Source organism: Calonectris borealis, chromosome W, assembly GCF_964195595.1.
Source record: "Calonectris borealis chromosome W, bCalBor7.hap1.2, whole genome shotgun sequence".
Taxonomy (NCBI): Eukaryota; Metazoa; Chordata; class Aves; order Procellariiformes; family Procellariidae; genus Calonectris; species Calonectris borealis.
In genome coordinates, this window is record NC_134351.1 from 42084751 (window position 1) to 42296829 (window position 212079).

The 212079-nt window shown below is 42.0% G+C and overlaps 2 protein-coding genes across 2 annotated transcripts; both read left to right on the forward strand.

Moving 5' to 3' along the window:
• Positions 1-17988: 17988 nt before the first annotated feature.
• On the forward strand, positions 17989-42431 carry LOC142075069 (betaine--homocysteine S-methyltransferase 1). The gene is made up of 8 exons (XM_075136074.1): positions 17989-18059; positions 22094-22226; positions 33122-33240; positions 36214-36405; positions 37001-37148; positions 38052-38234; positions 41701-41929; positions 42214-42431. The coding sequence occupies exons 1-8, from the start codon at positions 18021-18023 to the stop codon at positions 42386-42388; spliced, it is 1218 nt and encodes a 405-aa protein (XP_074992175.1). The 5' UTR covers positions 17989-18020; the 3' UTR covers positions 42389-42431.
• Positions 42432-88404: 45973 nt separating this feature from the next.
• LOC142075067 (junction-mediating and -regulatory protein-like) lies at positions 88405-188228 on the forward strand. Its single transcript, XM_075136072.1, has 10 exons — positions 88405-89307; positions 119352-119525; positions 144732-144882; positions 147129-147298; positions 154982-155147; positions 157614-157801; positions 174085-174171; positions 176628-176723; positions 178034-178586; positions 187898-188228. The coding sequence occupies exons 1-10, from the start codon at positions 88405-88407 to the stop codon at positions 188203-188205; spliced, it is 2796 nt and encodes a 931-aa protein (XP_074992173.1). The 3' UTR covers positions 188206-188228.
• Positions 188229-212079: the final 23851 nt, after the last annotated feature.

Here is a 212079-nt window from a genome sequence, read left to right on the forward strand (position 1 = left end):
ATTTCCATGTCACCTACAAAGAAAACTGTTTTAAGGTAAGGTCAGCTAATGATCCATAGAGGAGAAAGAAAAGTGAAGTAGCAGAAAATTCCATCTCTAGTATCACACACTGTTTTCCTGCCAAAATTGCTTAGACTTAAATAGATATTTGGAAAAGAAATAATGCTCTGGGAATGTGCTTCTAAGAAATTCACTATTTTGCTTACTCATTACAACAGAATCAGTGGGAAAATATAGAGAGCAAGCATATTCAAGCTCCTCAAAGAAAATAAAAATGGTAGACTTAATTTTAGTTCTTTGAAACTTAACTTTGTTTCTTTCAAAATAATATTAAATTTCTTAACCATTAAGTTTGCAGAAGTATATTACAAACACAGCTGATTTTAAACTGTTTTTGAATTAAAGGCAAATACTTTAGTTATCAAATCTTAAATATTGTACTTCTAAAAAAAATCACACTTATGCTAAGTGCTTATTTAATTGCTTACAATAACAACAGCTGACATTTACTAAATGAAATATATTATAGTTTCTTTGTTTAAAGTTTTTGAACCATGTGCAAAAGCCATTATAAACACAAAAATGGCAAAAGGAAGAATACATTCTCTGAAACAAAATTCTAATTGGAAGCAGGTGTCAAGTCTTAGCACACATAGTAGAGATAAACGAAGGCATAAATTATGTCTCTAGGACATTTGTAAAGATTAAATTGTAGAGATTGCAAACATCCGATGCTGAAATATTTAGTGATGGAATTACTTAGCATATCTGTTGAACTATGTAATCTGACTATCTCTTGTTTTTAAAAAGAGAAAATCTTCCATTGCTACATATGTATAAATGGTTGTATATAAAGTGTATACATGTCTGCAAATGTGTGCTTATATACACACACACATACTGTATATATAAACTAAATTCACTGTTTTTTCAGACTTTAATCAAACATTCTGTTATAAATAGGCTGCAAATCACTTCAGTAGGCTCAATACTAGTTAGTTCATGTCAGAGATTATTTATTAGGCATCTTCTTTCTTCCAAAATGGAAATCTCACATAAGGAACAGCTAAAGATTGGTTGAAACTAGTTTGTTCCAGTTCCACAGCAGATGTCAGTTGGGGGATGAGGGGGGAAGAGAGAATGTAGAGAGCCTTCTGATATATTCTCTGCTCGTATTGCAACATGAGCCTAAAATATGAGCTCTGAATTATACCAGTCATGATCTGTAGTGGAATGAGGCAAGGTTGAGAAGAAGAATAAATGTTAGCTGAAAGAACATTTATAAGAGATATGTGTTATACAGTATTGATTTCACATCCTTAGCCAGAATGTTAAGCAATATGTGCTTCAAATGTTCTTTTTGGCTGAACAGTTAACTACACAAGAGAATTAACTAAATATATTGTTAGTTTACTAAGTTATTAAATAAAAAAAGACTGAAAATTTCACAAGGGCGTGTTCTGATTTTCACAAATAAACTTTGAAAAGCATTTACTAGAAAACTCTGCCTAATGTCAACTTGATACATAAGCCAAAGAAAGATAACTACACTACAAAAATATAAGGAAATGACTACATCTGTGATACTTCATCCATATGATGCAGAGCCAATAGTTAGGAATAATAAGTGCCTGGAAGTTTGGGGCCTGAATAAGAGGTCTGATTGCCAAAAGAGCTGCTATTCCATTCCATAATCTTGGATCATTCCCAGACTAATATATTCATTCAGTGTAACAAATGACACAAGACTCCTAGTAGTAAGAGAGCTTGTGATTTTGTAACTGAATGCTGTCCCATAATTCATGCCCAAAAGCCATGAACTGACAGTCCAAAGACAATCTAAATATTGATGCCTCTCATCTTCCAAGTGCTTGACTTCACGGTCTAAATATTTTTTTTTAATTTGGTTTCCCTGTTTGTGTGGTTACTTGCTTTCTAAAAAGTATACTGAACTCCTCTAGTCCTCTTTCTCTCCAAAATGTCATTATGTGGCACTGTATGGACACCATGACAGTTCATGAGCACGCTTAGAACCTCAAGGTGAACTTTTCAGATCCCTGCCATTTTAGCTAGGTTGATAGCAATAGCAGGTGATCACCTATGTATGGGAGGTATATGATGAGAAAGCACACTTTTCAATGGGTTTCAAAGTTGGTCTTTATTGAAAGCCTGGAATGATCTAACATGGGGCTCTCTGCATTCCAGACACTGAAAGAAAGTTCACCCAGTAAAGCTCATCCTCTCAAAGTTCAGCCCTTTTATCCCATTCACTCCAAATTTATCTCTATCCAGATCTTCTTTCTTCCCCATCCCTGCTTGTCCCATACTTGCTCTTCTTTTCTGCTCAGTCTCAAACTCTACTCTTCTTACCCCAGTCCTTACATCCTTCTTCAACTAGTTTGTCTCTCTCCGTGTGCAAGTCAGTCTCCCTCCTTTGTCAAATCCTGTCCCACCTGCCTTCTCTTCCTTCCAATCTACTCACATCTACCTTTCCCTTGCTACCCTGCCAGTCTTTCATCCTCAGACAGCTCAGGCAGCCTCAATTTTCCAGTCCCAGATTCACACACAACCAGTCCTCAAGTATCCTTCCTAATCTTTTTTGTTCAAAAAGCTCCAGCTCCAGTTCCCTTAAAGAAACATGTCAGATCCCTTTCTGCTATCCCTCTCCCTGGTGTCATCCCCACTGCTGCCATCCCCATAGTCCCCCCCCAGTTTGAGCTTCCTTATTCAGCAAGTCCTCTAGCACATTGTATTGGGTTTACATGACAAGGTTTTGGTAGTGGGAGGGTTACAGGGGTGGCTTCTGTGAGAAGATGCCAGAAACTTCCCCCAGGTCCAACAGAGCCAGCTCCAGCCTGCTCCAAGACAGACCCGCCGCTGGCCAAAGCTGAGTCAATCAGCGACAGTAGTAGCGCCTCTGTGATAACGTATTTAAGAAGGGGAAAAAACTGCTGTGCAACAGGAGCCGGAAGAGAGGAGTAAAAATATGTGAGAGAAACAACTATGCAGACACCAAGGTCAGTGAAGAAGGAGGGGGAGGAGGTGCTTCAGGCGCCAGAGCAGAGATTCCCCTGCAGCCCGTGGTGAAGACCATGGTGAAGCAGGTTGTCCCCCTGCAGCCCATAGAGGTCCATGGTGGAGCAGACATGTGGGCTCTCCACGGGAGAGGAGCCCACATTGGAGCAGGTTTTCTGGCAGGACCTGTGACCCTGTGGGGGACCCACGCTTGAGCAGTCTGTTCCTGAAGGACTGCACCCCATGAAAAGGACCCATGCTGGAGCAGTTCGTGAAGAACTGCAGCCTGTGGGAAGGACCCACATTGGAGAAGTTCGTGAAGGACTGTCTCTTGTGGGTGGGACCCCATGCTGGAGCAGGGGAAGAGTGTGAGGAGGAAGGAGCGGCAGAGACAAGGTGTAATGAACTGACCGCAACCCCCATTCCCCGTCCCCCTGTGCCGCTCAGGGGGAGGAGGTAGAGAAATCAGGAGTGAAGTTGAGCCCAGGAAGAAGGGAGGGGTGGGGAAGGTGTTTTTAGATTTGTTCTTATTTCTCATTATCCTACTCTGATTTGATTGGCAATAAATTAAATTAATTTTCCCAAGCCGAGTCTGTTTTGCCTGTGACGGTAATTGGTGAGTGATCTCCCTGTCCTTATCTCGACCCATGAGCTTTTCGTCATATTTTCTCTCCCCTGTCCAGTTGAGGAGGGGGAGTGATAGAGTGGCTTGGTGGGCACCTGGCACATGCATAATTTTTCCATTTACTGTCAGTGCTCCCAACCACCTCCAGGCACCTTTCCCAAGCATTTCACTCTCCCAGTCTATTCCCCTTCCAGTCCAACTCACTCATAATTCCAACTGTCAGCCATGGTTATTCTACCCACCAACAAGAAGAGTCCCTGCCTCACTCAGCTTCTTCATTTTATCTGCTTTGCACTAGAAATATATGCTTTTTTCTTTTCCACTACACAGATGTAAAAAGGAATTATAAAGACATATCCTTGCTCTCAGTTCACTTGTCCCATCTGAGCAAGAAGAGAAAGTCCTCTTGAGCCATCACAGCTTCCTACTGAAACCTGATTATTCACTGAGATGGGATGTATGAAAGACTCTCTCATGCCCCAAAAATGCAGTTATAATTCAGTTTGAGGCAGACAGAGTATGCAAAAATTTCATCCAAATGGTAAATATTCAGTACGTTTTCAAACAATTGAAAACAGAAAGTCTTCTACTAGGAAGTATCAGGCACGCTTCACGTGGGAAGTGCCAACAGTTTCACCAGTAATATAGTTTTCTATAATTTGTATAAAGCAGTGTAAATATAAGTGAAGTTTAGTTTGAATACAGGTTTTTAGACCTATCAACTTGTTTAGGAAAACAAAAACAAATCCGAAGGACTCTTGCCCAAAAGCTCTTTGAAGCAGAAACATCAGTTTGGCTTCTTTAACACAATGAAGAATAAAAATTGCATATGTAAATATAAGTTCCTTTGAGTTAGGAAATTTTTATTACATGGAAAAATGTATTGTTAAGCCAAGTACATGTTTAAAATACTAATCAAAGGGCAACAAAAATCTTCTGTTTCAAGGATATGTGGATAGAGTTAAATCTTAGAGAAAGATAATACTGAAATAGGCAGGGTTATCTTACTTGCTGCAAATCCTCAGTCTGAAAAAACAGTGAAGACATTTCTACTTCATTTGTACATCACATCTCCCTTCCTAAGTAGCTCTCATAAGATTTTAGAGGACAATATGCGTAGACAGTAGCCTGTCTCTTCCACACAACTTACTGTAGACCAGTAAAGGTCTCTTCTGCTTCTAAAATCTAACAAGACAGTCTGACTAGTAACTGTTGGAGACAAACCAGAAAGAAATATTATTAATGCCCAGTCAAGGACAATTAACTTGAGAGCTAAATTTTCACAATACTGTAAAGTAATATGCGCAAAGTACATTTTACCACAAACCAAATGAATATTCAAAAACATATATTACTTATTCCTGTAATCCACACAATTCAGTACAGATGCTCCATGTCAGCTAGTTTGTAAATCTGAAGAGTATACAAATGCTTATGTTAAATCCTACCTGCAGTATTCACAATTCTCTTTGCTTGAATTACTCCAAGTGGAGTTTCAACTTCCCATGTCCCATCTGATTGGGAGTTCAGGTTAGTCACTTGGACAGGGTAATTTAATTGGGCACCATATTTTCTGGCTCCTGCAGCCAAGGCCATAGTGAGAGAATAGGGATCAATATGACCATCTCCAGGGTTATACAGACTAGCTAAATCCTAAGAGGTAAAATCACACAAAATAAAAGAAATTAAAATTTATCACAATTAACTAATTTTGTTTTAAAAATGCTTTATTTCTTGAATGCAGTAAACCTTAAGGAGACAAATCAAAACAAATTTTAAAAACATATAATAATATAAAGGCTACAGCTAGCCAACTTAACAATGGTCTAAGGAAGTAAAATTCCTCAGTTCTCCCATGCGATGAAAGGTTGCAATGCTTTAATATTATAATATTATATATATATTATAATTAATAGCATGCATACTGGCATAAAGTATGCACTAAATTGCATGTGAGTCTGATTTTAGTTTATAATGCATCTTTTTTTCACTGAAAAACAAGAATTTCTTGTACAATTTGTATAAAAGATCAGACCTTAGGTCTACATATCTGATAGAACAATATTTAATTGCAATGGAAGTTCTTTACCGTATCCATGTTCAATAAGGGAAATAGTTCTTGTACTTTCTCAGGCGTGATTAGGTACTGCTCTGTTAGGTGCCAATCAGCATGAGTCATTTGGTATTTGAATTCATCCACCCTAGTAGGGGTTGAAGCAATTCTGATGCTGCCAGGCTGATGAAACCCCACAGCTTAAAACAAAGAACAAAAGTCAATTACTGCAAGAACCTTTGCTTATCTCCATAAATGCATGTTCCTATGCTATGGGAAGTCTACAGGAATTTTGCCACTAACATCACTGAAAAGAGACTCAAATAAGTTAGGTGCCCTTGAAGGAACAGGACTTAGATGTAAACTCCTAGAGAAAATTAAAAAAAAAAAGTGTTATCAAATTAACTTCCTAACTTAATACATACTATCTTCAAAATAGTTGTAAAAAGCTTTTATTGAATGTCATGTTATTATTATTTTTATTAAGATTTGATTAATACTTGAATTTATGGACTTGCACACTTTCAAAAAAAGTCAGATACATCTGAAAATAAATATATAATAGTTTATATTAAAGTCTATCACCTGCATAATTTTCTATTGAGATGCTGCAGAATAAATTTAACTGACTAAGAGCCTTTATTGACACAATGAATAACCCTCCTCCTTTTTTGTCTTTTTAATAAACTAGAAATCCTTATATACCTGGACACTGAATGCTCACTTTCTGGTATACATTATTTACTTCATCTTTTCTGTGTTAACTCACAGGACATTAATATGGCTGAATAAGTCTTTTAGTAGAACTCACAAGGATAATCTGCTGTAGTATCTTATCTAGCTGAGCAGCAGAATGAAGAAAAAAGCATTTTATGACAATTATCAAGTTTGTAGACTAGTACAGTCAGGATCATGCAATTTCTGCTGCAGCAAGCATGAGTTTAGTAAATGAAATCTATATGGCTGAATGATGCCAGATAAAAAAGATGACTCTTGTGTTTCTCTGCATACCCATTCCTTAAGTCATTAAATAAAAACACATCTCTGAAAGGGATGGGAAGAATTGCAGCAATCTTCTCAAGTACAGACAGCATCATATCATATGAATTTTTAAGCGGATATGTTTAAAGCAGGAATGTATCATAATAAATCCGTTCATTCCAGATCCTGGATGCTATTTTAACTCCTATAGCAAGCAAAAGTTGCAGACTCTCAGTCTGCTGAGCTTCTGAGATGTGTGATGAAAACCATTTTCTTAAACTTTAGAGGGATCTGGGAAACCATCTAAAATATTTGGTGACTAAGCACCAGACTATAGCATAGATATGCAGGCAGGAGAATATATTTCAATAAAAGAGGAGCCTTATGATAGTCACGAACACACACATATACAATTTGTCAACTCCAAACTTTTTGGTAAGACTATTAGTAAGATTAATATTGATCTGAATTAATACTTAAAAGGTTAAGGAGATTACCTGTCCAGTCTCTTCTTCCAGCTTTTCATAGTTTGATGCTGTAAGAATGGATTTTCTTCAGGTTTATTCCAGGACGAAAATAAGTAGTTAAACCAGCCTCAAATAAGAAATAGGAACAACAACATAGAGATATGATTAGAAATGCAGTGTTTTCTTTCCCTCCTTCCAACTGTCATTCAAAAAGGAACTGTCAAGATACTGTAAAGAAAAGCAACACATGGATAGAGCCAACTACTACAAAAATAAAAATAAAATCCTTCCCCTACTTATGGCATTCTTGTTCTCTGCACACATGTTTTTCTACACGTCTTTTCTCATCAAATTTGCCAACTCGTGATACTGTTGCAGTTGTTCTCTCCTATGGTTTCCTTTCTTCCTTAAATTTTTCAGTTGTCTGTTTCAAATCTTCTGGAAGAGACACACAACTCAGTTCCTGATCAACTAAATCAACTGATCAACTCTAAATGTCCTGTAGTAGGACCGTTTGCTTTTTGCAAATGGAAGTGGGAGACAAACCAAACCTTCACAAAGACCAAATCTTAACAAAAGTTATTATTTTCCTGGGGTGTGAATAACAGGGCGGTGGAAGACAATATTCTTCTATTCTCAACAGTTGTCTCACGTGGCAGTTAAAGAGTAATTGCTGTATTTCAGAAGTAGCTTAAGAAATTACTATATGTATTTTGCACATCATTTTACTAGGTCTGACTTTAGAAAGCTGTCAAGCCCTTTTGGGTTCATGTAAAGGTAAAATCAAGAAGTTACTACAGCCTCTTCTATATTTAAGGAAACTATTCACCTGCCTACACTAGTGTCCTGGTTTCGGCTGGGATAGGGTTAAATTTCTTCCTAGTGCTGTGTTTTGGATTTAGTATGAGGAGAAGGTTGATAACACACTGATATTTTCAGTTGTTGCTAAGTGCCCTCCTAGTCCAAGGACAGCTCCCATGCCTACTGACTGAGCTAGGTACACAAGATGGGAGGGAACATAATCAGGACAGCCAGCCCAGCTGGCTAATGGGGTATTCCATACCATGTGACGTCATGCTCAGTATATGAAGGGTAGGTGTGATCCAGGAAGTACCGATCGCTACTTGGTTATCGGTCAGCGCGGGTGGTGAGCAATTGCATTGTGCATCACTCATTTTGTATATTTTATCATTATCATTATTATTTTCCCTTCTCTGTTCTATTAAACTGTCTTTATCTCAACCCACGAGTTTTTCTCACTCTTACCCTTCCGATTCTCTCCCCGTCCCGCTGGGGGTGGGGGGAGTGAGTGAGCGGCTGCGTGGTATTTGGCTGCCTGCCAGGTTAAACCACGACAACTAGTAACAGCTGCATCAATCTAATGACATTCGTAAGTGCAGACATTTAGCACTTAAATAAGCAGAGTTAAAGTGTTCCTGAAGTTAAGCATATGTCTTTGTATCTCCTGAATTTGACATCTCACTAAACCCCTTCTTCCAAGTGAGACAACAGAACTGCAAAATTACATTAGGTTTTCAAGCTAAGTAATATTTTTATATATATATAGGGTGTATTTTGCTAACTAAAATAGAGCTTATTCATAGATGAAGGTTGCTTAAGTTAAGAACCCAAGTTTATATATAAAGGCTCCATTTACTGTAATAGATATATTAAAATGAATTTACAGTACAGGATTTTCAAAAACAATTAAGGGAGCTAGACACCAGAGTCCACCTTTGAATTCACTGCCATTCTAAGTAAAAAAAAAATCAGCAGGGAATCTAAAGGTGAAAAGTAACACGTATAGCAGAGTTTTGATAGTTTCCTTCTAAGTTGCCTAGTAAGCACATACGTTAACTATTCTTGATTTTAGCTTGTCAGCTCTGTTCTGTGCTACATATTTTAAGGCTTTAACTTTTAAATCTAGTGGAATAATTGTATACGTATGAATAACAAAAGCAAGATTTAGTACTCATTAAAGATATATTTTAATTCAAGCTAATTTAATTATGCTGAGAACCTATTAAATGTTATACTTCTCTATAATTAACATCAACATATATTGCATGAATTAGATCACACATTCTCATTTTTTGAAACCATGGCCTGTTCTGACCCATCTTTCTTGGTGCAACTCCACATTTAAGACCCAATTTTTTTCTTCAGAAACAATCAGCTTCAAATTGCTCTTAGCAAACAGCTTACACTCAGATACCATGTCCCTCAAAAAATGTAAATCATACTCACTGCCCGAGATGACAGGTACTCAGTGTCTTCAGAGCAGGAGTATGACAAGTGTCTGGCATTACTGATTGTCTTTACACTAGCCACAGTATTAAAAGTTCTTCCTACCTTTCTTTGTGAGGATTTTATCTTTCTGATATCTTAAAATTTATGTATGATATCATAGTGTACCACATGAGTGAAATGCCAAAATAAACCAATGGAAAAACATGCAAAGTTAATAATCTACCAGTATTATATTTTTCAGTTGTGCCTGTATTTTATTCATAAATTTGGCTCCAGATCCCTAAGTATGTTTGGTATTGTTCATTACCTGAACAATCTGAGTTTAAAAAGTGATCAGACAAATCTGTAGGAGGAAAAAAAATCCACTGAGGGCCACATTAAGCACAAAGCAAGCACCTTGGATTCAGGAAGTCCCTGGGCTAGATTAATAGTCTGGAAAAATATTGCTTGCCATTTTCTTATTATCATATCATATCATCATCATACTGGACACTGCTGGAGACTAGATATTTGACTAAATGTGGTTTTTATCTCATTTGATACATGTGGGTTTATGTTGTGAACACATTTATTTTAATTTCCTCAGACTAAAACCCAGGGCTGTTTCACTGTAGAAATTTTAATGAAAACTTGCTTGTTTCTTAAAAAAATGTCTTAAGGGCCTTTTTTCTGTGTATACAAAATAAAGAAATAAATTAGGCATTGCAGTGTTTACCTTTCTTTAGCCATTTACAATAACCTATGAGTAATCAATTTACTTGTACCTGCAAATTGTGTCATCTCATATTATTTTTACTGTCGTCTTTTATTTATGTAAACATTTTCTGGTTGGTCTTTTGTTATTTTTCCAAATGTAGTAACATATTTTCCAGACGTAGGGAAATTTCATTTTAGTGGTCACTGTTAGTAAAGTCATTTTGAACCAAATGAACCACAAATCACTTGCAAGTTAGCTATAAAACCATATACATTCAAGAGCATTTAATTGCAAGAATTAAATCAAAACTTCTCTCTCTGACATTTTTAAGTGAAGAATTTTAAACATATTTAATGCCTTTTGGCTTCAGATAACGAATGTTTCTGATTTCAAGAGTGCAGTTGGGAGACAACTAAAACCTCACTGGACTATATAAAAATTAAGATCATAGAATCATAAAATAATTCAGATTGAATGGGACCTCAGGAGGTCTCTATCCAACCTCATGCTCAAAGCAGGGTCAGCTATGAGATCAGACCAGGTTGCCCAAGGTTTTTTCCAGCCTCATCTTGAAAATCTCCAAGGATAGAGACTGCACTACCTCCCTGGCCAAGTACGGGACTTTGCATTTGTCCTTGCTAAATTTCATAAAGTTCCTGTCATTCCATCCCTCCAGCCTGTCTAGGTGCCTGTCGTGGTTTAATCTGGCAGGCAGCCAAATACCACGCAGCCGCTCACTCACTCCCCCCGCCCCCCCAGTGGGACGGGGAGAGAATCGGAAGGGTAAGAGTGAGAAAAACTCATGGGTTGAGATAAAGACAGTTTAATAGAACAGAAAAGGGAAAATAATAATAATAATAAATAATGATAGAATATACAAAATGAGTGATGCACAATGCAATTGCTCACCACCCGCGCTGACCGATAACCAAGTAGCGATCGGTACTTCCTGGATCACGCCTACCCCTCATATACTGAGCATGACGTCACATGGTATGGAATACCCCATTAGCCAGCTGGGCTGGCTGTCCTGATTATGTTCCCTCCCATCTTGTGTACCTAGCTCAGTCAGTAGGCATGGGAGCTGTCCTTGGACTAGGAGGGCACTTAGCAACAACTGAAAACATCAGTGTGTTATCAACCTTCTCCTCATACTAAATCCAAAACACAGCACTAGGAAGAAATTTAACCCTATCCCAGCCGAAACCAGGACAGTGCCTCAGCATGGCAGCCCTGCCCTTGAGTGCATTAACTGGTCCCCCCAGTTTGGTGTCAACTGCAAACTTGATGAGCATGTACTTCATCACCTACTCCAGATCATTGATAAAGATATTAAACAAGATGGGTCCCAGGACAGACCCTTGCGACACTCCACTTGTTACCAGCCTTTGGGTGGAGTATGACCCATTAACCACTACCCTCTGAGCCCAACCATCCAAACTATCTAGTTGTCCAGCCATACAGACCACAACATCTTAAGTTGAATACATGAATATTATGGGAGACAGCATCTAAAGTCTTGCTAAAGTCCAAGTAAGTGACATCAACTGCTCTCCCCTTGTCTACAAATTTAGTAATTTTATCATAGAAGGCAATCAGGTCTAGTTAGACATGATTTACACTTGGCAAATCTAAGCTGACTGTTCCCAATCACCTTTTTTCTCCTTTATGGGCCCAGAAATATGATCTGAGACTTGCTCCATGATTTTCCTAAGAACCAAAGTAAGGCTAGCTGGCCTTTAGCTCCCCTGCTCGTCCCTTTGGCTTTTTTTAAAGATTTGCCCTTCTCCAGATGTTGGGCAAGCCCCCGATCTCCACAGTCTTTCAAAGGTGATACAACAGTGGCCTTGCAATGCCATCAGCAGCATTCTTGGATGCAGCCCATCTGGTCCAATGTATGTGCATGAGTCAAGTTCTCCCAGTAATCCCTGGCTTGATCCTCATCCACTGCTGGTAGTTCCTCTACTCCTTGAACCCTGCTTCTAAGCACAGAGGCCTGAGAAACCTTGTCAGTGAAAACTCGGGCAAAGAAGGCATTGAGTACATCAGCCTTATCAGTGTACGCTGTGACTAAATTACCCACCTTATTCAGCAATGGTCCCGCATTTTCCCTTGTTCAGCCTTTTACTACTAATGTAGCAGTAGAAGCTCTTCTTGTTGCCTTTAATGTTCCTTACAAGTCTTAACTCTAGTTGAGCTTTGGCTTTCCTAACATCCCCTTTATACGCCCAGGCAATTTTTCTAAATTACCCCTTTGTAGCCTTTTCCTGCTTCTACCTCCTGTATACCACATTTTTGCTCTGGAACTCAGTCATGAGCTCCCTGTCTGGCCTAGCTGGCCTCACAATATGTCTACTTGTTTTCCTGAGTTTCAGGGTGAACCATTCTTGTATTTTAAGGAGATTTGCTCTAGGTTTTGCTCTGTTTTTGTAAGACAGAGATTTTTGTGAACATGATTTGGGAAAATAATTTTCTTAAGAATGGCCACTATGCTATGAGAATTGACACAGCGATTTTAAAGCATTTTTATAGTTGAAATTTTATATGTTGAAATGTTCATGTATCAGTTTTGTTCTATTCCAATTTGTTTCAGATTTTATACTAACTCCATTATTAAATTAACATTCTGGAGGGAAATGGCATTAACACTGTTATCACCTACATTCTCTCCTCTTGCAAGTTTGACCAAGTCATAACAAGTTTTTATTTGTCTTGTGCTGTGATTTATTAACTATCAGCAGCAGCAAAATCAATGGAATGTTGCAAGAAAAAGTATCACATAGCAGAATGATGTGTTACACATTTTCTTAGAAAACACCTTTTAAAAAAATAACTACACAAAAATCTATTTGCTGAGTGAGTTATTGTCATGGTTTAACCTGGCAGGCAGCCAAATACCACGCAGCCGCTCACTCACTCCCCCCGCCCCCCCAGTGGGACGGGGAGAGAATCGGAAGGGTAAGAGTGAGAAAAACTCGTGGGTTGAGATAAAGACAGTTTAATAGAACAGAAAAGGGAAAATAATGATAATAAATAATGATAGATATACAAAATGAGTGATGCACAATGCAATTGCTCACCACCCGCGCTGACCGATAACCAAGTAGCGATCGGCACTTCCTGGATCACGCCTACCCCTCATATACTGAGCATGACGTCACATGGTATGGAATACCCCATTAGCCAGCTGGGCTGGCTGTCCTGATTATGTTCCCTCCCATCTTGTGTACCTAGCTCAGTCAGTAGGCATGGGAGCTGTCCTTGGACTAGGAGGGCACTTAGCAACAACTGAAAACATCAGTGTGTTATCAACATTCTCCTCATACTAAATCCAAAACACAGCACTAGGAAGAAATTTAACCCTATCCCAGCCGAAACCAGGACAGTTATATATGCCTTGTTCAGTCCCTAGGGCTTCAGTGAGATCGCAAATGTTCTGACCTGCAGAATACTACAACTTCAAGAGTTCTTAAAGCCTAAATCTTGACCTAATTTACACACATATAACAACCACTACTTTGTCATGGTTAGATAGGTATAAAAATGAGCAGCACTTGCTCTTTTATTTATATCTTCTCATTACTGTTAATACAAAAATGTGCATACTTTCTGTGCTGTTTTCATTTAAATAAAACGAAAGTCAACCATATTTATCTCAGACCTGAGAAGTGGAAGAAAGTTTTGGCAGCAACACTAGCACGAATATGATCTATATGAAACATGATCCTGAGCTCTGGCAGGACTTACTGGACTGTGAAAGAGGGAAAATCTGGTATAGTACATCTGAACCAGACTTTCAACTTCTGTGGTTGCAGGCTATGTGCCATTTCACGTGCTAACTATATGTGTAATTTTCATCTGTATCTAGTATTGTATCACTGTGAGGAAGCCACTGATAAATGCACACTACCTAGTGTAACAAAGAACTCACAGTCAGTTTTGATCTTTCTCATTATCTGAAACAGACTTATCAACTTTTTCATCTTCAGACACAGCACTCTAATACTGAGTTCAATTAAAAGAGACAGTATACCATGTAGTTTACCTAATAGTTATCCATTTTTATCCTGTCCCATAACTAGGTGTCTTGCTGTGTTAATCGCATCACATTCTGTTGCAGCAGGTGCTACAAAGCAGCCTTCTCAATAGCCCAGTGTAGGCATCTTCCCTGCTGCGCTCCAGATCCCTCCCTACCTTTACAACAGAGTTCCTCATTCAGTGCTCCATCACTGCATTCACTAAGAAGTGGGGGCAAAAATACTGAAGGAGAGGTTGCTTTTACATAGTTATGAGCAATAATATAGAGTGAGTGAGTGTAACGACGAGAGCAAAGGAAACATTTAGTAATAGTCCCCCCCATTCATGATTTTGGTTTCTTATTCAATGAGGGTGTTTTTTTTTTTTTTTTACACACATATTGTTCTGTATATGCATTGGGTAAATAGAATTCAGTCTGTGGCTCACTCATATGCTTAAGTCTAAGTATTTCTTTGAACATTTCATAGTTATGATTCAATACACGAGATGCACAATCTGACACTATACATGGTGTTGCTCTGTTCTCTGAACTGCATCAGCTGTGGTATGATTCTGTATAAAAGAGACGCAATTACTGAATTTTGTTTCCAATACACTCCATACAATGTCTTTTCTTTTGTTTTGTTTGTTGAAAAGCAATTAAAATGAAGTATAAACCTACTTACACATTTCAGGCAGTGTTTTTTTTAAATTTCATTTTTTACTATTGCTCTCTCATAAGGCCCCAAATACACAAAACATCTGCACTAAGATGAAGTATTTCAAACTTCAGACTTCCTCCCCTGGGAAAAGTATGAGAATACAAATCAAATATAATCCATCTGAGTCATCCTTCTTAATTTGTTCCTGAAAGGCACTCACACACTATAGTTATAAGTATTGCATAAATGCTCTACTGTATTAATAGAGTAGTTCTAGAGACAGCAAACTGTTGGTTTTTTACTCTTTTTTATTGCTACACACAGGGATAACATTCTCTCAATTTCAGCTGGAAATGAATGGGAAAAGCATCTGTTATTGTGGCAAGCTTCATTTCATTTCGTTACACTACCTACTCCAGACATTGACATAGAAAATATGTAATTACATAAATGCATGTTGTGCACCAGTATGTCCATGTGATTAGCATTATTATAGGAGGTGTCCCCACCTGTCATCATTACATGTATGTCTTTTTACTTCTTTTCCTTAGAGTACAGGCAAACATTGAGCCTTAAAAAACCCACAGTGTACAGTTGTTAGCTTTGCTCCTCCAAGATTTTATGTAATGTCAGTGGTGGCAGGAAAGAAAGCTCTTGTCTCTAACAAGAATCAATTTCTGGGACAGTAATATTCTCTGAGAACTGGACACTGATGCTGCTTCTTGATCATCTCTCTTTCAAGATGGCACATATATAAAAAACAATTACACATACAATAATGCAAAATTTCACATTTCTGGTTTATGCATGCCAGTGCAACCACTTCCAATGATAAAGTCTGCAGTATAAACTAGATTACTTTAGAAATAAAACCTTAAGTTTAAAAAGTTCAAGTTAAACTAAAATTTAAAGTCTAAATCCAGTTAACTGCCAAAAATGTATAATATTAACAGTTACCTTACAGTAATTTCAAAATACAGTATTTGTCCCAATTTTTACAAATGAGAAAAGTGTACTATGGATAGCTGAACCAACTTTTCAAAACTCATACAGCAAATCTATACAGAACTCAGTGCTAAAGTTTGGATCTATAAAATAACCAAGATAGTTAATCTCTGGAAAGCCAGGGAATATAAGGGTAATGAAACTTCTACCACCATTAGATATACAAACTGCTGTTAATCTGAGAGATTAACAAAACATTTCTTACTGCATGCCAAGTAGATCCTGCAGTGAGCTCAGATTTTTCCAGTAGAACAACATCCTTCAAGCCAGCCTTAGCTAAGTGATAGGCTAGACTCACACCAACGCGACTACCTCCAATGATCACTGTCTGCTCTATCTTTCCCCAAGAAAGGATATGGGGTTTCTCTCCTGGGAAAAAAACATTACAGACAGTTCCAAAAAGACAGTTGCACTTTTGTTTACAGCTCCAATCATAATATAACTTGGTCCCTGCTTGGGAGTCTAAGTGACACACCTGACTTAAAACCTAACCTGGTCACTCTTCTTTTAAAGTAAATGTTCTTAAAGAGTCATATACATAAACATAAACAGATCAGGAAATTTATCCAAATTTTAAAAAGCCATTTTTTTGGATGTAAAACAAGGTAGGACCTCTTAGTACAGCAGCAGTACAAACTACTGTGAAACCACAGTATCTCTCCCTTCAGGACAGTTAATCAATACTCACTTAATTTTATCTCCCCCTCCTTGTACATTTGCTTTTGCAACTCCTCTGGCAAAAGGCTATCTAATGTGTAACTAGTCTTCCACCCATCCTCCACTCAGAAATCAAAGCTATTAGTTGTATGTATTATGAATGAAGATCTTATAAAATAATATGACATTTTAAACGCAAATGCAGGAGGAATATACACCATGCTTATTCACCACGTGGCAACGAATGAAAAGGAAAATAAATGGGAGCACTGGACACCACAGGTTTTCTGTATTTGACCCATACACACTTGCACATGTTCTTTTTTGAGATTACATATTAATTTTTGCAAGTTAACAGTAACCTGTTTACTAGCCAGATGTGAGACACGCCAGATCCTCTATTGAATTTTATGTGGCACATGTTAATCAAGGTCAAGCATGGAGGGTTTTCTCATGCTTCTTTTATGCTTTGAATTTGAGACGTCTTCACCTGACTTTCAGCTCTTTTCAAACCTTTTCTTTCAAACCCAGGAGCCTGGTAAGAATCCAGGGAGTACCTTTCCTGTGAACTATACGGTTCACCCAGATGTTTGCTCGTGCCAGTTAAAATAGGTCATTTTGTGCTCATCGATATGGCCCAGAACACAACAGGAGGGTTCTCTCTATACCACGTCAGCTACTCACCCCGGACTGAGTCTGGTCTTTGACAGAGAAATGCGAGGCACCTCCTGCCCACAGGGAGAGGCCTTCGCGGCCCGGTGACCCTGACCGGCACCTGGTGGAGCACTGCAGGCCGGCAGAAGGAGCTGCATTCCCCTTACCACCTTCCCCCCACGCCCCCCGCCAGGTAGCTTTACACTTCTGGGGCCGCGCCCTGGGGCAGCGCCGCCCGCGCGGAGGCCACGCGCTGAGAGCCGTGACCGTTAACGGCTCCTCTGCCAGCACCTCCCCACCGCATCCCGCCCGGAGCTCCTCACCGCCCCCCCGCCCAGCCCGGCCCGTCCCGCGGGACCGCACTCACCGCCCCTGGGTGCCCACGCCGCCGCCGAGGGGCCGCAGGGCAGCCGCGGCGGGGGGGTCGGGCCGGCCGCCGCGGCGGGCCGGCCGCAGCCGTCGCAAGGCTCTCCGCAGCACCGCACTCATCCCGCGCACAGCCCTCCCGCGGCAGGGATGGAGAGCGCTGGCTCTGCGCCTCTCCCGGCAGCGACGAGCTCCTGTTCCCGCCGCCCGGCCAGGCCCTGCCTCCGCTGAGCCCAGCCCTCACGGAAGAGAGCGCCGGCCAGCCCCTTGGCTGAGAAGGCAGCCCGGGGGAGCTACCGGGCGCCTCACGATCCCCACCCCCAGCGCTCGTCCCCGAGCCAGGCGGGGGCAGGGGCGGGGGCGGGAGGGCGCGGGGCAGCCCCGGGCCGTGCCAAGGCGCCCCGCGGGGGTCAGCGGCCGGGCCGGCCGTGGGTGTCGCCCGCAGCGCTGCCCACCGCGGCCCGCCTCCTCCACGGGTTATAAAAGTGCGGGCTGAACGCTCGGGGTATCTTCTGCTTCGTGCCGAGTCGTCTGGGTAGTCTCGGGCAGCCAGCGTCCCTCGGCGAGGAAAATGCTGCCGATCGGGAAGACCACGAAACAGGGCAAAAGGGTAATTCCCCCACCTCCCTCCCCCGCTCAGCCCTGGTCCCCTGCTCCCGGCGGGCCCGTTCCGCCCCGCTGTCCGGCGTGGGGGCAGCGGCGGGCGCTGGGAGAGGTGCCCCCGCCGCGGTGCGGGCGCTGCCCCAGCGGGACCACGCGGTAGGGAAGAGGCAGCCCCGCGCCGGTGCTGCGGGGCGCGCAGGCGGGGAGCGGCGGGAGCTTCCCACCGGCACAGGGCAGAGCTCGGCTCTGGGCCGGGCTGGGGCCCCGCTGTGCCCGGCCGCCTCTCCCGCCCCCTCGGGGTCCTGCCCGGAGGCTTTCCTGGGGAGCTGCTGCAAAACTGGCACAACCCGCAAACCGCACTTGTTAACCTCCAAGTAAGGTACTCGGTATTTCTGCGGGTAAGGGCATCTTGTGAAAAGCTAAAGTAAAGACATAATAACTATACCTATTCAGCATCAAGCCATTAAAGACATTTGGAGACCATTATGAGATAGACAGATAGATTAGATTTGAACTTAATGCTGTAACAGCTCATAGAATCTTGATTTCTCTCAACACATAGATTGGAGCCACCAAAGTTCAAAATCATTTTGCTTAATATAATTTGATATGCAAACTAAGCAGTGCTCACAACACATTAAAATTGTAAATATTGTAAGCATAAACCTTCATTGGATGGGATTTTTGTCTCCAGTGTCCTGCCAACTCTATTTAAAAGCCCCAAATTGCTCTTCCCTTGATTTATATGACTGAATACCAACAGTGTTTGTAATATGAGTGCAGTCTCCAATATATGCATGCCCTTTGCACTCTCATTTAGCTAAAGAAATAAGCCAGTATAAAAAGTTATTCAAGGCATCAGCCATTCTGGCCATTAAGATAAACATTTGAGCAATGTCTAAATCAAACTCTCTGACATACACCAGTACTGCTACCCTGCACTGCTGCTTGGGAGGGTCAGTGGAATCACATATTCCACCTTCTGTTCGGAAGGACAGTATTATTAATAGGACACTTCTTACTCAGAACTGTTTTAGTTGTTTTTATATGTAGCATATAAGTCTAGAGTAAGAGAACAGAAGGATATGGGAAGAAGTCTATGAACTCTAGGCCTTTCAGGTAGATCAGTTATAAAGGAAGGAGGTGGGGAGGTATTTGTTCTGCTTCTTATTTTTTGGCACATACTCATGCCACCTAACTTCAGACACCTAGCAGAAGGCAATTGCCCTAGGTTCTCCTACAGGCAATGGACAGAGATAAGCCTTTCTTGAGGGCTCACTTAAGATCTGAATAGTTATTTTGAGATGCTTTTTTCTCTCCACCGATGGAAAGATAGGATATAGGTAGACCAAGCAGGCTTTTCACTTATATGGTTCAGTTACATTCCTAAAGTTGGTTGGGGGAATATCTTCATACAGTCATTTGCACTCCTTCCATGGATAGATGTATGGACTGTGGTGCAACTTCGTTCATGGTAGCAAAAGTGAAGCAGTGAAAAGATGGCTCAAAAAAGCCTTGGTTAGCTTTTTACAGATACTATTTCTTGTTATTTAATACCAGATCTGTGTACTACCAGATCACCTGACAGTACAATTTTGATCTGGATTGGGCATGAGCACACAGTTGTAGTTCTCCGGGGCAGAACAAAACAATGTTGATGCTGAACTTATGCTAGCTATATGCTGGTTGAACCAAGGGTATTTTATCCAGTATAGATAAAGTAAAAAAGGTGTGAAGAGATGATATCAGACCTATAATAAAGTCTGTAAAAAAGTTATTTCCATTTTGAGCCAATCTGAACTGACAAAGTAAGTTTAAGTACTTTGTGCTTTATAGTTATGTCACCTGCTATTAGATGCCCTGATGCTAGGTTTGATATATCACAATATATTATATATTAAGATACCACAATCTATTCAGTCATGGCTTATGTTGCTTCTGTGTGTCAAAAGTGAAGATTATTTTAAAGTGCAGTTTAAAAAAGCTAGTACTGTGAAGGAAAACTGCTGTTAAATCCTAGAAGTGACTTTAAAAAGAAAAAAACCTGTTGATTGTAGTGCATTTAAATATAATATCTATATATTATGTCAACATGTATCTATTGTAATGTAATGTAATCTTCAGTTAACAAGCAACAACTGAGGTTGCTTGTACATTCAAGTTTTTTTTTTTCCTCTGCACTCCTGTTCTCTGCATATTAAACTTCTGAAGCAGACTCTGTCTGTAAAAGATTCCTTGGCAGGCAGAGGAAGCAGGGACTCAACCAGTGATCCCTTGGGTGCCTTTCTCTGTCCCCATTTGAGGCATTCTGTTATAACTGCAAATTAGTTAATTGCAAGCACAATCTTTACAAAGCCTCCTGACATTTACACTTACAACAGAATTGCCCTAATAGACAGGCATGACTTGTAGACTCATTGAAAATTACTGAGTTTTGGAGATTGAGTATTGTAGATTGAGTTTTGCCCCGGTCCTGCTGAAATAAAGATAAAAGCTTGCACTCTTTCTTAAAGTTGTAAAGTTAATCAGGTCAATATTTTGGCAAGTCCACAATGTGCAATGTAATGTGATGCAGACATCTGCAAGCCAACACTTGGCCAAGCTCATATATCTGCACAGCAGCACTGTGAAGAGAAGCCCCATCACCTTGCTGCCATGTCAGTGCCTGAGCCAAAAATGCAGACCCTCTCAGCCAGGCTTTGTAGCCTCCAAGTAGCCTTACACTGCTATGCTTGGTACTGGAACTGGCATAGTTGGCACAGTGCTCCTTCTTGTTGGAAAGGCTTACTCTCATCCTGCCTAAAGGGCGGTGCTGAGATGTCATAAGTGTTTGTCTTTCCTGGATGTATGGTGTGAGATAATTGAATTAATGAAGGAGAAATTATCAAGAAAGATAATCTACTAAAGGTTGGAGGCTAATTGTTAAAAAACCCCTCCTCTCAACACAAAAACCACACTCAACTATGTCCACAAGGCTTTTTTTCCTACTCCCTCGAATTTCATCTACTGAAACGCTAGTATGCCATCAGGAAAAGGTAACTATGGACAGCAATTTCAGTCTTACCTTTGATTTTTTTAATCTTTTTTTTCTGTACCCACTACATTTGTTAATGTAATGGGTCTGCATTCATCCACTTTTTAAAGTCAAATAGAACTATGGTTGTAATCTACTGGCAGAATTTAGTACTATTTAGTATAATCGCAAGGTACTTTTTTGAAAATTTGAACAATCCAATGAAGCAATGAAAGGAATACAAAAAATAATATATATTAGGTACAATCAATATATTTTGTACTCATGTTTTTCATTTTACAAAAAAAAAAAAATTACCACTTTCCTTGTGTTAGCATGGAGTTCAAGGCAGAAGCAAGGTGCTGTAAGGTTTGTAATTTGGCATCTTAAAACATTTCTGGGCTGTGCAAAACAAGCAGGATTTTCATTCATTTTGTAAGTCTAGGTAAGGAAATCCAGGCTAGTGAAAAGTCTGTCAGAAAATGGAGGCCAGCATTTTGAGATGTGTCTTATTTGCTAGGAAAATGTTACATGCTTACTTTTTTGATGCTTGTTGTGCCATCTTGTGTCACAAGCTACTTGTGCTGAGGCTCTGTCAAGATGGCATTTGTAGCTAAAGAGCAAATGAGCTAATAAAGAGGTCAGTGATACTAGTGTTTCATTTTAAAAAGTTTCACATATATTTTACAGGAGAATTTGAGACTGTGTTTTACTTTCATAGGAATGGAATTGGACCATTGACTTCTAGTTCTGGGGACTATATCTCTGGAATACAATAAACTGACTAATGAAAAGCCTTATGTAATATATATGCATATATTAAAGCCTTATGTTGTAAAACAGATCACCTACCATTCTTTAAAGAGAATTTCAAGAAGGAAATTGATTACTTATTGTTATTATGTCAAAGATGTTTCTGGTAGCCCACAAATAATTATATCTGCTTTGCAAATACAGGAAATGGCAACAAAGGAAGCCTACAAAACTGAAGAACTGTAATTATTAACCTTTCTTCCTGCTTTCTTCAGGGTATTCTAGAGCGCTTAGATGCTGGAGAAATTGTGATTGGAGATGGAGGATTTGTCTTTGCTCTTGAAAAGAGGGGATATGTAAAAGCTGGGCCTTGGACTCCTGAAGCAACAGTAGAACACCCAGAGGCAGGTCAGTTTTACTGGGAAATGGTAATTCTATAGTGAAGGTAAACATGGTTGGATAAATAATAAATATATAGGAACTTGTAGTGGGTTGCTTGACAATGTAGAATTACACACTGTTAAGAATAGCCTAAGAATCTATAGACCAAATGCTTATCTTCCCCCTTATTCTTGCTCTAACACCGGTCAAAAGCAGTTGGCTGGGAAAGAATGAGTAGTGTAAACATATAGTGATACCTCTCTAGAATGCTCTCCCAGTCTTCAATAATTTGTAACCCAGGGACTTTTTGACCCAGATATGGTATCTTTGTATTTAATAACACTCAGTGATTTCTCTCTCATTGACTTGTCCAGTCTGTCCTTGAGCTGATATAAAATTTATCATTCACAACATCTTGTGACAAAGAATTCTGCAGTTAACTATCTGTTTTGTTGTGTTCTGACCATTATACATGAATATAGTTTGTTTATTAATTCTTTCAGGAAAACAGCAGCTTTTAATAAACAATGGCATGGAAGAGTATTTAATATATCTGGCTCCACTGTGAAATGGGGAATGATAAACCTCATAAGAACCTAAGAATTGCAATAAAACTGCATCAGTTGCTGTGCCAAGGGTGTTACCTCAACTTCTGCCTATCCCATTTAATGGAGTGACTCTCTACAGTGGAGGGGGACAAAATGAGCAATCATTCTATGCCTTACAGCATAAAGATTATAGTGTTTAGCATAAATAGTGCAAAAGCAGGTGCTATTATCTATTTATGTATGTTTCATTACAATAAAGCATTTGCCCTAGTAATATCATGTGCAGTTAATCCCACAAGCCAATTCAGAATGTCCTGGGTAAAAAATTTTCTTTGTTCTGTCTTAAGTGTATGTCCTTCCAAATTAGTCTTTTTCCTCTATAAAGGGGGAAGAAGGAAGAAGAGGGGAAGGAGAAAGAGAGAGAGAGATCTTAGCCCTCTGTATTACATTGCTTTGTACACCTTACCTATTTTTTCCCCTAATCTTTCTCAGCCTTCAAGTGTCACTTAGGGTCATGGACAGCCTTAGATAATGCAGTGCTCCAGCAAAGGTTTAAAGGGTGATGACCTAATTTGTTGAACCTCATCTCCCAAAAATACATCCCATCACCTCTCTCTTTCTCTTCACCTGTACTTTTTTCTGCCCCTGCACATTCCATCTTACAAATCATAGCACTTATCCCATGCTCTTTATTTCCCCTTTGCTTATTTCTTTTGCACCTCAAAAGTCCTTGACCCTCTCCACATGTCCTCTCGGGAAGTGTAGGTCTCAGTCCATGGGGAATGCAAGACATTGCCTTACATGGAGGCAGTTGCAGATGGCTTAAATAGGCTAAATTGGCACACAGATTTGTTTAAAATAAGTGATCAGTAGTCATAGGTTAGAGCCCAGCCTTCTAAGAATTGCTACTGATTTGCTAGAACATATTGCTCATGTCTGTAACATAGTTATAACACTTTTATAAGCCCTTTATAGGCTATTTATAAATACACCCTTAACTGGAAATGTGTTAGTTTCTTTTAGTGCAGTGTGCTGCCTCCCCTCCATTACTGCTCTTTGCTCCTGCATGCTCAAGGGTCATGTTACTTTGAAAGCAGGTGTAAAGAACAGAAGGAGCAACTGGCTGAGCCAGCTGGTGTAAAAAACCATACAACTACCAGACCTTCTTGTCTTTGTAAGGAAGGAGGGAGGTTCTGAGAATGCAGCAAGGAATGATGGAGAAAAAAAAAGAAAGAAAAAAAAAAAGCGAGTTGAAGGCCATTATCTCCATTACAAGAGAGGAGAAGTTTTGCCAGACTGACAAGTTTAGAAATGAGATCTAAATATTTCTTCTGAGCCAGATCAGGTGTCTGAGCTACTGCTCTGTACTGAGCAATATGCATATGCACTTACTGCCCCCATCTCCTGTTAGCTTAAGTCTGTGTCTTTTGTGAAATGTCCAACTCATGGTGGATTGAAATGAAAACTCAGTGTTGTATGTCTGACTCCTAAAATGCATCAAATTGTTAATAATTGTTTAGCCTCATATGCGGCTGTTATCCCCATTTCTCAAATAGTGGAGGAAAACACAGCTTCAGTAACATGCTAGAAGTCACACAAGAAGTAAATTACAGAGTGGTTTGGGTTTTTGATAGTGTCATGCAGACTGCTGTGGGCTTGATAATACTAACAGTGTATTCTAGCAGTAAAAATGATTTGCCTGGGATTGAATGAGATTCAGGCTGATACTTTACTTATAATGCTATTCTTTCCCTCCAAATGTAGACCCATTCAAGAGTCTGCTGTTCACATACCTGATATAGTTTGGGATATCAAGTTCCTTATTCATATGTGTTAGATTATGTTTCATTTGCCTACCTATGTCACCATCCTTATTCACACAAATCCCAAGCATTCTTCTAGGAATGCAAGAACCATATTTAAAGAGCACTAACCATGGGGGTAAATAAATCTAGTTTATTATGGAAATGTCATAAAGCATTTGTGAAAATATTTGTAGATTAATTTTTTCCTTTTCCCATTTCCTGACTAGTGTTCATCAGTGCTTTTTCATGGGGGAGAACAGAAAAACAAACTACAGAACACTAGAAACATACACAGTCCTTTTAGTTGGGGTCAATAGCCTATTTTAATGCTGTAGGAAAAAGAATACTCTCTGCACTAGGAATGTTTTGACTGCGTAAAGGTTGTAAAACTGAAATTTGATCCTGATAGTTCAGGCAAATTCCAGGGACTTTTTGAACTGTAGCTCTGCTAGAATCTATGTTCCTGGATAGTTCTTTGTGACTGCTGTGTTAAATCACAGTGTGGTTACCCAAAGCTGTAATTAGAAATGAAATACTGTACTAGTAGAGAAAAGCAAGGGACACTACACTGTTCCTTCACTGAAAGCAGATGTGCTTGCGTGTATGTAGATTGACTCTAGCAACTCAAACTACTGTTCGAGCTTCTCTGGCATAGAAGGCTGTGTTTGTTGTAGCTGAAGGCAGTAATTTTATTCTCATGACACATTCACATGTTTCCCTAATGACACAGATTGTCTGTAGACAATGAGGTATGATAAACCAAGACTTCAGGAAAACTTTTCCAAACGTCTGCCATAGAAACTGCGGTGTTCTCATGTCTCTATACAATACCTAGGGAATAAATTATTCCTGTATTTGCTATAAGCTGTTGAGCCTTTTAACTCTGTTTTACATGATCAGTAGTGTTCTAGAAATTATTATAATTATTGTTTTGTGGGTATACATATAAAATAAATTGACAGCTCCTGTTCTGTTCCTACTGTGGCAATTGCAGTGTACTGCTTACAGCGATGAAGTCAGAACTACCTACTGTTAGAGAGCCTGCTTCAAAAGTCCTAATATAGGAAACTTGTCTATTAAAAGTAATGCCAACCTTTCTTTCAAAAGAAGTGTTGACTCTGTAGTAAAATCATCATGTCCTAGTTTCGGCTGGGATAGGGTTAAATTTCTTCCTAGTGCTGTGTTTTGGATTTAGTATGAGGAGAATGTTGATAACACACTGATGTTTTCAGTTGTTGCTAAGTGCCCTCCTAGTCCAAGGACAGCTCCCGTGCCTACTGACTGAGCTAGGTACACAAGATGGGAGGGAACATAATCAGGACAGCCAGCCCAGCTGGCTAATGGGGTATTCCATACCATGTGACGTCATGCTCAGTATATGAATGGTAGGCGTGTTACAGGAAGTACCGATCGCTACTTGGTTATCGGTCAGCGTGGGTGGTGAGCAATTGCATTGTGCATCACTCATTTTGTATATTCTATCATTATTTATTATCATTATTTTCCCTCTTCTGTTCTATTAAACTGTCTTTATCTCAACCCACGAGTTTTTCTCACTCCTACCCTTCCGATTCTCTCCACGTCCCACTGTGGGGGCAGGGGGAGTGAATGAGCGGCTGCGTGGTATTTGGCTGCCTGCCAGATTAAACCACGACAGTCCTTTTTGGCGCCCAACGTGGGGCTCAAAGGATTGAGATAACGATAGATCTGACCAAAGTGTGTTAAGGAAAAATTGTTATAAGCATCCATTATATTGATTGATCACAATGTTGATGTATTGGCTGTCAAAGTTGTAGGGCTGGCTCTCAATGTTGGGTCATGTAATACCTTGCTTGCAGTATATGTTCCCTTTTGTGCTGTTTATCATTATTCGGAACTGGGCCAAGATTATCACTTTGCTGCTGTTTTATGAGGTGATAAAATCATTGGTCATAAGTCTAATCTGGTATCTGTACTCACCACTGCCGTCATCTCTGTACCTCGGGAACCACCTCTTAGAAATTATTGGTAATTGCACTTGTTTCGCCTCGGAGAATGAATTTAAGGGGGAGACAGGATGGGACACTTTCTCCCACTTGTTCATCTTCCCTTCCATATCGTCAGAAACTCCTTTTTCTTCTCTCCTCTTCACGAAGATGTCCACAATATTCCCTGAGAATTTTGAATATCCTTGGGATGTTCAAACAAGCATGATCATATTGCTATGTCTCCTGAATGTGGTTCAGGCCTTGTTTAGGGTTAAACAACTATGCAGGAATACTGTCCAGAGATCAACCCTCAGGAACAAGAAAAGAGGGAGGGCAAGCGGCGGTGCCTCATCGGGGCGGGCGGAGCGGCGAGTCTCGGGGGCAGCTACAGACACGGTGGCTACTCAAAACCCCACGACAGGCACTGCGGCTACTCCAACCCCCACGACAACCCCTGTGGCTACTCAAACCCCGGCAACAGTCACCGTAGCTTCTCCAACCCCTGCGACAGGCACTGCAGCCACTCAAACTCCAGCAACAGTCACTACAGTCACTCCAACCCCCATGACAAGCACTGCAGCTACCCAAACCCCAGCAACAGGCACTACAGCTGAACTAGAGGACCAACCCTTGCTAGTATCCGTTGCCCCTGTACAGAAGAGGAAATCTTGGAAGCGGAGGTCAGGTCGTTTAGAAAGGGATGGTGGAAGAGCAGGGACATCACGAGGAGAGGAGGAGGAAGAGGAAGAACTCATAAACGAGACGGAAACCACCCGATCCCTATCCCTGAGTGAGCTGCGAGATATGCGGAAAGATTTCAGCCGACGTCCAGGCGAGCACATTGTTACCTGGCTGCTCCGATGCTGGGATAATGGGGCCAGTAGCCTGGAATTAGAGGGGAAAGAAGCCAAACAGCTGGGATCCCTCGCTAGGGAAGGGGGCATTGACAAAGCAATTGGAAAAGGGACACAGGCCCTCAGCCTCTGGAGGCGACTCCTGTCAGGCGTGAAGGAAGATGTTATATATCGCCCAAGCAAATGGACCACTATGGAGAGAGGTATCCAGTGTCTGAGAGAACTAGGTGTGCTGGAGGTAGTTTATAGTGACCTGGACGATGACCAAACACCCAAAGATCCAGATGAAGTCCAGTGCACGCGACCCATGTGGCGGAAATTACTACGGAGCGCACCAGCGTCATATGCCAGTTCGTTGGCAGTACTGTGCTGGAAAGAGGAAGAAGCACCAAGGGTAGATGAGTTGGTTAGCAATCTCCGGGAATATGTAGAAACTGTCTCCTCCTCCCTTGTCTCAGCTGTGGAGAAACTGTCCCGGGAGGTCCAGCAACTCAAAGACGATAGGTCCTATTCTCCACCTGTATGGACCAGTATCTCAGCCATTAAGGGTCAGCGTTCTTCTGCTCAAGAGAGAGGATATAGAAAGTACACACCACGGGGCACCCTGTGGTTTTACCTGCGTGACCACGGAGAGGACATGAGGCAGTGGGATGGAAAACCTACCTTCATCCTAGAGGCACGGGTACGTGAGTTGCAAGGAAAAACAATCACACAAGGGGATTCTCTCAGGAAAAATGCTGCTCCAGTTTTCAGGAAAAACCTGTCTCACGACGGTCCAGTTTCCAGTGAACAGTTCCCCAGACAGAGTAGAAGGGCTGATCTTACTTTGGATTGTAATGAAGGAATTCTTGACTCATGTTTGCAAGAAGTGAGAAACAGATCTTATGACCAGGACTAGAGGGGCCCTGCCTCCGGCCAGGTGGAGGAAAGGGACAACCGGGTTTACTGGACTGTGTGGATTCGATGGCCTGGCACATCAGACCCACAGGAGTATAAGGCTCTCGTAGACACTGGTGCACAGTGTACCCTGATGCCATCAAGCTATAAAGGGGCAGAACCCATTTGTATTTCTGGAGTGACAGGGGGATCCCAAGAGTTAACTGTATTGGAGGCCGAAGTGAGCCTGACCGGGAATGAGTGGCAGAAGCACCCCATTGTGACTGGCCCAGAGGGTCTGTGCATCCTTGGCATAGACTACCTCAGGAGAGGGTATTTCAAGGACCCAAAAGGGTACCGGTGGGCTTTTGGTATATCTGCCCTGGAGACGGACGAAATTAAACAGCTGTCCACCTTGCCCGGTCTCTCAGAGGACCCTTCTGTTGTGGGGTTGTTGAGGGTTGAAGAACAGCAGGTACCAATCACTACCACAACAGTGCACCGGCGACAATATCGCACCAACCAAGACTCCCTGATCCCCATCCATAAGCTGATTTGTCGACTGGAGACCCAAGGAGTGATCAGCAAGACTCGCTCACCCTTTAACAGTCCCATATGGCCAGTGCGAAAGTCTAATGGAGAGTGGAGACTAACAGTAGACTACCGTGGCCTGAACGAAGTCACGCCGCCACTGAGTGCTGCCGTGCCGGACATGCTAGAACTTCAATACGAAGTGGAATCAAAGGCAGCCAAGTGGTACGCCACAACTGACATTGCTAATGCGTTCTTCTCCATCCCTTTGGCGGCAGAGTGCAGGCCACAGTTTGCTTTCACTTGGAGGGGTGTCCAGTACACCTGGAACCAACTGCCCCAGGGGTGGAAACACAGCCCTACCATTTGCCATGGACTGATCCACACCGCACTGGAACAGGGTGAGGCTCCGGAACATCTGCAGTACATTGATGACATCATTGTATGGGGCAACACAGCAGAAGAAGTTTTTGAGAAAGGGGAGAGAATAGTCCAAATCCTTCTGAAGGCTGGTTTTGCCATAAAACGAAGTAAGGTCAAGGGTCCTGCACAGGAGATCCAGTTTTTAGGAATAAAATGGCAAGATGGACATCGTCAGATCCCAATGGATGTGATCAACAAAATAACAGCCATGTCCCCACTAACTAGCAAAAGGGAAACACAAGCTTTCTTAGGCGTTGTGGGCTTTTGGAGAATGCATATTCCAGATTACAGCCTGATTGTAAGCTCCCTCTATCAAGTGACTCGGAAGAAGAACGATTTCAAATGGGGCCCTGAGCAACAACAAGCCTTTGAACAAATTAAACAGGAGATAGTTCATGCAGTAGCCCTTGGGCCAGCCCGGGCAGGACAAGATGTCAAGAATGTGCTCTACACCGCAGCTGGGGAGAATGGCCCTACTTGGAGCCTCTGGCAGAAAGCACCAGGGGAGACTCGAGGTCGACCCTTAGGGTTCTGGAGTCGGGGATACAGAGGATCCGAGGCCCACTACACTCCAACTGAGAAGGAGATATTGGCAGCACATGAAGAGATTAGAGCTGCTTCGGAAGTGGTTGGTACTGAAGCACAGCTCCTCCTGGCACCCCGACTGCCGGTGCTGGGCTGGATGTTCAAAGGGAGTGTCCCCTCTACACATCATGCAACCGATGCTACGTGGAGTAAGTGGGTCACACTGATCACACAACGGGCCTGAATAGGAAACCCCAGTCGCCCAGGAATCTTGGAAGTGATCACGAACTGGCCAGCAGGCAAAGATTTTGGAATATCCCCAGAGGAGGAGGTGACGCATGCTGAAGAGGCCCCACTGTATAATAAAGTACCAGAAAATGAGAAGCAATATGCCCTGTTCACTGATGGGTCCTGTCACCTTGTGGGGAAGCATCGGAGGTGGAAAGTTGCTGTATGGAGTCCTATACGCCAAGTTGCAGAAACTGCTGAAGGAGAAGGTGAGTCGAGCCAGTTTGCAGAGGTGAAAGCCATCCAGCTGGCCTTGGACATTGCTGAACGAGAAAAATGGCCAGTACTTTATCTCTATACTGACTCATGGATGGTGGCAAAAGCCCTGTGGGGGTGGTTGCAGCAGTGGAAGCAGAACAACTGGCAGCGCAGAGGTAAACCCATCTGGGCTGCCCCATTGGGGCAAGATATTGCTGCCCGAGTAGAGAACCTGGTTGTAAAAGTACATCACGTAGATGCTCACGTACCCAAGCATCAGGCCACTGAAGAACATCAAAACCACCAGCAGGTGGACCAGGCTGCTAAGATTGAAGTGGCTCAGGTGGATCTGGACTGGCAACATAAGGGTGAATTATTTATAGCTCTGTGGGCCCATGATGCCTCAGGGCCATCAAGGAAGAGATGCAACATATAGATGGGCTTGTGATCGAGGGGTGGACTTAACCATGGACGCTATTGCACAGGTTATCCATGAATGTGAAACATGCACTGCAATCAAACAAGACAAGCGAGTAAAGCCTCTCCGGTATGGAGGATGATGGTTGAAATACAAATATGGGGAGGCCTGGCAGATTGATTATATCACACTCCCACAAACCCGACACGGCAAGCGCTATGTGCTCACCATGGTGGAAGCAACCACCGGATGGCTGGAAACATATCCCGTGCCCCATGCCACTGCCCGGAACACCATCCTGGGCCTTGAAAAGTAAGTCCTGTGGCGACATGGCACCCCAGAAAGAATTGAGTCAGACAACGGGACTCATTTCCGAAACACCCTCATAGACACCTGGGCCAAAGAGCATGGCATTGAGTGGGTCTATCACATCCCCTACCATGCACCAGCCTCCGGGAAAATCGAACGATACAACGGGCTGCTAAAGACTACGCTGAGGGCAATGGGTGGTGGGACATTCAAGCATTGGGACACACATTTAGCAAAAGCCACCTGGTTCGTCAACACTAGGGGATCTGTTAATCGAGCTGGCCCTGCCCAATCAAGACTCTTACGTACTGTAGATGGAGATAAAGTCCGTGTCGTGCACATAAGAAATATGCTGGGGAAGACAGTCTGGCTTACTCCTGCCTCTGGCAAGGGAAAACCCATCCGTGGGATTGCTTTTGCTCAAGGACCTGGGTTCACTTGGTGGGTGATGCGAAAGGATGGGCAGGTCCGTTGTGTACCTCAAGGGGATTTGATTTTGGGTGAAAATAGCCAATGAACTGAATTGTATGATGTCAATTGTTATATGATATTGTATATCATTATTTCTATGGTTGCTATCAATGGTATAGCAGTGAAAATCACCCAGATTAATGAAGAATGAACTAACTCCGATGAAACCGAGCAAAGTGCAACGATGATAGAACTGGACGAGCGCAGCAGTACCGAAATGAGAACTGGCTTCAGGACGCAACAGCCCAACACCACACACCATCTCTCCTGCCCTGCAAGACTTTTATGACAGATGGAGCTCAAAGTCGTGGACTAAATGAACTCAATGGACATTTTAAAGGGATAGACTAAGGGAATGATATCTGTGTGTGCATATATATATATGTATATATAAAAAGAAAGATAGTGGTGATTAATTGAAATGTATTGAAAAAATGTGAGACCTAAGCATAACGTAAATGGTATGGAATAAGGGGTGGATACTGTCCTAGTTTCGGCTGGGATAGGGTTAAATTTCTTCCTAGTGCTGTGTTTTGGATTTAGTATGAGGAGAATGTTGATAACACACTGATGTTTTCAGTTGTTGCTAAGTGCCCTCCTAGTCCAAGGACAGCTCCCGTGCCTACTGACTGAGCTAGGTACACAAGATGGGAGGGAACATAATCAGGACAGCCAGCCCAGCTGGCTAATGGGGTATTCCATACCATGTGACGTCATGCTCAGTATATGAATGGTAGGCGTGATCCAGGAAGTACCGATCGCTACTTGGTTATCGGTCAGCGTGGGTGGTGAGCAATTGCATTGTGCATCACTCATTTTGTATATTTTATCATTATCATTATTATTTTCCCTTTTTCTGTTCTATTAAACTGTCTTTATCTCAACCCACGAGTTTTTCTCACTCTTACCCTTCCGATTCTCTCCCTGTCCCACTGGGGGGTGGGGGGAGTGAGTGAGCGGCTGCGTGGTATTTGGCTGCCTGCCAGATTAAACCACGACAGCTGACTTGTGAGAAGAATTAAGTCTGTATTGCAATTCACTTTTCTGGAGCAACCAATCATCTTTTAATTAAGCTGTATTTAGCAAAATAAAGCTTTGGTCTTGGCTGACTAGACTCAGCTAGAGTTTTGTAGGAAGAGAAAACTAGAAAGTACAAAATAGAGGAGGTAATGGAACACTGTATTCTTCCATATAAATATCATCTTGTCCTTTCATTTGTTGCTACGATATTTTCTTGTTTTCTTCTTCATAGTCTAGAAGCTAAGAAACTATGGCTTTTTCATTTGATCTTTTTGTCTGGTATTCCTTGTTATGCTTTCATGTTCTTTTGCCAGATGTCTGCTTTCCCTTCCTAAACCACTATGCAGTTCTGTAAAGTGAAATTGGGAGGTCTGAAGGACTGCAGAAAGTAGAAGATAGGCAAGGTGGCATACAAAACTGAATCTACTGATGAACTAAATAGAAATCTTCAGTCATTCTTAGCAGAGAATAACTAAGGAGAAAGTTTTCTACCTAATGTTCTAAGAGTGGGAAGAAAGGAATTCTACGCAGACTGGGGTACTGCTTCTACTCTCTCATAATGGCTCTTCTAGTAAACGCAGTATCACTTCTTTTACAGTAACATTAATTCAATAAACATTTAGTTTTGGGATAACAATAGTAATAACTGTACCAAGCATCTCTTCTTTGCCTCTTTTAATTCTTTGCAGTTCGTCAGCTTCACCGGGAATTCCTCAGAGCTGGATCCAATGTTCTGCAGACATTCACCTTTTATGCCAGTGAGGACAAACTAGAGAACAGGGGCAATTATGTAGCTGAGAAAATAAGCGTGAGTAAAATACTATTTTGATGGAGATATGAAATAAGTGGATTCATTTCAAAAGGTTTAATAGAAAGAATTATCGAGTATTTTCACAGTTTGTCATAACAGTTTTGGTTATATTTGAGGACCAAAGAATGAGATAATGCAATTTCAGAATTTGGAATAGTAAGAAAGACAAGGTTAAAGGAGAAAAAATAACAAAATGGGGCAAGGATGAAGAGAGGAAAAAGGATACCCTCATCTTATTTTTCCCATCTGAGGAGATAGTTTACTGCAGTTTTGATACAAAGTATAGGGAGGACTAAATGCACAGAGAGCAAAATCAATTGAAAAAAAGAAATGCTTTAACATCCAGAGAAACAAATCAACTGCAAAAATGGTGAAGAATCCTAGAGAATAATGACTGGCTAATAAGAACTGAATGTTTTTTAGGACCATGTCTTCAATAAAGTAACAACTAAAAAATCCAAGGTATACGCTGTGGTCAGTATTCCCCTTCTCATGTGTAAGGGTAATCTGATACAGTAACAGAAGTACCATGTTGGTGTTTTCTTACCCCCTACACAGAGGAGTTGTAGGATGTTGGGTGCCTTCACTAGATGCAGGCCCCATCTCCACTGGGACTTCTGGCACAAACATTTCTAGATAGTTCCTTTGAGACTAGAAGATTTGTCATTGGGTGTTTTCTCTGATCCTTTCCCCTTTGGTCCTATTGTCTATTTCAGCCTATGGAAAATAGAGAAGGTTCTCCAGGGAGCAGAGAGGAAGGAATATCTTTATTTCTGTGAAGATATCCCAAGTCAGAAACTAGTACAATCTGGACACTAGGGAAACGCTTGAGGCTTAATTAAGAGGTTGAGACATTAAAATGTCGTATGACCAAATTTATCTGAAATGCTGTACCTTTACATTCAATAGATGCAACATTGAAATGTCTGAAGTGGTAGTCCCAGAAACACAGTGCCTCTGGAACAAGCCATGCTGCAACTCTTGCTGCCATGAAAAATGATAAGAGGGGCTGGGAAAGCAACTGGAAACTGGAATGCATTGCAGCAAAACTTTCAAGATTGATTTGCTGCCAGTTCTAGAAGCAGTTTCCTCCAGGCTCTAACTGGTTTATGGCTCCAGCTCCTGGTGTTCCCAAACATGTACTTGAGCACAAGTGCAAATGGAAGACACTCTGTCAGCAATAGCCTTAAAAATCAGCTGGGTGTTTTGAGGCAACCATGGAAAACTTCAGCTGAGAGAAACCTATGTAGATTCTAAGTAGCCCATGGGCCACAAAGAAACCTGCTCTAATCAGTACTTGTTATCTATCCCAAATAATGATTCTTTTCCAAAAATCTATTTTTCCCAGCTTAACCTCTTTCACAAGCTGTTCTAGTCATCCTGATTTAGGTATACAGGTGTCGCGAATGAGTGGTTTAGAGGCTGCTTAAAGAATCACCATCAAAGGTATTAGCAGAAAGTGATTTTAATAGAGATTTATAAAGGTGCGACCTAACAGAGTTCGATGGCAAGGTTCTCTCTATTACTTATTACACAGATTAAACATATAAAGGAAAATCATGTTATGTCTAAGGGTTTATATCTTAGGGATTGTTTATATCTTAGGGATTATATGTGTTTAGCAGCAGTCTAGGGTTCATTCACGGTTTTAGCAGCACTTAATCATTAACTAATCATTAACAAACTTTAGCAGCACTTAATCATTAATTTAATATTTATGAAGTAAGTGTTAGTAGAGTCTACTACAATCACAACTTAATTACAGATTATGCTTACTGTTAGTTCACACACACAGACAGAAATATATATATATAAAAAAATGTACAAAAGGTATCTGTTAAAAATTCCCCTCGAGTTCGGTGAAGAAATATTCACGTAAAATGTCTCGGCATTTCTCAATGGACGAGGGTTGAGCCTCGAGAAGTGAAGAGTTTCAGCCCAGGCCCCGTCAGATGACTGGCCTCCGAATATTGCCGGTTCAAGACGTTGCAAGCTCTGAGAGGCGTCCCACTCAGAGGGAGATGCTGGGCGCAGCCCGCTGCGGTCCTGGAGAGCTCAAAGGGCCTCACTTAGGACCACTGTTTATAGGTTCGCAAGATGGTTGGCTTTAGTCATCCGTAAATTTCCATCCTGGCCACAGTCCCGGGTGGTAATTACTAAAAAATTCTCAAGGTTTCAGTGTTGTTCTACTTGACACCTGGGCCAGGCAGCAGGAGTACGTTCCCAGCTCAGATATGCAGAGTTTCTGATACAGTCAAGGAGTGCTCAACCGCCAGACTCAGTACACCAAGACCGAGGTTTCATGGAAATTTCTGAGACCAACAAGTGGCCCAGGAGAGGGGGGAGAAAATGCACCACCACAACAGGGAATGTGTCTTTCAGTCTAGGTGATTAATTAATCATATATAGTGATAAGTTTCCCTTTACTATTCTTAAATTGGTAACTTTAACATCAGATAATTAATAATATCTTTTTAAAAATGCCTTAAATAACTCTATATCAATATTATATCTTAAATTTTGAAAATTATCAAAATACTAAAATACATTAAAAAATAGAATGAAAAATCAATTGAAATTCCTACTTTTTTTTCCCACCCACAAAATCTCAGAATAGAAGCATACACATAAGTGTAACTAACTTATTTTCTAAGAGGCAAAAAAATTCTGATTCACACCAAATATTTGCTTTTTATAGACTATTTGTGTAAGATGTATTAAAGGTAATATGTTTTTGTATTAGGATTTGATAATATGATAACTTATAGGTGGCAAAAAATTTGTTTCTTAATGTTTGTTATTTTTTGAAAGATGCTGATCTTCCTATTCAATATTATAAAACAATACATTTAAATTATAAATGAATATGAAGAAGTCATTATGGCTTTTGACTCTTTTGTCCTTTTTGTGCTCCAAAATTACATGCATATCTCTGACCAGGTAAAAATGATGTAATCTATATTCATACAGTGCCAGAAAGTGAATGAAGCTGCTTGTGACATTGCAAGAGAAGTGGCTAATGAAGGCGATGCTTTAGTGGCTGGAGGAGTCAGTCAAACGCCGTCATACTTAAGTTGCAAGGATAAAGCAGAGGTTAAAGCAGCCTTTCGAAAGCAACTAGATGTCTTTATGAAGAAGAATGTGGACTTCCTAATTGCAGAGGTAAATCTGTAAAAAAGTACATGCCTTCAACTGGCACAGTGTGTTAACTTTAAGATGTCTAGTCTACTTTAGGGAATACAAGTATATATTGCTTCCTCCTTTAAAATTTTCTGTTATACTTTTATTCCAGTAGAATCAGATATTTTTCTAAATGCACAGCAGTATCTGCAAGCATCCTAGAATAGGACCTTGAACCCTAAATTTCTATCTCCGTCAAGTCAAATTCTGTACCAGTACAAAGAGGATAGATTAATGTGATCTTGATTAGTTCCTATTTCCTCCTGTACTCCGTAAGCAATCAACCTATGGTGACTTTTCTAGATGAAAATAGTTCTTTGGGGATAAATCCCTGATTAACCCCCTGTATGGGCATTCTTATTCTGAAACATGAGTATCTTTATTTTGGATTTAGTTTTACTTACTGACTTTTTAAAATCCTTTGTTAACTGTGTGGTCAGTGAACTCAATTGAATTCTGTTAGTGTAAATCAGAAAAGAATCAAGTCATTGTATTGCTGGTGAATTTGGGGTCTGGATTAATGTATTTATGCTTCATCTCCAAGAAACAAAAGTGGTCCAATTTTAATTTCTTTCAGTATTTTGAACATGTTGAAGAAGCTGTCTGGGCTGTTGAAGTCCTAAAAGAATCTGGGAAGCCAGTTGCAGCTACGATGTGCATTGGTCCAGAAGGAGACATGCATGGCGTGCCCCCTGGACAATGTGCTGTCCAACTGGTAAAGGCTGGTAAGAATCTGTTTTAATCTGCCCTTTAAAAGTATGGAACAAAGTCAAGTCCTTAATCATTGAGATAAATGGATGTGTATCTCAAGTAGATAGCTTCCCAATTATATCTGATAAAAGTTTTGAGCCTGTGGAAGAGTTTCTATGTGTACTTTACTAGAGCAGTCTTGTAAAAAAAGTATGAAAATGCAGCTATAAAATCCTTAATAACCAGGATGGTATTGGGAGCAATAGCCACAGGCAGCTGATACTGAGTAGAACAAAATCCTAAAACTATTCAAATTTGATTACAGACCCAGCCCCAAATTCTGGGCTCAGAATTATGAAACATAAGCAGAATCCAAAGCCGCCTTTGATTCTCTCCTCATGTTTTTAGAAATGCGTGGAGCACAGTTCAAATCCAGGATGAGATAATAAGAGGATGAAAAAATTAATCTTTTTGCCTATCAAAGGCTGTGTTTTCTGCAGGACAAAGGGAAGGGCAGAAGGAATTAATCAGGGGCGTGATGGATCGTACAGGGGTTTTATTATATCTGTTCTGAACTATTCTTTTCCTTTGGAGTTAAAAGTTGAAATCCAAAGGCAGAACCTGTGTTAGGAACCTGTTAGCTATTTGCATATATGGTTGTACATAATCAGTATACACTGATTGAGCACTGATGAGAAAAGCAACTGCATGAGGGTGGGAGATGTGATTCATCATCAGGAAGGTAAAGAAGAGTGCAACTGAGATGTAAATGGAATGATCAGCCTCAGGAGAGTTGAGGCTGGCTCTAACCCAACTACTTTGTGTTCATAGTGCTGGTGTACAGATGGATTGCTCTGCTTATGGAGTGCTATGGCTAAGAACTTTCACCTCCCGCTTCCTGGGGAGATGTGACTTGAAGTTATTTATTTTCCTCCTAGGTGCTTCTATTGTTGGAGTCAACTGCCATTTTGACCCAGATACCTCCCTGGAAACTGTGAAACTGATGAAAGACGGCTTGCAGGCTGCTAAACTGAAAGCCCACCTGATGTCCCAACCACTTGCTTTCCATACACCTGATTGTGGGAAGCAGGGATTTATTGATCTTCCAGAATTTCCCTTTGGTAAGACAAGGGTATCTTTTCTTTTTTAATTTATTTATTTTCTGTTCCTTTTTTTCCCCCAGCTTTTAGCAAAGCTGAAACTGCAAGGCATCCTCTTGTACAATAGGATCAGTCTCAATTATCCTATCTGGCATTCTGCATAGAGGGATTGGGTTAAAGATCATCCACATAGTTAGAGTATTTCAGTAGTATCACAGCATGTGACTGAAAGTGAAATTATGATGAAAACAGTTAAAGTGCCACAACCTAAACTCAATTAAAAAAAAAGTAGTTTTTCCTCATGCTATAGAACCTTGTTCAGGACAGCTGTAAAATAGCCCAAAGAAATTAACAAGAGCAAATACACTAAAACCAACCCAGACTTTAAATGCCTTTGGACTGGAGCTCCCCAGCATTCTCAGTTGTGACATCTATCCCATGAGATAGATGGATCCATGCAGAGCTGGATCATTAGTATAGGTGCATGATTCTTGCACTCATAATGGTTCAGTCTTGCAAGTGTAACTGTCTAACATAAGTGAGATTAGAGAGAAACCAGAAGAGGGAATATGTTCTTTGATGTTGCTTACAAATGGATTAGCAGTTTGGAGGTGGATTCATCACTCGTATGCTCAGGAGAAATTCTATAAAGACTGAAAGATTCAGCCACTTTATGTGTATATAAGGCTTGTGTATTTAGGACTTATTTCCACCTGGGATGTAGAAGGTCACATCCTCTTAAGATAAGAGGACAAAATCAGCCTAAACATTTTAAAATTGATTAGAAAAATGCCTTCATTTTCAGGTATCATACATTCTTCTTTTCAAGATCAGCCTATAAAATAAGGTATTAAAACAACTGAAACTTGAATTTTTAGCAAAAAAAAAAAAAGATAGATGTGATTTTCAGGAAGATCTTTTTTTTAAAAATTCCTCTCTCTACGTAAATGAAGGAAAAAATAAAGCATGAGCCTGAGGCATTCATTAGATGATAATAACATGTCTGGGTTCTGAAAATATTCTGGGATGTTTAAAAGTGTCAGGAACTCATTTATCCTATTCATTCCTTCATATAACTCCTCTGATTGCAAGCAAAAATGATAGAACAGATGCAGTAAGTAATCAAGTGAATTGAAGGATTCACTCTTTGGTTTGTTATGGTTCTTGGCTTGTATGTTATAAGCAAACTGTATGAGATGTCAGTTTTCAGAAATTTCATGAGTCAATTGGAGAAGCCTGGTTCTGTGAATGTTTTCAATACCCAGAAGGAGCAACTGATCACTTGATAGCAGATAAGCAGATTGGTAAATCATTGTTAAACTGACCCAGTTAACTCTGGTTTTTGTGGAAGGCAATATGCACAAAGAGGCATTTAGATATTCAAAGTGTACATAACCTCTGTACAGGCCAACAAGATCTCTGTTTCTAGAAAAGCATTGGCTATGTTGTACTGGCGAACTTCAGCATCTAGATACCAGCAGTATTTATTTATCTTTAGAATTTTTTCCAGTTTTCTGTGTTTTCCCTTCTGTGTTACTGCAATTGCTCTCAAATGTCACCAGTTAAGCAAGGACAATGTTTTAGACAGAAATGTCCTGGTCAGTCAAAGCATACCAAATTATCTCAAGAGTAGATGTATAGAGGGGCTAAATCTAGGAGCACATTACAATCTTCTTATCAGAAGTTGATGAAAATTTCAATCATCTCTTTTTACTGTAAATGTTAACATAAACTGTTAAGCTAGAGATATTTAATTCTGAATAAAGCCAAGAAAAATGCTGTACATTGACAGGCATGGAAAATAGAATGTTAGTCATTTTTGGGAGGGGGGGAAAAAACCCACAAAACGTGATCTATGTGGCAACTTCTTTTCATAGCATACTGCTTGTTTTCAATCACCATGTTTCACCACGTGTGGCCAGTTCTTATGGCGGAGTCTATCCATGTTTCTTCAGAGAGGTTAGGTTGGTGCTGTCCTTATGCTCCTGAAGCACAAGGACTGATTGTGACAGGGTGGGTGATGGAGAAGACAGGGAAACACCCTATACTGTTTTCCTGGAGTTTAGTTGCTTATATGGGTATAAATTGAGTGCAAGATGCTGCATTCTTACTGTTGATTGTTTTGTATCAATTTTGCATTAGCTTTTTAATGATATATGAGAGGCAAGGAAATCGTGAATTGGTGCTTCTGATGCTTTCTCTCACATCTACAGGACTGTACACAAACTTACTTTTATTTAAACAGCTTTCTAAGATAGCTTAATCTGGTTTTCCTTCTGATATTAGACCATCTATTTTTTCTTTGTCCAGTTTTTCCCTCCGAGACCAATAATTTTCTGTTTAAGAACATTTCATTTCTTTCCTTCTGTTTTTTATTTTCTGAACCTGTCTCTTTAACTACTCACTGGACTTTGAGCAGATCTGCTTTGCATCACCTTCTTGCATATTAGGCATTTCTGGGACAGGATGTAGGGAGAAGAATCCTACCTCTCTGCTGTAGTGCTGGAGCCTTACTACCTCACCACGGCTTCTTTGCCCAGCGGAATGTTCAGTGCCCAGACATCATGCTGCACTCTCCTCATAACCAAGCTGGTTCATCTCCTGCAGATGTGCATAAAGAAGTGGGAGGATTTTTATTCCTTTATTCCTTCAAGTTTCTTCTCCAGTCCCTGGTCTTTTCTTTCCAGTTCTGCAACTCTTGTGCCTCCTTCCCTTTGAGGTGTGCTTTTCCTTGTTCTTCTCACTTTCTATTCCTTTCCTTCCACACGTCTTTCCTCTCAGCTCTGGTGTCCCTCCACTCTGCTCACCACAACCTGCAACAGGGAGAGGGATTCAAAAGAAAGGTTGCATCTTAGCCATCCTAAGTCATCTACATACAGAACTTTCCACAAGGAAGGAAGTGGCTTGAGGCAGCAAACTGCTTATGGATGGGGTTATAACTAAGTAAGGGATGGGCTAAGAAATAGCTACAGATCCCAGCTGTCAGTGAAACAACTGTCTGCCATTAGCTGATCATGGAAAAAAGTGTAGTAAGCATTCCTGAGGAATAATAAGCAGGCTTACTCCTGTTGCAGGTAGGCCGATACCTTCTCCTTTCACAGATTAGAGTACTGTAATCAGATTTCCCAGATATTGATTGTTCATTAAGAACTCTTTGGAATTGTGGGCATAACATTGAAAGTACTCCAATACTCCAGCTAAGAACTCTGGCAGAATGGCAAGCATGTGATCAGTCTCAGAAGATATTAGGTGCTGTTTTGCAAAGCCAAATAAGCTTACAACAAGCATAGCTCAGCAAAGCATAACAGAATTTAAAAGCTAGACTTCTAAAAGTTTGTATCATTAATTCTAGCTCAGACAGCTCAAACATCTACATCTACAACCAGTTTTGCAAACAGTGTGCAAGTGTCTCAACAATGTGATTTTGTACAAAAAAACGTGGTGAAATGGAGCATGGTGAAAATTTAAGATATGAATGTCTTTGCAGGTCTGGAGCCAAGAGTTGTAACTAGATGGGATATTCAAAAATATGCAAGAAAGGCCTATGACTTAGGAATTCATTTCATCGGAGGCTGCTGTGGATTTGAGCCATATCACATCCGAGCAATAGCTGAGGAGCTGGCTCCTGAAAGAGGATTTTTGCCAGAAGCTTCTGAGAAACATGGTAGCTGGGGCAATAGCCTGAGCATGCATACCAAACCCTGGGTCAGAGCAAGGTATATATATCTGAACTGGAAAGCACACCAACATACTCCTTCCAAAGGCTTACGTTGGTCCATGCAGCAGACTGGCTTAACCAATATGGAGGTCTAAATATAACCGTAAACATTCTGTGTTAATAATTTTGAAGAATTAAATCTGATCTGGGAGCAGTGAAAGGGGTGAAGGGGCAGTAGGAGAGCTCCAAAAATTCTCATCCCTCTTCAAAATGAAGATTTGGTCTGAATTAATGTGAAAGCAATTGATGAAAGTTTTGTAATATTTCCTTTTCTTTCTTTAGGGCAAGAAAAGAATACTGGGAGAATCTGAGGCCTGCTTCAGGCAGGCCATATTGTCCTTCAGTCTCAAAGCCAGATGGCTGGGGAGTGACCAAAGGAGCCAGGGAGCTGATGCAACAGAAAGAAGCAACAAGTGAACAACAGCTGAAAGAGCTCTTCCAGAAACAGAAGTTCTAATCCACTGCAGTTGTCTAAATGTTAGAATTATTTATCTACAGACCATCTCATGCTTCACGAGAAAATCTGTGAAGATGAGTACCCTGTTGATTTATCAGTTAACATGTAATGAAAGAGACAAAATGCAAAAAGAATGTGATTACAGATTAAATATGTCAAACTGATAATAAAATCTTTCTCTGGACGAATAGTTTAGAAAATACAGAGTCAGAAGGAGGTTTGGATTCTCATAATAACTGAGCTTCTGTTAGCTAGGTGCCATTAATTGGGTAGACACAGAAATACGTGGAAAGTAATAATTGGCTCAACTCACCTGTGAAAAGAGAAAAAGCCATCTATAAATACAGTATCAATGGACTTCGACTCCTGAGTCTGTTTTCAGTTTGGGATCATGTAGGAATTTCCTCAGGATTTGTTGAAGGCTACTTCAGGGACACACAAGCTGCCAATGCTTCAGACACACAGTTATCTATAGCCACTTTCTTGACTTCAAGAGAATAAAAGTAAACTGGAAAATGGAATCAAAAGATAAGGAAAGTGAGAATGAGATCTTGCAGGAATTTCTTACATGCAGGAGAAAGGTTCAGAGAACTTTTAGGAAAGAAAAATGACAGGTAAATAACTCTGTTTTTGTCTCAAGGTACCATGTACACAAGATTTACTCCTCTGGAGACTAAAAGGGTTAAGAGATTATTCTGAAATTTTAAAAAATCAAATAAATTAAAAGTAATGTGATGGAATAGTATTGTATTATCTTCACACCTTAAATCATGAGAGCTCAAACAGGATAACATACCTCCAGTAAACAACTAATTTTTAAATGATCCAGCTGATTTCTGGATATCTCACTTGAAACACTTGGTTATCTCAAAATAGCACTTAAAAACTGAAGCTTCCTAAAATATAACTCCTGTAGATAAGAGTAGTAAAACATTCCATGATTCTTTTTAAGCTGATTGATTCAGTCTAGAGAAAATTAGCTATAAGAAGAGATGAAAAACCCTGTTAGGAAATAGATTAATCCACCTAAGTTAAGAAAACCCAAGGACATCTGTACGCTGTATTTGTTGAGAAGGGTTTTCTTAGGAAGGATATCACTACACTTGGAAACTATAAAGGACACATTTCCATAGTTAATTTTTGTGACTTACCACACAACTTAGATTTCTCTCTAGAATCCCATTCCCACCCATTCTACATTAAAGCCACTACTTTTATGAAAAATATCATTCTTGAAGTTAGAGTGTTGAAAGCTTTTCTTGGGCTACTTTTTATGTATAAGCTTATTTCATTATTTCTATCCATGTTGATATTCTGCAGTTCAGGAAAAATTTAAACGTGCAACACTTTAATGGGAAACTTCAAATATCCTTTTCAGACTGTTATTGGCAGACAGATTTTAGAGAAAGCCATCTGCCTTCACCATGCTTATAACAGATTGAAATAGTTACTAGCTGGAATTTTTGCCTGAAAGCTAAAAGTAGACAAATCAAGAAAGTGGATATTTTAAAATGTAGATTATTTGGAAAGCATCCATGTAAGTATATATGCACTACATTAAACTTCTTTTCTTCCTAAACCCTTCTGGGAGTTCCCCCTGCATAAAGTGGAATAATGCAAAATCTGCAAAACAAAAGGGGCAGATCTTAGATCGCCACCAAAATGCACGCATGCAAAAGACATACGTATGACAAAGTGGCTTAAAATGCAAGCTACAATTGCTAAATAAATGTTTTGAACAATCATTACCAGTTTAGAGACTTCCTGTGGCAAAGGATGCATCTTGACCATCATGCTATATGTAAGCAGCTGGACCAATTTGTTTAAAACAGTCCAAGCATGCAAAAATTCCTATTGAAATGAATTAGTTCACTTCACAATGCAGAATATTTAAGAACCATGGTATTTAAGGAGATGATCAAATATGATTTTAAGCACTTAATTTTAGATACCCAGTTTAAAAAGGACCAAATTTTAACAGACACTAATGATGATGAGAAACATTGAAAAGGAGTTTTGAAGCCATTCAAAATGAGAGCTGACACAAGAGGGAAGCTATAAAATCCCTGTTTGATTCAAATCACAGGCTGGGCTTAGAAAGGAATTGACAACGGGATGAAAATGAGTTGACAGGGTGCTTTATTGATCACTACAGAAGCCCCAAACTCTCTGTGGAAAAAAAAAACAACCAATGAACCAACAAAAATCAAATCACGCAAAAGTGAGCAGCAAAGCCAACAAAGCTTTATTTCCCATTTCTTTCTGTGTAACATCTTGGTGAGGGGTAAGGGAACGGTTAGATTTGTTAAAGCTTTCTAATGGCTTATTACATGACTTGTTTAGGAAATAAGACACAGGCTGACAGTGCAATCCTAGGAAATTTGTTTCCTTAGAAAGCCTGTCTGAGAACTTAGATAATTGGAAGTGAAAGGGTATTCAGAAGGTCACCTTCCTATATTTAGTACCCTAAGGCGGGAACAGCTATTCATAGGAGACATTTGTTTAACCTGTTTGGAAACTGTCATGGTTTAACCCTACCAGCAACTAAACACCACACAGCCGCTCGCTCCCCCCACCTCCGGTGGGATGGGGGAGAGAATCGGAAGAGTAAAAGTGAGAAAACTCATGGGATAAGATAAAGACAGTTTAATAATTGAAAAAAAATAAAGTAAAATAGTAGTAGTAGTAGTAGTAGTAGTAGTAATAATAATAATAATAATAATGATAATAATAATAATAAAAAAGAATATACAAAGCAAGTGATGCATGATGCAATTGCTCTCCACCCGCCGATGGATGTCCAGCCAGTCCCCGAGCAGTGATTGCTACCTCCCGGCCAATGCCCCCAGTTTATATACTGAGCATGACGTCATATGGTATGGAATATACCTTTGGCCAGTTTGGGTCAGCTGTCCTGGCTATGCTCCCTCCCAGCTTCTTGTGCACCTGGTGGAGCATGGGAAGCTGAAAAGTCCTTGACAGTATAAACACTGCTTAGCAACAACTAAAACAGCCAAAGCTGAGCCAATCAGCAACATTGGTAGCGCCTCTGTGATAATGTATTTAAGAAGGGGAAAAAAATGCTGCGCAACAGCAGCCAGAAGAGAGAGGAGTGAGACTATGTGAGAGAAACAACTCTGCAGACACCAAGGTCAGTGAAGAAGGAGGGGGAGGAGGTGCTCCAGGCGCCAGAGCAGAGATTCCCCTGCAGCCTGTGGTGAAGACCATGGTGAAGCAGGCTGTCCCCCTGCAGCCCATGGAGGTCCACGGTGGAGCAGATATCCACCTACAGCCCATGGAGGACCCCATGCCGGAGCAGGTGGATGTGCCCAAAGGAGGCTATGACCCTGTGGAGAGCCTGCGCTGGAGCAGGCTCCTGGCAGGACCTGTGGCCCCGTGGAGAGAGGAGCCCACGCTGGAGCAGGTTTGCTGGCAGGACTTGTGACCCTGTGGGGGACCCATGCTGGATCAGTCTGTTCCTGAAGGACTGCACCCCGTGGAAAGGACACGTGGAAAGGACCCACACTGGAGCAGTTCGTGAAGAACTGCAGCCTGTGGGAAGGACTCACATTGGAGAAGTCCGTGGAGGACCGTCTCCCATGGGAGGGACCCCACGCTGAAGCAGGGGAAGAGTGTGAGGAGTCCTCCCCCTGAGGAGGAAGGAGCGGCAGAGACAATGCGTGATGAACTGACCACAACCCCCATTCCCTGTCCCCCTGCGCCGCTCAGGGGAAGGAGGTAGAGAAATCGGGAGTGAAGTTGAGACTGGGAACAAGGGAGGGGTGGGGAAAAGGTGTTTTAAGATTCGGTTTTATTTCTCATTATCCTACTCTGATTTGATTGGCAATAAATTAAATTAATTTCCCCAAGTTGAGTCTGGTTTGCCCGTGATGGTAATTGGTGAGTGATCTCCCTTATCTCAACCCACGAGCCTTTTGTTATATTTTCTCTCCCCTGTCCAGCTGAGGAGGGGGAGTGATAGAGCAGCTTGGTGGGCACCTGGCGTCCAGCCAAGGTCAACCCATCACACTGTTCTTCTAAGAAGAGAGTCTTCTAGGAGTCCTACCAAATATGAAATCTCCATGTACCACAAATTCCTTCCTAAAGGAGTTGGTAGCTCATGCCTTCTTTTTCAACCCTATAGACAAAAGCAGTGGTAGGTTCAGTGACAATTTTTAACCTAAACATTAAAAGAAGTGGATTCATATATCTGTCTTGTTCTACTCCATTGACTTTATAAAATATCTAACATAAACTAATCTCATTTCATCCTGCAATGTGTTAAATTATTTAAGTATAGATACCATTGAAATAGGATGGGCAGAATATTATCATAAGTATATTATTTCAGCATCTTGCTTTATTACAAAAATTCTTCTGTATTGCCCTTTCTTTATTTTCCACTTTATTGACAGAGATGTTATCTGACATAAGTTTTACATCAACCTCCACTACATACAATTTCATGGAATTATGATACTAAATTTGGTCAACAGTGTATACATATGTATACACACAGCTCCTGAGAAACACAATAAACAATTAAATCCCAAATTTCGGAATCCGAAGATGGAATTTCCATATTGTCCTGGTTTCGGCTGGGATAGAGTTAATTTTCTTCCTAGTAGTTGGTATAGTGCTGTGTTTTGGATTTAGTATGAGAAGAATGTTGATAACACACTGATGTTTTAGTTGTTGCTAAGTACCCTCCTAGTCAAGGACTTTTCAGCTTCCCATGCTCTGCCAGGTGCACAAGAAGCTGGGAGAGGGCACAGCCAAGACAGCTGACCCAAACTGGCCAACGGGGTATTCCATACCATATGATGTCATGCTCAGTATATAAACTGGGGGGAGTTGGCCGGGGAGCAGCAATCGCTGCTCAGGGACTGGCTGGGCGTCGGTTGGTGGGTGGTTAGTGGTTGCATCACTTGTTTTTCCTGGGTTTTGTTCCTCTCTATATATCTCTTTGTTTTCCTTTTCATATTATTATTGTTGTTGTTGTTGTTGTTGTTGTTGTTATTATTATTATTATTATTATTATTTCAATTATTAATCTGTTCTTATCTCAACCCATGAGTTTTCTTACTTTTGCTCTTCAGATTCTCTCCCCCATCCCACCAGGGTGGGGAAGAGGGTAAGCGAGCGGCTCTGTGGTTGCCGAGTGGGGTTAAACCATGACAGTCCTTTTTGGCGCCCAACGTGGGGCCCAAAGGGTTGAGATAACGACAGATCTGACCAGAGCGTGTTAAAATAAATTTGTTATAAACATACATTATATTAGTTTAATAGTCGCTAGTCACAATGTTGGTTTTATTTGTTTGCATGGTTGTGTTATGTAAATCCTTACTTGCAGTATGTATTCCCTGCGGTGCTGTTTATCACTTCTGGGAGATGGGTCAGGATTATCACTTAGCTGTACTGTGTAACATCGGCTTCTGATATGATAATATTACTGGTAAAAAAACTGATTTCGTATTTGCAGTATGGTATTGCTGTCATCTCCGTACCTCGGGCGCCATCTCTCGGAATTTATTAATAATGACACCCTTCACCTTTTCTCCCCGGAGAACCAATCTGATGGGAAGACAGAGGGGGATGCTTTCCCCCGTTCTTTCACTCTCCCTTTCGCCTTCAGGCTAGTTATACCAACTCCCGAGAATTTCGAATATCCTTGGGATGTTCAAGCCAGCATGCTCCTATTGCTAAGTCTCCTGAATGAGTTTCAGGCCTTGTTTAGGGTTAAACAACTGTTTAAAAAAAACACCCAGAGATCTGCCCCGAGCCTGGATGGTGATGGGTGGCACGGCATGTGGGAGAATACGGGCAGGTACTTAGAGAACTTCTCACCTCCAATGGTCTGGAACTTGACTCCCAAACAACTACAGGATCCTGATGAAGTGATAGAATGCTTGAAAAAAAAAATGCCATGGTTATTCCAAAGAGGCACAACTTATTGCACTGTGCTGGGCCCTGGCTAGTACCTACCAAACACTGCTCAGTATTATGCAGCAACCTCAGGGAGAAGAGAGGGAAAACAAACCAACAGGCACTGCGGCTATTCCAACCCCGGCGACAGGCACTGCAGCTACTCCAACGCCCACAACAGGTATTGCAGCTGAACCAGAGGACCAACCCATACCGGTATCAGTCACCCCTATACACAAGAAGAAATGTTGGAAGCGAAAGTCAGGTTGTTTAGTAAGGGATGATGAAAAGGCAGGGCCATCACGAGGAGGGGAGGAGGAAGAGGAAGAACTCGTAAACGAGACAGAAACCACCCAATCCCTATCCCTGAGTGAGCTGCGAGATATGCGGAGAGATTTCAGCCGTCATCCAGGCAAGCACATTGTCACCTGGCTGCTCTGATGCTGGGATAATGGGGCCAGAAGCCTGGAATTAGAGGGTAGAGAGGCCAAGCAGCTGGGATCCCTTGCTAGGGAAGGGGGCATTGACAAAGCGATTGGACAAGGGGCACAAGTCCTCAGCCTCTGGAGGAGACTCCCGTCAGGCGTGAAGGAAAGGTATCCCTTCAAGGAAGATGTTATATGCCACCCAGTGGCAAGTGGACCACCGTGGAGAGAGGTGCCCGGTACCTGAGGGAATTAGCCGTGCTGGAGGTGATTTATGATGACCTGAACAACGAGCAGTTATCCAAAGATCCATATGAAGTCAAATGCACCCGACCCATGTGGCAGAAATTTGTACGGAGCGCACCAGCATCGCATGCAAACTCATTGGCAGTAATGACCTGGAAAGACGGAGAGGAAAAAACAGTAGATGAATTGGCTGGCCAACTCCAGCAATATGAAGAAAGTCTCTTCCTCCCTACGGGCCTGTGTCTCTCCTGTGGAGAAACTGTCTCAGGAGGTCCAGCAACTCAAAGAGGATATGTCCTACTCCCCACCTGTACGGACCTGTATCTCAGCCATTAGGAGCAAGCGTCCCTCTGCTCAAGAGAGGAGATATCATGGGTACACACCCCGGGGCACCCTGTGGTTTTACCTGCGTGACCACAGAGAGGACATGAGGCAGTGGGATGGAAAACCTACCTTGACCCTAGAGGCACGGGTACGTGAGTTGCAAGGAAAAACAATCACACAAGGGGGTTCTTCCAGGAAAACTGCTGCTCCGGTCTCCAGTGAGCAGTTCCCCAGAAAAAGTAGAGGGGCTGATTCCACTTCCGACCTTAATAAAGGGACTTCTGATTCACATCTATAAGAAGTGAGTAACAAATACTATCACCAGGACTAGAGGAGCCCTTCCTCCAGCCAGGTGGAGGAAAGGGACAACCAGGCTTACAGGACCATCTGCATTTGATGGCCTGGCACATCAGACCCACAGGAGTATAAGGCTCTCGTAGACACTGGGGCACAGTGTACCCTGATGCCATCAAGCTATAAAGGGGCAGAACCCATCTGTATTTCTGGAGTGACAGGGGGATCCCAAGAGTTAACTGTATCGGAGGCCGAAGTGAGCCTAACCGGGAATGAGTGGCAGAAGCACCCCATTGTGACTGGCCCAGAGGCTCCGTGCATCCTTGGCATAGACTACCTCAGGAGAGGGTATTTCAAGGACCCAAAAGGGTACCGGTGGGCTTTTGGTATAGCTGCCCTGGAGACAGAGGAAATTAAACAGCTGTCCACCTTGCCCGGTCTCTCGGAGGATCCTTCTGTTGTGGGGTTGCTGAGGGTTGAAGAACAGCTGGTACCAATCGCTACCACAGCAGTGCACTGGTGGCAATTTCGCACCAACCGAGATTCCTGATCCCCATCCATGAGCTGATTCGTCGACTGGAGAGCCAAGGAGTGATCAGCAAGACTCGCTCACCCTTTAACAGTCCCATATGGCCAGTGCGAAAGTCCAATGGAGAGTGGAGACTAACAGTAGACTACCGTGGCCTGAACGAAGTCACGCCACCACTGAGTGCTGCCGTGCCGGACATGCTAGAACTTCAATACGAACTGGAGTCAAAGGCAGCCAAGTGGTACGCCACAAATGATATCGCTAATGCGTTCTTCTCAATCCCTTTGGCGGCAGAGTGCAGGCCACAGTTTGCTTTCGCTTGGAGGGGCGTCCAGTACACCTGGAACCGACTGCCCCAGGGGTAGAAACACAGCCCTACCATTTGCCATGGACTGATCCACACTGCACTGGAACAGGGTGAGGCTCCCGAACACCTGCAATACATTGATGACATCATCATATGGGGCAACACAGCAGAAGAAGTTTTTGAGAAAGGGAAGAGAATAGTCCAAATCCTTCTGAAGGCCGGTTTTGCCATAAAACAAAGGAAGGTCAAGGGATCTGCACAGGAGATCCAGTTTCTAGGAATAAAATGGCAGGACAGACGTCGTCAGATCCCAATGGATGTGATCAACAAAATAACAGCCATGTCCCCACCAACTAGCAAAAAGGAAACAGAAGCCTTCTTAGGCATTGTGGGCTTTTGGAGAATGCATATTCCAGATTACAGCCTGATTGTAAGCCCTCTCTATCACGTGACCAGGAAGAAGAACGACTTCAAATGGGGCCCTGAGCAACGACAAGCCTTTGAAAAAATTAAACGGGAGATAGTTCAGGCAGTAGCCCTTGGGCCAGTCCGGGCAGGACAAGATGTGAAGAATGTGCTCTACACCACAGCCGGGGAGAATGGCCCTACCTGGAGCCTCTGGCAGAAAGCACCAGGGGAGACTCGAGGTCGACCCTTAGGGTTCTGGAGTCGGGGATACAGAGGATCGGAGGCCCGCTACACTCCAACTGAGAAGGAGATATTGGCAGCATATGAAGGGATTCGAGCTGCTTCGGAAGTGGTTGGTACTGAAGCACAGCTCCTCCTGGCACCCCGACTGCCGGTGCTGGGCTGGATGTTCCAAGGGAGGGTCCCCTCTACACATCATGCAACCGATGCTACGTGGAGTAAGTGGGTTGCACTGATCACACAACGGGCCCGAATAGGAAACCCCAGTCGCCCAGGAATCTTGGAAGTGATCACGAACTGGCCAGAAGGCAGAGATTTTGGAATATCCCCAGAGGAGGAGGTGACGCTTGCTGAAGAGGCCCCACTGTATAATAAACTACCAGAAAATGAGAAGCAATATGCCCTGTTCACTGATGGGTCCTGTCGCCTTGTGGGAAAGCATCGGAGGTGGAAAGCTACTGTATGGAGTCCTATATGCCAAGTTGCAGAAACTGCTGAAGGAGAAGGTGAGTCGAGTCAGTTTGCAGAGGTGAAAGCCATCCAGCTGGCCTTGGACATTGCTGAACGAGAAAAATGGCCAGTGCTTTATACTGACTCATGGATGGTGGCAAATGCCCTGTGGGGGTGGTTGCAGCAGTGGAAGCAGTACAACTGGCAGCGCAGAGGCAAACCCATCTGGGCTGCCACGTTGTGGCAAGATATTGCTGCCCGAGTAGAGAATCTGGTTGTATAAGTACATCACATAGATGCCCACGTACCCAAGTGTCCGGCCACTGAAGAACATCAAAACAACCAGCAGGTGGACCAGGCTGCTAAGATTGAAGTGGCTCAGGTGGATCTGGAGTGGCAACATATGGGTGAATTATTTATAGCTTGGTGGGCCCATGATGCCTCAGGCCATCAAGGAAGAGATGCAACATATAGATGGGCTCGTGATCGAGGGGTGGACTTGACCATGGACGCTATTGCACAGGTTATCCATGAATGTGAAACATGCGCTGCAATCAAGGAAGCCAAGCCAGTAAAGCCTCTCCGGTATGGAGGATGATGGTTGAAATACAAATATGGGGAGGCCTGGCAGACTGATTATATCACACTCCCACAAACCCAACAAGGCAAGCGCTATGTGCTCACCATGGTGGAAGCAACCACCGGATGGCTGGAAACATATCCCATGCCCCATGCCACTGCCCGTAACACTATCCTGGGCCTTGAAAAGCAAGTCCTATGGCGACATGGCACCCCAGAAAGAATTGAGTCAGACAACGGGACTCATTTCCGAAACACCCTCATAGACACCTGGGCCAAAGAGCATGGCATTGAGTGGGTCTATCACATCCCCTACCATGCACCAGCCTCTGGGAAAATCGAATGATACAATGGACTGCTAAAGACTACACTGAAGAGCGGGTGGGACGTTCAAGCATTGGGATACACGTTTAGCAAAAGCCCCCTGGTTAGTCAACACTAGGGGATCTTTCAATCAAGCTGGCCCTGCCCAATCAAAACCCTTACGTACTGTAGAGGGGGATAAAGTCCCTGTCGTGCACATAAGAAATATGCTGGGGAAGACAGTCTGGGTTACTCCTGCCTCTGGCAAGGGAAAACCCATCCGTGGGATTGCTTTTGCTCAAGGACCTGGGTTCACTTGGTGGGTGATGCGAAAGGATGGGGAATTCCGGTGTGTACCTCAAAGGGGATTTGATTTTGGGTGAAAACAGCCAATGAACTGAATTGTATGATATTAATTGCTATATAATACTGTGTGTCATCACTTCTATGGTTGCTATATGTCATATCAACAGTATTGCAGTAAGAATCACCCAGATTAATGGAGAATGAACTCTGGTGAAACCAAGCAATGTGCAACGATGATAGGACCGGAGAAGCACAGCAATAATGGAACCAGAACTGGCCTCAGCATGCAACAGTCCAACACCACACACTATCTCTCTTGCCCTGAAAGACTGTTATGATGGATGGAGCCCAAAGTCATGGACTAAATGAACTCAGTGGACATTTTAGAGGGATGGCCCTTAGACTAAGGGAATGATATCTGTGTGTATATATATCAAAAGACAGTGAAGGTGGTGGTGATTAATTGAGATGTATTGGAAAGTGTGAGACCTGGGCATGACGTAGATGGTATAGAATAAGGGGTGGATACTGTCCTGGTTTCAGCTGGGATAGAGTTAATTTTCTTCCTAGTAGCTGGTATAGTGCTGTGTTTTGGATTTAGTAGGAGAATAATGTTGTTAACCTACTGATGTTTTAGTTGTTGCTAAGTAGTGCTTATGCTAGTCAAGGACTTCTCAGCTTCCCATGCTCAGCCAGGTGCACAAGAAGCTGCGAGGGGGCACAGCCAAGACAGCTGATCCAATCTGGCCAACGGGGTATTCCATACCATATGATGTCATGCTCAGTATATAAACTGGGGGGAGTTGGCCGGGGAGCAGTGATCGCTGCTCGGGGACTGGCTGGGCGTTGGTCGGCAGGTGGTTAGCGGTTGCATCACTTGTTTTTCCTGGGTTTTGTTCCTCTCTCTCTCTCTCTCTTTGTTTTCCTTTTCATTACAATAATTATTATTATTATTATTATTATTATTATTATTATTATTTTAATTTATTTCAGTTATTAATCTGTTCTTATCTCAACCCATGAGTTTTCTTACTTTTGCTCTTCAGATTCTCTACCCCATCCCACTGGGTTTGGAGGGAGGGTTAGCGAGCAGCTGTGTGGTGCTTGGTTGCCGACTGGGGTTAAACCACGGCACATAGATTTTGGTCAACTTCACCTTGGAGCTTCTGTGTCCAGTAAAGTTGTAAATCTGAAAAGAAAAGCAAATTTGGGTAACAGAACTTGATGCAATCAGAGTGGAGGATAGTTGCAAAGAAATGAATTTTAAAGCAGATTCAAGAAATGTATGTTTGGAATAGGGAGAAGCAGCATGATCGTATCTCATGACTAACAAAGCAACAGCAAACATGCATCCATCAAAAGATGCTTTACAAGTGTTACCAGTTATCAATGGGTGGTTCAAGAGCTTGGGTGTTTTGTAGCATTCATTTGCAAACATTTGCATGTTATCATTTCAGTGCAATTGAAGAAAGAGACCAATTGGCAACTAAAACATGGGAGGGAAATGGTCAAAAGCAAATAAGCCCTGCTTTGCAATTTACCTGTTTGCAAATCAGAAGAGCGCTGTAAAGAGACCAAACCTCTTCAGCCCAGTAGGCTGGTCTTTGCCTTTTGGCAGACAGAGTAGCAAGCTTTATAGCAGGTGTTATGCAAAATCCCTTGATTTTTATTTCTAATCAAACAAAAAAAGTAGGGCAGTTCCACCCAAGAAAAAAAAAAGAATAAAAAGACTGTACTATTCTTTGGGTCAAGCAGCAGTGTTCTTCTGCCACATTGGGAAGGAAGGGAAGTCTTTTCCTGTAAAAGGAAAGGCTTGTATGCAGGAAAGCTTGCATGTTGTTTTCAGTTATGTCAGTTGGCCTGCTGGAAGATTCTGCTGGCTCTTCCTACAAACCTTTCTGTAAAAAGGCATTTCTTAGTAGTATCACAGTACTACAGCTTCATGAAAAATCAAACATGTGTCCTATTAAGGCAAAAGCTTTTTAAAAATCTTGTTTCTCACCATATAATTTCTGCTCAGACTTTCTATATGAAGAAATGTCATCAAATTGTACTTTAAATACACAGGCTTGTAGCAATCTGTGCAAATACTGCCTCCTGGCGACTCTTTATATGGCTACAGGATGGGTGAAGGTGAAATATCAAATGGCTTCTCATGTTTGTATACAGACAGAAATCAGAAGAGCAATTAATTTCTATTTAATTTCAGAACAGACTTAATTACACCTGTATTTGTTACTTAACAAGGAAGTGTTTTCTTTACAAGAACTGTCAAAGCTAATTATGTCTCCATTTGTGCAACATTTCATTCTTATTTTACTGCCAGAATAAAAGGGCTGGACTGAAGTTTTTCTTTGAATATGGCCAGAACAGCTCTTATTTTAAAAAGTTAGAGAATGTAATATCGTATACGATGTAGACGGATTTTAAATTATAAGAAACAGGACAGTGGAGAAAAGATGAAGTTAGAAGGTAGTTAACAAATATAAAACTTAAAATATATCTAAACACTACCTTCTCCTTGCCTCCCCTCTAGCACTGCTCTGAAGTCCCAACATTATTAGAATGCTGACTTTCCAAAGTTTAATTCTTAGTAGTTAAGAAATTTAACCAGACATCCTTAAATCTACCTACTTGTGTGTTCATTCTATACAGTGAGTAATACAGAGGCAAAAAGACGCTGTGTGTAATATTAAATGCTGTATAACACTGCATCTACCACACAATAGGGCAGAATTTAGCTGATCTGACAGGCGTGCAATGCTGCATCCACTGTAGCCACTGCTTTCTGCAGGGCTAGAACTTGCCAGGTTTCTGTCTGCTATCCTGGCAAGACTGCCTTGTAACTGAACAGCAAATTGAGGCTATATTCTTTAAACCTTCTTACTGCTTTTCCTGATGCTTTTATTCATATGAGAATTCTTGTCTCAGACAAATCATTGTTATTCCACCCTACTTTCATACTGCTACACCTATGTTTAGTGTGACTGGTTCTGCTAGGCAGACAGGACTCTTAAAGATAATTAGTATTTGCACCATTGACCTGAAAGACGATTTGCATTTTTTTTGGACCTGAAGCCATACGTGCTCCATTCTATTCACACTGATATGGCAGCACAAAGGGCCAGAAACTGGATTAGCTGTGTTTGCCTGGAAATGAAGCAATCCTTGGGTGGCATAAAGATGATATGCCTGACTCTTACCCACCAGCTTCTTCCCACACGTGGGAATACGGAACATTCCAAAGGTGTGAGAGCATGGCCAGAACAGCTCACACTCCAGTTGCCTTTGGCTAGAAAATTAAAATGGTTCATCAGTTCTGTCATGTAAGCCTGTAGAAAGAAGGCTGCATAGGGTACAAGAGTGAAGGTCTGTTCATGTTTTACATTCATGCTAGACAGAGTTGTTACAAACTGCCCAAGGTGTAACAGCATAGCAACTTAGACCTTTGTTTTTTACTTGTAATTTTTACCGGAATATTTACCTTAGAGTACCCTGAGGTGTTACTGAAAAGCTGTGTCAGGAAGTTGTCCTCAGCTGAGGATAGAAAGGAAATAGGAATATGTCCAAATGGTAACTGCCAGCACTTTTCAAACTGCATGCAGAAAATTGTTTGGCCAAACAAGGATTTGGCTCCTGGTTCAAAACTTCATGCACGAACCAGGCAGAAATCCTCTGCAAACCTGATTAGCTATTCTGTTCTCACTGATATAAGCAGAAAATCATGGATCTAAATCAGTATTCCCTTGAGTTATTAATAGCTGGGCATATCATACAGGTGAGAGTTCAACGCTGACAGACCAAAATCCTTCACTCCAGACCTCTAGGCTGGTCTGCTTCCCTGCGGCATAGCTGAGTAGCCAGGATCAAGGCAATAGACACTCACACCACATATGCGTAGCTAGCTACAGCAGAGGCACTAGAAGCAAGGATGGACTGCGTTCACTATTAGGTACATCTTTACTGTTCACGACTCAGTTTAATAGTCTGGCTAGAACAGGATCTGTTTTGATAGGGTGTCTGGTTAACAAATAGTTATTTATCAAAAGCATAAAGAGATTTCTGAGTAACATAGCCTATTCTATTACTCAGCTAGGTAGTTGAAGCTAATAAATCAAAGCTCTTCTCATTCTTTTGTCCTAATTTCTTGGCCTCATTTCTAAAAGTAGTGCCTAAATGTGTGTTGTGCATGTGATAGATTTACTTACAAATCCAATCCTACAGAAACCCTACAGCTATACAAGGTGCTTTGCAGACACATCTGGTAGGACATTCTTCAATTTTTTTCTACCCATAGAGAACATGTACATCAAGCTTCCATAAACCAGCAAAAATCACATTCATTTACAGGAGCACACATATTTGTTATAATCTTCAGTGAGCTGATGCATGGAACTCATTAAAATAATAAAATGTGTGATACTCACAGCTCAGTATTTCCTTACACATGAAAGACAATAATATTTTCTATGTGAAAACCTGCTGCCTCTCAGCAGTTTCTAAAAGAAACAACAGAACAATGTCATCGATCACCCAGAATAATAAGAACCTGCTTAGAATCTGGTGCTTTTGGTTAGTAACTAAATCAAATCTTCAAGAATAGCATGACATCAAGGAACAGTTTGTAAACAGAGAACTGATGATGATGCCAAGTTGGTCTACTTATTTACTGAGCCTAGTACATGTACCTTCTTTCCTCCAAACAGTGTTTGTTGTCATTTCTCATAGGGTGACAATGTACTTTGAGTTACATTGTAGCTATAGGTCATAGTTGATCCTGGAAGTGGCACGGAGGGAAATGCTATAGTAAAGAAATTCTGAAATTCTTCAGAAAACTGGCTCCAATGTTTAGAAGCATTCAGTTTTTGCAACTACAGAAGGAGCCAATGTGACCTGCAAGCAGTTCACATGACCAAAACAAAATTTTTCACCGAGTAAAGAAAATAAGACTGGGATTTCTCATCTGAAATAGCATCTAGTCTCTGCAACCACTAATAGCATGAATAAACAACAAGGACGTAGCAGAAGGTTATGGTAATGAAAGTGCAATTCATCTGAAGAAGCTTATATAATTGGATTACATTTATATAACCTCCCTTCTTGCAGTATCTCAGTGCTTCATAGTCTTATAAAGTGTTTAATTTTACAAGAACCCAGTGAGGTAAATAACTACTGACCATTTATTTTACAGCTGGGAAACCAAAGCAAAAGAAAGAACGGGGGCTACATTCAGACTGGTTCATATAAGTTAACTTCACTATCATAAATGCCTCCTCCACTGGTGCCACAAGGAAGCTGAGTCTTCAAGTCTTGTAGAAACAGTGCTCTGAATTGCTGAGTGCACTCAAACCTAGATGCCACAGCAGTTGCAAAACCAAAGGTTTGTACTGATAGCAAGTGGTGTGAAGGGAGGTGATTCGAGACAGCCAGCATGGCTTCACCAAGGGCAAGTCCTGCCTGACCAACCTAGTGGCCTTCTATGATGGAGTGACTACATCAGTGGACATGGGAAGGGCTACCGATGTCATCTATCTGGACCTCTGTAAGGCCTTTGACACGGTCCCCCACAACATCCTTCTCTCTAAATTGGAGAGAGATGGATTTGATGGGTGGACTGTCCGGTGGGTGAGGAATTGGTTGGATGGACGCATCCAGAGGGTAGTGGTCAACGGCTCAATGTCCAGATGGAGATCGGTGACGAGTGGTGTCCCTCAGGGATCCGTATTGGGACCAGTACTGTTTAATATCTTCATCAATGACATAGACAGTGGGATCGAGTGCACCCTCAGCAAGTTTGCAGATGACACCAAGCTGAGTGGTGTGGTTGACACGCCTGAGGGATGGGATGCCATTCAGAGGGACCTGGACAAGCTCGAGAAGTGGGCCCATGTGAACCTCATGAGGTTCAACAAGGCCAAGTGCAAGGTCCTGCACCTGGGTCGGGGCAACCCCTGGTATCAATACAGGCTGGGAGATGAAGGGATTGAGAGCAGCCCTGCCAAGAAGGACTTGGGGCTACTGGTGGATGAAAAGCTGGACATGAGCCGGCAATGTGCGCTTGCAGCCCAGAAAGCCAATCGCATCCTGGGCTGCATCAAAAGAAGCATGGCCAGCAGGTCGAGGGAGGTGATTCTTCCCCCTCTACTCCCCTCTCATGAGACCCCACCTGGAGTACTGCATCCAGCTCTGGGGCCCCAGCATAAGAAAGACAGGGACCTGTTGGAGTGGGTCCAGAGGACGGCCACGAAGATGATCAGGGGGCTGAAGCACCTCCCCTATGAGGACAGGCTGAGAGAGTTGGGATTGTTCAGCCTGGAGAAGAGAAGGCTCCGGGGAGACCTGATTGCGGCCTTTCAATACTTAAAGGGGGCTTATAAGAAAGATGGGGACAGACTTTTTAGCAGGGCCTGTAGCAATAGGACAAGGGGGAATGGTTTTAAACTAAAAGAGGGCAGATTCAGACTATATATAAGGAAGAAATTCTTTACTGTGAGGGTGGTGAAACACTGGAACAGGTTGCCCAGAGAGCTGGTAGATGCCCCGTCCCTGGAAACATTCAAGGTCAGGTTGGACGGGGCTCTGAGCAACCTGATCTAGTTGAAGATGTCCCTGCTCATTGCAGGGGGGTTGGACTAGATGACCTTTAAAGGTCCCTTCCAACCCAAACTATTCTATGATTCTATGAATATGGCCCTAAAGAGCTTGTCCATGGTCATGCTGAGTTTGAAGTAGAACAGAAAGTTGATGTCGGATGTTTCCCAAGTCCCACAGGTCAGGCAGGAAAAATTTTGGGGAAGCAGGATTTCTGTAAGTAATCCTTTAATGTAATGACAGTTTTAGGTGAGCCATAGGAAAGCGCAGTCCCCTTACCTAGTTTCATAAGGCCCTGTAGGAGCTTCTGGCAGATGTTCACAAACCTGCTTTGCCCTGGGATTCCTTTCTTCCCAACAGCCAGTTAGCTCCCTCTGCTCTCCGTGACCATTTTTTCCATTTAAGAGACCAAGAGCCTCATTTTCAATTCAACTGAAGATGATTATAATTGATGTGAATTATGCAAAACCTTTTGTCACATTTTTCATTTTGGCTCATTCAAAGCCCTGGATCTGAAACCCCACTCTGCACTGCTGTTCCAGGTCTGAATCTGTAGAGCAAGTCCATTTCTAGTTTCAGAAATCTTTGTTTGGTTGATCATATTAGTAATTACGATTTGCATGAACATAAGTCACTACATTTAAATTTGAGTTAGTGGATGAATACCATCAGATGAAACTGTCCTTTAGTAAGTCTTTTGCAATACATAAGTAACTCTCCTGAGAGCATAACAAAGGCCCTTTGTGTTATTGCACAGTGGAGCCAAAAATGTTCTCAAAGCAAAGTTTGTTTTCAGTATAATTACATACAGCTCATACATAAAACAGCTTGTCATGCCGTAGCCAAAAATGTAGTCCTTTAGATTCCATGAACATCTTCATCTCTCTATATTAACAATAGAAACAAATGTATGGTAAGACCATTTATATTTCACTGGTTCCTTTCTTTTATTCTATTTGATATACTACTTCTTGTCTAAGGACACAGTCCTGCAAGAATCTTACTGCTGGCACAAATGTCTGCCTGCACAAACGGCCTTGCAGCATTGGGAATTCAGTCAGTGAATTCAGGACTGTTTTGATATATTTTGGGGTAGTGCCTGTTACTGATCCTGACTGGAGACACTAAAATCTGCAGAAAATGTAGCAAATGCTTTTTCAAATACTGCAGAGAAGGATGAAAATAAAGACAGAGGATTATTATTTTTTTTTATATTAGGTGTGCTAAGAACAGGAGGATGTATTCAAACTTTCCAGTGAAAGCTTAGATGCCTAAGATTTTATTTTAGGAAACTGAATATGTCTCCAGACATCTCTATCAGCTGAAGCATCCTGTCAGGATGATCCATTTGGAGACTTCTCAACAATTAAATAATCCTTCTGCACTTGAAACAATGGAAACAATTTTGGATCCCCCAATGTTGGTGGGAGAATCAGACAATACTCCCTACAAGAAAGTACCATAATTCAGCTAGGAAATTTTGTTCCTTAGTCATTTTTCCTCACGTTCCTGCATCCTTCCATTCCACAGCATAATGACTGTAGAGCCAGATGTCGATCATATCCTAAATCTCCATTGTGTTCTCTCTTTTATTTCAGCATTTAATATCTTTCTTTTGGAGTGCACTAATGGGAAAGAAAATTATGATAATCCACAGTGCCGTCTCATTCCTCAGTAGTGCATGTTTCTCTGCCACTACAACATCTGGGTTTATATGGTTCTAGGAAGAATCACTTTTTACAGAAATAATTTTCCTTGTATAGAAATCCATAGTCAGTAAAGGGCTGCCATAATGACCCATCTCATCCTCATCCTTACTCCTAGTGAAAGGACAGAAGGGATGTGATGGCTATGCCACAGTAAGAGGTGGAACAGACTGAAGGATGGCTGGTAGCTGAAATACTTCAGAAATATATAAATGCTGCCCTTCTCTGCTGGGGATGGGTCAAATCCCTGGAGACCTGTGCTGGTTTTGACTGGGATAGAGTTAATTTTTTCCATAGTAGCTTGTATGGGACTATGTTTTGTATTTGTGCTGAAAACAGCGTTGATAATACAGGGATGTTTTCGTTATTGCTGAGCAGTGCTTACACAGAGTCAAGGCCTTTTCTGCTTCTCACACCATCTTGCCAGCGAGTAGGCTGGAGGTGCACAAGAAGTTGGGAGGGGACACAGCTGGGACAGCTGACCCCAACTGACCAAAGGGATATTCCAGACCATATAACGTCATGCTCAGCATATAAAGCTGGGGGAAGAAGAAGGAAGGGGGGGACATTTGGAGTGATGGCATTTGTCTTCCCAAGTAACTGTTACGCGTGATGGAGCCCTGCTTTCCTGGAGGCGGCTGAACACTTGCCTGCCAATGGGAAGTAGGGAATGAATTCCTTGTTTTGCTTTGCTTGTGCGCATGTCTTTTGCTTTCCCTGTTAAACTGTCTTTATCTCAACCCATGAGTTTTCTCACTTTTACCCTTCTGATTCTCTCCCCCATCCCACCGTGGGGGGAGTGAGTGAGCGGCTGTGTGGTGCTTAGTTGCTGGCTGGGGTTAAACCACGACAAGACCTCAGATCAAAGTAGCCAAGATTTCTGCAGAGCACAATTTACTTTGCTGAGAAATCATGAACCAGATGCCACTATTGAAAAATTTCTCTTACTGTTGGGAAAAGTCCCTTTATATCTCGGTTTCTGAATTATTTTTTATCAAGAAGCAAAAGACAGTTTTGATCCTGACACAACCTACACAATTGGAGCAGTATGTAGCTATTATTCCCACCAACAGGCTGGGAACCACATCATCAGAGATCCATAGTCCTCTGATTCTTCCCTTTCACTTCCTTGCACTACTCTGGGAAAGAAAAAGTATTCTTGTAAGTATGCCACTTCACTGCTACATAGTCTGGCACGTAACCAGGGTAGAGCTAATGGTCTAGCACCACCTGCCCCACCTCTGTCAGGAGAAGAGCAGCTTGTAATAGAAAGCAGTGACTCTACAGGAGCTCTGCAGTAGGTTATAGTAGTAGCTTTGTCTCTTCTGCTACTATCACCTGCATCTGCTTACACTCCATACTCTACTCATTCTACTGGTAGCAACAACTGGGAGCAAGGAAAGAATCCAAAACCCTTTTGCATTTACCACACGCACAAGTAGGCCAGACCACAGTCTTGTCTTAAATCACTATCTATATAAACACAGCCTGGAAATACTAACAATGACAATATAAAATTGTGACACAGGGCATGAAACAAATCCCTCACTGGCTCAGAGGCTTCTGACTTTGATAGCAATAAGCAAAACTCTGGAATATCTTTTTTAGTGGCATTCAAAGACAGAACCTAGAAAGAAACAAGATAACAGAACATATATTACAAAGGCACATTCACCCTAAGCCAAACTAAACTAATTGCAAAAATTCCTTTACTATTCAGCTCACTTGCCAAAAAAATCTGAAATTGCCTGTTCATTACTTTGCAGAAAATTAAAATGTAAATTCTACAAAAATAAGTGAAAAAGTACATAAAATACATGGTCCCTAACCATGATAGATAATATCATTGCATGGAAAGCCTAACTTTGCCTGTTTCATTGTAAGAAACATCACAAGGGAACAGATGGTATAAATCAAATAGAGCTCTTCATCAAAAAGAAGTAAGATTTGCTCCAAGGATCAATATGCATTTTATATGTATTGCTAAATCTCTGGAAATAAAATTGTTTAAATGACTGCTTGTCTAAGCAGTTTCAAGCTAGCTGATAAGTTGCACTGACAAAAATACTTCTTCATTTGAGAGCCAGAGAAAAAGGTAAACCCAGCCATGAGGATTGTTCTGTGCCAGGGAAGGAAAACTCTCTATATACATTTCAAATGTGTGTCACAAATAAAGGCTGGCAGATATGGGATCCAGCAGAGAAGAACCTACAAGATGTCCCTTCTAAATTTAAAATTGCAGCAGAAAACAAAATTTAAAAAATTAACAAAGGCATTTTGGACTCTTGAAACTTTAAGCAAAGGGAAGAGTCTGCCAAAGCAGGACTCCCTGTAGCAAACCTCAAGGTAATGCACTTCAGTCTCAACACACCATAACCATCCATATATCTCTGGAAACTAATACCACACTGGCAGTCTGGGCCCTAAATTCTATCTTTAGGCACTATCTGCCTGCACTTCAACAAAAAACTTCAGATTTAAATAATGAAAATATTTATCAAATTCACTAGACACTCAATGGGAAAAGAAAAACTAGAAAAGTCAAGATGAAATTTTTCCTAAAAAATGTCATTAAAATATGTGGTGTTTAGACAATCCAGTGCTCACTGAAGAGCAATTCCAGAAGTAGAACTAAACCCTTGTGGTTTACTCAGTTTCCTACGATAAAGCCATAAAAATATTCTGTAGTTCTCCATCAGCTAAGTTCCTAGTGAATGAGTCTTTGATCTGTGGGCAATTGCAGCACTTCGCTGAAGTTGCTGGCATGCTAATTATCTTCCACTCAACCTATTTGAGGAAGCAATTTAGAGGGACCCCTTTGTTTAGCGATGGCTAAAATTGCAGCAAATCAGTCCCACAGGGACTAAGCCATGCTGAGGGTGGGGCAATAGCTGAGCTGTAGGATCCCATGGGTTCTTCTCAAGTGTGGGAAATAGCGTGGATGTATGGGATTGATTTGAATGTAGAACAGTATGTGTGTGTATGTGTGTAGGCATGCATATGTATACATCTTTTTAACAAACAGTGCAGTGAAGAGAAACTCTGCAGATGCAGACAAGCAAGTCAGCAAAAAAAAAAGCAAGACACGACCAGAGAAACATCGGCAGGAACACTACCATGAACAAAACTAAAGCAGCTTTTGGGCTGTCTGTGCTGAAAAAGGCTTGGAACTGAGAAGAGAGAAACTTGTTCCTGTTACTTGAGTTCAAATATACTCAAAGAAATACACTCAGCCTCTCTAAAGGCACTGTATTGCATTAAAATGTAGTAGAGAAAATCCCTTTTTTTAATCCAAAAGTGTAGCTAGATTTTAACTGGTGCACCCAAAGAAGGCCAAACAACAAGAATACAAGTGATGGAATTAGAGAGGAAAGAGGAAAACAATAACCAAATTAGGAAGAAAACAAAAGCAGGGAAAGTAGAACAGGAGGAAAGAGTGAAACAAACTGCTTACCTCTGCTGCAGTGCTCTGGAAGGTTTTCTGTTTCACTTGTCTTTCACACTCACCATGTCCTCCCCAAGGATCTCAGTGTTTCACAACTGTAGAGATGCATCATCATGAAAATGCATTTGCATCACAGCGTATCCTACATTTTTTCAACCTTCCTCTTTCTTGACTTGTTTCACACCTCCATCATTGACTACAGTCCATTAAAATTATTTAGAATGTATTTCTGAGCCATCAGTCTGTCTGCAACAAACTCATCACTGCAGATTCCCACCCAGCAGTTTCTTGTCCCTCTACAGCCGCACCTTCCATTTCCTTCCAGGCTACAGCTCCTCTCATTGACAGAGTTCGTAGGTGGTAAAATGTATTCATGTGGCTAAATTGGAGAAACTGCTTCTTTCAAGGCAGTGGGAGATCTAATTACAAAACAGTCCTTAGCCCTTATTCAGGCACCAATTAATTCTTCCTGGGCCCCAAAACCCTTTTGTCTCGTAGGTTGAAGGCACAATAGCTCCCATTGCTTCTTTGCCCTTTACAAGCCACAGTTTTCCAGCAAAATAAATTTGAAACTGGTCAGTATTTCACAAGGAAAATGTTTATATTATTTTAAAGATTCACAAAATTTCATTTTCATAATGAAATAAAAATGTTTTGCTCTGACCTTTGAGAAGGAAAAATAAAAAATAAAATAATTTTGTTTACATTTCTATCTAATGTCACTGAAACAGTTTTTATTTCCAGTCAAAGTGAAGAAGAAATTTGAAAAAAACAAAAAAAAGTCTTTGGTTTTCTTCAAATATTTTCATACAAAATCATCTGGTTTTGCCTACAAGCCCAACGGAGTGAAGGGGCTTGGCCTGGGCTGAGGGGCAGAAACTTATGTCCCAAGTTGTCCAAAGTACAAAAGTCCAGCTCAGTCGATATGAAGAAGTTATGCAGTTAATCGAAATTGTACGGTAAAGATGGGAACTAAGTAGACTGTAGGATGGGATATATAATTAAATGTAGGTTAAGAGAACATTTGCTGCTGACTGAAAAGAAACACGGGGGCTTGGGCTCCCGTGTAGAAGCCCAGCCAGACCAACTGTTTTGAACACCAGGGAACAAAGAAAGGTAGAGAGGTCATTTGGTCCTAAAAGAGACACAGCAAAATAAACATGAAATAAACTTTCATTAAATTCTTTACTATGAAGGTGGTGAGACACTGGAACAGGTTGCCCAGAGAAGTTGTGGATGCCCCATCCCTGGAAGTGTTCAAGGTCAGGTTGGATGGGGCTTTGAGCAACCTGATCTTGTGAAAGATGTCCCTGCCCATGGCAGGGGGGTTGGAACTAGATGATCTTTAAAGGTCCCTTCCAACTCAAACCATTCTGTGATTCTATGATTTTCTTATAAAATTGGGTTTTCCTCCCAAGGCAAGGAAGAAAATGGTTAATGAGGGCTAGTTGATGTTTATCCTGTATCCATTCCAGCTCAAATAAAAGTGTAATGGTTCTTTAAAGAAAACACAGTCAGTAGCACAGTAAATCATGGTATTTGAAGTTATGCATGGCTCTCAAACTATAATAGGAACAGCAGCTCAGATTATCTGATTATCTGATATTCAAAGGCACGTGCCCTGAGAGAAGCTCAGACAGGGAAAAGATAGCCAGGAAACATCAGAGTTGAGCAGAGGTAGCAGGCTGTAAAACAGTCAGAAAAGTCAGAAAAGATTAAAGCTAGAAAGGTCTCCAAGTACCCAACCAAGGACCATGAAAAGATTGTGTGGCAAACAAGTAGATGCACTGTGACCCCTCTGGGTCTTCTTTCCTCAGTCCTAAGAAACACCCTGACAAGAGCAGTGCCGAGAGCTTCAGCAAACGCAGCTGCTGGAAGACAACTTGCATTCCTGCCATCATACCTTTTCACTTGTGCCCCTTTTCTTCCCCAATGTGTATCTTCTTCTTTCTGCTCCTCTTCCTATGCCTTTAGCTTATGTCTTAGCTGGCCAGCTCACTCTTTTTGGCAGCATCGATGCAAGTCCGAAACAGAGAGGCAGAGGAAAGCAATGCCTTAAAACAGCTCAATGCTCGCAAAAGCCAAACCTTGGAGTCACCATGTGCTATGCTCAGTCTCCTCTAGCAACAACATTGTAAATTAAAGTCAGGAGCAGAAACAGAAGGTGCATTTTCTAATTTGTCTTTTTCCTTTCCCCTTTTGCATGTGCTTGTCTTAATTTATCATTGAGGAGGCAGATTCAGGCTTTTCCCACAACAGTAATAACAGCAGCTCTGGCTCATCATCGTAATTTCTTCTTCATCCAAAAAGAGCAGTTATTACCATCTTTAATAGCACCTAAAAGGCTGCCAAATACAACAGTTTCCCTTATTATAAGAAACAAAACAAAACCAACAACCACTACTGCAGCTATGGGGAAAGGAAATAAGAGATGTGGTTAAAATCTCTCAACTGCTTTCCCTGCTTTTTTCTTTTCTTTGTGGCTAATAAAGGTTTAAACTTCTGGTGTGTTTTTTTTTTAAGATGTGGGTGTTTGCTGAAGTACATTTGGGTGTCTCTGAATGGTCAGACTTTAACTATTCAGTATTGTACAGTGGGTGATATAAATAAATACCTTTGACCCTCCTGACTCATTTGTTCCAGTAAAACAGGCTTAAAGCTTCTAATTAATACAGGATGTCACTATCGTCTCTCCATCCCCCACAGATAACTCTATAAACACTGTGCCATTGTTTCTTCATTATTTCCTTCTTCCCAGTGCTTTTCCTCTCACTGCTTAGCTGCCCCATCCCTACTAACTTAAGAGCCCCAGCCGCCCCTGCTCTCCTCAGGAATGAGCTGTTCTTACTCTGATATCCTTTACTGAACTGAAAGGCAGTCCTTTATGCTAAAACCCAGAGTCTTTACTTACTCTTGGATACATAAACCTGAGAAAACACAATATTTCTGATGATGACAAGATGAGGCCTGAGTGCCTTTTTATAGTTGAGATCATTCATATACTTGCCTTCAAGATTCTGGCCTACAAATGCGGTATAATTTGTTACCCCATTGCAGCTCACCCCTCCCTTCTGGCCTCGGCAGCCACTGCAGCATCTCCATTTCTTCCCACAGCATCACTCTGCACTGTCTTCTGTATAGCCACTTTCCTTGGAAAGACTCTCTAAGCATGCCAGGCTTCCAAGCATCCATCCTCTCCCAATTTATTATTCCCTGCTAATATCACAGATTCTAGCCAAAGGACTTCACCCAATATCGAAACTGCAGAAGGTAAATAAGTTAGACACAAGGAAACACCTTCCCATTGCAAAGAAAACTAGGCGGTGTAATAGTTCACCTAACAAGACTGAGGAATCTCTGTTGTTGGACACTTCAGAAAAGAGACAGCAGGGACATCTGGCAGGAACAGGTTACCTGCAGTGGATTATGTTCTGGGAGAATGGGATGTTCTGCCTGATCTGTTGAGGTCCTTCCCAGACATAGGTCCCGATTCTGTAATAAAAGTAGCAATATCTGACTCCACCTAAGCCAGATAAGCCTACCCTGAGTTCTGTTCAAGTGGCCACTTAAACGCTGTGGTCAAATTACACTGAAGCCAGCCTCTTGGTAATTGTTTAACACAAGAAATATGTTGCCACCACCTATTGCCCCATTGCAGGTTGCCCTTTTTATACCTGGCTTTTCCCATACCCCTTTCTCTGCTTCTTAGTGCCTGCTCTGATTGCAAACATGTCCAGACAAATAGCTTATGTGAAATCTTGGCCATACTGCTTGGAATGGAAGATGATCCTTTCAAGTCAATGAGACAATTCAGGGTAGTAAAGTTAAGCACATACATGTCTGTAAAATATTAGCATAATAACAATGCAGATTTGAGAGACTGTGGAGACTCACATTCAGATAGCTGTAATAAGGAATTACAAATCATCTACACTGAAGTTATACTTTTGATGACTGAAATGGCATTGAAGCTTTTGCAGTTCTACAAAGTAAAAATAGGGTCCTGCAGTAAAAATTAATTTTTCATTGCCATATAAAATACATTTGATGCCACTCAGAATCCTCAGGAAAATTCCAAATGCAATTTGTGAAACTGAAATGAAGGGATACTGAACAAAGGCACCAGATGGGGAATCTCCTGTTATTAACAAGGTCACCAGAGAAACATCCATTCCAAGAAGGAAATGATTGGTATCGCACTGCAGCAAGGCTAAAAAAGAGATGAGGCAATAGAAATTTTTGATTCAAGATGTTGAACTCCTCTGACATATCCAATAAATATCAGAATACATTGCAGCTGACTTGAATTAGTCACAACAAGCGAAGACCTTCAGTAGATCGGTTTCCGTCAGCAGACATATTCAAAACTTTGGCTGAAAATGATCAAAAGACAGAACACAGGTTAAAGTCTGTCAATCTATTCTAAAGCCTTATAGAAAACAGGAAGTCACTAAAAAGAATACAGTTGTTAAATACAGAAAAACCAGTGATATTTTAAATAAGGAGAAATAGAGTGGCTGGAAAAGGTGTCAGCTGGTAATTAATTACAAGTATATGAGAAGTTGTCCTGGTTTCGGCTGGGATAGGGTTAAATTTCTTCCTAGTGCTGTGTTTTGGATTTAGTATGAGGAGAATGTTGATAACACACTGATGTTTTCAGTTGTTGCTAAGTGCCCTCCTAGTCCAAGGACAGCTCCCGTGCCCTACTGACTGAGCTAGGTACACAGGATGGGAGGGAACATAATCAGGACAGCCAGCCCAGCTGGCTAATGGGGTATTCCATACCATGTGACGTCATGCTCAGTATATGAGGGGTAGGCGTGATCCAGGAAGTACCGATCGCTACTTGGTTATCGGTCAGCGCGGGTGGTGAGCAATTGCATTGTGCATCACTCATTTTGTATATTTTATCATTATCATTATTATTTTCCCTTTTTTTTTCCTGTTCTATTAAACTGTCTTTATCTCAACCCACGAGTTTTTCTCACTCTTACCCTTCCGATTCTCTCCCCGTCCCGCTGGGGGCGGGGGGAGTGAGTGAACGGCTGCGTGGTATTTGGCTGCTGCCAGGTTAAACCACGACAGTCCTTTTTGGCGCCCAACGTGGGGCTCGAAGGGTTGAGATAACGACACATCTGACCCGAACGGGTTAAAACAAATTTTTTATAAGCATTCATTATATCAGTTTAGTACTTGATGTTCACAATGTTGATTTATTTGCTCTCAGAGTTTTTGGATCTGTTCTTGGAGTTTTGGTATGTAGCACCTTACTGGCTGTCTATACTGCTGATTATCAGTTTGTATGTGGGGTTGGTCATCTCTGGGAAATGGATTAAGGTCATTGCTTTGCTATACTGTGTGACCTGGCTTTATGTTATGATAAAATTATTGGTCACGAGCCTGTACTCAGCACTGCCATCATTCCTGTTCTTTGGGAGCTATCTTTTGGAAACTATTAATAATTACACTTCTTACGTCTTCACCTCAGAGGATGAATTTAGGGGGGAGACAGGATGGGACACTTTCTCCCACTTGTTCACCTTCCCCTCCATATCTTCAGAAACTCCTTTTTCTTCTATCCTCTTCATGAAGACGTCCACAATATTCCCTGAGAATTTTGAATATCCTTGGGATGTTCAAACAAGCATGATCATATTGCTATGTCTCCTGAATGTGGTTCAGGCCTTGTTTAGAGTTAAACAACTATTCAGGAATACTGTTCAGAGATCAACCCCAGCAACAGATACAGTGACTACTCAAACCCCCACGACAGGCACTGTAGCTACTTCAACCCACACGACAACCACCGTGGCTACTTCAACCCCCACAACAACCACTATGGCTACTCAGACCCCGGCAACAGTCACTACAAATACTCCAACCCCCGCGACAGGCACTGCAGCTACCCAAAACCCTCGCGATGGGTACTACAGCTGAACCAGAGGACCAACCGTCGCTGGTATCCGTCGCCCCTGTACAGAAGAAGAAATCTTTGAAGCGGAAGTCAGGTCGTGTAGAAAAGGATGATGGAAAAGCAGGGACATCACGAGGAGGGGAGGAGGAAGAGGAAGAACTCATAAATGAGACAGAAACCACCCGATCCTTATCCCTGAATGAGTTGCGAGATATGCGGAAAGATTTCAGCCGTCGTCCAGGCGAGCATATTGTTACCTGGCTGCTCCGATGCTGGGATAATGGGGCCAGTAGCCTGGAATTAGAGGGGAAGGAGGCCAAACAGCTGGGATCCCTTGCTAGGGAAGCGGGTATTGACAAAGCAATCGGAAAAGGGACACAGGTCCTCAGCCTCTGGAGGCGACTGCTGTCAGGCGTGAAGGAAAGGTATCCCTTCAAGGAAGATGTTATATATCGCCTAGGCAAATGGACCACTATGGAGAGAGGTATCCAGTGTCTGAGAGAACTAGGTGTGCTGGAGGTGGTTTATAGTGACCTGGACGACACCCGAACACCCAAAGATCCAGATGACGTCCAGTGCACCCGACCCATGTGGCGGAAATTACTACGGAGCGCACCAGCGTCATATGCCAGTTCGTTGGCAGTACTGTGCTGGAAAGAGGAAGAAGCACCAACGGTGGATGAGGTGGTTAGCAGACTTCTGGATTTTGAAGAAACTATCTCCTCCTCCCTTGTCTCGGCTGTGGAGAAACTGTCCCGGGAGGTCCAGCAACTCAAAGAGGATATGTCCTATTCTCCACCTGTACGGACCAGTATCTCAGCCATTAGGAGTCAGCGTTTTTCTCCTCAAGAGAGAGGATATAGAAAGTACACACCACGGGGCACCCTGTGGTTTTACCTGCGTGACCACGGAGAGGACATGAGGCAGTGGGATGGAAAACCTACCTTCATCCTAGAGGCACGTGTACGTGAGTTGCAAGGAAAAACAATCACACAAGGGGGTTCTCCCAGGAAAAATGCTGCTCCAGTTTTCAGGAAAAACCTGTCTCACGATGGTCCAGTTTCCAGTGAACAGTTCCCCAGACAGAGTAGAAGGGCTGATCTTACTTTGGATTGTAATTGCAATGAAGAAATTCTTGACTCACGTTTGCAAGACGTGAGAGATGGATACTATGACCAGAACTAGAGGGGCCCTGCCTCCAGCCAGGTGGAGGAAAGGGACAACCGGGTTTACTGGACTGTGTGGATTCGATGGCCTGGCACATCAGACCCACAGGAGTATAAGGCTCTCGTAGACACTGGTGCACAGTGTACCCTGATGCCATCAAACTATAAAGGGGCAGAACCCATTTGTATTTCTGGAGTGACAGGGGGATCCCAAGAGTTAACTGTATCGGAGGCCGAAGTGAGCCTGACCGGGAATGAGTGGCAAAAGCACCCCATTGTGACTGGCCCAGAGGCTCCGTGCATCCTTGGCATAGACTACCTCAGGAGAGGGTATTTCAAGGACCCAAAAGGGTACCGGTGGGCTTTTGGTATAGCTGCCCTGGAGACAGAGGAAATTAAACAGCTGTCCACCTTGCCCGGTCTCTCGGAGGACCCTTCTGTTGTGGGGTTGCTGAGGGTTGAAGAACAACAAGTACCAATCGCTACCACAACAGTGCACCGGCGGCAATATCGCACCAACCGAGACTCCCTGATCCCCATCCATGAGCTGATTCGTCGACTGGAGAGCCAAGGAGTGATCAGCAAGACTCGCTCACCCTTTAACAGTCCCATATGGCCAGTGCGAAAGTCTAATGGAGAGTGGAGACTAACAGTAGACTACCGTGGCCTGAACGAAGTCACGCCGCCACTGAGTGCTGCCGTGCCGGACATGCTAGAACTTCAATACGAACTGGAGTCGAAGGCAGCCAAGTGGTACGCCACAACTGACATTGCTAATGCCTTCTTCTCCATCCCTTTGGCGGCAGAGTGCAGGCCACAGTTTGCTTTCACTTGGAGGGGCGTCCAGTACACCTGGAACCGACTGCCCCAGGGGTGGAAACACAGCCCTACCATTTGCCATGGACTGATCCACACCGCACTGGAACAGGGTGAGGCTCCCGAACACCTGCAATACATTGATGACATCATCGTGTGGGGCAACACAGCAGAAGAAGTTTTTGAGAAAGGGAAGAAAATAATTCAAATCCTTCTGAAATCTGGTTTTGCCATAAAACAAAGTAAGGTCAAGGGACCTGCACAGGAGATCCAGTTTTTAGGAATAAAATGGCAAGATGGACGTCGTCAGATCCCAACAGATGTGATCAACAAAATAACAGCCATGTCCCCACCAACTAGCAAAAAGGAAACACAAGCTTTCTTAGGTGTTGTGGGTTTTTGGAGAATGCATATTCCAAATTACAGTCAGATCGTAAGCCCTCTCTATCACGTGACCAGGAAGAAGAACGACTTCAAATGGGGCCCTGAGCAACGACAAGCCTTTGAACAAATTAAACAGGAGATAGTTCAGGCAGTAGCCCTTGGGCCAGTCCGGGCAGGACAAGATGTAAAGAATGTGCTCTACACCGCAGCCGGGGAGAATGGCCCTACCTGGAGCCTCTGGCAGAAAGCACCAGGGGAGACTCGAGGTCGACCCTTAGGGTTCTGGAGTCAGGGATACAGAGGATCCGAGGCCCGCTACACTCCAACTGAGAAGGAGATATTGGCAGCATATGAAGGGATTTGAGCTGCTTTGGAAGTGGTTGGTACTGAAGCACAGCTCCTCCTGGCACCCCGACTGCCGGTGCTGGGCTGGATGTTCAAAGGGAGGGTCCCCGCTACACATCATGCAACCGATGCTACGTGGAGTAAGTGGGTCACACTGATCACACAACGGGCCCGAATAGGAAACCCCAGTCGCCCAGGAATCTTGGAGGTGATCACGAACTGGCTAGAAGGCAAATATTTTGGCATATCCACAGAGGAGGAGGGGACACGTGCTGAAGAAGCCCCACTGTATAATAAACTACCAGAAAACGAGAAGCAATATGCCCTGTTCACTGATGGGTCCTGTCGCCTTGTGGGAAAGCATCGGAGGTGGAAAGCTGCTGTATGGAGTCCTATACGCCAAGTTGCAGAAACTGCTGAAGGAGAAGGTGAATCGAGCCAGTTTGCAGAGGTGAAAGCCATCCAGCTGGCCTTGGACATTGCTGAACGAGAAAAATGGCCAGTACTCTATCTCTATACTGACTCATGGATGGTGGCAAATGCCCTGTGGGGGTGGTTTCAGCAGTGGAAGCAGAACAACTGGCAGCGCAGAGGTAAACCCATCTGGGCTGCCCCATTGGGGCAAGATATTGCTGCCCGAGTAGAGAACCTGGTTGTAAAAGTACATCACGTAGATGCTCACGTACCCAAGCATCAGGCCACTGAAGAACATCAAAACCACCAGCAGGTGGACCAGGCTGCTAAGATTGAAGTGGCTCAGGTGGATCTGGAGTGGCAACATAAGGGTGAATTATTTATAGCTCTGCGGGCCCATGACACCTCAGGCCATCAAGGAAGAGATGCAACATATAGATGGGCTCGTGATCGAGGGGTGGACTTAACCATGGATGCTATTGCACAGGTTATCCATGAATGTGAAACGTGCGCTGCAATCAAACAAGCCAAGCGAGTAAGGCCTCTTTGGTATGGAGGACGATGGTTGAAATATAAATATGGGGAGGCCTGGCAGATTGATTATATCACACTCCCACAAACCCGACACGGTAAGCGCTATGTGCTCACCATGGTGGAAGCAACCACCGGATGGCTAGAAACATACCCTGTGCCCCATGCCACTGCCCGGAACACCATCCTGGGCCTTGAAAAGCAAGTCCTGTGGCGACATGGCACCCCAGAAAGAATTGAGTCAGACAACGGGACTCACTTCCGAAACACCCTCATAGACACCTGGGCCAAAGAGCATGGCATTGAGTGGGTCTATCACATCCCCTACCATGCACCAGCCTCCGGGAAAATCGAACGATACAATGGACTGCTAAAGACTACGCTGAGGGCAATGGGTGGTGGGACATTCAAACATTGGGACACACATTTAGCAAAGGCCACCTGGTTAGTCAATACCAGGGGATCTGCCAATCGAGCTGGCCCTGCCCAATCAAGACTCTTACGTACTGTAGATGGTGATAAAGTCCCTGTCGTGCACATAAGAAATATGCTGGGGAAGACAGTCTGGGTTACTCCTGCCTCCGGCAAGGGATAACCCATTCGTGGGATTGCTTTTGCTCAAGGACCTGGGTACACTTGGTGGGTGATGCGAAAGGATGGGGAAGTCCGGTGTGTACCTCAAGGGGATTTGATTTTGGGTGAAAATAGCCAATGAACTGAATTTTATGATGTCAATTGTTATATGATATTGTATATCATTATTTCTATGGTTGCTATCAATGGTATAGCAGTGAAAATCACCCAGATTAGCGAAGAATGAACTAACTCCGATGAAACCGAGCAAAGTGGAACGATGATAGAACTGGACGAGCGCAGCAGTACCGAAATGAGAACTGGCTTCAGGATGCAACGGCCCAACACCGCACACCATCTCTTCGGCCCTGAAAGACTGTTATAACAGATGGAGCCCAAAGTCATGGACTAAATGAACTCAATGGACATTTTAGAGGGATAGTCCATAGACGGAGGGAATGATATCTGTGCGTGCATATATATATGTGTGTGTATATATAAAGAAAGATAGTGGTGGTTAATTGAAATGTATTAAAAAAAGATGTGAGACCTAAGCACGACGTAAATGGTATGGAATAAGGGGTGGATACTGTCCTGGTTTCGGCTGGGATAGGGTTAAATTTCTTCCTAGTGCTGTGTTTTGGATTTAGTATGAGGAGAATGTTGATAACACACTGATGTTTTCAGTTGTTGCTAAGTGCCCTCCTAGTCCAAGGACAGCTCCCATGCCTACTGACTGAGCTAGGTACACAAGATGGGAGGGAACATAATCAGGACAGCCAGCCCAGCTGGCTAATGGGGTATTCCATACCATGTGACATCATGCTCAGTATATGAAGGGTAGGCGTGATCCAGGAAGTACCGATCGCTACTTGGTTATCGGTCAGCGCGGGTGGTGAGCAATTGCATTGTGCATCACTCATTTTGTATATTTTATCATTATCATTATTATTTTCCCTTTTTTTTTCCTGTTCTATTAAACTGTCTTTATCTCAACCCACGAGTTTTTCTCACTCTTACCCTTCCGATTCTCTCCCCGTCCCGCTGGGGGTGGGGGGAGTGAGTGAGCGGCTGCGTGGTATTTGGCTGCTGCCAGGTTAAACCACGACAGAAGTCATTAATAAAAACCATTCCTATGGATGACCAGCTTTTCTGCAAAAGAAAACAAGACCACAGCCTTAAAGCAAATATATAATAACAAAATAAAAATTGGTTTGTCTTACATATGCTACATTATGTTAAAATCAAATAGGTGATTGTTAAAATATATGATAATAGCTTATAGTGTCATTAGGTTTCCTTTCAATCATAGAATCATTTAGGTTGGAAAAGACCTCTAAGATCGAGTCCAACCATCAACCCAACACTACCATGCCCACTAAACCATGTCCCGAAGTGCCTCATCTACACATCTTCTAAATACTTCCAGGGATGGTGACTCAACCACTTCCCTGGGCAGCCTGTTCCAAGGCCTGACCACTCTCTCAGTAAAGAAATTTCTCCTAATGTCCAATCTAAACCTCCCTTGGCGCAACTTGAGGCCATTTCCTCTCGTCCTATCGCTAGTTACTTGGGAGAAGAGACCGACACCCACCTCGCTACAACCTCCTTCCAGGTAGTTGTAGAGAGCGATGAGGTCTCCCCTCAGCCTCCTCTTCTCCAGACTAAACAACCCCAGTTCCCTCAGCCGCTCCTCATAAGACTTGTGCTCCAGGCCCTTCACCAGCTTCGTTGACCTTCTCTGGACACGCTCCAGCACCTCCATGTCCTTCTTGTAGTGAGGGGCCCAAAACGGAACACAGTATTCGAGGTGCGGCCTCACCAGGGCCGAGTACAGGGGCACGATCACCTCCCTGCTCCTGCTGGCCACACTATTTCTAATACAGGCCAGGATGCCATTGGCCTTCTTGGCCACCTGAGCACACTGCCGGCTCATGTTCAGCCGGCTGTCAACCAACACCCCCAGGTCCTTTTCCGACAGGCAGCTTTCCAGCCACTCTTCCCCAAGCCTGTAGCATTGCCTGGGGTTGTTGTGACCCAAGTGCAGGACCCGGCACTTGGCCTTGTTGAATCTCATACAGTTGGCCTCGGCCCATCGATCCAGACTGTCCAGGTCCCTCTGCAGAGCCTTCCTACCCTCGAGCAGATCAACACTCCCGCCCAGCTTGGTGTCGTCTGCAAACTTACTGAGGGAGCACTCAATCCCCTCATCCAGATCATTGATAAAGATATTGAACAAGACTGGCCCCAGTACTGAGCCCTGGGGAACACCGCTCGTGACCAGCCGCCAACTGGATTTAACTCCATTCGCCACAACTCTCTGGGCTCGGCCGTCCAGCCAGTTTTTTACCCAGCAAAGAGTGTACCTGTCTAGGCCGTGAGCCGCCAGCTTCTCTAGGAGAATGCTGTGGGAGACAGTGTCAAAGGCTTTACTGAAGTCCAAGTAGACCACATCCACAGCCTTTCCCTCATCCACTAGGCGGGTCACCTGGTCATAGAAGGAGATCAGGTTGGTCAAGCAGGACCTGCCTTCCATGAACCCGTGCTGGCTGGGCCTGATCCCCTGGTTGTCCTGCACATGGCTTGTGAGCACTCTCAAGACGAACCGCTCCATAATCTTCCCCGGCACCGAGGTCAGGCTGACCGGCCTGTAGTTCCCCGGATCCTCCTTCCGGCCCTTCTTGTAGATGGGAGTCACATTGGCAAGCCTCCAGTCGTCCGGGACCTCCCCTGTTAACCAGGATTGATAATGTCAGGCATGGAGCAAATTTGTAGAACAGATGCTGAAAGTAAACCTTGGCAATAGAAGAAGCAGAGCCTGAGCTAGCAACACTGAAGTGCCAGTCTCAGAGCCCATTGCTGGGTATGCTACGCTAGCCTGATCTTCTGAGAAAACAAGGCTTACACAATCGCCACCCATCAGTCCATGTCTCTGCCACTCCACACTTAATATTTGAACATGCTGGCCAATTTTAACCAAATTCAAAACCAGCACTGAACTGCAAAATAATTCAGGTTGGATGAGTCCAACTGCTGAAGTGTCCAAAGGTAAATTAATTTTAACAATGTTGAATCACAAAATGATTCAGGTTGGATGAGACCTCAAGAGGTCATCCAGTTCAACCGGTGAAATGTCAAAGGGTAAATGCATTTTTTACAAGTTTCAAAAAAATCTGCTATTAACATACACATATATATACAGCTTATGCTTTGTATCAGCTGACCAACCAACTAAGACATACATACCTATAGTAATACAGCTTTAGGCGAGTCATAGCACATACCGATGCTTACCCATATGGGGTGGCGCTTTGGGGGTGTGTGTGTATGGTGAGTTAGGACATTGAATTGCAGATATAGAACATAAATCTGTAAGAAAATAGTTTTGAATATTCTATTGCTCAGAGTATAAATTGTTTCCCTGAGGCATAAATGTAAGAATCAAAAACAGTAAGACTCATTAAATGGGCTAGAGAATTGTAGAGTTAGTATTCTGCATAAAATCTGACACAGGTAACCTTATGATTTCAGTTGAAAAGGCCATGTGTCATTTCTGCCTACAAACAACTTTATAAAGTAATGATATGGATGTTATTTCTATTCTGAAGGGCCCACAATCAGAAGGTGAATTTTTGTGCAAAGGGTTTAAGATACAGCTTAAGAAGAAAAATATTTATTTCTAAAAATAAAAGCTGTTGCTCTCCTTTTTTACAAGCCTGATTTGCTTTCAGCCCAGCTATTCATCAGCAATCACGTGACAGTAATAAAGAATCAGAGAAATAACCACTTTCTACAAATGCTGAACATTATTTGTATACAGAAAAGTGTATTATTTCTAACACTATGTCCTGTCCCATCCCACACCCTTGAACTTTGCTGCTTCACTGCAGAATGCCTACTTAAATAATCATAGAATATCTCAAGTTGGAAGGGACCCATAAGGATCATCGAGTCCAACTCCCTACTCCTCACAGGACTACCTAACGCTAAACCATATGACTAAGAGCATCGTCCAGATGCTCCTTGGAACTCTGACAGGCTTGGTGCCGTGACCACTTCCCTGGGGAGCCTGTTCCAGTGACCGACCACCCTCTCAGTGAAGAGCCTTTTCCTAATGTCCAATCTGAACTTCCCCCTGATGCAGCTTCATTCCATTTCCACGTGTCCTATCACTGGTCACCAGAGAGAGGAGATCAGCACCTCCCCCTCCGCTGCCCCCCTTGAGGAAGTTGTGGACTGCGATGAGGTCACCCCTCAGCCTTCTCTTCTCCAAGCTGAACAAGCCAAGTGACCTCAGCCGCTCCTCATAAGTCTCGCCCTCGAGACCTTTCACCATCTTGGTCGCCCTCCTCTGGACACACTCTAATAGTTTGATGTCCTTCTTATATTGAGGCGCCCAAAACTGCACACAGTACTCGAGGTGGGGCCACACCAGTGCAGTGTAGAGGGGGACAATCACCTCCCTCGACCGGCTAGCTATGCTGTGCTTGATGCACCCCAGGACACGGTTGGCCCTTTTGGCTGCCAGGGCACACTGTTGACTCATATTCAACTTGCCATCAACTCAAACCCCCAGATCTCTTTCCGTGGGTCTGCTCTCCAGCCTCTCGTCCCCCAATTTGTACGTATAACCAGGATTACCCCATCCCAGGTGCAGAATCCGGCACTTGCTCTTGTTAAATTTCATACGGTTGGTGATTGCCCAGCTCTCTAGTCTATCCAGATCTCTCTGTAAGGCCTCTCTACCCTCGAGGGAGTCCACAGCTCCTCCTAGTTTAGTATCATTGGCAAACTTACTTAATGTACATTCAATTCCTGCATCCAGATCATTTATAAAAACATTAAAGAGCACTGGCCCTAAAATTGAACCCCGGGGCTCAATTTACTTAGAGGCTTGCCAAACAGTAATGCCCAGTGACATTACAAAAAGAAACAAAACACATCTCCCCTTCATCACTCTCGTTTAAACTACAAATTATAGCTCTGTATGATCTCTCTGGGACTTTGCTACTCTTCAAAATCTGATCATCTGTCTTTAAGGAGGGATTTACCCATTCACTGGGAAGCATGCAGGCCCCTGAACAGAAGATTTGGACTTCTTTTTAGCAGGACTGTTTCCCTTCTTTGGTGCTGGCAGTGGAATCACATGGTAATTCAGCTGAAGATGGAACCAGATGAAGATACCATCTGTTTCTCTTGTACTGAGTAACTGGATCAGACTCAAGTATGTAGCAGCTTCGGGTGCAGCTATGTCTACAGACAGAAGCTGATGCTATCCAGTATTTCTTCAGAACAGTTTAATCAGGATGAGAACTTATTTTGTAAGTGAGGCTAAATGTCAGGCCTTCTACTGATGTGTAGAGAACACCTCAGATCTCCTAGATGTAGGGGCCTCATCCTGACATGCTTTGATATGAACACTCGGGATTAAGGCTTGCCCATACCATCAGCAGCATTATTGTGACCTTTCACTCTGTAAGCTGCGTTTGTGCTGTTGTGTGGAGTGTTCCCGTAGTGCTCTGGAGAATTTTGTTGCAAGACTTTCTCACTAGTGTGCATTTCTTTACCCAGCAGGCTGTTCTCCGTCTTGAACTGTCTCCAATCTCATTGGATCCCAAAATGCTGGAACACGTATCTGCCAAACTATAGCTGCTATCAGTAGTTATTTCTGCTCAAAAGCTGGTAAGACTTTAAACTTCCCTCTAGCCTGCTGACTTGCATTTTATTAGGAGACAGAATTTCAAAATGCCTAGGAAAATACTCCATGCTTAGTAAACATCATACAAGCTTAAGATTTTTTATGTTCCAAAGTCTGTTAATACTGGTGTTATTCTGCCTTGTGTTTTAGCTTCTGCCCCAACTCTGCCTCTATATTAGCGTACTCTGTTGCTGTTGCGATAACCAAAGATGAATGTATATATTTTCTAAGATGTTGCTCTTCAAAGGTTTTAAGTATGTCTACACTGCAGCCAGAGCTGTGACTGAATCTTGCACGAATGTATACAAGGCAGCTTTAACATAAGCAGGTTGGGTATTTAGAATAGTATAGCTGAAATAGCAGGGAAATTACATACAGGCTGGATATACACTAGTTTCTGTGGTGAGGCTAGCAAGTGACTCAAAATGCACTGGGTATCCTTGAGACTGAGCGAATAATAAAGATAATCAATAAGTATCCACGGGCTTTCCTGATCTGTGTGAAAGAGGGGCATAAAGATAAACATCGGAATATTTTGGTGAAAAAAAACTTATGACAGTGTTCTTGTGATTTTATAAATCACAGATACTTAATTCGATAATTGATCATGCTTAGAATCTTCAGCAATACAGAGAAAGCAATGAGGATTAATTGGTGTCGTGGTTTAACCTGGCAGGCAGCCAAATACCACGCAGCCGCTCACTCACTCCCCCCGCCCCCCCAGTGGGACAGGGAGAGAATCGGAAGGGTAAGAGTGAGAAAAACTCATGGGTTGAGATAAAGACAGTTTAATATAACAGAAAAGGGAAAATAATAATAATAATGATGATAATGATAGAATATACAAAAATGAGTGATGCACAATGCAATTGCTCACCACCCACGCTGACCGATAACCAAGTAGCGATCGGTACTTCCTGGATCACGCCTACCATTCATATACTGAGCATGATGTCACATGGTATGGAATACCCCATTGGCCAGCTGGGCCAGCTGTCCCAGCTATGCTCCCCCCCCAGCGCCTGTTTTGTTTTGGTTTTTTTTAAGCTGAATGTCCTTGACTAGCAGGATACTTAGCAACAACTGAAAACATCAGTGCGTTATCGACATTCTTCTCATACTAAATCCAAAACACAGCACTAGGAAGAAATTTAACCCTATCCCAGCCGAAACCAGGACAATTGGACAGCAAAAGACAAATTTCCTGACACTCTCCTAAGGTGTTGTCTTGACTGGAAATCAAATTCCTTGTCTGGTAAGACAGCTTTGAAAGTCACAAACAATGCAAACAAATCCTGACGCTTTCTTGGCTCAGTGCAGATTTTTGTCACCTTAATAGATGAAATTTATCAGACTCAAGCTAAGATCTCTTGAGTATTGGCTAGAAATGGTATATTTACCCCTTAATCACATAATTGAGTAATTTAGGTCCATTACTCAATCTATTCTTAGCCTTTTAGAGAATGTATTTAGAAATTTTACCATCCAAATTGTGACCCGAGGACAGCGTTGGCTGTGCTTACAATAGTCTGTTATGCTCATCTCAGCCAACGTATAATACAATGACACAAGCCCTGCAGAATCTTGCAGGGGTCAGATGGCGTGGAAACATACTGGAAATACGAGTGACTCATCCAGCGTTCAAAGTTTTTTCTCCCTCAGACCAAAGGAACATCATCTTACATGTTTATGGGAAATGCCAGGATTGCACACTAAAAAGCTAAGCGGTCAAAAGCTAAGTGGTCTTCAACCCACTCTTTTCACCCAAAAGGCAATCCAGATATCCTCAGATAAATCTTTTTCCATACATTCAAATTATTTTAGTATAGGCCTGGTGTGATCTTGCAGACAGACCAGGATTGTCAGTCTGTCGATCTCTCTATCAGTATATCAGGGATAGAGAGGATGGGACCTCTAAGGCTACTTAAAAACATCTGAATTGTTTTCTTGTCATACGTTCCACTGATTAATCAGAAGGCAGACTGTATTCACTACCACAGGAACTATAATTTCCTTTTTTTAGATTCATGTAGGTATTTTGTCTGTTATAACTGAATGCTCGTTCTGTGGTTTGTGGCTTCCCCTATCTAGTTACATATGTTCTTGATTGACTGAGTTGAATTGTGGATGTGGCTAAACATATTGCTTCCTCTTTCCTTGAATAACATCTTCCAATGCTCCACTATAGTCTTGATATTGCTGCACAGCTCAGTACACTGTATTCAGAGCCAAGTAGGCATTTCCTTTATAAATCTATTTTGAGGAATCTCAAAATATTATGACTGGAATTTTTCACTCTTGTCCTCAAAGAAAATATGACTTTTGGGGAACTGCTTGATAAAATTATCTTTATTTAATTATGAGATATTAAGCATGACAAAAAAAAATTTTTTAAGTTAGAAATATTGCTTGCATTTTTACACTTAACACAAAAATCAAATACTTTTAAAAAACGTTTAATTTCTCAAAGCTACAAATTGTTCTTTCTGTCATCAGGATCATTTTCCCTATCCCCATGTACTTAGGTGGAGCACCTCAGAATATAGTTTCTGTAAACAAACAAATTGAAGAATTGCTTTGTAAACAACTAAAGAGAGCTGCAAGCACCATCATTCCCAACTCATCCAGCCTGCAAGACAGGACTGCTCCAATTGTCTCTCTTGTTGCAAACTGTTTTTTATCTACCACAGAGACTACTGATTACTTTCATACAATTTAGTAGAATTATTATTAGTTAAACTTAGAATTTTCTCACTACAATGGCATGTTTAAATTGGAAACTTAGATTTTGTATCATCTGAGCTTTCAAAGAGGGATTCTTGAGTATTACCAACATAATTTTTCTCCATTAAGTTCATTCTGCCTTTCACTTAAACAGACAAACTAACTTTGCCAGTGTACTTGTTTGCCTAAAAGGGAGAAGATTAACTTTTATGAATGATTCCTTTCAAGGAAAGATTGATTTATATCTAAACTACTGGGTCCCCTCAGCAGTAAGCGAGAGATTACATTACATATTCAGTTTATCACACATTTGTAAAGCTTACCACACAGTAATAACTCCACATGTTCTACAACTGCAATAATATTTGGTTGCAGAAAATTCTTCAGTTTAGAGCCAGCATAAATATCCAAAGTATACAGTTTTCCTCCATAAAATGGATGGGCTATCACATGTACTGCAGCTATACTGGTTCTGCTGTACAATGCAATTCCCTGAACTTGGAAACTACCCCAAATCTCCTCTTATATCAAAACTGTTAAGGGTAGGCACTTCCAGAATTTCAAGTGCAGATACAACTATTACTAGAAAGTATACTTTTGGGTGGATGTTTCATTGCTATTAAGCCATCACAAAGTCAACAATGCTTTTATGCAGCCAGCTTCTTGTCTCACTTCACACAGACATACTCTAAAAAACACTCTTAAAACTTTTGCCAGAAAAAAGACTCCCACTAACAACAAACAGACGTTGCTATTTGGCTTGCCCACATTAAAATTTGAATCATACTATCAACAGAAACCTATTAAAAATGCTTGTCCGACATAGCTGTGTTAAGCACAATACTTAATAGCAATTTCAGGACACCTAAAAATACACCCGATGCTACGGTACTTTGAAGCACGCTATTGAATATCCTCCCCCCTTCATCTCAATTACTGTAAGGAATTGCGCAGCTGGTTAACTGAGAATACAATAGTCTTGTATTTGGACAGAAATCATATTGCAACAGCAGTCGTTTGGAATTGATCAAACTTTAAATCAGGCTTCCCAGATGAGTCCTGGTTTTCTCAAAAACACTTTGTACTAAAGCTAGTTTATCCAAGGTGTTCAAAAATTCAGGTTCAGAAGGGTCTCATTTCAGTTCAGCCTGCAGCATGCTGTAGGAGTCACACGCTAGGTGCTGGAATGTTTGTACAAACACTTACAGGAGTATTTCTGTTCTTGTTCACAACATCAGCATGCAGAAGACAATTTAGGCAGCATTGGGTGAGATAATTTTGCAGTGGTTCAGGTTATTCAGTCCACAGAAGACCCAACCTTTTATGCCCAGCAATTACTAATCCACCCCACACATGTGCAGTTCCATAGGGTTTCATCCTATCACCAGCCCGGTTCTGCATTGATTATGTATGGACCTGCCTAGGCAGGCTACAATCAATGCAGCTGGGAATCTTTTGCTATATCTCCTTTTGTGCTGAATTTGGATTCCGTAGTTTCCTTGTTTTCCCAACACCAACCTGAACTGAGATCATGTCTGAGAACCAGCAGATACAGGCTCAGGGAAATGATACTACAAGGCAGAAAAAGCACAGAACAACTCCTGGAAGTTTGCAAACCTATTCTTCACTGTGTGGAAGGATTTTTATTAAATAATGGACATGCTATGAACACTCCAAGCACTGAGGATTTGTTAACAATAGTATAAGGCAAAGGGTTGCTAAAGAGCAATTGTGGTTTTAGAGTCTCTGAAGCGATAGCAGAATAGGGAAGCAGGCTGAGAAATGTAACTATCAGCAGATTAGGTAATGGAATGCAGGCGGGGGAAGTGTTCGCGTGGACACCTGCTTTTGACCAATCTGTGTATATTAAGATTCGTGTGCTTGCTGACTGTAGACCAATAGGGGGACTAGATGCGTGTGTATCTGGGTAGAAGAATGTATATAAACCGAGCTATTTGGGCAATAAAGTGGCATTAACTTGATCACATTGGTCGTTGTGTTGTGTCCGAGACTTCCACGTCTGCATCACTGGCTTACTAACTCAAGATCTTATTAAATATCACTGCTTGGAGACCACCCAGGGATAGCAATGACTCAGAGTACTCCCTTCCTTAAAAGTTCTGGTGCTTGACCCAATTCTTACAAAAAAATATGACATCAATTGAATTCCTAACCTTACGTTTCAGCTCACTAGCGACAGAACGCTTGTGGCTCTCAAAAAGCTTTGGCTCTTTAAAACGTAATAATACAGCTTGTCAGCTGAGCAACTGCTACTTCCAACAGCCCTGGTCGTAAGGTTAACTAGGCCTCTCACATATGCAGTTTCCAGGTTAGCAATGGGATCCGCATGCACTGAAGTGCCACATCCTCAGCAGCAGTGTGGCAGCAGCTCACTTCTCTCCAGGCAGCTTGGGTTCTCTTTGGAGACATTCCCCAGTAGTTGGTTCAGTTGCTGCAAACTTGTCACCTTTTTAAAGTGTAGGAATCAACCACAGGTCAGGCTGATCGGGTGCTACCTAACCCACTTCTGCTTAGTGATGAAGAGTACACTCCACCACAAGTCCTGTTCAGAAGGCAACTACTAGCCTTTAAGAATGTAATTTTAATTTTTTGCTGTTTTATTTGGTAGAGATCAGTGACGTATTTCCTTTAACCACCTTTAAGAACAAATCACCAACATCTGAAAAGCCTGCCCTTTATATTTTTATGAATGAAAAGTTATGCATGTCCCACAATACAGAAGTTACTATGAAGGCTACTCAGTGCTTCTTGATAATGTGATTTTGAAAAATTGCTATTTCCTTGCAAGTTTTTGTTCCTATAAGTTTTTTGGCAAAATATAATAGCTCTCGAGAACTGACGGCACAGCTTTTCTGCTGCATGAAAAGAGGCCTATCAGAAATTTGATTGCAGCTGAGTGATTTTCAGACTAGTTTTTAGCCAGCTCACAAATGTTACATTTACCTAATATCTGCTTTAAATCATACCAGCTTGTCCCTCCGCTATCTGAGAACAGCCAAGCTAATACTACTTCAAAGACCTTGGCCTCTACAGTAATGTACCTGAAATACTAGGACTCTGATCCTTTGGCTGATGGGAAATTTTGAATCCATGTTTAATTCTCTTAAGCCTGGAGAGAGAGAAAGATATACTGTTGCATCTTCATTGTTTAAATTTTTCTTTCATGCATTACTGAAGACAAAATTGGATTGCTGCTTGCATTCATCCACTGAAAATTTGTTTCTGAATACCTAACAGAAAGAGACTATATTTCCTCCATCAACGTATTCTTTGCTTGCTTTCTTGGCCACTTCTACATGGGGTATAATCAAATCTTCCAGATCATTTCACAGGTGCTTTGATCTGATGCCTAAATTTACGGTAATAGAAAAGAATGTTGTTCTCTGAGATGTACAGCATACATCACCTTTAGAACGCAGATATGGTCGTTCCTCTGGCTGCTGAGCCATAATTTCCTTCTTTTTTCTAACAGCTGTGACTTTGGGAATTAATAATAATAGACATAACCATGATTCTCCTGAATATACAAGGTTGCTTTGTTAATGACCAGAGAATGTTTGGATTGCCAGAGGCTCTCCTCAAATACTTTAACTTCCAAGGACAGGATGCTAGTCAATGTAGTAACTTTAGAAAAAAAGCTATGACTCACTCTGCTTCTCTGGCAAACTCAATTGAGAATGTTTTATTTCCCCAGTGCTTCCTCTAATTTGGAGCGGGACAACAATATCACAGATGGGCCAATGCATATTGTCTACTGATCTTATTTTTGATGCAAATATTTCAGGATCATTATAGTAAGAAACATTTTTTTCATTTATACAAGAGGAGAAATTAAATATCCCAAAGAGCACTAAGAAACCGACCATTGGCCTTAGAATCGCAGGTGATTAATCATTCCTTTCAGACATGCTTATGAGAGTTGTCTGTGCTGGTTTACTGTAACCTATGTGCTCTGCAATACACTTGGAAACCTCCAAGAGCACTGCATGCATTGCCAATTCTTAAGTAGGACAGGCCAACATGAGCATGAAATGCCACGTCTCAGTGCAATCAGTTAACTTCAGTTATAAAATTACAGGATTGCCCCAAACAGCTATTTTAGACCATGCACTCATCTCCAGGTCTCGTCACAGATGCTGCACTCTTTTGCAGCCTAACCACAAGTGAAAACTTCTGCTGCATGGCATGCCGTTAGGCGCTCTTGATAATCGATCTTTGAAATACTTTGGTTCAATCTCTAGTCAGAATGAAGTCATACAACTAAAGCTCCTGAAGCACCACATCCTTTCCTGTAACCATGCAGAAAACTGCTTTAGGAAACAGGAAAAGCATTTCCCTGTGAGAGGATTTGTTGCCTTCACGGACCTCCATACTTAAAAACCCTCTAGCAGCTTGGGGGCAGAGGCCCTGAAAAGAAGCACTAGCTGCAGGCTAGCTGCTGTGCAGGGCTGCAGAGGCCAATGGGCCCCACCGGGGTGACGGGCTGACAGAGAGTTAACAGCAAGGCCAGAGCCGCGGTAAGCAAAGCCAGCGCTGCCTCAGAAGCTGCCCGAAGCAGAGGCCACTACCCCCCAGCCTGCCCCCGGGAGCCACGGTGCAAGTACGAGAAAAGTGGCAGCCCCGCCTCCGGCCCCGACCCTGGCCCCGGCCCCTAATGGCCGCTGCCCGGCACGTGCCCTTTCCAGCATGTAGCGCGCGGCGGCCGAACGGCCGCGTTGTCCGTCCGAGGGAAGGGGCGGGGCATCGCCCTTCCCCCCGCCCACCATGGGAGAGCGAGAAGTGAGGGCGGGAGATCGCGAGCGTGGCCGGCGGAGAAGGGGCGGGGCGAAGCGCGAGGCTCCGCCCACCTCCCTCCGCCGGGGAAACCAGGGCGACAGCCAATGAAGAAGGCGCCCCGCGGGGTTGGAAGGGCGGGGCTTCGGGAGGCCGCGGGGCGGGGCTGGCGCTGAGTTGTCGCAGCGCCACCGCCGCTTGTAAACAGATTCTGCCCCGCGTGACGCGCGTGAATTACCTGTGTGGGGGCACCGGGCATTATCCGCTGCGGCGGAAGGTTGATGACCAGAGGTGGTAGCGGCGGGATTCCCCGGCAGCGGGCGCCGAGCAGAGAGGAAGTGATTCCTTTCTGTCCTCCCTCCCCACCCCTGCCGCCTCGGTCGGGATCCAGCGCATCCTTCCCCCTCAGCGCCTTCTCCGTCCCCGCGTCGCTAAGATGGCTGATGGTGGGCAGTGAGGCGGCGCGCGGGGCTGCGAGGAGCTGTTGCCGGCTGGCGCGCAGCGGGGCAGGCGGGGGCGGCTGCCGGGACGGGACAGGAGCGGGGGGTGGGGTGTGTGCGTGGGAAGCCGCGCAGCGCCATGTCCGCCTTCGCTCTGGAGGAAACGCTGGAGGCCGACTGGGTGGCCGTGAGGCCTCACGCCTTCCAGGAGCGGGAGAAGCACAAATTCGTCTTCATCGTGGCCTGGAACGAGATTGAGGGCAAGTTTGCCATCACCTGCCACAACCGCACGGCGCAACGCCAGCGCAGCGGCTCCCGCGAGCTCTACCGCAGCGGCCCCGCCGGCTCCGAGGCCAGAGCCGCCCCCAAGGCCAGCATCCTCACGGTGAGCAGGGGCCCGGCCTGGGGCACGGACTCCGGCCTGGCGCGCGGCTCCTCGCATCTCCGCGCCGAGGCGGGGCTGCGGGGCTCCGAGCGGGGCGCGGCGGCCGAGGCACTGCCGAAGAGCCCGCTGCGCGCCAAGAGCAGCCCGGCCCGGAGGCCGCAGCGGGGCCCGGAGGCGGCAGGTGCCGCCGAAGAGATAGAAGTGCTGGAGCTGGGGGAGGAGGCGGACGCTGCGCTGGCTCTGCCGCCCTCGCCGCCGCAGGCAGCCGAGCCGGCCGCTCCCGACGCGGAGCCCGCGGGGGAGGAGTGCAGCTGGGCTGGCCTCTTCTCCTTCCAAGACTTGCGGGCTATGCACCAGCAGCTGTGCTCGGTGAACTCGGAGCTGGAGCCCTACCTGCCTGCCTTCCCCGAGGAGCCCTCGGGCGTGTGGACGGTGCTGTTCGGAGCCCCGGAGCTATCCGAGCAGGAGATGGACGCTCTCTGCTACAAACTGCAAGTTTACTTGCTCCACAGCTTGGATACCTGCGGCTGGAAGATTCTTTCGCAGGTACTCTTCACTGAGACTGATGACCCCGAAGAGTATTATGAGAGCCTGAGTGAGCTGCGACAAAAGGGGTACGAGGAGGTTCTGCAGCGGGCCCGCAGGCGAATCCAGGAGGTGAGGCTACCGCATGGTCCAGATATCTCCACCTTAGTGTTACCTTTTCCTTGCTCTGTGACATCTTCTTTAGTTGTTCTCTCCAGCTGCTCCCCTCTACCTTTGCAGAACTGATCGATCCATGGGACAAAAAAAAGTACAGGAAAACTGTCTAGTTTAAAAAAAAAAAAAGAGCAAGCTTTGAGAATCAAAGTAAGAAAATGAGGCTTAACCTTTCCAAGGTCTCTAGGGCCGGGATTTAAGAAGGTGCAGATTTCCCTAGTCATCAAAGTGTGGCTCTACTTTATTCTGTGCAGTTGAACCTAGATGTTTGTGAACAAGAATCTGATGGATTTGGCAAGGTCTTGCTCCCAGATTTTTATTGTTGCGTTGCTTTGCACCAGGATGTGTTGGAGTCTGAATTTTTCTGTTTAATGGGAGCAGCAACATGTGGTGTTTATTTTGACAGTACAATTTAGGCACTTGAGGCCAAAAAGTTCTAAGTTCCTACAGGCTCTGGGTACTGAATCTGCCATTTCAAGTGAGATGATGTTTTCCAGTGGAACTGGAGTAACTACAACTCTTGTTCAGCTGGTAAGTTCTTACAGTTGGGATTTTAAAAAGCAAGCTATCTGGTCCTAGCGAGTATTTACTGCGTCGCCATTGCTAGTGTCTGACGAGACTTGCATATTTCAGAACACGCCATCTCTTTTTGTCATACCATATACTGTTTAGACAAAAGTAGTTGAGGAGGTTCTGCTAACTTCTAGCATCAGTGTATGAGAATTTTTTCACGTCTTTGTGGACTGAGGTATATGAGGACCCAGATTTTCCTAGTGAAAAAGGAGAATTTTACACTTGTGTTTATGTTTCGGTGGCCTTGGTCCAGAATGTACCTGGATCTATCTAGGTGCGACTATGTATGTGAATCATGTTATGGAATTTTTTATTTTTGCACACACCATCTAAATTCTATTGTATGGATATAGATCAAGTTTGGCTGCTTCAGCTGCCCACATATATCCTGCCAATATTGTGTGTTCAAAAATGTGTGGTGGTGAACGTTTTGGGTTTTTCTCCCTCAATGGAGTATGAGTGTATGTGCTTGCTGTTTTTGATGGCATAGTTTTGAGTCTGTAGGATTTGGGCCCAGCTTTTCCTTAGTGAATGGAGTTACAGAGTATGAGAAAATTGTTGTTTTATCAGTGATGAAATCGTGATAAGGGCATCTCAATGTAGCATTGTCAGGAACAAGTTTATTTCCAAACTGTTGTGTTAGGATATATCATTGTGATTTTTCTTTTTTTTCATGGCTGTTTAAAGGGCTGAATTCATCTTCATTAATTTTGGTATACAGCCGGTAATTAGTCTAATAGTCTTCTGCAGTAGTTTTAGTCCAGAGAATATGAAAGCATATTGTCATCCACTTTTTTCTTTGACTGCATGAATGCTTGGGAGCGTGTGCTTAGATTTACTTGGCCTTCAGCTCAGCAGTTTTTAATAGGAGCTGAGCAGGACAAGAGAAGTTCCTGTTAAACGTGTGGAGTTTGGGAACCGGGTACCTAACTCAAAGTGCATGGTGTTTCTGAGGAAACGCTAAATCGGAATTACTGTGTAAGAACTATTTGTTTCTTGGAGAATCTCAACTTCTATTTTGTTAGCACCAGCAACAAATCAGCAAAAAATAAATCAGTTATCAAGAGGCAACGCAAGCTTTATCCATCAGGATCTCTAAACTACAACATCTTATTCTCTGTTAATGTTCAGAACTTTGTGCAGACAAAATGGCAGAGCATATTTGTGTATTTGACTACAGTACAACCTTCCTTTCCCATGATAACCAATCCAGTAGTGTACCTAAAGTCAGTACAGCTGTACTACTGTCAGTTGTGTAAATCGATCCTTCTTTAATTAAAGGTAGTTCACGTTTAAGAAAAGAAACCAATAGAATGACCTGCTCTTTCCCTTTTGGCTCTCAGGTTTCTCTTTTCCTTATCTGTTAGTGGTTTACTTAGTCCACAGGAAATGTCTGTCTTTTAAGCAAATACTGATATTGTTTGTCATTTGCAATTCTAAGCAAATGAAGCAATGGCTGATGAGTATTGCTAGGTATTTCTGAAGTAAAGGTTTTTCATACTTTCAAGAAAACCTACTGAATCAATGTTTCATCTCTCACTTTAATTTACTTTTCCACCTGTACTTGAAGTCTGCCTGTTAGCTGTTGGGAATGTTGGATTCCTGCAATTTTAAATGATTTTACCTCTTATTAGAACTTTTGGGGAAAAGGGGAAGGGATTGAGCAGCATTGGCAACCGAAATAGTATCAAGGAGCATAATAAATATGGAGGGTTTTCATTAATATAAAATTGTGCAAAAAACAAGTTTAGAACTCCAAGACTTTGGCTTAACATTTCAAAAAATTCTTCTGCGGTTTATAATTATTTCATATATTTATTTTTCCAGGACAAATTCCTCTGCGCAGTTAGAATATTACTTGAGAAATGCTTGCAGTTTCTGTTGATTATGTTCTTTGGGGTGGAGAAGCAAAGTGAGCAACAAAACCTCTTCTGTTCATTGTTTCAGCATCCCCTACTTGGCCATCTGTTGCTTTCCATAAGTTACACACAAACCAGTTTATTTTCACGGCAGTTAATAATTGCTGCTCTTTGTAATAGGCATTTTTATCTCTGTCTCAATTATAAACCTTTAATAAGCCAGAAGAATGTTGCAAGTAAAAACAGATCCAAGATGAGGAAGAAAAATAGTTGTAGAGGAACTGTATGACCTGGAATTAATTTCTACTGCATAATTTGCAGTTTTGAAATAGCACATATTTTTATTTTTTCAAATAAAACTATTAATTCTGGATTAACTTAAGAACAGTTAATTTATGTTAAAGTAAAAACTTGTATCTAAAGGAGTAAATATTGTTCTACCTCATTTTTGAAAACTAATAAACACTTTTTTGGAGCCCTTGTTCATTGTGCTGGTTTTGGCTGGGATAGAGTTAATTTTCTTCATAGAAGCTAGTATGGGGCTATGTTTTGGATTTGTGCTGAAAACAGTGTTGATAACACAGGGATGTTTTCATTATTGCTGAGCAGTGCTTACACAGAGTCAAGGCCTTTTCTGCTTCTCACACCATCTTGCCAGCGAGTAGGCTGGGGGTGCACAAGAAGTTGGGAGGGGACACAGCTGGGACAGCTGACCCCAACTGACCAAAGGGATATTCTATGCCATATGACATCATGCTCAGCATATAAGGCTGGGGGAAGAAGGAGGAAGGGGGGGACGTTCGGAGTGATGGCGTTTGTCTTCCCAAGTAACCATTATGCGTGATGGAGCCCTGCTTTCCTGGAGGCGGCTGAACACCTGCCTGCTGATGGGAAGTAGTGAATGAATTCCTTGTTTTGCTTTGCTTGTGCGCATGGCTTTTGCTTTCCCTGTCAAACTGTCTTTATCTCAACCCATGAGTTTTCTCACTTTTACCCTTCCGATTCTCTCCCCCATCCCACTGTGGGGGAGTGAGCGAGCGGCTGCGTGGTGTTTGGCTGCCTGCCGGGTTAAACCACGACAGTCCTTTTTGGCACCCAGAATGGGGCTCGAAGGGTTCAAGATAACGACAGGTTTGATTGGAATGTGCTAGATTGAATTTATAGCTGTTATTCCTATTTAGCTATTAATTGGCAGGCTCCTGTGCTTGCCATGGGGCTTACTTGCCTTACTGTACATTAGAGTCTAGTGGTCGTTAGTGGCTGCATTTTGCTTTTGCTGCTTGCTGTAGTGCTGTACTGCTTATCATCTTACTGTGCTGGGCCTGGGAACATTTTGATAACAGCAATGGGGATGTGCCTGGGCTGGCAGATGGCCAGGGCATCGCTGCTGTTTCTGTGCTGCTGTACTGGACAGGCTGGAACTCCAGTGTGAACTCGAGTCAAAGGGACTGTGACCTGTGGATGAGTCCACATGGTAGCAGGACACCCTGAAGCGTCTGTGGCCGTGGATAAGCCCATGCCAGAGCAGGTACATCTCAAAGCGTCTGTGGCCGTGGTTATGTTTGTGCCGCAGCAGGTATACCCCTGGAGAGACTGTGGCTCATAGATAACCAACCCGTTAAGTTTATGCCTGTTTAAAAAAAATTCCTCATGTTCTCAGCTAGAGGTCTGAGCTCCCAAATGGAGACATGATACAGAATCAGTTAATGACCAGATAAAAAGATGTTATTATTTCAACAGAGAGGATGCCATGGAATCCTTATTTGGGATTCCAGCTTCTTGGCCAGTATTTCTAAAATCTTGAACTTTGCATCTAGAAGGCAGAAAAAGTTCTCTTCTGTACTCTTGTTACAGCCATCATATTTTTATTTATCTAATCTCCAGCTGGAGTCATTAGCAGTTATTTCTGGTTGTTACAAACTAGTCCTAAGTTAATAAATATTTTAAAGGCTCGCTATTTTAAGTTTTGGAAGTTCACACCTGACTCCTGCAAGCATCAAACCCAATAGTAAGGATATAGCAATACTTTTACAGATAAGCAGAATTAAATGTGGAGTGGTTCCCCCCCTCCCCTTTTCTGCAAATAATAAAAATCCAAGTCACACGAATATTTTGTTTTCAAAGTGTTTCAGTGAGTTTCCGAAATGTGTTCTGTATATGTAAATACATGTTACAAGTTAAACAATTATGATGTGATACTCATGGAAGACGTGGATATAAGGTAGAGAGGGCTGTATCACTTGAGATTCTTGGACCCTTATAGCAGCAAGGATAATTAAATATGCAACAGCTTAATCATATGGTGGACTTACAGTTGCTGAAAGTCTAAGGTGTGATTACATACCATTTTAAAATACATGCTTTAAAATGGCTTCTAGGTATTCAGTGTTTAAAGGATATTAGACCACATTATCACAGTATTTGCTTCTCTCTTTAGTCTGTGTATGAAAACCTTCTAAGTCCTAAGCAAAATAACAATTTACCTTTTAACTGGAAATCTTTTATCTTTTATCCTTCTTCTATTTGATATCTGCTTGAGTAAATGTTTATTTTTTTTTTCTACTGCCCTTCCCTTTTACTTCTGTTTTATAGGTAGCTGCAAATTGCTTCAGAGATGTATAGACTTGTGATTGTAAGTTAATTAGGTTTTTGGCTACTGCCTTTGTTTTTGTCAATCTTTTTGTGTTGTCTCTTTTCCAGTCTCAGTAGGATGCTTGTTTTGGATTTGAAGTAATTTTTTTTTCTTTTTTTTCTCCTTTCTACAGTGCACTTATGGCATACATATGTAGATAGACTTCATGCCTTGTTTTATTAATGCCTTGTTTTATTAATGCCTTGTTTTATTAATGCCTTGTCAGTAAGCTTAGACTTAATTTTTAGAAACTGAAGGCAGCAGCTTGCCAGTCTCATAGTTCATTTCCCTATCTAAATACCTGGGAGAAAAAAAAAAAAGGAAATAAAATGCAATATATGCTCTATTTAACTGTCTGAACTGGGATTGAGGAACCATTTTTGTCTTCTAGTTGGGGAAGTATTCTGATGATGAGATTATTTTATTTGATATTCCCCTTCAAAATTTTAATTTTTTGTTTCCCTAGATGTAGAGATAGACTTTCCGCTATTTTTCGTTTAAAGTTTTTCTAGTTGATATGTAGTTGCAGCATTTTCATATGCCAGAATATTTTGAAGAGGTGTGTACCACCTATGTAATAAACACTCTGTAATCCATTGTGCTCCTTGGGATTCACAGCCCACTTCATTTCTTAGCTTTTAGAGATGATGTTGGGTTGTCTTGTCTTCATGTTTAACTTTGTTTTCTTGCATATTTTTTCTCAATTTTTCCGGCCTTATTTTCCTTATCTTTAACTGAATATCCTACCTTCAAGGCCTTCAAGTCAATGCCTTTTAATACTGCTTTCTAAATCCAGTGACTATTTTTCCCCTCCATTTCTGGCTGAGATAGTATTGCACAGGCAGGTTTAGAATTTGAAAGCAGATTCTTTCTAATGATTGCATCTTTTTACATTTCTTTCTATAATATGACAAGACACTGCTTACAGATGATCAATGAGGTTTATGTTGTTCTTTACATATGTAAATATTGCTACGACAGAGCTGAAGAAGCTACTGAAAAGCAGAGGTTTTCAGAAATGGCTGCACCTACCATTTTTCTTCTTTGGGGAGGTGCTTTTAGAATCCCTTTTTAATATTAGTAGAAACATACCATTGCAGTGCACCAGGAAATTGCTGTTATTGGTGAGAACTTCAGTCAAAGTGGGGATTAGGTCCAACTAAAGATACATCTGTCAAACTTGTTTATTTTTTCAGGAGATGAAAACTTAGCCATAAGGAATATGGTAGGGAGAGAAGAAAGATAGGATAGGAGGAGAGGGAAGGAGAATGATGATATACTTACGATACGTATTGACTAACTCAGTGATGTTATGTATATACATCTGAGCTGTTGCTTAGTATGTCTGGTGGGTTGACCCTGGCTGGATGCCGGGTGCCCACCAAAGCCGCTCTATCGCTCCCCCTCCTCAGCTGGACAGGGGAGAGAAAATATAACAAAAGGCTCGTGGGTCGAGATAAGGACAGGGAGATCACTCACCAATTACCATCAGGGGCAAAACAGACTTGACTTGGGGAAATTAAATTAATTTATTGCCAATCAAAATCAGAGTAGGATAATGAGAAAATAAAACCAAATCTTAAAACACCTTCCCCCCACCCCTCCCTTCTTCCCGGGCTCAACTTCACTCCCAATTTCTCTACTTCCTCCCCCTGAGCGGCGCAGGAGGACAGGGAATGGGGATTGTGGTCAGTTCATCACACGTTGTCTCTGCTGCTCCTTCCTCCTCAGGGGGAGGACTCCTCACACTCTTCCCCTGCTCCAGTGCGGGGTCCCTCCCACGGGCTGCAGTTCTTCACGAACTGCTCCAGCGTGGGTCCTTTCCACGGGGTGCAGTCCTTCAGGAACAGACTGCTCCAGTGTGGGTCCCCCATGGGGTCACAAGTGCTGCCAGAAGACCTGCTCCAGCGTGGGCTCCACTCCACGGGGTCACAGGTCCTGCCAGGAGCCTGCTCCAGCGCGGGCTCTCCACAGGGTCACAGCTTCCTTCGGGCGCCTCCACGTGCTCCGGCGTGGGGTCCTCCATGGGCTGCAGGTGGATATCTGGGATATGGGTGGATATGGGATGGACCCATACGGATCATCGAGTCTAACTCCCTCCTCTTCCTCCTTTATTTTTTCCAGAGAAGAATCAACTATTAACATTTGGTGATACAATAATTCTACTATGTGTGATTCTGTAAGGCCACAATGTATTTTTTTAGTACTGTACAAAAGCAAGAGAAGCAAATGAACATATATTGAACTCTGTAGAGGAACCTGCACCTAGAACATATTTTGCGATTTTTGGGCAACTGGAGTACTTGGGAGTTGCCAGTAATATAACAGTTACATTGTTTCTTCTCTCTATCCTGGAAAAAAACCCCAAAACCAAACCCTAGCTAAAATAAATTAAGTTTATTTTTAAAAATTTGTCACAAGTTGTTGTTAATTTACTATGTAGTAAAAGCTTATAAATAAGATATTCTGCTGTTGTAAACATTTTACTGTGTTAAAAATTGAGTGTCCAGAAGTTTTGTCCTGCTACTGGGGCATATGAGGGTAATAGCAACTGTAGGTTTAACCATGTAATATATACTGATCTAGATTAGAAGATTGAGAGTTTTTGAGGAAGGGAGCCAAAGTTCATATACATTGGAACAATTTATTTGAATTGCTCATACATCTTGCATAGTACTAACATCACTGTAACCATTCAGAACAAAGATCTTGGATAGTTCACTGAAAATCCCTGCTTTAAGTGCAGTGCTGTTTAATAACAAACATGCAAGAATGTTTTAAGAATGGTGAAGAAAGAATTGTTGTGCCCTTACAGGAAGTAATAGTATGATCTCATCAGAAATCTGCTGGTGATATCTGCTAGAATATGGGTTAGTCTTTAAGAATAATTGTTGAAGCCCTTGCATAACTTGAAACAGGATTATAAAAATAAAGAAAATAGTCCAAATTTGTTGGACTGGAGATTAGATGATCTCATAGTATCTTCCAGTCATAAGCTGTATAGATTAATAAGGGAAATGTATTTTTGTTTTAATTAGTTTGTTGTTGAAACTTGCCCAATTCCCATTTTCTGAAGAATTTGGGCCTGAAATATAAACCAAACTGTTACTAGTTTGTCTGAAGCCTTCATGAAGAATTTTAACACACAGTGCTAGATTTTAACTTGCAACGTCTCCACAAAAGTCTCCTTGTTTACTAGCTCTTGCTTGTCAACTGTGTCCTTTATTCCTAATAACCTCTTATTTGAGGCTCATTTCATAGAATCATAGAATACCAGGTTGGAAGGGACCTCAAGGATCATCTGGTCCAACCTTTCTTGGCAAAGGCACAGTCTAGACAAGATGGCCCAGCACCCTGTCCAGACAAATCTTAAGTGTCCAATGTTGGGGAATCCACCACTTCCCTGGGGAGATGATTCCAATGGTTGATTGTTCTCATTGTGAAAAATTTTCATCTTGTGTCCAATTGGAATCTACCCAGGAGTAACTTGTACCCATTACCCCTCATCTTTTCCATGTGACTCCTTGTAGAAAGGGAGTCTCCTTCTTCTTTGTAGCCACCCTTTAAATACTGGAACATGGTGATAAGGTCTCCCCTAAGCCTTCTTTTCTCAAGGCTGAAAAAACATTTGTGCAGTTTGGATTTTACTTTTGGATTAACTCTTCTGGTCATAGGCAGAAAGGCATTTTAATGTGAAGACAGCTTCCCTGGCAAGCTAGTTTTTGAAAATCATCATCTGGAGCCGTTCAGAATAGATGTAAATAGAATGCTGGTGGTGTATCTGCCTATGACCCAGCTGACCAGTTGCAAACATTTTGGCCAAGGTTGTTTTCAGTTAAAACCTCTTACTGGTAAGACCCTGTCTCTGGATTTCCTTTCTATCTATTCTTTTCTGTTTGTGGTATTTGTATGGTAAAAGTTATCAAATGTATAGATTTTTTTTTTTTGTTACATATGGGGCAGACAAACATTACCCATTCAGAAAAATTTGAATGCTTAGTGTACTATATTTTGTAAATGAGTTGCTCCTGAAAAGGTGTTATGAAACACTTCCAGTCATTCAGCAACCTTTTTTATTGTTTCTGAAAGTAAATTGAGTACCTCTGCTTTCTGAAGTGATACTGAAAATTGTTGTTTATTTTGTGCTTCTGTTATAGTACTTTTCAAAATGCACTTGTAGACAAATATTTATATGACCTTCTTTTGGAAAAAATGCTATGATATTGGTGTGAGGGAACTGGATGTTTCTTTTCCTTTGAAAAATGTTGTTTAAATAATCAGTTAGCATTTGTTTGTGATGACTTGCAGACAATTTATATGGGTCATCTAAAATGAGTAGTAGCACAACTTTTCACATAACAGCATTGCATTATGGCTTGTTTTCAGCTACTTTAGGGGAGAGGGTATTATAAAGATTTTTCAATAACTTAGAATCATAGATTATTATGTTAGAAGGAACCTCTGTGGGTTTTCTAGTGGAACCCCATGCTTAAAGTAGAACTAATTTGGATTAGGGCTTGTTTTTAAAAAAAAAAACAACCTTAAATAACACTGTGCTTTATATCTGTTTTAAGGAAATATAAAAAAAAGAAAAATAAACTTTTGAGGGAGAAAATCTGTAGATCAGTTTTAGAAGTTTCTGAAAGTTTATAATTTTTCTACATATAGCACTGTGGCTTCAGAGTCCAAATTATTCAGCCTTCAGTAGTGTGATATTAGTTTATAATCATCAGATGTCAGGATTTTAAGTTGTACTCTTTTGTCACTTCAGAGTAGTATAATTCAGCAAAAAATCCATATGTGGGAGGAGTTAAAAAATTCCAAACTACTTGCAATATTGGAGCAGTCGTGGAAGAGTTGAATTAATAGGTAAATTGTATGTATTATTTCAACTGTATTTTGTTATGCTGCTTTATCATGCATGGATTTTATTTCTCCATAATATTTAATCTGTGTATCCTTTCCCCCTCATTTCTCCATGAAAACAGGAACAAAACCAACCCAAACAGGTAACACCACAGAATACAAATCTGTGTTCGCCTGATAGTAATTTAAACTGAAATGTTGTGCTGTTATGAAAGTGATTTAATAGCTTGCCATTTACATGATATTTGCTGTTAGAGTAGGAGGAAAAAAAGTGCGCATGATATGGTGTCCTGGTTCTCAGTAGCTTGGGGGGTGTGCTGTGTTTTGGGTTTGGTATGAGAGGAGCATTGATGGCCCATTGATGGTTTGGTTGTTGCTGGGTGGTGCTTGCAACGGGGGACATATTTTTATTTTTTTTTTTTTAAGCCTCCCATGCTCTGCCAAGTGCAAGGGAAGCTGTGTTGAGGGGGAGCATAGCCGGGGTGGTTGACCCAGCTGGCCAATGGGGTATTCTATACCATGTGAAATCATGCTCAGTATAAAAACCAGGGGCGTGGGGGGGGCTTGCTCCCCGTTTGTGACATGCGGTCAGCGGGTCGGTGAGCAGTTGCATTGTGCATCACCTGCTTTGTATATTCTGTTATTGTTGTTGTTCTCATTATTACTGTTCTACTTCGTTTTATTTCCATTATTAAACTGTTTTTATCTCAACCCGCGAGTTTTCCTACTTGCGCCCTCCCGATTCTCTCCCCCATCCCACTGGAGCTGGGGGGTGAGCGAGCGGCTGCGTGGTGTTTAGCTGCTGGCTGGGGTTAAAACACGACAGTCCTTTTTGGCACCCAACGTGGGGCACGAACGGTTGAGATAATGACAGATTAACTAGAGTGTATTAAGGAATTTATATCTGTTAACAGTTGCTGGTCACAATATTGATTCATCTGTTCTCGATATTAATTTATGTGATCTGCACCATGCTCTTGTTTTTGCTGTGCCTGTTAAAGGTTGGTGTTGGGTTTTGTAGTCTGCTGTGCTCTGCAGTGATTAATGATGTTTTGCCTGGGAGGTGTGTTACTAAAATGCTGGCATTGGGCGTTATCTGGTATTTGGGTTTTGTACTGAAGCCGTTACTGTACTTTGGGTACCACCTCATGGAGATCATTAGCAATTATACCTCTTCCTCTGAGAGGTTTTTTATGGAGGAAATACAGGATGGCCCCTTCACTACCTTCCTCTATGATGTCATCTCCTTCGTTAAAATAATTTGTCAGTACCTTGAAAATCCCTGGGTAGTTAAGATGCATCTATTGGTATTTCTTGGGAATATTGTTTCGGTTTTGTCCAAGGTTAATAAGGAATTTAAGAATGTCATCCAGAGATCTGCCCCAAGGCTGGATAGTTATGAGTGGCAGGGCGAGTGGGATAGCATGGGCAAATGCCTAGGACAATGGGCACCCCCAGTGTTCTGGAACTTCACCCCTGAACAAGTGCAGAATCCTGAAAAATTAGTGGAATATTTGGAAGAAGTATGTTGTCACCCTGGCCATTCTAGGGAGACACAAATCACTGCAATGTGCTGGGGCCTGGCCCATGCCTACCGAGCCCTGTTCAACACTATTCAGAACCCTCAAGGGGAAGAAAAGGTCTCTGCATCTGATGACAAAACAACAGGCCCTGTGGCTACCCCACCCCCCACGGCAGGCACCGCGACTACCCCACCCCCCGTGACAGAGAACCAACCGGTGCTGGTATCAGTCGCCCCTATACAAAAAAGAAAATGCACAAGGAAATCAGCTCGTTTAGTAAGGGATGAAGATGAACCAGGGCGATCACGACAACAGGAGGAGGAAGACGCAGAACCCATAAATGAGATGGTAACCCGATCCCCATCCCTGAGTGAGCCGCGAGATATGCGGAAAGACTTCAGTCATCGTCCAGGCGAGCACATTGTCACCTGGCTACTCCAATGCTGGGATAACGGGGCCAGTAGCCTGGAATTAGAGGGTAGGGAAGCCAAGCAGCTGGGATCCCTTTCTAGGGAAGGGGGCGTTGACAAAGCGATTGGACAAGGGACACAGGCCCTCAGCCTCTGGAGGTGACTATAGTCAGGCGTGAAGGAAAGGTATTCCTTCAAGGAAGATGTTATATGTCACCCAGGCAAATGGACCACCATGGAGAAAGGTATCCAGTACCTGAAGGAATTAGCCGTGCTGGAGGTGATTTATAGTGACCTGAACAACGAGCAGTTACCCAAAGAGCCAGATGAAGTCAAATGCACCCGACCCATGTGGCGGAAGTTTGTACGGACCGCACCAGCGTCACATGCAAACTCATTGGCAATAATGACCTGGAGAGATGGAGAGGAACAAACAGTGGATGAACTGGCTGGCCAACTCCGGCTGTATGAAGAAAGTCTCTCTTCCTCCCTACGGGCCTGTGTCTCTGCTGTGGAGAAACTGTCTCAGGAGGTCCAGCAACTCAAAGAGGATATGTCCTACCCCCCACCTGTACAGACCAGTGTCTCAGCCATTAGGAGCAAGCGTCCCTCTGCTCAAGAGAGAAGATATCGTGGGTACACACCCTGGGGCACCCTGTGGTTTTACCTGTGTGACCACGGAGAGGACATGAGGAAGTGGGATGGAAAACCTACGTTGACCCTAGAGGCACAGGTACGTGAGTTGCAAGGAAAAACAATCACACAAGGGGGTTCTCCCAGGAAAACTGCTGCTCCGGTCTCCAGGGAGCAGTTCCCCAGAAAGAGTAGAGGGGCTGATTCCACTTCCGATCTTAATGAAGAGACTTCTGATTCATACTTACAAGAAGTGGGTAGCGAATATGATGACCAGGACTAGAGGGGCCCTGCCTCCAGCCAGGTGGAGGAAAGGGACAACCAGGTTTACTGGACTGTGTGGATTTGATGGCCTGGCACATCAGACCCACAGGAGTATAAGGCTCTCGTAGACACCGGTGCACAGTGTACCCTGATGCCATCAAGCTATAAAGGGGCAGAACCTATTTGTATTTCTGGAGTGACAGGGGGATCCCAAGGGTTAACTGTATTGGAGGCCGAAGTGAGCCTAACCGGGAATGAGTGGCAGAAGCACCCCATTGAGACTGGCCCAGAGGGTCTGTGCATCCTTGGCATAGACTACCTCAGGAGAGGGTATTTCAAGGACCCAAAAGGGTACCGGTGGGCTTTTGGTATAGCTGCCCTGGAGACGGAGGAAATCAAACAGCTGTCCACCTTGCCTGGTCTCTCAGAGGACCCTTCTGTTGTGGGGATGCTGAGGGTTGAAGAACAACAGGTACCAATCGCTACCACAGCAGTGCACTGGTGGTAATTTCGCACCAACCGAGACTCTCTGATCCCCATCCATGAGCTGATTCGTCGACTGGAGAGCCAAGGAGTGATAAGCAAGACTCGCTCACCATTTAACAGTCCCATATGGCCAGTGCAAAAGTGTAATGGAGAGTGGAGACTAACAGTGGACTACCGTGGCCTGAACGAAGTCACGCTGCCACTGAGTGCTGCCGTGCCGGACATGCTAGAACTTCAGTATGAACTGGAGTCAAAGGCAGCCAAGTGTTATGCCACAATTGATATCGCTAATGCGTTCTTCTCAATCCCTTTGGCGGCAGAGTGCAGGCCACAGTTTGCTTTCACTTGGAGGGGCGTCCAGTACACCTGGAACCGACTGCCCCAGGGGTGGAAACACAGCCCTACCATTTGCCATGGACTGATCCACACTGCACTGGAACAGGGTGAGGCTCCGGAACACCTGCAGTACATTGATGACATCATTGTATGGGGCAGCACAGCAGAAGAAGTGTTTGAGAAGGGGAGAAGAATAATCCAGATTCTTTTGAAAGCTGGTTTTGCCATAAAACAAAGTAAGGTCAAGGGACCTGCACAGGAGATCCAGTTTTTAGGAAGAAAATGGCATGATGGACGTCGTCAGATCCCAATGGATGTGATCAACAAAATAACAGCCATGTCCCCACCAACTAGCAAAAAGGAAACACAAGCTTTCTTAGGCGTTGTGGGCTTTTGGAGAATGCATATTCCAGATTATAGTCAGATCGTAAGCCCTCTCTACCAAATGACCAGGAAGAAGAACATTTTCAAATGGGGCCCTGAGCAACGACAAGCCTTTGAACAAATTAAACAGGAGATAGTTCAGGCAGTAGCCCTTGGGCCAGTCCGGGCAGGACAAGATGTAAAGAATGTGCTCTACACCGCAGCCGGGGAGAATGGCCCTACCTGGAGCCTCTGGCACAAAGCACCAGGGGAGACTCGAGGTGGACCCTTAGGGTTCTGGAGTCGGGGATACAGAGGATCCGAGGCCCGCTACACTCCAACTGAGAAGGAGATATTGGCAGCATATGAAGGGGTTCGAGCTGCTTCGGAAGTGGTTGGTACTGAAGCACAGCTCCTCCTGGCACCCCAACTGCCGGTGCTGGGCTGGATGTTCAAAGGGAGGGTCCCCTCTACACATCATGCAACCGATGCTACGTGGAGTAAGTGGGTCGTGCTGATCACACAACGGGCCCGAATAGGAAACCGCAGTATCCTAGGAAAATGAGAAGCAATATGCCCTGTTCACTGATGGGTCCTGTCGCCTTGTGGGAAAGCATCGGAGGTGGAAAGCTGCTGTATGGAGTCCTATATGACAAGTCGCAGAAACTGCTGAAGGAGAAGGTGAGTCGAGCCAGTTTATAGAGGTGAAAGCCATCCAGCTGGCCTTGGATATTGCTGAACGAGGAAAATGGCCAGTACTTTATCTCTATACTGACTCATGGATGGTGGCAAATGCCCTGTGGGGGTGGTTGCAGCAGTGGAAGCAGAACAACTGGCAGCGCAGAGGTAAACCCATCTGGGCTGCCGCATTGGGGCAAGATATTGCTGCCCGGGTAGAGAACCTGACTGTAAAAGTACGTCACGTAGATGCTCACGTACCCAAGAGTCGGGCCACTGTGGAACATCAAAACAACCAGCAGGTGGACCAGGCTGCTAAGAATGAAGTGGCCCAGGTGGATCTGGACTGGCAACATAAAGGTGAATTATTTATAGCTCGCTGGGCCTATGACGCCTCAGGCCATCAAGGAAGAGATGCAACATATAGATGGGCTCATGATCGAGGGGTGGACTTAACCATGGACGCTATTGCACAGGTTATCCACGAATGTGAAACATGCGCTGCAATCAAGCAAGCCAAGCGAGTAAAGCCTCTTTGGTATGGAGGACGATGGCTGAAATATAAATATGGGGAGTCCTGGCAGATTGATTATATCACACTCCCACAAACCCAACAAGGCAAGCGCTATGTGCTCGCCATGGTGGAAGCAACCACCGGATGGCTGGAAACATATCCCGTGCCCCATGCCACCGCCCGGAACACCATCCTGGGCCTTGAAAAGCAAGTCCTATGGCGACATGGCACCCCAGAAAGAATTGAATCAGACAATGGGACTCATTTCCGAAACACCCTCATAGACACCTGGGCCAAAGAGCATGGCATTGAGTGGGTCTATCACATCCCCTACCATGCACCAGCCTCCGGAAAAATCGAACGATACAACGGGCTGCTAAAGACTACGCTGAGGGCAATGGGTGGTGGGACATTCAAGCATTGGGATACACATTTAGCAAAAGCCACCTGGTTAGTGAACACCAGGGGATCTGTCACTCGAGCTGGCCCTGCCCAATCAAAACCCTTACGTACTGTAGATGGAGATAAAGTCCCTGTCGTGCATATGAGAAATATGCTGGGGAAGACAGTCTGGGTTACTCCTGCCTCTGGCAAGGGAAAACCCATCCGTGGGATTGCTTTTGCTCAAGGACCTGGGTGCACTTGGTGGGTAATGCGAAAGGATGGGGAAGTCCGGTGTGTACCTCAAAGAGGATTTGATTTTGGGTGAAAATAGCCAATGAACTGAATTGTATGATGTTAATTTCTATATAATACTGTGTGTCATCACTCTTGTGGTTGCTATATGTCATATCAATGGTATTGCAGTTAGAATCACCCAGATTAATCTAGAATGAACTCTTATGAAACCGAGCAAAGTGCAATGCTGATAGAACCAGACGAGTGCAGCGATAATGGAACCAGAACTGGCCTTAGCATGCAACAGTCCAACACCACACACCATCTCTCCTGCCCTGAAGGACTGTTATGACAGATGGAGCCCAAAGTCATGGACTAAATGAACTCAGTGGACATTTTAGAGGGATGGCCCTTAGACTAATGGAGTTGTATCTCTGTGTGTGTATATATCAAAAGGCAGGAAAAGTGGTGGTGATTAATTGGAATGTATGGGAAAGTGTGAGACCTGGGCGTGATGTAGATGGTGTAGAATAAGGGGTGGATACTGTCCTGGTTCCAGCTGGGACAGAGTTAACTTTCTTCCCAGTAGCTTGGGGGGTGTGCTGTGTTTTGGGTTTGGTATGAGAGGAGCGTTGATGGCCTGTTGTTGTTGGGTGGTGCTTGCTTTTTTTTTTCCGGCCTCCCATTCTCTGCCAAGTGCAGTGGAAGCTGTCGTGGGGGGGAGCATAGCCGGGGTGGTTGACCCAGCTGCCCAGTGGGGTATTCTATACTATGTGATGTCATGCTCAGTATAAAAACTGAGGGGGGGGGCTCTCCCCCGTTTGTGACACGCGGTCAGCGGGTCGGTGAGCAGTTGCATTGTGCATCGCCTGCTTTGTATGTTCTGCTATTGTTGTTGTTATCATTGTTGTTATTACTGTTCTATTTCGTTTCATTTCAATAATTAAACTGTTTTTATCTCAATCCGTGAGTTTTCCTACTTGTGTCTTCCCGATTCTCCCCCACATCGTACCGGAGGGCGGGGTGTGAGTGAGCAGCTGCATGGTGTTTAGTTGCTGGCTGGGGTTAAACCATGACATATGGGATTTCAGGAGTTTCTTGATGTTTCTTTCCCACAGCATTATCCTGGAGAAACTGGCTGCTCGTGGCTTGGACAGGTGTATTCTTTGCTGGGTAAAAAACTGGCTGGATGGCTGGGCCCATAGAGTTATGGTGAATGGAGTTAAATCCAGTTGGTGGCTGGTCACAGGCAGTATTCTCCAGGGCTTAGTTTTGGGGCCGGTCCTGTTCAATATCTTTATCAATGATCTGGACGAGGGGATCGAGTGCTCCCTCAGTAAGTTTGCAGACGACACCAAGCTGGGCGGGAGTGTTCATCTGCTCGAGGGTAGGAAGGCTCTGCAGAGGGATCTGGACGGGCTGGACTGATGCGCCGAGGCCAACTGTATGAGATTCAACAAGGCCAAGTGCCGGGTCCTGCACTTGGGTCACAACAACCCCATGCAACGCTACAGGCTTGGGGAAGAGTGGCTGGAAAGCTGCTCAGCGGAAAAGGACCTGGGAGTATTGGTTGACAGCCCGGCTGAATATGAGCTAGCAGTGTGCCCAGGTGGCCAAGAAGGCCAATAGCATCCTGGCCTGTATCAGAAATAGTGTGGCCAGCAGGACTAGGAAAGTGATCATGCGTCTGTACTTGGCCCTGGTGAGGCCGCACCTTGAATACCGTGTTCCGTTTTGGGCCCCTCACTACAAGAAGGACATGGAGGTGCTGGAGCGTGTCCAGAGAAGGGCAACGAAGCTGGTGAAGGGTCTGGAGCACAAGTCCTATTAGGAGCTCTAAGGGAACTGGGACTGTTTAGTCTGGAGAAGAGGAGGCTGAGGGGAGACCTCATCATGCTCTACAAGTACCTGAAAGGAGGTTGTAGTGAGGTTGGTGTCGGTCTCTTCTCCCAAGTAACAAGTGATAGAATGAGAGGGAACCGCCTCAAGTTGTGCTTGGGGAGGTTTAGATTGGATATTAGGAGAAAATTTCTTCACTGAAATGGTTGTCAGGCCTTGGAACAGGCTGCCCAGGGAAGTGGTTGAGTCACCATCCCTGGAAGTATTTAAAAGATGTGTACATGTGGCACTTCGGGACATGGTTTTCTTGGTGGACTTGGCAGTGTTAGGTTTACAGTAGGACTTGATGATCTTAAAGGTCTTTTCCAACCTAAATGATTCTATGATTCGATGATTGATATTTTAGCTAGTCTTTTATTAGTAATAGTTGGCTGTAAATGTGTTTTTTCTTTTGGGCTTTTTGGGATGTTGTATTCAACTTTTAAATAAAAAAATTATTATTTTAGCTTAGAAACTTTAAAAATTGTATTTAGTCATGCATAATGCTGTTTCCTCCTTAGACCTGATTTTCCATGATTTCACCGTTGTATAAGGTGCTGTAGAGGTTGAAAACATTTTGAAGCATACCAGCCTTGGGAAATCACACAGAGGGCCATTTGAGTTACCTATCAGCTGTTTTCTAAGGTTTAAAGGCGGCTCATCAGCTGTGCTGTTGCAGGGAGCTGAAGCACTGGATCATCAGCTTGCTGGTGTTGAAAGGGAGGGATCATATCTCTTTCCGTCCTTCTGCTTTCAGCTTTGTTTTCCTTCCTGTTGTGCTTCTCTGTCCTTGCGGTATGCTGATTCAACTCAGTAAACCTCAGTAAATTAACCCAAGAGAAACTGCAGAAATAACTGAGTATCTCGCAGAAAGCTAGTTTGTTGAAGGGTCTGAGAAATACCAAAGCCAGTGCAGTGGAGGAAGAGTGCACCTGAGAGTAGAAGGAATAAGGAACTGGGGTGGAGTTGGAAGAAGAAAAGGAAGAGGGATGGGAAGTGGGATCTCCTTTCAGTAGAAGCAAGCCATTAGCTCATTTCAGCTTTAAAAAGTAAATTCACCCTTACCAGTCCTTTGAATCTGGTATTGTCACAATGCTTTACTCCCTTTGAATTAGATTTTTAAATGTCTTAATATTAGATTAATATCAGACATTTGAGAATATCTTCTACCATGCCAAATGCATTGTACAACTGGTAAGAGTACTAATTCAGTGCTGATGTTGTGATTCCCATGAGTTGACTTCAGAGTGAAGTTAATTATACCTTTTAATTTTTTTTCTTCCCATCAAATTTTCACCTTTGTTTTTGTAGAAGAATACTTGTTCTTTAGCGGAGTGGGTGTTTGGCTAGGTCTATGTGTCCTGATATTGCAAACCTTACACAAAGAAAGGGTTTTTAAGAGTAGTGTCATAATACCTGCTAAGTAAATGTTTTCATTGTATGCAAATATTAGTTTGTCTAGGCGGTTGTCAGTTTTGAGGTTCTTGAATATGTTTTCCTGACTAATAGCATAGTTCAGAAGCACGGAAGAAAAGAGGGTCTGTGGACCAAAAGTTAATGTATTTTATGGCATGGCATGAACACTTATGTAATGTATCTTCTCAGTCTTCTGGCTTTGGATTATTTTTTTTTTGATCTGACTCCTGCAGAAAAAAAGTTACTTAGAACTCATTAGGACATGAGTAAAATAGAGCTCTTTGCCAAGCCTTCAGGGTGAGGTGTTGCCTAGAAGTCTTTGTTCAGAGTTACCATGTTCCAACTGATCAGTGATTCATTAGTGAATTTATCTTTTAGTTATATTGCCCCTTTCCAAAGGGAAGGAGTCCCAGACTGCCATATTAACTTTGAAATATGGCGAACACATCTATTTTATTCATCAAGTTGCATTACAACGTAAATACTTATTTCTGTGTTACTAACAGCAGAAAAAAGCCTAGCACTCTATACAATGAGCACTCCTATACAATTAGCCCTTGTTTGCTATGATTTCTGTAGCTTATTTGTGGCTGTGCTATTCCAAGTAATATACTAAATTCAAACCTGTTTTTTTGGGCACTCATTTGGTGTGATAGTGTAACTCAGGAGTGGCACAGCCATGTCACACAGTAAGGTAAGGTGATCAGACAAGTACCATCTTAAAATAAAAGCAACTTTACCATCATGTTACACATATGTTTGTCTTGTTTACAGAAAAGGAGATGCATAGTTTCTAATTGACATCTCCCTCTTGAGCTTTCAGAAGAGATCTGGTGCGCCATACATTGTTGTCAGAGTTGTTGGCAGCTTTAAGCCTGAGCCTTTTGATATTCCAACAAGTTTTTTTTATATATATATATATATATGTACACACACACACATACAGTTCTGCTGAGACTTCTATTTAGAATTTTGTGTGGGAGGAGAGAAGATGCATTGTTCAGTAATGATGCATACATGGAAATAATGTTTTGGCTCACTTGGCTACATTAAAATACTACTACAATTTTTCTTACCCAGTAGTTCAGTTCTTTTCCTTTTCTGCGGACTTGTATTACAGGTAGTGCATTTGAGGTGCATTTTGGTAGGCAGTGTAAATGAACTTGATAAAAGTAATTGTTACTGTCCTAGGAGCTGTTAACCTAAGTGTAAACGAAGATAACTGATATGAGTGAAAGGAGGCCAAGACAGCCAATCTGTAGCGTGCTGGTCTTAGCCTTCTGGTGTGCTCTCTGCACTCAGGTACTCGGGTACACAGGCTCTCTGCACGTAGGTAAAAGACTGTCTTAAACGGAGTTTAAAGAGAAATTATGTGGCTCACTTGATATGAGCAGCTCTTCACAGGCCTAGAAGACAGCATGAAACATGTTATGAGTGTGTTCCTTTTTATTTCTTGTGTTTTAAACACCCTGTGTTTTACTTCCCAGTATCTTTTTTTGGTTTTTTGTGTGTGTTTACTGTTTGTTTCTTAGAGTAACTGCAAACTTTGATGAACTTGTTTGTTATGTGCGTTTTATGTGTACATTTGGTTTGATTATTTTAATTAGCTCAGTCCTTCTGTAAACAGCCATTCAGAAAATCCCCCCAAAATCCAGACAATAACCTTTGCTATGCATTGGCATACACTTCAAAAGCCTGGTTGAAAAAATTGAACTTGCAGTCTAAGTTCAGTTGCTAAAATTTTGCATCCAAATTTTATGTACTCTGGAGCTTTAATTCTTTGGAAGTCATTGTCTGGAGCTCATTGCAAGTGTATCAGCAGGAGGATTTGGTATTTTATACCTAGGACTGCTGTTCAGTGGAAAGGATGGAGTATCTAAAAACTACTCTATCTGCAGTACTGTACTTCTCTCTGAAAACAACTATTCTTAGTTTTACCTGTGATCTTAAATATGCTTCTCCAATTAAAAATCTTTAGAATTCTTCCTGGAAACGGCAAGTAATACTATCAGGCTTCTGAGAACCTAAATTCATAGGAGAATAGGGTATTCTGTAACTACTGTTATTCCAAAAATATGAAAAAGCTTAGGAAGAGACTGAAAAATATCTTTATGGCTTGTTTTAGTTAAAAATGGATGTGTGTCATGTTGCAATGTTTTTATAACATACACAAAATAAAATGGGAATAACAGCGCAAGTTTTGGGAATAATAGCAAAGGAAATGTAAGACTTGACTCTTCACTAATTAAATCAAGCTTTGGATTATGCTCCCAACTGAGGGCAACTTGCACATAATTGCACTGTCCTCTGTAATGCTTTTAAAGCTTTATGGACAAAATATTTTTTTTTTAAATACTGAAGACAGAAATAATCTTTTTTATATCAGCCCAGCTGATTGCAACAGATGCCGGAGCAGTGCGAGGAGCACCAGCAGTGGCGGCAGCAAGCAGTGGCGGGACACACATGGACAAGGAGAGGCTTGTCTGAACAGGGGGCGTTCCCTGAGCAACTGACCCTGGACCCACTGATTGGATGAGACAACAAGGGGCGGAGCCTGCACCCAGCAGTGTGGGAGATTTAAACAGGCAAAAACAATCAGCCCAGCTGATTGCAACAGACGAGCATATATATTTCCCAGCGAGCAGGTGTGGGGTGGTAGGCAGCATGGTGATCACCTGGCAAAAAGCAGTGTCCTCTGCTTCTCCTGAGCTTCTAGCACCTGGTAGAACCAATGCAGCCACACACAGAGCTCCTGTCAAAGCATGCGACCGCTCAGGTTTCTGGCTGTGGCATGTGCAAAGGGATGTTCCTGGAGGTGGAAAGCGATAGCAGGCAAGCCTGTGGGAGGTGTGACCGGATAGATGAACTGCTCTGCTTGGTGGCCGACCTGCAGGAGGAGGTGGGCAGACTGAGTAGTATTCAAGATTTTGAGAAGGAGATTGATCAATGGAGCTGTACTTTGCCATTTCTGATGCATGCAAGCCAACTCAGCATGGCCACTATGGAGGCAGGACCAGGATCTGTTTTGTGCCAGGAGGAAGGCAACATTACAAGGGATAAGGAGGGGTGGAAGAAGGTTACAGCACGGAGTGGTAAGAGAAACCCCTCCTTACCCTCTAAGATACCCTTACAGAATAGGTATGAGGTCCTGGGTACGGTAGACGAAGCGCATAATGAGATAGAGGAGGAACCTGCACAAGCAGTCTTGCCAAGGTCAGAGAGACCAACCCCTCACAACAAAACCTGCATGAAGACCAGCGCCGAGAAGAAAAAATGGCGAGTTATGGTTATTGGTGATTCCCTCCTGTGCAGAATGGAAGCACCCGTTTGCAGACCGGACCTTCTTTTCAGGGAAGTTTGCTGCCTCCCTGGGGCACAAATTAGGGATGTCACCAGGTGACTGAAAAGCTTAGTACAACCTTCAGACTACTATCTATTCTTGCTCTTTCACGTGAGTACTAATGATGTCGCAACAAAAAGTCTGAAAGAGATTTCGGAGCCCTGGGAAGAATGCTAAAAAATTTAGGAGCACAGGCAGTGTTTACCTTGATCCTCCCAGTAATGGGGGGAGACTTTGGAAGAAACAGGCGAGCCCAGGATATCAATACCTGGCTCCAGGACTGGTGCCTCTGCCAAAACTTTGGGTTTTTAAACCATGGAAGAGCCTTAGAGACACAAGGTATGCTGGGGCCTCTCGGGATCCCAATGGGGAAAACACATCTTTGGGCGTAAGCTAGCGGGACTGATCGAGAGAGCTTTAAACTGGAATTGATGGGGGAAGGGGATACCAACAGGATTGCAGTAGGTAAGCCAAGGGGTTGGCATGGCATTGCCTGAGGGTGGCAATGCTAGTGGGAACATTTACACTGCTCCTGGGAGCACGGAGGGCTCAGGAGCGTATCTGAAATGCTTGTACACCAACACACGCAGTATGAGAAACAAACAGGATGAACTGGAAGTGTTGGTCAGCTCCCAGAGCTACAATCTCATTGGTATTAGTGAGACTTGGTGGAATGAGTCCCACGACTGGAGTGCTAGGATGGAGGGTTACAGGCTGTTCAGGAGGGATAGGCAGGGCAGGCGAGGTGGAGGAGTTGCACTGTATGTAAGGGAGAGGTTTGATTGTACAGCCCTTACAGTTAGTGATGATGTGGTTGAGAGCCTCTGGGTGAGGATTAGGGGGATGGAAAACAAAGGAGTTGTCGTAGTGGGTGTCTGCTACCGATCGCCCAGCCAGGATGATAGCACTGATTGAGTTATTCTATAGGCAATTAGGAGAAATCTCTGGATTGGTAGCCCTTGTCCTTATGGGAGATTTCAACTTCCCAGGCATCAGCTGGGAATACCATACTGCTGTGACGAGCAAGTCTGGGAAACTCCTAAAGTTTGTGGAAGATAACTTCTTATCACCAAGTACTCAGTGAGCCAACTAGGAAAGATGCCCTCCTAGACTTGTTGTTTGTGAATAGAGAAGGACTTGTGGGAGATGTGATGGTAGGTGGCTGTCTTGACCGCAGTGATCACAAAATGGTTGAGTTTAACATTTTTGGGGTAATGAGAAAAAAGGTCAGCAGAGTTGCTACCCTGGATTTCAAGAGAGCAAACTTTAAGCTATTCAGGAAGCTAGTTGGCAGTGTCCCCTGGGAATCTGCTTTTGAGGGCTTAAGGGTCCATGAGAGCTGGTCAGATTTTAAGAACCACCTTTTAGAAGCACAGGAGCAGGCAATTCCACTGTGTCCAAAGTCAAGCTTGGCTGAACAGGGAACTCCTTGTGGAGCTCAAGAGGAAAAAGAAATTGTATGATTTCTGGAAGTGAGGTCAGGCTTTGCAGGAAGATAACAGAGCCATGGTTTGTATATGCAGGGAGAAGACATGAAAAGCCAAAGCTCAATTAGAGTTGAAAGTGGCCAGTGTTGTGTCAGACAACAAGGGCTTTTTTTTTAAATATGTTAATAGCAAAAGGAGGTCTAAAGAAAACATTGGACCGATACTTGTTGAAGATGGTCATCTGACTAATAGGGACGAAGAAAAAGTGGAGGCATTCAATGCTTTTTTTTTGCCTCAGTCTTTAATAATATGGATAGACCTTGGGCTGCCCGGTCCCCTGAGTCGGAGGACCACGATTGTGGGAACAGTGACTTTCCATTTGTGGACACTGAAATTGTAAGGGACCAGCTGTATCAGCTGAATGTTCACAAGTCCATGGGGCCTGATGGGATTCATCCCAGAGTACTGAAGGAGCTAGCGGATGTTACGGCAGGACTCCTCTCGATCATCTACCAAAGGTCTTGGGAGTCTGGGGAGGTCCCCGCTGACTGGAAGCTAGCCAACATTATTCCAATTTACAGGAAGGGCATGAGGGAAGACCCAGGGAACTACAGGCCTGTTAGTCTAACCTCCGTTCCTGGAAAAAATTATGGAGAAGATTATACTGGGTGCTATTGAAAGGCATTTAAAGAACAATGCAATCATCAGGCACAGTCAACATGGGTTCACAAAGGGAAAGTCCTGTTTAACTAATTTGATATCCTTCTACGATAAGGTCACCCACCTAGTGGGTGAAGGGAAGGTGGTGGATGTGGTTGTGTGTTTTTTTTATTTTAGTAAGGCTTTTGATACTGTTCCTCACAGCATCCTTCTGGACAAGTTGTCCAACTGTGGGATGAGCAGGTTCACAGTGCGCTGGGTGAAGAACTGGCTGAAGGGCAGAGCTCAAAGGGTTGTAGTGAATGGGGCTACATCTGGCTGGTGACCGGTCACCAGCGGTGTTCCTCAGGGTTCAATTCTAGGGCCAGTTCTGTTCAATATATTTATCAACGATCTGGATGTAGGAATTGAATGCACCATTAGCAAGTTTGCTAATGATACCAAACTGGGAGGTGCTGTTGACTCTCTCGAGGTACGAGAGGCCTTGCAGAGGGATCTGGATAGGTTGGAGCATTGGGCTATGATTAATGGGATGAAATTTAACAAGTCCAAATGCTGGATTCTGCACCTGGGACGGAGTAATGCTGGGTACAAGTATAAATTGGGAGAGGAGTGGCTGGAGAGCAGCCCTGCAGAAAGGGATCTGGGGGTGCTGGTCGACAGCAGGCTCAATACGAGTCAGCAGTGTGCCCTGGCAGCCAAGAGGGCAAACCGCATCCGGGGGTGCATCAAACACAGTATAACCAGCCAGTCAAGAGAGGTGATTATCCCGCTGTATTCAGCCTTGGTGTGGCCTCACCTTGAGTATTGTGTGCAGTTCTGGGCCCCGCAATTTAAGAAGGATGTTAAGGTCCTTGAATGTGTGCCCAGAGGAGGGCAACAAAGCTGGTGAAAGGGCTGGGAGGCATGTCCTATGAGGAGCGGCCAAGGACTCTGAGTTTGTCTAGTTTGGAGAAAAGGAGGCTGAGGGGCGACCTCATTGCTCTCTGCAGCTTCCTGAGGAGGGGAAGTGGAGAGGGAGGGGCTGATCTCTTCTCCCTGGTATCCAGTGATAGGACGTGTGGGAATGGTTCAAAGCTGTGTCAGGAGATGTTCAGACTGGACATTAGGAAGCATTTCTTTACTGAGAGGGTGGTCAAACACTGGAACAGGCTTCCTAGAGAGGTGTTCGATGCCCCAAGCCTGTCAGTGTTTAAGAGGCATTTGGACAATGCCCTTAATAACATGCTTTAACTTTTAGTCATCCCTTAAGTGGTCAGGCAGTTGGACTAGCTGATCGTTGTAGGTCCCTTCCAACTGAAAATATTCTATTCTATTCTATGTCATCCCCCAGGGCAGGTACACCAAGGATTACTTTGGCCCACAGGCATTTCAAGAGATACATATCCCTCTCTTCCAGGAGGCTTGAGCTATATAGTTCAAATATATGTGCTGTTAAATTGACAAAAATGTGTTTCCTGCTGGCTAGAGTCTATCTGTGTAATAGTTGCCTAAAATATATGGATTTATTTAGTTGTGAACAACGTAACATCTGTGAAGCATGATTCTTAAATAAATGCAGTATTAAATGGGTATGGTGCTAGTCAGGCCTGTACAGGATATTATTACTCTACCCTCTTCCACTCACTTCTTTAAGTAATATAACTAAAAGTTGTGAAAGAAAAAATTCATACCGAGACTGTTGAATTAAATGAACAGTAACACTGAATGTCTGTATTGAGAATTAATCATGAGTGGGGCATAACATATGCCACAAAAATTGTTCATGTATTTTATGCTAACACTTTGAAAATTGCACAGTTTCAAGGTACCAGGTTGGTTTAGGCATTTGGCCAGATTAACCAGTGTCTCCATCTTACTAAAAGGTATTAGCTGAATTTTCATGTTTCTAATATAGCGTATCATCTAGGTACTGCCTGTGTGAAAATCGGAACATACACAGTTAAACTGCTTGTGAGTCTATGGAGGGCCTGGTTTGCCTTATGACATTATTGATTCAGTGGATTCTGTGCTAGACCCAGCATTATTATCTGATAGTCTGAATACTGTCTGGATGGCAGCCAGCTAAAAAAAAAAAATATGCTTCAGCTGACTTTGATCCAGAACAGGAAAGCTTCCATTGGACTGCTTTATAGAGCAAAGTGGAAGAGGTCCTCTACACAGCTAGCTTAGCACCATCTGTCTCCTATGTCAGTGGCCCATTTAGGACTGGTAGCACTAAAGCAGCCTGGACTCTTCATCAGGCTTACAAGGCTCTGTCTAGAAGGAGAATCGAAGCTATCAATCTTCTGTTCATACCACACTGTATTGGTGAAGACTGTTCTTCTAGTGGTAATCACATCAGTTCCAAAAAGTGAGAGAGAATAGTTTGACCCTTCTGTATTCCCTTAAACGTTATGTATCATAACTATAATTTCAAATGCATGTCATAATTTCTGTGTTGTTTTTCTTTTCCAAAACTGGAATTTTTCATACTTCTTCGGACTCTTCTTTCTCTCATGTAACTTTTAACCCAAGTGAAATTTGAGGCAGCAATTTTATGGTGTTGATCTGACAGGACAAAATAATTTCAGTGTGCTTTTGAGCTGGTTTGCAACCTTTATAGAAAAGGTTAATGTTCAGGTGTTTTTCCCAAAAACGCTGTCTGAATGAGCCTTTATAAGAACGTGTTAATAGATGGATGGGTATATTGAGGCTGTCTGTAACCAGTGCTTGCAGGTTGGTAACCTTCCTACCTGTTTTGAAGAATATCCCTATTTGATAGCTCTTTGGTTTTTGCTCCAAACCAAATAAGGTGATACTCTCTTGTTTCCAAATCAGTTTCCCAGTTTTGTTATGTCTTTTCTGGCAACTGTAGTTTAAATGAAACTTCATCACCATTTTCATTCAAAAAGGTCTTCATTAGGCACAGGAAATGGAATCTGTGTGGATCCTTGCCTTAGGAAGGAAGAATGGTTGCTTACCTTGTGTTAATAATTTAAGAATATATATGTTCTGTATAAATAACCTGCCCTCACTTGTATTTTTTTTTATTGGGGGTTTGGTATTTCTGAAGGAGTTGAGGAGTACCTCTAGGCTTAGGATTGGAGAAACCCCGGCAGTAGACCAAATAGAACTGGACATGGACAAGACCTTGAAACAATGCCTATTTACTTATGATCTCTATGTGCATCTCTCTGTTCCTGAAATGAGATTGATTCTCTTTTAAATGGTGATAAGTTTTCTCTAATCTTTGTCATTTTTTGTTGCCCTCTAGGATTTGTATTGTAGTAGAATAGTAGGGTTTCACGATGAAACAAATGTGTAAATTTATTTAATAAGCAGATACTAATAGCCTAAGCAACTAAAAGGAAACTAACATTACAGTGTGTTGTAGAGCTGCTGCTAATAATAGAGACCCTTCTTGTAATGGGTGGCTTGAGAAGAAAGGTTTGTTTTTTTCACTACCTTGACAGAGGGATAATTACAGCTTTGGGACTGCTAGAGGGTTTCTGATAGTGCCAGGTGGAAGTAGGAGAAGGCTTGAATATGGCAGCTCTGTTTTGAGGCACTAGCAACAAGCAAGAGGAGCTGAGGAAGAAGGTGGCTTTATAGACCTAGATGGTTAAATCTGCTGGTGGGTTGGATTAATGCATGAAATCCATAGGAATTTAGGACTCAAACCCAAGAGCATCTGGGATGACTTCTGTCCCTATAACTGCAGGCTAGGTTATGTGCGTTTAGCCCAGGAAATTCATAAAACGTTAGTTTTACAGACTGCAAGCCACAAAGCACTACTCAGTACTCTCAGTGAGAACTCAGATGCCACAGAATATTGTATGCTGCTGGAGGAGAGCAGAAGGGCGTAGAAAATGAGCTTGCAATAGGAACAATTTCCTAGGTGAAATTGTTTAGGTAATACAACAAATTGTCTCATGCTGCTGAGGAATGTCTCATCTGTTCTACACCATCTCTCCCAGACCTTTCATCTCTGCTAAGCCTTGCTGAGGGAAAGCTCTTCCTGGCTTGTCATCTGACAATCATTTTAATGCTGAACATGTAAATAAAGCTACTATAAGCCTCTCTGCATTCTGCTTTGCATCCTGTCTGTAATCTTGGCCAATCTTTAGTGCTTCAAAGGAGAGAGAAAATCTTTTCTTATCTGGTCAGGTAACTGAAACACAGTATAGTAACATAAATGTAATGGAGCAAACCGAGTAGACAGTATGGTAATCAAGACTTCTCTTGACTGTCCTGGGATATAAATGAACCAGACACCAAAGGACTGTTGATCAAAGCTTCAGTTTCTAATCTACAGTTCCCTCTATTTTGTCTTCCAATAATAATACTTGATGCAGTTGAGTATACGGAGAATATTTCATGTAGGTTTGGCATCCAACTTGAATGAACAGATAGAAGATATGATGTGCTTATTCCATAGTGTTCCTAATCTATGTTAAGTTTAAATAAACTTGGACTGTGAATATATGCTTTTGAGATGATAATATTAAAGGACAAGAGATTTTGACTTTGAAAATTACATGAGGGGAATTAATTTCAGATAGTATTGTCTTTGTAAATACATCAAGTACTCCACATGTCTGTATGAGATTAGTTTTTGCTAAACAGTTGAATATTTTTTAGAAATGGTAAAAGATTCCAGCAGCATGTGAGGTCTGCCCAGGCAAATGCCCCAAATAGATGCAAAACAAACATATAAATTAAAAACATATATTGTAGCAAATTTGTACAAACAAATGAATTTTCGGCTTCATAAGAACTAAAGGAAGGAATGGACAGACTTTGATGTTGTGTTTTCTTATATGAATTAAAATATAAATTATTTTATTTTATTTGAAGTATTTTATTTAAAGCTTATAATACTTAAATAATTTTTTTTCTTTTTTTTTTTTTAAATAATGGAAACTTTGTGGATTTGAACTTTTATGCCTAAACTGTCTAGGGAAAAATAATAAAACGGAAGACAAAATTACCAGAAATGCAGATCACTGTTTTGTTTCACATAGATTCTTGTCCGTGTCTGGATCTGTGTCTGGATCTGCACTGATATAATGGGGCTGTGCAGGTCCAAAGTACAGATAGGTAAAAAAAAAGAAGCCTAGAAAGATCAAAATGTGACTTCTCTTTTGTCTCCTTTCCTATCGCTCCTTCTCCCCTCATACCTGAAAGTGGGAAATGTGTGAAGTAGCTTATTTGATTACTGCATTATAGATTCTTGTACTAAGTTGCTTTTTGTGCTTTTTGCTCATACTCGTTACCTTCCAAAGATTTTTGAAAAGAAAAAATTAATAGGAGTGGCGCACACTTTGAGTTAAGGTTATCAGAGACGTGCTCATACTTGACTGGCTAAATTCAAGATGTGGGTGGGGTTTAAGATATAAATTTTTTTTTTATATGTCTGAGTGATTTTGTGGGGTAAAGAAGATAATACAAAAGGATAGGCTAAAAAATGTTTTTTTAAATGACTGTCACTTTTAGCAGGAATGTTTGAACACATTCACTAAAATAGCACTTCTTTTTTTACAGCTTCTGGAAAAACATAAGAACACGGAAAGCATGGTAGAGCTGCTTGAACTGTATCAAATGGAAGATGAAGCCTACAGTAGTCTTGCAGAAGCTACCATGGAGCTCTACCAGTACTTACTACAGCCATTCCGAGATATGAGGGAACTTGCAATGCTTAGAAGACAGCAGATAAAGGTATGGTAAAGGTAACTGAACTTCTTATTAATGGGGAAATCATGCTTTTCCGTTACTATTTACTACTTTTATTATGCAGTATATGCAGTGATGGTTTCTCCACTAAATGTTGACCCTATTTTTCTGGTTCCTTCACTCAGAGGAGTGCTTTTGAAGAGTGAGAATGTCTCTGACATGTAGCTAACCATCAACTGTTTAACTTACTGTGTTTGACTGTTTAAATTCATTGTTGAATTTAATAAGTAAAACTTACAATTTTGTGATTACTGGGAATACTGACTAATACATAAAACAGAGAGAGACACATGTTGTACAGTATCTATGTGATTGTTAATTCTTTTAAAAGATTCTACAGGAAGTTACTTTTCATTCTAGTTTTCTGAGATAATCTGATAAACCATGAGAAGTCAGTAGTTTCTCATCTCATGTTGTGAAACACTTAAACATGGAAGTGTATTAAAAGTATGTAATTTGTTGTAACACTCTAACAGTATATTTTCCTAAGAGCTAAAAAAGTATAACCAGCTGAAGAATACTACATTTTGGTAAAACTGTTTTATAACGCATATATGTGTTTTATTTAAAAATAATTCTAATTTTAAATACTTAACCAAAAATAACAAATGTCATCTTTATTACATCTCAGAAGTACTTTTGATAAAATCAGCAGTTCCTATGCAGATTAAGACTGTAGCCTTCTGATTCTTTTAAAATATGTATTGTAACATAGAAGCTAAAATGTTTTTTTTTTCATTTAATCTGTATTGCAAATGTCAGTTTATCTGTTTGGCACCTTATTCAGTTAGCCAACATTGTTTTTACTGGTTTCAATTTAAAAATATAGTGTTTTTCTCTGTGTTTGAGTATAGAATGAGGGAGGCAGGCAAGAGGATTTACGATTCCAAAACTAGTTTTATTTTGAGCTATTGCTGTGTCTATAAAGTAATTTTTCAGAAAGTTCAGCAATCTGAAACTAACTCTGTGAGATAATGTAATGATATTTGAACTAAAAGTGCTTCCCCCCCCCCCCCCCCCAATGATAAATGTTGCTGCATGGAGAATTGGGATGAATATTTTTTCAGATGTATTATACTGTTGAAGATTATGCACGATACATTTAATAGAAAGCCTTCTTCAGCATGATGAAATAGTTCCCATTTTATCTGAATTTGTAGCTGTAGCACGGGAAAAGATGATTGATTTTTTTGTTTGGTTGGTTTTTTTTGTTGTTGTTCTTTTGTCAAACAAGAGAAGGTAAATATCGTATTGAGTATGGAACATGAATTAAGAGAGTCTCTCTCTCTCTCTCTCTCTCTCTCTCTCTCTCTCTCTCTCTCTTTTCATTGATCTCTTGGATTTCAGTTTTAAAATACCTAATTTTTAATTTTTCCTGAAAGAATAACCTTGGTAAACTTCAGAGTCATGTTCTGTGGTTAATTACTTTAGTCGTACATAGTTGCATCTAATATGACTTCCCCCCCTTCATTGTGTGAGAGGAAGCAGTACTTGTATCTATGATGACAAAATATATATTACACTGGGTAGCTAGGGTAGAGGAATTGGTTTATAAATAGAACTTGTGCATACCGTGGTTTGTGTTAACTTGCTGCATATTTTTTTCTGGAAGGCTTAATAATGGAACAAAGATCCTTAGGTTTCTCTAAACCCTTATGACAGGGATTAGCTCCATTTTCATGCATAACAGGAGTATTTCTGATGCTTACTATCTCAGTGAAATGGGAGTTGTGAACATATAATACTGTTTAAATATAAAGACTGACAAGGAGAAAGATAAAGTTTGGATATAGGGCAGAGTAAGGATGGAAGAAACTGCAGAATGAGTTACTAAAATGAAAAAAAAAGTTACAAGGATAATTAAGCTTGAATACAAATATCGGTATTTAGTCAAGATTGCCCTATGCCTTCTGTAATTACTTTATTTAACATTTTTAGACTTTTTCTGTATTAGGTATCTGTCTTTGATTTGTGGGGAAGTTGTTTTAGTTTGTTTTTTTAAGAATTTGGGTTTTTTAATAAGTATTTTATTTTAATCAGTTTAATTTTGTTTGTTTTCAGAATGAGATTAGGAAGAAATTAATTGCTTTGCCTGTAATCTTTGAGAACAGTGTTTAGTGTCCTCTTCTTTTGGAGCAAGACATAAAAAATGGAAGATGTATCATCTGGGTGTTAAATTTCTGCTGTTGCTGTGAAACTTTAGGCAAGAGACAAGCCTACAGGAGGGAAGGGAGAAACAAACACCAAATTCTGTGCGCTCAGTGGAGGCTTGTTAGAGTAGGACAGCTGAATTCTCTGCAGATTCTTCTTTTTTTTTTTATTTTCTTCCCCTCCAAACAAACAAAAAAAACCACCAGGAAAAAAGTTCATAACAAAGTTAAAGCATTTAGAAGCTTGAAAATGCAGATTAGTGTTGTCCATGATAGAAGTCTTTTTTCTTTTTATCTTTTAACTTGATTGTATGCTAGATTTTCAGGTGTATTTTGCCTCATTTAGTGTGAAGGATGGATCATTTAGTATGGGTGAGGAATCAAAGCTGTACTGTGAAGCACTTAAATATTGCTGAATTTGGAAAACAATGAAAAAGGTACAAGATTATGGAAGGAGAAAAGGATGGCTTATTATGAAATGGAACACAACTCTGGAAAACTGACTTCTGCCAAAATTTCTATTTAATTATGTACTAGTGATCTGACCCTAGAACAATGCATTCAGCAGTGATGTTTCTTTTTTTGTGTGTGTGTTTTTTTTTTTTTTTGGGCTCACAGCTTCAGAAACCTAGTTTTGTTTGTAGAAATGCTTAATATTTGTAAGTGCTGCTCAAATCCATGGGGACCTCCTTCTAAACATGGCAAAATGCTTACCAGATATCATGCGTTCTTGAAAAAAGTGGACATTGCAAACACAGCAGTGTTTGGGACCTACTTTTTTGTTTTTTAAATAATATGGGAATAATCCTGCTCACCCCAAGGCCTTTGGGGGGGGACACAAATAAAAGCCAATTTGTAATGAACTGTGTTATCAAATTGAGAACTACTCACCAAAGAAGCAATTCTGTACTCAATTCAAGATTAAAACGTAAGATATGCTTACTAGACATATTCTGTATGTCTACTATGACCATATTTTGTATGGTAAGTGCAAAAAGTTGTATTGATAAGCCAGCCAAACACTCAGAACTATAATTATGTTCACGGAATGCTGGAGAAGGTATAATAAAGGAATTGAAGACAGTATTGTAATTTATATACACATAAAAGCTGTGCTGAATTTGTATAGGCATTTTTAAATGTCACTATTTCTGGACTGTTACTGTTTTAGATGTAATAATATGTAAAGACATTCAACCAGTGAGTTTTAGCATGTTAATTTCACTGTTTGGATTACTGGTCCATTTCTTCTGATTTCAGACTCTTGGATGTAACATAGGCATCAGGCAAGTGAAGCTTGATATTCTGTTTTATCTGTTTTGGGCTATCTGTATATTTCCCCCAAAATCCTGAAGACAAGTATAAACTTAAAACCAGAGTGCAAATGATATTTATAGATTATTTTATCTAGCATTTTGAATTCTAAATGGATTTTAAGATGCTCTTTTTTCTAGAAATCAGACTTCTAATGAACTAAAAAAAGCTGTAATATTTTTGATCTTAATGTTTCACATTTATACCCACAAATTTTTCATTTATCAAAATGGATCATTTCCCTGTGAAAATTTAGCAATTTTTTTGTATGTTAAGAATACACATTGCCATAGCAGAAAAGTGGGAAGTAGTAGGCATCAGTAGCTGGAAACCTGAAGGTGAAATACTTCTCCTGAAATTTGGAAGAAGCAGAGTTAGCTACCTGTGCTCTGGTGCCTTTGATTTCAGATAGTTAAATCTTATTTTTTTTCAGATTCTCCATATATAGTGCAGTCGTCTTCTGAAAGTATGGAGGGGAGGGATCGGTTCTAGTGGTTGATATTTGGCTATAGAACTTACTGACAGATTAATAGGATCAAGCCTTAAGCCCTTTAAGACCAAGATATAAAGTGGTCTTTGATACAGGTTACCAAATCTGGTTATTTAAAAACAAAAAAAACAAACAAAAAAACCCAAAAAACAAAACCCAAAACATTTCAGAAGAATAACTTCATGGGCAAAAACCCAAAGCCTTTTATGTATGTACAGTTGTATTCACTGGCCTTCACAGAGAGAAAGAAACTACCTTCTTATTTTGAATTTTTATGGTCTTATAATTGTGGACCAGTACTTCACAGTCATGGTGAGTAGGCACTGTGATCAAACCCCAGGTGAAATCAATGGGAGGCTTTCTTTTGTTCATGCTTTTTTCTTTTTTTCTTTTTTTTTTTAAATGTGCTTGGTATTAGACTATAGATAAAATGTAAGATAAATTGTTTTATAACCTACATGTAGATGCCAGCAAAACTTTGACACAAGCATTCTTGAAGGTCTGAGTTAGACTGGATTTGCTTAACTGAGCACTGATAATATCTTGATACAGGTGAGAGACTACAGTCATCATTACCTCTCAATTCATCTTCAGGAAATGAGAACATTAAAATGTAGTTGTACATTAAATATATTTAAAAGCACTCTTAGTTTCATTGCATACGTATTTATTATCTTCACTGACATGTTAATTCACTTGAATGTGAGGGGTTTTTAAGGACTTTAAATATACTAATGTTGAGGTCTAGCACTGAAAATAAGAGAATAGAGCAGCATATAGCTTGATAATTCATCAAATTCATTTTTTTGAAATTGCAGAATGCTTTATTAGTCTATGTTGTGCTTCTCTTTCAAGCTCCTTTGAGCAGATACTAGTGTTAAAAATCTAAGTCTGGCTCAAATGTCTATGGATTTATTTGTTGGTTTAGTACTTGGTGGTGAAGTGCAGTAATGAACCTTATAGCTAATTTGATTTTGATTTGTGTAAAATGAAATACTTTGAAATAAAATGTTCAGTGCAACATAATTTAACTTTTGGTTAAAAAAAATGTTTTCGCAAAGTATGAAACAAGTTCAAAGGAGAACATAAGTTTAAAGTTTAGTGATGAGGATAGCTAGCAAAATCGATAGAATTACTCAAAAAATACTTAGAGAAATACTTGGGGAAAAAAAAAATCTCTCAGAGTCAACTGAAGATGTTTTTGGGAAGGGAGTGGACATAAATGCTTCATACTTTTAATTTGTAGTCTTGCTTCCATACATCAAATGGATGAGTTCTGTATTACTAAATCCATGTTTTTATCATTGGCTCTAGAATAACTGATGTCTTAGTGAGCTGGTTTTTGAACTGTGCGGTGGTTTGTTTTTTTTTTTTAAGTCTTAATATTTTTGAGTGCATGGTGGTCTTGCAGTGAAAAACGTGAAAACAAAGCTACATAAGGTGCATTGGAGGACACTAAAACAGCGCTGATTTAAAATGTATAGATTACTTGCATGGCAATCAGCTCAAATTCATTCCCAAGTTTCTTTTGGTATATCTGTAGCTGAAGATGTATCCTCACATCATCAGAAATCATGGATAAGCTTGGCTTTTGAAAAACCTGTAGAGTAGGGAATAAATGGTAATCTTAAGTTTATGCAAAATGGCTAGATTTGCAAATGAAGGTAATAAACTTTGTTGAAACTATTGCTTTCTTGTTTGAGGAACTGGTATAATATGCTGAATTATGCTGTGATAGTCTTTATAGTCTCAAAGTCTGTTTAGGAAGGGCTGTATGCCAGTTTCTGTTTACATTCTAAACTATAAATCCTGCAGATTTATTATATAGCTTTTCTTTATGTGAACTCATACCAAAGTGTTTTGCTGACTTAAAATCAGTATTTTATGGGCTTTCTGAAAAAATAGTGCTCTAAACAGGTGATCTGATGGAAGGCAGGCTGGTAGTCTGAGTCAGTGAGGAACCTGAACTCTTGGTATGAGATTGCTGACTATAAAACCATGGCATGTATCTGATCACTTAAATCTGCCTATCTGCAAGGTGAATGGAGTACAAAACTGCTCTGGACGTTCAACTGTAAAACTGACTAACAAGAGTTGTAGAAAAATCTCATTATGTTTGAATGCTAAAAGTTTTGTGTTTTGTTTTTGTGTTTTGTGTTTGTTTGGTTTGGTTTGTTTTGTTTTTTAAAGTTCCCTTACAAAAGGCTGGGCTGGATAACAAACAAAATGGCAGGTGAAATTGTCAATAAATGTAATGCATGTGCAGAAAGGTGATGACAACCTCCAAAAGTATACATGCACATTTGTATGCACTTAATTAGCTATTGCTCCTGAGGAAAAAGGTATGAGAATTATCTTGGGAAGTTCTCTGAAAATAGCTTGCCTTTCAGTATTTTTAGAGGAAAGAAAGATTTTCAATTATTAAAAAAACCCCAAACAAACAAAAAAAACAAACACCAAAAAACCAACCCCCAAACCCCACAAAATAGAAAACAATAATGTACCTTTGTAAATATCCATGGTATACTTGCATCTTGAACACTGCAGATTTAGTTTCTCCCTTTCAAAAACATACTGTAGAATCAGAATAGTTACAGGATGGTAGTGAGGATGGTAAGGGTATTTCCCTGCAAACAGCCTTAGTGCAAGGACAGGGTAAATGAATCAGATTGCCTTAGTTTAGAAAGCGTGCGATTCATGTAAGATAAGAAAGAGATCTATAAATCGTGAATGGTATGGTGAAGGAAATATTGAATGATTTCTTTTGGTCTTTCTCATACTTAAAAAAAAAAAAAAGAAAATAGGGGCCCCTCAATAAACTCGTGGTGCTTTAAAACAGCCTGCAAGTAAAGGAAAAACAATTAAACTCTTATTAAATGCACCTTATGTGCAATAATTTCCACAGTTTAATTATGGACACTTAAGTATAGATGTAGTCTAGAAAGAGACAGACCCATCAGTGGCTATTAACAAAGATTCAGATTAGCCATCAGCTCAGGAAGCCCTTAAGCCATTCAGGTAACAGAATTTGGGAGATAATCACTCTATTCATACCTTATGTCTTTTATTCCCCCCCCCCCCCCAAGTGTTAGTTATTACAGTTGGAAGCAAGGGCCAGGACAGCTTTGGATCTGACCCAAGATTAGGGTATGGGGGGGAAATAGTGAGGAAAGATGCAGAATCAGAGTCTACATTCAAAAAGTCATCTTGATGAAACTCTGAAAGGATTTTAAACATGCAGAAAATACTAAATTGTGTGTCCCTGTGAGGATAAGAGTAAAGGAGGGTGAAAACTGGAGATGTATGTTGGTTTTTTCTTTTTTTTTTTTTTTTCCCTTTCACATTGTTGGAGATAGGGAAGGAGAGAGAAAGAAAGAAGGAAAAGACTTTGAAGTAATATTATGCAGGCTGTGGAGTGCTTACGAAGGTCTTCAAAGATAGAAAAACTTGATTGTGAGACTAAATTTTGCAAGTCTGTGTTTACCTAAATCTGTAAATATGTTGAAATCTCGTACTCTTTTTCAGTAGTGCCTTGAAAAACAGTTTTCTGTAAGCTTTCATGATCTTTGACTTTATACTGGATCTTGTGGGGCTTTATTTGCAGTTATTACAGTACACCTATTCTTGGGTATTTATATGTGTTTATTCAGATTTCTTCTTGTCTAATACTTAGGTGGCCTTATTATTTTCCTTTTTTTTCAGTATATCTGTACATAAAAATTGTCAACCATATTTTGATGAATTCTTGATGGATGTGCTTAACGCTTTGTCTGTTGTATATATTAAGGTTTTTTTAACTGAAGATTTAAAAATCCATCCAATCCTTTTCATCCACAAAAGGAATCTATAATGTTCTGCAACACTCAAGCCCACTTCCTTTAACACTCAAGCTCACTTGCTTAAACAAAGTTTTCAAGTAACTAGTAGAATATGTCTTTTTTTTTTAAAAAAAAAAAAAAAATTTTTTTTAAAATAAAACCTTTTTTTGAAGGTGAACCTTTTTTTACCCTGGAGCTCAGTCAAGGAGGTTGAAATGTAAATAAAGGTTATATGACATACACATGGATAAATAGGGCAGGCATAACTCAGGGTGCACAATTTAGTCTTAATCCTGTCAATTGCCGATATAAAATACTTCAATTTAGTGGTTTTAATGCTCCTTTATATACACTTCTGTGTGTCTGGGAAAAAACAACAGTTGAATAATCCCAGTCATTCCTCTTACTCTTGCCATAACCTTAATCTTCTATGATTTTTCTCTTCTGAATACTTCTTAATTTTTCAGCATTCTCCATAGTTCTGAAAAGAACATTCACCACTGCGCTTTGCAGTATAATGACATTCTTGTTTAGTCTTCTTTCTGTATGTCCTAACATCTTGTTTGCTTTTTTTAGCTTGTTACCGCCTTTACAGTCCATATCTTTATTGAACTGTGTATGTCATTGTCCTGGTTTCGGCTGGGATAGGGTTAAATTTCTTCCTAGTGCTGTGTTTTGGATTTAGTATGAGGAGAATGTTGATAACACACTGATGTTTTCAGTTGTTGCTAAGTGCCCTCCTAGTCCAAGGACAGCTCCCGTGCCTACTGACTGAGCTAGGTACACAAGATGGGAGGGAACATAATCAGGACAGCCAGCCCAGCTGGCTAATGGGGTATTCCATACCATGTGACGTCATGCTCAGTATATGAAGGGTAGGCGTGATCCAGGAAGTACCGATCGCTACTTGGTTATCGGTCAGCGCGGGTGGTGAGCAATTGCATTGTGCATCACTCATTTTTTATATTCTATCATTATCATTATTATTTTCCCTTTTTTTTCCTGTTCTATTAAACTGTCTTTATCTCAACCCACGAGTTTTTCTCACTCTTACCCTTCCGATTCTCTCCCCGTCCCGCTGGGGGTGGGGGGAGTGAGTGAGTGGCTGCGTGGTATTTGGCTGCCTGCCAGGTTAAACCACGACAGTCATTCTCCTATATCTTGATTCAGATAATCAAAACCCCTGTAGTTTGTATTGCTAGTCCCAGGCTCCAGATACGTTAAGGACTTTAGACCATCCAATCTAAGTTAGCTTGCATGTATTATCATTAAAAGTCCATGTCGGTATTTGTTAGGATAAAACCAGTAAAACTGTAAAGTCCATTTTATAGCTGAGTGCTTTCAGTTAATATATTTGAGGCTGTACATATGGAATTATAACATATTTTGGGAAATAGTGCTGGGTTTGTGTTACCAGCTGGGAGCATAGTTAAATTAAAAACTGTAAGACTAACTTTGAGAAGTCCCTGAATGGATGATGAAGCTGAAATGCATGTGTTCTTGCTAATATATTCAGCAGGCTGTGGTTGGAATTGGTTGTTTGGCCTCCTGGAATGTGTTGAAGGAAGGTAGCTAAGTGTTTGAGCTGAAACACTCCTTTATGTATGAAGCTGTTTTCCTTTTTGTCTATTGCCTCTGCCATCTGTAGTGCTTCCTCAACTTACTTCCCCCCCCCCCTTTTTTTTCTTCTTATAATTAACCGATCTGCTGCTGTTACATCTTGTTTTTTCCTCCTTTTCTGCCTATTACAAGTCCATCTAGGAGAAGGATAACGAAGGGAGCTGGAGAGACGTGACAGATCCCTGCCTAAGCTATGATGTGACCTGGCCTAAGTCTATTTCTGTTAGTCTTGTCCATTCTTGTCCCAGATGTCTTCAGAAAGAACCTGGAAAGTATTCAAGACCCTTGAGGACTATTTATTTAGAAGATGTATACTACAGAGAACTTAAAATCTTATTGTTGCAGGCCTGTTTCTCATGTCTTCTCACAGTAAGCTTACTTTACTCTCTTCAAAATTCAACATAACAAGAATCTGTGAACTTTTCCAGAGAAGAACGTTTCTGTGCTCCAGTAGAAGAGTCTTGCCTCTCTGTTTCATTCTCACTTGCTCACAGGCTAGACTAGGGACCTCCTTTCAGTTTGTTTCCTCTGAAGAACTAACTGGTTTTCTTTTGGGAATATATCCATACGGTGTAGAACTGTGTTCTTTTATGTTCTGTTACTCTGAAGCAATAGCCGATGGAAATAGATGTTTACATGATGTGTTGAAGTTAATGGCTTCTGCTGTTTCTTCCTCTTCTTGTGTGCTGACAACCACTTTTTGTGAAAGCTGTCATAATTTTCTTAGTTTCAAAGCATTATCTGAAGTAAAGCTTGCAAAATATGAAAGTCTTCAAAAATGAGTCTCATCTTCACACACACAAAAAATAATTTTATCTTAGCCAATTTTACCATGAGGCTTGGTTTCTTCTCAAAGAGAATATAGGGGGTTCTTTAGGAAGAATTAGCTGGAATTGGCTTTTTGAGAAAATGATGACTAGAAGGGAAACTGTAGATTTGGCTACGTGATCTAGTTGTGAGATGAGAGGTTTTTCTGTTAGACCACACTTTCTCCAGAAATTCAAGTCTAAATGAGGAACTTCCAAACCAAAAAGTGAGTTTGAGAAAATGTTAGGGAACCGAAAAGCTTTTTAGGTTAGAAAAAAACTTCAACTATACCAGAGTTTCTTAATTTTTAACTAAAATAATTTTTTACTGAATTGAAAGCAGATACGTATATTTAAAAGAAGTATCATTTAGATGACAGCACTTCTTAGTTTTTCTTTCCTCACTCTGTCCATTTAAATTCTCTGGTGCCTTTTCTTAGTCATATCTAATGTGGACAATAGTCATTCTAATAATATGTTTCTGTTTAGTCTATAAAATGACCTGTGCTCTTTTATGGACTATAAAAATAAAAGATGCTGGCATCATAAAGGTAGTGAGCAAAATGAAGCATAAACATGTTATGCATGCATTGCAAATTGTAATGGAATGCAGAAGCACATAAGAACTTCCTTTAATTCCAAAATGAGAGTTATTGTCTTCACAGATATATTTATTAAAGGTGATTAATTATTGAAGAGAATATGGAAAACAAAGTCTTCAAAACTCATGAGCCTGTTCATGTTGCTATTTAATGATCCATGTGTGTTTCCCTTTTCCTCTTTAAATTCTCAGCTAGGATAAACTGTAGGTTTGAGAGAGTGGTCTCTTCCTCTGTTTCATGAAGGTGGTGTAGGTGGGGAGGCAAGCTGCCATATGTTCTTCATAAGCCGCAACCTTCAGAGGCGGGTTCTCCCTCTTTCCTTCCCAACTTTTCTCCTTATTACAGCTGTGGTCTTCTCTTAATTAAACTACCATTTTTTTCCACGGGCTTACTTTCTAGTTCCTATGATAAGATACAACTCTAAATAATTTATATCTCCTATATAAATATAGTGAAATTATATTATTTAAATTGAATATTATGATTTAATATATATTTGTATATATTTGCTGTAGTGGCACTGTACTGGGCTAAGCAGAATCCACTGTCAAGGAAGGATAGTCTAAATGAAGACACTGGGACATAATGCTCAGCCAGCCATTTGGCAAGGAGGACCATGTATATTTTACTACTATGTCTCAGTTTTTCATCTCTGTTTTTCTCTGGTGATTCTGTCCTGCTCTGTAAGGATGACAGGCATAAATTTCATTAATGACTGAGAGATTATAATTTTCTTGGTAGGTTGCACTTGAAAACTGATAATTCTTCTCTCAAGTGATTGGTAATTGTCAGTATTTACATTCACAGTATGGCTATCTGTTTTTTCTGGTTTTTTTTTTTTCTTTCCCCATGTTTCCCCAGAGTGTGCCAGGTGCGTGGCCAAAAGTGGCTGTTTGCATGCCCTCTATCTTTTATTTTACACAGTTATTGAGCTTAGATTATAAAGAATGACATTAATTACCTTTGGAAAGGTTGCTAGCAGTAAATACTGCTAGCAACCTTTCCAAAGGTAATTAATGTCACCTTTGACACTGGTTTTGGGTTGTGTGTTGTTTTTTGGTTTGTTTTTTTTTTTTTTTTTTTTTTTTTTATAACTCAATTTTTCTTTGTTACATTTCTTGATGGAGAAATTGAATCAGGTGGAATGCACTGGCTGGATGGGAAGAGATTGCTTTTCCCCTGGGGAGCACTGGAGCATGTTCAGGTCAATGGAGAGGCTCTCAGAGGCTGCAGAGCGTGTATGTCAGGCAAGCCCAGAAAAAGAAGCCTTGAGCTTGGGCAGGAACACCACTTAGGTACCTTTGAAGTTGCAATCTCTATTCTGTTCTATTAGGTCAATGACTTTCTGAGTGGTTTGCAACTTCCAAGGTACCAAAGTGGTTTGCTGCCACTCAGAAAGTCATTGACCTAATAGAAACAAAGATGGGAAGCAAGGACCTGCCTTTAAGGACACAGTGCAGAGTGTGTTCATTGAATACCTTTCTGGAGTCTCCTTCTGACAGTCTGCTTTCCACAAAATGAGATCCTCTCATGAAGTAAAATATTAAGGCAACTTGATTGCTTTCCTTCCCCTTGCATGAGAATATCTCTGGCTGCTCTAGGTAAGACTATGTTTGTAATATACAATGCCAAGCTTCTGACGTGCTGATAAACAGTTAACTTCCTGAATTTTGTTTGATTCATTTGACTCCTACTGCCCCATGAGCGGTCTGAGATGCTTTCTGCTGGCAGCAAGTGGCCACAGTGTGTTATCCTGAACTTAACTAGACTATCCAAAGAGTCACAAAGATCTCTGTGGCTGAGGACTCTTACTCCAGGAATCAGCCCAGGAGCCTGGATCTTCTGAGCATTTGCAGCTCTTGGTTTCCAGGACTCTTGTCCCTTATTCTTGAACTTTCTCATTCTGAATTTGTCACCTTGAACCTCAGTTGCCTCTGGCTGGCATATCTGTTAAATGGTTGTTGGGACAAGCAGTGTACTCTGGTCATGGATATCCTAAACAATAGCAGTAAGGACTAAACTTAGCATTTCTTTATGGTCAAATGGTCCAGCTTCTTTTCCTATTAACCTAGGCTACTTATCAGATGTGAAGGAAACAAGCTTTTCAGTTTAAGGTTCATCCTCAGCTCCTACCTAGCCACCTTTCTTGAGGAAGCAGCTGGGGTTTTTCACCTGTCAAAGACTGTTCCCCACTGGTACTTCTACCTTCACTTCTATCTGTTGAATGGACGTTCCCTTTGAAACAATGAGAGCCTGCTCCTTCCTTCATCATTTCATGGCTTCGGAGTCAGGAAGTTAACATTGTGTGTGTGTGCACCTTATTCAAGCTGCAGAATGCAAAGGCCGAAGTTTCCCTCTGTATTGTCCTTGCATATCGTGAACATTAGATGTGCTTTGGTCTTTTGCTTGTACTACGAGACACTTCAAGAAGAATCCTCATCTATTCATGTTCATGGTCAATAATTCTAAGAGTTTGACTGTCTTGCTAGATAACAAGTTGTGTAGGTATAGGCTGTAAGACTGCTAAGCATCAGGGCAGGTCAGCTCAAAAGTGAAGTTCCCACTGACTGGAAAAGGGGAAACATAACCCCCCATTTTTAAAAAGGGGAAAAAAGGAAGACCCGGGGAACTACAGGCCAGTCAGTTTCACCTCTGTGCCTGGGAAGATCATGGAACAGATTGTCCTGGAAGCTATGCTAAGGCACATGGAGGACAGGGAGGTGATTTGAGACAGCCAGCATGGCTTCACCAAGGGCAAGTCCTGCCTGACCAACCTAGTGGCCTTCTATGATGGAGTGACTACATCAGTGGACATGGGAAGGGCTACCGATGTCATCTATCTGGACTTCTGTAAGGCCTTTGACACGGTCCCCCACAACATCCTTCTCTCTAAATTGGAGAGAGATGGATTTGATGGGTGGACTGTCCGGTGGGTGAGGAATTGGCTGGATGGACGCATCCAGAGGGTAGTGGTCAACGGCTCAATGTCCAGATGGAGATCGGTGACGAGTGGTGTCCCTCAGGGATCCGTATTGGGACCAGTACTGTTTAATATCTTCATCAATGACATAGACAGTGGGATCGAGTGCACCCTCAGCAAGTTTGCAGATGACACCAAGCTGAGTGGTGTGGTTGACATGCCTGAGGGATGGGATGCCATTCAGAGGGACCTGGACAAGCTCGAGAAGTGGGCCCATGTGAACCTCATGAGGTTCAACAAGGCCAAGTGCAAGGTCCTGCACCTGGGTCAGGGCAACCCCCAGTATCAATACAGGCTGGGGGATGAAGGGATTGAGAGCAGCCCTGCCAAGAAGGACTTGGGGCTACTGGTGGATGAAAAGCTGGACATGAGCCGACAATGTGCGCTCGCAGCCCAGAAGGCCAACCGTATCCTGGGCTGCATCAAAAGAAGCATGGCCAGCAGGTCGAGGGAGGTGATTCTGCCCCTCTACTCTGCTCTGGTGACACCCCACCTGGAGTACTGCATCCAGCTCTGGGGACCTCAGCACAGGAAAGACATGGACCTGTTGGAGCGGGTCCAGAGGAGGGCCACAAAAATGATCAGGGGGATGGAATGCCTCTCCTATGAGGACAGGCTAAGAGAGTTGGGGTTGTTCAGCCTGGAGAAGAGAAGGCTCTGGGGAGACTTTATTGCAGCCTTTCAATACTTAAAGGGGGCTTATAAGAAAGATGGGGACAGACTTTTTAATAGGGCCTGTAGCGATAGGACAAGGGGGAATGTTTTTAAACTGAAAGATAGTAGATTCAGACTACATATAAGGAAGAAATTCTTTACTGTGAGGGTGGTGAAACACTGGAACAGGTTGCCCAGAGAGGTGGTAGATGCCCCGTCCCTGGAAACATTCAAGGTCAGGTTGGTCGGGGCTCTGAGCAACCTGATCTAGTTGAAGATGTCCCTGCTCATTGCAGGGGGGTTGGACTAGATGACCTTTAAAGGTCCCTTCCAACCCAAACTATTCTATGATTCTATGATTTTAAAACAGCACTGGGGAAATGCTTCTGTCCTGTGTATCTTTCTGGGGCTCCATTCAGGCTTTTATTAAGCATGCCACTATTGCTGCAGCCTCAAGGCATTATGTTGGTCTGTTCTTGTTCATGCAACTACTTGGAGACCTCCTTCCAGTCATTTGTGGAGTATGCTGCTTGGTGTCTTTTAAGTGTGAATGTGTATATGAACAGATGCATAAAGGGAAAGGGAAGGTACTCATCAGTAACTGTACCACCTTGAACTGGTCCATCCTCATAAATGTTTACAGCTCCATCTTCTTCCTTGTTTCCCCAGTTTCTAAAGCTTTGCAGGACCATGATCATCTGCTTAAGGTCTCACATAAATATGCATACTTTTATGGGTATTGCTAAAGCAAAGGCTTCTTGGGTTTTCTGTGCCTTGCTATATAAATACCCTCAGCATGAATGACTGTATGGATGACGTACTTGGGATTGCACTTAATGAAAAGGTGCTTCCCTTTTTTGTTACTTGTAAATACTTGCTCTAGGGAACAAAGATACAATTGTATTGTGCCTTCATAAATCTCTCTAGCTTGTGCTGTGTGTGAATAATGTTTTGGCAGGCAAAACTTTATGAAGAAATGTTTCTTTGAGGCTTCTTATTCTCTTAGAAATGATGGCTAACAAGAATGTTACTCACATTACTCAGTGATCCCATGTCAATTCCAGTATCAAATTACCTCATCTTTACGAAGGAATAGAAAAGGAAGACTTTTAACTGTATTGTTTTTATCCTGCTTCTCAAAGGAACTTGCTGTTTCAGGGTTCTGCGTAAATGGAAAGCATTAACTTCACCAGTGTCCTGGTTTCGGCTGGGATAGAGTTAAATTTCTTCCTAGTGCTGTGTTTTGGATTTAGTATGAGAAGAATGTTGATAACGCACTGATGTTTTCAGTTAAGTACCCTGCTAGTCAAGGACTCTTCAGCTTCCTGTGCACAAGAGGCTGGGAGGGAGCATAGCCGGGACAGCTGGCCCAGCTGGCCAACGGGGTATTCCATACCATGTGATGTCATGCTCAGTATATAAATAAGAGGCATGGTCCAGGAAGTAGCGATCGCTACTTGGTTATCGGTCAGCAGGTGGTGAGCAATTGCATTGTGCATCACTCACTTTGTATATTCTATTATTATTATTATTATTTCTTTTTTTCTGTTCTATTAAACTGTCTTTATCTCAATCCACAAATTTTACTTTTTTTTTTCCCTCCCAATTCTCCCCCCGCATCCCACTGTGGGGATGCGGGGGGAGTGAGCGAGCGGCTCTGTGGTGTTTAGCTGCCTGCCAGGTTAAACCACAACAACCAGTCATCACTCACTGGTACATACATACAATTTGACATTTATTTGGAAATTCTTGTCTGTCCATTCATAAGCATTCCCCATGGAAATCATGGTACATATGTGCTTCATCAAATTACATGTTACAACCTATCTAGTAAAATTATTATTCACTTATCATTTGTTCACTTTTTTTTTTTGTCTGTTGCCTTTCGAAGGGTTTTGGAAATATATAAGAAGTAGATTAAAATACCTTAATACTTTGAAAAATCATCCCTCTAAGAGATGGACTAAGTGGATGTGCAGAGGTAGATCCTGAACAGTCACTTAAAAACCTACTGTTTGTAGTTTAACTGTGGAGTGGAATGGCTCTTTGAGACCAGATTGAAGCTTTGTGAAATGAAGATGAATATTTGAGGTGTTAGAACTTCAGGTTAAAATATCTGGTAACATAGAAGATTATGAGCGCTTTTGGGTTTGGGGGTTTTTGTTTATACTAGTGAGGTGTCGTCTTGACTGACGTAAATGAAAAATATTCAAAATTAAGGCTTTGGCATTGCAGGAGCAGGCTTAAATATTTAATTATTAGATATATAGTCTGTTGTCTGCAGTGGGACTACTTAATACCTTAACTTTTAAAAAGTGTGTAAAAAATTTTCAGTTTTGAGAGAGAAAGCTATTTTTTTTAATTTAATTTTTACAAGAAACTCCAAATCTTTTACTGGCTTCAGACAGTTGTCTCTTCAAAATAAAATTGCTTTGGTCTTAGCAATGAAAAGATATTTGAACTCCCAGTCACTAGGAAAATATGTTTTAAAAAGACATCTATAACAAAGGAAAACTACTAAAATGTTGATGACTACTTCCCACTACCCCAGCACATCCCCCTGTTTCCAGCTTCATTCTGACTAAAGAGCATTCATTTACTTTACTTACTATGGAATCATAGAATATCTCAAGTTGGAAGGAACCCATAAGGATCATCGAGTCCAACTCCCTACTCCTCGCAGGACTACCTAACACTAAACCATATGACTAAGAGCATCGGTCCAGATGCTCCTTGAATGCTGACAGGTTTGGGGCCGTGACCACTTCCCTGGGGAGCCTGTTCCAGTGACCGACCACCCTCTCAGTGAAGAACCTTTTCCTAATGTCCAATCTGAACTTCCCCCTGACGCAGCTTTATTCCATTTCCACGTGTCCTATCGCTGGTCACCAGAGAGAGGAGATCAGCACCTCCCCCTCCGCTGCCCCCCTTGAGGAAGTTGTGGACTGCGATGAGGTCACCCCTCAGCCTTCTCTTCTCCAAGCTGAACAAGCCAAGTGACCTCAGCCGCTCCTCATAAGTCTCGCCCTCGAGACCTTTCACCATCTTGGTCGCCCTCCTCTGGACACACTCTAATAGTTTGATGTCCTTCTTATATTGAGGCGCCCAAAACTGCACACAGTACTCGAGGTGGGGCCACACCAGTGCAGTGTAGAGGGGGACAATCACCTCCCAGGTGAATATTTCAGGCTGGAAGAAAGCCTGGATGAAGCATGCTTCTTAACTGAAGATAAGATATTTAACAAAAAGATACTGGCAGATCAAATTTACATTTGAGTTTGTTGTTGTCCTGGTTCCAGCTGGGACAGGGTTAACTTTCTTCCCAGTAGGTTAGGGGGTGTGCTGTGTTTTGGGTTTGGTGTGAAAGGAGTGTTGATGGCCCATTGATGCTTTGGCTGTTGCTGGGTGATGCTTGCACCGGGGAGGGGGAGCACAGCCGGGGTGGTGGACCCAGCTGGCCAATGGGGTATTCTATACCATGTGACATCATGCTCAGTATAAAAACCAGGTGTGGGGGGGGGCTCGCCCCCCGTTCGTGACACGGGGTCGGCGGTCGGTGAGCGGTTGTGTTGTGCATTGCCTGCTTTGTGTATTCTGTTATTGTTGTTGTTCTCATTGTTATTCTTACTGTTCTACTTAGTTTTATTTCAATTATTAAACTGTTTTTATCTCAACCCGGGAGCTTTCCTACTTGTGCCCTCCCAATTCTCTTCCCCATCCCACCGGGGGTGGGGGGTTGATCGAGCGGCTGCGTGGTGTTTATTTTTGCTGGCTGGGGTTAAACCACGACAGTCCTTTTTGGCGCCCAACGTGGGGCACGAAGGGTTGAGATAACGACAGATTAATTAGAGCATATTAAGGAATTTATATCTGGTAACATATTAATTTGTTCTGCACTGTGCTCTTGTTTTTACTGTACCTGTTAAAAATTGGAGTTGGGTTTTGTAGTCTGCTGTGCTCTGCCGTGATAAATGATGTTTTACCTGAGAGATTTGTGACTAAAACGCTGGCATTGGGGGTTATTTGGTATTTGGGATTCGTAATGAAGCCGTTTCTGCATTTCGGGTACCACCTCATGGAGGCCATTAGCAATTATACCTTTTCCTCTGAGAGTTTTTTTATGGAGGAAATAGAGAATGGCACCCTCGCTACCTTTCTCTATGATGTCATCTCCTTTGTTAAAATAACTTGCCAGTACCTTGAACATCCCTGGGTAGTTAAGATACATCTATTGGTACTCCTTGGGAATATTGTTGCGGTTTTATCCAAGGTTAGTAAGCAATTTAAGAATGTCATCCAGAGATCTGCCCCAAGGCTGGATAGTTATGAGTGGCAGGGCGAGTGGGATAGCATGGGCAAATGCCTAGGACGATGGGCACCCCCAGTGTTCTGGAACTTTACCCCTGAACAAGTGAAGAACCCTGAAAAATTAGTAGAATATTTGGAAGAAGTATGCTGTCACCCTGACCATTCTAGGGAGACGCAAATCACTACAATGTGCTGGGGCCTGGCCCATGCCTACCGAGCCCTGTTTAACACCACTCAGAACCCCCAAGGGGAAGGAAACGTCTCTGCAACTGATGACAAAGCAACAGGCCCTGTGGCTACCCCACCCCCCAGGGCAAGCACAGCAGCTACCCCACCCCCCACGGCAGGCACGGCAGCTACTCTGCCCCTTGCGACAGAGAACCAACCCATGCCGGTATCAGTCGGTCCTATACAAAAAAGAAAATGCACAAGAAAATCAGCTCGTATAGTAAGGGATGAAGATGAACCAGGGCCATCACAAGAACAGGAGGAGGAGGAGGCAGAACCCATAAATGAGATGGTGACCACCCGATCCCTATCTCTGGGTGAGCTGCGAGATATGCGAAAAGACTTCAGCCTTCGTCCAGGGGAGCACATTGTCACCTGGCTGCTCCGATGCTGGGATAACGGGGCCAGTAGCCTGGAATTAGAGGGTAGGGAAGCCAAGCAGCTGGGATCCCTTGCTAGGGAAGGGGGCATTGACAAAGCAATTGGACAAGGGGCACATGTCCTCAGCCTCTGGAGGCGACTCCTGTCAGGCATGAAGGAAAGGTATCCCTTCAAAGAAGATGTTATATGCCACCCAGGCAAGTGGACCACCATGGAGAGAGGTATCCAGTACCTGAGAGAATTAGCCATGCTGGAGGTGATTTATGATGACCTGAACAACGAGCAGTTATCCAAAGATCCAGATGAAGTCAAATGCACCCGACCCATGTGGCGGAAGTTTGTACGGAGCGCACCAGCGTCACATGCAAACTCATTGGCAATAATGACCTGGAGAGATGGAGAGGAACAAACAGTGGATGAACTGGCTGGCCAACTCCGGCAATATGAAGAAAGTCTCTCTTCCTCCCTACGGGCCTGTGTCTCCGCTGTGGAGAAACTGTCTCAGGAGGTCCAGCAACTCAAAGAGGATATGTCCTGCTCCCCACCTGCACGGGTCAGTGTCTCAGCCATTAGGAGCAAGCGTCCCTCTGCTCAAGAGGGGAGATATCGTGTGTACACACCCCGGGGCACCCTGTGGTTTTACCTGCGTGACCACGGAGAGGACATGAGGAAGTGGGATGGAAAACCTACCTCAGTCCTACAGGCACGGGTACATGAGTTGCAAGGGAAAACAACCACAAAAGGGGGTTCTTCCAGGAAAACTGCTGCTCCAGTCTCCAGTGAGTTCCCCAGACAGAGTAGAAGGGCTGATTCCACTTCTGACCTTAACAAAGGGGCTTCTGATTCATACTTACAAGAAGTGGATAGCGAATATGATGACCAGGACTAGAGGGGCCCTGCCTCCAGCCAGGTGGAGGAAAGGGACAACCGGGTTTACTGGACTGTGTGGATTCGATGGCCTGGCACATCAGAGCCACAGGAGTATAAGGCTCTCGTAGACACCGGTGCACAGTGTACCCTGATGCCATCAGGCTATGAAGGGGCAGAACCCATCTGTATTTCTGGAGTGACAGGGGGATCCCAAGAGTTAACTGTATTGGAGGCCGAAGTGAGCCTAACCGGGAATGAGTGGCAGAAGCACCCCATTGTGACTGGCCCAGAGGCTCCGTGCATCCTTGGCATAGACTACCTCAGGAGAGGGTATTTTAAGGACCCAAAAGGGTACCGGTGGGCTTTTGGTATAGCTGCCCTGGAGACGGAGGAAATTAAACAGCTGTCCACCTTGCCCGGTCTCTCGGAGGATCCTTCTGTTGTGGGGTTGTTGAAGGTCCAAGAACAACAGGTACCAATTGCTACCACAACAGTGCACCAGCGGCAATACCGCACCAACCGAGACTCCCTGATTCCCATCCATGAGCTGATTCGTCGACTGGAGAGCCAAGGAGTGATCAGCAAGATTCGCTCACCCTTTAACAGTCCCATATGGCCAGTGTTAAAGTCCAATGGAGAGTGGAAACTAACAGTAGACTACCGTGGCCTGAACGAAGTCACGCCGCCACTGAGTGCTGACGTGCCGGACATACTGGAACTCCAGTATGAACTGGAGTCAAAGGCAGCCAAGTGGTACGCCACAAATGATATCGCTAATGCCGCCTTCTCCATCCCTTTGGCGGCAGAGTGCAGGCCACAGTTTGCTTTCACTTGGAGGGGCGTCCAGTACACCTGGAACCGACTGCCCCAGGGGTGGAAACACAGCCCTACCATTTGCCATGGACTGATCCACATCGCACTGGAACAGGGTGAGGCTCCAGAACACCTGCTGTACATTGATGACATCATCGTGTGGGGCGACACAGTAGAGGAAGTTTTTGAGAAAGGGGAGAGAATAATTCAAATCCTTCTGAAGGCCGGCTTTGCCATAAAACAAAGTAAGGTCAAGGGACCTGCACAGGAGATCCTGTTTTTAGGAATAAAATGGCAAGATGGACGTCGCCAGATCCCAATGGATGTGATCAATAAAATAACAGCCATGTCCCCACCAACTAGCAAAAAGGAAACACAAGCTTTCTTAGGCGTTGTGGGTTTTTGGAGAATGCATATTCCAGATTACAGCCTGATTGTAAGCCCTCTCTACCACGTGACCAGGAAGAAGAACGACTTCAGATGGGGCCCTGAGCAACAACAAGCCTTTGAACAAATTAAACGGGAGATAGTTCATGCAGTAGCCCTTGGGCCAGTCCGGGCAGGACAAGATGTGAAGAATGTGCTCTACACCGCAGCCGGGGAGAATGGTCCTACCTGGAGCCTCTGGCAGAAAGCACCAGGGGAGACTCGAGGTCGACCCCTAGGGTTCTGGAGTCGGGGATACAGAGGATCCGAGGCCCGCTACACTCCAACTGAGAAGGAGATATTGGCAGCATATGAAGGGGTTCAAGGTGCTTCGGAAGTGGTTGGTACTGAAGCACAGCTCCTCCTGGCACCCCGACTGCCGGTGCTGGGCTGGATGTTCAAAGGGAGGGTCCCCTCTACACATCATGCAACCGATGCTAGGTGGAGTAAGTGGGTCACGCTGATCACACAACGGGCCCGAATAGGAAACCCCAGTCGCCCAGGAATCTTGGAGGTGATCACGAACTGGCCACAAGGCAAAGATTTTGGCATATCCCCAGAGGAGGAGGTGACACGTGCTGAAGCGGCCCCACCATATAACAAACTACCAGAAAGCGAGAAGCAATATGCCCTGTTCACTGATGGGTCCTGTCGCCTTGTGGGAAAACATCGGAGGTGGAAAGCTGCTGTATGGAGTCTTATACACCAAGTTGCAGAAACTGCTGAAGGAGAAGGTGAATCGAGTCAGTTTGCAGAGGTGAAAGCCATCCAGCTGGCCTTGGACATTGCCGAACGAGAAAAATGGCCAGTACTTTATCTCTATACTGACTCATGGATGGTGGCAAATGTCTTGTGGGGGTGGTTGCAGCAGTGGAAGCAGAACAACTGGCAGCGCAGAGGTAAACCCATCTGGGCTGCCGCATTGTGGCAAGATATTGCTGCCCGGGTAGAGAACCTGACTGTAAAAGTACGTCACGTAGATGCTCACGTACCCAAGAGTCGGGCCAGTGAAGAGCACCAAAACAACCAGCAGGTGGATCAGGCTGCCAAGATCGAAGTAGCTCAGGTGGATCTGGACTGGCAACATAAAGGTGAATTATTTATAGCTCGGTGGGCCCATGACGCGTAAGGCCATCAAGGAAGAGATGCAACATATAGATGGGCTCGTGATCTAGGGGTGGACTTGACCATGGACGCTATTGCACAGGTTATCCACGAATGTGAAACATGCGCTGCAATCAAGCAAGCCAAGCGAGTAAAGCCTCTTTGGTATGGAGGACGATGGTTGAAGTGTAAATATGGGGAGGCCTGGCAGATTGATTATATCACACTCCCACAAACCCAACAAGGCAAGCGCTATGTGCTCACCATGGTGGAAGTAACCACAGGATGGCTGGAAACATATCCTGTGCCCCATGCCACCGCCCGGAACACCATCCTGGGCCTTGAAAAGCAAGTCCTGTGGCGACATGGCACCCCAGAAAGAATTGAGTCAGACAACGGGACTCACTTCCGAAACACCCTCATAGACACCTGGGCCAAAGAGCATGGCATTGAGTGGGTCTATCACATCCCCTACCATGCACCAGCCTCTGGAAAAATTGAACGATACAACGGGTTGTTAAAGACAACACTGAGGGCAATGGGTGGTGGGACATTCAAGCATTGGGACCCAAATTTAGCAAAGGCCACCTGGTTAGTCAACACTAGGGGATCTGTCACTCGAGCTGGCCCTGCCCAATCCAATCCCTTACATGCTGTAGAGGGGGATAAAGTTCCTGTCGTGCATATGAGAAATATGCTGGGGAAGACGGTCTGGGTTACTCCTGCCTCTGGCAAGGGAAAACCCATCTGTGGGATTGCTTTTGCTCAAGGACCTGGGTGCACTTGGTGGGTGATGCGAAAGGATGGGGAAGTCCGGTGTGTACCTCAAGGGGATTTAATTTTGGGTGAAAATAGCCAATGAACTGAATTGTACGATGTTAGTTATTACATAGTACTGTATGTTATCACTTCTATGGTTACCATATGCCATATTAACAGTATTACAGTAAGAATCACCCAGATTAATGTAGGATGAACTCCGATGAAACTGAGCAAGGTGCAACAATGATAGAACCGGACGAGCGCCCAGAACTGGCCTCCGCATGCAAGAGCCCGACACCACACACCATCTCTCCTGCCCTGCAAGACTGTTATGACAGGTGGAACCCAAAGTCATGGACTAAGTGAACTCAATGGACGTTTTAGAGGGATGGCCCATGGAGTAAGGGAATGATATCTCTGTGTGTGTATATATCAAAAGGCAGGGAAAAGTAGCGGTGACTAATTGGAATGTATGGGAAAATGTGAGACCTGGGCATGATGTAGATGGTATAGAATAAGGGGTGGATATTGTCCTGGTTCCAGCTGGGACAGGGTTAACTTTCTTCCCAGTAGGTTAGGGGGTGTGCTGTGTTTTGGGTTTGGTGTGAAAGGAGCATTGATGGCCCATTGATGCTTTGGCTGTTGCTGGGTGATTCTTGCACCGGGGAGGGGGAGCACAGCCGGGGTGGTGGACCCAGCTGGCCAATGGGGTATTCTATACCATGTGACATCATGCTCAGTATAAAAACCAGGTGTGTGGGGGGGCTCGCCCCCCGTTCGTGACACGGGGTCGGCGGTCGGTGAGCGGTTGCATTGTGCATTGCCTGCTTTATGTATTCTGTTATTGTTGTTGTTCTCATTGTTATTATTACTGTTCTACTTAGTTTTATTTCAATTATTAAACTGTTTTTATCTCAACCCGGGAGCTTTCCTACTTGTGCCCTCCCAATTCTCTTCCCCATCCCACCGGGGGTGGGGGGTTGATCGAGCGGCTGCGTGGAGTTTATTTTTGCTGGCTGGGGTTAAACCACGACAGTTGTGCTTCCAGTAAGAATAGTAATGAAACCATGGATGTACTTTGTCCTGGTTTCGGCTGGGATAGAGTTAATTTTCTTCCTAGTAGCTGGTATAGTGCTGTGTTTTGGATTTAGTATGAGAAGAATGTTGATAACACACTGATGTTTTAGTTTTTTCTAAGTAGTGCTTATGCTAGTCAAGGACTTTTCAGCTTCCTATGCTCTGCCAGGTGCACAGGAAGTTGCGAAGGGGGCACAGCCAGGACAGCTGACCCAAACTGGCCAACGGGGTATTCCATACCATATGACATCATGCTCAGTATATAAACTGGGGGGAGTTGGCCGGGGGGCAGCGATCGCTGTTCGGGGACTGGCTGGGCGTCAGTCAGCGGGTGGTGAGTGATTGCATCACTTGTTTTTCCTGGGTTTTGTTCCTCTCTCTCTTTCTCTTGTTGTTTTCCTCTTCATTACAATTTATTATTATTGTTGTTGTTGTTATTATTATTACTATTATTATTATTTTATTTCAATTATTAAACTGTTCTTATCTCAACCCACGCGTTTTATTACTTCTGCCCTTCTGATTCTCTCCCCCATCCCACTGGCGGGGGGGAGGGTGAGCGAGCATCTGTGTGGTGCTTAGTTGCTGACTAGGATTAAACCATGACATACTTTTTCAACAGAAAGGAGCACTTCTAAGAGTTTTTTCTGTTGAATAGAAGCCATGGTGATTTGCTGGTAGTTTTCTCTCCTTTATGTTTTTCTTTCTTAGCCACCCTAAAACTGGTTGCTGTTGGCAAAATAGCAACAACTAATTGTGTTGTTGATTATGGACTGATTTATTTTCAGATCTCAGTAGAGAATGACTACCTAGGCCCCAGAAGAATTGAGAGTCTGCAAAAAGAAGATGCTGATTGGCAGAGAAAAGCCCACATGGCTGTGCTTTCTATTCAAGATCTTACAGTTAAATACTTTGAAATAACAGCTAAAGCACAGAAAGGTAGCTATTTTCTACTATCCTATACTTCAAATAACAAATCTTTAAAAGTGTATTTTATGTTTACCATGTTCTGTATTGTACTGTGTGATTGATTTTTTTCATCAGTCCTCTGTGAGGAAAACGCAGTTGTCATTCCCATTTGTTTTTTCTTCTTTGTCTATTTGAATTTTTCACAAATAAGCCTTTTCAGAACATCATCAGAAGCAGGCAGAATAGAAATTTTTAAATATAGTTTCACAACCACCTTCTCAATGTGATTGTATTAGCTGCACTGTACATTTGCAAAGGATTTAGGGAGCATAGAGTCCCTGATGGATTCTGTCTTCTATACTGGATATGGCAGACCACCATAGTAAGTGTTTATTACCTTTCAATTAATTTCCTTTTCCTGTCTCCCCTGCCTTTCAGTAATTTTTTTCATAGCTCTAAATATTAATCAACAACTCAGTTTAACTACTCAGTGAAAGCTGCTCTGTTGTTCAGAAATTTTCATGGATATAACCTTGGCATTTCTATAATTGAAGAATGTGGTAGTTTTACTAAAGAGTTGGTGCAGTTAAACCAGGTCATATGACTTGCGTATTCATCTGCGCTCTCATCCTTGTACCATTTTAACCTAAATAACCAGTTTATTAGGGCAAACACACCTGAGGATGTGGTTTCATGACACCTCTTTTAGTTTGACTGCGGGCTACCACTGACAGAGTTTGTCCCACTCTCTATCCTGCCTGAGTGCAGGTTCCTGTTTGTTTCTTTGCCTTGGTGATAGTGATTGTGCAACCAGATAAATGAGCTGTACCCCTGGGAGAAAATCTTTTTTGATGGGTAGGTTTCCTGTCATCTCCCTGCATGACTGCTAGATCTGTCTCAAGAGAAGCAGTCACTGCAAAATGATTCCTTTCAGTGACGACCCAAGTTAAGGAAAACATGAAACTCCACCTTATTTTGAAAAAGTGACTAAACCAGTTCAAGCATATTGGAATGAATTTAATTAGAGCAAATTCTAAATGTATTTAATCAATTTGGTTCCTTTACTAGTATGACAAAGGCAAGTAAAATACCCATTAGTTGATAGAGAATGTATATCTACAGTTACTTGGTTTTAGTTTTGTTTACATGCTGTGTTTATGTATAGCAGTCAGGATTGTGGGGAAAAACACTGGGAAATGAAATGCCTGGAGACTGTTGACAACCGTAGACCTTTGGTGTACAGGTTGCTTGCCTTTTTTATTATGTTTTGGGGGTGGGGGGGTGGTTTGTGCCTCCTGCTGATCACAGGGTGGTCTTACGTACCAAAATATTAACAGATGACAGAGGAAAACCACATGAGAACAAAAAGGTATTTTTTATTACCTAACAACAGCATGTAATATCTTCTAGCACCTAGGGACTGAATGCTATCCCTTTGGTTCTGTGACTCTCATGGCTTTTGCTTTGCGAAGCTAAGTGTACAGTATCATGTGATCGTTCTGTATATTAAAAATGGTGAAAATCTCACGTGTGTCAGCCTAGACGATGTCTGGGGCTCAAGAAGAGAAAGTCTGAATCAAGCAAGGGACTACTGCTACTCTGAACTCTTACTGAAAAGATTCTCATTCATCTCTGCATATTAAGGGCAGATTATACTTTGTTTAGTTCATTTGAATTAATTTTGTAAAGCAACCTGTATTTTGAGGTAAAAAAAAAAAAGATGTTCTTATTTAAATTTAATTCAGTATTCTTACAGAATCGCACTTGAGGTCAAGCTGAAATTTTTGTTTTAAATTGTAATTCTTATTTCACTCTGCAGATTTGTGTTAACTTTTACAGTGCAGTCATAAGTTTATCAAGGGAAACTGGAGACTTTAGTAGCTGGTGATTGGGGCTTTCAGAAGCATGGAAAATTTGGGATGTAGTTTAAGGCCCCATGGTAATATTAACCAGATATTTTTATTAAGTCGAGTTGTGAATGTGTGGTTCAAGTACTGTGTATTCAGAATGGTTCCTCTGTGGGTAACAAAAATTGGAATTATAATGATAAAATGATCAACAAATAGCTAATTGCGTATTTACTCAAATCCTAATACTTAGATCTTGGATATGAAGGTTAATACTCTGTAGAATGACTACTCTCTGCTAAGAGAACTTTGTATGTTTTTGTATACAAATGTGTGCATAGTCTCTACAGTAGTGACTCACTAGTAGTGTCTCACTAGTGATCTGAAGAGTAGACTGGTAAGCTGTCTGCTTTTTCTTCCCTTCTCTAGCTGTGTACGATCGAATGCGAGCAGACCAGAAAAAATTTGGTAAGGCAACATGGGCAGCAGCAGTGGAACGTATGGAAAAGCTTCAGTATGCAGTTTCTAAGGAGACTTTGCAGTTGATGCGTGCTAAAGAAATCTGTTTGGAGCAGAAGAAACATGCACTGAAGGAGGAGGTAATTTTTCATACCAATAAATAGAAAAATAAAGCATGCAGAAAAAAACAAACCTTGAAGAACATTGATGTACTTGGGGGGGTGGTGGTGGGGAAACCAACAAAAAACAAGAGACTTGAAAGTCATTATTTTTTTAGATTTTAATAATAAAAGTCTGTATTTTAACTTTTACCACATTCTACCATGTTAGGCAAATGGAGTTGCAGTGTAGGTGTGGTGGTTTTTGTGCCACTTATTTATGTTTTCTGTTCACCTTTTCCTGGTTAGTCAACCAGGAAGACAGTTTTTACTGTTAATGTTTACAGCTATCCACTGAGATGAATAAAATGAAGAGAAGGGATAGGAACACTTTAGCTCTCGGAGGCATGATCACCTTTTTGGAGTAGTTTTGCCTTCAATCTGGAATGTCATCTGAACATTAGTAAATATACAGATGACTAGCCTGTTGTACTGCACTCTCTTTGTCTCTGCTTACCCTAATTATTAAGGCAGTCTTCCAGAGGGGGTTGTGCTAGCTACAGCTTTCCTGAGGAAAGAGTGCATGCATTAAACTGTGTTTAAATGTCTTAGCAGAAAAAAAACACATTTATTGGATTTTATGACACCTCCTCAAAAGCAAAAATGCTACAAATCCTCTTTTAAAATTTGCTATCATATGGATATTTCGTGCTAAGAGCTTTCTGTCATACTAATGTTAATTTACATTTTATCCAGTCAGTTGCTTGTTTTTTAAAGCACTTTTCAAATCTTTCAGCAAAACTTGACTAAACTGGTGGCTCTGTTTATGAAAAGGTTATCCAGAGAACTCACAACTTTAGCACTGTATAGATTGGTAGGTTTCCAAGCCTGATAGACTATGTGCCTATTTTAGGAGCTTCTGTAGAAGACAGCTTGATCTGCAAGGAAGAGAGAGTACATGCAAGACCCAGAGCACAAAAATAAGAAGTTTGCTTCATTTCAATGTTCTTTATATTTAGAAAGCCAAGAGTTGTCTGGAAACCTGAGTTTATCAGGCTGCTGCCATCCTTGGCTAAGAGTTGATGAGAGAATCCAGCAGTATCAATTGGAAATATTATATTTAATATGTTCAGATGTTTAGGGCAGCCATGCATTGTCTTTTCCCTAGCACATCTTATTTTTCTCCCAGTGGAGTCCTTCTGTGAATTTTTGTTGAATGAGATCTCAGTCTGGTAAATGAATGATTGTTTGTTTTTATGTGCAAAAGCATTAGGGGTTGGATAGAAAAAGGAGAGATTTGTTGCAGTATAGTGAGAGGATGGAGGGCTCTGAACTGAGAGGTTGGGGCTTTTTGGGAAGGAGGAATGAGGAACATCTGATGGGCGTGCATGGGCATGGTGCTTTGGGATAGTGTGTTACAAGGTATAGACAGCTCTGGATCAAAACATGGTTGATAGGGAGATATCAGGACCAACTTCTGTTCTGAAATGTCTTTTTTGCTTTGAGAATGTAATAACCCTAAGTATGTGGAGTTGGATGTGACAAAAGTGACTGGAAATCCCATATTGGAGAAGAAGGGTTGCAGTCTTATCATAAAGAAAATATTTGGCGATTACGTTAGCTGATGTATTTGGAAGATATGACAGTAAAAAAAAAAAAAAAAGAAAAAAAAAGTGATACAATTTCTCCTTTTAAGCTTAAGAAGTGAAGGCCTTCCTGCTGTACTTGGTTATATAAATTTGCCTCCACTGAGTAGGAAAGGGAGACACATGAGAAATAATATACTCGTTTCTCTTACACTTAATAATTCCCTCTTCTGCAAATCTAAAGCCACCTTGCTGATTGATTTTTTTTTTTTAATTTTTTTTTTATTTTGATTTTTTTTAAGATGGACAATAAAAATGTCCTTGTTTCTGTAGTTTTCACTTAGTATGTTACTTTCATAAACAAAATCATATTCCAACGAAGTACTGTTCGGGTTTTTTAAGAATGTTTTTCATAGTTTCATAATTCTAAGAGTACTTTCCTTTCCTGTACATTAAGCATGAATCAAAGATATATTTGCTTCCAATGTCTTTGAGTATTTAAGCATATCTTGGATTTCACGACTGTCATTTTACTTTTGTCTGAGTGGGACGTATCGGCAAAAATAAGAATTTTATTAAGGATTCTATTCAAGAAGGCATGAATAGCTATTTCTGGAAAACTAATCTTCTTCTGTAAGAAATGGACAGTGATTTTGGTAAAGATGCAGCATTATTTTTTTCAGAAAAGTATGTTTCGCCTTGGTAGCTTTCCTTGTCTTTTTTAAACTTTTTCTTTCTGTGACAGCTTTTTGGAAAGGCTAAGTAAGAAACTAAAATTGTGAAATCTTTGAAGATTTATTTAAACATATTTGAATTATTATTTTTTAATAACAGATTAGGAATGCTTTTGCTTTCTTCACTTTCAGAGTTCAAATTGGCAAACTAAAATTGGCAGTAAAAATGACAATTTTATTTTTTTTCTTTAACCTTACATTAAATATTTGTGTAATATTCTCCAGTTCAATCAAAAGTTCAAAAAGACTTTGAAATAAAAACTATTTTAAGTGGTCATTGTGTTTAAAGAAAATAAAAAGCAGAAGGTTTTAAGGACCTCAAGTGAAGTAATGGGGTGCATTCTATAGACAAAACTTGTAGTCATAGTTAGGCTTTTAATAATGCAGTGAGAAATTATTAGAAAATTACTCATAAAAAATGATAACCTGCTTTGGATATAGTTATCAAAATCCCACATAAGTTGGTTTTTTTAAATAACATTATTAGAACATAATTTATTTTTATACTGTTTTTCCCAGAGAATGACTGGGTAATCTAATTTAAAGAGTATTAAAGAGGGCAAACCCCAGCATTTGAAGATACTTTTTTTGTTTGAAGGATTTTGTGCATCACTGACATTTAGTTCCCATTTGCCAAGAGAAAGAAAAAGATCAGGTATTTATGGTCACTTAAAACCGATTCACTGCAGTGTTAGAAAATCAGAACCGAAATACCTTCTTGGGCAAACCACTTAGCTACTTTTTTCTAGGCATAGAAAATATTCCTTTAAAAAGATTAAAATGCTCGAGAAATTAATTTATCAGTAAGAGTTTGAGTTGAGAATTAATAAACTGAAAGAATGAAAATTCAGAGCAAAGACCAGATCTGACTGAGAACACTGTTGGTGTTTAGCAGGTTGTCTATGGATTTTTGAACACTCAGTCTTGGAAAAGAAGAGTTTCTAAAAATAGTGGTACACCCTTCTCATGGAGGAAAAATGTTTCTTTTAGTGTCTGAAATTTTTCTGATTGCCCAGGATACTAATTGTGAGTGATCATCTTAACCTCATTTTTTTATAATATTGTATCCTGTAGTATCATGGCCTGACTATAATTGACTCCTGATACTTAATTGGTTGGAGGAATACTTCTGTTCCACAAGTTGCTAGATATGAGTGAGAGCTTGCCTTTTATCAGTGGTCAGAGTGCTCCTTGTTTCCCATAAAATCATTTAGAAATTCTTTAAAATTATTTTCTGTTGGTTTTGAGGATGAGCTTCTGTATTCACACTTAAAGACCCGAGCTTTTTTCTGAATTTTACTCCCTTCTTCTGAGATTTCTCAGACAGCAACAGTGATGAATTAAAATGAATATTTGAATTAGAGAACAGTCAGGATTCACATGAGGTGGATTGAAACATGACTTTGTATTCTATTTGAACAATAACAGATTACTTAAAAGACTGGATAATAGAAAATTTAATAATAGCTATTAATATGTATTGCTAGGGAAGAGTATTACAATTTTTTTACCATGAATTACTTTGTAAATGACAGCACATGAGAATGACCATAGTCTTATATAACTTGGTAGCAACGTGATTGAGCCACCAATGCAAATCAGGTATTTCCAGCAAAAGGAAAGTGTTAGTGTCACTGCACATGGACTTGTGAGATTTCTTCTATACCTTTCTTCCATGCGTTTCTGATCACCCAAGAAAGATTAGTTCTAACTGGAGCAGTTGCAGGGAGGGCTACCATAACGATGCCAGGAACGGGTCTATTTTACAAGAGGATTTGAAGTTGTTTCAACAAATAAAATGAAGGCTGAGATGATACAAAATTGCTCTCCACAAATATACTAAAGGGAATAAATATTAGTCAAGAAGAGCAATGCATGTTGCTGTTCAGTACTGGCACAAGAACAAATGGTATTATCTGATTGTGAATACATTGGAAATATGGAAGAAGTTTTCTGGCAGTTAGGAGGGAGTACCTGGAACAGACTTCCAACGGGAGTAACAAGCAGAGAGTTTTATGGAAGCTTTTTGTTTTGTTTTTACAAAAGCAGAATAAGAACAACAATAACATGGAAATTATTTTAAGAACTGTTTATGAAAGCAGTTAACTTTAGATTTGTCTGAAAGCATTCCATGGTGGTGGAAAGCTGGATTTGATGGCCCTCAGTTCTGTATTCCATGTTTGGCTATTAGTATATGTGTTTATAGTTCTTGTCAGAGGCTTTCTGTTTTAATCCGTTATATCTTTGTTTACCTGTGTGGGGGTTTACAGATGATACTTTTCTGCCATAGAACTATTAAGAAAGCTAAGTTCCTGCTTAAGTTCTTCACTTACTATGAATGAGACAACAAAGACCTTAAACACTGTTACTTGAATTAGGGCCAGAGAGATTAAATTATTTGCTTGAGTTAATGCAGGAAGTTGTGGCATAGCAGGAAATTGAACTCGGATCTCAGTTATTTGTCCAACTGCAAAATGTTTCTTTCCTATAATTACATTCTCATTTTAAAGTTTTTCGTGTTTCTCTCACTGTGTTGATCAGCCTAAGACCTCTTTTACGTGCATATCTTTCCTACCAAGGATGCAGCAAATTACTAGTACAGATTAGATAGCAATTTGTAACATTAAGAATTGAACCACTCTTAAATTTTTAACAAACAATGCTGAAACTCTCCTAAAAGTGATGATATTGGTTTGAATTATCACACATATATAGTCTCTCACATAAATTTTTAACATAAATGGTTGAAAGTAAAGGTCCCCATTTTTTCTTTTTCATGAGGGACTATTATGTAGCTAGGATATCTGGCTGAGGACCATACAACAATTTCCCATTAATTGCTGTTGCACCTGAAAATGGAATACAGTGATGTTGTACTCCTAAAACAGACCAGGTAGTCTGTAGCATCTGTAATGTATGCTTGCAGGACTAAGATTTGGTTGTCAGACAGGTCCTTTATCAGGCAGATACTGGTACGGCTGAATGAAATTTTGAGCTGCTATAACATGATTAACTGATACTTCTGAAGAGAGCCCATTTACTTCTCTATGTAGTCTTTATACAAAGTCTGTGGACTTAAATTTGAGAACATCTTTTTTAAAGGAAAAAAAAATGTATAAATTTATGTGAATTTCACAGTTCGCTGACAAAGCAAAAGTTCTTAGGTGTGGTAGAAGTTTGAATGACGTTGCATTAATTTTCAAAAAATTTTTTTTTTTTTTTTTCCTATGGTATAGTATTTTTTTACGATAAGAAAATCCTTTGAAAATGCCAAAACCCAGGATACCCTGCCTGGCAAATGAACATTATCACTCTCATATGAAAAACTGGAAGGTTCCAGAGAATCAGTCCTTTTGTTTTGAAAACTAGCCTCTGATTCACTCCGAATATGCTATCATTATGTCACTTACTGTTTTGGTCACAATTAGTAACTTAATATGGATACAGAGTAATAGAATGGCATAGCAAGACATTTTGGTGTCACACTGGGCTGAAACATAAATTATACATTATTGATTGTAAGATTTATGATATTAACTTAAAGACATTGATCCTTTCAGGCTAATAATTGATATACAAAAGATGCATTCAGTAAGTATACAATATAGTAGAAGAAATTTAAAAATAGAAATTACAAGAATTAATTCACAAGCCTTCGGTCTATCAATCTCATATGGAAAGAAGCATAATTTAGAGAACTGTTTCCTTAAGTGTTTAATTAAGCTGTGAAATCCCTGTCAAAGGATAATGATGCAGGTGCTAAAAGCTTGCATGCTGTAAAAAAGGGATAGGACAATTTATGAAGTAAAATACAGTAAGTCTATTTAGTATAAAAGGCAGCACTGTGGCTTAAGAAGTCTTGAGCTGCAAGCTGTGCTAGAGGCTGGTGAAACATTTCGGGGAAGTATCACTGCACTGCCTGCTATGTTTCATCTTCCTGGATATTTGCTGTTAACCTTTGTCCGAAACAGGGTGTTGAGTAAGATGGATCTTTGGTTTGATTCAATACAGATATCTTTCTGTTTTAGTATAATTATATTTAAGCATACGTGATAAATAAAACCTAGGAAACCCATTTCTGGCTATTAGTTACAGATACATTTTTACTCCTTGAAGAAACCATCATAATATAAAAACCTACTAGCAAATATTTTTTAAAATGTATAGTTTGCTAGGTCCTTTATTTCTCCTTGTTAGACATCCCTTTTTAATGATTGAATGTCTGTAATATAGGAACTGGATTCCATTTCACCAGAATGGTAAGGTAGATCGATCACAAATCTTCAGTACAATTTAGAATTACATTCTCATCTCGGAGAAACTATTAGAGATTCATTTTTTGAGAAGTTAGAGAACTTGGATGTGGCCCTAACTCTTCTCCTGCACACAGGTTGTAGAGCTGCATGGCTTTGAATTCCCTCCAAAGTGAGACAGCACATAAGATCCCCTTGCATATCAGTATTTCTTGAATATGGTCTGAATGACCAACTGTATTGATCAGTTAAATCTTGTTTGGCTGAATGAGAGAGGATGATTTTAGTTCTCTTTGGTTGTTGCTTGTGTCACTTTTCTATGTCAGACATATGACAAATAAGCACTAAAATATATATAAATATTTTAATCTAGATCTTTTTTCTCCTGTGAAAGACTCCAGAAACAATGATGCTGTAAAATTCAATACATTCTGATTAGACAGAACTTGGTGTTTTCTTAAATTTTCTCGTGTTGTTCCTTTCAAACTGCAGTGCTAAATAGAGGTTATGAGAATTTTGGAGGAAAAACTGGGAAAAGTAATATAAAGGCCTGTGGCTTGACAGATGTTCTGCTTTGTTAAGAAGGTTAACTATGTGCAATAAAATATATAAAATATATAAAATATGATAAAAAGCACTGATTTATCCCCTTCACTTTTTTTTTAATTTGTAGAGAATCTCCTCAGTTAAGTTGTCATTACAAGAGGATCAGTGCATGTAATTTCAAGTTCAACTTAAGTGACAGTTTTAACTGTAGTTTTCTAGATGCCGTTAGCAAAACAGCTTTTAGACTTTTTGGATTGAAGATAAGAAAATACTAATTTCATTATGTATCTTCAGAGAATCAAGTAGCAGAGTAAAAGAGCGGTAGGGATGTTTCACACTACTCACTACATGACTTGTCACTTTGACAGTCACAAAGAGTAATCCAATGCCATGGATTTTTTTTATTACCATGCAGAAAAAATGTCAAGTATTAAAGATGTCTGAAAGTGTGTGGCTGATCAAAACCTTCTTCTCTTGATGTGTTCAATTTTAACATGTTATATTTAGTGTACCAGACTGTATCTAGCTGTAATCGTAAAGTCTGTGGTTTTGTTCTCCTTATTATCCTGGAGTTGGGTGTTTATTTTTTTTCCTCTTTCCATTTAGATGCAGAGTCTGAAAGGTGGTACAGAAGCCATAGCCCATTTGGACCAGTTAGAAGCTGATTATTATCATCTACAGCTTCAGTTATATGAAGTGCAGTTTGAGATCTTGAAATGTGAAGAGCTGCTGCTGACAGCACAACTTGAAAGCATCAGAAGACTGATGTCAGGTGCTTTTTATGCATTTTAATTAAGACGTAATCTGTAAAAGATAGTTCTCTTCCTAAGAGTCTAGTAAAGCCTGTGGGAATGAAATGAGAACAGTTTCTTTACCATGTTAAGAGCTGGATCATCTAACATAAGTACTGTTAAATTAAAATTTACACCTGTTCGTAAGGTGTATACATACACATATAGAAGCTTTGGTCTGGTTCTCATTGTCTGTGTTTAGAAGTAAGCATATAAGATACTATGTAAGGTTTGGAAAACTAAATTTAGGGAGGAGGAAATGTTTTAATTACTGGACTTGTCTCATTAAAAAAATTTGCATTGGCATTATTCATTTCTTTTGAAGTGATTGGTTTTCAAAAGGTATTCCTGCAAATCAGAATCCTTCAGCTAAACTTTGAAGCTTGTTGTATTGCCATGTCACTGATATAGAGCAGTGATGCAAACCTTATGTTTTGAGAACCTACTATATCCTGTGTACTTACAAATTATGGAAATGGTACAGGTAAATCATACAGCATTTTGAATCCAGTTCTGTCCTTTGGACCTTTTTATACTTAATGTTTTTATTTACACAAGCTCTGTTTTATTGTTTAGTGCATAGGGCTTGCATAGCAAATTTTGTTATGGATAGAAAAGTCACTTAAGAAGAGAGATTTGAAGCTGGGTTGTATTGTGAGTTGCCTCTGGAAAAAGAGAAAACATAGGTATCACAGCTTCTTCTCACTGTTGTGTAAATCTCCTCTCAGGCCTGTGATGGCAACAACATTAACTGCATGTATGGAGGATGAGGATTGAAAACTCTGTAAATGACTTCAAAGAAATGTGGCAGCTTTGCCTCTGTGGAGAGCTAGTTAGTGCTTTAGAGATAGATAGTTGTTCGTACTTGGGAAATCAGACATTTAATTTTGGTACTGAAGACACTGTATGGTTTTCTTACCTGCAGACCAAAGGAAATTCCTTGAACAGGAGGCTAAGAAGAAATGTGTATCAAAATCCTTTCTCTTTGATGTAGTGATAGTAAAACCTAAGGGCCCTCAGAGATTAAGCTTGCTGTAAAAACACCATAGGTCATTATGACTTGTCACTAATGTTTTCTCCAGAAATCTCTAAAGAAACCCCCAACCTGACCAAAAATAAAACCCCCAGTCAGCTAAACAAACAACCCTCTCCTTCCCCCGTGACAACAAAATAGTTCACTGTTCTGGCTTCCTTTGCTGTTTTAATTTTTTTTTTTTTTAACTGAGCACTAAAGTAAAGACTCAAGTAGGTCTGTTTCTATTAGTTTTTATTTTAGGGTTAATATAGTGATGTTCGTTCTTTTCTGGTCCTGCCATATCCTGTGCTGAGCTGAAATTAGCATGACACAATCAGAATTTTGGTTGCAACAGAGACCTTACACACAAATAACACGAAGTGACAACAGCTTTTAAAATGAACAGTGTTCTGAAGAAAACCCTGCCCCTCTCCCCAAATAATCTAGTAGCAGAAGTAGGAGGAAGTTACAGTCTTCCTGAAAGGTATTTGATGAAGGTGAAATGAGAAGGTTTGGTGGTGCTGCAGAGTAGACACTTGACAGTCATGCCAGCTGTATCTACCTGTTTCAGCCAGCAGTAATGCATATCCCTCTTGGTGTATTACAAAAATATCCTACTTGGTATGCCAGTGAAATAAGGAACAAGAGGCCTTTACTACTTCTTCATCCCAACATTCTACAAGGATTTATAATCATCACACTTTCCTTCTTGGCAAGAGATGAGAAGGCAGCATTCAGAAATGAGCTCAATGTTGTACTGAATGCTTCACTCAGGAGGCTAAAAATGATGAGTGTTGATACAACTATTAGTAATGACCTCCTTTTCAGGCCTGTAATGCTTTGAAGGATTGCCTTGAAGTTACCCTCCCACTGCAGCCTCTGAGCAGTAATAGTGACTGGGAGGTCAAAAACCTCCTAAGAGAGGATTTTTGGTGTTTTGTTGCCTAATTCCCCATTCGTGAAATTAATAGTAGGTTGTGGCAGAAGAATCTCATGCCAAAGACTTGAGAGAGTCTGTATATCCCAAACTTTGTAGTGAAGACCAGAGGATGTTGCTGCACATCGTGGGTCCCTTGTGTTAGTTAAGAGACCCAAAGACATGTGTGGACATTGTGATCAAGTTAGACAACAGACACAAGTGTACATTTACAGTTGCATTTGTTTAATGCTCTGAGCTTACCTGAATACCAGGCTGTGCTTCATTGGTATTGATTTCTGTTCTTCATATAAACTTTAAAGCCCTACAGTGCTTTGCTCTTTAGTGCTTTTCCTCTGACCTTTTGATTTTGCTCTTCCTCTGAAAGGATTATAGCATTCTTCTACATTAAATCTTGCAACTCAGTGGGGGGGGGGTTGTTGTTGAACAAAACAAACTGTTAATCAAATACAAACTATTGATTTGGCTTTTTCATTGCTGACATATTTAAACCAGAGAAGAGAGATGAAGTGGTATATTATGACACTTACGAAAGTATGGAAGCCATGCTTGAAAAAGAAGATATGACAACATCTGTACACTTGCAAAAAGAGGAGCTGCAAAAGTTACAACAAAAAATCCGCCAGCTGGAAGCAAGGCGTGGACGTATTTCAGCCAAGAAAGCCTACCTCAGAAATAAGAAGGTATTATTAAATTGCAAATTTCTAGCATAATTAGCAAATTTAATAAAACTTCAAAAGATTTCATTTCAGATGCAACTTCCAAGTCTCTCAGAATTTTCGTGGATTATATTTACTACTTACTAAAAGTTGTTTTACAGAGTACCAAGTACAGTAGCATGTATTATTAAATTGATATATTTAAGATTCAGTTTACCTTTTAGCTTTAAAGGAACCTTTAATCACTTAGAAGTCAACAAATAAACTTGTTTCTATTAACTACTCAGAATACTTTGATGTGGAGAGTACATGCTAGAATGCATGTTTTTACAGAGAGTAGTATTTGTGGAAGAGAATCAAGGGTGTTTTCTCACTAATGAGTTCTATTTTCATTCTTTCACCTCATCCTTTTAAACTTATGTCATGTGTCATTGATTCTCTATATTCAGGAAATATACATGAAATCCAGTATATATTCTTAATTTGTAAAACTATTTAGGGCCACTTTTCTTTGTGTTATGTGGTTGGGATGTTGTGCAAAAAATTGTTTTAATATAGCTAATGTTTTGAAATTGTGTATCAAATGTAGGTAAATATGTTCATTCCTTTTTTCCAGAATGACTTGTTTACAGTTCCCTACCAGTTTGTGGTTACTTCAGTATGCATTATTAATGAGCGAGATAGCTTAATGAGTAGAATAGATCAAAGTTTTGAGAGGGCAGTGTAATACTTGTTAAAAAATAGATTTTCACCCCATGCTATATACTATAAGGCTATGTAGAAGTCTCAGTTGAGACCTCATTCTAAATTAGGATCAGGGTTTGGGGTGGTTGTATGTTCCCAGTCATGTCACTTGATAAGGGAGATGACACCTTTATATAAACAGTTCTAGTAGGTTGAGGGTAAAATATTCGGATCTTTCCTCTCCTTCATAAGTACTATATTTATTTCTATACCTAAATCTGAAGCAAAACAGTAGTTGATACATCTTATATTTTGGATTTTTTATATTTCTTCAGTCACTGTCTTGTCTCCAATTAACACAATATGGAAAACACTGTAAATAAATTATTATAAAAGAAATGTCTCTTGTTAGCCAGTTATGGAAAGTAGTTTGCTCAGAGTCATTGAGTTTGTTTTATGTGATTTTGTAAAAAGAAAAAAGTATCAAGAAGCTGGGCTTTTTAGTACTTTAAGGAATAGATCCTATCTGTCATGTTATGCTATTTAATATAGGCTACCTTATAATAGTTACACTATTTTCTCCTGAATATGAAAAGACACTACTGGCACCTTATGGAGTACACAAATCTGTTTAAAAGCAACAGGCTGGTTGCTGTTCCTTACTTAACTTATGGGAGTTAACAAGTTGAGAAGCGACCCTGAAGCAGGAGCAGAGACTTTTTTTTTTTTTTTTTGAGCATGCCTTCTTATCTATATAATTAACTAGTCACCTTCAACTGGCTCATTTGTTTCCAGGTTATGCTATGATAAAATACCTTGTTTAAGCTGAAGGAATTAGTTGTTCTAGGCTGTAACACTAGTTGCAGCATGCCTACTTGTGCACAGAGACATGATGCAGAGATGTATATAGTAGTAATGCTCATCTGGGTCTGCGTGCGGGAGTAATATAGTCATGCCTGCTCAACATTGTGCTGGAAGAACGTGGCTATACTGCTTTCAGGACCTGAGGTAATTGTCTGTGTGGAACTTCACTGCTGGACATCACAGCATGGACATCACAGCGCGCTCGGAACTAGTTCCAGCTCTCTACTGATTTCATTGCCCAGTGTAGCATTATCTGCAGTTGAGTGCTGCAGTGAGATACTTAGCTTTCAGCTACTAAAGAAACCACAGATTAGAATAACGTGTATTTAAACTTGCAGGAGGAAATCAAAGATTTTGATTTGAGCAAAAAGAATAGGCAGAATCAGTTGTCGTGTGCCATTTTGCAGCACTTGTTGGGGAGAAAATAATGTACCCATTTTGATGGATATTTACGTTAGCAGTATTTACTGTAGCTGCTCTTAATACTACTGAATAACGCGGAGCCCTACTAAGCTTAAGTGGTGGGTTGACCTTGGCTGAACGCCAGGTGCCCACCAAGCCACTCTATCGCTCCCCCTCCTCAGCTGCACGGGGGAGAGAAAAATACGAAAAAAGGCTCATGGGTCGAGATAAGGACAGGGAGATCACTCGCCAATTACCATCACGGGCAAAACAGACTCGACTCGGGGAAATTAATTTAATTTATTGCCAAGCAAATCAGAGTAGGATAATGAGAAATAAAACCAAATCTTAAAACACCTTGCCCAACCCCTCCCTTCTTCCCGAGCTCAACTCTACTCCCAAATTCTCTACCTCCTTCCCCTGAGTGGCACAGGGGGACAGGGAATGGGGGTTGCGGTCAGTTCATCACACGTTGTCTCTGCCGCTCCTTCCTCCTCACACTCTTCCCCTGCTCCAGCACGGGGTCCCTCCCATGGGAGACAGTCCTCCACGGACTTCTCCAGCATGGGTCCTTTCCACGGGGTGCAGTCCTTCAGGAAGGGACTGCTCCAGCGTGGGTCCCCCACGGGGTTACAAGTCCTGCCAGCAAACCTGCTCCAGCGTGGGCTCCTCTCTCTTCACGGGGCCACAGGTCCTGTCAGGAGCCTGCTCCAGCACGGGCTCTCCACGGGGTCACAGCCTCCTTCGGGCATCCACCTGCTCCGGCGTGGGGTCCTCCATGGGCTGCAGGTGGATATCTGCTCCACCGTGGACCTCCATGGGCTGCAGGGGGACAGCCTGCCTCACCATGGTCTTCACCATGGGCTGCAGGGGAATCTCTGCTCTGGTGCCTGGAGCACCTCCTCCCCCTCCTTCTTCAATGACCTTGGTGTCTGCAGGATTGTTTCTCTCACATATTCTCACTCCTCTCTCTTCCGACTGCTGTTGCGCAGCAGTTTTTCCCCCTTCTTGAATATGTTATCACAGAGGTGCTACCACTGTCGCTGATTGGCTCAGCCTTGGCCAGTGGCAGGTCCATCTTGGAGCCGGCTGGCACTGGCTCTGTTGGACATGGGGGCAGCTTCTGGCATCTTCTCACAGAAGCCACCCCTGTAGCCCCCCCCTGCTACCAAAACCTTGCCATGCAAACCCAATACAGCTTATTAGTAATTACCTGAAAAATCAAGACTCTTGTGTCTTTGATTCAAGCATATGGAAGCATTGTATCTTGAGTGACCATTCTAGTGATATTGCAAAACATTGTTAACAAACACTACTTATAGTGCCTGATGTGGATCATTGTACTTTACAAACCTGTGAGGAAAAAAGGGTTCTTACTCTAAAGAGTTTGCAGTTTAATTTAAGCATGCAGAACAAAGAGCCAGATGGGATGCAAAAGTGGAGTCTAGATGGTGAGAATGAGCGCAGCAATGACTGAATGCTAAGTGGAGAAAAGAATTATTTTATTTATTTATTTATTTATTATTTTGGGGGTTGGATTTGGAAAGTACATACTATGTGGTAAAACTCTTTCTGAAGGTTGGTCGGTCTGTCTGTCTCAATTAAGAAACATTTATCGCTGAACTGAGATGAGTCTGCTTAATGATTTTCAGATTTTGTTCCTACCACCCCCTCCTCCCCCTCCTCCCCCTCCTCCCCCTCCTCCCCCTCCTCCCCCTCCTCCCCCTCCTCCCCCTCCTCCCCCTCCTCCCCCTCCTCCCCCTCCTCCCCCTCCTCCCCCTCCTCCCCCTCCTCCCCCTCCTCCTCGCAACTGAAGATTCCCTTAAGAAAATGCCTCCTTTCTAGCAGCAGATATAACGATTAAGAAAACAATAGCAAACAGTTCTTACTCATTTTTTTTCAGAAATTCTTTCCCTGTTTTTACAGTTGATGTTTTTATTTTTTTAATAATGTTGTCAAATAATTGTATCAAACCTTTATTTAGAAACTTTTGCTAAAGGTTTGTTAGAAACCTCTTTCAGTTCTGATTCTGAGTTACTGAGCCAGCGTTTTTTAAATGTATGGTTTTACTGAGGTTGATGTTCTTTCACTGCACTAACATGAGTATAAACTCTTTTTTCTCTTTTTTTTTTATACAAACCTATTTGCATTTGTTAAGCAATCATTTCCTCATGTTCCTTTCTGTTGACTGAGTTAGTTATTCAAAAATAAGATTTTTCATACATGATATCACTCTATTGTTATTCCAGTCTACCCCCTGCTGCCTGCACAGTAGTATTAATTAGGTTATCATATGAAACAAACAGCTGTTTTATTAGGGAGCTGAATTTATAGCAAAGAGTCAAGGTAAAAAAAAAAATTATGTAGAAGGCATGTAGAAAAATATCTTTGAAAAAATACAGTTATGAAGAAATCAAATTCTTTTACATCCAGGAAAAGTATTCTTTATCATGAGCAGACTGGAAGAAGCAACTGGTTGTTGACACTGTTTGTGGTATGTTCATAACGCGTGCTTTGACCTAGAAAGCTTCCTCACACGTTGTGTCCATTTAATAGGACACCTGTACTACTTTTCAAGCCCACACTTTAAAGCATATCCCATGCCAAAACAGCTGTTAATTATTTGCAGTGACAGCTGACATAGGGTTACTTGGTATGCTTTATTATTATTATTATTATTATTATATAAGGACATAACTACATAGAACGCTTACAATAAAATATGCTCTCTGCACATACTAAGCTTACTAAATGAGAAGCTAACATTTTACTTGAGATGCTTTTCAATCTGAAAGCAAGGCTCACTGGAACTAGTTAAATATAATACTAATACAGATCTCTCTTACATATATTACATTTTACTAGTCTTAAATGTGGTAGCGTATCCAGTGATGACGGTTGAAATGGCTGCTCAGCTCTTCGTTTCTGTCTTTTTCAATAGAAGTACAATTTGATACTACAGAAATCAGTAAGGTGATTAAATGAGAAATGAACATTACTTCTTGATGTTCTCTGAATCCTATACAGTTAGTCAACATCTTTCTTGAAGTGTGCCTGTAACTGGACATAATGCTCCTGCTTTCCCAGTGCTAAGAAGGAAGGATTACTTCACATGTGTGGCAGGCTGTATTTCTGCTCATACACCCAATTATGATGTTTTCTTTTTTGCCAGAATATGAGATTATTGGTTTATGTTCAGCTTCTCATCTGCCATAATCATCCATATAATTTTCCTTAATGTCGCCACCTAGCTATTTTTTCTTCATCCTTTGTTTGCAGTCACTTAATCTTGTCTACAGGTAGAACCCTGTATTTGTCCCTATGAAATTACAACTTTTTTTTTTTCACCATTTCTGTAATTAGTTAACATGATTCAGATGTGCCACAACATGTTTTCAGCCCCTCCTAGTCTTTTTTTATTATTTCAAGTCATAGAGACTTAATTACATTAAAGTAGGTTGTCTGTCTATTAATACAAAGAAGTATTGTCTCAGAAATAGTCTGGCCAGCAGGACTAGGGAAGTCACGTGCAGTGTACCCCAGGGCTCAGTTTTGGGGCCAGTCCTGTTCAATATCTTTATCAATTATCTGGATGAGGGGATCGAGTGCTCCCTCAGTAAGTTTGCAGATGACACCAAGTTGGGCAGGAGTGTTGATCTGCTCGAAGGTAGGAAGGCTCTGCAGAGGGACCTGGACAGGCTGGATTGATGGGCCGAGGCCAACTGTATGAGGTTTAAGAAGGCCAAGTGCCGGGTCCTGCACTTGGGTCACAACAACCCCAGGCAACGCTACAGGCTTGGGGAAGAGTGGCTGGAAAGCTGCCCAGTAGAAAAGGACCTGGGGGTGTGCTGGTTGACAGCTGGCTGAACATGAGCCGGCAGTGTGCCCAGGTGGCCAAGAAGGCCAATAGCATCCTGGCCTGTATCAGAAATAGTGTGGCCAGCAGGACTAGGGAGGTGATCGTGCCCCTGTACTCGGCCCTGGTGAGGCCGCACCTCGAATACTGTGTTCCATTTTGGGCCCCTCACTACAAGAAGGACATGGAGGTGCTGGAGCATGCCGAGAGAAGGGCAATGAAGCTGGTGAAGGGCCTGGAGCACAAGTCTTATGAGGAGCGGCTGAGGGAACTGGGACTGTTTAGTCTGCAGAAGAGGAGGCTGAGGGGAGACCTCATCGCGCTCTACAACTACCTGGAAGGAGGTTGTAGTGAGGTTGGTGTTGGTCTCTTCTGCCAAGTAACTAGCGATAGGACGAGAGGAAATGGCCTCAAGTTGCGCCAGGGGAGGTTTAGATTGGACATGAGGAAAAATTTCTTTACTGAGAGAGTGGTCAGGCCTTGGAACAGGCTGCCCAGGGAAGTGGTTGAGTCACCCACCATCCCTGGAAGTATTTAAAAGACGTGTAGATGTGGCGCTAAGGGACATGGTTTAGTGGTAAACTTGGCAGTGTTAGCTTTATGGTTGGACCTGATGATCTTAAGGGTCTCTTCCAACCTAAATGGCTCTGTGTAAGTGTCCTGGTTTCGGCTGGGGTAGGGTTAAATTTCTTCCTAGTGCTGTGTTTTGGATTTAGTATGAGAAGAATGTTGATAACACACTGATGTTTTCAGTTGTTGCTAAGTGCCCTCCTAGTCCAAGGACAGCTCCCATGCTTACTGACTGAGCTAGGTACACGAGATGGGAGGGAACATAATCAGGACAGCCAGCCCAGCTGGCCAACGGGGTATTCCATACCATGTGACGTCATGCTCAGTATATGAGGGGTAGGCGTGATCCAGGAAGTACTGATCGCTACTTGGTTATCGGTCAGCGCGGGTGGTGAGCAATTGCATTGTGCATCACTCATTTTGTATGTTTTATCTTTATCATTATTATTTTCCCTTTTTTTCCCTGTTCTATTAAACTGTCTTTATCTCAACCCACGAGTTTTTCTCACTCTTACCCTTCCGATCCTCTCCCCGTCCCGCTGGGGGTGGGGGGAGTGAGTGAGCGGCTGCGTGGTATTTGGCTGCCTGCCAGGTTAAACCACGACAGTCCTTTTTGGCCGCCAACGTGGGGCAAAAAGGGTTGAGATAATGACACATCTGACCCGAATGGGTTAAAACAAATTTGTTATAAGCATTCATGATATCAGTTTAGTACTCGATGTTCACAATGTTGATTTATTTGCTCTCAGAGTTGTTGGATCTGTTTTTGGAGTTGTGGTATATAGCACCTTACTGGCTGTCTATACTGCTGATTATCAGTTTTTATGTGGGGTTGGTCATCTCTGGGAAATGGATTAAGGTCATTGCTTTGCTATACTGTGTGACCTGGCTTTATGTTATGATAAAATTATTGGTCACGAGCCTGTACTCAGCACTGCCATCATTCCTGTTCTTCGGGAGCTATCTTTTGGAAACTATTAATAATTACACTTCTTACGTCTTCACCTCAGAGGATGAATTTAGTGGGGAGACAGGATGGGACACTTTCTCCCACTTGTTCACCTTTCCTTCCATATCTTCAGAAACTCCTTTTTCTTCTATCCTCTTCATGAAGACGTCCACAATATTCCCTGAGAATTTTGAATATCCTTGGGATGTTCAAACAAGCATGTTCATATTGCTATGTCTCTTGAATGTGGTTCAGGCCTTGTTTAAACAACTATTCAGGAATACTGTCCAGAGATCAACCCCGGCAACAGACACGGTGACTACTCAAACCCCCACGACAGGCACTGTAGCTACTTCAACCCCCATGACAAGCACTATGGCTGCTCAAACCCCGGCAACAGTCACTACAGTCACTCCAACCCCCGCAACAGGCACTGCAGCTACTCAAACTCTGCCAACACTCACTGCAGTTACTCCAACCAGTGCGACAAGCACTGCAGCCACTCAAACCCCGGCAACAGTCACTACAATTACTCCAACCCCCGCGACAGGCACTGCAGCTACCCAAACCCTCGCGACGGGTACTACAGCTGAACCAGAGGACCAACCGTCGCTGGTATCCGTCGCCCCTGTACAGAAGAAGAAATCTTGGAAGCGGAGGTCAGGTTGTTTAGAAAAGGATGATGGAAAAGCAGGGCCATCACGAGGAGGGGAGGAGGAAGAGGAAGAACTCATAAATGAGACGGAAACCACCCGATACTTATCCCTGAATGAGTTGCGAGATATGCGGAAAGATTTCAGCTGTCGTCCAGGCGAGCATATTGTTACCTGGCTGCTCCGATGCTGGGATAATGGGACCAGTAGCCTGGAATTAGAGGGGAAGGAGGCCAAACAGCTGGGATCCCTTGCTAGGGAAGCGGGTATTGACAAAGCAATTGGAAAAGGGGCACAGGCCCTCAGCCTCTGGAGGCGACTGCTATCAGGCGTGAAGGAAAGGTATCCCTTCAAGGAAGATGTTATATATCGCCCAAGCAAATGGACCACTATGGAGAGAGGTATCCAGTGTCTGAGAGAACTAGGTGTGCTGGAGGTGGTTTATAGTGACCTGGACAACAACCAAACGCCCAAAGATCCAGATGACGTCCAGTGCACGCGACCCATGTGGCGGAAGTTGGTATGGAGCGCACCAGCATCGTATGCCAGTTCATTGGCAGTACTGTCCTGGGCAGAGGAAGAAGCACCAACGGTGGATGTCTTAGTTAGCAGACTCCGGTAATACGAAGAAACTGTCTCCTCCTCCCTTGTCTCGGCTGTGGAGAAACTGTCCCGGGAGGTCCAGCAATTCAAAGAGGATATGTCCTATTCTCCACCTGCACAGACCAGTATCTCAGCCATTAGGAGTCAGTGTTCTTCTGCTCAAGAGAGAGGATATAGAAAGTACACACCACGGGGCACCCTCTGGTTTTACCTGTGTGACCATGGAGAGGACATGAGGCAGTGGGATGGAAAACCTACCTTCATCCTAGAGGCACGTGTACGTGAGTTGCAAGGAAAAACAATCACACAAGGGGGTTCTCCCAGGAAAAATGCTGCTCCAGTTGTCAGGAAAAACCTGTCTCACGACGGTCCAGTTTCCAGTGAACAGTTCCCCAGACAGAGTAGAAGGGCTGATCTTACTTTGGATTGTAATTGTGATGAAGAAATTCTTGACTCGTGTTTGCAAGACGTGAGAGATGGATACTATGACCAGAACTAGAGGGGCCCTGCCTCCGGCCAGGTGGAGGAAAGGGACAACCGGGTTTACTGGACTGTGTGGATTTGATGGCCTGGCACATCAGACCCACAGGAGTATAAGGGTCTCGTAGACACCGGTGCACAGTGTACCCTGATGCCATCAAACTATAAAGGGGCAGAACCCATTTGTATTTCTGGAGTGACAGGGGGATCCCAAGAGTTAACTGTATCGGAGGCCGAAGTGAGCCTAACCGGGAATGAGTGGCAGAAGCACCCCATTGTGACTGGCCCAGAGGCTCCGTGCATCCTTGGCACAGACTACCTCAGGAGAGGGTATTTCAAGGACGCAAAAGGGTACCGGTGGGCTTTTGGTATAGCTGCCCTGGAGTTGGAGGAAATTAAACAGCTGTCCACCTTGCCTGGTCTCTCGGAGGACCCTTCTGTTGTGGGGTTGCTGAGGGTTGAAGAAAAACAAGTACCAATCGCTACCACAACAGTGCACCAGCGGCAATATCGCACCAACCGAGACTCCCTGATCCCCATCCATGAGCTGATTCGTCGACTGGAGAGCCAAGGAGTGATCAGCAAGAGTCGCTCACCCTTTAACAGTCCCATATGGCCAGTGCGAAAGTCCAATGGAGAGTTGTCCTGGTTTTGGCTGGGATGGAGTTGATTTTCTTCCTATTAACTGGTATAGTGCTGTGTTTTGGATGTAGTGTGAGAATAATGTTGATGACACGCTGATGTTTTGGTTGTTGCTAGGTATTGTTTACGCTAGTCAAGGACTTTTCATCTTCCCATGCCCTGCCAGATGTGCAGGGGGCTGGGAGGGAGTGTGGCCAGGGCGGCTGGCCCAGCTGGCCAATAGGCTATTCCATACCATATGACATCATGCTCAGCATATAAGGCTGGGTGAAGAAGAAGGAGGGGGGGCGTTCGGAGTGATGGCGTGTGTCTTCCCAAGTAACCGTTACGCGTGATGGAGCCCTGCTTTCCTGGCGATGGCTGAACACCTGCCTGCCGATGGGAAGTGGGGAATGAATTCCTTGTTTTGCTTTGCTTGCGTGCGCGGCTTTTGCTTTCCCTATTAAACTATCTTTATCTCAACCCACGAGTTTTTCTCACTTTTACCCTTCTGATTCTCTCCCCCATCCCACCCGGCGGGGGGGGTGAGCGAGCGGCTGCGTGGTATTTGGCTGCTGCCAGGTTAAACCACGACAAGAGTGGAGACTAACAGTAGACTACCGTGGCCTGAACGAAGTCACGCCACCACTGAGTGCTGCTGTGCCGGACATGCTAGAACTTCAATATGAACTGGAGTCAAAGGCAGCCAAGTGGTACGCCACAAATGATATCGCTAATGCGTTCTTCTCAATCCCTTTGGCGGCAGAGTGCAGGCCACAGTTTGCTTTCACTTGGAGGGGCGTCCAGTACACCTGGAACCGACTGCCCTAGGGGTGGAAACACAGCCCTACCATTTGCCATGGACTGATCCACACCGCACTGGAACAGGGTGAGGCTCCAGAACACCTGCAATACATTGCTGACATCATCGTATGGGGCAGCACAGCAGAAGGTGTTTTTGAGAAAGGGGAGAGAATAGTCCAAATCCTTCTGAAGGCTGGTTTTGCCATAAAACAAAGAAAGGTCAAGGGACCTGCACAGGAGATCCAGTTTTTAGGAATAAAATGGCAAGATGGACATCGTCAGATCCCAATGGATGTGATCAACAAAATAACAGCCATGTCCCCACCAGCTAGCAAAAAGGAAACGCAAGCTTTCTTAGGCGTGGTGGGTTTTTGGAGAATGCATATTCCAAATTACAGTCAGATCGCAAGCCCTCTCTATCAAGTGACCAGGAAGAAGAACGACTTCAAATGGGGCCCTGAGCAACGACAAGCCTTTGAACAAATTAAACAGGAGATAGTTCAGGCAGTAGCCCTTGGGCCACAGTCCGGGCAGGACAAGATGTAAAGAATGTGCTCTACACCGCAGCCGGGGAGAATGGTCCTACCTGGAGCCTCTGGCAGAAAGCACCAGGGGAGACTCGAGGTCGACCCTTAGGGTTCTGGAGTCGGGGATACAGAGGATCCAAGGCCCGCTACACTCCAACTGAGAAGGAGATATTGGCAGCATATGAAGGGGTTCGAGCTGCTTCGGAAGTGGTTGGTACTGAAGCACAATTCCTCCTGGCACCCCGACTGCCGGTGCTGGGCTGGATGTTCAAAGGGAGGGTCCCCTCTACACATCATGCAACCGATGCTACGTGGAGTAAGTGGGTCGCACTGATCACACAACGGGCCCGAATAGGAAGCCCCAGTCGCCCAGGAATCTTGGAAGTGATCATGAACTGGCCAGAAGGCAGAGATTTTGGAATATCCCCAGAGGAGGAGGTGACACTTGCTGAAGAGGCCCCACTGTATAACAAACTACCAGAAAACGAGAAGCAATATGCCCTGTTCACTGATGGGTCCTGTCGCCTTGTGGGGAAGCATCGGAGGTGGAAAGCTGCTGTATGGAGTCCTATAGGACAAGTCGCAGAAACTGCTGAAGGAGAAGGTGAGTCGAGCCAGTTTGCAGAGTTGAAAGCCATCCAGCTGGCCTTGGACATTGCTGAACGAGGAAAATGGCCAGTACTTTATCTCTATACTGACTCATGGATGGTGGCAAATGCCCTGTGGGGGTGGTTTCAGCAGTGGAAGCAGAACAACTGGCAGCGCAGAGGCAAACCCATCTGGGCTGCCGCATTGGGGCAAGATATTGCTGCCCGGGTAGAGAACCTGGTTGTAAAAGTACGTCACGTAGATGCTCACGTACCCAAGAATCGGGCCACTGTGGAACATCAAAATAACCAGCAGGTGGACCAGGCTGCTAAGATTGAAGTGGCCCAGGTGGATCTGGACTGGCAACCTAAAGGTGAATTATTTATAGCTCGCTGGGCCCATGACGCGTCAGGCCATCAAGGAAGAGATGCAACATATAGATGGGCTCGTGATCGAGGGGTGGACTTAACCATGGACGCTATTGCACAGGTTATCCACGAATGTGAAACGTGCGCTACAATCAAGCAAGCCAAGCGAGTAAAGCCTCTTTGGTATGGAGGACGATGGTTGAAATACAAATATGGGGAGGCCTGGCAGATTGATTATATCACACTCCCACAAACCCGCCATGGCAAGCGCTATGTGCTCACCATGGTGGAAGCAACCACCGGCTGGCTAGAAACATACCCTGTGCCCCATGCCACTGCCCGGAACACCATCCTGGGCCTTGAAAAGCAAGTCCTGTGGCGACATGGCACCCCAGAAAGAATTGAGTCAGACAACGGGACTCATTTCCGAAACACCCTCATAGACACCTGGGCCAAAGAGCATGGCATTGAGTGGGTCTATCACATCCCCTACCATGCACCAGCCTCTGGGAAAATCGAACGATACAACGGACTGCTAAAGACTACGCTGAGGGTAATGAGTGGTGGGACACTGAAGCATTGGGACACACATTTAGCAAAAGCCACCTGTTTAGTCAATACCAGGTGATCAGCCATTCGAGCTGGCCCTGCCCAATCAAGACTCTTACGTACTGTAGATGGAGATAAAGTCCCTGTCGTGCACATAAGAAATATGCTGGGGAAGACAGTCTGGGTTACTCCTGCCTCTGGCAAGGGAAAACCCATCCGTGGGATTGCTTTTGCTCAAGGACCTGGGTACACTTGGTGGGTGATGCGAAAGGATGGGCAGGTCTGGTGTGTACCTCAAGGGTATTTGAATTTGGGTGAAAATAGCCAATGAACTGAATTTTGATGTCAACTGTTATATGATATTGTATATCATTATTTTTGTGGTTGCTATCAATGGTATAGCAGTGAAAATCACCCAGATTAATGAAGAATGAACTAACTCCCATGAAACCGAGCGAAGTGCAACGATGATAGAACTGGACGAGCGCAGCAGTACCGAAATGAGAACTGGCTTCAGGATGCAACAGTCCAACACCACACACCATCTCTTCAGCCCTGAAAGACTGTTATGACAGATGGAGCCCAAAGTCATGGACTAAATGAACTCAATGGACATTTTAGAGGGATAGTCCATGGACCAAGGGAATGATATCTGTGCGTGCATATATATATATATATGTGTATATATAAAAAGAAAGATAGTGGTGATTAATTGAAATGTATTAAAAAAGATGTGAGACCTAACCACGACGTAAATGGTATAGAATAAGGGGTGGATACTCTCCTGGTTTCAGCTGGGATAGGGTTAAATTTCTTTCCAGTGCTGTGTTTTGGATTTAGTATGAGAAGAATGTTGATAACACAGTGATGTTTTCAGTTGTTGCTAAGTGCCCTCCTAGTCCAAGGACAGCTCCCATGCCTACTGACTGAGCTAGGTACACAAGATGGGAGGGAACATAATCAGGACAGCCAGCCCAGCTGGCCAATGGGGTATTCCATACCATGTGACGTCATGCTCAGTATATGAATGGTAGGTGTGATCCAGGAAGTACCGATCGCTACTTGGTTATCGGTCAGCGTGGGTGGTGAGCAATTGCATTGTGCATCACTCATTTTGTATATACTATCATTATCATTATTATTTTCCCTTTTCTGTTCTATTAAACTGTCTTTAACTCAACCCACTAGTTTTTCTCACTCTTACCCTTCCGATTCTCTCCCCATCCCTCTGTGGGGGCGGGGGGAGTGAGTGAGCGGCTGCATGGTATTTGGCTGCCTGCCAGGTTAAACCACAACAGTAAGACAGCACCAAATATGTTTTAGTCTGGTTTAACCTCTTTCTTTACATGCTTTAAATATCTTTCATTATTGCTCTTAATCAGAAAGATTTAAATATTGATGCTAAAGAGAAAATGTTTCAGAAAAGTGTGCCCCCCAAGTATTTATGAGAGTATATTCTTGTAATTTGCATATTAAAGTATCTTACATATTATTTTTATTTCTTTAGTCTTGCCAACTTCTAAATAAAAAAAACCAAACACCACAAACAAAAAAACCCCAAAACAACAAAAAAACCCAAACAAAAAACAACCCAAACCTAACATTTGGTCATTTTTTTTACTTTAAATATTCTTTTAATTGAACTTAACACATAAATAGATAATAAACTGTAAACATACATCAGTAGTAGTATTACAAAAAGTCTTTCAGATTCTCTAATAATGTTCCAAAGTTATTGCTGTGTCTTTGAAATGTAGAAATTAAATAGTTTGTACTTTTGTAGTTACAAATTAAATGGATTAACTTTTCCAGCTGTATTAAACTCTTTTCATCAGGGAAAAAACCAACAAACTAACAAACATAAAACCCCGCAGAGTTTATATATATATAGCTATACACATACCACCACCACCCCCCCACCACCACCACCACCACCACCCCCCACCGATGAAGCTGGAATAGTATTTCTACAGAAACTTGTGCTCTTGTTGGAGCATTACCTGTATACAGTAGCAAAATTGATGGTCTTACTGTTTAGAAACATTCAATACAGTATGGTATTTCTTTCCTATACAGGAACCCTGATCACAGTATGTCCATAGCTTTTAGGAGAATGTAGCTTTTTCTGCAGTTCCCAGTGTCCAAAATTGTGGGCTTTTTTATTCCTCCTCTCCTGTTTTTTGTGTCTTTCTGTCACTACTGTAGTATCTTGCTTGATGGCTGATACTCCATCAGCTGCCCCAAGCAATGCTTGTGACAGCGAAGCTCCTGTCTGGCTCCACCCAGTAAGTCAAGCTGACCGATGCCTGGAAAGCCCATCATTTTGGTGGTGTTCTAGCTGCGGTCACACTCCAAACTGTTTCCTAATACTGCCCCCTCTCACACAGCCCCGAGTCCTGTTTCTAACTGCACATCTGACCTTGTTCTAGTTCTGTCTGGTGCTTGTACCGGGCCTAATTTCATTGCCCATACTGTCTGATTTCCTGGCCCTCAGTATTGTCCTATGAGCTTGTCTGTCTCTTCGCTACTATAAATTCCTGCACATGCCTTTTCTTTGCAATTGATACTTAATTCAGTTCTTTTTATATAATCTACCTTAACTTTGAGTGTCATGCTTTTTCCTGTCATCTATTGTAACATGTCCTGTTTTCTTTTTAACCTGTTCTTATTCACAGGCAATGTAATAAATGCTTGTTTTTAAACCAGACATCTGTCCTGGTTTCAGCTGGGATAGAGTTAATTTTCTTCCTAGTAGCTGGTATGGTGCTGTGTTTTGGATTTAGGATGAGAAGAATGTTGATAACACACTGATGTTTTAGTTGTTGCTAAGTAGTGCTTACATAGAGTCAAGGACTTTTCAGCTTCCCATGCTTTGCCAGGTGCACAAGAAGCTGGGAGGGAGCATAGCCAGGACAGCTAGCCCAACTGGCCAATGGGGTATTCCATACCATGTGATGTCATGCTCAGTATATAAACTAGGGGGCGTTGTCTGGGAAGCGGCGATCACGGCTAGGGGACTGGCTGGGCATCCGTCGGCGGGTGGTGAGCAATTGCATTGTGCATCACTCATTTTGTATAATCTATCATCATTATTATTGTTGTTGTTGTTGTTTTCCCTTTTTCTGTTCTATTAAACTGTCTTTATCTCAACCCACAAATTTTATTTTCCCCCCCTCCCGATTCTCTCCCCCATCCCACTGGTTGGGGGAGGAGTGAGCGAGTGCCTGTGTGGTGTTTGGCTGCCTGCTGGGTTAAACCACAACATTACAGATGTGAACTTGGTATAATAAGTGAACCTGCTTGTGCATGCATAAAATTGTAACAACTTTATTAATGTTTGTGCTTGCAAATTGTACATGCAAAAGATGAACTGACACTTGTAAATAGGAAGCTGCTTAGTTGTCTAAACAGAAATACGTAGTATATTTGAGAGTTAGTTATTATCCATTTATACAAATACATGGAGTTGCACAACGGTTTTATGAAGTATTTGACAAATCAGTATTTCTTGCCACTTTTGTACTGGTATTGTAGAATAAACTTTTCAAGCAGCTGTTACTTGAATATATTCTTTTGACAGTTAAAAGTAATAGGTTTGGGTTTGTTTGTCTTGGTTTTGTTTCCATTTTATGGTTTTATTCTAAGTTAAATTAGCTTGGTTAAATTAGCTTGTCTGAGATGGGCTTTGTAATTTTTTTCTAATTTAGTGCTGTTTGTTAAATGTGACATTATACACTGTAAATTAATATTTGAAATTTATTTTATAGATAACATTTTATGTCTCTACAGGAGATCTGTATTGCAAAGCATAATGAAAAGATCCAGCAACATCACCAGAGTGAGGAGGAATACAAAATGCACCATACTGTTCAGCTAGTAAGTTTGAGTTTTCTGCTGTTGAGTTTAGCCTTTAGTTAATAGCTTGCATTCCTCATTATACATTAATTAGTAGAGCATTCGGAGTGATAGCTGTTTTAAAAAGATGGTGTGTATCCTTGACCTTTGGACCATAGATTTCTGTATCATATTATGCTGGTAAGGGGGAGTATATAGCTGTGTTAGGATGGCATTAAACCCAAGCAAATAAACCAGTTCATTAATACTAGGTTCCCAGTCTAAGTGATTACTGCTAGGGTTACGCTGCATGCAGTTTGTTATCATGTGCACATAGATGATTCCGGACATCTCTGAGTACAGTGTCAGATATGCTGAAATGAGTAAAGAAACCATACACATTTATTCTTGAATTTTAATAAGCTTGTTCATTATTTTTCTTTTCTCTACAAAAGAAATCACTTAAATTGTGTTGTATAAAGTATGTAGTTCCAGCTGTATGCTCCACTATTTTCTGCACAGTCTCATCGCAGAGAATAGGCTAGCTAGTCTGACTGTTGTGTTAGACTTTATCTAGTGATAGATTTTATCTTAAAGAATATTCAAATACTGGGCTAGGTCTTGGGAGCTGATATAGTATCAATATTTAATAAAGATTACTGACAAAGATGCATTGAAATCCAAGTCTTTTTAATTCAGGCTTCAATTAGATTAGCAAAAGTGATTCTATTTCATCCTTATACATTTTTAACATTGATGCATTTGTCCAGGAAGTCAGCTGCATAATTTATTTTATGAAAAGGCTGCTTGTGAAAGACCACACGTATTGGCGTACTCTTTCAGGAAGTTAGAAAAATAGATATTTTTTTTTTCAGTTCTTACAATAAGGCAAAGGAATTTGCTATGTGGTTATTTACTTCATGGAGTTGCCCGCTTGCACTTTATAAAGAACCTTATGCTAATTTTTTTGTCTTTTTTTCTGTTAATAATTTGACTGAAAATTTTTACTATTATTGGAAAATAGGTTTTCAGCCACTGGTTTTCATGAAGAATTTTGAAAAGATAACCTCAAACGTGTCCAAATCTGAAACCAAATAAGAATTGCAATTTCACTATTCTTATTTAAAAACAAAAAAAAACCCCAACAACCCCAAAACCAAAACACCCCACTCCCCCTCCCAACAACCAAACCCAAAACAAACAAAAAAAACCCTTGAGTTTGAGACTGCTTCAGGAGAAGTTTCACCTGATTGCATATGAAACATGCAGGTGTGGTGGTAGGAGAACTATCCTTTCTTCTTGCTATAATCTTTTCTTTATGCTTGTTTTAACTTCTTTGCCCCATTGCTCAGTTATTTTCTTTTCACCACATGCTTCTAGTCGTCTTCTCCTTTTCCTGTTTCCTGTCTTTACCATTTTTCAGACATGTCCTTCTCTTCCTCTCCCTAACACATCTGTACTTATCTCCCTTGAAATCATAGGAGTTGGCCCTTTATAAAGGACATCTTTTTTTAATGATGATCATCATAATCTTTTAAAAGTAATACTTAATGTTGTGAGTCTCTTAAGAATTAAAGCTGCTGTTTCTGCTCAGGAGGTTTTCTTTATAGTCACCTGTTCTATCACTTTTCCTGGTAACTTCTGAACTTATGCATACAGCGATACATCTGATAACTAGTGTCCACTTTCAATAAATTTGACTGAAGTGTAGTGTTTTGTTTCAAAGATGTAGTAACTTTGCTGAAGTTTTGTGAAAATGGATGACTATTTAAAGGAGGTGGATCCAAAAGTGTGTTTTCACTGAGGTAAGATCCCCAAACAAGAAAAAAATATAACTGTCTTAGCTGCAAGGAAGAGCTTCAAACCTTTATTTAAAAGATTACAGAAAATCAAGCTGGATTAAATAATGACAGCTTAAGTTAATTAAATACAAAACTTTAGTTTACTAGTGTAAATTATAAAGAAAATGTTTACTTAATTTGCTCAATATTGGCTTCAAAACTTTGTGGCACTGAGTTCTGTCATTTCTTGCACTGTAAAAATTTTAATATGACTTGTTTTAAATGTGCAACCTTGCAATTTGAACTGTCATTTTGGTTTTGGAATGAGAGAAAACGGATACTGGTTTGCTGTCTGGCTAATTTATACAATTTTAAATTTATGGGATTTTTTTTCAGTATAATATTCTGTTACATCTCTAGTTATTTATCATCTTTCAAGGTAAAATGTTCCAGTCTTCAAGTGCTCCAGTTCCAGATTGAAATCTTTATTGAGCTTTGCATTTCTTCAAGGTTATAAAACATAAAATGCATAATATTTTTTAAGGGGAAGACAAAGGCAAAGTTTTGAAGGTCAGAAACATGTTTATTTGAGAAGTAGATTGTTAGGTAATTCCTAACAATTAGCAGAAGAGTTATTTTAATTCAGTTGGGTTTTTTTTATGATGCTAACCATAGCATTGGATCTAATATTTACATGTTTTCCATATATTTTCTCAGAAGCAAGATCAACTACAAGATGAAGAGGAAAGAAAGAGCTCCTGGGTTAGTCAGGAACGACAGAAAACACTGGACAGACTTCGCACGTTTAAACAGGTAACAGAAGAAGAGTTGTTCTTTTCCACCAATTTCTTTTGCAAAAGAAATTTTCACTCATTCCAGGACTATACTATGCTATTGGCTATTCTCTGTCATTTTATAGTTAACTGTTCTTCGGAAAATTTACAACAAAATAAGGCATTGGTGGTAGCGAATTTCTCTGGCCGTTGCGTTCCCAGTGCCATAATAAGCTTCTGTTCACTGTCACATCTACACATTGTGACAAGACATATAGCAAACTTTCCAAAAAGAAGTATAATCTAAATGGTATTTCCCACAAAGACTATTATCATCTGACATACCCCCACTACCACTGATTGCAATAACACCTGCCAGTACCTGCCCCTTCCTATTACAATGTAAGTATCAGAAAATGGATAGAAGATGGAATGAAGGGGAGAGAATAAGGAGAGGGATGAAAGTGCAAGAAAACAGAGACACTATTAATTGGTGAAGACTTGTTTTTTTGTTGTTGTTGTTTTGCTGAATACATAAAAAAAATATAGGTATGAGAAGTTTCTTTATTGGAAAGCTGTCTTGCTTAGCAGTACACTCTTCATATCCTTATTGTTTGCAAGGCTTTTGAATTGCATAGCTTCTGTAAATTAAAGCAAATTTACTTATTTTAACCAGCACCTGTTAATGAACTGGCTTTATGTATGAGCATGTTTATATCAATATGATCTCTATTGCTTTAGGCCTGCCACAATTGTCTAAAATGTTTTAGACCTGCATTTCAGAAGCAGATTTTACTTTTGCATAAAAATGGCTATGGATGAAGCTAATTTGAAAAGACAGATACTGAAGCAGCAAATTTAAGAACTAAATTAAAAACACTTTGGAAATTCTCAAAATGTTTGATATTTTCAAGGGATACCTTTTTAAGCAGTATGATTCACATCTAAGGCCAGCATATTAGGTCAGAGAGGATTTTGCTGCAGAGCGCGCCACTGACCAGTTTTAGAAAAGGGAAGCAAGAGGGAATTTTGAATTTTAATTTTCAGAAAAAACAGTTTCGAAAGTACAATCTGGTTCTTAGTGAAATCCTAACTTTAACCCATGTGTATCCCTGACTAGACCAATCACATGTAAATTATGGCTTAACCAAGAATAAAAATTAAGAAAATGGATCATTTTTGCATAAAGGTGAGGATATATTTGCTTTGTTTTTATGCCCAGAGCAAAATGAATGAAAACAGTAGATAAATTCTACTTGTCAGAAAGGCAAACCCTAATGACGAGTACTTAGTATCTAAAATAGTGTGTTGCATGTACTTATCTAATTGTAAATAACTTCTTCACTTTAGCGGTACCCTGGGCAAGTAATCCTTAAATCAACCAGACTACGACTGGCTCATGCAAGAAGAAAATGTGCAGCCAGCTCAGTGTCCTGTGTAGATCAGCCTCAATCTTTGCCAGCAACCATACAAATCCAAGAGAAAAGTGAAGAGGTGGAACTGGAAAATGCAGTTCAGCCTTTGCAAGTGCAGGAATCCACAAGCTTAGAACAACTTAAAGATATCTTGTTACCTCCCAATGGTGTTACCTCTGAACTGCCTCATGTTAGTACTTCTCCACTCACCAGTAATGAGCTTCAACCAGAGACTGTTACTGTAGTACCGCTTCTACCCCATTTGCCTCCACCACCTCCACCTCCACTTCCACCTTTGCCCTCCAAGGAAGATGCCACCAAATCCTTAGAGAAAAGCAACAGCTTTGTTAAACATCAGAGTGAGGAGAAGGGAGTCCAGCACTCTTCCAGTGTCCCAACAGCACATCTGTTTGACAGCAGTCAGCTAGTCAGTGCCAAGAAGAAGCTTAAGAAGACCGGTGATCTAGAGGGTTTACACAGGAGGAGAGGTAATGTTTTAATTTCTGTGTATTTAATTGTAATGCACATCAATTCCTCTTTTGAATTGCTATATAGAGAAGTGTATGCTGTGATTTATTTATAATTATTAATGGGAAAGTTGTTAAATCTTTTTCAGTTGGCAACTCAGATATTAGGACCTGTATGACAGCGTGTGGTATACTTGTTCAGTTAGACAGAAAACACTTGTGAAACTGATCCTATGATATACCACGTTAGACTAGCTGGAAAATGGAGTTAAACGTTGCCTAAAAGATTCTTTTTTCCTCTCTTGTTTACAGCTAGCATTGCAAATATTATATGCTTCACCTGAGGGCGCAGTGTTTTTTTAATAACAGAATTTTACATAATTTATGACCTAGTAAAATGAATACTTGTCTTGGGACATAGGAAACCTTGAGAATGCTTTCTTCAAGGTTTCTTCAAGTTTTCATACAAAAATCCACAAACACTCAAGTCCCCTTGAGAGCCGAGTAAGAATATATACATTTAACTACAATTGAGAATTAAATCTGTAATCATTCAGCAAAGCATGTTAATAAATAGTTAAAAGAACAAAAACTTCTTTGGAAACTGAGGCGAGTGAATAGAGCACAGGACTGAGCTGGGAGATGTTACAACTTCACTGTGATTCTGTGCTACTTGTTTTTTAACTGTTTATACTTTATCCCATATATAAAATGGGGAGAATGGCAGCCACATTTGAACAAAATAATCTTGATGTTTTGATGAAACATGCTATATTAGAGCAAAGCTTTTATTTGAAAATCAGATGGGATTTTCAAAAACGCTCAGCTGAACTGTTTTACTGGAAGTCACTGAGAAAAAGTAACTCAGGTGGGCCTTGGTTCACACTGCTGTAATATGGTTGTAATAACCTTTTATTAAAAGTTCTATCTGGCTCTGTCAGTTACAACTACAGAAAACATCCCTCAATTGGCATTTTCCCTCATCCAGATAAAATCAAAATTAGAACTGTTTTCGTCTATCAGGCAGAAACAAGGAGTGTTTCTTCTAGAATTGTCCTTAAGTGACTGAAAAACCTTGAAGCAACTGAATAGTTATAGAATTTTTAAGCTCTTCAAGTCACAGGTACAGTGTCTTAAGTTCATTATCAATTTTGATGCTGCTGTACTCCATGTTTATTTTTCTGTAGTCCTACTGTTTATTTTTCTGATACCCGTTTTATTTTTCAATTTTATATAAAACATGTATTGTGTGTGCAATTTGATTATACATCATAAAATGACAAAGATAAAATCAAATTATATCCTTCCTCTTAAGAGTATCATTAATATCTGCAGCAGCACTCTATCTGCTGCTCTGTATTCCCTGAGATGTTCCAAGTCTCTAAGTGGCTTCAGAAATTTGTCTCTCTGACACATGAGTATTTTACAATCGTTCCTTTCTCCTTCAAATGTGCAGTCCTGTTTTCTTCTTTTATTTATCTCTTTTCCTTGTGTCTATTCCAACTGTCTGGGCCATTAGTTTGATGGACAAAGTCCACTCAAAAATGCAAAACAGCTTTTAAAAATATACAAAAATATACAAATATCCAAAATATAAAAAAAAAAATGGAGATGAATATTCATCTATTGATTGATATGTGCTGCACGTTGTATGTGCTAGTGTGTGGGAGCTATTTTGGACTGTTGTACTTCATTTATATTGCATTCTCTGACATAGAGATCATAACTACTTGTAGCTCTTCAAAGAGCCAAAGCCTGATTTTTATTTCTGCAGAGAACTAGTTTCAAATTGGTGATAAAGGAAGGATTTGTGATAAAGTATTAACTCTTACTTCTCTGTTATCGTTAATTATAAAGGAAGGGAATTTATATAGGCATGCTGTGACTAGGTGCTGATGCATACGTGAATCCAGAGGAGCAGGAAAGTGCATGCTGTTGCAGTTGACTGTAATGCTGCTTCCCTCACTGGCATGTACTAATAGTCATATAGTAGGTAAAATCAGCCACAAAATGTAAGTGCTGAGAAGGTAGGCTCTACTCTGTGCTTGCATTTCTATGACTGCACAGTCCAATACTTAAGATGCATACTCATTACCTGAGTTTCAAAGTCAAGAAATATAATGTAATATACACTTTCATTATGTTGGATTCATTGCAGCTGTTTTGATTTTCTTGAGTGCAAACAGGAAAGCCATCTTGTTCAAAAAGTTCTGCTACCTGCCTGATAGGAGGTTACTTGGTTTCAGAAAAGATAATTGTCTGTATAATCCAGTTTTGACCTGTGTCCTGGTTTCGGCTGGGATAGAGTTAAATTTCTTCCTAGTGCTGTGTTTTGGATTTAGTATGAGAAGAATGTTGATAACACACTGATGTTTTCAGTTGTTGCTAAGTACCCTGCTAGTCAAGGACATTCAGCTTACATGCTCTACTAAGCGTTGGGAGAGAGCATAGCCAGGACAGCTGGCCCAGCTGGCCAACGGGGTATTCCATACCATGTGATGTCATGCTCAGTATATCAATGGTAAGCGTGTTCCAGGAAGTAGCGATCGCTACTTGGTTATCAGTCAGCGGGTGGTGAGCAATTGCATTGTGCATCACTCACTTCGTGTATACCATCATTATTATTATTATTATTTATTTTTCTGTTCTATTAAACTGTCTTTATCGCAAGCCATGAATTTTTGTTTGTTTGTTTGTTTTTTCCCCTCCCGATTCTTCCCTCCATCCCACTGCGGGGAGGGGGGGGGAAATAGGGGAGCGGGGAGGGGAGGGGAGGGGAGGGGAGTGAGCGAGCAGCTGCGTGGTGTTTGGCTGCCTGCCTGGTTAAACCACGACAGTCCTTTTTGGCGCCTACCGTGGGGCTCGAACGGTTGAGGTAACGACAGATCTGACCCAAACAGGTTAAAACAAATTTGTTATAAGCATTCATTATATCAGTTCAGTAGTCGCTGGTCACAATGTTGGTTTATTTGCTCTCGGAGTTGTTGGATCTGTTCTTGGAGTTTTGGTATGTAGCACCCTACTGGCTGTCTATACTGCTGATTATCAGTATTTATGTGGGGGTTATCATCTCTGGGAAATGGATTAAGGTCATCGCTTTGCTATACTGTGTGACACTGGCTTATGTTATGATAAAATTACTGGTCAGGAGATTGTACTCAGCACTACCGTCATTCCTGTTCTTCAGGAGCTATCTCTCAGAAACTATTAATAATTACACTTTTTACCCCTTCTCCTTGGAGAGCCAAATTACGGGGGAGACAGCTCCCTTCACCTTCCCCTTCTCCTCCAGGCTGATTACAATAGCTCTTGAGGATTTTGAATATCCTTGGGATGTTCAAACCAGCATGTTCCTATTGCTATGTCTCCTGAATGTGTTTCAGGCCTTGTTTAAGGTTAAACAACTATTTAAGAATACAACCCAGAGATCTGCCCTGAGGCTGGATAGTTATGAGTGGCAGGGTGTGTGGGATAGTATGGGCAAGTGCCTAGGACAGTGGTCACCTCCAGTGTTTTGGAGCTTCACCCCTGAACAAGTGCAGAATCCTGAAAAACTAGTAAAATATTTGGAGAAAGCATGCTGTCACCCTGGCAATTCCAGAGAGACACAAATCACTGCAATGTGCTGGGGCCTGGCCCATACCTACCGAGCCCTGTTCAACACTGTTCACAACCCTCAAGGGGGAGAGAAGGTCTCCGGATATGATGACAAAACGATGGGCACTGCGGCTACTCCAACCCCTGCGACAGGTACTACAACTGAACCAGAGGACCAACCCTTGCTGGTATCCGTCGCCCCTGTACAGAAGAAGAAATCTTGTAAGCGGAAGTCAAGTCGTTTAGAAAGGGATGATGGAAAAGCAGGGCCATAAAAAGGAGGGCAGGAGGAAGAGGAAGAACTCATAAATGAGATGGAAACCACCCGATCCCTATCCATGAGTGAGCTGTGAGATATGCGGAGAGATACCAGCCGTCGTCCAGGCGAGCATATTGTTACCTGGCTGCTCCGATGCTGGGATAACGGGGCCAGTAGCCTGGAATTAGAGGGTAGGGAAGCCAAACAGCTGGGATCCCTTGCTAGGGAAGAGGGCATTGGCAAAGCAATTGGAAAAGGGGCACAGGCCCTCAGCCTCTGGAGGCGACTGCTGTCAGGCGTGAAGGAAAGGTATCCCTTCAAGGAAGATGTTATATATCGCCCAAGCAAATGGACCACTATGGAGAGAGGTATCCAGTACCTGAGAGAACTAGGCGTGCTGGAGATGGTTTATAGTGACCTGGACAATGAGCAAGTACCCAAAGATACAGATGAAGTCTAGTGCACGCGACCCACGTGGCGGAAGTTAGTACGGAGTGCACCAGCGTCGTATGCCAATTAGTTGGCAGTACTGTGCTGGAAAGAGGAAGAAGCACCAACGGTGGATGACGTGGTTAGCAGACTCAGGGATTTCGAAGAAACTGTCTCCTCCTCCCTTGTCTCGGCTGTGGAGAAATTGTGCCAGGAGGTCCAGCAATTCAAAGAGGATATGTCCTATTCCCCACCTGTATGGACCAGTATCTCAGCCATTAGGAGTCAGCGTTCTTCTGCTCAACAGAGAGGATATAGGAAGTACACACCACGGGGCACCCTGTGGTTTTACCTGCATGACCACGGAGAGGACATGAGGCAGTGGGATGGAAGACCTACCTCGACCCTAGAGGCACGTGTACGTGAGTTGCAAGGAAAAACAATCACGCAAGGGGGTTCTCCCAGGAAAAATGCTGCTCCAGTTTTCAGGAAAAACCTGTCTCACAACGGTCCAGTTTCCAGTGAACAGTTCCCCAGACAGAGTAGAAGGGCTGATCTTACTTTGGATTGTAATTGCAATGAAGAAATTCTTGACTCACGTTTGCAAGACGTGAGAAATGGATACTATGACCAGGACTAGAGGGGCCCTGCCTCTGGCCAGGTGGAGGAAAGGGACAACCGGGTTTACTGGACTGTGTATTCGATAGCCTGGCACATCAGAGCCACAGGAGTATAAGGCTCTCGTAGACACTGGTGCACAGTGTACCCTTATGCCATCAAGCTATAAAGGGGCAGAACCCATTTGTATTTCTGGAGTGACAGGGGGATCCCAAGAGTTAACTGTATTGGAGGCCGAAGTGAGCCTAACCGGGAATGAGTGGCAGAAGCACCCCATTGTGACTGGCCCAGAGGCTCCGTGCATCCTTGGCATAGACTACCTCAGGAGAGGGTATTTCAAGGACCCAAAAGGGTACCGGTGGGCTTTTGGTATAGCTGCCCTGGAGACGGAGGAAATTAAACAGCTGTCCACCTTGCCTGGTCTCTCGGAGGACCCTTCTGTTGTGGGGTTGCTGAGGGTCGAGGAACAACAGGTGCCGATCACTACCACAACAGTGCACCGGCGGCAATATCGCACCAACTGAGAATCCGTGCTTCCCATCCATGAGCTGATTCGTCGACTGGAGAGCCAAGGAGTGATCAGCAAGACTCGCTCACCCTTTAACAGTCCCATATGGCCAGTGCGAAAGTCCAATGGAGAGTGGAGACTAACAGTAGACTACCGTGGCCTGAACGAAGTCACGCCGCCACTGAGTGCTGCCGTGCCGGACATGCTAGAACTTCAATACGAACTGGAGTCAAAGGCAGCCAAGTGGTACGCCACAACTGATATCGCTAATGCCTTCTTCTCCATCCCTTTGGCAGCAGAGTGCAGGCCAGAGTTTGCTTTCACTTGGAGGGGCGTCCAGTACACCTGGAACCGACTGCCCCAGGGGTGGAAACACAGCCCTACCATTTGCCATGGACTGATCCACACCGCACTGGAACAGGGTGAGGCTCCCGAACACCTGCAATACATTGATGACATCATTGTGTGGGGCAACACAGCAGAGGAAGTTTTTGAGAAAGGGGAGAGAATAGTCCAAATCCTTCTGAAGGCTGGTTTTGCCATAAAACAAAGTAAGGTCAAGGGACCTGCACAGGAGATCCAGTTTTTAGGAATAAAATAGCAGGACAGATGTCGTCAGATCCCAATGGATGTGATCAACAAAATAACAGCCATGTCCCCACCAACTAGCAAAAAGGAAACACAAGCTTTCTTAAGCGTTGTGGGTTTTTGGAGAATGCATATTCCAAATTACAGTCAGATTGTAAGCCCTCTCTATCACGTGACCAGGAAGAAGAACGACTTCAAATGGGGCCCTGAGCAACGACAAACCTTTGAACAAATTAAACAGGAGATAGTTCAGGCAGTAGCCCTTGGGCCAGTCCGGGCAGGACAAGATGTGAAGAATGTGCTCTACACCGCAGCCAGGGAGAATGGTCCTACTTGGAGCCTCTGGCAGAAAGCACCAGGGGAGACTTGAGGTCGACCCTTAGGGTTCTGGAGTCGGGGATACAGAGGATCTGAGGCCCGCTACACTCCAACTGAGAAGGAGATATTGGCAGCATATGAAGGGGTTCGAGCTGCTTTGGAAGTGGTTGGTACTGAAGCACAGCTCCTCCTGGCACCCCGACTGCCGGTGCTGGGCTGGATGTTCCAAGGGAGCGTCCCCTCTACACATCATGCAGCCGATGCTACGTGGAGTAAGTGGGTCGCCCTGATCACACAACGGGCCCGAATAGGAAACCCCAGTCGCCCAGGAATCTTGGAGGTGATCACGAACTGGCCAGCAGGCAAAGATTTTGGCATATCCCCAGAGGAGGAGGTGACACTTGCTGAAGAGGCCCCACTGTATAACAAACTACCAGAAAATGAGAAGCAATGTGCCCTGTTCACTGATGGGTCCTGTCGCCTTGTGGGAAAGCATAGGAGATGGAAAGCTGCTGTATGGAGTCCTATATGCCAAGTCGCAGAAACTGCTGAAGGAGAAGGTGAGTCGAGCCAGTTTGCAGAGGTGAAAGCCATCCAGCTGGCCTTGGACATTGCCGAACGAGGAAAATGGCCAGTACTTTATCTCTATACTGACTCATGGATGGTGGCAAATGTCCTGTGGGGGTGGTTGCAGCAGTGGAAGCAGAACAACTGGCAGCGCAGAGGCAAACCGAACTGGGCTGCTGCATTGTGGCAAGATATTGCTGCCTGAGTAGAGAACCTGGCTGTAAAAGTACATCATGTAGATGCTCATGTGCCCAAGAGTCGGGCCACTGAGGAACATCAAAACAACCAGCAGGTGGACCAGGCTGCTAAGATTGAAGTGGCTCAGGTGGATTTGGACTGGCAACCTAAAGGTGAATTATTTAGAGCTCGGTGGGCCCATGACACCTCAGGCCATCAAGGAAAAGATGCAACATACAGATGGGCTCGTGATCGAGGGGTGGACTTAACCATGGACGCTATTGCACAGGTTATCCATGAATGTGAAACGTACGCTGCAATCAAGCAAGCCAAGCGAGTAAAGCCTCTTTGGTATGGAGGACGATGGTTGAAGTGTAAATATGGGGAGGCCTGGCAGATAGATTATATCACACTCCCACAAACCCGGCACGGTAAGCGCTATGTGCTCACCATGGTGGAAGCAACCACCGGCTGGCTAGAAATATACCCTGTGCCCCATGCCACCACCCGTAACACCATCCTGGGCCTTGAAAAGCAAGTCCTGTGGCGACATGGCACCCCAGAAAGAATTGAATCAGACAATGGGACTCATTTCTGAAACACCCTCATAGACACCTGGGCCAAAGACCACGGCATTGAGTGCGTCTATCACATCCCCTACCATGCACCAGCCTCTGGGAAAATCGAACGATACAATGGACTGCTAAAGACTACGCTGAAAGCAATGGGTGGTGGGACACTGAAGCATTGGGACACACATTTAGCAAAAGCCACCTGTTTAGTCAACACCAGGGGATCTGCCATTCGAGCTGGCCCTGCCCAATCGAGACTCTTACGTACTGTAGAGGGGGATAAAGTCCCTGTCGTGCACATAAGAAATATGCTGGGGAAGACAGTCTGGGTTACTCCTGCCTCTGGCAAGGGAAAACCCATCCATGGGATTGCTTTTGCTCAAGGACCTGGGTTCACTTGGTGGGTGATGCGAAAGGATGGGGAAGTCCGGTGTGTACCTCAAGGGGATTTAATTTTGGGTGAAAATAGCCAATGAACTGAATTGTATGATGTCAGTTGTTATATGATATTGTATATCGTTATTTCTATGGTTGCTATCCATGGTACAGCAGTGAAAATCACCCAGATTAATGAAGAATGAACTAACTCCGATGAAACCGAGCAAAGTGCAACGATGATAGAACCGGACGAGCGCAGCAATATTGGAGCAGAACTGGCTTCAGGATGCAACAGTCCAACACCACACACCATCTCTCCTGCCCTGAAAGACTGTTATGACAGATAGAGCTCAAAGTCATGGACTAAATGAACTCAATGGACGTTTTAGAGGGATGGCCCATAGACTAAGGGAATGATACCTCTGTGTCTCTGTGTGTGTGTGTGTGTGTGTTTGTGTGTAGAGAGAGAGAGATATATGTAGACAAGAAAGGTGGTGGTGATTAATTGGAATGTATTAGAAAATGTGAGACCTAAGCATGACGTAAATGGTATAGAATAAGGGGTGGATACTGTCCTGGTTTCGGCTAGGATAGTGTTAAATTTCTTCCTAGTGCTGTGTTTTGGATTTAGTATGAGAAGAATGTTGATAACACACTGATGTTTTCAGTTGTTACTAAGTACCCTGCTAGTCAAGGACATTCAGCTTACATGCTTTACCAAGTGCTGGGAGGGAGCATAGCCAGGACAGCTGGCCCAACTGGCCAACGGGGTATTCCATACCATGTGACATCATGCTCAGTATATGAATGGTAGGCGTGATCCAGGAAGTAGGGATCACTACTTGGTTATCGGTCAGTGGGTGGTGAGCAATTGCATTGTGCATCACTCACTTTGTGTATTCCATCATTGTTGTTATTATTATTATTATTATTATTATTATTATTATTATTTCTTTTTATGTTCTATTAAACTGTCTTTATCTCAATCCTCAAAATTTTTTTTTTTTTTTTTTTTTTTCATCCTGATTCTCCCCCCTATCCCACTGTGTGGGTGGGGAGTGAGCGAGCGGCTGCGTGGTATTTGGCTGCCTGCCGGGTTTAACCACGACAACCTGGTAAATAGGGAAGATAAATTTGTAGGCTAAAACAATAATAGAGCTACAGAATGATAAAATTGAAAATACTACAGTCTCCTTTATACTTATGGTGTGGGACTATCACATTAATTGCATGTGGCTACTTTTTGGTCTGTAGGAAATAAAAAAGAAGACTGAATAAATTTAGTAAAAATAATACTGAAGGTCTTTTGATTTTTCTGCAGTGAGTTCCCCAATGGATGAAGTGCTGGCTTCCTTGAAGCGTGGCAGCTTTCACTTAAGAAAAGTTGAGCAGAGAAGTCTCCCTCCTTTTCCCGATGAAGATGATAGTAATAACATCTTGGCACAGATCAGGAAAGGGGTGAAACTGAAGAAAGTGCAGAAAGATGTTTTGAGAGAATCCTTTACAATTCTGCGTGATACTGACCCTCTGACAAGGAGCATCCATGAAGCATTGCGACGAATTAAGGAAGCATCACCTGAATCAGAGGATGAAGAGGAGAGTTTGCCTTGCACAGACTGGGAAAATTAACCTGTAATTAACCTACATTTAAAAAAAAAAAAAATTCTTCAACACTTTTTGTATAGCAATAGCTGCTAAGCCTCAGGTTATGCATTCTAGGAGACTTAGTATGGATGTAACTAAACTGTCTGATGTCCAGTGTGGTAAAACATGCACATATGAATTTAGTATCACTGACTTTTCAAAGGAATTTAAAGTTTATAGTAAGGAAAACTTTTTTTAGGCAACATCTTAGCCTCTTATTGTTTTAATACTTTTGCTGAATAGTGACAGGACTGCTCCTATAAAAAGCTCTATTTAGTAAATTTGAAGGGACTGTTTGCAGCTTACCAAAATGCTTTAAAAAGCTTTTAAGTAACAAAGCAGCACAATCTCTCTTGGACACACCCTGTACTTATTTTCTAATTACTTCTGGCCTTGTAAAAATTTGGCGTGTTTATCGCTTCAGACTGAATAGCTCCAAGTGAAGGACGATTAGATTTGACTGCTGAACACATTGAAATCTCATTGGTTACCCTGTGTGACTGACTCTTTGATAGCTTGGTTTCAATCTGTAAACATTCTGACTTAATTGAATTTCTAGACTATAAACAGTAAATATACAAATATAATTTATACTTCTGCTACTCATATGAATCCCATGAACTTGCATTATACTAAGCTACAGTGCCTGAAAGTACAGATATTAGAGTTCAGCAGATGAAGTTAATGATTTCAGAACTAACCAGAAATGGGCAAGAGATTAGCTTTCAAAATTAAGGCTGCATCAATAGCACAAAGAGATTCTTGATTACAACACCACCATACAGCACTATTCTTCTGTGGTGGTTCTTTTCTGCTACTGGCATGTGGATGAACTTAAGTTTGAATAAAAGGTCCCATTAAACTTATTTGCAAGTATTTAAAATTTGGATAAAAGATAGGTATGACAATCTCTAAAGAATTTAAAAATTTATTTAGAAATCAAAGGCTATTTCAAGAGTATGGAAGATAAATATTTATAATCCTTGCAACACAGCTAGCAGTAGAAAAAAGATAACCTTTTTGGATGTTTACAATCAGGCAATTCTATCCTGGTTAGTTATTACCATAGCTGGAGAGTGACTATTGATAAAGTGCTACAGCTGTTTAAAAAGTGATGGTGACTTAGCACATCATCTGCTGAATGTTGTTGTGATTATGAAATACTATGTCTCAAACTGTTCCATTGGTATGCTATTTTCAAATAATTATATTTAAAATTTTTAAGAAAGGAAAATAAATGTTGCCTTTATTTCTTCATGAACTAGCCATTGGCCACATTAATGTTTTAATACTGTTTAATTATGGCATGCTCCTTCTATAGCAAATGTACTGTTAGTTTTGGAGTTGAAAATCCAGGAGTGGAGGTGTACTTAACTCTTGCTGAAACTCAAAGTGAGAATAATTTTGCTTGGATCTAACTTTTTCTGTTATTTGCATACTGAAAATTCCCACTACCACAGCCCTTCAGAAATCAAGTGATAACTATAAAAAAGGACATGCCTTGGAATTTACTTGGCTTTCTCAGTGCAATTATTCTCTTTTCCTATATAACTGAGCAAATTTAAACTTTGTGATTTGACTTTATGGTTTTAGTAAATATAACTTGTTCTTTGGGATCTTGTTTGCATTATTTAGCAAGAATACTCTTTAACACTATGGGTCATTTAAAAAAAAAAAAAAAAAGTTTATCCAAGAGTGACTTTGAATCTAGTTGGTGGACCCCCCTAAACGTTTTCCATTGGAAGTGTATCCTCTTAGAAGTCTTATGTGTACATTGCTGTACAATATAAATACACGTGTTTTTCTCTGCTATCTTTTGCAGCCCTTTAGAAGCAGTTCAGAGCACAGGTTGAAAATCACTGCCATGCAGTCAGTACCTGTAGTGCAACAGTTGTTGTCTCCTTTTTAACAGTCTATAGTTATGGCATTTTCCCCTTTTAAGGATGCACTCCTGTCAAATGCTGAGGTCCTGGGAAATCACTTGGACCTAAAGCAGGATGCAGTGTCAGAGTTCTGAGTGTGTGCTCCTTGCAGTTTTTCACACACCTGGGACCTGCTTTCTCTTACCAATACCATATTTTATTATGAAAACAATCTTGTTTTCATGAGATGAGACTGTTTAACAGATAGTACAGATTTGATTTGGAAATGGTTGTACAAAATAGCTAACAGTTCAGAAAGGAAAAACAGGCCCCTGCTATGGAAGTGTGTGAAATAATCTGAGAAAACAGAGAGATTGAAACAAAGCCCTCGTGAAATTCAGCTGAATAAATACTTTTCACATAGATGAGTGTACTTGCTTGAACATATAGACTGGTTACCCAGTAGTTATTACACAAGAATAAAATCTAATAAAAGTCTGTTGTAGAAATTGCAGAATAGTATTCTTCATTATAAGGTTATCAGTTTAATACCATGCTTTATTAAAAAGATTGATCTACTGATTTTTAACTGTAGGTTTTGCTCATCCAAAATACCAGTTACATAGAGATTTTAGGTTGAAAACAGTTATACAAAAGTATATTGGCACATATGTTACAAACTATGCTTAATACATATACATCCTTATAGGCTAAATGTAATGCAATTATTTGCCTTAGGAATGAAGGCTAAATCTGATATAATGATGTATGTTTATCAAGTGCCAAAAAGTGTCTTAATGTATGTGCAGCAGTAGTATTAAAATGCACATTGAAGTGATTTCCTTAATTGTTGAAGTTTCAAGACAAACTAATAGTAACTAATTCCTGCAGGAGATCTAGTTGTCTCTTGTATTACCTGCTTTATGAGTTAACTTGTACATGAAGTTACGACTAACTTTTTTTTTTTAAGAGCAGTTCCTTCCTTACGGACACTCTAACCCATGTACAAAAATGTTGAGGCATTCTGTGTATCTGAAGTACAGCTGAACAAGCAGTATAAAGATGCAGTAGCTTCTGTATGAAAAAACAGAAGATTATTGGTTATCAAAAGTATCCCAAGCCTATCTGTGTGTATGTACACATAAATCACTATAGTGCATTTAGAGTACTGTAAGTAATGTGAAGCCTGGGTTCCTGGGAGTGATGGACAATGTAACTGGGTAAAGAAGTGAGCTTTTGCTCTCCATAGTCTTCTAATCTAGTATTTTGGGCCTCTTCAAGCTCTAATCTGTGTTCATCGCCAATAATACCAAAAGGCAAAAAAAAAGACTTGGTCATATTCTGTGTGTCCTGGCTCCAGAGTTGAAGTGTCATTACCCTGGGAACAAAGAGAATCAAGGCTTTAAAAGATGCTGCTCAGTATTGCATGTTGGAATTGCCGAATATGTTGATCAGAGAGTATTTGTACAGCCATTTAGCTTTTCAGATGTTCCTTCCCTTCCCCCCGCCCCCAACAGGTGATTCACAGCCACTGAAGTGAGAAAAGAAACCCCAGTTGAAGATTACTTTTCCTCTTCATTTCTGAAAATTCAGAGCCAGCAGTTTTGACCATCAATTCCACAGGAGGCTTGCTTTGGCAAAGAAATAGTCTTTCTTTGGTAAATGATTCAGTATGTGGAAAAAATGGCCTGAAATGTTAATTTTCAGGTCACTTCTTTCTTTATTTTGTTCCGAAAATTCTGTTTTGGACAGAAAGCCAAGTTGTTCAGATGTGTGTTTTATATAATCAAGAATGCCCGATTCTTAAGCACTTTTTATATTTGCGCTAGTAATGTGTGGCCAGTTAAATGAGGGGGGCATTTTGAGTTGGGAGAATACTTGCTGTTAGAGTAACTTTGGGATTCGGCTGAGACATCAAACCAGCTATAAAAACCTCCCTTTCACTGCACTGAATATATCATCTGCTTGAAAAACCAATTAAACAGCTCCTTGCAGAGAAGCTTGCTATGTAGCAGTGTGATGTTCCAGAATGAGCAGAATTCCTAGTTGCACTACAATAGCTGAAATTCAGTAACGTGCAACTAAGATTTTTTTTTTCTTCTTAGTTTGAAGAAGTGTATGTCAGTATGAAAAATAACAAGTGACTACAGCATAATCGAGAAATAAGAGTTGAATTCAATACACGTTCAAGAATGTGTTTGCTTCCAGCATGGTACGTTTAGCAAGACATACTGCAGCACCTTTTTAGAAGGTTATTTATAGTCTTACACCTTTTTAAAGTAGGCATTTTCATGCTTTTTTAAAATAATATTTAGCTATGCTGAACCAAGTTCATTATACTTTATCATTTGTTATAAGAAGCAATTTTTTGTAATTTCATACTTTAAATTATTTTTCTCTTTTGGTTTAAAATGGCTTTTGATTACTGTAAACAGCCTTCTTTGAAAAAGGTCAAAACACTTACACATTTCAGTTGTGAATATCATGCTTATCTTGCTGGTTTTTATTATTGCCTTTAGCGGCTGCAAAAATATTTGTATTTCATACCCAAAAGCCTGTTGGCTGGGGGGGGAAATTTCCTTTTGATCCTGACGATTTTTTTTTTTTAAAGGAGAGTTACAACTTCCTCTGCAGTGAATACTTAGAAGTAATCCTAAACTTTGTGACTAATGGCTGCAGGCAGCTACTCTTATGATATCACAGTACTAAGAGTTATGTCAGTACAGAAATACAAATAGCCTTGTACCATCTAGAAACTCCACGTGATATTATGGTAAAGTCAGCCTATTACAATTCTAAGAAAACTGAATTTTTCACTAGCATTTTATTTTTACTAGCATGACATACACTGTTTTTGAGAAATACACAATCTCTATCCTTTGTGTAGCGTGTTCCATTCACCATTCCTCTCGTGAAAGACAAACTACTATGTGGATTTTTTTTTTTTAAGTGGAGTTATGCATTGCTGCTGTCATGTAATAGATCACATACTGTGTTAACTTTTATAACGAGATTTCACGTCTTGCCATTTACTTTTATAAATAGGAACAGGAGAACTTACCTTAGCAGTAGGCTATGTAACCTAAAGGAACCTCAGCTGTTGGACCCTTCAGCTGTGTTGCTGTGGCTGTCCTGAAATTAAAGCTCTATCAAACATCTCAAAAGGATGTCACTTTACCCTTGCTATTGACAGGCATTTCCTTAACTTTGTTGCCTTATAAAGTTAGTGAACATTCATTTTCAAAGCATCTGTGAGCAACGTTATTGCAGAGTTGTATCAATTTTGCTGTGTGTATTAGTTGTCAGGTCTGTATTCTTCTGTCCTGAGAAGACCAGCTCTATGAAACACTTGATACTGGCTTTCCAAGGACCTAAAACTACACAATGTTTGGTTTGGGTTTTTTTTTTTGTTTGGTGGGGGTATTTTTGTTTGGTGGGTTTTTTTTTTTTCCTTAAACTGCTTCTCTGAACCCCAAGTTACATGGTGTGGTTGTAAGCTGTCTAGTAGTGTGTTCATGCAGCAATAACAGCAATTTCAAAGTTTATCATAATCATTTGACATTGCCTGTACCATAAGCTGTGGTGTATTTTTGCTCTACGTTTGTCTGTACTTCCAGTCACACCACACTTTAAAATCAAGTTAATCAAATAAATTTTTGGCTGTAGCACAAAGCAAAACTATGATGTAGAATGGTAATTCAGATTATACAGTTCATCTTAAACTTAGTGCTAAATTAATAGTGGTGACTGAGCAACTTTTATGTCCATTTTTTCCTATTTTCCAGCTTGCATTTTTCTTCCTTACAGTATACATATGGGACACTAGCAAAATTCCAAGCCAAGGAAAAATAGTGTAATTTTAAAATACAGGTGTAATTGTCCTCTTGTACAACGTTTGTGTCTACAGTTTACCACTGTGTTGTGATTTATCTAAATAGCTCCATGCTGTACTGTACTACAGAGTTTTCAGATTTGTTTGCAACGTGATCTGTCAGCTTTGCCTTGAAAACGTGCATGATTGAGAAAAATTACTGTCCTTAATCTGTTTTATATTTAGCTGAAATCTTAGATTCCTGTAATAGTTTAGTTTATAGAAATGGAGTTCTCATAGGAACATGTATTTTATGCGCACACAAAAAGTAGTTATGCTGAGCATAGCAGTTTATATCAGTTCAAAACTGCCATCTTCAATGTGGAAAGTAAATGTGTTTTTTTCACATACTGCTAAAAAAGAATTCCTAGATTTTAATCTTCCATGAGTCACTAGATGTCATAATTTCACATAATTCTTCACTTTTCTATGAAAATGTAATGTACAGGCTAATGCATAAAACTTCCCATCCTCTGTAATGTGAAATTTTGCAGTGGGATGGCTGGAGTACCAAATGGGGAAAGCTTAAGTATATTCACAAGAAACTTACGGAAATTATGACAATCCTGCATTGAGATCAGTTCCTCCATAGCTGAGAAAAGCTCTAATAATTGTATTGGTCCTTGAGAAATCTTAGCAAGCATCACTACAGAAAAAAACCACTTATTCTTAAACATATGCAAGGAAAGAGAGCCTCCATGAAAAAGACCTTTCTACTTATTGGTATTTTTCATTTGTGGCTGGACTTCATTGTGGTGGCTGCGTTGTTCTGTTTCTAGTCATTTATCTTAAGCAGTTTGTCAGCTTTTTCAGGCTTTTTCCATCTTTAGAAATTTGCTTTCTTTTTTCAAATTAAAGCTGTTTTAGTATAGTATAACTCATCCATTGAGGTAAAAGAGTTGGAATGCATGATGTTTGCTGTACAAATTATTATCTGAGGACTGAAAAATCTTTTTATGAGTGGGAACAAGAAACAAAATACTGAATTTCTACTAAAATAACAAAATGTAAGGTAAACAGCAATGGAATGGAATTTGCATCAACTTGAATTTCATTCTCTCATTCACAGAGGTTCCAGATCCTTTAAAAATGACCAATAGTCTAGTCTTATTTTATTCACTTTCTTACTATGTTTTCATGTGTTAGTTAAGTTACCTGTCTAGGGTAGACGAAGGCTTTTTTTATTTTTCTTAAACATCACTTTTAAGGTTGGTTGTGTTTTTTAAAAAAAAAAAAATCTGACAGTCTTCATCCTACACCAGACACCTGCAAAATAAATTAGTATGATTACATATTGTGTTCTTTTGTTGCTGCATCAGGGATAGAATTCAACATACTTCAATACATTATTTGTAAAGAATCATTTTGAGTATAAGCACTATATTCTGTAATGTCTAATATTAAAGTAATGACAGGTGCATTATTGAAGATGCAACTTATTGAGAAGAAGAAGCAGAAAATATTAGTTAATGTTACCTTTATTCCGTTTGTTGCACTGAATTTCAAGAGTATAATTTGTAAATCAAGTTTGCTCATGTGTGTAATCAGATTTTATTTTCATTGTAATGCTTATGTAATTAACTTACCTGTATATATTTCTGGTAATGATTCCATAAGCATGGACAATATATTATGTTTAGCCCTACAGAGTTAATGTAACAAGTTAACAAGTGAAGCTCCTTGCAAAGAAAAGGAGTAAACAGAGGCACCTTACTGGGAGAGTGTGTTGCATAATTTTAATGCTACTGGAGCTGACAGACAGTAGGTCATCCTAAACTTGACTGCAAATTGCTCTTTGGTGTAGTAAGCACATTGACATACTGCTATCAGTGCTGTAAAAAGTACAGCAATGGCTGGTTTTAACCTATAAACATACTGTAATTTAAATTTTTCCTACAAAATAAATGTATATTTAATTGCTGCCTAATACATGTACTTAAAATTAGAATTTTTAGGAGGGTTGAGGGTGGGTGGGCATGCCAGTATATTTTGGGGAGGGGCTGTTGTATATATGTTTCTTTGCACTTCCCGTTCAGTTTGACTATTAATCCAAAACTCCCAGCTCTGACTGTGGTGAATCTGCAACCTGATGTTTATGTATTTTTACTGTGATTCAGGTCTTCTATATTCTGTGGCCCAGAGCTTCAGAATTTGACAGAAAAGGTCATCTTTCAATTCTCAAATGTGAATGCTCTGATGTACCTCTAATATGGAAAATGACCAAGCAATGAATTTTACTCTGCTGAGTTTCTAATATTAATGTAGAGTATTATTTGAAGCTGATATCTAAGGCTATTAACCAGTAGTGTGTCCATTTGGAAAGAGTAAGAAGGATGATGGCCGTTTTGGTGAGTATAGTCCAAACTCTGCAGAGATTTTATTCCAGAGGCTATCACCTATTTAGTAATTAGTTTGCCATAGACCAGCTTGATTTCTCAGATTCTTTTAGGAACATTTTTTTGATTTCTGAATTGGGAAATAGGTGTTGGGGATTAGGGACACTCATTTAACATCTCCCAGCTGTGTTACTGTGGTTGCTGTATGTTTTGGATTTTATTTTACATATATACAAATACAGCATCATAAGATGAAAGCTCAAGAAATACAGATGGCTGCAGATTGTCTTGCATGAATGAAGCTAGTAAAGGTTAATGAAACTAACTTCTTTTTTAAGCCTGTTGAATAAATGTGAAATAATCAAAAGAAAACCAATTTGCCATTCACTAGCTTTGTGAAATAATATTGCTAAACTTAAACACTAGCACATTGTGCTTGGCTTTAAGAAAGATCTTTAACTCCATTATATTCAAAAGGACATATTAAATGCATATTTTATTGTAAACAACTCTGCAAATTTACTATACCTAAAAATGCTCAATGTTATAAAGTATTAAGCAACAAATATGTTTAAAAAAGTAAAAAAAACTAAGCAAACATTTCTAGCAATACCTAAAAACTAAAAAAAATTTAACTGTCTGCCTTTTACTCTTTTCTTCAATGCAAGTTTATTGCTGTGTATTTCATGTTTTTTAATATCATGACTCAGAAGTTTAAACCTGTACACAAAGTACTGAACTTACCTTCTTGTACATGCGATGTAACATCATACTCACAGTTTTGGTGCTTTAAAATTATTCCTTTTTTTCTTTTTTATTAAAGGATATTTATTTGACCGATGTCTCGTTTTAACTTTAAATATGTACCAATGTTAAAAAAAATATTTTTAGTACAGTTTGGTTCCCACAAAAAAAAAATTCGTATATCGTTCATTTAGGTTTCCATTGTTATTCTTTTAACTTCTCAAGCTGCTTAACTGTCATTGCTTCATGGCAGATGGTTGTGCCTAAGCTATGTTGCAGTAGGGAATAATTATATTTAGGTAATATCTTTGTAAACTAAGTCACAAATGATTTAGGTATTATAGAAGAATCTTGCTCTTAAATAATGCAGGATAGGTGAGCTTAAATACAAATCAAACCCACTTTCCATCTCTTAATCAAAAGACAAAAACACTCTATGAAAGGAGTAGAAATTTAAACCCAGAAATATTAAGAGCTTAGCTCCCTTATTACACTCTCCTACCCTTTTAGAGATAGCTAGTGGCAATACCATTACATGGAGGGAACAAGCCTCCACCTGCAATCACTTAAAAAGACAAGTAATGATAATGGAAAAGCTCAAATCAAAAACATGTGACTTCTCCACTATTTGCTTTTTTGGTATATGTACAATATAATATTTCAAAAACAATATTGTTGTATATGAAGAACCTCAGATATTTTAGAAGTACCTTTATCACTGTTTTGAAGAGTTTTATCTTTTCCCAGACTAGAGTTGCCAGCTGGTTTGTTTTGGTTTGTTTCTCCTATAGCCATTTTGTGTTGTTATTTATCTAGACATAGAACTTATGAAAATATTAATGGTGTGCAGAGATATGTTTGTACTGTGTATCTTTTTCCTTTCACTCCTGTGTTTCTGGTACAAGAACTACACTGCATGTAAGTCAGTGTAGGCAGGTTCTATGCCCAGCTGGTCCCTTAACATAAGAAAAAAAAAAAATCTCTGTGTTTATGGAACAAGAACTTCTCAGTGCAATTATAATCCTGAGAAAACAAGAAAAAGGTACAACATTTCTAACAGCAATGTGAAACACAGGTTACATTTGCAGTACAAACCTATACTGCAAAGTATCTTACCAAAACCCAAGGCCTGTCTGGCTCAGGTTTCACTTCTGGTGATAATGGCATATGCTATTAATTTTGGATTGTGGCAGAACAAGTAGGAAATGTGTTTTGAAATAAGCAAGTTCTTTGATCATCACTGACTTTTCTTTTGAAAGAAGAGGGTTATATTTGTAGCTGGGGTCTGTTCCTAATGCTTTCACTGTGCCCTCAGCAGTGTGTGTGATCCTGGTGTGCATGCCTCCACGTATTCTGCTGTGCAGAACAAACTTCTGTTTAAGAATATTTACTACTGTCAACTGGTGTCTACTTTGGCATTAGCTGGCTTGAGTAGGTAAGTAGCTGCTTTTTTATTACTTTTATGGATATTCCTACAGGTTGGAAGTATATTTAATGCATGCATCAGATTTGCAAATTAGTGAATAAATCTGTAGGCACACTTGGAAGGCAGTGGTATGCTACTCAGAATAAGGCCTAAATGTTTGTACAACACATAGAAGATGGGAGATGGGTAGAACCATCATTTATTTTTTTTGTGTTAGTTACATGTCAGATGTAAAGGAAAGGTACATTGTAAATAAATATTCATTGGGCCACAGTCCTCAAACTTACAGAAATAAAACACCTCTTTCACAGAAACCATTGGTATATGTAGGGTTTGTTTCTGTTACACCAGTTATTACTCAGCAGAAGGGATGTGGGGAAGGGAGAGAAGTAAAAATGGAAAGTGAGTTTGTCAGATCCCTTTTTCCAAAACCTATGAACTGTTCCTTTTCTCAGCAGTTCTTACTGCTGCTTCCCATCACAGAGAGAAGCCCATTTTACAGGCTTTACTCTTCCTGCCGTAAGAGGGAGCTTATAAGAATCCCAGACTTCTGCAGCAATTCTGAATCACCAAACCACCACCATGTCCCCACCACCACCAGAGCCTGAGCTTTATGCTCACATCACAGATAGCTTATCTAGGTCTAATGCTATAGAGTTTTGCCATGGTGTTTTTATCTTTTAGGATGGAGGAATGTAATTAATCTAACTATAAAATAGCCTCTGTAAACTTTAGATGTATCATGTAGACTGTTTAACTGTTACAAGCATCACTTTGTTGATACAAACTGCACTATAGCAGACAACTATTCCAAAGGTTTTACCAGGTAGCTATAGCAGCATTGCCACATAACTCACTGTCCTGGTTTCGGCTGGGATAGAGTTAAATTTCTTCCTAGTGCTGTGTTTGGGATTTAGTATGAGAAGAATGTTGATAACGCACTGATGTTTTCAGTTGTTGCCAAGTACCCCACTAGTCAAGGACATTCAGCTTAAAAAAAAAAAAACAAAAACAAAACAGGTGCTGGGGGGGGAGCAAAGCCGGGACAGCTGGCCCAGCTGGCCAATGGGATATTCCATACCATGTGACGTCATGCTCAGTATATGAATGGTAGGCGTGCTCCAGGAAGTAGCGATCGCTACTTGGTTATCGGTCAGCGCGGGTGGTGAGCGATTGCATTGTGCATCACTCATTTTTGTATATTGTATAATCATTATTACTATTATTATTATTATTATTTTCCCTTTTCTGTTCTATTAAACTGTCTTTATCTCAACCCACAAGTTTTTCTCACTCTTACCCTTCCGATTCTCTCCCCGTCCCACTGGTTGTGTGGGGAGTGAGAGAGCGAGTGGCTGCGTGGTATTTGGCTGCCTGCCAGGTTAAACCACGACAGTCCTTTTTGGCGCCCAACATGGGGCACAAAGGGTTGAGATAACGACACATCTGACCCGAACGGGTTAAAACAAATTTGTTATAAGCATTCATTATATTGGTTTAATAGTCGCTGGTCACAAAGTTGGTTTATTTGCTCTCAGAGTTGTTGGATCTGTTCTTGGAGTTTTGGTATGTAGCACCCTACTGGCTGTCTATACTGCTGATTATCAGTATTTATGTGGGGGTTATCATCTCTGGGAAATGGATTAAGGTCATCGCTTTGCTATACTGTGTGACACTGGTTTATGTTATGATAAAATTACTGGTCAGGAGACTGTACTCAGCACTGCCATCATTCCTGTTCTTCGGGAGCTATCCTTTGGAAACTATTAATAATTACACTTCTTACCCCTTCTCCTCGGAGAGCCAATTTATGGGGGAGACAGCTTCCTTTACCTTCCCCTTCTCCTCCAGGCTAGTTACAATAGCTCTTGAGGATTTTGAATATCCTTGGGATGTTCAAACCAGCATGTTCCTATTGCTATGTCTCCTGAATGTGTTTCAGGCCTTGTTTAAGGTTAAACAACTATTTAAGAATACAACCCAGAGATCTGCCCTGAGGCTGGATAGTTATGAGTGGCAGGGTGTGTGGGATAGTATGGGCAAGTGCCTAGGACAGTGGTCACCTCCAGTGTTTTGGAGCTTCACCCCTGAACAAGTGCAGAATCCTGAAAAACTAGTAAAATATTTGGAGAAAGCATGCTGTCACCCTGGCAATTCCAGAGAAACACAAATCACTGCAATGTGCTGGGGCCTGGCCCATACCTACCGAGCCCTGTTCAACACTGTTCAGAACCCTCAAGGGGGAGAGAAGGTCTCCGGATATGATGACAAAACGATGGGCACTGCGGCTACTCCAACCCCCGCAATGGGCACTGCGGCTACTCCAACCCCTGCAACGAGCACTGCGGCTACTCCAACCCCCGCGACAGGTACTACAACTGAACCAGAGGACCAACCCTTCCTGGTATCCGTCGCCACTGTACAGAAGAAGAAATCTTGTAAGCGGAAGTCAAGTCATTTAGAAAGGGATGATGGAAAAGCAGGGCCATCACGAGGAGGGCAGGAGGAAGAGGAAGAACTCATAAACAAGACAGAAACCACCCAATCCCTATCCCTAGGTGAGTTGCGAGATATGCGGAGAGATTTCAACCGTTGTCCAGGCGAGCTGCTCCGATGCTGGGATAATGGTGAGAGAAGGGGTTAAGGTAGTAGAGTGATTGATAGTAGTTAAAGGATTAGTCTGATACTTTGTTGTGTAAATTAACTGAGGCACCTCACAAGGACAGTTCCTGATAAGAACTAAAAACTTACCTTAAGGACCAGCTAAAACCGACCCTGCAGTTTGAGCAAGAGACAAGGAACAACTGAGCCTGCGCAAGAACAATAGGTTACTAGCGGTGACGAAGAGGAACCACTAACCTTCATCCCCACGACCCCCGACGACCACCACTAGGAGGCAATGCGCAAGCGCAGATGGGAGGGGTCCATGGAAATGACTTCTTGGAACTCATTTTAATACAAAGCGGGGACAGGTCATGCATATGTATAGGTGTATTACAAAACTCTATGAATATGTAATGTTTTACTGTATATATTTATGGTGAGTGCCGCGTTGGGGCACGCACGATTTTGGTGGGACTACCCCCCGTGCTGCCCAGCGCTGAATAAACATACCTACTTTACAATCTCATAGATGGTGGAGTCCGGTTTCCGCAAGTCAGTTTTGGCGAGCCAGCCAGGAGACTCTCTGCTTCACCGCGGGATCGGCTGAGGAGCGGACGCCCCTGGGCGCGCCCCGAGCATTTCCTCGGAGGGGACTACGCTGCCAGCCGCTCACCGTGGGAGTAGACAAGAACCTCCTGAGTCCGCGGAAAGGAAAGGTATGTTTTAGGAGAGGAGCCTGTAAGTCGTACGCGTGGCCGGGGCTGCTGGTAAATCGCGCAGAGACGTCTGGCGTGCAGCATAGTCCCCGTATGGTAGGAGGGTACCCTGCACGGTAGGGGATTTGCTGACCGATAGAGCGGCCGCTAGCGATCTTGGGAGTAGATCAAGTGAGTCCGAGGTTTCCGTAATGGGGGGGATTCGCTGACCGATAGAGCGGCCGCTAGCGATCTTGGGAGTAGATCGAGTGAATCCGAGGTTTCCGCTGCATCCCAGTGTTGGGAGCCAGGACGGACCTGCTAATGACTGGTATATAAGAAGCAGGAGAAGGGTAAGCGGACCTCCTCGCAATTGCGATTGGATCATCTTTACGGTTGCAGCTGCTGGGTGGATGTACAACTAGTCTGAGGAGTTGTACGTGGCATGGCCATAAGTATTATCATCTGTTGCAACAATTTATTGTGTGACTGAGTGTCTGTGTTGTATGAGTGAGACGCAGCACAGCTGCGAAGCAAGTGCGGAGTTCTGATCCGCGGTTCCGTAATCTCCGCGAGGAGAGCAGCCGGAGACGAGCGAAGCGAATGATAGGATTATGTTTTTGTCTTTATGTATGCGTAATGTATGGAAAGATTGAAAGATTGTAAAAGCCTCTATATGTTAATGAAGGAACAAGGCGGTGCTTGCCTTCAATGCAAGTGCTTGCTTCAGTTCTTCGGTGGTTTGGACTCGAACCTTGGGAATATTTAAATGAAGGAGGGAATTGGATAAGAAGGGGGAATGAGCAATTTTATCTGAAAGGAGCATATGTGACTCCTGCAGGATGGAAAGTGGCCTTAGATTGGGAGCAGCCTTTGGATGCTTTTAGAAACCCCTGTGTTGGTGGACTAAGAGGAGTGATTCCCTGCTTTGCATGTGGACTTGTTCCTAGGCTATATGAAATTTGGCACCAGGCTTGGGTTTTGTTGAAGTGTAAATCTTGTGGGGAAAAATGGTATTGTATATCTAGTAGGCGGAAAGCAGAGTGCCCGAAGTGCTTTCCCCGAACTTCACAGTTTTATGATAGGGAAGAAGTCCAACAAGAATCTGAAATAGTGAAGTTGGTGTGTGGAAAGGAAAAACTAATCCCGGAAATTTGGGAAGTGTGGGAAAAGGACTGGGAGAAAACCATAAGGAATTGCAAGAAACGATTTGCGTGGAAACTTACTAAAAGTCAAAATAAAGATCAATAGAAGAAGTTACGAAATGGGTAACGCTCAAAGGGGAGTTTTGAAGAAAAGCCCCTTGCTCATTGGAAAGGCATTGTTGGGACTGGAGGGACAGAAAGTAAAAGACTCTTATTAAGTATTGTAATCAATGGTGGCCGTTGTATAAATTAGAAAGTGAAGCTAAGTGGCCACTCAATGGATCAATAGACTACACTACTCTCCTACAATTGATACTGTTTCTAAGGAGAGAAGGGAAGTGGGATGAAGTTTCATATGCAGACATGTTTTTTTTTACCCTCCGAAACCATCTGGAGTGGCAAAGGGACTGTGGAATGGTGCCACCACAGGACCCTATGGTGCTCGCACTTGAGCGAGAAAACAATAAAGAACTTAAAGGTAAACTGAAGCGGTGTTGCTCGGCATGTAGTATTGGACAAAGGTGTATTAAAGCAAACAAAATTCACCAGGCATCGGAACCAGATCTAACTGATCTGTTTAAGCCTCCCCCTCGACCACAGGAACAGGATGCGGACTCGGACGAAACTTCCACCCCTCCGGACAGCCCAGTATCGTCCCGCACCAGAAAGAAAACTGCCCCAGTAGCCTTACAGGCACCTCTTCGAGAGGCGGTGGCGCCTGATGGTGGGACGATGCTAATCAAGGTACCTTTTTCCACTACTGATTTAGGGGAATGGAAAAGGGTTGCAAAGGATTACAGGAGTGATCCGGTAGGTGTAACTAAACATTTTCAGTTTATTGTGAAACAGCATAACCCTGATTGGAAGGACATACAGTTATTATTAGACTGTATGACTGAAACAGAAAAGCAATTGATTTTAAAAACAGCAGGGAGTTTGGCTGATGATTACTATAAGACTACAGGAGGGGATGTTAAGGAATATTTCCCTCTACAAGATCCAAAATGGGATGCAAACAGATCTGCAGAAATGGTAAAACTACAGGGGTATCAGGAGTGGATTTCGAGAGGAATGGAAAAGGCTATACCCAAAACCATAAACTGGTCAGCTCTATATGCAGTTAAGCAAGGTCCCTCCGAGTCCCCATCTGAATTCCTGGATCGACTGATGGATGCAATGCACTGTAACACACTGCTGGATCCTGGATCCGAGGTAGGAATACAACAACTAGTCTCTCTGTTTTTGGGTCAGTCCACAGGGGACATTAGGCGCAAGCTCCAGAAGCTACACACTACAGAAAGTAGAAATCTGGAAGTGTTGCTAGATGAAGCATGGAGAGTATTTAGTAACAGAGAAGAAGGATATAGACAAGGGCAAAGGAGAATAATAGCGGCTGTCAGGGAAGAGGAAGAAAGGAGGCCTAGACGAGAACCGTCTCGGTTAGGCAAGGATCAATGTGCACTGTGCAAGGAATTTGGTCATTGGAAAAGGGAATGTCCAATAAACTGAATCAAGCCTTAATGCCCCTGGAGAATGATTACATCATGATAAAGGGGGCAACTGGCCAAAGTGAAAAGGAGTATTTCTGTAAACCTTTGAAATATAAACTGGGAAAACAATGGGGAATTCACAGATTTCTATATATGCCCAACTCTCCAAAGGCCCTATTGGGAAGAGACTTGCTAGAACAATTAGGTGCAAAAATTATATTCGAAAAAGGAGAAATTTCTCTGAAAGTAAAAGATCAACAATACATTCAAATCCTGAGTTTATTCTTAACCAGTCCTTCCATAAAAGGAGAAATTAGGGAGGAAGTCTTAAATCAGGTATACCCTGGGGTATGGGCTACCAATGTACCCGGAAGAGCAAAGAATGCATTACCTGTTGAAGTTAGACTTAAAAAGGGAAACCAACAACCAGTAAGGATTAAGCAATATCCCCTAAAGAGAGAAGATAGAGAAGGGATTCGGCTGATAATCGAAAAATTTTTACAATTGGGACTATTAAAAGAATGTGAGTCTAATTTTAACACACCCGTATTACCAGTTCGTAAGCCTGACGGGTCGTACCGTGTGGTCCAGGATCTACGGGCTGTAAACAAGGTAACTGAGGATCTCTACCCCGTGGTGGCGAATCCATATACTCTGTTGACTACACTAATACCTGAATTAGCCTGGTTTACTGTTATAGACTTGAAAGATGCCTTCTTTTGCCTCCCTCTCCATGAAGCCAGCCAAAGATTGTTTGCATTCGAATGGGAAAACCCCAAAACCGGTCGCAAGACTCAACTCACCTGGACGGTGTTGCCACAAGGATTCAAAAATAGCCCTACCATTTTTGGCAATCAGCTTGCAAAGGACTTGGAATCGTGGGAAATCCCGTCTGAAAAAGGAAAACTGCTACAATACGTGGACGATATCCATGATTGCCACCGAAACAGAGAATGATTGTATCACCTGGACGGTGAGTCTATTAAATTTCTTGGGGCTCCAAGGGTACCGGGTGTCTAAGAAGAAAGCCCAAGTAATACAGCGCAAAGTGATTTATTTAGGCTATGAAATCAGTGCTGGGGAAAGAACCTTGGGACAAGCCCGCAAAGAGGCAATCTGCCAAACCCAGAGACCTCGAACAGTGAAAGAGTTACGGACTTTCTTGGGAATGACTGGGTGGTGTCGGCTGTGGATTTATAATTATGGACTGCTTGTTAAACCGTTATATGCCCTAATAACTACCAACCAGGGACACCTTGAATGGAACAACCAGGCCGTACGAGCCTTTGAGAAACTAAAGAAAGCCTTGATGTCAGCTCCAGCTTTGGGGCTCCCAGATGTAAGTAAGCCATTTCTCCTCTTTTCCCACAAAAAACAAGGGGTTGCTCTGGGGATACTAGCACAGAATTTGGGTCCCGATCAACGAGCAGTTGCCTGCTTTTCCAAACACTTGGATACAACTGCGAAGGGTGGACATTGGCTTTCTCAACAAAGATTTCTAAGATATCAGCCTATATTGGTAGAACAGGATGATGTGGAAATAATAGTCACTAACATTGCCAACCCAGCTTCTTTCCTAGAGGGAAACACAGGAGAACCAGTGCATCGTGACTGCTTAGAAACCATTGAAGCAACATATGCAAGCCGGCCAGATCTGAAAGATAGCCCCGTAGAAGACGGAGAAAACTGGTTCACAGACGGAAGCAGCTATGTCCTGAGTGGTAAAAGATACGCGGGATACGCTATTACCACTAGTCAGGAGATAATAGAATCAAGACCTTTGCCCCTAAATACCTCAGCACAGAAAGCAGAGATAATCGCTCTAACCCGTGCCTTGGAATTGGCCCAAGGAAAAATTGTGGACATTTATACAGACTCAGGATATGCCTTCGGAGTTGTGCACGCACATGGGGCAATCTGGAAAGAAAGAGGGTTATTGAACTCTCAAGGGAAGAATATTAAACACGCAGAGGAAATTTTGAGACTGTTGGAGGCAGTACAACTCCCTAAGAAAGTGGCAATTATACACATTAAAGCACACCAGAAAGTGAGCTCAGAATTGGAAAGATGAAATGAGCTGGCGGACAGAGAGGCAAAACAGGCAGCCAAGGCAAAGGTAAAAATAGAAGGGGCTTTAATCCCTGATGGGCAAATCTCCCTAGAAGGTAAGACAGAATATACAAAAGATGATCAAAAACTTATCACAGATCTAGAAGGGTCATACAATAAGGAGGGGTGGGCTCTCACCCCACAAGGAAAGTTAATCATTCCCTCCTATCTAACATGGTCTCTGATAAGGGAAGAACATAGAAAAAGGCACTGGGGGGCAGAGGCCCTATATAAACAACTAATCAAAGAAATCGTAGCTAGGAATCTATACACTACTGTAAGGCAAGTGACTCAGCAGTGTGATCTCTGTCTCCAGACAAATCCCAAGAACACCCCCACTAGAAATGGGCCAAATCGGGAGAGGCAACGGGCCTGGACAACAATGGCAGATCGATTTTTCAGAACTCCCAAGAAAAGGGGGGTATCGATATTTATTGGTATTAACTGATACCTTTTCAGGTTGGCCAGAGGCATTCCCTACCAGGACAGCCAAGGCTCGGGAGGTAAATAGAACATTAATACAAGAAATAATACCACGTTTTGGGGTTCCAGCAACCATATCTTCTGACAGAGGACCACTTTTCATCTCAAAAGTAGTACAACAAATTAGCCGCCATTTGGGCATAGATTGGCAGCTTCATACCCCATATCGACCTCAGTCGAGTGGCCAAGTAGAAAAAAATGAACCACTTAATCAAACAGCAGATTGTGAAATTGGGACAGGAAACTAACTTGGCCTGGCCTCAGTCTCTCCCTTTGGCTCTTTTGTGTATACGAACTAGACCAAGAGCAAAAGAAGGACTGAGCCCTTTTGAAATCTTGTATGGATGACCCTACAGAGTACAGAAAGGGATGTCCACACAAGCCGGGGATGAAATCATGACCTCCTACATGGTTGCATTGGGGAAACAACTCAGGAAAGTTGAGAAATATGTGGTTGGGACTCGAAGCAGGGGTTTGGATGGGCCTGTACATAACATACAACCTGGAGACTATGTATATGTAAAGTCTCTTACAGAAAAGGCTTTGGAACTGCAGTGGGAAGGACCATTCCAGGTACTCCTCACCTCCTTCACAGCAATCAAAATCAAGGAGCAGAGCGCCTGGATCCATCACACCAGAGTGAAAAAGACACATAAATCTCCATGGAAGGTTGCACAAGCCCAACCAGGAAAATTATTTTTCTCACGGTCATAATTATAATTCGGGGATGGGGGAGCACTTCTAGCCAGAATAATATTGGACAACCTTGGTCTCAAGCTTATATCGGATACACTGGATCCATGGGGATACATTCTGATCGAAAGGGTGCAAATCTATCTACCGTGGTTATGCACGGAAGTCAAGTATACTTAAAAGAAGTTCTAAAAGAGTAGAAAAGGATGGAGAACATAAATGGTGGGATACACTTTTCGGATGGTCACCCACTGCTACAGGTATCCTTAATAACTTGTGTCACCCTATTATTGTTCTCCTAATTTTGTCCTGTATTAGTATTGTTCTATCTATAGTGCTATATGTTCTAAATTGGCGAATGGTAAAACAAATGAGACATTTGATATATGCTTATCAGCACCGACAACAAATAGAAGCAGGCAAAAATCTTATAAAGAACCTGGAGAGGAATGGAATAATATAAAAGGCATTAATATAAAGTAAAAGAATTTACTAACTTTTTAGAAAAGGGGGGACTGAGAGAAGAGGTTAAGGTAGTAGAGTGACTGATAGTAGTATCGTGGTTTAACCTGGCAGGCAGCCAAATACCACGCAGCCGCTCACTCACTCCCCCCACCCCCAGCGGGACGGGGAGAGAATCGGAAGGGTAAGAGTGAGAAAAACTCGTGGGTTGAGATAAAGACAGTTTAATAGAACAGGGAAAAAAAGGGAAAATAATAATGATAATGATAGAATATACAAAATGAGTGATGCACAATGCAATTGCTCACCACCCGCGCTGACCGATAACCAAGTAGCGATCGGTACTTCCTGGATCACGCCTACCCTTCATATACTGAGCATGACGTCACATGGTATGGAATACCCCATTAGCCAGCTGGGCTGGCTGTCCTGATTATGTTCCCTCCCATCTTGTGTACCTAGCTCAGTCAGTAGGCACGGGAGCTGTCCTTGGACTAGGAGGGCACTTAGCAACAACTGAAAACATCAGTGTGTTATCAACATTCTCCTCATACTAAATCCAAAACACAGCACTAGAAAGAAATTTAACCCTATCCCAGCCGAAACCAGGACAAGTAGTTAAAGGATTAGTCTGATACTTTGTTGTGTAAATTAACTGAGGCGCCTCACAAGGACAGTTCCTGATAAGAACTAAAAACGTGCCTTAAGGACCAGCTAAAACCGACCCTGCAGTTTGAGCAAGAGTCAAGGAACAACTGAGCCTGCGCAAAAACAAAAGGTTACTAGCGGTGACGAAGAGGAACCACTAACCTTCATCCCCACGACCCCCGACGACCACCACTAGGAGGCAATGCGCAAGCGCAGATGGGAGGGGTCCATGGAAATGACTTCTTGGAACTCATTTTAATACAAAGCGGGGACAGGTCATGCATATGTATAGGTGTATTACAAAACTCTATGAATATATAATGTTTTACTGTATATATTTATGGTGAGTGCCGCGTTGGGGCACGCACGACTTTGGTGGGACTACCCCCCGTGCTGCCCAGCGCTGAATAAACATACCTACTTTACAATCTCATAGATGGTGGAGTCCGGTTTCCGCAAGTCAATGGGGCCAGTAGCCTGGAATTAGAGGGGAAGGAAGCCAAACAGCTGGGATCCCTTTCTAGGGAAGGGGGCATTGACAAAGCGATTGGAAAAGGGACACAGGCCCTCAGCCTCTGGAGGCGACTGCTGTCAGGCGTGAAGGAAAGGTATCCCTTCAAGGAAGATGTTATATATCGCCCAGGCAAATGGACCACTATGGAGAGAGGTATCCAGTACCTGAGAGAACTAGCCGTGCTGGAGGTGGTTTATAGTGACCTGGACAACGAGCAAACACCCAAACATACAGATGATGTCCAGTGCATGCGACCCATGTAGCGGAAGTTAGTACGGAGCGCACCAGCGTCGCATGCCAATTCGTTGGCAGTACTGTGCTGGAAAGAGGAAGAAACACCAACGGTGGATGTCTTAGTTAGCAGACTTCGGGATTTCGAAGAAACTGTCTCCTCCTCCCTTGTCTCGGCTGTGGAGAAACTGTCCCAGGAGGTCCAGCAATTCAAAGAGGATATGTCCTATTCCCCACCTGTATGGACCAGTATCTCAGCCATTAGGAGTCAGCGTTCTTCTGCTCAAGAGGGAGGATATGGAGGTACACACCACGGGGCACCCTGTGGTTTTACCTGCGTGACCGTGGAGAGGACATGAGGCAGTGGGATGGAAAACCTACCTCGACCCTTGAGGCACAATACGTGAGTTGCAAGAAAAGACAATCAGACAGGGGGGCTTCTCACAGGAAAAATGCTGCTCCAGTTTTCAGGAAAAACCTGTCTCACGACGGTCCAGTTTCCAGTGAACAGTTCCCCAGACAGAGTAGAAGGGCTGATCTTACTTTGGATTGTAATGAAGAAATTCTTAACTCGCGTTTGCAAGAAGTGAGAGATGGATACTATGACCAGAATGAGAGGGGCCCTGCCTCCAGCCAGGTGGAGGAAAGGGACAACCGGGTTTACTGGACTGTGTGGATTCGATGGCCTGGCACATCAGACCCACAGGAGTATAAGGCTCTCGTAGACACTGGTGCACAGTGTACCCTGATGCCATCAAGCTATAAAGGGGCAGAACCCATTTGTATTTCTGGAGTGACAGGGGGATCCCAAGGGTTAACTGTATCGGAGGCCGAAGTGAGCCTAACCGGGAATGAGTGGCAGAAGCACCCCATTGTGACTGGCCCAGAGGGTCCGTGCATCCTTGGCATAGACTACCTCAGGAGAGGGTATTTCAAGGACCCAAAAGGGTACCGGTGGGCTTTTGGTATAGCTGCCCTGGAGACGGAGGAAATTAAACAGCTGTCCACCTTGCCTGGTCTCTCAGAGGACCCTTCTGTTGTGGGGTTGCTGAGGGTCGAGGAACAACAGGTACCAATCGCTACCACAACAGTGCACCGGCGGCAATACCGCACCAACCGAGACTCCCTGATCCCCATCCATGAGCTGATTCGTCGACTGGAGAGCCAAGGAGTGATCAGCAAGACTCGCTCACCCTTTAGCAGTCCCATATGGCCAGTGCGAAAGTCTAATGGAGAGTGGAGACTAACAGTAGACTACCGTGGCCTGAACGAAGTCACGCCGCCACTGAGTGCTGCCATGCTGGACATGCTAGAACTCCAATACGAACTGGAGTCAAAGGCAGCCAAGTGGTACGCCACAATGGATATCGCTAATGCATTCTTCTCAATCCCTTTGGCGGCAGAGTGCAGGCCACAGTTTGCTTTCACTTGGAGGGGCGTCCAGTACACCTGGAACCGACTGCCCCAGGGGTGGAAACACAGCCCTACCATTTGCCATGGACTGATCCACACTGCACTGGAACAGGGTGAGGCTCCAGAACACCTGCAGTACATTGATGACATCATTGTATGGGGCAGTACAGCAGAAGAAGTTTTTGAGAAAGGGGAGAGAATAGTCCAAATCCTTCTGAAGGCCGGTTTTGCCATAAAACAAAGTAAGGTCAAGGGACCTGCACAGGAGATCCAGTTTTTAGGAATAAAATGGCAAGATGGACGTCGTCAGATCCCAATGGATGTGATCAACAAAATAACAGCCATGTCCCCACCAACTAGCAAAAAGGAAACACAAGCCTTCTTAGGCGTTGTGGGCTTTTGGAGAATGCATATTCCAAATTACAGCCTGATTGTAAATGGGAGATAGTTCATGCAGTAGCCCTTGGGCCAGTCCGGGCAGGACAAGATGTAAAGGATGTGCTTTACACCACAGCCGGGGAGAATGGCCCTACCTGGAGCCTCTGGCAGAAAGCACCAGGGGAGACTCGAGGTCGACCCCTAGGGTTCTGGAGTCAGGGATACAGAGGATCCGAGGCCCGCTACACTCCAACTGAGAAGGAGATATTGGCAGCATATGAAGGGATTCGAGCTGCTTTGGAAGTGGTTGGTACTGAAGCACAGTTCCTCCTGGCACCCCGACTGCTGGTGCTGGGCTGGATGTTCCAAGGGAGGGTCCCCTCTACACATCATGCAACCGATGCTACGTGGAGTAAGTGGGTCGCCCTGATCACACAACGGGCCCGAATAGGAAACCCCAGTTGCCCAGGAATCTTGGAAGTGATCACGAACTGGCCAGAAGGCAAAGATTTCGGAATATCCCCAGAGGAGGAGGTGACGCGTGCTGAAGAGGCCCCACTGTATAATAAACTACCAGAAAATGAGAAGCAATATGCCCTGTTCACTGATGGGTCCTGTCGCCTTGTGGGGAAGCATCGGAGGTGGAAAGCTGCTGTATGGAGTCCTATACGCCAAGTGGCAGAAACTGCTGAAGGAGAAGGTGAGTCGAGCCAGTTTGCAGAGGTGAAAGCCATCCAGCTGGCCTTGGACATTGC

Coding starts and splice junctions, on each gene's coding strand:
- LOC142075069 (XM_075136074.1), top strand. CDS start 18,021: ATGCTGCCGATCGGGAAGACCACGAAACAGGGCAAAAGG. Junction 22,227..33,121: donor AGTAGAACACCCAGAGGCAG/GTCAGTTTTACT, acceptor AATTCTTTGCAG/TTCGTCAGCTTCACCGGGAA. Junction 33,241..36,213: donor ATGTAGCTGAGAAAATAAGC/GTGAGTAAAATA, acceptor ATATTCATACAG/TGCCAGAAAGTGAATGAAGC.
- LOC142075067 (XM_075136072.1), top strand. CDS start 88,405: ATGTCCGCCTTCGCTCTGGAGGAAACGCTGGAGGCCGACTGGGTGGCC. Junction 119,526..144,731: donor TTAGAAGACAGCAGATAAAG/GTATGGTAAAGG, acceptor ATTTATTTTCAG/ATCTCAGTAGAGAATGACTA. Junction 176,724..178,033: donor GACTTCGCACGTTTAAACAG/GTAACAGAAGAA, acceptor TCTTCACTTTAG/CGGTACCCTGGGCAAGTAAT.